This window comes from Sus scrofa, chromosome 1, assembly GCF_054392235.1.
Source record: "Sus scrofa isolate SSC_HxYL_T2T_F1_AM1 chromosome 1, Sscrofa_HxYL_maternal_Yorkshire_Landrace_v2.0, whole genome shotgun sequence".
Classification (NCBI taxonomy): domain Eukaryota; kingdom Metazoa; phylum Chordata; class Mammalia; order Artiodactyla; family Suidae; genus Sus; species Sus scrofa.
In genome coordinates, this window is record NC_139383.1 from 61,247,542 (window position 1) to 61,535,899 (window position 288,358).

The 288,358-nt window shown below is 34.4% G+C and overlaps 1 long non-coding RNA gene and 1 pseudogene across 1 annotated transcript; one reads left to right on the plus strand and one right to left on the minus strand.

Moving 5' to 3' along the window:
* Positions 1-2,375: 2,375 nt before the first annotated feature.
* On the plus strand, positions 2,376-5,260 carry LOC100621012 (activator of 90 kDa heat shock protein ATPase homolog 2 pseudogene; annotated as a pseudogene).
* Positions 5,261-6,887: 1,627 nt separating this feature from the next.
* LOC146406119 (uncharacterized) lies at positions 6,888-228,576 on the minus strand. Its single transcript, XR_014840125.1, has 5 exons — positions 228,312-228,576; positions 72,744-72,832; positions 14,358-14,878; positions 10,781-10,881; positions 6,888-8,159 (listed from the first exon to the last, which is right to left on the minus strand). It is a non-coding gene; the product is annotated as an uncharacterized LOC146406119 (long non-coding RNA).
* Between the last annotated feature and the right edge of the window lie 59,782 nt (positions 228,577-288,358).

The window sequence follows — 288,358 nt, forward strand, 5'->3', positions numbered from 1 at the left end:
ATTTGTGTGCATTGTCATATACACAACAAAGCAGATCTTCTATTTTGAATTACAATTTTGGGATCCAGTTCTATCAGCAGCTTTGTGCAGACATGAGTATATGGTGGAACTAACTTTGAAATCTAAAAATGTGGGTCCAGTATGATTTTATTTGCAACCTTTCTTGGCAAACCACTGTGGGAAGTGGCACTGTCAAATGGACGACAGTTAATATAATAGCTAACATTTATTTATTCTTTTCTATTTACCAGGCCTGAGATAAACATTTCTACACAATTTCATATTTAATTTCCACTATAATCCTATGAGGCAGGTACTATTATCTCTATTACATACATGAGGAAAAGCAGGCTTAGAAAGTTATGTAACTTTCCCAAACTCATAAACCTGTTAAGTGATATTATCAGGACCTAAGCCAAGTTCTCTATGCCCTTGGAATACAAGTTCTTAATCAAGTACTATGCATGATCTTGAGAAACACTTAAGTATAGTCTAGGATTATGCAAAGAAGTAAATCTAAGATTCGTTAGAAAAAAAGAAAGAGGAGGCATGCAATTCAGTTAACTCAGTTTGTTAGAACACATTATTTAAAAATGTTTCGCTATACTCTCCCACATTGTGAAGTTATCTTTATCAGGAATCCTGAGTCACAAAGTGCAAATCCAATCTGTGAAAGTGCCCAGCAGATACAAGCTTCTGCTTTCAACTGGCACCTAACATCAGAGTGGGTGGTTCAGCATGAAACATCATCTTTTTTCAGAATCTCACATCCAGTGCATTATTATAATCCCAATGGTAATGTCAATATCTCAACTTTACAGCTGAGTATCTCACCTATACCTTGTCATAATAAAATTCTCAATTTAAAGAAATACCTCATAAAGCTTTCAGTGAAATACAGAGCCCATGTTTAGGCATGTGACTGAGTATAGAACATAGGAATTCAATATATATTATTCAGAAATAATAGCTTTCCAATCTTGAAAAATGACTTACCAAATAAAATTTTAAATCATCTATATAATAAATGCATATAAAAGCTGAAAAATTACATTATTTAGTTGTTCTCTAATATCTCAATTATTTTCCTGCAGAAATAAGATGGATTCCGATTAAATTTTTAATGGAATAAATTGATCACCACTGCATATGAAAGTTAAAATACGGAAGTCTTAAAAATAACTACAACTACAATAATTTGTTAATGGATACACAAGATAAAAAGATGTAAATTTTAACACTGAAAACATCAAATGCATGTGTTCATGCATGGGATAGCAAAAATGTAAAGCTTTATTGTGCACTCAAAGTTAAGTTGTTATCAACTTAAAATAGACTGTTTAAATATGAGATATCTTATGCAAACCTCATGGTAACCACAAAGCAAAAACTTAAATAAATACACAAAAGATAGAAGGGAATTCAAGCATATCACTGAAGAAAGTCATCATATCATAAAAGAAGAACAATAGAGGAAGAAAGAGACAAAGGAATTACAGAACAGTCACAAACAACACATAAAATGGTAATAGTAAGTCCATACCTATCAATAATTACTTTAAATGTAAATGGACTAAATTCTCCAATAAAAAGGCATAAAGTGAGAGTTCCCATTGTGGCTCAGTGGTAACGAACCTGACTAGCATCCATCAGTACATGGGTTCAATCCCTGGCCCCTGCTAAGTGGGTTAAGGATCTGGCATTTCTCTGGCTGTTGTGAAGGCTGGCAGTGCAGCTCTGATTAGACCCTAACCTGGGAACTTCCATATGCCATGTGTGCAGCACTCAAAAAAAAAAAAAAAAAAGGCATACAGTGGATGAATAGATTAAAAAAGTTTCAACATTCAACTGTATGCCAACTACTACAAGAGAGCTCAGCTTTAAGGACACACACAGACTGAAAGTGAAGGAATGGAAAAAGATATTCCATGCAAATGGAACCCAAAAAGAGGGCAGTGGTAGCTATACTTAGATACAATAGAGTTTAAGGCAAAGACTGCAACAAGGGACAAAGGATGGCATTATATAATAATAAATAGGTCAATCCAACAAAAGGATATAACATTTGTAAATACTTATGAACCCAACTTAGATCTTCTAAACATACAAAGCAAATATTAACAGACCTGAAGAAACAGTCAGCAGTGCAATAACAGAGGATTTTGATACCCTATTTTGAAAAATTAATAGATTATACAGACAAAAAAAAAGTCAATAAGGAAACACTGGCCTTAAACTACACATTAAACCAGATGAACATAACAGACATATACAAAACATTCCATCCAAAAGCAATAGAAGGGGCATATGGAACATTCTTCAGGGAGGATATATCATATGTCAAATATGGAGGAAGCTGTAGCACCTGTGCAGACATGGCCAAGTGGGGCTGGGGAACTTATTCTGGATCATGGAGGAGTGGGGAGGACAGATAACCATGAAGAACTGACACTGGACAGAGCAGATGCTACCAGCTGGTCTAAGGGGAAGTTCCACAAACTACTGGTGAGCACTATTATGGAGAATGAGGCTGGCTGCTGCAAGATCTGCCTGCTGAAGCAGGTTAATAGTGAGGCTTTCTGCAGCAGCTGCAAAGGAAAGCAGATTTTACTCTATAAGTGGAACATCAAACTGGGCTGGAAAGGTTTAATTAAAGAATCGACTGCAAAGCACAAATGATTGATTGAAATACTCAATCCTTCCAAAAAACTGAGTAGACATTAAGTCAAACATGAATAAAAATAAAGGAGATGGGTATACACTGAAGGATCTTATGGAAACTGCACATACTGCCAAGGTCAGGGAGGCTCTTAGAGATTACCTGAAGGTACTCAAGAAGAAATTTAAAGGAGTTCCTGTCATGGTTCAGCGGTTAAAGAACCTGACTAGTATCCATGAGGACGTGGGTTTGATCCTTGGCCTTGCTCAGTGGGTTAAGGATCCAGCATTGCTGTGGGATAGGTTGCAGACACAGCTTGGATCCCCCGTTGCTGTGGCTGTGGCTTAGGCTGGCAGCTACAGTTCTGATTAGACCCCTAAAAAGCCCAAAAAAAAAGAAAAAAAAAAAAAGAAGGAATTTAAGATGGGAGTGATTTTACCAAAAAAGCCAGGGCTTTCCACTTATTAAAAGAAGACTGAATGAATATAACTTGCAGGTCCCACTTCCCATGGCACTGGGCATATAGATTCCCACTGTGGCACTGAACATGATGGAACTATTTGACACATTCATAGAGCATCTGTATAGTCTCTTTACTGTGAAAGGTTTGGTGCACACATTTAAAAAATTTCCTGCTGTATTAGAAGCTGCAAGAGGAAGGCAATCACAAAGGTTTAAAGAGAAAATCATAAGTAAATATATAGAATTGCTAACATATAAGAAGATCATCATGCAATGGAAACATAAGAACTGGCCAGAAGTTGAACTGAATTTTGTGTCCCCCTTCAGGGAAAATGGGGTTATAATTGTAATGTAAAAAGCTTACTGTCTGTAAAGAAAAAAAAATGTGGGACTTTGTTGATAGAAGCGGAATTTTCAAGAAATGAAAATGTTTACTGAATCAGACCACCCTAAATGATTGAATTAGAAGATTTTTATATCACTGTTTGTAATTACAAAGTATCTAATTAAGACCTTCCTTATTATTACTTTTACAAAATGAGATAAAAACTCAATTCATATTGGATGAATCTATGAACTTATACAGAATTTAAAGTATTGTTTGAATCTTTACTTTGACTAGACTCTACATTGAGTTAAAAGCAGCAAGTAATGTAAAATTAGGTATTAACCTTACCTCCCATAGAAGCTCCTCTGGGAATAGACTGAATCGCTGAATACAGCTAGTTGATGTTAAGCTAAAGCTTATCCTAGAATACTTTCAGCTGTAGTTTTAGTTCAGAAAGATAAAAAATAAATGGCATGTTGATATCATTCCTTAAAACAAAACAAAACAAATCCTGGTCTTTTTTTCCCTCTAAAACATATTTATCTTTTTCTCTGCTCATTAAATCTACTTGAAAAGGGCAACAACTTTACTATCTGTTCAAATTGTTCTGCTGAAAAGTCAGGAAAAAAAATTAAGCATGGTATGGGGTTCCCACTGTGGTGAAATGAGATCAGCAGCATCTTGGGAGCACTGGGACACAGGTTTGATCCCTGGCCCAGTAGAGTGGGTTAAGGATCTGGTATTGCTGCCCCTGCAGTTTAGGCGGAAACTTCTGCTTGGATCTGATCCTTGGCCCAGGAACTCCATATGCCAGGGGGCAGCCAAAAATAGTAAAATAAAATAAAATAAAATAAGTGTTTACTGAACTATTAATACTTTAAAATTATTATGTAGTAATTTTTGTAAATGTATTAGTCATTTTTTTTTTACATTTTGTAAAGGTAGTAGTCATTTTCATTTACATTTTGAAATTAAACTCATAATGGAAGTATTGCATTCATTATAGGCTGAAATCTTTCAAAGTTCAAACTACATGTTTTTAATAACTCCTTTGTTCTCCCTCTTCTGTGGATACTGGGTGGATATCAATAATATATTAACTTCAAAACGGAAAGGGTTCAAAAACTACATAATGGACTGAGCTGGGAGAGAAAAGACCACATTGTGTTCCCAGATTTACTGCTAGTACTTGTCTGAGCCTTATTTGTAAGGTCATAGCAATCTCTAACAAACCTCATTCTCACCTTCATGCACTATGAGGAAATCACACAAATAACTATAAGATAAAACCCTTGGCTGTTCTTCCATTATAGCCATGGAATCTCAGTCTGTGCAGAGACAGGTCTGGTGCTCACTAGAAGGTTGAAAATAATCATAGAAGGGCCCAGATTTGGACCCAGCTCAGTCAGAAGGCTCTGTAAGAAATGGAAAAAGGGTTTCCTTGAATGAGCAAATAAGTTTAGAATGCTCATAAGATTTGTGAACAGAACCAGATGGTCTCTGCAGTACACTTACAAAGTCTCAACGAAAGTTCTTGGACTAGGTGTTGTTCATCCGTGACTCTACTATAAACTTGCTTTGTCCCTTAATGGAAATATTTCTTCCAGAATTTCTTTCAATCTCCAATTTTATATCTCTGCAAAATTTCATGGTTGCGGAAGTGCTGTTGACTCTCTCCCTGAGATACAGGCAACCCACACAATCCAAGACATTAAATATGATCCACTGCCTCTAAATTTCAGAGAACAGAGATCTTGTCTCAGCATAAGAAGTGCAATCACTCAGGGGCCTGTGCAGAAGTAGCCAATTGAGAAGAACCTAGACCTCAAGTGAAAGAGGTTCATATGTGGCCTTGAATCTTGCAAGCTTGTTATAATTACTTATTAATTCCATCACTTTTTGCCCATTCATTTGGATTTTCTAAACAATTCTGCCTTCAGTGAACAAAGGCAATTTTATTTCTTCCTACCAAAGCTGTATATCTTTTCTTTTCTTATTGCATTATCTAGCACTTCCGGTATGAGTGAAAAAAGAGTTGGTGAGGTGGGATATCCTTGCTTTGTATCTGTGGGAAAGCTACAATGTAGTTATAGGGTGTTTTGTTGTTGTTGTTGTTGTTGTTTTTTGAGAGTCTTTATTCAGTTAAAGCAATTATCCTCTGTTCCTAATCTGCTGAGAGGTTTTTTTTTTTTATCATGAATGGGTTTCAGATTTTGCCAAATGCCTTTATCCCTCTAATGACATAATCATATGATTTTTATTTTTTAGTGTATTGATTCTATTGATTATATTAATTGAATCTTGAACTAACCTTGCACACCTGCCATAAATCTCATTTGGTCATGGTGTATAATACATTTTATACGTTGTTGGGTTCACATTGCTAATATTTTGTTGAGGGTTTTTACATCAATGCTCTTAAGAGATGATGGTCTTAAGTTTTCTTTTCTTGTGATGTCTTTATCTGGCTTTGATAATAAGGTAATTCTGGCCTTATAGAATGAGATAGATTGAATTCCCCCTGCTTCCATCCTCTAAAAATGGTGTATAATGCATTTTACTATCCCTAAGATAGTGTGTGGGTGCACACATGTACATGTTAGATCTCTAACCTGATTTTGGTTTTGATACTAATCAATATATAGTCTATCTTTTTCGCAATGATTTTAAAGATCAAGTTAATGATAAGCAAAATTTGTTCCTGTACATAAATCTATCTCATGCTTCCTAGTCTGTTTTACTGAACTGTTTGTCTATTTCTGTGTATACACTGCAATGTTTTGCTTGTTCGGCTTTACAGTATATATGATATTTTCCAGACCACTAATTCTCAATATTAAGCTGTTCCATATCATAGGGAATACTGGGAATATGTGGGGGTATTTTATGGTGTTACAATGACTGATGGTGTGCCACTAGCATTTGCTAAGTGAAGGCCAGAAATGTTAACATACTGCAATAAGTGAAGGAGGCCCACTCAACAAAGAATTATTTAACCAAATTGTAAGCAATATCTCCATTTGAGAAAAATTTTTTAGGAAAAAAAATAAAGCAGCAAACAAACAAATATCAAATTAAAAATAGTGTAAAATCAATTGGACAAGTATGAAATTAAAAATGAATTTGACTTAGAGTTGTTTTAAACATAATAACTGATTTGGAGGAGATAGCAATTAAGAAAAAATAAGATTTAGGATTGAAACTCCTCATTCAGGAAAAAAATATCTTCACATATTTCATGTCTAGGAAAGCTTTTTTTTTCTCCTTCCAATTAGGTTTAATACATCCTTGTCAGATTAATCCTTTGGAATATTACAGGTTTTGCTACCACTGTGAATGGAATTTGTCTTTTTTTTTTTAACATGATCTTTTCTATTATATATTTTCACTGTTTTTTCTAGAGTTATAAACTGTGTACATGAATAGGAAAGCCATCAATTTTCTTTATTGATGTTCTCAATTATGTTTTAGAACTATTTTATTAGGCCTAAATTTCAAAATTTGTTTGTTCTATTAATTCTCTTGTGTTTTTGAGACAGACAATCATATTTTTGCAAGAGTAATTTTTTCATGCAATTGTAATATTGCATATATGTATTACTTTGTATAGTTACAATAACTAGGAACTCAAGAAGTGATAATAGTGGAGGCCTTTTGCTTCTCTAATAGAAGTGTCACTAATATTTTATTATCAAGCATATTGTTGACACTGTTTCTACTAGATATATTTAACCAGAATTTCTTTCTATTCCCAATATATTAACTATACATACAAAGAAATTTCAATCTGAAGACAAGCATATCAGTTCTGAGAAAAATACTCATTCAATTATTATGACTTAATTGTTTAACATAAGATGAAAAGTGGAAGACATCTAATTGATCAATTTGTTCCAATGTCAGCTTTTAAATTAATTAGGGTAGCAAGTGCCTAAAAGACCTATTCTCTTTGTATTTATATATTGGTGTTTGTTTTCTTCAAATCTAAAGTAGTGCTTACCTCTTTACTATTACTACTAGTTAACTAACACCTAAAAGTACATACTATAATCCTGTACCACTGTACCTGCTTTGTGCGTATTATTCACTTTTTTTCTCATGATATCCTCTTGAGATAGATACTATTATCTTCATTTTAGAGATAATGAACCAGTTACAGGAAGGATAAGTGACTTTCTCAAGGTCATACAACTGATAATTGAGCATAATGGAAGATATTAAATGAAGATGGCATATTAATCAAATGTCTCTTAATATCCCTTCCCCCTTAATCTCAAATAATGAATTCGTCTATTACATTCCTGTGTATCAGCAACAGAGATGAACTGTTTCTATTCTGTTTGCTTTGCATTCTTTTTCATGCTTACCAATGATCTATACTTAAATGTATGTCCTTTGGACTTACCATCTATCATTTTCTTGTGTGTGGTGCTATCCAGTGGTAGATCTGTACTGTGGCACCAGTGGTACGTAATGGGCATCCAAACAAGTGTATTTCATCTTGGCTGTCATTCCTCCTACAAAGCTTCTGTTGTTTTCTGCCCATTCCCTTGCAGGTCTTCCATCCTGTTAGCTTATCCTGTGAGCTGTTTTACATTCTTTCAACAAATAAATTTTCTCCTTTTATTAGCTAGAGCTGTTTTTGCTACTCACAACCAAGATCCCTAACTGAGAAATTGTTACCAGGGAGTGGGGTGCGTTGATAGATACCTGCAAGGGAAAATGGGAACTATCAATTGTTTATCCATCATAGCTAGGTCAGAAACAAGTCAAAATCTTGCTTACATGCCAAGATGGGGGAATTTTTCAGCAGTGAAAAAGCTAATCAAATTATTGCCTATGGTCACCTGGCATCAAGTGCACAGTGCAGGCATGACTTCTGGGAACAGAGTTTCTCCTTCCATAGAACAGTAGAATGTACACGAGGAATTTATGGACTTAGAAAGGGGGCAGCTGCTTCAAACATCAATGAAAGAGAATGACAAGTTAAAATCCTTGAATTCTAGGTTTACAGCACTGACTGAAATCCAGGGAGTTTCTAGGATCAAGATAAAAGAATCTATCTTTTGTTGCCGCAGGGACTGAACTGGGTAAAAAACAAAATGTGGTCTTAGAGATAGTAAAATTGGACTTCTTAGTTGGATTCATAGCTTTTCTTTCTCTTTCAGGTGAAAATTAAAGAATTGGTAGAAAGAGTAGGTTGGTACTCTAAACACTAATTCCCGCTGATGGTCCATTGACACTGAAGATGCTAAGAAACACCCTCATGACACTCTCTAAAGACACCTGTAGCCACTTACCAGAGTAAAGGTTCCCAGGTGAAAGGGAAATGCACATATCTTTGGTAAATGCTTACATGGGCTTTAGGCTTATATTAACCTGTTGTACCTACTGGAGGACATTGTTTCTTTAGGACCTACAGGGCACTTGTGAAACTCATGGTATAAAATAATGCCACAGGAAATCCAGTTTTCTCTGGTGGTAGTATATCATGTAGACCTTGGCAATTGTTTCACGTTGCTTTAAATAAAGATCTATCAGAATGTATGAGAAATGGCTGCTTATTTTCTCAGATAATAAGGAAGCTCAAAGGAACTGAACTAGAGGATTAATGATGAGGATTTTAGAGAGGAAGGAGAAGGAGGGATAAACTTTTTGAAAGGAACATAAAGAATATCCATGCTACATCCTCAAAGGGCATCCCACTAATAATAATTAGGTAGACAAGAGAACATGATTTTTCAATGTCAGTCATCTCCCTTTCATAATATTTTCAGAACTTACCTAATGAACTAGGCTGCTATGCTGAACAAGATGGATGCTATTTACAAGTGCAACAACATAGAATTCCCTTTACCAGTGTATGAAGATATTTTCCCAAAATTAGTAATTCTGAACCTATAATATTGTACTATACTACATTTGGGCATCAGCTGATTATTATTATTATTTTTTTACTGCTTTTGTTGTGGAGAGATCCTGTGATGTAGATTAGTTATTTATTCTGGATTTGGATTTAGATTTGATTTCTCCATCTATCAGCCTTTAAGTCAGCACTGTCATGAATATTTTAACCAACCAAATAGGTTGTTAAACATGATGATATCTCTTATAATTTTTTCTAAACAAGGAAGTCAACTTTCTATAAAAGAAGCAAGACAATGGGTTAGTGTCCTTAGATTACTTTAGTCTTATCATATACCGTATTGAGGAATCAGTTATCGCACTAGATCATAGGATGGCTACCAATTATATCAAACATTGACCAACATATGGTGCAATTTCCTTCATAAAACTTACATATGGGTTCCTAAGCTAAGGAATAAAATTGTAATTAGCACCTCTCAAATGAAATGTAACCAATCATTCACATTAAAAAAAAAATCCCCATCCCTGACATTATGGGAACCACATAGTTCCCCTAATATGGTTTAGACATTAGTAATAACCATGGGAAAAATGTACTAACAGGGGACTCAGCAATGGTCACATGGAAATAACAACAATTCAGAGTCTCATGACATTGAGTCAACAGGAAAAAAAAAAAAAAGTTACCCTATTGGATTTCTGGAAATCAAAAGAAAAGAGGATAATGATGTATCAAGGATGATGGGTTCCCAAATGTTCTCCCTGAAAATTTTCATACAGCTCTATCTACTTGAGAAGACTGAGACTATTTAGATAGGACCAGCAAGAACTTAGAATCACTAGGAATAAATGGTTGACTACTCTACTGGCTAAAGAACTCTAGAACATCTACACCATAAAATTAATGGCCATTGGCTCCAATGTATATATATTTTTCTCTGCAAATCCCTGATCTTCCATTGTGGCTTATTTAAACCCCAAGTATCTCTGAAAAGTGCATTCTTCTGCATGCGTTTCTGTATGTGATATGTTGACTCAGAAAACTAGAAAAATCCAGGCGCTTAAGCCAATCTGGATTATATTTGCAATATTCACAACCAAAAATATAACGAGGATGTTTATATTTTACTATTTTTGTATTCTTTGAATAATCTGCAAGAAGAATCATGTATCAATCAAAGTCCTATAAAAACAGACTACTTATTCAAATTGGGTAATTTGAGATAAATTTAATTAAAGGACTATTTACAAAGGCTAGCCTAGAGTATAGTGAACCCAAGAGAGATAATGCAGTCCCCCAGGGCAAGTTACATGGAGAGATCTGTTACCACTCTTAGATCTAAAAGGACAAAAACCCATAGAGAGATTTGTTGGTAAGAATCACATGTCAGGAGCTGTGACCTTTGGCTGAGGTACGCAGTCAACCTGCAGAGAAGCAGCCAGGGAATAAACTCTCTACCCACCTCTGATCTCCTGCCAGGGAGCCAAGTTAGCAGAAATCAACTGGAAACTGGAGGGCAAGGAATTGCTTGATGCAGTTCATAGAGGTCAGTCTCCTGGGGGTCTAGCAGAGTGGAGAAAAGGGAAAAGGGAGTCTGGACAAGTGGATGAGGGATATCTTGCACAAATTGGTTAACCGCAAATATAATTAAGTTTTTTAATAATAGCGACATGTTCAGGAAGAAATTCTTTTGAATAAATGAAGAAATTACACTGAGGATAGGGAAGGGGTGGGGTGAGAAGAGATAAACACATTCACAAAACATTTCTGGAAGCACAGAAGTTAAATATCAAAGAGAAACACTATCATCTGAAAACATGAAAGGAATTGGAAATATAAGCATTCTAACTAACATTTTTATTTTTAAAAATAAATACAGATTTTTAACAAACTTCCATCTTGATTCTGGAAAGCATTTCAGTGCTAAGCAGCATAAAGAAACACTGAAACAGTTTGACAAATACCTCTACACATATATAACATGTGTGTATATGTATGTTTAACATTTCAAAATGTAATGTGTGGTAAGTTGCAGAGCATTTATAATTGATTAAGCTGTTTTCACAGCCCTCTAAGAGTATTTTCCAGGATAGCTGACTGCATAATGCTGAGCATGATTTATTTATAGACTACTAATGAAGACATATCTAATCATCATAATTAATTGGTATTTTTGTGCTTTGGGGCCTAATCACAAAATCTTTCATATGCTGGCTCAAAGTAAACCTGGCTATGGGGCAAATATTTAGGACAAACCCTGCTTGTTGTTTCTAATATACAGCTCTATCATACTGATTTATTTATTCAGCATTTACTTGCACAATGCCAGAACAGGTAGCACATTTGCTCTATCCAGGTTTTAAAAAGATTTTCTTGAATGAACCAATGAACAAAAAGAAACTAAGGAATATATTTGGTATAGAATATGAAAACTTGCAGCTATTTATAAGAATTCTGATTATCATGAAGTCAAAGCAGACTTTTAAAGGAGCTTATCACTCACTGTAAGATAAAAATATATATTTTCCCCTTCATATTTACTTGTTAATTTTCCTTTCTCTTTTACTTTTATGAAAAATAATTCAAACACATTATTAAAAGACCAATTAGGATTATATTTGTTTTGTCTCTTTTGTTCTAATTATTAGGAGTTTCTGAGGAAGACCCTCAGAGGTACCTTCTTTCATGTTTAGATACAGAAATATGAAGAAATTATACAAAAGGATAAAGGATATCAAGTGTCTCTTTTGTCATGAATAAAAGTCAAGTCGGGAGTTTCCGTTATGGCTCTCTGTAATGGCTCAGCGGTAACAAACTCAACTAGTATCCATGAGGACCCAGGTTCGATCCCCAGCCTCGCTCAGTGGGTTAAAGGATCTAGAATTGCCTTGAGCTGTGGTGAAGGTCAGATATGGCTCAGATCTGCCATTGCTGTGGTTATGGTGTAGGCCAGCAGCTGTAGTTCTGATTTGACCCCTTGTATATGCTGCAGGTGAGGCCCCTCCCCCCAAAAAAACTCAGCTTTAGGACGTAGATTATAGTTGCAGAATTAGACTGGTCCATACCTTCCATTCATAAGCAGCCCTGTCTGGAAGAGGGAGAACAGGATAGAACTCATGCTCTCTTTCAGCAGCTTCGCCAGAGGAGGAAGAAGGCAGAGTGGAGCCACATACACAAAGCTATTCTCTGCCAAATTCTCAAATTCCTTACACCACTTCACCTCCCAAGGACTGAATGAACAAAGAGTTAGAGAGAAATCAGAATTACATTAATTGATCTCCTTTCATCTTTTTCTTTTTTTCTTTTTTTCTTTTTTTTTGTCTTTTTAGGGCCGCACCCATGGCATATGGAGGTCCCAGGCTAGGAGTCTAATCAGAGCTGTAGCTGCCACCCTACACCACAGCCACAGCAATGCAGGATCTGAACCGCGTCTGAGATCTACACCACAGCTCAAGACAATGCCAGATCCTTAACCCACTGAGCGAGGCCAGGGATTGAACCCGCAATCTCATGGTTCCTAGTTGGATTCGTTTCTGCTGAGCCACGTCGGGAACTCCTTGATCTCATTTTAAAGAAGAGATGGGAATAAAAATTTTGGGTCTATTAAAAAAAAAGATAAACTGTATTTTGTATTTCTTCAACTTTTTTAGATTAAATGAGATTTTGAGTATTTTAGGATTAAAATATTCTTGTTTTTCCTTTTTTTACAGCCGCATATGGACATTCCCAGGCTAGAGGTCAAATTAGAACTGCAGCTGCTGGCATATGCCACAGCTACAGCAAGGCTGGACCTGATCACATCTGCAGTGTATGCTGCAGCTTGCAGAACGTCAGATATTTAACCCACTGAGTGAGGCTGGGTATCAAATATGCATCTTCATTGAGACTAGTCATGTTCTTAACCCACTGAGCAAGGCCAGGGATCAAACCCACAACCTCATGGTTCCTAGTTGGATTTGTTAACCACTGAGCAACAATGGGAATTCCAGGATTAAAATATTCTTAACACTTCCTCTTGTATGTGTAGAGGTGATTCATCGATCCATGACATGGCTACTGAAAGGGGATTTAACATTTGGGTATTAAGATTCCCTCTTTTTTCTATTTACCCAGGTAAAGTGTAATTATCTATATTGTGGGTCTAATGGAACAAGAGTTGTGACCAGAGGATGAGCAGATGGCCTGTGTGGTCTTCCACAGTGAATTAGTATCTTCAAAAATAGCCAGGTGGTGACCATAGTAGGCAAGTGATTGGCTGTAGACATGGCAGATAATAGTCATGTCGTTATCCCAATGATCGCAACTGGATTAGTATATTGTATTTTTTCAGTATATTATGACACAGGGCATCATTTAGGATGGTCATAATTTGCCTTTATTCACACTGTACTGGTAGCAGGTAATCCTTAATATCTAGGTGTTGAAGTGAAAACTGAGATGTTCCAACCTGATCCCACTTGGCTGCAGGGAAGGCAGTCAGCAAATATTTCCAGCAGTCAGCACTCTCAGGATGTGTCTCAACTCCAGTGAGCCCCTGTGGATTCTCACAGAGCCCTCATCCACTGGCTGAGTGAGGTGAGTACAAAAAGGCTGGGCCATTTTGGCCCAGGGCAGGTCAATTCTGATGGACAAGATGGTTCCAGACTTTGTCAGGTCTGCATCTCAATCTGAATCCCAAATTCAATGTTATTTACTTACTTCTACCGAAATTATAATAATCAAATCACTTATATTGAAGCCCTCCTGAGAAACCACTAGAATGACAAGAAAAAGTGAGTATTCCATCAACAAGAAGGACTCAAACAAAAGGAGAGACAGATTAATAAAATCAGTATGAATTAATCTGATAAAGTTATTTAAAAATTCAAATGTTAGGACAATTTGTGTCAAAAGGGAACATATTTCTAAATGAATACACTTCTGATTATGTGAATTTGTGAATACAATAAACACAGACTGAACTGTACAACTACAGTCAGCTTCAGTTGCTATAAAAAAATACCATTGTGTGGCTTAAGGGACAGACATTAAGTTTTTACCATTCTGGAGGTTAAGATGTTCAAGATCAAAGTGGCAGCTGATTTAATTCCTGGTGAGGGTTCCATTCTTGACTTGTAGAAGACCTTGTCTCTGTGTCCTCATATGCCATTTGTGTCCTCTCTTCCTCTTCTTATAAATCTACTAATTTCCTTTGGGCGGGGGGCACCTCCATGAGCTCATTTAACACGAATTTTTTTCCCCAAAGTTCTAATCTCCAAATATTACTACAGTGAAGGTGAGGGCTCCAACACATGCATTTGAAGGGACACAATTCAATCCATAGCACTTTTCACACAGAAACATTATGAGATGTGCAGAAATATTACTTCCCAGGTTGTGGAGAAAACACTTAGATTTCAGAGGGTTCTGTCTTAGGAATGCTAAATTGAGAGTAGAGAGACCTGGGGTTGAGTTCCAATCACATGACTCGGCATGAGTTAGGCAATGTCTACCACTGTGATCTTCCTCAGGAGTACAATGGGGCTATGCAGAATTCTTTTTGAAGGGTTGTTGTATATTCCTAAATGAGATAAAGAATATGTTGTGTCAAAACAATAATGGAACATTAAAGGTAAGATATCATTAAAATGACTTCTTCATTTTAGAGATTGATATATGAACTAAGTTTTTAAAGTGATTATGAGAATGACAAACTGTCTAGAGAAAAAAAGCACCTTGGAGAAAAGAAAAGTTAGCATGCAGAAAGAATTTTCAGAGAACTGTATTTGAAGCTTTCTCCAATTTACTGTCTTACATTCCTTGTTGGATGTTGTTCTTCCTCAAGTGTTATCTTTCCTCTCTTTAAAGTGGAGTCTATGAGATTTTAAACTGTATTTTTTGCATACAATTTTCTAACCACTTAAACTGAATTGCCTGGTTTCACAAGCAGTGTTGTCAAAACTGATGGGTAATTTGTTAAAGAAACAAAACCAAACAAGGAAACACAAACACACACACTTTCAGTGTGAGACTGGAAAGAGAGACATGGCATATTGAGACCCTTCTGATGGTATTAGAATATTGGATTAATATTAATAGCAATTTGTTTTACAAATGTGAGACAATACCAGCTCCCTAGAATGTGACTTTTTACTATTATGGATTAATAGGTAACCTTTAAGGACTATGTCCAGTCAGTTTTAGACATTGAGTGTACTATAACACCTTGATTAGCATTACAAAGAAGATATGTTCCAAGTGAACAATCTGCTAAATTTTTATTAAATATAAGCATATAATTTTCAACTCTCCCTCTTGCACCTTCTTTTATTGTTAAACATTTGTCACTGATCTTTACAAATTATGCAAATGACACAAAAGCCTTTACAGGTTAAAAATAATAAACTGTGCAAGAAGACATGTAAGTTTAGCTAGCACATGGGCAAAAAGACCTGCTGTGTTTTATGCCATGTTTATTAATCCCAATGATGGAAGCAGAAACGGTTCCCCAAGCAGAAAGGTAATGACTGAGGCTGCAAAAATTATGGGGGCTAATTGTGTTTATTCTGTTTTGTTAAGCTAATTTAAAATCAAGGTGGAATCTCCCTCTACATGGAGTTTGTATTTTATTATATTTATAGAATCATAAAACAGTTATGCCATCCTCAATTTTCAAAAATAATTACATTGTTTTTGAAACTGTCAGAACATATTTCCTGAGCTTGTATAACATAGACAGGTAAGCAATTCAATATGGTGACCTAAATTTTCCCTCTTTAGCCATTACAAACCTTTGTGGTTCTCTGGCTTCTGTTTGGAAAGTGAATCAATTGCTTTTTACAACATATTTGCCTATGGAGAGGCATCTATTGCGACAGCATTCAGAATACTAGAGATTTACATTCCATAAAAGGTCTCAGGAGCTTAAAGTCACCATTAGGATTACACATTGTACAAACTTTGGTGAAAGTCATATCTTTCTTTTCCCCTTCAAGATAAAAGGGATAATTTAAATTCACTCTGAAAATTCCAAGCTTTGGAAGTCAGTCATCTTTCCTTCTCCAAGTTTGAAATTAATGACGTTTAAACAAAACATCAATCTAGTGGATAAATTGTTTAAGCTTTTGACTTCATTGATTGATCAGCTTGAAAACTGTCAATTAATTACTTTGCTTCCATCCCCCTTTCTCAAGCTCTGCCCCTGATTGAGCTGTTTGTCTGAGTAACCCATTAGCCTGGTTTTATGTATTTAGTATAGTCTCAGATGAAGAAGTTTATCCAAATATATTTGCACTTTGATAAAGTACTTCTTCAACAGAAGGTACCATAAAAGTATTTATCATATTTTTGATACGTATTAGTCAATAAAATCATTATTCATTGAAATGTAACTGAGTGCAGTCTTAGATGGGATACAAGCTCCAGAGGGAGAGTAGTGCTCTTTTTCTGCTGGTGAGAAAGATGCAGCTACATCTAGCCCTAGCCATGTTGTAAGGATGCTGAGAAGCAGGCAGCTGGATGAAATCCTGAATCACATCTCACACAGCTGCTGCTTCACTTTCTCTAAGAGCAGAACTATGCTGATTAAGCCATGAGTATTTGAAGAGTTTTTTTTTTTTTTCTTCTTCTTTTTTAATGTTCTGGCCATCTGTAAATCATGGAAGAACAGGAATTGGTGGCTTTTTGCCTGCAACACCAGGTCACTAATCCAAATACTCCTCCTCTGGCTGAACTATTTTCCATTCTTTGATTGGATTTTGTATTTTCTTCTATCTTTCATCCTGGTTCTTCTGACTAAAGCTATTTACTCCAATATTCATTTATTAAAAAGCATCCAATACCACATTTTCCTTGAAACTTACTTATCACCTGTTCTCACATATTTATGAACTCTCAGAGTTCTCTTCTTTTACTACTGTTAGGGGATTTTTCACACGACCTACCAAGTCAAGAGTAAATTTTCTCGTATTCCCAGGAGGAAGAGAACCAGACAGTGAACAAAACTAGTAGTGTCTACCACAGGTTTCTAATTTTTATAACATTTAACATCCAGGAAAATGTCTCTAAAGTATTTGTTAAATGATTAAATGAGTAAATCATAGATCATAGAATCACAGAATTAAATATTACTTCAAGATTAATTGTATAAATATTAATAAGTATAAGCATTATACTTACAAATGTTATAGATATTATAGTATTAATTCCATGTAACAAATATTTATTGAGCATCTACAATGTGACATAGTTCTACATTTGGGGATGCAGCAATGATCAACAAAGATAAAACCTATTCCTTACATTCTAATGAGCAAAGAGATAATTAAAAATAAATAAGTAAATAAAATAATTTCTATTAATAATGAATTCTCTGAAAGTATAAAATATCAATATATTTTAACAGAAAGACTGAGGAAGGAAAGTGTGGAGCAAATTTAGATAGAGTGGTCAGGAAGTCCTCCAGCAGAAGGTAATGTTACCTCTGAAACCTGAACATGAGTCTACAAAAATCCAGGGAAGGGAATTCTAGACAAATGGAGGACCCTGAGACCTTTTCAGGGGTCTGCAAGGCTCCCCCTTCCTCCCATTCAATATCTGTCTAGGGTCAGACTTTTCTTCACATACTTCAACCAAACAACATATTGCAAGAGCCAGACTGCAGAAGCAGGTTTTCTGACAGTGATTTTCTGTCAGCCAGGCATTGGACAGATTTGCAAAAAATGCAAAACAATGTCCCTCATAATTTTGAAATGCCACATCCTTATTTTTAAAGAGTATTTTAAAATTTTATCCGTTACGTTTTCTAATAAAAAGTATCAATAAATATAACCCACAGAAACAAACATTTTTTTTTCATTTTTACCAGTTTTTAAGAGGAAAAAAATGGTTTTGTGACCAAAAAATTTGAGAATCACTGCTCTAGAGATTTAGAGTGTGTGGTAAATGGTAATTAATACACTCTATTACCAAAGGCCTGTTCATTTGGGAAAAATGTGTTATCATCTGGTTATCATTCTGAAAAAAAAAAAGCCAAAATTGCTACAAAGATACTCTGTCAGCAATTTGCCCACAGTTATGTCAACTCAAAAAGCACTTACTGAATGGAGTCAAGTCAATGTAGAAATGGACCCAATGCAACAAAACATTCTACTTTTATCTTTTTTTTTTTCAATGTTGAATAGTTGAAAATGGCATGTATTTTATAGTGTAAGGATAGAGGCATCCAAGATTCATTTGTAAGCCAAGGAATTCTCTGAAACAATACTTTTGGTGACATATGAAATTCATTTAAGACATCTTAACAGGAAGAAATTTCAACATAATGACATGTAAGGTCAAAAAATAGAGCTATAACACCATTATGGGCAGAGGGTATTCTACAGAGCCAGCTGAACAATAACTTAACACTTAGCCTTATTGTCTTGACTTAAAGCCCCTATGTTTCTCTTATTTCTCCTCTTCTCATGACATGACAATATCCCTTGTATTTTCCAGGTCCAAATCTTTTTTTTTTTTTTAAATAGTTATTTCCCCAATACAATTTCTTTTCTACTGTACATTATGGTGCCCCAGTTACACATACATGTACACATTTTATTTTTGCACATTATCGTGCTCCATCATAAGTGACCAGCAGGTCCAATTCTGTACTTAGCCATTTGTTGCAATCATCAGAGCCTCCATTGGGGCTATAGGCAGCACTGCGCTCACCCTCAACCCATCTTCAGCTGCCCCTCAAAGTCCATCTCTAGTCTGTACTGAGATGGCAGCAGAGGCGATAGAAAATACTATAAAATAGATTTATTTACATTTATTTATTTTGAAATGACTTTTCAAAAATACACTTATTTCTGAAAAGAAATTATGAAAAAATATGAAGTTGTGAATTATCTTGGTTGGAATTCATTTGTAATATAGTCCTTGTATTCAGGTCAATTTATTTTCCATTTAATGTTTTAATGCGAATTTCCATAGGTTGGCCTAAAATTAGATGTGGAGAAATCCAAGTATTTCCCTCCAGGTCTACTCTTAAATATCTAAAAACTATTCTTTTCTTTGGTTAAAAATATACTTTATTCATTCTTTCAAAGGAAAATTTTTGCAGAATTAATCAAAAGATAGGAAATTGTTTCAAAAGAAGCAGAAAAATCTGGAAAAAAACCACATGGCTATGGATGTTGTCATAATGTAATACAGATATCAACTGTAGATTAACAACTTACAGACTGTTCCTATTTTCAACGGTTTAACTTAAGCTTTATCAACTATACTAAGGTGCAAAAATGATAGCATTCAGTAGAAATTGCACTTGGAATCTTGAATTTTGATCTTTTCCAGGGCTAGAACTATGCAATTACATACTCTCGTAATGACAGGCAGAAGCAGCAAGATGCAGCTCCCCAGTCAACCACGTGATCATTAGAATACACAACCTATATACTCAAAACCATCCTGTACCTATACAACCATTCTGAGTACATTATTTGATAAATTACATAAGACATTCAATACTTTGTTATAAAATAGGTTTTGTGGTGGATTATTTCATCCAAGTATAGGCTAATATAAGTGTTCTGAGCACATTTAAGGTAGGTTAGGTAGGTTAAGTGCATTAAATGCATTTTCAACTTAAGGATATTTTCAACTTATGATGGGTTTATTGATACATGACTCCATGTAAGTCAAGGAAAATGTATTGAAAAAAATCCTGTCATTTACTGCGTAGAAGCAGGTTCTATGAAGAAAGATATTTTGTAGTATAATAGGTTCTGTGACAAATTTTGGCAAGGAAATACTCTCATAGATGTGTTAGGGAATATTAGTCAAATGTTCATTATAATGATGACTCTGAAAAGTAAAAACACAATATATAAAGCATGAAAATACACACACAGAGGGAAAAAAATGTGTCACTGATTCTGATTTGCAAAAGCAGGCAGCTTCCTGTTCTATTGTACTAATGTGTTACTTTTTAATCTAGTGCAGATGTGTGCTGGAAGTACAGAATTAACTTCTACTGAGACACATAATCAGGGATTGTTTCTAGTTTTAAATTCAGACTGTTTATCAGAAGCTGCTTTTTGCATACCATTTAAGCCACGAAAACAGGTTTTTTTTCCAGCTTTATTGAGATATAATTGACAAAACACTCGAGTTTAAGATAGGCAATTGATGATTTGATACATATAAATATTGTGAAATGATTACCACAATAAAGGTTAGTTAACACATCCATGACCTCATTGAAATATCTTTCTTGTGCCTATGTGAAAACATTAAAGTTTTATTTTCCTAGCAACTTTCAATTCTATAATACAGTATTAATTGGAGTCACCATGCTCTATCAGTAGACTCTTGGAACTTACTCTTTGTACCCTTTTATCAACATCTCACTCCTGGGCATATATCCAGACAAAACTATAATTTGAAATGATAAATGTACCCCTATGTTCATAGCAGCACTATTCACAATAGATAAGACATGCAAACAACCTAAATACCCAGCGACAGCAGAATGGATAAAGAAGATGTGGTATATAATACAATGGAATACTACTCAACTGTAAAAAGAATGAAATAATACCATTCATGGCAACATGGATACAACTACAGATTAACATACTAAGTGAAGAAGTCAAAAAAGAGAAAGATAAATACCATATGATATCACTTGTATGTGGAATCTAAAATATGGCACAAATGAATCTATCTACAAAACAGAGACAGACTCATGGATAAAGAGAATAGAATTGTAGTTGCCAGTGGGTAGGGGTTTGGGGGAGGGATGGAGTTGGAGGTTGGGGTTAGCAGACGTAAGCTATTACACATGGATGGGGTAAACAACAAGGTCCTACTGTACAGCACAGAGAACTATATTCAATGTCATATGATAAACTATAATGAAAAGAATATTTTAAAAATGCATATGTATGTAAATGAATACATTTGTTGTACAGCAGAAATGAAAACAACATTGTGAATCAACTATACTTCAATGAAAAAACCATCTCCCCATCCCCAACCTCTCAAAATCACCAATATACTCCCTGTTTCTGTGAGTTCCACTTTTTTGTATTTTTTAATTTGACAAAAAATATTCAGAGATAAGAGATAAATTTTATTTTTACAAGTTTCTTAGACGATTTTATGTTTTAATATGTTAAAATACTTTTGATTTACTCTAACTTTGGATTAAAAAACCCATTAGTGTGGCAAATGAATTATAGGAAGGAAATTTAAATTAGATTTATAAAAAGTTATTCTTAACTCAGGATAGGTAAACAAATATCCATGACAATACTCAATGAAAAGTTGCTAGGTAGAGATCTTTTAATCTATATAAGATTAATTTATGGTAAATAATACATTGTTATAACAAAACATATTTTAAAACATATCAAATTTCATCCAGATATATCCTTTGCTTTATTAGTATTCATATTTCATTCATTTTTCCTTCATTTAATTTCAAGTCTAAATTCTATTTAAATCATCATAAATTCTCTATTAGTAAGAAATTATATTGCAAAGGTTTTACTGAATTTCTGGGGTATTGATCCATTTTAATTTTGAAATTAAATTACAAACTTCTGTTACATGATAAAGAAACAACAGAATTAAGACAGTGATTAGGTAATTCTAAAATAAATATGTATTCAGTAGTCATGTCATAAGTTCCACAATTTTGGACTTTCTCTCACAAAACACACATACACACAAGTGAAGAAATGTGGAGATGGATGCTCAAATAATTTAACTTTGAAGCCCACACAACTAATTTCACTTCAAAATCTGCTTTATGGTAAACAGATGGGATTTCTTCTTGCTTTAAGACATTTAGTAAGAAAATAACAATTAGAGAGAGACTTCTGCACTCTGAGGTCAAAGACTTGGCTATAGAAGCTAGGTGTTTCTTAAAAAACCAGACCTTTAACCTCTCTATCTTCTAGCTTTCTCTTATGTAAAGGAGGTTAATATTATCTACTTGATAAATGTGTGAGGATTGTATTCAAAAAGTCCTTTCTTATCCAGGCGTATTCTCCTCAAAGCTTTAAAAGAAAAAAAGATTGGAGCATATAGTGACAAGCCAAAAGGGGAAAGACCCTCATTTGGCATGCTGTGTAGGTGTGAAAGAGAACTATATTAATGATGGGTTTTTGCTGCAAAAACTCAGCTGGATAGTAGAAAGCCAATAGTGATCAATGAGAGCTCCATAACAAAGAAAAGGGTTTTATGCATTGGAATCGAGATAGACAACTATTTGTTTTCTACTGCTGTGTAACACATTTTCACGTATTTAGTGACATAAAACAACACTTATTTATTACCTCATAGTTTCTTTAGGTCATGTCTTAGCTGGATCCCCTGACTCAGGTCTTACAAGGATGAAATCAAGATGTCAGCTGGGGCTCTAATCTCATCTGAAGCAAGTCCTCCTTCTAGCTCTCTGGCTATTGGCACAATTCATTTCCTTATAGATGTAGGATAAAGATGTTTGGCTTTTAGAGGTCATCTACTGGCCTCTGCCACATAACCTTCTCCAAAGATGGCAATTTGATTGCTTCAAGGCCAAAATAAGAACAGCTACTGCCTTTTCTTATCTTTTACTTTCAGATCCTCTTTTAAATGCCTCACCTGACTAGGTCAGACCCATCTAAGATAAACTTTTTGATTAACACAAACTCAATTTAATACAAACCTTAATTATATCTGCAAATTACATTTATCTTTTCCGATATACAGTAACCTAATCACAGGAGTGATCTCATATTTATAGGTCTCAACCATGACTTAAGGGGAGGAATTATAGAATGGGGTCATGTCAGAGTTTCATCATAGTTGATACTGTGGTTATCTTTTCATTAATTATTTTATTTCTTTGTTTTATATAGAAGTCATATGGCTTTGGAAAAATACGCTATATCCTGGAGTGAGTCTTAATTAGAATAAGCAAGTGGCTTTTAAGAATTTTTCATTTCAACTGCAAAGATAAATGCATAAACATGTTAAATTATAATATAATTCAGGCACACACATGCACATATATGAATGAAAACATCCAGGGTTACTATATGTAATTCACTCTGTTCTATTCTAGTCTGTTGAATTCTTGTCTAATCTAGTCTTTTCTGTTGCACAATTAAATGCTGGTTGCAACTCAACAAATTAATATCACAAACCCATTAATGCTACCGTAGAATGTGGAAAACCATGGGATTAAGCCGATCATTGTGTTCTATTCCCTTGCCATTGACTGTTGTAAAATAGCTAAGCATTTAACCCCTTAAAACAAAAGCAGACTAAAAAATTCAAAGGGAATGCATCTGCCACTGGAATAATTAGTAAGGAAACTAGAGCATATAAAAGCAAAGAAATTATTCAGAATCTGGAATACATGAGAATGCATGTAAAAATATTTGCAAATATAATGGAAGACACATTACAAATTAATATTTTGTTACCCTACTATGGCTCCTCTGGATTTTTAGCAAGCCATGTCGAGGTTGATGGTGCCCCTATTCATTATATTCCTCTCAACAACTAAAGCAAAATTGTGGCTGAAGCCTTGTCTCATTTCATTTATTTTATGCTGCTATGCTTAGGAATATAATGGGAGACTTGGAAGCCAGTGTCAAAGTTCTATGTGCACAATGGCAGTACCAGTTGTCTGAAATTCAGATTTAGAGGATCCGATTTGCGTGCCATGTGAAGATTAATTGTACAAATGTCAGTCTTTTTTGGGTTCATTAAATTATGATACTTAATTAACATCAATGTCAGTGAAAGAAAAAAAATACCCCAAGCTTCTCCTAGAGCTGTTCATATTCAAATATCTGTTGATTGATAGAAGCCTATTGTTTCCCAGTGCCTAGTAATGTTCTTCACTGCATACATTACCTGGAGACTTCACCGAACACCGAGATATTTGGAACTCTAATGAAAAAATAGCTTCTGTTTTTATATGGAAAGTGCAGTTTTATGAGCAGACCTAGTGATTCTCCCTATCCATCTATTGAACATACATCTACAACCTGATTGATTTCAACACATTTTTTACCAGCCAGTCATTGGTCACAGAATCCCATGAATAAAAATAAGAATCTATTTGTTGGTTGGCATATCAGAACATGTTAGAAAGGCATGGTTTCAATTTATGAAGTATCATATTGACTTTATTCCTAGATAATAAGGATAATAATAAAAATAGAGCTATGTAATTTATTAATTTAAATACACTTACCCAATAGAATTTAAAGTAAAATACTCAGTAAGTGATTACTAAATAATGAAAACAACTGGGCCAGGATAGGGATAGACTTTAAAAAAATCATATTGCCATCAAGTAACAGTGTTGATGGAAACATGAGTCTAGTCACCCTTATCTTGAGCCTTATTGCTGGTTACATAAAATGAATTAGTTTTATAGTATTTGTAATAAATGAATGATTCTAAATTCTCTTGCAGAATAGGAAGAAATACGGACTGACGAAACATACTGAACAATGCATTTAGTGGCTAGCCATGATTAGTTTCAATGCTTATTTCATGATTTGAGATGAATCATAGCGATCTGGTAGCAGGGTAGCATATAAAGGACAGAGATACAAACTAAATACATATCAAATGTATTCATTAGGAATCATGAAATATATGGCATGTTTTTATTTAGCTTGTAAATGTATTGTTTATCAAATCCTTCCATATATGGCAAAATGAATTATTTCTTTTCTTCTATCCCTAAATGCCTTTAAAGTCATTAAAAAGAATAATGCAGTACTAGAGAATAGGCCTAGAAATAGAAAAAACGAAATAGAGAAAATCACAAACAAGAGAATCTATGAACTAGCAATCGAAGTCCTAATGAGAGAGGAAAACTGTAAGAATGGATTCAAATAAAAGCTACAGTTGTAATATAATATTAACCTCCAAACAAAATGTAATTAAATGGAGAGGCAAGACCCAGTTCCATAAATAGCTATCTATAATCATATACAATTGGCATATCATTATTTTCTCTTAGAAAAAAGAGTAAATGGGAACAAAATGCAATATTAGATGTCTGATAGAATTGAGCTCCTAATTAAGTCTTCAACTGAATTAAGTAAGCATCTCCCTTTCACTTTTTCTTTATGTTTCATGTATAGGCTGTTAAAAATGCTTGACATAATTACAGTCGAAATATATGTATTTTTACCTTTTCTGAACAACATAAAGGTTGTCAAGAAATGAAGAACACACCACAGCAAAATTATGGAATCCCTGAATTGCTCATGCAAGCAAGAAAAACCTATGGCTTCTTGAGCTGGAAAAATAATCATACTTTTGTGACCTCTTCTTCATCCAGCACATAGTTTACAACAACAACTTATGGCACATCCAAAATAATCTTTTATAAGCATTCAAGTGTAAGCAGTAGTTTAACCTACTGAGTATGTACTATAGGGTCTTCACCAGTATTTCCCATATTAGTAAATTTTAAGGAAGTGTTTAAATCCTTCACTACTTGTAGAGGGTGACTTTTCCCTCCAAATTGGTCAATTTCATTGGACTGTTACACTTTTGCCTTTTTTAAATAAGCTTGAAATCTCTATATTTCAAATCCTAGAAAGTTTCAATTTTGTGGCCAAAGGAACACATGATGGGATATACAGCCTTTCATCTCTAAGTTTTACATTTAAATCCAGTGTACATTGTCAGTAACCAAGTATTATTGCATCTTATGACCATTCTAGAACTGCTACAAAACATTTAGTTGCCTCAATTTAATTTCTTGTGAACATGCTGTTTTCATTACTTCAAACTAAAACCATCTCTGGCTGATAGTCTCAGCTGGGTCTACAGTTAAATGGTTCAAAAAATAAGTTACACTCTGAGTCTTAGCTGTGTGTGGAAGTTCCAGTTGACTTGTGAGGCTTTGCTCTTTTCTATATTTTCCAATAACTCAAGAAAACAAAATACTTTAACTCAAAACTTTCCATTAATATATATATTTAAAAATAGAAATTGACTAAACTATTAAACGTTAAAGAAAGCTATGTTATACTCATTTTAAACATGTATTTGGGACTTCTGGTTCTGGTAATGATGAAGTAGCTGGTACTATTTTTATATAGGAGCCTCATTTTCCTATCATAAAGAACTGCAAATACTGGTAAAATAGATATAAAGCAACATTTTCAGATATCCATAAACAACAGAGTTACAACTCTTGAGAAAATAACAACCATGAAGTAAGCCACACATTTACCTTGACTTTCTCTCAGAAATCATTTTCTAAGCTGTGTTTGGAAAATAGAGCTTAAGCTGAGGGCAACTGTCTTACTGGATGGAAGCAGAGTTTGCTAGCTGGTTTGCTAATGTGAGCTGAGTTGTGAGGATAGGATACAGAAAAGAAGGGAGCCACAAAGACTAAATTTCAAAATTCTACACAAAAACTTCTGACAGATGTTTGACTAACTGAAAAGTTATGCATACACAAGGCAAGACTCTGGGAGGCACACAGAGTTAAAGAGAGCTTCAGAAGTTGTAACCTGCTATGGAGATATTAGAATTCCAGCCCAACCAGAACAAAATGACCTTGATGACCTGGGACTTCAAAAAGGGCAAGCTCTTGGAGTCAGGGCTACGCCTAAGCAGCATTAAATTAAAATAGACCTACCCGAGAATAAGTTTGAAATTAAGGCTTGAGGTGATTTAACTGCATAATGGAAAATAAAATAACCTTCACTAGAGGAATATAACATAATGTAGGGCATCAGCAATGGCCAGCATTCAATACATATGCTTTAGGCATGTGAATAAGAGAGAAACAGGTGAAGTATATTCAAAAGATAGAGTAGTCTGTAATTACAGACTCAGAGATAAAGCTGATATCAGTGTTAACAGACAAAACCTCAAACATAATTAAATGTTAATTAGATATTAAAGAAAATAGAGAAAATTATGAACATAGGGGACTTGTGTCCAATTCATGGCCAATTTATTCACAATAGGCCACTACTGGAAACAACCAGACTACAATTCAAAAACAGGAGAATAGATAAATAAATTATGGTACATTAATTCAATGGACTACTACTCAGAAATAAAAAAATAAAATACTGATAAACATAATAGCATTGATAACCCACAAAAAGACATGCTTTTTTTTTAAATAGCTAGGTAATAAGAATATTTAGTGATTCAATGTTTTTAATGTTAAGAAATAAGAAATCTTATTTATGAGATAGAAGTCATAGAAATGATTTCCTGTTTGAAGAGCAAAGAGAAGGGAGGTATTGACAAAAGGGAATATCCTAGGTTAATGGAAATATTACCACCCTGAAATGTGGTTACATAAGTATACATGCACGTAAAAAATTCATTAACTTATATACTTAAGATTTGTACATTTCAAAGTGTGTTAATATTTCAATTATTTACTATCAGATGGCTTCAACAGTTCCTTAGAAAGTGAAAAAAATCTGATTTGTGAATTCAAATGCAGGTAATCAAAAATATCCCCAGAGAGAAAACTAAAAAAATGGAAAAACAAAATGATAGATATGTGGGGCATTGTTAGATGATCTTATGTATTCTTTTTTTAAAATAAATTTTATTGGAGTACAGTTGACTTAGAAAGTTGTGTTAGTTTCAGGTATCAGTAAAGAAAATCAGTTATAGATATGCATGTATCTGTTTGATCTTATATATTCATAATTGGAATCCCAGGAGAATAGTTGAGAGACAATAAGTGATATTTGAGGAAATAATACTTGAGAATTTTCTAAAACAAACAAAGACATTAATCCACAATTTTATGAATTACAATGAACTGTAACCAGAAAAAAATGTAAAGAGAAACAACTAGTCCATGTTATGGTCAAACTCCTAAAACCCAAAGATAAAAATCTTAAAACCATCCAGAAGAGAAAGACACAATACTTTGGGACAAGAGATGTATGATTGATTTTTCAACAGACACTGTGGAAGCCAAAAGACAGTGGATTGACATCTTTAAAATGCTAATGGAGGAAGAAAAACCTTGCTCACCTAGAATTCTATATTTATTTAATATATGTTTTAAAAACTGAGATGATATAGAATTTTTTGATAAATCCAAGAGTATATATCACCAACAGATCTCTCCCACAACAAATACAAGAAAGATCTTTATCCTAAAAAATTAATCCCATGTGGAATCATGGAAGTTTAAAACTGAATAACAGCATAGAATAAATGTATGTAAAAATATGAAAGGATGCTGACTGATTAAAATAAACTGAATTTCAATGCCTTCTGTGGTTTATAACATGTATAAATCAAATATATGACAACAATAGAAAAAAGATGGGTGTGATAGATGGAATTAAACTAATCCAAGGGTTTTTGCAGTACTTGGGATATGGCAAAAATAACAATATAGAGTGGATACTAATAAGTTAAAGAATGTATGTTGTAATTTTAGTGTCAGCAATGAAAGAATAAAAGTACAATGGATCACAAAAAAGCTAATAGAAGAGGTAAAATGGATTAATGTATAATTCTTAACTAACACAAAAGACAGCAGTAATAGAATCAAGGAATGAAAATACCATTGGCACGAACAGAAAGCAAAAAGATAGAGCTAAACCCATTATATATAAAAAAATTGCAGTATGCAATGTTTGTGAATATTTAACATAGGAGCAAAACATAATTATAAAGTGTAGGCTTGTGTTAAACATTCAAAAGTCCAGCACTTACAATTTTTAAAAATGAAAGAAGATAAATCTTAAAGTCTAGTGTTTATTCACATGTTTGCGTATTTGCCATGTTCAATTTATTGTGTAAGGATGCTATATTATTATGTATAGTGAGTAAAAAAATTCTGACTGATGTCGCATGAAATACAATTACTTGTGGAGGATAAATATAATATCAATTTGTGCCCTTCTATTAAGAATATTCTATATTCTTTATTTCTGCTTTAACATTTTATCACCATTCAGTAATTTCATTAATAAGTATTTGTGTACCAGTAAGTATTTCTGTGCCAGCATATTGCTACTGATTAAGTGATATAAACCACTCTGTGTGTGGTATCCCAGATGTCTTAATGTGATATTGATATAAATCAGGGTTCATGAAGACAAAAAATACTGTGTGAAATCAATTAATGTGGAGTTTCAGTCAATGGCCCTTTTAGAGTAAGCCTATGAAACATACTTAAAAGTCTCCCATAGTCCTTCACCAGGATAACCTTCACTGTTCAGTCAGTTCAGGTCTCCTGCTAGGACTTGATAATCTCTATAGGGCTCTGTGAATTTCTCGACCTGATTCCTTTATTTTTTAGGATAGGAATGTTTTCCAAAACATCTCAGAAATGCGAGTTCACAAAGTTTGATAATTACACTTATAAAATTTTCATTGTAGAATAGATAATACTTAATTATTAAATTGTAAATACAATGATTTTTTTTCCATTAGTGGAGACATACTAAGATAATTAAAAGATAATGCAAGCAAAATGCAAAAAAAAAATAAAAATAAAATAAGGAAAGTAGAACTTTGCAATGTTTAGAGGCAAATTCTTTTTGAACTTCTAAAATATGAATAGCTTGGTAAAATATGAACAGCTTCTAATCTGATAGTACATTACTTCTCATTGCCTCAGCAAAACTATTTTTGAATCTACAAAGCCTTTGCCACCATCCTATTCATGGGAAATCTACCACAGTTCTGCAAATCACTCAAATTTTGCAGGAAATTATAATGCTGAAAATGATCACACAAGGCTCCATTTTAGCTTCAGCCTAGTTCTGTTCTTGGATATCAGAATATGTTGCAGGTGTTTAATCCTGAAATGACTCCTCAGAATTTGGTTCTCATTACAAATGAAATAGTCATTACCTTTCAAAAGTAATCAATCTCATATCAATTATATGACTGTATTTTAGACATTCTTTACAGCTATGATGTATTGAAACAGTCGTGTTTCCAATTATTTCAAAATCAATACTTTTATATTTGTTGTTAAACAGCAAAATATTAAATTATGAGTATATTCTAATTCTAAATCTATCTGCCTTGAGATTGAACAACATTATCACTATTTGCTAAAGATAAGGTAGGGTAAGCAGCTTGAAGGTAAGGAAACAAATCTATTGAATGGAGTTGGAAATCAGTACAAAAAGGTGAATGATGGACTTGGAAAATAAAGCATGTACATTTTATTCAAGTAACAGCTATTTTTGTTGGCAATGGCTTTACATACAGTTTTTGAATTACTTTAAAAAAAACCAGCTTTTTTTTCCCTCCAGTAACTAGTTACTTCTGGAAAAGTTAAAACTTAAAAATATTAGTTGTGGGCATGTACTTTTGAACTTTTTCAGCTAAGGCATATCCAATTTTTAAAATGTTAGAAGAATGTTTCTACAAATACTGAAATATTCCAATAACGTTACAAAATGAGTAAACTGGCCTGGTGAGGCGCTAAGGTAAAATTACCAATTATATGTTGTCAATTGAGACACTGGAAGATATTGAAAATACATTTATTTCATGTAGAACGTTTTACTCTCTAAGAATTAATGTCATAATTATTATAAAAGTTTTAGACAAATTCTCTCAGGCTGAAAACAGAAATAAAGTTTGTTGTATTTATACATAGTCTTAGGTTGATTTTTACTTGTCCACTATGGCCAGATTTCTGTTTTTACAATCCTGAGTTAAAATTTTGCCTGAATTCCCATATGAGATCAAGATAAAGTCAGGCAAGTATAGGATTGCTTTGTTTCTTCCTCCTCCTCTCTCTGTGATGTAACAAACTTGATGCTGAGAGAGTAGAGCTATAAGGAAACTATTGGAACATAACTCCTGCTGCTAGGTTGGTATTATTAGAACAGACCTATTTTAGTGGTCATGCCTGTAGTAATTCTTACATATTTATTTCTTAAACTATTTGAATTAATCAACCATATGAAGCCAAATGTATTTGAGCTTTGGCTTCTCACAATTTTGACATTTCCAACATATTCACCTCTGCTTGTAAGATATATTCTCAACCAGTCAAGTAATGTTTTGCAGGAAGAAATCCTGGTACTGGTATTAGCTCAAAATAAGAGTCAAGATGATAACACCATGGAAATAAGTTCTTGAGATCATGTGGGCGATAGGAAATACCTTAATTTTTTTAAAGCATTTATCAGTATAGAGTAGTTCTAAAGGAGATGGGCATTATAGTTAAACGAAGCTCCATTTAGTTCTTAGCTGTGCTAATTTACATACATTTGAGATTTGTGCTAATTTCATAATAGCCCTAATTCTTAATTTCCTTAGCATTAAAATGAGATTATTAATTTAGAAAGGAACTAAATGTAGCAAAGATGAAATAATTTTGTATTGACCAAAACAAAATAAAGTGTGGTGGTACTGGGGTAATAAAATAGATATATTGTTAGAGTCAAGGATGAGTCAAGCACTAGACCCCAGGAGCCTATTGCTAAAAACAGGAACTTAGAAAGATAGTAATGATGAACCAAGGAAATGCTCTGTGATATCTAGGGATACACGGTCTCACATTTTCACTTTTCTCTCACACTCAGCTTTTATTTGTTCTCTGTAGATTTTTTTCTGCTTCAGTTGCATAAGGTAGATTTATATAATTAAGTACTAGTATTAAGAACATAGTACTACAAATGATTTTTAAAAAAATCTCACACTTTACTCAGTAGTTTACTGTAAACAGTGATATTGGTGATGTAACTTTGAAATCATTTTATAAATATTATAGAATAAAAAAAGGTAATTTTCTTAGGAAACCATAAGAAAAAAGACAATCTATGGAATGTGAGAAAATAGTTGCAAATGATGCAACTGACAAGGGCTTAATCCCTAGAATATACAAACAACTCATACAACCCAACAGCAAAAAACAAACAACCCAATTGAAGAATGGACAGAAGACCTAAGAAGACATTTCTCCAAAGAAGACATGGATGGCTGACAGGCACCTGAAGAAATGCTCAACATCACTAATTATTAGAGAAATGCAAATCAAATCTACAATGAGGTACCACCTCACATCAGTCAGAATGGCCATCATTAATGAGTCTACAAATAACAAATGTTGGAGAGGGTGTGGAGAAAAGGGAACCCTCCTTGAAGTTCCTGTTGTGGCTCAGCAGTAACAAACCCGACATGTATCCATGAGTATGTGAGTTGGATCCCTGGCCTCGCTCAGTAGGGAAAGTATCTGGTGTTGCTGTGAGCTGTGGTGTAGGTCACAGACGTGGCTTGGATCCTGTGTTGCTGTGGCTGTTTCATAGTCTGACAGCTGCAGCTCCTATTCAACCCCTAGCCTGGGAACTTTCATGTGCTGCACATGTGGCCCTAAAAAAAGCCAAAAAAAAAAGGCGGGGGGGAGGGACCACTCCTACTGGTTGGGATTGTAAATTGATTAAACCACTATGGAAAACAGTATGGAGGTACTTCAAAAAACTAAATATAGAACTACCAGAAATCCCACCCCTGGACATATATCCAGACAAAACTTTCATTCAAAAAGAACAGAACCCCTCTGTTTACTGCAGCACTAGTCACAATAGCTAAGACATGGAAACAACCTAAATGTCCATCAAGAGATGAACAGATTAAGAAGATGTAGTACATATACACAGTGGAATACAACTCAGCCTTAAAAAGACGAAATAATGTCATTTGCAGCAACATGAATGTAACTAGAGATTCTCATGCGAAGTCAGAAGGAAAAATAAAAATACCATATTATATCACTTTCATGTAGAATCTAATCTATGGCACAAATGAACTTATCTATGGGACAGAAACAAATTCATGGAGAACAGACTTGTGATTGCCAAGAGGGAGGGGGAGGGAGTGGAATGGACTGAGAGTTTGGAGTTAGTAGATGCAAACTACTGCATTTGGAGTGGATAAGCAATGAGGTCCTGCTATACAGAATAGCAAACTATATCCAATCACTTGTGATATAATATGATGGGAGATAATATGAGAAAAATTATATATATGTGTATATGTATGTATGTATGTATATATATATATGTATGTATGTATAGCTGGGTCAGTTTTTTGTGCAGCAAAAATTGACAGAACATTGTAAATCAACTACAATAATTGTTTTTATTATTATTTTCCCAATACAATTTTTTTTTCTACTGTACAGCATGGTGACCCAGTTACACATACAGGTATACATTCTTTTTTCTCCCAGTAGCATGCTCCATCATAAGTAACTAGACATAGTTCTCAGTGCTACACAGCAGGATCTCATTGCTAATCCATTCCAAAAGCAATAGTTTGCACCCATTAACCCCAAGCTCCCAATCCATCCCACTCCCTCCCCTTTCCCCCAGACAACCACAAGTCTATTTTCCAAATCTGTGATTTTCTTTTCTGTGGAAATGTTCATTTGTGTTGTATATTAGATAACCAGATACAAGTGATATTATATGATATGTCTTTCTCATTCTGATTTACTTCACTCAGTATGAGAGTCTCTAGCTCTATCCATGTTGCTGCAAATGGCATTAATTTGTTCTTTTTTATGGCTGAGTAGTATTCCATTGTGTATAAATACCACATCTTCCTAATCCAGTCATCTGTTGATGGACATTTGGGTTGTTTCCATGTCTTGGCTATTTTCTTAATATTATTAGGAACCAATTTTTAAATGTAATTGAATACAAATATAAAGGCAAACAAATTAAACTTGTTAGCCCTGTAATTTGAATAATTTGAAAATCTGAGATGGACCAAAGGGGACATGTTGGGGGGAGAGAGGGGTGGACTGGGGGTTTGGGATGGAAGTGTTCTAACATTGGGTGTGATGATGGTTGTACAACTAAAAATGTAATTAAATTCAAAACAAAAAGAAGGAAAATTTGAGACGTATATTTTAATATGAACTCATTATATTTATAAAATATATTCTGTATATCTGTTGAAAAGGCCTAAAAATTTGGCACAGTGATGAACACTATTGCTCAGAAGATGTAGTTTCTAATTACTCTATTAACAAATAATCAGGGTTCCTTGGGGAAGTGGCTGGTTCCAGATCTGGGGAAATAAAGTACAGGATGAGCTTATAAGATATTTTAGAGTGCCAACTGGCAAGCATATATCAGAAAGTGAATGGAGGCATTTTAAAGAATCTAAGAGCCATGTAGAAGGGGCTCCCCATGGTAACTATGTAGTAATTAAACTGAGAATAAACAAATAAACCAAACTAAAAATAATTATTTTTTTTACTCTGGGAGGTAGTTAAAACACCATTTCTTATTCTAAAAATTGGTAAATAAAGGAAAACAATTAAGGTATTTACTTTTTGTCAAAGGAGGAAATATAGTGAATCCCCAAGTGATGTGGAAAATCTCATTTTTACAGAAAATATCAGCTATTTTTTTTTTTTTTTTTGGTCTTTTTGCCATTTCTTGGGCTGCTCCCGTGGCAGATGGAGGTTCCCAGGCTAGGGGTCTAATCGGAGCTGTAGCCACTGGCCTAGGCCAGAGCCACAGCAACGCGGGATCCGAGCCACGTCTGCGACCTACACCACAGCTCTGGTCAACGCTGGATCGTTAACCCAATGAGCAAGGGCAGGGACCGAACCCGCAACCTCATGGTTCCTAGTCGGATTTGTTAACCACTGCGCCACGATGGGAACTCCATCAGCTAATAATTTTTTAACCAACATTTTTAATGCTTAATGAAATAATTGATTCAGACAAGTTATCTACATTTGCTGAAATTATTCAATATTTTAATTTAAAAATTCAAATTATTTAAATTATTGCTAAAATTAATTCCTTATAAAATTAATGGCTATAGAAAATTATAGTAAATGAAATTATTGTTAAAATTATTCAATTTTAATGAAATATTGTCTTTTTAATTAATTGCTGGATTCATTTTCATAATATTTTCTTTGGGGTTTTTGTATCTGTTTATGACAGATATTGCACTTGTGGGGTTTCAGTATCAAGTTATGATGGGTTATAAAAAGTTTGGAATAATTCTTCTTTTGAATTTATGGAAGTGGTTATTTAAGATTGGTATTTTTTATTTGTTTGTTTCAAGATTTTTCACCTGGTGTTTTATCTGGAGGGCTATTTTAATTAGATTCAATTATAACAGGACTAATTAAATTTTTTATTTCTTCTATCAATTTTAAAAAACTACATTTTTCTAGTATTTTCATTTAAAATTATATTTATTTGCATAAAAGCTGTTTACAATATCCTAATTTTCTTTAATGTATTCTAACAATAGCTCTGTGAAACAACTACCTTAAGGCTTACTGGCTTAAAAAACACTTTTTTTTTTTTTTTTTTTGGACATTGACTTTGTGTTCAGGGAACTACATGGATTCACTAATTTTATTAGTTTAAATGTACATTTGCTTGGATTTCATACATATATATACATTATTTTGCAAATAATAAGAACTCTGTTCCTGCCTTTCCAATCTTACATGTCTGTCTTCTTGTTTGTTTAAGTTATTTATTTATCTTGGCTTTGCCCTTTCTGCTTGTAAACTTGGCACAGTTCTTAGAGTCTAAGGTGTACTTAGAGGGATAATTTATGCTTTAGCAGTCTAACTGGGCAGCTTTGCAAATCTTGGCTGGATCTTCTCTCGTGTCTGGAGGCTCTGGTATGTCTTGGGGCTCATTCACCATTCCCCACATGGTCTCTCATAAGTTCAGACTAGCTTGGGCTTGCTTATAAGGAGAAGGGGTGTGTGTGGGTTGTCCAACAGAGAGAGAGTGGAATCTTAGAAGGCCTTTTGGGACCTAGACTTAGAACTTAACATACCATCACTTCCCACCATATTTTACTGGTTAAAAAAAAATTACAAGACCTAATACAAGACAAGGCCTAATTCGTTGAAACAGACTAATTCTTTCTAAAGGAGGAAGTGCAAAGCCACTTTGCTAAAAGCAAAGATAGAGGGAAAAGCGGGTATAGAAGGCATTTTGCACTTAATCTATCATACTATTATTTTCAATGCCTTTACAAGTTTAATGTTTTACTTTAAAAATTTTTGATGTTGATAATTTTTGCCCTTTTTTTGTTTCTTTTTGTTGGTCAATTTTTAAGGGTTTTCAGCTTTTAATCTTTTTTAAAAAGCTAAATTTGGCTTTGATGAATGCTTTTAGATTTTTATTTTCTACTTCATTTACTTCTTTTCTATACATTATTTTCTTCTTTTGACTTTGGGGGGCATTAATTATCTGTTTCAACACTTCACAGACATCTTTTTATTAAAAATAGTTTGGTGAATTTTATTATATTTATAGTTGTACAACCATCATCACAACTTAATTTTAGAACATTTTCATCCAAACCCCCAGTCCACTCCTCGCTCCCCTGAATCTGTCTCCTTTTCAGAAATTCTTAAATAGTACATTCTTAAATGTCCTTTTTTCCTTAATATATGCATTACAAAATATTTTCTGATTTGTAATGTGATCTTTTATTTGACAAATAAGCAATTTATGTGAATCTTTGTACTTCTAAATATTTGGAAAATATCAATAATTTTTAATCATTTACTTGTATATAATTCCATTTTTATTAATGGCAATCTTTACACATTTTCAATCCTTTGGAATTTGTTGGGATTTTTTCCCTTAGCACACAATCAATATTTTCTGTCTTCATGAGTACTTGAAAAATACATGAAGTCCATCATTATTGGATGTAATTTTCTATGTATATCATTATGTCGTTTGTTGATATTCACTATGATATTCTTTACACATACTGATTCTTTCTGCCTTTATTCTTCCTGAAACATGTATGTTGCAATTTTCACTATGCTTGTGGGTTTGCTTATTTCTCTCTTTTTTTTAGTTCCATATGTTTTATTTTAAATAATTAGGCATAAATAATTTTGAATAAGAACCAGATACTAGCTAATTTTAAGGAATTATTTCTAATTTTCTTAGCAATGATACTGGCATATTATATAGGAAAGTACTCTTATTCTTAAAAGACGCATAATGAATCAATTAGGGAAAAAGACATCTAACATCTGAAACCTATTTTCAAATATTTTAGCAAATAAATTTTCTTTTTGTACACTTGTATAATTTTACAGCAAAATTGATAATTACTAAATCTAGGTATATGGTATATGGAAATAGGTATATGGTTATAACAGTATAATTCTTTCATTATTTCTACATGTTTTAAATTTTTATGATTAAAAATGTTGGGGAAGAATTCGGGAATTTCCTAAATTGCTTTCTGAACTTGCTTTTTAGAGATCTCATCAAGTTCATAAGAGAAAGTAAAAAAAAATTCCTGCATCAGGATGGGTATTTCTTTTTGTGTGGTATATCAGCACTCCAGGCCTTTAAATTATTCTCTTAAAAATCTTGCCTAATATATTACAAAGTAATCATCTAATCTATATATCTCTGTATTACCAAAGCCTTAGAAAAATAGAACATTTGGGCTGTCATAAATTGTTAATGAGGTTGGTTTTAAGCTTCTTTTTTGTCTTAACTTTTTCCTCTTCTTATTTCCTCAGCATCTTCATCTCAGATTATCAGAAGAGACCATCTGATTGAATCAGTCCAATTGATGGATCGTTCCTATTTGGGGAAAGAGTCTTTCCCATTTAATCAGATGCACTTAGGTTGGAGGGAGGGCATATGTTCTGTATTCTGAACTGGAAAACCATGCTGTTGGTCAGAAGGTTCTTTTGGAAGAGATTGTGTACTGGAAATAGTGATCACCATCTTCAAAACATCTTATCAACTCAAGCACTGTCAAGGCCATTAGCAAATGGAACCAGTTTTCAACAACGATTCTAACTTGGAAAAACTGAAAGATTATGTCTATATGTGAATGAATTCAGCTAGTACTTTACAATTAATGATAGAAACTTCTTTTACATTATCTTGTATATGTTACTATCAGCTTTCTGGAGGAAGAGAACACCCTGAATAAATTACTTTATTAATGAGGAAATGACTCAGATCTTTGTTAAGATAAAGCAAATATTTAGATAAAACAGAAAACTTTTAATTACAGTAGTAATACAATCTGCTCTGTTACCAGGTCCATTGATCTCCTTGAATCTATGTAAAAAAGAGGAAAATAGATGTATGTTTTTATGTAGTTTTCTGTAACAATGTGAGTCAAAGGAACTTAATGCTTTTTGAAGAGAAGCATTGGAAAATGGATGTACTCTGGTTAGACTCACCTATATCACAGAAATATTTAATTCAATTTAGCAAACATACTATCTAATACAGCTTAAGAATGTTAAGTTCGGTAAGATTTTTTTTTTTTTTCTTTTGGGCCACACCTGCATCATATAGAAGTGTCCAGGCCAGGTACTGAATTTGAGCCAAGGCTGCAGCAATGATGGATCCTTAATCCCGTGCTCCAGGCCTGGGATGGAACCTGCACTTCAGCAGCCACCCAAGCAGCTGCAGAGATGATGAGATCCTTAACCTCCTGCTCCACAGCAGAAACTCCCAGGAGATTTTTAAAAAGGCAATACCCTCATAAATTTAAAGTATTTATACTTATAAAATAACATTAATTTGTTAACAATGCTCTTAATGTATGACGAAGTATTAATGTATGTCATATAAACTGTGAAAGAGGAGTTCTGAGCAGGAGTTATTAAGAAATTTTCTAGGCATGACAAATGGGTAAGTTTTGGATAAATGGAGAGTAAAAGGGAGGCATAAGCAGGAAAGAGGAATTTCATAAATTATAATTAATCAAATATTAGGGTATTAAAGACAGTGGGCTAAAACTATTTTATAATTTTACAAGAAATCTGTACAGAAGGATAAGAAAAACATATCCTCTCCATCATGATTTCTCAGGGGGATGTAGATGTGCTTTGCGGAATCAGGACTGGAAAATTATGCTGAACAAGTCTGATGAATTTGAAAAAGATGTTTCCTTTCTTTGCTAATATAATTGAATATTTAATGACTCAAGCAAGATGTCTGTGTCATTTTTGTGATTCAGTGTTATCTATTTTCACAAATATCATCCAAATTCTGAAACAAACACAAACCATGGATTGTTTGCTGCGTCTTGGCAATAGTAGAGTAAATTATTTTACTAAATTATATGTTTTTCAAATATCATAAAGTATGACAAAACTCTATTAAATAATATTTTTTCATTAAAATACCGCATTTTATAGGGTTTTTTAAATTTAAAATACTAAGAGTACTTTGACTATTTTTCATAGTAATATTTCAAAATTCTGAAAATCCATTTTCATGGGAGATTAAAAGTTCATATTAAGTAGTAAAATGTTTAATTTATAGCTATATCTTATGCATTGATAAATAGTTCTTACTTTTTCTCCCTCTAGCTCTTTAGAACTTGCTCATTTTTAAAACCACCCTACACATTTTTATCTATCAAATGTAGTTAGTGATATCTTTTTTAAGTGATATCTTTTTTTAATAAGGTATAGTGAGAATTAAATGAGATATTTGACTAGATTTAAATGAATAAAACAGTTAATATAGTGATACATTGATGCTGCTACAATAGTATAAATAACAAACAACAAAATACATACATAGAGAGCAATTTCAACATTATTAATACTATGCCAAAGATAACATCTCAAGGATAATATCTTTTTTCTCTCAAGCCAAATTTATTAGTCATCAACAAATATTCATTCAACATTTAGAGTTCGAGCATTTAAATGCCAAGTTTTCTGTGATTCAAAGTAAATCTAAGTTCTCTGTTGTGACTGGAAGATGATAATCGGCCTCTAAAAATTTTAAACTAATTGAGAAATAAATATACAGGTTGAGAAATAGTCTAAACTATTAGCTTCTTTTTCAAATTGGAGAATAAGTCACTATTGCAACCATGGAGAGAACATAGAGGCTATAAGAGCTGGAGGAAAGGAGGGCATTTTTTATCCGTATCACTTGGGATTATAGATATTATTGGGAGAAACTGTTTTACATGGACCAAGGAAAGAATACAGAAAATGGAAAGGACATGACCTCTAACATCATGCTAAGTTTTCAGAGTTGGGAGATAAGATACACACACACACACACACACACACACACACACACACACACACACACACACATCTTTAGTGATCAATAAAACACTCATGCCAAATGTTCTTCTAAGGTATGAAAACGTATGATTCTTCTTATGTGTCTGATAATTCTGTGCTCTTTTGTCTCATTGGGATACTAATGTTTTTAGCAAAACTTCAGGCTTTAATTGATTACTACTCCTGAAATTCTGAGATTACTTTTTAAGATGAATCTATACATTTCTTCTTTTATCCTAAGACCAGACAAACTCTTTGAGAACAGCCTAAGGGGTCCCATTAAGCGAACCCTATTTTGAATGTCTTTAGATCTTATGAATAGTTCTTCAATTAGAAGATCTTTGTGATCAGTTAAACAAAGCTGTTCTTTTTATTTATTCAAATTTTAGAGACTTAACTGGAACTTTAGCATAGAGATTTTATTAAGAAATGGGTCCATATAATTTGGAACCTTTGAAAATACATTAACAAGGCTAAAATTTCACGAAACAAATTCCCTCTTTATCCCATTTTCCTACTTGACTTTCTAGTTAATGAGACTTAACCTTTCTGTTTTTGATGTATTTTAATATTGTTTAGATAACAACAATTTTAATCCATTTAGGTTTTATTTTTATACACTGAAAATAAAGTTATTAACAGTATAATATACTTGCAAATGTTGTGACCAACAAGATCTTCCTTTCAAAAATATACTAACAGCTCATACAACTCAAAAACAAACAATCAAAAAAACAATCAAATCAAAAAAATAGGCAGAAGAACTTAATAGTCATTTCTGCAAAGAAGCCATATAGAAGGCCAATAGGTACATGAAAATATGCTCAACAATGCTAATTATTAGAAATGCAAATAAAAACTCCGATGAGGTATCACCTCACACTGATAAGAATGGTGTCATTAAAAAACCTACAAATAACAAATGTGGAAGAGGGTGTGGAGAAAAAGGAACCATCATATAATGCTGGTAGGAATGTAAACTGGTACAACCACATGGAGAACAGTACAGATGTCCCTCAAAATACTAAAAATAGAGTTGCCATATGATCCACGATTCCCACTCCTAGGCATATATCTGGACAAAACTATAATTAAAAAAGATACATGCATCCCTATATTCACAGCAACACTATTCACAATAGCAAAGACATGGAAACAACCTAAATGTTCATCTACAGATGAATAGATAGACATGTGGTATACACATACAAAGGAATATTACTCAGCCATAAAAAAGAATGAAATAATGCAATTTGCAGCTATACAGATGGACCTGGAAAGTATCATACTAAATGAAATAAGTCAGAAAGAGAAAGACAAATATTTACATGATATCACGTACATGTGGAGTCTAAAATATGACACAAATGAACTTATCTATGTAAAAGAAACAGACACATAGACATAGAGATTTGTGATTGCCAAGGGAGAGGGGGGCAGGGGAGGGTTGGATTGGGAGATTGGAACTAACACAATCAAACAATTATGTTTAGAATGGATAAACAACAAGGTCCTCTCATAGAACAAGGAGAACTATATTCAATACCCTGTAATAAACCATAATGGAAAAGAATATGAAAAAGAATATATATGTATGTATAACTGAATCACTACTTTGCTGTACACCAGAAACACAGCATTGTAAATAAACTATATATCAATCATATATATGTGTGTGTGTGTATATATTTATATATATAAATATATATATAAATAGTATATATGTTTATTATTAGTGATTGTTTGTATTGGATAAAATGACTTCAGCTACATGCTGTGAGAAAAATGTCACTCAAAATGGCTCTAACAATCAAGAAATACTTGAGCTCCAGTGGTTGTACAGTGATAAGATAAATTTCATGGCTAGTTTATTCACTGTCCTGGTTCCATTTGTGTGTATATGTGTTGTGTGATATATTTATTTTGCATGTTGGCTTAAATTTCAGGTAGCATTCTTTAAGGGGGCTCCAGGTTTCACACTGGCATACTTCATCATGCAAATAAGGAGATGAGTAATTTTCTCCTATATTGCTATGAGAACGCTGAGATTCAGTATGATTTGAATGTTTAGATCATAAGTACCGTGAAGTTAGTCAGTCTTGGGAATAGGATATACTGATTAATTTAAGCCAAACACTACCCATCTTAGGAACTAGTCATGTGGGCAGGTAACCCAAGTCTAGCTATGTGGTAAAACTTGGATATCTTCACCAGATTAGGGTTTTTTATTAGCAAAAGGGAAGGAGCTGCATACGTGATTAACCTACCCACTACAATGGTCCTCATTTTTTTTTTTTTTCCTTCTGTCTTCTAGGGCCACACCTGCGGCATATCAAGGTTCCCAGGCTAGGGGTCCAAATGGAACTGTAGCCACTGGCCCACACCAGAGACGCAGCAATGCAGGGACTGAGCTGCATTTGCTACCTACACCACAGCTCATGGCAAAGCTAGATCCCTTAACCCACTGAGAGAGTCCAGGGATTGAACCCACATCCTCATAGATGCTAGGTGGGCTTTCTAACCACTGAGCCATGACGGGAACTCCAATGATCCTCTTTTGAAACATCATCTTTTGCTAGTTCCCTTTCTTCATGGTCCAAAGCAGTTTTATTGCAAATTTTGCAAAGGGCAAGGGCTGCTATGTGTTAGTGTGAACATTTTTTTTCCCTTTACAAATCTTACAAGTACATATTTAGTTAAATATCAGGATCCTTATCATCCTACTTAAACTCTAGAACTAATTATCTCAAGGGTGATCCATTAGATGATTAAAGACAACATTTAGGTTATTAAGATCTATTGATTGTTTGTCTAATTTATTCACAGTAGTGGTATATCTAATCATTTCAATCAGAATATGATATATTTGTTAAACCTGTGTGTTAAATGTAAAAGTTTATACTCTCTCCTCAATATTCTGATATTTGTATTCCTGGAAAAGTCTATAAATTGCCGTGATGAATATCAACTGATATTCCTATAGAATTTTATAACAGGAAGTTATGTTGCAGACCAAGGGCTAATGCATTTTAGACTATTTCTTGTTTTAGAAACTATTTTATCAACTCAAATCAAATTTTAAAAGAATATACTTGTAAGAAAAATGGTATGTTTTTCAGTGTGTTTACTGAATTAGGCAACACTGTATCCATGTACGTACAATTTTATGAATTCTGAGATAGTATTCTAGAATAAATTCATTTTTACATTAAGAAATTATAGGTGTACATGAACAAAAATAAACTAAAAATGGGTTAAGACCTAAATGTAAGAACTGACACTGAAAAACTCATAGAGGGAAACATAGGCAGACACTCTTTGATATAAATTGCAGCAGTATCTTTTTGAATCTACTTGCCAGAGTAACGAAAATTAAAGCAAAAATAAACAAATAGTACCTAATTAAACTTAAAAGCTATTGTGAAGGAAACTTAAAAAAACAAAAAGACAACCCACAGAAGGGGGGTAAATCTTTGCAAGTGATGCAACCAGCAAGGGGTTAATTTCCAAAATATAGAAATAGCGCATACAACTTAACAATAACAAAAAAAAACCTCAAACAACCCTACTGAAAAATAGGCAGAAGACCTAAATAGACATTTCTCCAAAGAAGACATATGGATGGCCAGTAAGCACATAAAAATGCTCAACATCACTAATTATTAGAGAAATGCAAATCAAACTATAATCACATACCACTCCACACCAGTCAGAATGGCCATCATTAACGAGTCTACAAATAACAAATGCTAGAGAAGGTGTGGAGAAAAGGGAACCCTCCTTCATTGTTGGTGGGAATGTAAATTGCTACAACCACTATGGAAAACAGTATGGAGGTACCTCAGAAAATTAAATATAGAACTACCATATGGTTCAGCAATCCCACTCTTGGACATATAGCTGCATAAAACTTTCATTTAAAGAGATACATGAACCCATATATTCATTGCAATACTATTCACAATAGCCAAGACAAGGAAGCAACTTAAATTCCACTGACAAATCAATGGATTAAGAAGATGTGGTACATATATATAATGGAGTACTACTCAGCCATAAAAAGAACAAAATAATGCCATTTGCAGCAACATGGATGGAACTTAAGATCATCATACTAAGTGAAGTAATTCAGAAAGAGAAAGACAAATACCATATGGTATCAGTTATATGTGGAATCTAAAGTATGGCACAAATAAACCCATCTACAAAACAGAAACAGACTCAAGGACATGGAGAAACAGACTTGTAGTTGCCAAGAGGGAGTGAGAGGGAGTAGGATGGATGAGGATTTTGGGGTTGGTTGGTTCTAACATTTAGAATGGATGGGCAATGAGGTCCTACTGTACAGCACAGAGAACTTATCCAGTATTTTGAGATGGAGCCTGATGGAAGATAGTATGAGAAAAAGAATGTGTGTGTGTGTGTGTGTGTGTGTGTGTGTGTGTGTGTGTGTGTGTGTGTGTGTATACAACAGAAATTGACAAAATGCTGTAAATAAACTATACTTTAAAAAACAAATGAAAACACATCCCACATAATGGGAGAAAATCTTTGCAAACCAAGTGACCAACAAAGGATTACTCCCAAAATATACAAATATCTCATACAGCTTTATATAAAAAAAATCAAAAAATAGTCAGAAGATCTTAACAGACATTCCTTCAAAGACATACAAATGGCCAAAAAACATGAGAAGATCTCAGCATCACTAATTATTGGAGAACTGCAAATCAAAACTATAATGTGGCATCACCTCATGCCAATCAGAACGGCCATCATCAAAAAGCTTACAAACAATAAATGCTTGAGAGAATGTAGAGAAAAGGGAACCCTCTTAAACTTCCAGTAGAAATGTAGGTCGGTGTAACCACTATGGAGAGCAGTGTGGAGGTTCCTTAAAAAACTAAATATACAATTACCATATGATCCAGCAATCCCACTCCTAGGCATATATCTGGAGAGAGCCATAATTCAAAAAGATACATGCACTTTAATACTCATTGCAGCACTATTATAATAGCCAAGATATGGCAGCAACAGAGGACTGGATAAAGAAGATGTGAATATTACTCAGTCATAAAAAATAACAATGCCATTTGCAGCAACATGGATGGACCTAGCGATCATAATACTAAATGAAGTAAGTCAGAAGAGAAAGACAAATATCATATAAAATCACTAATTGTGGAATCTAATAAAAATGATACAAAATAAATTATTCATGAATCAGAAATAGACTCAAAGACTTTGTAACCAAAATTATGGTTACCAAAGGGGAAGTGTTGTGGGAAGAGATGGATTGACCGGTTGGGATTGGCATATACACACTAATATATACAAAATCGATTGGTTAACAAGGACCTACTATATAGCTTGGGGAAGTGTAATCAATACTGTGTTGATAGCCTATATGGGGAAAGAATCTGAAAAAAATGGGTGTGTGTGTGTGTGTGTGTATAAAATGTATGGCTGTTGACTTTGCTGTATACTTGAAATGAACACATTTTAAATCAACTGTATCCAATATAATTAAAAAATAAAAATAAACTAGAAAACATTTAAAAAATTACAAGTATTAAAAAAAACATTAATCAAAAATATGGAATTTAAATAGATACTTTGGAGCAATTTTACCAGGAAGTTTTAAGGTAGTTTAGGAATCCCAAAGATGACTGCCAACAGTCATTTTTGTTTGAATATAATTTGTTTATTTGGAAGCTGGTTTATGGGTGTTCATTTTGACAGTTTCTTTGCAATATTTTCTATAGAAATTTCTATAGCTTATTTTAGCTTATATTCTTCTGCATTTGACACTGTATCCATTTCTTCAGGAGTGGCTAGGTACGATAATTGTGCTATACCCAAACTGTTTCAGAAAATTTACATGCACTTAAAGTGTAGTGTCAGAGATGCCATTGCCAATTTTTAATGATCTATTTTTTTTTACTTCTTTAACTGCATTTGGAAGAGATTGGAGAGTTTGCAGGGAACACTGAGATCTTTCCTTTCATCTGTATATTCACTGGAAATTCCTTATACAGCAGGATAGATAACTCTGTCCATGGTAAGTGTTAGTCAGAAGCACAGTTCACACTGAAGCTGAAGCCAACAAAGGGGTTTTAATCAGCTCATAGAGCTTAGCCAGGAATGGATTTGGTCTGGTACAGAAACGGTCATCAAGAGCACTCTTGTTCAGTTCAGGGTCTCTGAGTGTTTGTTTTATGATTTTCTCCTCTAAATGTTCTTCCTCCCTCTGATGGTGAAGCTGGCGAATGCCATCTTTAAGATATAATCAGATTAGCTCCAGATTCCAGGAAATGAAGTCTTTCTTTCTGTCTTCACACATAAAACACCAGGTCGTGGGGCCCAAATAGTCAGACATGAGCTATGATATAAATGTGATCTAAGCCAAATTCATGTGTATAATCCTATGTCTACGAGAAGTAGAGAGTAGTGATTGGACTCCTTCCATCAACTCTCTATGCAGTGGGGGAGAAGAAGTGGTTTGTGAAATGGGGGTTTCCTTAACAAGAAGAAAGTATGAAGAGATGATGGGCAATTAGAAACAGTAGGTACCCAAATGTCTCTTTTTTCCTATGTTAGTCTGAATAATAGAACATCAAAGATATAAACACCCTTATCCTTGGAATTTATGAATGATTACCTATGTGGCAAAAACAGACTTTGCAGATATGATTAAATGGATAATTTTGACAGAAGGAGATTATTCCAGTGGGCCCCTACATGAAATCATCCCTTGTATCCTTACGAGAGAGAGGCAGAGAAAATTTAACAAAAGGATGACAAATGACACAAAGAGGGAAAAGCACTGACCCATGGAAGGAGAGATTGGAGTGATAAGATCACAAGCCCAAGAATGCTGGCAGCCAGGAATGGATTATCACCTACAACCTCGGGAGGGAGGGTTGGCCTGCCCACAGGATGATTTTAGCCCAGTGATAATGATTTCAGGCTTCTGGCCTTTGTTGAATGTATATATTCAAGTCATTCATTTATATATTCTCCTACAGAAGATAAATAATTAGGTTGCCTCTATCTTTTCCCTTTTACAAATAGTCACGCAATTAATATGCTTAAATATACTTTCTTTTACAATGTGAATCCATGGATGTAAATTACTAATAAAGGGATACACAAGTTTACAACTTTATTAGATAGTGTCAGAATACTTTCCAAGTGAATTCTCACTGCTCTATTTTTGGCAAAGCAAAAGAGGTTCTGTTTTTCCACAGCTTCATCAACTTAGTGTCTTTAGATTTCCTATCTCTGATCATGTGGTTTTAATGATCTTTGTAATTTTAGTTTGTATTTTCTGGTTACTAATGAAATTAAACATAAGGTTAATTTGATTTTCCTTTTTCATAAATTACCTTTTCACATCTTTGCTCATTTTTTTTCCTTGGTAATAGGTTATGTTGTTTCTTCTTAGACTTAATAGATTTGTGGGAGTTTTATATTCTCCAAATTTTGGACCGTTATTAATTTTACGTATTGTAAATATTTTGCCCCAGGCGTTCTCATAATTTTCAATTAGTTGATAGTTGTTTTTACTTGTATAATTGTTTATCATTATAAAAATTTAAATATCAGTGTAATCAAATTTAATGTTGTAACCCGATTTCATAAAGATATATTCTATATTACACTGTACTAATGTTCATATTTGCATCTTTAGCCAATTGAAATTTAACATAATTGTGTGAGTTAGGGTCCAGTATACAAATTTTCCTTATAGATTGCCAGATAGTCCATTCTTTCTCCAATGTTCGTAATTCTATTTCCCATACATTAATGTGTTTCTGTTTCTGGAGTCTTTCATTTGTTACACTACTTGATTTTTCTATAGCATTCTTAAAATTAGTCTAATTTTATTATATGTTTTGATATATTGTCAGATAAGTCTTCAGAGTTGGCTGTACTGTTTTTGGACCTTAAGTCTCACATATACATTTTAGAATAACTTTACAAGCTCATAAAATACCATGTTGGGGATTTTGATTGAAATTGCTTTACATTTAATTTCTTATTTAACTTGAGCAAAATGACATCTTTATGATACTGAGTATTCTGATCCATGAATATGTTATAATCTTTCCATTTACTTGCCCTCATTTAAGCCTTCCAATAAAGTTTTACTTCCAATTTTTTTCATAAAGAATTTGCATTTCTTTGGTTGGATTAATTCCCAGAAATCTTATGACTGGGGTTGATTTTGTGAAAGTTATCTTTATTAAGTTGCATTCATTGAGGGAAGTAATGTTCTTGATTCAGAAATTGTTCTCAGATTCATCAAACTTGATTAACTATATTGTTTATTGATTATGTAATTGCAGCTTTCTTTTTCACTGCACTTTCTTTTTTTTTTACTCTTGTGATGGACTGAATAGGATCCCAGTACAATGTGTATAGATACAAGAATCATGAACCTTCTTCTCTTTTTTCTGATTTTAAAGATAATGCCTTCAGAAATCCAACAGTAAGTTTATATTTATGTTTTGTTGTTAAAGAAGTTTATTCCAGTATTTTACTGTAAGTTTTCATTGGAAATGGATGATATATCTTTACCTATTTAGTGACATTATTTTATGGTTTTCTACTTTAATGCATTAATATGATAACTAATAGTTGATTATCTAACATTAATACTTGAATTCAGGAGATAAATTTAGAAGTGTGGAACTGTGTATTAAGTTTTCCAAATGCATGGGGATCAGGAGTGTATTTTTTCTTTTTTGTATTAATTTTGCATATTATTGCTTCATGGAAAGCTAAGTTGACAAACCATTCCAGTTTTCCTAGAACTCTCTTGATTTTAGCACTTAAAATCCTACATCCTGGAAAACTTCCTAGAACCCAAAAAAACCCGTTTTTGATGAGAGGTGTGGTAGTTTGGGGGAAAGTACATAAGTCATACAGCAATAGAAAATAGGGACTGAAAGCAATATTACTTTTAGTATTAAATGGGTGCAGCAGGGATCATGTGACTTTCATAGTCCCTGTTGCTAGTTTTCCCTCACCACTGATGTTGGCAATCATAATATATAGTTTCTGGTACTGCATCATTGAATGTTGCATCACTTGATTGATACAAGTTAATTATATAACTTAAGTATCTTGCATTTGTGATCATTAACAGTTCGTCTTTGATTTTATCTGTGTGTTAATTGTTGTGTCTAGTATCAAGGTACTGCTAATTTGGTTTTTAACATTGTGAATACTATTGCCAGCTATTCTAAGGATCTAGATAAATGAAAATGAGAACAGTATAATACCAACATCAAAATTACCAAGATCTCAGTGAAAAAGAAGGCTAAACAACTGTATAATTTTAATATCACATTGAAAGACCCATAACAGAAGATTTGGGAGTTATATATATAACCAAATAGAGTATGCTACAGACTATACAAAAAATAATTTGGGGATTAGCATGGTGGTGAAAGCACACATGAAGACTGAATCTTACAAGTTAAGACCAGCAAATAATTCAAAATGTCACAATATTTTTTACCTCTCAAAGTCATCTATGCTTAGTCAGAAATTGTGACTGCTGAATAAGTTTGGACATACCACATGTATGAACAAACATCATCTCATCTATCCCTTTATTGTTCAATGAAAATGAATAAAGTTACACTTTCTGATACAGTGGTGGCAACTAAAGTGTCTTCTGTTTAAAATGGTATTAATAAGATATCTGCTGTTTGCTTCTAACAGTGTAGGTTTGCATCTTACCAAGGACCATGGTTTCTTATAGTATGTTAATTGACATGTCAAATCACAGCAATAAAAATAAGAACAACAGAAACCGTTCCCCTTAGATCTGAGGTACTCTGATTTGTAAAATGAGGGTTCAAGTAGTCTGCTTAATTTCTATTAAATATTTGATGAAAACATAGAAACTATATAATAATTGATTGCTGATATCTTGTCCAAATACACATGAAACAATGCTCAATTATATGCATTTTCAGCAGGAGGTGTAAATATAAATCTTGGCAAATCACATTCATACACAAACTATTTGCCAAAGAAAGAGAACAGTGCTGATCTGCTAAATGCCCTGCATACTTTGCATGCATTACTAAAAAGAGGTGTAATTTGCTTACCTATGATATTGAGGCTTTTATAATGAAAAAGCCATTTTTTGGTCATTTTTCATTTTTCAAAAGCTTAGTAGCATATAATGAAGTTTTTGATTTATAGAAATGCTTATAAGACATATATCATTGTTGCCTCCCACAGAAATGGTTTTAAAATATGCTGTAGGATTTCCTGTCATGGCTCAGTGGAAATAAATCTGACTAGTATCCATGAGGATGCAGGTTTGATGCCTGGCCTCGCTCAGTGCGTTAAGGATCTGGCGTCGCCGTGAGCTGAGGTGTAGGTGACAGATGCAGCTCGAATCTGGCATTGCTATAGCTGTGGCGCAGGCCTGCGGCTACAGCTCTGATATGACCCCTAGCCTGGAAGCCTCCATATGCCACGGTGGTGTGGCCCTAAAAAGACAAAAAACAAACAAACAAAAAACTGTAAAATCACATTTTCAAAGTATATGGAAGAAGAATGTCTTTCTCCAATTTGGAAATACATTGACAATGAGTATAGAGAAAGTGATTATAGTAAAACAAAAATTCACACGCTATTTCTCTAAAACTTTTTGATGGTCTTTTGAAGAGGCCATAAGGAGTCTAGAAACTGATGAACTAACTTCAATCTGAATTGCTAGCTATGAGGTATAGGTTGTCATAACAACTCAAACTGTGAAGAAACGACTATTTTTTTTTTTTTTTCAAGAAATAAGATTGCTTCAGAAACCAAAAAATTGTTCTCAGAAGAGAGCGGAGAAGGTAAGCAGGACTTTCTCACTTTCTTTACTAAAAATGTAACTTAATTGGGATACAATTTTAATTGAGAAGTTCTAATTACCACTAGGCTAAAAAATAGCTTTTTCTTAAAAATGAATGTTTAAATTCTGATTATGTTAAATTAACTCTGTGTTTAAAAATGATGGCTGTTTTAAAGATGGCTATCCTATATAAGGAATTTTAAATGCAGGGAACCTGATTGCAAAAGCTGGTCTACTGAAACAAGACTAAAGTATACAAGCATTTTTAGAAAGACAGAATGTATGTAATTCTATTAGGTTTAAATTTTTTCTGTTGTAGATAAGTAAAATTCTAATGTTTTTTAGCAGACTCAAACACTTTTGTTGGGAGACTACTTAGTGCAGTTATCAATCAGTTGACACCAGGAATCAAAAGAATGGCACCAGATAAAAATCAGAGATAGAAATCAAAATGAATGTTATGATTGATTGTGTTAGCTTACCACTAAATAAAAGAAAAGAATGATTTCCTAAAGGCTGAAAGCCATTCAAGGGAAAATTAATTAGAAAAAGAAACAGAAAGGACAAAAATGTCCTACTGTATTATGGAACAGAAGAAAATACTATTATTTAATTTATGTGATATTTGTTTAATTAGTCCTACTGTACTATGCTTTCATTTTTTAAAGTCATATTTATCAACCTTAAAGAAATGCAATGCATATCTTATAAAATTTAACATTCAATAAAAATAAAAAATAAATTGCTGTATCAGAAAATAGAAACATAAAATTTAAGATAAATTCCAATTTTTCATAATTTATGTTAAAAGAATAATATATATCATTTACTACTTTTATTACTGCTGTTTTAATTATTACTGTTGTCTGGTATAGCTGTGTCTTGAGCTTACTCTCTAAAATATTGGTTAAGTTAGGTACAGTTTATATAATGCAGTCTTTGGAATGTATTATAGTTTAGTACATTTAATTTTTGCTTGAAGACAATATATTAACTTACTGTAAGGGTTAAGATTTCAAGTTACATATGACTATATAGAAATTAAGCTTGTTATTTATTTTGTTTAAATCATTTACAGTCTTACTTTTGTTCTGAAATAGTTATATTATCTCCCATGTCCAGTTTTCCTCACAATACAGGAGAATTTTGAATTATCTGTGTTGAGATTGTTTTAAACTCATTCCTGCTCTAAATTATAGCATCTTGTCAAAATTTCCTTTAATTACTGTGTGGGGTAGTGACTTTAATAGTCATTCTGTCTTAAATTCAAATTTATCTGGTTAATATTATTATATCACCTTTCCTCTCTTTAGTATTTACCTACATCATTTTGTATCCTTTTACATGCAATCTTTCTCAGTAATTTTGTTTTATAAGTGCTACTTCACACAACAGATTTTTTTTAATCCATTTTGAGAGTTTCTGTTGACTAATGAGAGTGGCTTATTTCTACTTATTGTGGTTACTGATTTAAAATTATTTCTGCTGTCATATTTTGCACTTTATATTTACCATGCTTTTATTTTCTTTTCTCTTACTTTTTTACTTAATAAATTTTATTTTTTAGAGTAGTTTTAGGTTCATGGCAAAACTGAGCGGAAAGTTCAGAGTTCCCATGTAGCCTCCCTCCCCACACTTGCACAACCTTCCCCACTATAACATTCCTCATCACAGTGCTACACTGTTACAGCTGATGAACCTACATTGACACCTCATATTCACCCAAGTTCACGGTTTATATTAAATGACTTAGTCTCTTCAGGCTTCTTTAATAGGATGTTATAGACAGTTATTGAGGGCTCATAAACAACAGAAATTTATTTCTCACAGTTCTGGAGGCTCCAGAACTTTTATCCAAGATAAAATCTCCAGCAGATTCAATATCTGGTGAAAGATATCATCCTGGTTCATAGACGAATGTCTTCTTACCGTTCCTCACAGGGTAGAAGGAGTGAGGAATCACTCTGATCTCTCTTTTGTGAGGACACTAATCCCATTCAGGAGGGCACCACCAAGACTCAATCATCTCCCAACCATTCCACCTCCAAATGCCATCACATTAGGAACTAGGCTTCAAGATAAGAATTTTTTGTTTTGTTCTTGTTTGTGTTGCTTTTTAGGGCCGCACCTGCGGCATATGGAGGTTTGCAGGCTAGGGGTCTAATTGAAGCTACAGCTGCCAGCCTATGCCAGAGCCAGAGCAACACCAGATCCGAAGCTCATCTGCAACCTACACCACATCTCATGGCAATGCCAGATCCTCAACCCACTGAGTGAGGCTACGGCTTGAACCTAGGCCATGGTTCCTAGTCTGATTTGTTTCTGCTGCGCCACGAAGGAACTCCCAAGATAAGAATTTTGAGGCGACATAAATATTCAGTCTATAGCTTTAGGGTTCAAGCACGGTTTTTCCCATTCTATGTGTTTGGATAAATGTATAATAACCAATATTCACCATTATAGAATCATACAGAATAGTTTAACTTCCTAAAAATCCCATGCTCCCACCATCCCTCCATCTCCTTTAACCACTGGCAACCACTGATATTTTTACTGTCCCCATAGTTTTGCCTGTTCCAGAATGTCATATAGTTGGAATTACATAGTATGTAGCTTTTCCACATCGGCCTTTTCTCTTAGAAATAAGCATTTAAGTCCCTCCTCCCATGACTTTTTAGGGGTGGATGGCTCAATTACTTTTAGCAGTGGATAATCTATTGCCTGCATGTACCACAATTTATTTATCCATTAGCCTAGTGAAGGACATCTTGGTTGTATCCAAGTTTTTTCAATTATGAATAAATCTTCAGATTTCTGTGTAGATATAAGTTTTCAATTGATTTGGGTAAATACCTGGGGCATGATTGCTGGATCAAATGGTAAAAATACTTTTAGTTTTGTAAAAGCTGACAAACTGTCTTCAAAAGTAGAGGTACCATTGTTCATTCCTTCCAGCAATAAATGAGAGTTATTATTGCTGTTCCACATTCACATCAGCATTTGATAATTCAGTGTTTTGGATTTTAGCCACTCATTTTTATCTTAATTTGTAATTCTATAATGATATATGATGTTGAGCATCTTTTCATATGTTTATTTTCCATCGGTTTATATTCTTTGGTGAAATGTCTGTTAAGATCTTTGGACTATTTTTCAGATCAGGTTGTTTATTTTCCTATTGTTCACTTTTAAGAATTCTTTGCATATTTTAAACAGATCTTTATCAAATGGGTCTCTTGTGATTATTTCCTCCCAGTGTGTGGCTCATCTTCTCATTCTCTCAGAAGTGTCTTGAAGAGTAGAAGTTTTTAATTTTAGTACGTCCAGCTTATCCATTTTTTTTCTTCCGTAGATCATGACTTTGGTATTGAACATAAAAAGGCATCACCATACCCAAGAATATCTGTATTTTCTTCTATGTTATCTTCTAGAAGTTTATATTTTACATTTAGACTTATAATTCATTTTTGAGTTAATTTTTGTGACTGTGTCTAGATTAATGTGAATGTCCAGTTGTTTCAGTACCATTTGTTTGTTGAAAAGACTACCTTTCCTCCATTGTATTATCTTTCCAACTTTTTAAAAAATTAGTTGACTGGGATTTCATTGAATCTGTAGATTGCTTTGGGTAGCATAGCCGTTTTTACAATATTAATTTTTCCGACACAGGAGCATGGAATACCTTTTCATTTCTTTACATCTTCTTTAATTTCCTTGATGAATGTTTTATAGTTCTCGGCATATAAGTCCTCTACCTCCTTGTTTTGGTGTATTCCCAGGTATTTGAGTTTGCAATTTTACAAGGTATTGTATTTTTGTATTCCTTTTCTAATATTTCATTGTTTGTATACAGAATTGTGCCTGATTTTTCAATGTTAATCTTATATCCTGCTACTTTGCTGAATTTATTGATCAGTTCAAGTAGTTTTTGGGTTGAGTCCTTAAGGTTTTCTATATATATAGTATCATGTCATCTGCATACAGTGACAGTTTTACCTCTTCTCTTCCTATTTGGATGCCTTTTATTTCTTTCGTTTGTCTGATTGCTGTGGCTAGGACTTCCAATACTATGTTGAATAACAGTGGTGAAAGTGGACATCCTTGTCTTGTTCCAGATTTTAGTGGGAAGGCTTTCAGCTTTTCTCCATTGAGTATTACATCTGCTGTGGGTTTGTCATAAATGGCTTTGATTATGTTAAGGTATGTTTCCTCTATACCCAGTTTGGTAAGAGTTTTGCTCATGAATGGATGTTGGACTTTGTCAAATGCTTTTTCTGCATCTATTGAGATGATCATGTGGTTTTTGACTTTTCTTTTGTTAATGTGGTATATGACATTGATTTGTGTATGTTGAACCATCCTTGTGCACCTGGGATGAATCCCACCTGGTCATGGTGTATGATCTTTTTGATATGTTGTTGGATTCAGTTGGATAAAATTTTGTTGAGAATTTTTGCATGTATATTCATCAAAGATATTGGCCTATTGTTTTCTTTTTTGGTGGTATCTTTGTCTGGTTTTGGAATTAGGGTGATGGTGGCATCATAGTATTTCTTTGGGAGTGTTCCTTCTTCTTCAGCCTTTTGGAAAAGTTCAAGGAGGATGGGTGAAGTTCCTCTTTGTATGTTTGGTAGAATTCACCGTGAAGACATCTGGTCCTTGCCTTTTATTTGTAGGGAGTGTTTTTATGACATATTGGATTTCATTTCTAGTGACTGGCCCTTTTCCACAGAACTAGAACAAACAATCCAAAAATTTATATGGAATCACAAAAGACCCAGAATTGCCAAAGAAATTCTGAGGAACAAAAACTAAGCAGGAGGCATAACTCTCCCAAACTTCAAGAAATATTACAAAGCCACAGACATCAAGACAGTGTGGTACTGGTACCAAAACAGACATACACACCAATGGAACAGAATAGAGAACCCAGAAATAAACTCAGAGACCTATGGTCAATTAATCTTTGACAAAGGAGGCAAGAACATCAAATGGGAAAAAGGCAGTCTTTTCAGGAAGTATTCTTGGGAAACCTGGACAACTGCATGTAAATCAATAAAACTAGAACACACACTCACACCATTCTCAAAAATAAAATCAAAATGGCCTGAGGACTTAAATGGAAGACAAGACACCATCAAACTCCTGGAGGAGAACATAGGCAAAACATTCTCTGACATACACCTTACAAATGTTTTCTCAGGTCAGCCTCCCAAAGCAACAGAAATAAGAGCAAAAATAATCCTATGGGACCTAATCAAACTGACAAGGATTTGCACAGCAAAGGAAACCAAAAAGAAAACAAAAAGACAACTGACGGAATGGAAGAATATAGTTTCAAATGATGCAACTGACAAGGGCTTAATCTCTAAAATGTACAAATGACATAATTCAACTCAACAGCAAAAAAGCAAACAACCCAATCGAAAAATGGGCAAAGGACCTGAATAGACATTTCTCCAAAGAAGATATACAAATGGCCAATAAGCACATGAAAAAAATGCTCAACATCCCCGATTATTAGAGAAATGCAAATCAAAGCTATCATGAGATACCACCTCACACCAATCAGAATGGCCGTCATTAATAAGCCCACAAATAACAAGTGCTGGAGAGGGTGTGGAGAAAAGGGAACCCTTCTACACTGTTGGTGGGAATGTAAGCTGCTGCAACCACTTTGGAGATCAGTATGGAGATACTTTAGAAATCTACACATAGAACTACTATATGACCCATCAATCCCACTCCTGGGCATATATTTGGATAAAACTTTCCTTGAAAAAGACACATGCACCCACATGTTCATTGCATCACTATCCACAATAGCCAGGACATGGAAATAACTGAAATATCCATTGACAGATGATTGGATTAGAAAGATGTGGTATATATACACAATGGAATACTACTCACCCATAAAAAAGAATGAAATAATGCAACATGGAAGGAACTAGAGACTCTCATCCTGAGTGAAGTCAGACAGAAAGAGAAAGGCCAATACCATATGATGTCACTTATATCTGGAATCTAATATAAGGCACAAATGAACCTTCCCACAGAAAAGAAAATCATAGACTTGGAGAATAGACTTGTGGTTGCCAAGGGGGAAGGGGAGGGAATAGAGTGGTTGGGGAGTTTGGGGTTAATAGATACAAACTATTGCCTTTGGAATGGATTAGCAATGAGATCCTGCTACATATGTAGCACTGGAAACTATGTCTAGTCACTTATGATGGAGCATGATAATGTGTTAAAATAGAATGTGTACATGTATGTGTAAGTGGGTCAACATGCTGTACAGTAGAAAAAAATGTATTGGGGAAATATCCGTTAAAAAAATTTAAAAAATCTACTTTTCTTAATAAACAAATTAGTTGACTATATGAGGGTCAATTTGTGGGCTTTCTATTCTATTCCACTGACCTATTGACTATTCTTTCAAGAATACCACAATATCTTTATTTAGAGCTTTATAGTAAGTTGTGAAGTTGTGTAGTGTCAGTTCTCTGAGATTGTTCTTCTTCAATACTGAGCTGGTTATAGCAGGTGTTTGAATCAGTTTGTTATTGTTACTTTAGAATCAGTTTGCCAATATTCACAGAATAACTTTCTAGGATTTTGATTGGGACTACATTGAATTAATAGGCTGAATTGGGAGTAAGTGACATCTTAATAATATTGAGCATTTCTGTCTACAAATAACTCTGAATATATTTAGTTCTTTGATTTTGCTCATCAGTTTTATAGTTTTCCTCCTACAGATCTTTTACATATTTTATTAGATTCATATCTAAGTATCATAAATTTTGGAGTGCAGGTATAAATGGCATTGTTTTTATCTCAAATTCCACTTACATATATCTAGTATATAAGAAAATGACTGACTTTTATGTATTAACTTTTTTAAGCCTTGTTTCATGCAGCCTTGCTATAAGCACTTATTAGTTCTAGGAGTTTTTGTCTGTTCTTTAGGATTTTCAATACATGATATATCATCAGTAAATGATGACTGTTTTATGTCTTCCTTCCTCGTCTGTATACTTTTTATTTATATATTTAGATATGCATTCAAATCATATTAATTATTTTATTTCAAAGATTTTTAGCCACTGTAGCAGAAGGGTTTTATGTTTTGTCCATATCATCTTGATAGAACTGTACGTTATACTTAAAATTTGTGTACATCACAACCAGAAGAGGAATCTAAGTGGTTACCTTAAACAATGTCTCCAAATCTTTCTTATGACCCACTCAGAAAGTGATGATCCATATACAGCTCCTTGAAGTGGATTGTACAAGACTTCTTTTAGTTTGTGGCAATCAACTTAGGGACCTTGCCACCCTGCCTTCACTCAGCTCTGAGGAAGGCTGAGAAGATCAGCACCCCTATAGCCTATATTGTGTTCCTTGGCACATAGCTTAGAAAACTCTGATAACTAAAATGAATGTTTTGATATCTACATTTTTTTTATAAGTTTAACAACATAATCTCTTAGTATACTTGCTAAAATTAAAATCTCTGTCTCTATTTGCTTATATGGTAATGAGTTATATTTTTCCACTCCATACTTTGTATATTTCCTTAAACTACCAATATATTTTACAATATTAAAAAACAAGAAATATAAAATTAATTGGAATCCCAACATCAAAAAGACAAAAAGTTACAATCCCAGTGCCTAAAAAACATGTCTAGTAGAGTAGGCGCTCAATAATATTTTTAAGCGAATGACCTGAATTTTTTTAGAATTTTGAAAGTTATTTTACTTTACATATTTCATGTGGTTGCTATCCTTACATGTGTAAATACAGTTTATCTCCAACTTTTTTTAACCTAACATTCTAATGTAATCAAATTAAGACAAATTTATATAAAAGTGACAGAAAAGCAAATCAATCTGATTTAGGGGAAATGAAGCAATTGTTGGAAAGACTGTACCCTATATCAAACAACTGAAGAAAATTTTAATCTTCGGATTTTGAAAGTAGGAGGATTCTTGCTTAGCCTCAAAGACTGCTAGGCATTCAAACCACCCCAGAAATCTTTCTGCCATTTTTACTGACTCCTTTCTGCATGTCAACATCTCTCCCTGCCCACTGCACTCCCATGGCTGGCAGGAAGTATGCACACCATAGATTCCAAATATCCTGTATTACATCTTTTTTCAGCAAAAAGAGCTGGTTTATAAACTCTCTGGTGCCACATTTAAAAAATAACACAAGTAAGAATTCTGATGGATTGCTTCCCAGAAGAAGATAAACATCCTTTCTAGAAGAAAGGAAAAGTGCCTGAAAGGCACAGCCATATATGTATTATAGAGCATAAAGAATTTCAATTGCTTATTTAAGCTTTTTATGAATATCTTCTTTAATGACTACATATGAGCACTGAAGTGGATGCCCCAGAATTTGCTCACCCTTTATCCTATTTCTAGATATAACATTGTTCTAATTTTCCACCTTTGAAATAATTGTTGTAAAGTCTTTCTGCATAATTGTCATGTTCATACACTTTGCTTAGACTATATTTTCTAAAAAAATCACTAGGGGATACAAAATAAATAATGTGTAAAATTTTAGATCTTAGAATTGAGCATCATATTTTAAAGTTTTATTTAAGAGTGTTTTTATTGACCATTTCTATTTTTTACCCAATGTATCATACTGTTTGTACATTGGACATGAGTAAAATGAAATTTGTTTAATGTGAATTGAAAATATTTACCATACACTGAAATCTATATTTATATGCAGCTGTGTGATAGAGTTAGCCTAAAAAAGTACACAAGTTGCCAAATGAAAGTCCTATTCAATGAACTGTTATTTAAAACAGATGAAACAAGATGTACTAGATCGACTATATGAAATCATCATTTTTACAAGTTAAAAAAATAATAAAAATAAGGAATTCTATATGGTTAAACCTAACATTCCAGTTAGAAAATTTTTTTAAATCTAAAAAAAAGGAGTAACTAAGCAAATTTTTTTTCTCACTAACAAGAATTCGGGAAATGGCTGCAGATGTTGGTTCAGCAGAACAGTGCCTGTAGAGTGACAGGGTAAAGATTTTTTTCCAGTTTTTCTATTCTACTATCTTTTTTGTGCTGGCTTTCATTCTTATGCTTCTTATTTCATAAACACAAAGCTGTGGCTCAAACTTTGCAAATCATGTTTATATGATGAGAAAAGGGACATGAGGTGGTGTAAAAGGACCATGATTCTAGCTCTGTCCATCTTTTTTATCAGAAAAGAAATTTTTTTTTAGGACATCCAGAGACTCTGGCTTACAACTCATTGACCAAAACAGTGTTGTCCTCGCATTTGTCTGATAAGGAGCTGGAATGGCAAATGTTGAGATAGGTACATTGTCATACTGAACAAAGCCCTGATTCTGTTGGTTAAGGATAAGAGAGAAATAGATACCAGAAAGGCAAGTCATAGCGCATTCCTTCACTAAATTCAGTACACCGGAAATCCAGAATAACATAACTCTACTCATGCTAAATATGCAAAAGGACTTCTAACATGGAGTGAATGATTTTAGGAATTAGTAAACATAAATGAGCATAATCATAATTTTAGATGTTAATAAACATACACTTTATCATCTTGAACTTTGTGTATGACAGAAGGAAAAAGAGGTTTATAAAATTGTTTCCATAACTTGTACACCTAGTGATACATTTCCCTACTAAAACACTGGTATTACTTTTTCAAAGGTAATCCTACATTGTGGGCATCCAGAATCCATTCAGCTGGCACCCACTGTGCTTTGTACATGGTTAAACAAATCTGGAAAAATTATGGAGCCGATGAACCGGCAATTATTTTAAAACAGGCATTCTAAAGCCTCCTGAAAAGCAAATACCATACTTAGGTGGAAAGATTCAAATGTGAGAAGGTTGACCTTAAACAAACCTTTGTATTGGGAAGGAGTTGTGACTTAGAGCCTACCACTGTTCCGAAACACAGTTTGTTTCTCAATTCAAACTAATCCTTTCCCACTATTGGAACTTTAGAGTATAGAGGGAAGACACGATTTATAAATGAGAAATGATTTTTAAATAGTTTACAGTTATACCTGCTAAATTAATTTGTTGGAACCCTAGTAGCTCCCTTTAGTTAACATAAAAATGGGAGCAGGTATTCCTCTCCACTCAATAACGTAGTATTTATGAAGGATCACAGTGCTTCTAGTGTAGCAGGTGGCAGTAGTGACTAGGGGACACAGAGATGCCTGAAGAAAGACACACTCCCTGGCAGGAGTACATACACTTCAGTATTAGCAGAAATGCCAGTTATCAGAGGAAGGCCTAGTAGTGATGGTGTGCCCAGCATAAGTGACATGGGTTAAATGGTGTACAGCATAAGGAACTATTATACTCAGTAGGGGATGGGGGTGCAGGGGTGCTGGCAAGAGGTCGTGGTGGCCTCCAGCAAATGGAGCTAGTTCAGGGGTAAGAAATGAAGCACATGGATAAGGAATCATCATATTTGTTTGTGAGTTAGTACCATGTGCCTAGAATTCTTTGGGCACATTTTCAGTAGTCACAAAGTATTATTCTTCTTTTGATTTCTTTCAACCACTTTAAAAAGTGGAAATCACTCCTAATCTCTCAGGCTGTGCACAAACAGACACCAGGTTGTAGTTGCTGACCCTTTTTTTAGAAGCACAAATGAAACATTTTATCTCTGTAAGAATTTAATGGAATAGTTATAATCCTTATCATAAATTTGAGTTAATTGAGGCCCAGAAAGACATACTCTCTTACCTAAAGACACACAGTGAGTGATAAAACCAGCATTCACACAAGGTATATGTCTGACTTTAAATTTCACATTTTTTCAGCTATATGGAAATTTGTACCAATTGGCAGTAGTTTCTGAAAACACTGTGCTGAGAAGGACAGTAAGGCTGTGCTCTGACTCAGCAGGAAAAAGTCTAGAGATGGATTTATTTTTTTATTTTTTATTTTTATTTTTGCTTTTTATGGAAGTTCCCAGGCTAGGGGTCCAATCAGAGCTACAGCTGCTGGCCTACACCACAGCCACAGCAACACAGGATCTGAGCCACGTCTGTGACCTACACCACAGCTCAAAGCAACACCAGATCCTTAACCCACTGAGCGAGGCCAGGGATCAAACCTGCAACCTCATAGTTTGTAGTCGGATTAATTTCCACCTCACCACAACGGGAACTCCTATTTTACAATGATTTTTATTTTTTCCATTATAGCTGGTTTATAGAGTTCTGTCAATTTTATGAATTTATGATGTCTTCTGTGAGCATGGGCTACAAGAGTGGAGGCGTATGCTCCATATAATAAATTTCTCCATCTCTAATGGGGAAAATGGGACTAGTAAGGGTCTCTGATTTAGAGAATTCAGGAAGGATCAGGATTTCTTCTGAATTTTGAGCAGCTTCGGTTGCAGGAAGACTTACCCGGAGGAGTTGGTTTGGATTGAGATGTCTGAGTGTCTGTACCCCGATCAAATTATCACACAAGAATGGATCTGCCCACCACCATTTGACAGGCACCCCCCACTTCCTTTTCCTGGTGGCCAGTGCCATTTAGGGCTACTTACAGGAGCTGGATTATGTATGTACACTCTGCTGCTTCTGATACCCTATCTCCACCAGACAGACTCTTAAAGGCTGGGTGGGGAGAAGTGGATAGTAATGGCAGAAGGATCTGTGAGGCTGCTTCTGACCACTTGCTGAATTTGCTCCCATGCTGATGTAAAGAAATTCTGTCATCTGGCCACTTAGAGAAGCAGAAAGACCTCTCTAGTCTTTGCTTGGACAGTGTATGACTTGAGATATATCATTTAATCTCTCAGTGTTTCTGTATTTTTATCATAAAATGCAAATAATACATTTTACCATACCTAACTGATGTAAGCATCACAAGAAATAATAATGTAAACATAGTATTTCAAGAATTTAGTGCCTATCTCTGATATTTCTTACTGAGATAAGACTATGATTAGTACCACTGCTCTTGTTTTTTTTTTTAGAAGAAAAGTCAATGTTTAGAAGAATGTATATTTAGAATTATTCAACTCTAATGAACTTTGAGAATCTTATAAAAAATCCATATGGTGTGTGCAAGTGTAAATCAGATGAAATATCTATTTCTTTTCATGTTTTATTATGCCAAAAGATAATGCAATCCTCGATCTGGAATCTCATCTGTCACACTGTGCTCTATAAAGTGACAGGACACGATGTGACATGTTGATGAGACCCAATGTGACACAGGGCATGGTTTGTGGTCTGCATGTAGGCATAGATAATTAGGAAAACCCTAGAAAAGGGCAGTTTGTGAAGGATTTAATGAAGAATTATTACGGTAGATATATAAGAGATCAGAATGAGCATACCTTTTTAAAAAAGTAAAACATACAGAATATTAGGTGGTCTTCCCCTGACTCCCAAATTTTATAATCATCTGTTTGGCATTTAACCTTCATATATGATTAAGACAGCAAACCTCATACCACAGTGTTCCCTTGAAAGAAGAGAATATGGTGATAGGAGGTAATTGAATTTTGTCCTGACCCTCTCTGGCCTCTGAGCAGAAGCAATTTGTGAATTATTTAGGAAAAAAAGGAAAAGGATATTTGCCTTAAGAGAGAAATGCTGGGTGCAGAGAAGAATTCAGTTCAGTGGTGCTGTCTCTTAGAATACATCTGCTTTCCCAGCTTGAAATTAAAATCAAAATGGAAATTTCTATTCATCCTTATGCATTAACAAGATCTCTTCCTTTCACTGCCATGCTTCATATGCCCTAACAGCAGATCTAAAACTTTTACAAATCTTGCTGGGGTTTTGTTATTAAAATGACAATCTATGACTGAACCAATAAAAGAAAGTAACCCCATTGTAAATAGATTTGGCATGAACAGTTGGGCTTCTCAAGCCAAAACTAAAACAAATTAAGAACTGTGTAGATGTTAATCTTAGCATTTCTGTTGAGCTATATCTCTCTATATTTAGAGAAGTTTTAAAAAGAACTATAGCTTATAGACATGAGAATAGTGGTGAAATGATTAGAACATTCCTTTTTTTCCCCTTGTCTCTTTCTTTGGTTTTAAAGTACTTTTCTATGTTGTGATTTCATAACAGTGTCTGAAAGAATAAAAAATGCCGATACCATCATTGAACTTTAAACTAAATCATGGATACGTACATGGAACACCATTCTCCAAAAATTACAGATACACTACTTTTTATAGCCATCAACACTATTGGCATGTATGTGACAGCCAAAGGGTCAGAATGAAAATGACTTAATAAAGAAATTCAAAACTAATGTAAAAAAATGAAATTGCAATCTGGCTGTCATAGCCTTAGAGAGTTGAGGGGCTGGTATGAAACATTTTGTTTTATTTCTAAAGCTTTGATTGGCCTGCCAACATGCATTTCTGCTGTCACTCTCAGGACCCTTCTAGTAGCACTGAAGTGGCAGGCAACTCTTGATTGATGAGTGTTTGCATCCATGTTGTTATTTGTTGCATATTTCTTCCCTGACATGTTTCACTGAAAAAACTTCACACAAGAACTTTATAATGTGAGCCAACCGACTCCAGAATTCCATTTCAGTGCAGCAAAAACAAACAGGTACACAAACACAACAGCTTCTGTGAAGGTATAAGGAAGATAATGTCAGTTCCATAATATTCCCATAGCTTTGTTGAAGAAAGGGGGGACAAATAATCTAGTACCAAAAGAAAAGTTGTAAATAGATCAGCTGTGGCTAAAAACTTTCTGAAGTCATTTCAATTTATGTGGTATTAAGTTATTTTGCTATTTCCCCATTGCAATTTCATTTGCAAAAGGCAAAGGATGTCAAGATTGAGACTGTAAACTGTATTATTTGATTCTTTAAATATTGGTTATCTGTGTGTAGGCCTCATAATCAATGATTCAGTATCCTCATTACAAGAGCTATTGCCAGTTTGTACAGGTTAATGCCTTAAGCTCTGGGGGGTGGCTCAGGGTGCAGTTTGGAGCATCTATATCAACTTCAACTTGGTCTTTCATTGTACTTCTCGGCTAAAAATATATTGCATGAATAAAGCACATGAAAAATATGATGTTCCCCTATGATAGTGAAGCAGTCTTTGTTAGAGCTCTTTATGTTTTAGGTGAAAAAATGCACCTAAAACTGGCTTAAATGATACATTAAAAAGGAATGTGTTTTGCTCTTTTGCTTTTGGCTTTTACAACGGGACTATCCATGGTTGGGTAGAAATCAAGACTGACTTGCTTTAGCTGTCACTCTGCGTGCAGAGTCAGCCACATCTTCAGACCGCCTTCTCTCACAGTGCCAAAATGACTGCTTGTATTTACACTTTACATGCAACCACCCACTGTCAAGAATTAGACACAAAGCTAGCTTCCTTTCTCAGAATCTGCCAGAAAACTGAACTGTCCTGAGTCAAATGTTCTTTCTTGACCATGGTTAAAAATTACCAAATACTAAACCTCTAACACATTTAATTCAAGGAATTTTTAGGCTCGTGGGTTAAGGACTGGTGTATTAATACGGTTGGTGAAGAAACTTTGTAGGAATTGAATTAATTAGTATTAAAAGTCCTCCTGGAGAGAGTTATGTTCTTAATAGATGCTTGAATAGAAGAAAGAAGTGTGATAAATTAGCAGGGTGAAATCGGAGGTGTGAGTACAGATAATCACTATTTCAATATATTTGTAATATCTTTTAAGTACACTCTGATGCACTTGAAAATAGCTACCCTATTAAGCACTTATTCTAGGCTTTACGCTAAGTTGTTTATAAATATTATTTCATATTGTAAAACAACACTGTTTAGGATGCGATATTACTATATGTATTTAGCAGATGAGGAAACTGGATTTCAGAGAAATTAAGTAACTTTTCCAAGATCATTGTTAGAGACTGATGATGAAGGATCATTTGAATTCATATTTTCTAATTTTGAAATTCATGGCTATAACCATTAATATAATTGATATATTAATATAATATAATATAATAATATTATTGTACTCATATTTTTTTTTTTGGTTTGCATATCAGTCTCTTATTATTATGACCAACCTAAGGGCAGAGAATTTTTCTGCTTCATACACTACCATATCTTCAGTGCTTAGAATAGAGCCTAGCTTATAGTGGATGATTAATTAATATTTGAACATTGTCAAATAAATAATTACATCCCTTTGGCCAGAAAAATGACATAATGTTGGTTTAGGGCAATCCTGGTGTTTGTTGCCATATAGGAAGTGAAGGATAGAAGTTAGCATGGGAAAAATGAAATAACTATAATGTCTATTACAGTCCTTGAGAGAAAATTCTGGATTTGAAATCTAGCATGAACTTTTAATAGCTATTTAAATGAAATATGATGTTCTGTGTCTCTGTTTCCTCATTTAAAAATTATATAATTTATTTTACAATTAATAAAAGTTATTTTACAATGAAGAATAATCTAAATTTCAGAACATTAAGTAATTTATCCAAGGTCTTCATATATAGTAAGTGACAGACCCCAGATTTCAACTCAGGTGGGTCTCTACATTCAAATCTCATATTTGGGTTTCTTTTCCAATATAAATATCACTCTTGCATGCATATATTGTTGCACTAGATTGGGAGATCTATGAAAGCAGGTACTTTTTCTTGATTTCTTTGTACTTAGAATGTTCATTGTATTTCTCAAAATACACATACTGAGGATTAAATAATATGCTTAACTGATGAAAAATGAAGCCCAGAAGCACATATAGGGATTCTGTGTTGGAAAGATCCAGTCCTGCCTTCTGTGGATACCTAAAAATTAGCTTTCAGCAAGGCTGAAATTTGGTTTCTTAGTTTACATAACATGGAAAATGGCACACTCAAATTTGGATGACTTGATCAGAGTTTACTTAAAAACACAGTAATCACAAAAGTGGGAGTGGGTACAGGGTGACTGTAAGGAATAGTGAGGGAACCTGGGGATTTTCTCCATCCTTAAGGACGTGGAATCTGGAAGGAGAGAAAGTCTGCAGAGAAGACCCTAGCCAATTGGAGGAGCCTCGAAAGAGGGAAATAAGATATCTGACTTCACTCTCCTTCCTTTATTCTGCCTATCTTTTGCCAGGGGAAACCAGTTTATTCATATGGTTCATAGAGGTCAGACCACTGCGGCAGAAAAATGGATGGAGAAAGGTGGAGAGTAGATTTGGAGCCTCAACAAAAACATTGAATACATAGGTCTTTCTGTACAGTTGTGGGTAACAATGAGATCATATATGCAAAAGTGCCTGATAAACTATAAATTGAAGTGAATAAAAGTATCTTTTAATGTTATCTGAAAGCTTAAAAATAACTGATAATTGATTGAAACAGCGTGCAACCCTTTTTAAATACTGCAGATCTGCAGTTTGTCCTACTAAAAAACAAAATCTTAGTTCTAGTTCTATCATATTCTCCAAGAAATATGGTGGTTCAAAATATCTAATTTTTAAGGTTGCTGACCTAACTAGCCATAAAATCATAATAAATACACACACACACACACACACACACACACACACACACACACACACACAGATACAAATTGCATCTGGGGCGCAAGTGTATTCAACTCTTTCTGTTTTCACATCCTCCCTGCCTACTTTAATAATGTTTTATCTGTGCTAAAAGAACACATACAAACATTGTCCTCCAAAATTCTGATAAATAAGAAAACTAAATGAAATGACTCAGAATTTACACTAAGAAGGAATCAAAGATCATCAGTCCTCCATTTTCCACCTATAAATGATGGAAGTGAAGCTCAGAGAGGTGAAGTTACTTGTCCAAGTTCATTAAACTATCGGAAGGGACTGAGTGTGACAGCTCTGACTTCCTGTATGGGGTTCTTTCCATTGCTCCATCTTTATTCATCTATACCCATTGAAGAGTGCTACTTTACTTAGGCATTCTTTGATTGTTTTTAGAAATTGGAGATTATTATTATTGAATTTTTTAGTGTTTTTATTTTTTGGACATTTATTAAAATCTACTAGAATATGAGAGTGATATGTCACTCCATTGGTCCCCAGAACTGGTTCAGCTTATATGACAGTCCATATAATCACTTTGATTTCTTCTGTGTTCTACTTGTATGCTTTCTAATATTGATCAGAGAAAGAAGATGCCCATTCCACAGAGATGAGGATTTTGCTAGAGCCTTTAAATAACTAAATATTATTTAACCAACTGATAATCAAGCATTCATTAATTCCTTTGTTTATTTATTTCTTCAACTTCTATTGAATCAATGGGGATACAACAATGAATGAGACATAATCTCTGACCTCAGATGGTTTATAGTCTAGTGGATAGTACAATGAAGCAAACTGATAAAACCACAGAGACACATTTGTTCTTTGGGGTAAACATTGGGTATCATGAAAGCACTTGCTAAGCACCAGTCTCTGTTCTAAATAGTTCGCATGTATTAGCTCAATTAATATTCACACATGTCTGAGAGATGTATTATTTTCCTCATCATACAGATAATACAACAGAGCCTGAAATAAATTAAGGAAATTTCTCCAGGTGGAAGCAGTTATACACTAACCAAATCAGGGCTTAAAACTACTAAGCTATCTGAATGAAAAAAAATCCAAGATCCGTATTACTCCCATGCAGCCAAAGTATTTGTGTTTAATATTATGTCTCATAAGATTTTATAATATACATGATTGTTTGTATACATACGTTATGTTTTTCACTAGATTCTTAGCGCCTCAGAGAAAGAAACCATATTTCACGTGTCTGGGATTTACTCACATTATCTAGCATTATGTTTTGGGAATAATAGCTTTAGGAAAAAATTAAGGATTAAATGACCACTTCTCTTTATAAACTTGTAAAGAAAATATATGAATACTATCAAATATTAAAAAATTAGACAAACACACTGGCCCAAATTTGCAAAATCATTTTGTAATAGCAAAATGTATGCTCTTATAGTAATGTAGGATGATCTCAATGCTTAAGGAATAATCCTGTTCTATTGTTAAATCAAATAGGGACGTCTAATTAGCTGAGCACAGATTTTTCTTTCTTTTTTCCTCCCCCAGAAACCCATTCAATTTTTAAAATATTCAAAATTCCTAAACGAAACAATTTTAATCATCTATCTGTAAGTTGGTAGCATTATAGGAAATTGACAGCCTGGCATCAGAATTAAACACCCTTTTAATTCTTCTTGTTCCTAATTTGTATCATTAGCGTATCTTAGTCTGTCAAAGTAATCAAAGCCATCAGTGAGAAAGAAAAGGTGACTTGTACGTACGAGTATCATGTATTTATTAATATGATTATTTAAATCATTTAGTTGGAGAGAGTGTGTTTTTAATGAGTATAGTCACTGACCATGTGAATAAGCACCTTTCCACTATGGCAAAGGTCCCATCCACAAGTAAGCAAGCTGAAACGAGCATCAAGGAGTGATAACACAGCTGTGAGTAATGTGTGTTTTTGCACTCTGAGGGCATACATGTGTGGCCTTTGTGCAAGGCATAAGTAAGCTAATAAAATCAAATCAAAGCTTCTGGGATAGCATCTCTTATTTCATTATTCTCCAACCAGAATAATGTGAGACCTTGTGGGCACATTATCTAGAATGAAAAACCATGTTTCACTCAGAGCATGCACACATGGTGCACCTTAAATGTTGAAATGAAATGTTTCTCTCCTACTCAGTAAGTGTCTTTCTCAGCCCATCACCTTCTGGGAGCAGGAAGAGGCTTTCTTTACAGCACCAGGTGGAGGATTATGAACACCTACCTGCCTTATTCTCTCCTGTGCTTCTCATGGCATGTTTGTGATTTTATGCCATCACTGCCAATTTTCTGATATGGCAAACGGACTTTGGCCAGTGACAGTTACTAGAGCTACAAAATCAGTTTAAAGAAATGAACATTTGCTTTGGCTCTCTAGTTTTGAACTCTTTTTTCTCTTTCTCTTGTCTATTTCTAATTCCAGCCCCCCCAAATATATATATGCATATGCATGTATATATGTACAAACTATACATATGAAAATATATAGTCAAGTTCATAGATGAGAAACACACACCATTTAGAATTCCCTAGGAGGAAAAGCCTAACTTAATAGAACGCAGTGTTTTATTTTTAGTTTTGAGAAAGTATTCATTAAGGGTAAAACAGGAAAGATGATCAAAGCACATGAAAGAGAAACTCTATTCTTTGTACTTTCCTTGTTGTCTTGACTGAAATTTAGTCCTCTTCACCTCTTGCCCCACTGGATTCACTAACCTCCAGTTTTCTTCTCCCTATTGTGCTAAACTCAAAAATGTGCCTAGAAACCAAAGAATAAGGTTGCCTGTGACTTATGTATATTTGGAATAGGGAATTACCATAGCTAAGTTTTCTCAGATACTTCTGAATTATTTTTTCCCCTCTTTTCACTGTTAATTTAGAAGCTGCCTGAAACAGGCATTGTGAAAACTCTGGGTGGCAGTCCCTCTCCCTTCCAGCCACCAACACGGGAATGGACTGTCATCATCGGTACTCCAGCTGTATCCGGGATGGCATCATATTATTTCCCTGCTTTTGCTTGCTGCCTTGAAATTCTAAATTCTGATGAAGGCTAGAAGTTCAGGGCAGACAAGACAGTGCAGAGCAGCAGAAATAACAGGTTTTCTTAAAAGCATGTGCCATAACACAAAACCATGGGATTTCCTAGGTCAGCCAAAACATGAAAACAGGAAGTGAAAAATGTTCTGTTCCATGATCCAGTCAATGAGATTAAATTACAAAATTCCTAACACTTGATTTTAGTAATTTCTCCCGTGATTTTCTGAGTTCAGACGCATGTCTTGCGATCTGGTATCTTTTTCTCCCATCCACATTTAGTTCTGTGCACTGTCATCATTTATTTATATGAGTTTCTATAATCAAAGCATCTGGAGTCCTCTGCCATACTCTTGTTCCTTTCCTTTTACTCTCTAAACTCCCCCTCCCCCGGCTCCATTTGAGACAAGAGTTTGTGTTATGGAGCTCCAAAGTACACACGGTGCAGCTTGCCTGCTGGGACTCGGCAGTGTCCCAGCGCAAGGCTCACAAAACAGTGCCTTTCTAAACTCCTGAGCGCTGCTGGATGGAAAATAATGTTTTCTTTTCCAATTAATTTTAAAGATTAAAAAAAAATGACAACACAAGACATTCAGAAAGTAATTAAATAGGCAATATGTGACATAATAAATATTGTAAGCAAAAAAAAAAAAAAAAATCCCATATGGTACATCTAATATAAACTATTTAATTAAAATAGCCAAACCATTTAAAGTCCTGAGATTCCACCAGGAAAAAGCAGGTAGTTTAACGAGGCATAGTGAAACATTGTACCTAAATGGGAGTTAGATATCTGTAGCTGTACCTGTATCTATATATAGTATTTTTATTGTTGAAATGTCACTAATAGTCTAAACTAAAAAAAAAAAAAAAAAAAAGCAAATAAATTCAAAAAACAAAGGCAAGTTTTCACCACAAAGTGTTTCATGACCCATAATATTGCTATCTTATTTTTTACCATCAACATCCCTAAAATATTAATAGGAGCAATATTTCTTTAATGTTCATTATTACAAAATTAAATAAGACAAATGACTTAAAAAGTTAAGGTATAGGCCCTAAAATCATGAATAACAGAAAAGGGCTGTAAGAATTTATTATTCAAGTAATTTTCAAAACAGTAAGAATTTATTATTTTTTTTTTCTTTTAACAAGTACTTCTTGAGTATCTTCTACGTGTTAGATTTTCTTGTGGGTCCTGGAGATTCGGCAGTGCACAAAATAGGTGCATAAAATATGCTCATGGGGCATACTCCTGACACATCAGGCACCTGTCTAATTCTACATCAGAAGGTGAGGTAACCATTTCTTACACATCATTAAATTGTCTAGTACTGTACCCTGTCATTGGAGATGCTCACAATTTTGGTTTAAAAATAAATTAATTACCAATGCCTTTGACAAGGAGATGTTTACTTGTAAAAAGCAGTATGCCTGCATGTAAAATAATCGGCCAAAAGATTTTTTTTAAATTCACAATTATAAAGAAAAACTGCATTAAAATCATCTGCATTGTAATGTTAATTACAATGTGAGGCATTTTGATAGCACACTTCTAGAGTCATTAATACTTTGCTTACTCCTCTGCCAACAATTTATAATAATATACACAGAAATTCTAACATTTTACTTTCACCAGAAATCCAATATTGAAGTTTTTATATATAAAGTGGAAAATCTTGCCCATGTGACTCATACATTGTGCCTGTGACTTTAATGCCTTTAACAAGACAGCCTAATGGCCCATTATTGTTTTTAACATGCCACCTTAAAATAACCTTTCTGCAAATTTTCTGACATATTTTATCTTAGCCTCCATTTATTTCATTTATATTGACCCTGGTCCCTTTAAAATAGCTAGTTTTTGAGAAACACGGGAGTAAGCATACCATTTCTGCAAAGACTTTCCGATTCTTCCAGTAATTCCACGTTGATGCTGCTTAGTTTTATGGGCAGCAATCTGCTCTTCTTTTGGAATCTGTCAAGATCAGAAAAATACACATTAATCATTTACTATAGGAGCCTGTACTGCTCCAAATGTCCCTTATTTCAAGATGACAATTGGACACTTATCAGGAATTACCCATATCCTCACAAATGAGGAGCTAGCTGTGCAATGTTAACTGTGAATTGCATGCACCTCCTCATCAGATGGTGTTCTTAGTGACCCCAGGATGGACCTCGACAGGTTCTCATGTCAATTCAGGGCTGCCATATAAACGTACTTTGTTTAGGATGTACTGTGAGCACTGTTTCACTTCCAGACTGGATCTAACCTCAATCTCAGTGCCAAAGGAGCAGTGCAGCTTTTCAAGAGCCTTTGGGTCAGGAGCAATGTCACCTGAAAAAGTCCTCTTCTGACTGAAGGTGGGCCTAGTAGTGGAGGAGGCCAGGAAGGTCAGAGTTCTAAACTGGACAAGTTATATTCTGGGAACTCAGCAAGAGATTTATTTGGTTTCTCTCTCAAAAATGTGAGAACACCTCTTTTACAGTTTGATACTGTGAGAAGGTATATGGTTCCAAGAAATCATTAAGCAGAAGCCTTCTGGAATAATTTTCACCAACTAAGTGTCTTTCTGTTACCGTGGGGGTTTTTGTTTTTTCTTTTTAAAACACTCCTGGGATAAGGGTCAATTTGGAGCCACAGCTGCAGGCCTATACCACCTGGATAGGACAACACCTGGATCAAAGCCGAATCTGTGACCCAAGCAGCAGCTTGGAGTAACGCCAGATCCTCAGCTCACTGAGCGGGGCCAGGGTTTGAACCCATATCCTCACAGATACTATGTCGGTTTCTTAACCTGCTGAGCCACAACAGGAACTCCTGTAACTGCTACCTTTGAGACTCTTCTCTTACATTCTGGCCTAGGTTCAGAGCCTTTTAATTCCTCTCACCATATCTAGCAGGTAGGATTGTCAATCGGGGGCAACACTTCCATATTGCTCTTGGAAATGCGAAACCCAGAGTCAGCTTCTTAGAATGCAAATATTACTTTTCTAAAATACACCATAAGTGAATTACTCTTTCTTACCATACAAGTCAGACAAAACACCCAAGAGAAACACATATATTATTTATTACTTAAGACTAGGTCGTTCTGTCTCTGAAAATATACAAATTTTTATTCTTCAAATTTTGACTCATGATATCCCCAAGATTACTAAGTCATGTATAGTATAATTCCTATCCATATGCCCAGATATGTCTCAGTTTGAAAGAGAGAAAAAGAAACAGAAACTTAAGTATTCATTTCATTCTCTCTTTTCACATTTTAGTCACATCTATTTCATTCTATTCCACATTAAGAGTTTAAAACTGGAAAGTAAAGGTTGAACATGCAGTAAAAGATAAATCACAATTTGGAGTGGTATCCCAAGCCCATGAAACTTTTTGTAATGTGGATTCAATATTGTAGTCAAATATGCACATAGGTAAAGTGTAAGAGGTAAAAGCAAAAAGGTTTTGAAATACATTGGAACTTTGGATATTTAAAAATTCCTTTGGATGACTTTTACATAATCTTATTAATAAAAAGAATCAAAGAGTAGCTTAAATGTTATACCCAGTAAGTATATGTAATTCCAACATATACTACATATGGTACAACAATGTACTAGATCCTCAAAGATTTTGTTGAATAAATGGAATGCATAAATAAGTAAATAAATAAATACATGGAGAAATAGTTCAGGAACTGTTGCTCTTACTGGAATTTATGAAAAATCATATCTGGGACTTGAATGAAAGAAATCTGAAAAACAGATAAAAGAGGACGATGCTATGTTGACATGTGGAGGTGAGAGTAAGGAAGTCATCTTCAGCAACTAAAGTTAAGCAAATAGGGGAGCATTTTTAAAAAATTATGTATGTGATGTATTCAAAGTGATAGGAAAGATTAGTTTGGCAGAATAAAAATATAAATTAGTAGAAATTTTCTCTTAAATAAACCCCTTCATTTGAGTGTTAGTATCTTCTTGGCCATCCAAATTTATAAATTTATATTAAGGATATAATTGGGCTATAAAATATTGTATGATTAGAGATACTAATTTTAGTTTTTTTTTAATGATAAAAGACTGAAAGTAGAATATACCAAATATCTACCAACAGGCAACAGGTTAAATAAATTCATTCATAAAATGTGCAAATAATTTATTAAATTTGGAAAAAGTAACCTTACTGTATTTATTAAAGAAAAAGTTATAGAAATTATTCATTATATAATCCATATTTTAAAATATATAATATATATTTATTTTTTAATTTTTCTCTGATGTTTTCCTAATGGTACAATGTTATGTGATTCAATTATTTCCTTGCTTTGAATTAAATCTGACACTTGAATATCCATCTATCTATCTACCTATCTATCCATCTATCTATTGTCTATTTATCTACCATCTGTTTGTTGGCCCCAGTTAAGAAACACTTGTCCCTAACTATGAATTTCTCTTCCTTGTTTCCTCAGTGGTGCTCATTTGCCTCCACTATGATTACCTATCCACTATGATTTATCTGTCAAGGTGCTGTGAAAGCCATCCATGATCTTTCAGGGCAGACATGATTTCTTCTCAAAACTTCTGAGGCACTTTAACCACAGGAGAATCCTGATGTCTGCATTGATACCACACAAATTGGAGTCTCAACCCCAACCCTTATTGGCTCTAGTTTGAAGTAACCAAATTCTGGTCCCTGAACCTCAAGCTTAGTATCTTTAAAATGTAGCCACTAAGTGTTAATTCACAGGGTTGCTATATAGATAACTTAGAGTACCTGGAAACCCAGAATACTGTCCAACACAGTTAAAGGGCTCCTGACAGGTGACTTCTTCCTCCGGGCTATTTGTATGACCTCTAACTGTACTGAATGGTGTTTAAGAGTGAATGGATCCTAATGTTTTTATGCCTGGTAGTGTGATACAGCACCACCTATTTAGCAGTTGTTCAATAAATATTTGTTGACAGTGTAAATAGAAATTCACCGGAGTGGAATTCTGAAACAATTTTTAAATATCCTTTTGGGAGGTATATATAAAATGGGATTATTTCTAAAAATACACACTCTTTTCTCAGATGTCCTTATCTCTAAAATGGCAGAAAAATGTTTGTTAATGCTGTGGGAAACACAGGAGTGATCTTGGCAAGGTGTACATTAGTGATTTTCTAGTTGGTCAGTTGCTCGATTGGTCAGGCCAATGTTAAGAACTAGAGGAGAGGCAGGAATAAGGCTCTTTAAAATATCACAAAAGTCAGTGAAAGAGGTTACATACTTTATCCGAATTATGAAAATAGCTTACTTTTTAAGAAATGAGATTGCATAGAAGGGAGTTTTTCTTATTGATGAAATGAGTATGTCAGCTTTGCTAACTGTCAAATAATTGCCTTCTTGGGCAAGCTGAGGTATTGTTTGGGAAATTACTGTTGGGGGCTTTTTTTTTTGGTTATGTTCAGATATTTCTTCAAGGCAAGCAAGCGGCGAGTAAGCATTCAAACAAACAAAAACCCCTGAATGAAGGGAAAGGAGATTTGTCTCCTGACTTTTCCATTAATTACACAACAGGTAAAAACGTTTCAGGAGTTCTCCTGCGGCACAGTGGGTTAAGGATCCAGTGCTGTCAAACGCATTGGCTTGGATTGGCTTGGATCACTGCTGTGGCAAGGGTCCTATCCCTGGCCAGGAAAATTCCACATGCTAAGGGTGTGGACAAAAACAAAACAAAACATTTCAGATCAAAGCAGGCAACTGTGATCTTGTAAATTTACGTTTTGTTTTTTTTTTTTCCTAATTGACAGCCAACAGAATTAATATTCTAATTACTCCAAAGTAAAAAATATTGTTACTCTTTTTAGGCATTTACTTGGCATAATTGAAGGCATTTACCTGGCTAAACTGGGCTGAGTAACAGCTTTAGAGAAAAAAACAGAGTTTTGTTGGAATGAATATGAGTATGTTTGAAAAAAGAAACTTTGCTCAAATCATTTGAGAAGCTTACTACAAACTAAATTGGAAAATAATTGCAAGGCCTAAGCTTGCACATTTAATCAGGTGGTAGCTATTGGGCTTACAGCTAACAACAAACTATAAATGAATTCTGCAACATTATTAGTAATTGTAACATCACATTTCACAAAGCAGACTAAAAATAGTAGCAGCCCCCCAGTACGGAGGCATTTATTTTGCATCATATCCTCCCCAAAAGAAAAAAAATACAGATCAATAGAACCATTACTGAGTCATCCACACTTCTTAACTCTGTTCCCTTCCAACAGATGCAGCACCTGCTGTTGCTTCTGGTTGTGCACTCTCGCTTGCCTCGGGAGCCATAGTATTTGCTGACAGTTATAGGAATCTGAGCAGGGTCTGACTCAGTGTCGCAGAGGCCAATGTATTTACCTCGTAGGTAAGGAGAACTGCCAACAAAATGTTCTTAATTCACAATGGACAGATTATGAAACTGAAACAAGAGCACAGAAGCTGTGTAGGAGGAGGGAGAAAAAAATGAAGAGTAGGAAAGAAAGAAAGTGGCAGATGTATTTTTTTTTTTTTTTTGTAATTCGTACTGAGTATTGATAAGCCACTAATAGTTGGAATTATTTATCCATCTTTTAAAAAAAGACAATGTTTAAAGGCTCATCTCTGGCTAGAAGATGAAGAGATACTACTTTGAATTCTGGAATAAGGGAGAACTCCTTATTTTCATCTATTTTTTCTTTTCTTTTTCTCTTTTCTTTCTGTCTTCCTCCTTCCTCCTAACATTGTCCTCCTCAATTTCTTTTCTTACTTCCATCCTCCTTTTAAAAATATATTATCAATTAACTTTTGGCTAAATATTTTTGAAAGGAAGAGAATGTTTCTCTGTGTGTGTCTGTGTGCATGTGTGTGGGAGGGCACAATTAAAGTAACATTTTCTAAACTGTGTCTTTGTCAATTTTAAATCCATCCATATTTCTCTTGAGTTTTTTATTTTGCTATAAATTTATATAATTCTTTACCTAAACAAAATAATTTACATTTTCAAAGCTTATAGGAACTTAACTACTTACAATATTTTTTCATTCCTTACTAATCGAGATTTTTAAATATTCTTAGATATAAGTAGAAAAAAAGAAAATGATGACTACATCAATTCTTTCTTGGAATAATTAAAATAAATTTGTTCAGGGGAAACAGTACAAATTTAGCCTTTGGGCAATGGGAGAAAAAAATGGCTCACCCTTTTTTTACTAAAGCAAAATCTTATTACAACATATCATTTGTAAAACAACAGAGCAAAATCTGAATCTCTGACAAAAAGGCTTCACAAATTGTTTTGTGTTTCTTGGGTCTGGATTACATAAATCTAAATTATAAAATGATTTGATGCATAAAATATTTATCAAGTTATTGTGCTTTAGAAAGAAATCATTTAAAGCAGTGCTATTTTTCAAAGATTCTTCCAGTCTACAATACATCAAGGATGTGAAAATGACTTTATATGTTAGAAAATTGGCCTTTAACGAGAAAAAAATATTAGACAATTTTAAGTGCAAAGCTATTAACTGGCTGATTTCTGATCCCTGACACGGGATGTCATCCTCAACCCAGTGCCTGGTTGCTCAGCATCCTGTGGGAACCACAGGCTTCCGAAGATTCCTCTTCACAAATAACAATCAGTTCAGATAGAGGAGACACAAGGAGAGCCAGTTAAATCTTTCACATCATTACCAGCCTCATTGTTTTGCAAATCAGTAGCATAAAGTAGAACACGTGCATGAATCCTCTTACAGGTTTCTGAATGCTAGGTATTTCAAATATGTGAATCCTGTTGATTAGCAGTAAATGAATAAGCCGCATGACAAATTATTATCTTTACCAGCTAAGTGGCTAGTTTAAATTAAAGATTACAGGTTACAGTTTGAATTCATCAAGGTTTGTCCATCTAAAACGATGAGCCATTTCCCTCTTCATATGTCATACCATCATTATCATGAATCTGCCACATCTGATCACTATCTCACTTGATAGCTCAAAATGGCATTTTGAAAATATCCTATTTATAGTAGAGATATATGGAGTAATCCCAAACACTGTATGCTTTAACATGCTAACACTCTCATGGCAAGAAATCCTTCTTAGGGGACTCTCATTTCTGAAATGATCAATTCCTGAAGCTGAGTGCCACAACAATGGGATAAAAAGTGATTTATCTGTTTTTTAACTAGCTGGTTTTTTTCCTTCATAATTTGCTTTTACAAATGCAATTATTCATTTTCTTTAGTAGGTGACTATGTTGATCATATTTCATTTATAGGTATTTAATATTCATTTTCTTATAATGATTTTTCAATATATTTTCCACAAATGTCAAAACCCTGAGTTGTTTATTTGAATGCTGAGTTATTGCTCCAATAATGAGAAGGTCTAATTATAGAGTGCAGTGAACTAGGCAGCAGGGAGCTTGCATCCCAAATATTACTACCAATACCAAGATATATGAAAAATCCTAGTAACTTCTTTAAAATACATTTTCCACTTTCTGGTTATATAGATATGGACAGTTGTCTTATTTTTGAGGGGTTGCAGCAAGCTCTGAGGTAAGAAACTCCTTATCCTTGTTAGTACTCTTCAAATCAGGCTTCATCTCAAGTTCAGTAGAGAACTCACCTGAAGCTTATTGCCCTGTAGTTGCTGGAGACTACACTTTCTCACTCAACTCAAACAGCAGCCCAGAAAACAAGTTGGCACCGGCCTTCACCCTCAGTTGTTCTAGTAGGTGCCCCACTCTTGTTATGCATATCCAAGCAATATTAGTTACAGGGAGCACACAAGGAAAGAAACTGGTTTCCCCTCCTACTCCCCATCTGTGGTGGAAAACACACAGGTTTTTCCACCGCAGGTTTAGAACAACCTCCTGTCCTTGGAGCACAGACTCCAACTATGTTGTAATAACAGTGCGAACCTTCCTCCCACTCCCCAACCCACAAACCTGTTTTAAGACTGCCTTCTGAGAATAGCCTTCACTGTGATGCTGTTGGAACACAAGCTACCGTGTTAAACAGCAATGGCATGAGTCTGACTAATCCTGGTGAACTGGCCATGATTAAATAGCTCGATTAAATATATCCTCTTTAAAGCAGTAGCGACTACGACACTTACATCTATGGGTTGGAATGTTCTCACTATTCTTCTGAAGTTAAATCCACCCCAAACTGCTTCTTACCAAAGCAAAGCCTAATTTTATAAACTTTTAAAGTATTTAAAGTTTTCACTAAATATTTGCTGATTTTTTTTACCCCCCAAAAATGCAATTTTATTTCATCTGTTGACTTGCTTCATCCATGGCTCAGGGATCAGAAGTTACCCATGAAGGATAAAAATGACTTAAACAATGCAGACTTAATTAAGGAAGAATGTTGAGAAAATAGCTGATTCAGTAATAAACCTGAATTAAAACCCAGGTTGCCTCTCTCTCTCTTTCTCCTGACTAGCACAAGAGTTTTAAACATAGTGTGACATGTGAGAAAAATTAATTGGGGGCCTCTTATTACAAAGGTACAAATCCAAAGGCCTAGAATCTATTCTTGGTTTAATCACAGGTAATTTGTAGAATCCTTCCGAAATTATTTTTAACCATTTCTCCATATTAAAATGGACTCTATTGATTTAACTGTAATTCATTTACCTATAAAAATACAATTGTTAGCAAGCAACTCTATGGCAAGTTGAGGAAAACAAGATGAATATAGCCCTTTTGGACCTTATTGTTTATTTTGTTTTAATACATTTTTGGTATCACTCAAGAATTTACACAAATGATAAAGCCTAAATTAAAACACAAGGCATATAACTTCCACTAGCCAATAACATGCAGTTTCTGTTATTAGAAATTCTATTTCAAAATTTAATGATGAAATGTTGAGAGAGTCAAATAAGTGACAAGATTCTACATATAACATTTACATTTAAATTGTTCTTTTTACTATGAAACTTGAATTAATCACTAAATACACCATAAACAAGAATGAGTCCATGTCACCCCCTACTTGATTACTCCTTTGGAAACAAAGACTTCTCAGAGAAGAATGAGGACACATCATAGATTGTGCTGCACATAATATCAGCTTATTTAAATATTCAGGGGAAAGAAAACTCACTTCATTTTTCAATAGTCTAATCCGGTAGTGAAATCTTAAGTTCTGAGGGTTGAATTATAATAATAATTATTTTATTTTATTTTTTCAATGCAGCTATTATCTAAAAAGCTGCCTCTTGATACCTAAACTTTATGCCTCCACTTAAGCTTTTTAATCTTACTTTTTCATAACTAACTCTTCCTAGGTTACTCTTTATAATTAATTGATCACAACTAACCCTTCATAACTGAAGTATATGTACATTTTCCTTCACTGGATCTGCTTGCACTCCTCTACTCTGCTACCTCCACATAGTGCTAATTGGCTGACATAGTGTTGACAGTTTGGTGCTCTTCTTTTGCCACTCTGAAATCTGAGTGGAATTCTCTCCTGTAGTTGTGTCTGTAAAGAAGATTCAAGTTCTTACTTCAAAAGTTTCTTGAAATACTGTTAAGTACAAGGGGATAATGAGAACTCACCAATGGAGACCATTTCAATTAAACAAATCAGTTTATATTAATATAGAAATTAATAATATACCTCAGAAAAACTTGAAAACCTTTATTTTATAGAGAACATAAACTTATATGAAGTAACATATTAATTGTGGAGAATTAAATGGTGATATAGAGATCAATATGAACTTCAGTGGTCTTATTATAAATTAAAAAAAATAATTAATAAGGAAGCAATGAAAATTTTCAGTGATGAGTACCCTTTTGTCCAAAGTTAGAGTGGGGATAATTTGTATCTCAATGTCATTCATTTTGTTTTTCTTTTACCATATTAATGAGGAATATGAACCAATTCTCAGTGATACTTAGAAACCATAGGGGTTTTGATTTATACCATACAAACTTATGTACCCCAAAGAACTTATAATACTAATGGCATTTATCAGATATTGTTTGTAAAGGACGTGAATAATAATAGTCCATCTGCTATATTCCATTTTCAGAAGAGGAATCATACAAATTAATGTTGGCCTGGATGTAATCTATTCAGGATGACTCATGAGAGTAATAAATATGATCTCTCTCACTCTTTTAAAAAATTCCTTAGTAAGTATTTGTCCACCAGTTATTTTTATGCTTTTTTGGTAAAGTCCCTTAACTCTGTCAAATGCTTTATGATTATCTGGGAAAAATAGCTAATGACAGAAATACCATCATCACAATAATATTACATTTATATTTATAATGACCTAACCTTATGCTATGATAATTATAGGAGAGAAATATAAGAGTATATGAAGATCTATTAACTATAGCAATATAAGAAAAATAAAAACTAACATTTATTGAGTGCTGACTACTTTTGAAATATTACTTCCTTTTGACTGTCACGGAATCTCATAAATTAACCCCATTTTACAATGGGGGAAACAGAATCTTCGAGAGCATGGAAAACCATTCTGAGGTCACACATCTAGGACATGACAGAACTGGTAATCAAACCCTGGTCTGTTTTCTGAAAAACTTATGCCCTAAATCACCATGGCAATGGTCTTTCAGTATGGTCTGGTAGAAAACAAATCTACATAATGAAGCGGTATGGAATGACAACATTTCATGATGAAATGGATTTTATTTATTAATTACACAAGTCACCTATACACAATACTTTTTTTTTTTCCCACTGTACAGCAAGGGGATCAAGTTATCCTTACATGTATACATTACAATTACATTTTTTCCCCCACCCTTTCTTCTGTTGCAACATGAGTATCTAGACAAAGTTCTCAATGCTATTCAGCAGGATCTCCTTGTAAATCTATTCTAAGTTGTGTCTGATAACCCCAAGCTCCTGATCCCTCCCACTCCCTCCCCCTCCCATCAGGCAGCCACAAGTCTTTTCTCCAAGTCTATGATTTTCTTTTCTGAGGAGATGTTCATTTGTGCTGGATATTAGATTCCAGCTATAAGTGATATCATATGGTATTTGTCTTTGTCTTTTAAATATCAGTAAAACATACACACCAGGTACGATTTATGTTGGTTCTCATCCAAAGCCAACAGTTTTTCCTCTAATTTTTTGAGAATAGCAACTGACTTCTATTTAATTTTATCCATATATTTTCTGATACATGACAAAGTAGAAGACTGAATAACAGCTTACAAGTTATAAGAAAAATAATACATCAATATCCCATGAGTGGGAACTATTCCTATGTCTTAGAAGGATTAGAACATATGCAGTTTTGGGAAATGCTTCCTTTCACAGACATTCTGACCCTCTCTTCATTTTTTTCTGTTAGAAACATTTTTTTTTCATTCTGTTCCGTCCTCTCTTTTTAGGTAAATTTACTTATCTCTGATTTTATCACAATTTCCTTTTTTAAACTTGTTTACTACTAATGTTATCATGCTGTAAACATTGGAAGAAAAGGATCAAAGACAAATTTGATTCCAAAGTATAAGACTTTGTTTAGATTGTTTGGATGACTTCCTTTGGGACAATAAAAGATTCATCTTATGGAGTTCCTGTTGTGGCTCAGGGGGTTAAGAACCTGACACAGTGTCCATGAGGATGCGGGTTCCATCCCTGGCCTCGCTCAGTGCGTTAAGGATCTGAAGTTGCCACAAGCTGTAGCACAGGTTGCAGATGTGTCTTGGATCTGGTGTAGTTGAGACTGTGGCATAGGCCAGCAACTACAGCTCTGATTCAAACCCTAGTCTGGGAACTTCCATATGCCACAGGTGTGGCCGTAAAGAAAAGAAAAAGAAAGAACAGACTCCTCTTACTCTTCCTTATTAGTTGTTATTTTGTTTTGTGGCATATGGAAGTTCTCAGGCTAGGGGTCTAATTGGAGCTACAGCTGCCGGCCTGTGCTACAGCCAGAACAATGACAGATCTGAGCCATGTCTGTGACCTACCCCACAGCTCATGGCTACCCCGGATCCTTAACCCACTGAGCAAGGCCAGGGATATCAAACCTGCAAACTCATGGTTCCTAGTCAGATTTTTTTTCTGCTCTGCCATGACGGGAACTCCTACTCTTTATTATTAGATAGATAGAAGATGATATAGCAGTAAAAGCAAAGACTATGGGTTCACACATTGAGATTTAAAGTTTAGCTCAACCACCTACAGGATATAAACATTTGAACATGTATTCTTGTTCACTGTCCAAAAGTTTATGGAAGCTAATGATGCCTATGTTTATTTTTTTATGCATTAGAGATAATTTACATATTTAATTCAACTTAGAAAATATACTGAATGCTTACTCTGGGCCAGGTACTTTTCTAACAAAATAGACGATCTCACTACTTGTGGAATTTATAGTTTAAAGAAAAGAAAGAGAAAGTGAATAAGTGGCATAACTAATAGCATTATCCTTATGTTAGAAAGTGATTTGGGAAAAAAAAATGTAGAACAGGACAAAAAAATTAGGAGTGCTGGGTGTGGGCACACTGCAATTTATAATTTGCAAGCAATGTTGGGTAGGTATTATTGAGAAGGTGAGAGAATTGAAGAAAGTGAGAAAGCTGGCCAGTGGACCTCCCAGAGTAAAGAGTTCAAAGACTTCACAGAGGGAGTGCCTTGTACCAGAAGAACAGGAAGCAGAGTGGCCTGAAGGGGAGCAAAATATAACTCAGAGGGTAAAGAAGGATACAGGTGATAGAGGGTCTTGTCTGCAGAGAAACAGGCTTAGATAAGAAATGTTAGGCTTGCCAATAGGAAAAAAAAAAAAAAAAAAAAAAAAAAAAAAAAAATGTCCTGGAGTTCCCCTGGTGGCGCAGTAGAAACGAATCCAACTAGGAACCATGAGGTTGCGGGTTCGATCCCTGGCCTCGCTCAGTGGGTTAATAATCCAGCGTTGCTGTGAGCTGTGGTGTCAGTTGCAGACATGGCTCAGATCCCTTGTTGCTGTGGCTGTGGTGTAGGTCCTCAGTTGTAGCTCCAATTGGACCCCTAGCCTGGGAAATTCCATATGCTGTGGGTAGGGCCCTAAAACAACAACAACAACAACAACAAAAAAAAAAAAAGAAAAGAAAAGAAATGTCCTGTGACAAAAAATATAACATTGTAAATATTTATTTAATACTGGCTATGTGTTGAGCATTGACCCGATTACTAAAAAACATTCTCTCATTTATTCACCATGAAAGTGCTGTATGGATAATGCCATTTCTATATCTACTACACAGATGAGAAAAATGAGGTTCTCCTAGGTTAAGTAACTTGTCCAGGATCACACCCTTATTAAGTGACAGAGGTGTCATCTATTACTTTAACATGATTTCTTTTTGTTTAATGTTAAATGCATGTATTGCTTTGCTCTCATCCAAAATATACTTGTCATGTCCTTTTAATTTCCAGGTGAGTCCTTTACTAACTTTTACTTCTCAGTTGAGCTCCTGTGAGCTCTCTTATCATTGCATCTTTTCCATAAGAGGCATTTAGTTTACTGGCTGAAGAAATAAGTTACTTTTTCATCAGCTCTCTTCTGTATTCCTTCTTTCAGGAGGGACTGGATTTAATTATCTTCTAGCTATAATTAGCTCATTGTGCAGGGATTTTACTTTAAAATGTGGCCAAGCAACAATTTTGTTATTTCATTTCCTAAATCACATTTTTTAGGTCTCCTTCTTTTTTACTGTTGGTGTTTTATTACTGCTTATGGTATTCTTACTTGCATTGGTATTGGTTAATTAATCCATTGTATTTTGGACATTCCTTTTTCTCTGAGTGATTTTACTCTGTTTAAAAAAATGCCTATCACCAGTTTTTTGCTGAAATTTTTACTTAATATGCAAGTGTATAATCAGATTTTAATGTTGGAAATATGAAAAAAGTCTACTTTTATGAATACACATGGAATAAAGATGTAATTATCTTGTGTTCAAATAATATAATATGTTCTTTCCTTTTAAAAATTATCATCTATTCCATATTATCAATTGGATATTTTCAAAATTCACTGTTAAATGAACATGGGTTATAAAATATAGTCTAAATGTAGAATGAGTTGAGTAAAACATGCTATTCCAAGGTTAATGTCTATAAATCATAATGTCTCCTTTTTTGTATTTCGTAAATAATTTTCAATGTTATGGCTTAATATTTATATTCACCCTAATTTCACCCTGCATATTTCTAAGTCTACACGCTAATAACAAAAAAAGAATTTAAAATTTATTATCATAGGATTCAAACTTTAGGAAAGTGTAAAGATCCAAAATTATGAAATAATGCACTTATCAGAAGTGTACGAGTGGTTTTTTGCTTTTGAGAAAATTTAAGTAGGTAGCTGAATTTTCTACTTTTAATCTGCTTCTTTTAGCATGGAATGGACAAATCTAAGTTTTTATTTTCTTAGGTAAGGTCAATATGATTTTTCAGTATAATGAGGGCTATACCCAGTGCAGATTAAGAATCTACAATTTTCAACACAAAACTCCATCATGCTCCCTCCTAAAGTCAATGTACAAATGAGATTTGCTGCAAACGCTTATCTCCACTCAGTGACTCAGGAACCCAGTGTTACTCAGTTATTAGAATAGACTAATACAACTTATAGCATTGAAGGAAATTAAGATTTTACATGATGTAATCCTTTCATGTTACAGATGAGGAACTTGGGGGCATCTCATATAAAAGAAGGAACTAGTCAAATTTGTGAAATTAATTTAAAAACTGATGTCATATAAACGTATCAACCAGAAATATTTGTTAGTATTGAGAAATGTAATTTTCAGCAAAATAAATCTCTAAGGTCATGTATAGTTCCCAAATGAGTATACAAAAATCACAAAAAGTGATTTTTTTTTTTGTGGTTGTGATTTTATTACCTATAATGTTGGGATCAATTAAAGCTAGTGGCAGTGAGAGGTGAAAAAGCCATGGCATTATTGAGATGAATCGGTGAGAACTGAGGATCTAAAAAGGTAACTCAAATGTTCAATCAAATACTTTACCCAAAGGACAGAAATATCTATCATGCTACGAATGAGAAAGAAAAAAGTGACATGTTGAATCAGGAAGAGAAGAACTTTTTTAAAAAGGAGAACTTTAACTATTTCATGCCACTTTAACCCTATAATCCTAACAGAACATTGAGGGTAAACCTTGCAGTATAAAGAAATAAAAGCAATCATACAAATAAGCAGCTATGAAGTAATAACAACTGTATTTATAAAATTATTTCTTTTTTCTAACTGTAAGGATTAGCCTATTCTAACATACTGGCTGTAGCCAGTCATTATTTTGTTCTATGATTTTTCAGCATCCTGATTAAATAAGGAATGTTCATGAGAGATATTTGTTATTCAGTGGGTCTTAAGATTTCTTTGGAAAAAAATCAGTATGAACTAAAAAAAATCCCACTTCATTTTGAAAAAGGAGCTAGGCATACTGGTATGAACTGTAACCAGTGATTGGATTTTTTTCTAACTAAAATGAAGAGTTTTATTGTTTTTCTGCAATAACATTAAGACCTTGTTTTACTTTGTTTTGTTTTACATTTTTAAATATTAGGAACTTAATTAGATGAATGAAAAATTTTAATTAAATAAATGTCATTTAATTTTACTTCCAGTATTTATAAAAACTGAAATTATTACCTCCATTTTATAGATTAGGAAATTGATCCTCATATATTAACTGATTTATTCACTGTTACTGAGTTGGTATGTTAAAACTAAAGAAATTTTAACCTTAGAGACCATGCTATTTTCACTGTATGAACTTTCTATTTGTCACATAACAAGGATGTCTGCAGAGTAAAAATATGTAGTCAGTTGATAATGACTTCAACTTCATTTTGAGACAAGCTCTTCAAGCAAGATAGTTAACCTTTTACATTTCCTAAAACAATATCTTGGAAAGAAATGGTCTTGTATTCTTAATTCTCTGACCCACAGTGATTGCAGGCTCCATTAAAAGCCTCTTGTCTTATAGAAGCAGAAATGCAATCAATGTAGGTTACTGGTCATTCTCCCAAAAGATTAAAAGGGTAGTTCAGAGTTAGAAAACACAATTAACTGCTAAAATAAAACTTTCTTCACTGGGATACATAGTATGTGTCTGGCATAAAAGCAAAATGGAAAAAAATGACACTTTACATGTGTTAGAAATCTAGTACATTTTAGCTTGTATTTAACTCAAATGATTTTCCTTTTGTACAACACAGTGCTGCCTTTTTTGGATCTCTTAATTTGAGAATATTTTTATTTTACGTATTATTCTTCATAATATATGACAGCCAAAAGTAACTTTTATTTTTAATATCTAAATTAATAGTTTCATTTATTCATTCATTGAGTTTTATATAGCAATACATGTGAGGCACTCTGCTAAGTTATAGGACTACAACTGTGAAACAGACTGACATTTTTTGTTCCCAAGGGACTTGTGTTTTTCTGGTGGATACAGACAAGAAAGTGGTTGAGAAGGGTATAAAACAAATACGGTGAATGGAAATATATGAATTCTATATTTGCTGAGAATGAGAAGATTCAGCTAACCTGGACTTGGCACATTCAGAATTTTTTTTTAGTACCAAAGGTGAATTCTGTCAAGTGAAACCAAGTTAGCCAAATAATGAAGAAAGGAAATAATATACGAGTCAGAGAGAACAGACTATGTCAAAGCACTGAATGCCTGATGAAATATGGAAGTGACAGACGGAAGGGATTCAAGCGACTGGAAGAAGGGTAAGAAGGAAGGTAGAGAAAAGAACAAATTTGGGAATAGATTTATTTACTTTGGTTTTGGACATAGTTTCTGGTGAATATGGAATGATTAGTAGAAAATATATATATATATGATATATGAAGCATATTTTTCACACTTCAGTATTTCTAAAATCCAAATGAATAGCACAAGCAAAAGTGTCTTATAGTTATAATAGCCAGTGGGCTTGCTTTCTTGCTTATATAGTGTCTCAGATTGAATGAAAGTGAAATAAAATGTGAATAGTGAATTAAAGTGAACAGTGTCTTAGATTGAATGAAATATAATACACCATGGATTTCAGTCTCATCCTGCAATATTTAGCTCTAATCTAAATCATTCATAGCCAACTTCCAGCCATTAGATATCATTTGTGATATCTTTAGTGAACTTCAAACTCTCTTCACCCTGAAACCAATTGCAGATCCAGGCTGTGCAGCACATTCTAAGTCATGATTAGAATCTCAAAACAGATATGCTCCGATCTTGCTGTTTAAAGAAGAGTGATTTAGAGCTATATCATTTTACATTTCTCTTTCTCTAAATCCACCCCGTGTATCTGGGAAACAAAGGAACATTATTACCTGAGAAATTGCCCAAGTACCTTACCATGAGTACACCGTATATTACAGGCAGAGCCAGGGGAAGAATCAGTGTCTTCCTGACGGCTTCCTGCTGCAATCAGCAGTTTTCTGAGACTGTACACACCACTGAAATCAACACTGCTAGGATTCAGAGCTAACATCCCCTAGATATCCTTTCTGTCACTTTTTAAAATTTATTTTTTAAAAGAAGTGTGAAGTAATTCTGAGTAATTTTAACATGACTTTCTCCTCTAACAAATCTGTGAGACCTCATGCTAATAAGGGGCTTAGGGGTGATAAACTAACATAAAATATATCTTAGACTCAGTCTTGTCTCTCATGAGATTCCAGGCAATGTGCTTAGTAAAGATTAAAGCTTGGCTAGAATGTAATGCATGAATTTTTGTAAGTTCTCTTGTAATCAAAATAAGTAATTTGTTTCAATGAATAGAAAGTCACTTAGTAATTAAGTTACTTGTAGTTTTAACATATTGTTTAACAGTGAGTTAAATAAGTTGTGTGAGTGTGCACACATTACTAAGGATACTAGTAAGGAAAATATATGGGACACATTTCCTTTCAAGGTAGTGAACATACAAACAAACATCCTTTTTGATGCTGCAAATGGCATTGTTTTGCTCTTTTTTATGGCTGAGCACAAATGAAACTTTCCACAGAAAAGAAAATCATGGACATGGAGGATAGACTTGTGGTTGCCAAGGTGGAGGAGGAGGGAGTGGGATGGATTGGGAATTTGGTGTTAACAGATGCAAACTATTGTCTTTGGAATGGAAAAGCAATGAGATCCTGCTGTATAGCACTGGGAACTATATCTAGTCACTTGTGATGGAACATGATGGAGGATAATGTGAGAAAAAAGAATGTATACATGTGTGTGACTGGGTCACCTTGCTGTATAGTAGAAAATTGACAGAACACTGTAAACAAGCTAAAATAGAAAAAATAAAAATAATTATAAAAAAACAAATAAGCATCCCCTTTGTATGAGAGGTAAGCAGAAAAACAAGCAATATGCTTTGAGACTACAAAGACACAAATAATTTAACCTGAAGGTGAGAGGGCTTTAAAGAAGAAGGTGTAGCTGAGATACCCTTGACAGATGATGGGTGATGAGAGGAGGACACTGCAGAATGAGGAATTAGGTGTAGATGCCTGAAAGCATATTATGAGTTCAGGTAATGACAACAGGTCCTCTGTGTTCATGGAAAAAGGTCTGTAGAAGGCTGAAGTGGGAATTGCAGCTTTAAAGATAGTTTATGCAATTAGAGCCAAACCATTGCACAGTGCTAAGTTGTTTGCTTATTATTTGGAAAGGAATAGAGAAAATACTGAAGGGTTCTTAGGAATGGAGAGTCATGCCTGGACCCAGACAAAGCGTTAACATTGAATAAGACCTCATATATGTATACTGTTATGCCGCAAATGAGGAAATTAAGGTCAAGAGAGAAAGCCAATCTGTGTTATTCTTGTTCAGCCTACTGTCCTACTGTTTGAGAAATAACAAGTTAGCCTTAACAGTATTATAATCACATGAAGAAAATGAATAGGGATTCTAAATAAACAGGAAATGTTTCCTGGTCTTACTATTTAACCACACCAGCAGACAAAACAATTTTAAGTTAGAGATAAAAAGTTATCCCTATAACATAAGAAACCCCCATAATACAATGCACAGATATCATGATAGGTTAGAGTTGGGGGATACCACACTGGGTAATAGGAGGGCTCAGTTTGCTCCTGGTCCTCATTCTTCTGCTCACATTCCATTGAGGGAGGCAAGATATAGATCTATAATACAATAGCTTATCTTAGGGAAAAAGAGGTAAATTTAGCAACAAGCCTGTATCTGAGAAAAAGTACATTAGTGTAAATTTGGGGTGAAGGATGCTAGGAGTTGAGGAAGAAGAAGAGATGTTGAGCTTTATTTCTGTTTTGACTATTTGTTCTAACAATCATTGCATTATCCTCAATTCTTAAGAGTTTTTTTTTTTTTTCTATTGAATCACATCATTGAAAAACACTAGTGCAGAAGTATGTAAACTTTTAGTAACACAGAACCATCATGTCTGATATAAAACTGATTTTGTATTGTTGTAAAATAAATACAGGGTTGTGCTAGTCAGCTTAGTCTGTCATAACAAAATACCATGGACTGGGTAGCTTAAACAACAGAAATGTGTTTTCTCACAGTTTTGGAGACTGAAAGTCTAAGAATAAGATGCCAGCAGAGTCAGGTTCTGGTGAAAGCTCTGTTCCTGGCTTGCAAATGGCCACCTCTGACTGTGTGCTTATATGGCCTTTCCTCAGTGCCTGTGTATGGAGGGAGATCTCTCTCTTTTTTCCTCTCCTTATAAGGTCACCAATCCTGTTGAATTAGGACCATACTCTTATGACCTCATTTAACCTTAATTACCTTTAAGAGCCCTCTCTCCAAAAACAGTCATATTGAGGGTTGGGGCTTCAACATATGAATTCAGTCCATAGCAGGTCATTATAGAAAATTTGGAATGTGTAGAATAACATAAAGAAAATACAATTATTTTTCATCTCTTCTGTCAAAGAGAAATACTTTAAAATTTATGAATTAATCACTATTAATATTTTAAAAGTATCTTAGATGTCTTTTCCCTTAAATTTTCAGAAAAATTGAGAGTGTTCCATAGTGAAGTCAAAAAATCCCTGGAAATAAAACTGAGGAAGTCAGGTATATAGATGAATGATATGTGTATATTAATTAATTCACTAATTTATGCATCTACATAGGATTTACTGTGTGTCAGGAGTCATTCCTGCCAATTTAGCAATAAAGTGGAGAGGTAGGAATTAAACAAATAATCACAGTTTAGCATGAAATCAATACATTCAATGAAGGAAAAATGTGGAGAGTATATGGTAAGTAGACCAAATTTAACTTGCATTTGAGGGTAAGAAGATCATAAAATCTTCTGATGAGAAGTGCTAGTAATATGGTTGAGGATAAGTTGTATGTGATGTGTCATTTTACTCTTGTTGCTTTCAAAACGTTATCTCTGTATCTTTAACTATGATATGGCTTGAATGGATTTCTTTGAAATTATTTTACTAGGAGTTCACTGAGCTTCTTGCATGTGTATAGTCATGTGTTCCATCAAATATTGGAAGTTTCTAGCCATTATTTCTTCAAATATACTTTGAATCCCTTTCTCTTTTTCTTCTCCTTTCGAGACTCCCACTATGCATATGTTGAAATACTTCATGGTATAACACAGGTTTGTGAGGGTTTATTCATTTGTCTTCATTTATTTTTATTTGTTTCTCAGACTGGATAACCTCTATTGACTTATCTTCAAATTTACTAATTCTTTTTTCTGCAGGTTCAAATCTAATGTTGAGCCCCTCAAATGAGTATGTAATTTGATTTATTTTTCAACTTCAAAATTTGTTTTGTTCTTTATTATAATTACTGTCTCTATTGATAGTCTCAATTTGGTGGGAAATTACTGTCATATTTTCCCTTGATTTTTAAAAAATACAGATTAGTTTTCTAAATATGACTGCAATAACTTATTTAATATCTTTCTTTGTCTTGCAGGTACAGAATCTGCCTTCCATAGTGACATTTTCTGTTTATTGCTCCCCTACCCCCATGTATGGGTTATGCTTTCTTGTTTCTTTCAGGTTATTTAATTTTACTTTTTGCTGACAACTGGACTTTTTAGATAATATAATATGGTAATTATGGAAATCAGATTCTTCCCTCCCACACTGTTGTTGTTGTTGTTATTGTTATTTTTGTTTGGTTAGTGACTTTCCGGGTCTGATTCTATAAAGTCTGCATTTCATGTGGCATATGCAAAGGCCCTGAGACAAGAAAAGGCTTATGGCCTAAAAGAAACATAAGGAAGATTATTATAATTGCAGTATAAAAAATGAAGGATAAGGTCACAAAAATGATTTTGCACATTTCAACAAAGTTATATAGGTGGCTGACTTTGCACATTATAACAAAGTTATATGGGCAACAACTGAGAGGTAATAAAGAAGTAACGTGATTGGATGTTACCACAAAAATCACTCAGGCTGCTGTGTGGAGAATTAAGCGAGTATGGTAAGATAAATTCTGAGTATCTGATTAGGAAAGCCCTTCTATAAAACAGGCCAGAGGTGATTCTGGCTTAGAAAGTAATAATAGCAAAAAGTAGCCCAGATGTATTGAATACTATTTCAGTGTTGATATACTTTCACAATATCCCATAAAATAGATACTATTATTAGTATATTATTTTGCAGATAGGGAAACAGACTCACTTGGCAATGTAAACTATTTTTCCAGGGTAATAGAGCTATTAGATGGAAGAGAAAAAATTGAAACACAGGCAGTTTTGTTATGGAGTCTGTGCCCTTACATACTGTACACATTACCTACAAGTTAAGATTAAATTAACATGAAGAAGCTGGATAGTTTGTAAAGTTGAGAGATATATAAGATTTTTAGGAGCTGGAGATAGATTGGATTGGAAATAAGAAGGAGAGAGAATTGTTATCCCAGATTCCTGGCATAAATTACTTAGCTAAATAAAGGTCCCACTTACTGAATGGGGGATGTTGAGGATACACCATTTTTGGGAAAGAGAATATTTTGGAATATAGTTTGAGATTCACATATAACATTATGTGTATTCATATATGTAGAAATATTAAAGAGATATTCAGAGTTGAGTCTCAAAGTTCAGAGGAACAATCTGGATTAGAGAAATTGGTGTGTGACTCTGGGGGTATATTTAGCATCTGAGGTCATGGCACTAGGTAAGATGCCTTAGTAAAAAAGAAGGGAACAGAAACTTGATGCTGAGGTGTGCCAGTACTTAGGGTTTGCATAATGGTTTCTATAACACAAACACAGAACAATTACCTCTCCATAATAAATAATGATCAGTATAGTGGTATGTATGAGGAACTCATTTTTTAAATTAATTTATTCAGTTTTTTATAATCCATTACCATCATTATTTCTTTTAATGCTCAAATTGTCCAGATTTGGGAACCTCTAAAAGCTGACTTCTGTTCCTTGGGACATATCTCCATCAATCTTTGAGCAGTTCTTTGTTTTCTGGCTCATCATACACATTCCTTGCCCCAGCCATAGAATTATCCATTTACCCAAGAACTCATTTTTTTTAAAGAATGATATTTAATAGATAATATCTGTCATGGTGTCACTGCTTCTAGGCTTTCAGTGGTTTTATATACATAGAGACATAAGTGTCAGTTATATAGGAATTTGCATATATATGTTTATCACATAGGCATTTATATATATTTGTGTATGTGTGTACATATGTATACACATGTACAGAATATATATGTATATATGTACACATACATGTAGATATATGTATAGAATCATGTTTATACTAATACTTCTAATCATAATTCAATATTATAGGGTTTATTCTAGTTTTCTTCCTTTTCATATTCATAACAATCATCTGTCAGTGATAAACCTGAAACTTATTATTTTAATGGATTTAACTTGTTTAATCCACCTCTTAATAAGTAGCCAATCTCTTGTTATTGTCATCCAATTAGATGACCTCCACACCCTATTCAGGGTCTAATACCTTGCTCTCTTACATCACATCTGTTCCCCTATTTACATGGCTTCTCTTTTGTCTTGTCAAGGTTCTAACCTCTTGTTTCTCTCATCTCATGCAGATTGCTGTTATCAATTGAACTATGTGACTGTATCTGGAGATACAGCTCCTAAGGAGGTAATTAAGTTTACATAAAGTCATAAGGGTGAAGCTGTAATCCAATATGGCTAATATGTTTAGAAGAAGAGACTCCAGAGATGTGCATGTTGAGAAAAATGCTCGTGAAAGGATGCAGTGAGAAGGTGGAATCAACAAACCAAGGAGAGAGATCTCAGGTTCCAAACTCCTGAAACTTCTTAAACCTTAGGTTCTAGAGCTGTGAGAAAAGAAATTTCTAATTTAAACCACCTGGTCTATGGTATTTTGTTATGGTAGGCTCAGTAGGCTAATATAGTTGCCTCCTTACACTGCTCAAATTTCAGCACCTCATCTTACCATGGAGAAGTCCTCTCAGTTTCTCACCTCAGGCTTCAACAACCACCTCTGGTTAACTCATCCTGCTGGCTCCCTTCACAACCAGGGAGGTTGTATCCTCATATGGAAGCCTTATTCACACTATTTGTGCTCCAGCTCTCCATTGTAGATGTCTTTCCCAGTGGAGGTCTTCTTACATCATAGTATGCTACCTTTCCAATCCTTATATCCTCACAACTCATTTTTGTACCCATGGGTAATTGCTGTTTTTACCTAATTTTAACTCAGACACCGTACAAAAGCAGGGGCATCACATCCACAAAGCTATCATTCTCAGACTATGCTCAGGCTTGGACAATTTTTATCATATACCCTTGCCATGTAGATGACTTTCATGCTACACCATGATGTCTCATGCTGAGAAGATCTTCTATGTAGACTCATTCCTCATCCGACTCATATTCTAACCCTTTACTGTATATAACTGTGAAACCCCATTCTCCTCTCTCCCAAATATGTTTATATATGTTTTACTTGGCTGCACCTAATGACTTTAGACTATTTTTTTTATTTTTCATTTTTAGGAAGGAGAAGGAAAGTAGAGAAAGAAGAGGAAGTAAATGACTAAAAGGAGAATGAAAATTGTCTAGAAACTTTCTTGATACTGGACATGGTGAATATTATGTTGTAAACATTCTAAATTTAGTTTTCTTCCTCTGAGGAATACTGATTTTTGTTGTACCAGACAGTCACTTCTGGCTAATCATTCTGAACTTGCATAGGCCTGTGTTAATGCTTTTTATGTGGCAGTCTTTCTAAGTCTTGAACTCACTTCTAGTTCTGAGGTTTAGACTCTAAATAGTTTTACTCATAAGACAAGCACTTTATGGGGATTAAATTGGAAAGTTCCAGTCATTTATCAAGATCCTCTAAACTGGTGGTCCTCAAATTCTAAACTCCAGTCCCTTTGTGGTAGGTACAAACTGAAAATCTCTGCTCAGGCTTTTCAAACTTAACTGGACCACTTTAAGTCTCCTCCATGAATGTTCAACTCTGCAGTTAAGTGAAGAATTTTGTGTCAGTTTATGCATAGATTTTGGGTTCTCTCTCTTTTGACTTCTTTCCATGGTCTTCCCTTTCAATTCCCAACTGCACTAATAATCTGATACTCTATTGCTTATCACCTCAAATCTGTAAGACTAGCTTTTCTTTTAATGTCCAGCCAGTATGCACAGTGTAGTGTGAAGTGTGCTCTCAGGAGAAAAGCTGTATTCATTTAGATATTGCTAAGTTTAATTCCATTCTTTCAAGGGCCATGTGCCTGCAGTTTCCACCTGCATTTTGTTGCTTTCTAGTTATCTTCAAATACTTGAGTGTCTGTGTTTTTTAATTTGTATTGTTGTGTTGTAAATTTATAGTTGTTATTAGCAGGGAGCTCGGTTCAGTACAGGTTACGTCACCATTATCAGTATTGGGACCATCCCTTTTGTTTAGTTTTAATGTCTCTTAGATATGTGCTGAGTAGTTGAAAAAATCTTACTTTTTTCTTCTATCATAAAATGTTACAAATATTTTGGATAAGTATTGCAAATGTTCACCTTGCAAATAAAAACACAAATGTTACATCTACATATTCTGATTGGCAAACAAAAAAAATCATACATATAGTCTAGAAAATTCCTTGAGGCTTTAAAATTATAATTTAAATATCTTTTCAACTTTCTTTGAGTTGAATAATTGGACAAAAATTACACTGATAACAAGTAAAACATGATATTGCAAAATATATTTTTAAATAGGAAGAATATTTGATTTTTCAAATAATATATTTTACACAAGAAGTTTCCTGCTTATGTATTTGGTAAAAATTCAGTTCCTTTATATTAAATATTTAATTCAACTCAAATATACTAAAATTTTTAAGAAATAGCAAACACAATTTAGGTTTAATAATATCAAAGAATTTTCCTAGGTTATACAGCTGGGAAACTTAATATGCAAACCTGAATATTATCACCTAGATATATCTATCTCTACCTGTCCATACATATATACATGCCTATATGTATATACATAAATGTTTATGTACATGAATACATAGAAATATACATATGGGAGTTCCCGTCGTGGCGCAGTGGTTAACGAATCCGACTAGGAACCATGAGGTTGCAGATTCGGTCCCTGCCCTTGCTCAGTGGGTTAACGATCCGGCGTTGCCGTGAGCTGTGGTGTAGGTTGCAGACGTGGCTTGGATCCCGCGTTGCTGTGGCTCTGGCCTAGGCTGGTGGCTACAGCTCCGATTAGACAGACCCCTGGCCTGGGAACCTCCATATGCCATGGGAGCGGCCCAAGAAATGGCAAAAAGACAAAAAAAAAAAAAAAAAAGGAAAGAAATATACATATGAACCTTCTTTTTTCCCATGGCAATTTATTACAGACATCTTTTAATAAAATTGCTTCTAAATTGTTGATGTCCAAATATTATTTCTTAGTATGATTATGCTTTTTAAATTATTATATATCTCCTTTTTTTTTCTTTTCTTTTTTTTTTTTTTTCTTTTTGCTATTTCTTGGGCCGCTCCCCCGACATATGGAGGTTCCCAGGCTAGGGGTCAAATCGGAGCTGTAGCCACCAGCCTACGCCACAGCCACAGCAACGTGGGATCCGAGCTGTGTCTGCAACCTACACCACAGCTCAGGGCAACAGCATATATTATTAGAAGCAGAATTACTGTATCAAATAATTTTTACTGGTTACATTTTTATTAATATAGCTAAATAAATTTCATGTCAGGCTTAAAATGACTTAAATTAAGTGATTTCATTGGATTTGGCTTAATTTTGCAAAGTACTTTGGATGAAAAAAAAGGTATCACCTTGCTTTTTTTTTGTTTTTTAGGGCTGCGCTCATGGCATATTCAGCTTCCCAGACTGGGGGTTAAATTGGTGCTACAGCTGTGGGCTTATGACAGACACTGCCACAGCAACACAGGATCCCAGCTGCGTCTGCAACCTAAACCAGAGCTCATGGCAATGCTGGATCCCTAACCCACTGAGCAAGGTCAGGGATCAAACTCGCATCCTAACAGATACTAGTCAGATTCATTTCCACTGTGCCGCAAAGGGAGCTCTCTCACCTTGTTATTTTATGTTGCATTTTTCAGATATGCACCTTAATCTCCATGTGAAATTGACTTTCTGTTCATTTATTTTTCAAATTGTCTGCTTATTTTTCTATTAGACAGGGTTTTTTTTGTCCACATATAGAGCCCCTTTGTATTATGAGTAATTAAGCTATTTCTGTTCCATTTATCTTAAGTAGTTTTTTCAGTCCATTGCTTGTTTTGAAATTTATTCATGGATGATTTACCATGCAGACATTTTTCAATCTTCTTAATCAGATCTGACAGATTTTCTTTTTGGTTTCTGAGTTTTTGATATTTTAGAAAGACCTTCCTATCCTAGAACTATGCATATAAAAAGATTCGGCATGTCTTCAAAGTATAGATAATATGAATATTAAATTATTATCCTTTACTTTTAGTAATTGAATCAATCTAAATTTGTATAATGTGGACTGAGAGAATTATAATATCTTCCTATGACTCACTTGTTGACTTGATAAATGTATGTTATGTATCATTTTGCAACTGTTATTTTCCATTACACCACTTGCCTATTTTTAAAGTTCACATTTTAATTGTCATTTTTAAATAACATTAATTGCAATAAATGAAACTTGTATCTGTATTTTTATCAAAAGTGTCTTAGTCATAATGTAAATATTTGATCAACTTTTAAAATTTGTCTCTATGTATTTAACACATCTTTGAAATATTTTCTTTCTAAATTATCTGTTTACATTTTTAGGCATTCTTATGTATATATTTATGAATGTATTTGTACCCTGTCTCATGGGGAAATAATTTTAAGACAAATTCAAAGATCATAAAATACAAAGACATTAACTGCATTTATGAGAGTATGAAAAATATTTTAGACAAAAAAAATGTTCCACTAGTGAGATAAAAGTGAAAAAGTTATCGATATATGTGCCAAACCAAGGCCACAGTTTAACTATAAGTTTTCTAGCAGCCAATGAGAAAAGGGAAAGCCAACCAATAAACTAATACACATTCTTAAATTGTATTTACATTACAGGTAACCATTTTTACTGTTTTGATGGAGACACCATATATATCTGTAGTAAATGAAATCCATCATTAATGCTGAAAACTGAACAAAATTGTTTCTAAATTATAAAATCATTAAAAGAAAGAACTATATTTCATATGTTTTTGATCCTAAAATTGCAACTTAAGGCCCAGAGAGGCTAAAAAAATTATAGGTAGCAAAACTACTTAGTATAGTAATAACATTTAATTTTCTGTTAGAACCATGATTATCAATGAAGTAATAAATATTTAGTATTGAGTTTTAAATTTCTGAGGTATCCTGAGAGAAAATGTATTTTAAAACAGTCTTTATTGAGACATTCTTAGATAGGAAAATAATGAGACTAATTCTCTGTAGCTAGAAGTGACTGTTTCTATAGTTAATTTGTATTTAAATAACAATTTGAAATTTATTTTTCATTTTAGCCTCAATAGAATAGCAAGAATCTTCACTGTAAATAACCAGAAAATTGGACAAAATATATGAAATTATTTTAAGACAGAGGAAATGGGTAGTACATAGACATGATCCCTGAGAGAAAGGAAACAAATGAGGGGAGTCTTATCACCACACCAGCTACTACTGCCTTGAGGCAACTTCTTAATGGTTAATATAAGAAATGATAACCCAGAGTCCAGGAGCCTCAAAGGATGAAAAGTAACATTAGATTCTGGGGAATCTGAAGCAGAAAGAAATTTCAGGGAGGAATTCCAGAAAGGAGATAATATGCAGAAAATACCTCCAAATATCTGCATCCCCTTTAAACTTTGCTGAATTCTAGGCCATACATGTATCCAATGGAAAGCTGCAAAGAAGGGCAAATGGATTTGCAAAATGAATAATTTTCAACCTCATATAGAGTGGTGAGATGTGTGATCTGCACCCAGTAAGCACAGAGTCATGAGTATTTATCTGAGGAATAGAATTTTTAAAAAAATTTTTTTATTGTTATTTCCCCAATTTTTTTTTTCCCACAGTAAAGCATGGTGACCCAGTTACACTTACATGTATACATTCTTTTTTCTCACATTATCAGGCACCATCATAAGTGACTAGACAGAGTTCCCAGTGCTACACAGCAGGATCTCATTGCTAATCCATTCAAAGGCAATAGTCTGCATCTATTAACCCCTAGCTCCCAATCCATCCCACTCCCTCCTCCTCCCCCTTGGCAACCATAAATCTATTCTCCAAGTCCATGATATTATTTTCTGTGGAAAGTTTCATTTGTGCCTTATATTAGATTCCAGATATAAGTGATATCATATGGTATTTGTTGTTCTCTTTCTGACTTCACTCAATATGAGAGTTTCTAGTGCCATCCATGTTGCTGCAAATGGCATTATTTTGTTCTTTTTTATGGGTGAGTAGTATTCCACTGTGTATATAGACCACAACTTCCTAATCCAATAATCTGTTGATGGACATTTGGGTTGTTTCCATGGAAATAGAATTTTTAATTGAATACTTCCAGAAAACCCCAAGCTCACATAGCATCGCTGATTAGTTTTATCAAACACTTGATGAAGAAAATATTGTAATCTCATGCAAATTCTTTCAGAAACAGAAATCTAGTAAATCCTCTCAACTCATTAATTTGAGTTCAGTATTTCCCTGATACCAAAACCAAAGAAATGAGTACTGCACTACAAAAATACAAAACTCAAACAATATGCCTCATGCACATAGAGATTACAATCCTTTAAACATTTTTTTTTTTTGGTCTTTTTTTGCCCTTTTTAGGGCTGTACCCATGGCATATGGAAGTTCCCAAGCTAGGGGTCTAACTGGAGCTACAGCCACTGGCTTACGCCACAGCCACAGCAACACCAGATCCGAGCAGCATCTGCAATCTACAACACAGCTCACACAATGCCAGATCCTTAACCTTCTGGGTAGGCCAGGAATCAAACCCGCAATCTCATGGTTCCTAGTCAGATTTGTTTCCACTACGCTATGACAGGAACTCCTAAACATTTTAACAAATTAAATGCAGTAGTTTATATTGAAAAAAATAATGCATCATAACCATGTATGTCTTATTTTTGGAAATCACATTTGGTTTACTGCACAAAAATTAACCAGTATAATTCATTACTTTCAGATAGTGGGTGGAAAAAGTATGGTACTCTCAATACATGAAAAAACATTTAACAAAATTCCACATCCATTTCTGAAAAAAACAAGCTTTCAATAAACTAGGACAAGGAGAAAACTTCTTAGCCTAATAAAACACATCTTTGAAAAGCCTACAGCTAACAACAGCACTTAAGTGTTAACTTCCATTTTAGTCCATGAAGGAGCAGCAAGGACCAGATTTATCCTATATCTTAAATAACTGAAAACTAGAAAGTTATACAAAACAATGGTATATATCATTAAACCATTAGGCAGTGTCCCTGAGAAAGGGGGAAGAAATAACTTGAGTCCTACCAGAGCCTAACCTTATTGCCTTAGAGATTTTCAAAGCTATAGTACAGGAAGGTAGAACCAAACAAAGCCCAAAAATATCAGTGAGTAGAAATATGTAGTTTGGTACTCAGGAAGGTAAAGGAAACTAGAATTTGCAGAGAAAAAGTACAAGAGTGGAGGAAGCTGAAGAAAGATAGAGCATTCCAGTGATCTGTGAAGGGGTTACCTCAAGTCTTAGAATCCTTATCTGAACATGTAAGGAAAGTACCTGAGGAAGATAGTGATGGAAGGATCACTTAAGGAGAGTAGACAGAATAATTTCTGAAGTTCACATAGTGCTGGAGAAATACTTTTTTGTTCCTCCTAGTCAAAGTTAAATGTCCTCTTAATACTGGCATTATATAGAATCCTCAAAATGGGATTATCTTAGTTATGGGGACAACTAATTGGAATACAGCTTAGATTAAAGCCTGCATGGGCACATTCTACAAAGCTTAAAACAAGTCATGGAGGATCAAATTATTCAAATTCACCTATATGTATCCCAGAATAATGCTAGATAAAATTTAAGGGAATACATTAGAATATAGCATTCAATGGCATAAAATTCAAATTTTTAAATATTGAATAAAAGAGGGACATCTGACCCATAATTAGAATAAAAATGATCAACAAAAATAGACCTATCATTCAGAAGATATAATGATAATAACAGATTATGGAATTTGGACATTATGATTGCTTAAGGTATAAGTTCTCCAAATTTTGGCTTTATATGTTTTCATACTACAAAATTCCAGACAGATTTTTTTAATGGAAATTGAAAAGCTGACTCTGAAGTTTATATGAAAATGCAAAGGCCCTAAAATGGGCAAAGCACTTTAAAAATACATGGATAAAGTTAAATAGGTTATAGCATACAATTTTAAATCTTACTATAAAGGTACAGTTAGCAAGACAGTGTAGTTTCGGCTTAAATGCAAACAACTAGATTAGTTCAACAGGAGAGGGTCCAGAAGTAGACCTGAAACAGAAGAAAAAATCCTGACTCCCTGTTAGATCTCTTCCTTTAGTTCTAACCCTTGTGCTCTGTTAACTTTTAGTCATGCTGACTCTGTGCTTTTGCAAAGAATGTTGCCTATGGCCTGAAACATATACAGGATGGCCCATTCTCAAGGCTCTGGCCTTTAAAGGTATAACATTCTTCCATTTATAGAAAGAGAAAACTTGCAGAACAGAAAATAGCAATTGTGTTGGATATTTACAGGAACAACCAGACCTATGTGGACAGCTGTAAGAACAAAGGATCCCAGCACCAAGAAGTTTATAACAATCAGCCACACCCCCTCCCCTTTTAGTGTAAAAGAAGCCTAATTTTAACTTGGCTAAGATGGTTTTATAAACATTAGCCTACCATCTTTTGGTCTAGTGGGTTTCACTATTCCTTGCTCCAACAACTTGCCTCTCAATTTATTGGCCTATCCTGCAGGGAGTAGTAAGGAACTTGGACTTGGTAACAGCCCTGTGCATATACAGATGATTAATTTTTACTAGTGTTTTCAGGGAATTTAACAGAGAACTAATAGTTTTCAGCAAATAATGTTAGGGGGAATGAATATCCATAAGCAAAAATAAATAAACACACAAATAGAAACAAAAACATTGACTCATACCATATGCAAAATTTAACTCCAAATAGATCATAAACACAAAAGATACAACATAAAACAATTTAGAAAAAAAAAATAGGGGAACATACGAGGAAATCTTTATTTCCTTGGGATAGGCAAAAATTTCTTAGATATAAAAAGAATAAAATGATAAATTATCCTTCATGAAAATTAAATGATAATTCTTCTCTTCAAGAGAAACTTAAGGAAATAAGGCAGGCCACTGGCTGAGAGAAAATATTTGTAGTAAATGTACATGATTAATGACTATACACAGAATATGTAAGTACCACTGAAAACTCAATCATTAGGAAACAATTCTAAAAAATGAACAAAATATTTTAAGAAACACTTCACAAAATTAGGTATAAGGAAGGTCAAAAAGCACTTGAAAAAATATTCAAAGTCAGTCATCAAGAAAGATGCAATTTAACATGAGAATAAAAAAGTCTCTACAAGTATTTTAGAATGTCTAAAATAAAATGACTAACAAAACCCATATTCTGGCAAGATGTGGAGCAAGTGAATTTTTTTTTAAGTGGTTTGTGGGATTGTAAAATTATGCAAATATTTTAGAAACACTTTAGCAATTTGTATAAGGTTTAACATATACTTATACTTATCATGAGATCTAGCCACTCCACTCCATCTTGAAATGAAAACATTTATCCACAGAAACATTTGAACATGAATGTTCATAGCAGCTCAATCATAACAAGTCTAAACTGGAAACACCATAAATATAACTGATATATGGATAAACAAAGTTATGTTCATAAACAGACTAATTCTCAAGCAATTAAGAGAATGAACCACTGATAACACACAACAGTATGGATGGATCTTTTTTTGTTTTTGTTTTTGTCTTTTTGCCTTTTCCAGGGCCGCTCCAGTGGCACATGGAGGTTCCCAAGCTAGGGGTCTAATTGGAGCTGTAGCTGGCCTATGCCACAGCAACACAGGATCCGAGCCGTGTCTGCGACCCACACCACAGCCCACCGCAATGCCAGATACCCAACCCACTGAGCAAGACCAGGGACTGAACCCTCAACTACACGGTTCCCAGTCAGATTCCTTAACCACTGCACCACAACGGGATCTCCTATGGGTGAATCTTAACAAAATTGTCCTGAGCAAAAGAAGTCAGACAAAAATAACTGCATTCCTTACGATTCCATTTATTTGAAAATATAGCAAGGACAGATAAAATCACTGTGACAAGTTGAAGTTCAGCAGTTGCTATGGGGAGGATTGAATTGGACTGGGAAGGGTTAAAAAGAAAATACTTTAGGATGAGGGCTATCTTTATTTTTGTAAGAGAGAAGAACAAACCTGACTCCATATTCCTTTAGCTCTAACCTTTGTGCTCTGTTGCCTATTCTTAGTCATGCTGGCTCTGTACCTTTGTAACAGAATGTTGCTATAGCCTAAAATATACATGATAGCCCATTCTCAAGGCTCTGCCTTGACCTTTAAAGGCATAATAACACTTTTCATTCATATAGAGATAAAAAGTTGCAAGACAGAATAACTTTTATCTTGTTGGAGATCTGCAGGAACATCTTGACCAGTCCTATGTGTACAGTTGCATGAAAAAAGATCATCACCTCCCCTCCAGGATCTGGCGGCACCAAAAGGTGTGCAACAACCAGCCACACCTCCCCACTCTTAGGTATAAAAGAAGCCTGAATTCTGACTCAGGTAATACGGTTTTTTGGGACACTAGTTTGCCATCGTCTTGGTTGGCTGGCTTTCTAAAGTCACTATTCCTTGCCCCAGCACCTAATCTCTAGATTTATTGGCCTGTCTGGGGGAGCAGTAGAATCTTGGACTTGGTAACATTTTGGTTGCAGTGGTGGTTATACAAATGTACCAATTTATCAAAACTCATGAGTGCATTTTGTTGCAGTTTGGACATGTTTACAGAATCCACAAAATAAACTGGCAAGGAAAAGAACTTTCCTCATACACCACTGAGATGCAGTGAAATGACCAAAGCGTTCAGACAGCCATGTAGAAAAGCAAGAATTCACAAAATAGAATTAAAAAGTCAAAGTTCAACAGCTTAATCAAGAAAAATAGACATTTTAAAAGTTTGCAGAAATAATATATAGTAATGCTTATATCAGTAGTTCTCTGCTATGCCATGCAAGACTTAATCAGAAATACTTGATTATATTAACATTTTGAGACCAAAGAACACTTTAGATATTAAACATTTATTCTGAAACAAAATATTTTTCATTCAAAGACATAATGGGCAAAATGATGGAACACATCCAATGTTTAAATAGCTTGAAAATTTGGCAGATACTTGTTTCTCTTTTTGTCACTATTCCATAACATTCTATCAATCAGAGCATCTTCAGAGAAAACAACATACCAATTCCTCTGTTTATGATAACAGGTTAAATCCCCTGTTACTGTTGTAAGACTCTTTTCCAAAAATCTGTAGCTATTGCATTATTCTATAATTTAAAATCTGAATCTCAAAGTTAATAATAATGCCATGAAAAAATCTCATTTCTGAAATCTCCTTATTTCAAAAAAGAATGTGAAGCCTTAGTGAACTAAATTGGCTAAGAGAAGGACAATACAGACCAAGAGTTAATTTACTTTAGAAGAAATAAAGTGGTTTTTGTTTGTTTGTTTGTTTGTTTGTCTTTTAGGGCCACACCCATGGCACATGGATGTTCCCAGGCTAGGAGTTGAATTGGAGCTGCAGCTGCCAGCCTACACCACAGCCACAGCAACACCAGATCCAAACCTCGACTGCAACATACATAACAGCTCATGGCAAACAGGATCCTTAACTCACTGAGTGAGGCCAGGGATCAAACCTGCATTCTCATGGATGCTAGTCAGATTTGTTTCCAGTGAGCCACAACAGGAACTCCAGAAGAAATAAAGAGTTAATGAGAAATTAAGAAAAAATAAATACTGCAGACCCAGATGGCCTTTATTACCTGGATACCAATGGACTTCAAATTTAGATAACTGCATTGGTTTATTATCAATTCTAAAATTTTGATGTCTTTATATCTATCCTAGTCCGTTTTTTTAGTAACTCCCCCATAAAATACTTTTACTTTCAATTCTTTTAAAATAATTCTGTGCCTCTAGTTGACTTTCCTGCCTGTATCTGATGTTGCCAGTCTTGTCTTTCTAAGTCTTACCTTTATGACAAGGCCAAGTCTTCATTGGAATGTCCCTGAGCTTCACCGTCTCTAAATTATTTTTTAATTAAAACCCACTTCTTTTTTTTAAAAAAATAAAATTTATTTATTATTATTATTAATTATTTTTTATATATTTTATTTTTTATTAAAGTAGATTTACAGTTTTGAGGCAATTTCTGCTATACAGCTTAGTGATCCAGTCATATACATTCTTTTTCTTATATTATCTTCTATTCTAAACTTCCCAAGAGACTGGATATAGTTCCCTGTGCTGTACAGTAGGGCCTTGTTGCTTATCCATTCTAAAAGGAATGGTTTGCATCTATTCCACTTCCTCCTTGGCAACCACAAGTCTGTTAAAATCCACTTCTTTGTATAACTACTTGTTTTTTCATTGCTTCATAAGTGTACGTAGTTTCATATAAACCTAACCTTTAATTACCCTAAGATATAAGTCACACATTCCCCATCTATCTTCTCATAGTGGTCTGTACTAATCTGGATACAGCAAGTATCTGATTATAATCAGTTCTTGATAAACTGCTATTATGAAAAAAATTGCCAAAATGTGAAATAATTTCAACACTGAATAATAAGTAGTTATTGCTTATCAGATGTGGATCTTTTCTTTTGGGGTACCTAGAAAAGAAACCTGTTTTCAAGCATGGGACCCTAAAATCCTTCCTGGGGAGGGATATATCTCAACCTAAGTTTGGTGACTTAGGTGACTAAAATTTTGTCATGGGGTGAAGCTTTAATTTTTTTTAATGTGCAAAATTCCTTTGTATCCTTATATTTTACATATTAGGAAATTATTGGCAGCTTCTTATGGTACAAAAGTGTGAATTTTATACTTTTTAATTTTTATAGCACATTATATTTCAATTAATACAACTACATTAAATTAATATAAAAATTTCTAAATCCTTATTCCATTACTGCAAATGTACTTTTTAAACATTTATTCTACTCTTTAAACAACAAATATTTATGTTGTATGTACCAGCACTATTTTGGCCACTTGGGGTATAGTAATGAATAAGACAAAAACCCCTACCTTCCTTGATTAGTATTGCATAAAAATTTTGACTATATCAGGAATCAAGCCTTTTTAATCTAACTTACTGAGTTGTAGTTTTACTTAATAACTTTCTTACTTGGACAAGATACTTAATATCACTAAGTCTCAGTTTTCACATCTATAAAATGGGAATAATAACACAAACTTCACATATTTGCTCTGACGATTCCTAAGACTAAGGACCACAGAGCATTTAATATGGAATAAATGCTAAAAAAACACTGTTCAAAGAATTATTGAGACCAAAAGAGTGTCCATAATCTGCTGCAACTGTACCCATGTTTCCTGTTCTCCAGCCTATACTACCTCTTCCCTGCCTCTGGACCTTCAATGGAGACTCCTCGGCTTACCACCTTAACCCCAGTCCCTAGTTAACCCCAGTCCCTAGTACCTTTGGGTTGCAATGAATCTGTATTTTTTTAAAAAATAGAGGGCGTCTGCTCTATAGCGTTACCTCATCCTATACTAACACAATTATAGATCATTCTCAAACTTTCCAATAGAGTTAAGATGATAGACTTCAATTTTCTGACCCAATCCATAGCAAATATTTAGCCATTTTTCTAGTTGAAGGGAAATAATGTGTATGCACACACATAGACACACACACACAGACACACACACATGCACAAATTTTTTGTGTCCTAGTGGATAAAATATTGAATAGCAAGTGATTTATTACAATTTTGTTATTACCATTTTCTGGTTTCATATAATTACATATGTAGCCTTTATTTCTCCTCTTTAAGTGCATTGGTTTCTATGGTTGATGGGAAAATATTATAAGTAATAATGAATAATTTACCTGAATCTCTCTCTCTCTCTCTTTCCCACACCCATATCTCTCCTACACATGTAATCTTCTTAGTAATGGTATTGCTTCTAATTATTTAACATCAATTGCTTATTTTAGCACCTACTTTAGATGGTATTTTATAACAGAACACAGTACTTAAGCTTTATGTTTCATTTTTTCTTTTTTTTAAATTTTTGGAGCTGGGGTTTAAGTGCCATTTAGCTTCCATTCTCTATAACGGAAATGCTAAATGATATTTTAGAACTAAAACTATTTCATTTTTCTTACATTTATTATTATAGGCTCCTTTAAACTAAGCAGTTTTAAAGCTTTATTTTTAGAGGCAAGTTACCCTAGATGGCAGGGGACTGTTATTTGGCACTGAAATGGTGAATGGTGAACTATGTCCCATTCCTCTTTAAGACCTTTCTTTCTTTCTCTCTCTCTCTCTCTCTCTCTTTTTTTTTTTTTTTTTTGGCCAGCAAATAGCCAATTGTGAAGGATCTATTTTTCTCAGTTTTTAGTTCCAAAGTCCCATCAATCACACCAGACCTGAGGGGGGAAAGCATTGTGTGTGCACTAACATTTTCAAGCTCAAAGCTGGGTTGTTGCTCTCTCTAGCAGCACCATCTGCTCTGAGCCAAGTTTAAAGCCAAGGGACTCCAGTAAACTCACACGTCAAAAACTTCCCACTATGCAAGAAAATCATCCTACAGGATCTGTGTGAAATGTGAGCCACACACTTCAAAAAGAAGGCAACAGTGTTTGGAATAACACTGTAGAATTCAAACAGAGAGCCTATTAAGGAACTCACCAAGAAGCAGCTATACCAGGAGGTGGCACCCTCCAAAGAAAACTGCCAAAATTAAAGGGATATTAAAAAAGAATCTGATCAAAATATTTCCATTGTATAAATGTAAGCATACTTTAGTGATATCGAGGGAAAACAAGGGCTTTCTAAAGTTATGAAAGTAGATTAAGATCTTCTCTCAACCAAAATTGTATCTCCCTCAATATTACTTAGAATGACATTTTAAAATGATCTTTAGTGATATTCAATACTTAAAATATTTGAAAAGCATGTGATAGTATTAACTAAAAGATGTTAACAAGGTAGTCAAAGACAAGAGCTATTCTTTAAAAAGTCCTAAAACTATGAGAAGAATATATGGCTTGCAAAGAACTTTAATGAAATTTTAAAAATCTTATTTTCTTGCAGTGGTTTAAAGCTATAAAATGCTTTCGAATTAATAATTATGGTCTTAAGTTCTTTATGTTTACATATACTTTCCTATAGAAATAATGATATAATAAAGCTTATGTTCCTAATCAGAGTTTAAAACACAAAATTATATAAATGAATGTGTACATCATATTTAATCGTGACATACGTATTTCTCCCAAAAGTTTGCCATGGTTATATAACAGCCTGGTGTAGAATTTTTATTTCCTTATAATTATTTAATTTTAGCTTTTTTATGTGACATTATCTTATAGAGAAAAGTCATGGTGCAGCTCAGAGAAAATGGATAAGTAATAGTTTTTGGTAAGGAATGAAGAATAAGAAATCTTTAAGAAACTGACAGTGTGAAAACTGTGAGCTTAAAAAAACCCCAAGAAAGTAAAATTGGTAAGCAGAAAAAAAAAAAAAGGTAAAAAATGAATGAGGGAATATTTTATCACATGCAACAGGACTGACCAGGATGTAGGGGTTTTGTTTGTTTTTGTTTTCTCTTATGAGTTTTAAACATTGTTTCAGTTACCATTTTGCTATAGGACAAATCAATCCAAAATGTAGTGACTTAAGACAATATTTATCATTATCTCTCAGAGCTGTTTGTGTTGACTAGAATTGGCAAGGTAATTTTCGCTCAGTGTCCTTCCTGCAGATGTAGCTCAGAAGGCAAGAAAACTCTTTTCACGACATCACTACTCTAATGAAAACAAAACATAGGTACTATATTTTCTATGAAATGAATTTCAACATTTTTAATAAAATATACAAGATTTTCTTGAATTCGTCTTTACCTACTGCTCTAAAGTACTCACATAATTCATTCATTTGTACCTACACAATTACAATATTTTAACATCTGTTCTTGAAGCTAATCACAGAGATACACATCTTTCTAAAACCAGTGATCAAATCAATGAAACTTTCTGCAAATTTAACAAAAATTACTCCTTCCTATCTTCTTGAAATTACTTTAGTCCAAAGATTTAGACATTTTCTTCCTCCTAATTCTTTGTGGGTTTTTTTTTTCTTCTTAATTTTATTGATTTCATCTCCTTCCCCCAAGGTTCCTTTCTTAAATTTCAAATAATATTGAGGCACTTGTGATGATTCTCATTTGCATATTCCCATACCAGAATTCACACTCTGCTCTGAGCTTGAATGTCTACAGGGAATCATAACTGTTCTATGATCAAAATGAAATGAATGATGATATGGTATCGCCAAATCAGCTTTATACTGCAATTTTTCCTTTTGAGTCATCTCTGATTTTTCATATTTTTATACAGTCCATTTCTTTTTTTTATAATTATTTCCCCAATACAATTTTTTTCTACTGTACAGCATGTTGACCCACTTACACATACATGTACACATTCTATTTTTGCACATTATTGTGCTCCTCATAAGTGACTAGACATAGTTACTAGAGCTATACAGCAAGTTCTCATAGCTAATTCATTCCAAAAGCAATAGTTTCCATCTCTTAATCCCAAGCTTCCCAATCACCCCACTCCCTCCCCCTCCACCTTGGCAAACATAAGTCTATTATCCAAGTCCATGATTTTCTTTTCTGTGGAAAGGTTCATTTGTGCCTTATACTAGATTCCAGATATAAGTGATATCATATGTTATTTGTTGTTCTCTTTCTGACTTACTTCACTCAGGATGACAGTCTCTAGTTCCACCCATGTTGCTACAAATGGTATTATTTCATTCTTTTTTATGGCTTAGTAGTATTCCATTGTGTATATATACCACTTCTTCCTAAACTAATCATATGTTGATGGACATTTGGATTGTTTCCCTGTCTTGGCTACTGTGAATAGAGCTGCAATGAACATGCGGGTGCATGTGTCTTTTTTAAGGAAAGTTTTGTCTGGATATATGCCCAAGAGTAGGATTGCTAGGTCATATGATAGTTCTATGTATAGATTTCTAAGGTATCTCCATACCGATCTTCATGGTGGTTGTACCAGCTTACATTCCAACCAACAGTGGAGGAAGGTTCCCTTTTCTCTAAAACCCCTCCAGCACTTGTTATTTGTGGGCTTATTAAGGATGGCCATTCTGATTGGTGTGAGGTGGTATCTCATGGTAGTTTTGATTTGCATTTCTCTAATAATCAGGGATGTGGAGCATTTTTTCATGTGCTTTTTGGCCATTTGTATATCTTCTTTGGAGAAATGTCTATTCAGGTCCTTTGCCCATTTTTCGATTGGGTTGTTTGCTTTTTTGCTGTTGAGTTGAATTATGTCATTTGTACATTTTAGAGATTAAGCCCTTGTCAGTTGCATCATTTGAAACTATATTCTTCCATTCCGTCAGTTGTCTTTTTGTTTTCTTTTTGGTTTCCTTTGCTGTGCAAATCCTTGTCAGTTTGATTAGGTCCCATAGGATTATTTTTGCTCTTATTTCTGTTGCTTTGGGAGGCTGACCTGAGAAAACATTTGTAAGGTGTATGTCAGAGAATGTTTTGCCTATGTTCTCCTCCAGGAGTTTGATGGTGTCTTGTCTTCCATTTAAGTCCTCAGGCCATTTTGATTTTATTTTTGAGAATGGTGTGAGTGTGTGTTCTAGTTTTATTGATTTACATGCAGTTGTCCAGGTTTCCCAAGAATACTTCCTGAAAAGACTGCCTTTTTCCCATTTTATGTTCTTGCCTCCTTTGTCAAAGATTAATTGACCATAGGTCTCTGAGTTTATTTCTGGTTTCTCTATTCTGTTCCATTGGTGTGTATGTCTGTTTTGGTACCAGTACCACACTGTCTTGATGACCGTGGCTTTGTAACAGTGCCTGAGGTCTGGTAGAGTTATGCCTCTGACTTGGTTTTTGTTCCTCAGAATTTCTTTGGCAATTCTGGGTCTTTTGTGATTCCATGTAAATTTTTGGATTTTTTGTTCTAGTTCTGTGAAAAGTGTCCATGGGTAATTTGATAGAGATTGCATTGAATCTGTAGATTGCTTTGGGTAGTATAGCCAATTTTACAATATTAATTTTTCAAACCCAGGAGCATGGAATATCTTTCCATTTCTTTATGTCTTCTCTAATTTCCTTGATTAATGTTTTATAGTTCTTAGCATAAAAGTCCTTTACCTCCTTGATCCGGTGTATTCCCAGGTATTTTATTTTTGGGGTGCAATTTTAAAAGGTATTGTGTTTTTGTAGTCCTTTTCTAATATTTCATTGTAAGTATATGTAAATGTGCCTGATTTCTGAATGTTAATCTTATATCCTGCTACTTTGCTGAATTTGCTGATCACTTCAAGCAGTTTTTGGGTTGAGTCCTTAGGGTTTTCTATATATATAGTATCATGTCATCTGCATACAGTGACAGTTTTACCTCTTCTCTTCCTATTTGGATGCCTTTTATTTCCTTCGTTTGTCTGATTGCTGTGGCTAGGACTTCCAGTACTATGTTGAATAGCAGTGGTGAGAGAGGACATCCTTGTCTTGTTCCAGATTTTAGTGGGAAGGCTTTCAGCTTTTCTCCATTGAGTATTACATTTGCTGTGGGTTTGTCATAAATGGCTTTGATTATGTTAAGGTATGTTTCCTCTATACCCACTTTGGTAAGAGTTTTGCTCATGAATGGATGTTGGACTTTGTCAAATGCTTTTTCTGCATCTATTGAGATGATCATGTGGTTTTTGACTTTTCTTTTGTTAATGTGGTGTATGACGTTGATTGATTTGTGTATGTTGAACCATCCTTGTGCACCTGGGATGAATCCCACCGGGTCGTGGTGTATGATCTTTTTTAGATATCGTTGGATTCAGTTGGATAAAATTTTGTTGAGAATTTTTGCATGTATATTCATCAAAGATATTGGCCTATTGTTTTCTTTTTTGGTGGTATCTTTGTCTGGTTTTGGAATTAGGGTGTTGGTGGCATCATAGAATTTCTTTGGGAGTGTTTCTTCTTCTTCAGCCTTTGAAAAAGTTTAAGGAGGATGGGTATAAGTTCCTCTTTATGTTTGGTAGAATTCACTTGTGAAGCCATCTGGTCCTGGCCTTTGATTTGTAGGGAGTGTTTTTATGACATATTCAATTTCATTTCTAGTGATTGGTCTGTTCAGTTGATCTATTTCATATTGATTCAGTTTTGGCAGCTGTAAATCTCTAGAAAGTTGTCCATTTCTTCTAGGTTATCAAATTTGATGGCATACAATTGTTCATAGTATTTTCTCATGGCTTTTTTGACTTCTGTAGTATCTTTTGTGACTTCTCCTTTTTCATTTCTTATTTGGGTTTTTTCTCTACTCTTCTTGGTGAGCCTAGCCAGAGGTTTGTCAATTTTATTTGACTTTTCAAAAAAACAGATATTTACTTTATTGATTTCTCCTATTGTTTTTTTAATCTCTAGTTTATTGATTTCCTCTTTGATCTTTATGATTTCCTTTCTTCTGCTGACTTTAGGTTTTGTTTATTCTACTTTTTCTAATTCATTTAGGTGTTTGGTTAAGTTGTTGATTTGAGATTTTTCTTCTTTTTTGAGGAAGGCCTATATTGCTATGAATTTCCCTCTGAGCACTGCTTTTGCAGCACCCCAGAGATGTTGAGTGGATGTGTCTTCATTATCGTTTGTCTGGAGGTATTTTTTAATTTTCTTCTTGATTTCCTCATTGGGCTATTTTTTTTTTATTATTATTATTTTCCCACTGTACAGCAAGGGGGTCAGGTCATCCTTAGATGTATACATTGCAGTTACAGTTTTTTTTCCCTCACCCTTTCTTCTGTTGGGCTATTGTTTTTTAAGTATCATGTTGTTTAGTCTCCATGTAGTAAGTTTTTTCTCATTTTTTTTCCTGTGGTTCATTTCTAGTTTCATGCCATTGTGGTCAGAGAGGATACTTGAAATAATGTCTACACTCTTAAATTTGTTGAGGTTAGCTTTGTGCCCCAGTATGTGATCGATCCTTGAGAATATTCCATGTGCACTTGAGAAAATGTGTATTCTAATTTTCTTGGATGTAACATCCTGAAAATGTCGATTAAGTCTAACTTTTCTATTGTGTTCTTTAGGATTTCTGCTGCCTCATTGATTTTCTGTCTAGAGGATCTGTCCATTGTTTTGAGTGGGGTGTTAAAGTCTCCTACTATGATTGTATTCCCATTGATTTCTCCTTTTATGTCTGTTAGTATTTGTTGTAGGTATCAGGGTGCTCCTATATTAGGGGCATATATATTGACGATTGTAATATCCTCTTCTTAAATGGATCCTTTAACCATTAAATAGTGTTCTTCTTTGTCTTTCTTAATGGCCTTCATTTTAAAGTCTATTTTGTCTGATATGAGTTTGCAACCCCTGCTTTCCTGTCTTGTCCATTGGCATGAAATATCTTTTCCCATCCCCTCACTTCGAATCTGTATGTGTCCTTTGCTCTAAGGTGAATGTCTTGTACACAGCAGATTGGTTTTTGCTTTTTTATCCAATCTGCCACTCTGTGTTTTTGATTGGAGCATTCAGTCCATTGACATTTAAGGTGATAATTGATATATACATATTTATTGCCATTTTAAACCTTGTTTTCCAGTAGATTCTATGTTTCTCTTTTCTCCTTTTCTTTTTTGGGTTGGATGGTTTCCATTTATTTTATGCTTGAGTACTTTTCTTTTCAGGTTTTGTGAATGTAATGTTTGGTTTTGATTTGTTGTTGCCCTGTTTTTTAAGCACGTTAAACACTTCCTATATCTGCTTGCTTATGGCTGATTATCATATAGGCTCAGACACATCATTAAAATAAAAAAAGTTGTATATAGTAGTCTCATATGATCCTTTGTATTTCTGTGATGTCCTTTGTTACTTCTCCTTTTTCATTTCTAATTTTATTGATTTGAGTCTTCTCTCTTTTTTTTCTTGATTAGTCTGGTAAGGGTTTATCAATTTTGTTGATCTTATCAAAGAACAAGCTTTTAGTTTCATTGATTTTTCTATGGTTTTCTTCATTTCTATTTCATTGATTTCTGCTCTGATCTTTATGATTTCTTTCCTTCTCCTAACTTTAGGTTTGCCTGTTTTCTCTCAAGCTGTTTAGATGTTAAGTTAGCTTGTTTATCTGAGCTTTTTTTTTTTTTTTTTTTTTTTCTGAGGTGGCCTTGTATTGCTATAAACTTTCCTCTTAGAATGGCTTTTGCTGCATACCATAGATTTTGGAGTGTTGTATCTTTGTTGTAATTTGCTTCTAGGTATTAATTTCCTCAGTGATCCATTTGTTGTTAAGTAGCATGTTTAGTCTTCATGTGTTTGTGTTTTTTGCAGTTTTTTTTCTTGTTGATTTCTAGTCGGATAGTGTTGTGGTTGGAAAAGATGCTTGATATGATTTCAATTTTCTTAAAGTTACCGGGGTTTGATTTGTAGCCCAGAATGTGATCAATCTTAAAGAATGTTCCATGTGCACCTGAGAAGAAAGTCTATTCTGTTGCTTTTGGATGGAATATCCTATATATATCTATTTAAGTCCATCTGGTCTCATGATTTATTCAGGGCCTGTGTTCTGGTATTGATTTTCTCTCTGGATTATCTGTCCATTGCTGTAAGTGGGGTGTTAAAGTCCTCCACTATTATTGTGTTATTGTTGATTTGTCCTTTTAAGGTTGTTAGCAGTTGCTTTATATATGGTTGTGAACCTATGTTGGGTACATAGATATTTAAAATTGTTATATCTTCTTCTTGGATTGATCCTCTGATCATTATGTAGTGACCTTCCTTGTCCCTTAAAAAATTCTTCATTTTAAAGTTTATTTTGTCTTATATGAGTATTGCTACTCCAGCTTTCTTTTAGGGAAGCTATCTCATTTAGCATCGCATCCATAAGAATAAAATACCTAGGAGTAAACCTACCTAAAGAGACAAAAGACCTATATTCTGAAAACTATAAGACACTGATGAAAGAAATCAAAGATGACACAAATGGATGGAAAGACATATCATGCTTTTGGATTGGAAGACTCAATATTATCAAAATAACCATAGTACCAAAGGTAATCTACAGATTCAATGCAATCCCTATAAAACTACTGAGGACATTTTTCACAGAACACAAACAAAATATTTTAAAGTTTTTTTAGAAGCACAAAAGACCCAAAGTAGGCAAAGCTATCCTGAAAAAGAAAAATGGAGCTGAAGGAATCAGGCTCCCTGACTTCAGACTATACTACAAAGCAACAATCTTTGAAACCATATGGTACTGGCACAAAGCCAAAATACAGATCAGTGGAACAGGATAGAAAGCCCAGAATTAAACCCATGCACCTACAACCAACTAATCTATGACAAAGGAGGCAAGACTATACAATGGAAAAAAGACAGCCCCTTCAATAAGTAGTGCTGGGAAAACTGGATAGCCACATGTAAAAGAATGAAATTAGAACACTCCCTAATACGATACACACAAAAAAACCCTCAAAATGGATTAAAGACCTAGATATAAGACCAGACACTATAAAACTCTCAGAGGAAAACATAGGCCAAACACTCTCTGACATAAACGGCAGCAACATCTTCTCAGATCCACCACTTAGAGTAATGACAGTAAAAAAAAAAAAACAAAAACAAAAACAAATGGGACTTAACTAAACTTAAAAATTTCTGCACAGCAAAGGAAACCCTAAACAAAATAAAAAGACAACCCACAGAGTGGGAGAAAATCTTTGCAAATGAATCCACTGACAAGGGATTAATCTCCAAAATTTATAAACACCTCCTACAGCTCCATTCCAAAAAACAAACAACCCTATCAAAAAATGGGTAGAAGATCTAAACAGACAATTCTCCAAAGAATACATATGGATGGCCAAAAAAACACATGAAAAGATTTTCACATCACTCATTGTTAGATAAATGCAAATCAAAACCACTATGAGGTACCATCTTATACCAGCCAGAATGGCCATCATAAAAAGTCTACAAACAATAAATGCTGGAGAGGGTGTGAAGGGTGTGGAGAACCCTGTTACACTGTTGGTGGAATTGTAAATTGGTGCAACCACTGTGGAAAACAGTACGGAGATTCCTCAGAAATATAAAAATAGAACTACCATTTGAACCAGCAATCCCACTCCTGGGCATCTATCTAGAGAAAACCATGACTTGCAAAAACACATGTACTGTGATGTTCATTGCAGCACCATTTGCAATCGCCAAGACATGGAAACAACCTAAATGTCCATTGACAGAGGAGTGGATCAAGAAGATGTGGTACTTATACACAATGCCATATTACCCAGACATTAAAAGGAATGAAATAATGGCATTTGTAGCAACATGTATGGACCTAGAAATTATCATGCTAAGTGAAGTCAGTCAATGAGAGACCAACATCAAATGCTTTCACTGACATGTGGAATCTGAAAAAGGGACACAGTGAACTTCTTTGCAGAACAGATGCAGACTCACAGAATTGAAAAACTTACAGTTTCCAAAGGAGACAGTTTGTGGGGTGGGGTGATGTGCTGGGGTTGTGGAATGGAAATCCTATAAAACTGGATTGTGATGATCATTGTACAACTATAAATGTAATAAATTCATTGAGTAATAAAATAAATAAATAAATAAATAGAATAAAAAGAATCTATATTTTCTTACTTTCCTTCCCCACATTGTATGATTTTGATGTCTTTTTTTTTTTTTTTTACATCTTCATTTCTAGATGTATGTTGGCTTATTTAAGTGATTGCTTTCCAATGTGGTTTCCTCCATCCTAATTCTTCTTTTTCTCTTTCCTCTCTCTCTCTCTTTTTTAATTTAGAGAAGCCCTTTTAGTATTTTTTTTTTAGAATGGGTTTAGTGTTGCTGTACTCTTTTAGCTTTGATTGTTGGAGAAATTCTTTATTTCCCCTTATAATTTAAATAATATTCTTGCTGGATAGACTATTCTAGGTTGCAAATTTTTTCCTTTCAGCACTTTAAATATCTCTTGCCACTTCCTTCTGGCCAGTAGTGTTTCTGTAGAGAAATCAGCTGATACCCTTATGGGGGTTCCCTTATACTTAATGCTTTGTTTTTCTCTTGCTGCCTTTAGAATCCTCTCTTTATCTTTAACTTTTGCCGTTTTTATTATATGTATTGGTTTGGGCCTGTTTGGAATCAGCTTGCTTGGGGCCCTCTATGCTTCCTGTATCTTGATATCAGTATGCTTTAGATTTAGAAAGTTTTCAGACATAATTTCTTCAAATATATTTTCAATCCCCTTTTCTTTTTCTTTTCCTTCTGGGATTCCTATTATGCATAGATTGGCCAGCTTTGTATTATCCCATAGGACTCTTATACTGCTTTCATGTTTTCTTCATTTGGTTTTCTGTCTGCTGTCCTGATTGGGTGATTTACATTATTTTATCTTCCATATCACTAATTCGTTCCTCTGCATTATTCATTCTGGTCTTTATTGCCTTAAGCTCACTTTTTATCTCTGCAAATGAATTTCCTATTTTTTTCTTGGTTCCTCCTTATAGTTCTAGTTCCTTACTAAAAGAATCTGCATTACTGTTAATATCCTCTCTTTATTCCTTGAGTATTTTCAGTACCTCCCTTTTGAACTCAATGTCTGTCAGACTGCAGAGGTCTGTTTCATTGTTGACTTCTTTAGGTGAATTCTCCTGTTCCTTTAACTGGGAATGATTTCTGAGCTTCCTCATCTTGCTTGTGTTTTTCTTTTTCTGTGAGTTTGGGGAAGCCAAACTATTGTCTTGTAAGGCTACTTCTATGCAAGAATACCCCTTTGTATTCTTTGGGTGGGGGGAGGTTACTATTTATTTTTGGTGTGAGAGTTTGAGTCTTTGTTGTCTCTTTCTTTGGTGTAAGCATTCTGTTGTTCCCAAGATGCTCAGTGTGTTTTCAGGGAGGAGGCAATGGGTAGGGCCAGCACTCAGTGCCTGGTCATTTGGCTCTCAGTCGAAGCAAGGACCTGCAGAAAGGTGGCACAGGCTACTCCTAGTTGCAGGGCCATGGGAAGTGATAATAAGCTCTAGGCAGATCTTCAAGGTGACCAGAGCATTTTGCAGTAGCAACAGAGGGTGCATGAATTCCCAGGGGAGTGAAAGCAACAACAGCTTGTGTTTGATTGCAACGCCCTACTCTGTGATGATTGGAACCACAGGTGGTGCCCTTTCAGGGACCCCTAGTGGTAGTGGGCCATGACCATCTCCAGAGTCAGTGATAACTGCAGTGGTTTGCCCCGCCACCTGTAGACCATGAATGAAGCAACCCATCTCACTTAGCCTATGTACAAGGTGTTTTAAAGGGTGCTCCTAGTTGCAGGGTCCTGGGACGTGACAGAGATCAGGCATGTGGGTACTGCCTAGAACATCTGGCAGTGGCAACAATAGGGCGAGTGTGTTCCAGGAGGTGCGAGAGCACCAACAGGTGGTGTTCGGTCACAATGCCCTCCTCTGTGGTGCCCTTTAGGTGAATGGAGCTGCAAGTGATTTTTGTTCAGATATCTCAATGGCAGTGGGCCACATCCACCTCTGGAATCAGGGGTAATTGTGGTGGTTTGTCCCTGCCACCTGCAGACCACGCAAGAAGCACCCTGTCCTACTTAGCCCATGAAGGAGGTGCTGCACCAGCTGCTCCTAGTTGTAGGATCTTGAGAAGGGACAGTGACCAAATGTCTGGGCATCACCGAGAGCTTTTGGCAGTGGCAGCTGCAGGGTGGGTGTGTTCCTAGGGGAGTGAGAGCATCAGCATATGGTGCTTGGTTGAAATGCTCTCTTTTCTTTTTTGCCAACCCCTGAGGTGACTGGGGTCACTGGTAGAGCCCACTCTCAGGCCCCTAGTGGTGGCAAGCTGAGCCTCCCTCTGGCCTCTGAGACAACTGCCACAGTCCATCCCTGCCACCTGTAGATCATGCAAGAGGCACCACATTACACTTAGCCCCCTTATGCCCTTAGTCTACACAATAGGTGCATGGCTGCTGGTTGCCTGCACAAGAAGTGCCTAATCTCCACTAAATGAGCAAGAGGCTTCTCACTGCCTACACATAGCCTCTGCAGAGCCACCCTCTATGCCTGTGGGCATGCACAGGATTCAGGGAGTTTCTTATGGTGGCCCGCCCCTCCTCCACTCCCCTCCCCAACAATGGCACCTTGCCTCTCCTTTGGGTCTGGACCTTCTCCTGGATTTCCTCTGCCATGGTGTTCCCCTCCTCAGCCCTGGTGTACTGCTCCTTAGCCCCTCATGCCATCCCCAGTTCTCTCTCCTCTGGAGCCTGAGTCTCAGCACCCAGCCCCTGACTGAGCATCTCAGGTTGTGGTTTCCGGCCTGGTGGTTCAGATGGTCTATGCAGCTCTCACTCTGCTTTGCTGTTCTCAGTCTAGCTGGTGTGCTTTTCTCAGTGACTTTGAGGTCCCACCAACTCAACTGATCTTAACTCAGTCAGTTAGGTGGCTTCCCAGGCGGTGGGATCCTTTTCTCCTTCAGGGCTCCCTCTAGGAATCTAGTCCTGTCCTGATTCCTTTTCTCTCTCTTTTTTTCTTTTGTTCTACCCAGTTATGTCAAGAGTTTCTTGCCCTTTTTGGAGGTTTAAGTTATTCTCCCAGCATTCAGTTGATGTTCTGTGCAAGTAGTTTTATATGTAGATTTTTTTTTTTTTTTGATGTGGTTGTGGGAGAAGGTATGCATGACCTCTTACTCCTCTGCCATCTTTCTCCACCTCTGTACAGTCCATTTCTAATCCATTAACAATTTTTGTTAGCACTACCTTTAAGATATTCACTGAACCTAAACACTTCTCAGTATTTCCATTATCAAAATTTCAGTACAAATGACATCATCTCCCTTGTGGACTTGTGCAAGAATCTCATTGGCTTCCTTGCCTTTATTTATATTTGTCTACAAATTCATCTTCTACACAGCTACAAAGTAACCTCTCTAAAACACACATCAGACCACATCACTCTTCTGCTTAAATCACACCACAGGCCACAAATTGTGCACATGAAAAAAAAACCATCTTTGTAATGTGGTATATAAAATCTTACAGCATCTAATCCCTCCCTACTTATTCTAAGTAACTTCTTCTCCACCATGTTCTCTACATTCTAGTAAAATTAGTCCATTTAGTCTTCTCATTACACTTCAAACATGTAAAGCATGTTTCTGTCTCTCTTGTGTTAGGAAAGCTATTCTCTTATACATTATTTTAAAATACTTATTTTTGAGTATGATATAAAGTATATACTAAGATTTAATTTTTTTCCATAATGATATCCAGTTATTCTACCACCACCTGTTGTAAACACTACATTTTAGAACTAAACAGCTTTAATTCCATTGTGCAAAATCCAGGCATGGGTATATTTCTGGACTTTATTGTCTTCCATTCATCAATGCACCATACATACCACATCAAACTCTCTTGATTTCTGTAGCTTTATAATAAGTATTGGAATCAGATCATATAAGACTTCCTTTTTTTAGAATGTTTTGTTCCTATAGGTCACTTATCCATAGGCAATATATCTTTTTTCTCTGGAGCATTTAATATTATATATCTTTGATGTTTGTAATTATGATACTATGTGCCTAGTTTAAAAAAGTAATTAATATTTTGTTCTACTTGGAACTCAGAGAGATTTTTTGTACTTGTAACTCAATTTTAATAATCCCTATGGAAATTTTAACAGTAAAGTTTTAAGAGACTAGTGTTCTGTGAAATGGAAGGATATCTCATAAAAGTAAGGAATAAATTATTTTGTCTTACAAGTGCTATTGCTTGAATAAAAGGTAGGTCTCTTTGTGATCTGATTCCATGCTTGGAATATTCTTCCAGTCTTTCATTGAGTACATTGGATGGCTGTCATGTTTGCACAAGGTCAAGAGCAAGAAAGAGCTCTACAGCAGATCCACACCTCAGTGGAGATGGGACTGACTCTTGGGCCAAAAATCTTGGACAACCCTATGGAGGAAGATTTGGAGGAATGGTTTGTAGAGCAAAGCAAACCTATCAAACATAGAAAATTATACACGACTCAAAAAATAGTCATGAACATGCTGATGAGTCCTGGAAGAGATTGATGATCTTACTATGGAACATACATGACTGAATCCAGATCTTAATAAGTCACAGGTCCAAACAGAGCAAGGAACAAATTTATCGTATGATGGAAACTATAATTCTAGGGTTAGGCTTGAGCAGATCCAGAGGGCACAAACAGGCTTTAAAAGGAGGTACACAAATACAGCTCCCTCAACTCACCTCTAAGACCACATGAATGGGTTTGTTGTTACACCCAGCTGACTAAGGTAAAAAGCCAAGCTTGGATCAGGGATTCATACTGGTATGTGAGTACAAGATGAAAGTGTTGCTGCTATATACTGCAGTCCCAAACATTGATCTCCCACTTTGGGTGACAGGTGAAACTTTGCCCAAGGTTAAACTTATGCATAAACTCCCAGACAATGGCACATGGCTTGGACATTCAGGAAGAGGCTTAGAAGGAGAAATTATAAAGATCATGGACCACAGGATGGGAAAATTAGTTGAAAATAGTATATCTAATAAAGGGTTAATATCCAGAATATATAAAACCTTTACAACTAAACACCAATAACATAATATGTAACCTGATTAAAAAATGGCTAATGGACATTTCTCCAAAGATTGTATACAAATGGCCAACAAATATATGAAAAGATGCTCAACACTGCTACACTCATTAGAGAAATGCAAATCAAAATACAGTAAGGAATCACCTCATACCCATTAGGTTGGCTCCTGTATGAATGTGCTAGGGTGTCCATAGCAAATATCACAGACTTCCTGGCTTAAACGAAAGTAATTTATTTGCTCACAAATCTAGAGGCTAGAAGTCAAGATCAAGAATTAGCAGGTTTGATTTCCCCTGAGCCCTCTCTTTGGCTTGCAGATAGCTGCTTTCTTTCTGTGTCCTCACATGGCCTTTTCTCTGTGCACACACACCCCAGATGTCTCTCTTTGTGTCTAAACATCTTAATTTTCTAAGGATTCCAGTCAGATTGAATTAGGGCCCACCTAACAGCTTCATTTTTACTAAATCACTTCTTGAAAGGATCTATCTCCAAATGCAGGCACACTCTCAGGTACTGGGAGTTAGAGCTTCATATTATAAATTCTGGGAGGCACAATTCAGCCCATAATAACTATTATCAAAACAAACAAACACAAAAAACAAAAGAATAAGTGTTGGAACGTATGCACAGAAATTAGAATCCTTTTGAACTCTTGGTAGGATTGAAAATTGTGTAAACACTATGGAAAACAGTATGGTAGTTCTCCCCAAAATTAAAAATACAACTGCCATATGATCTAGAAATCCTACTTCAGATTCTATAAAACTCCTTGAAGAAAACATAGGCAGATGCTCTTTGACATAAATCACATCTTATTTGATCCACCTCCTAGAGTAAGTTAGATAAAATAAAAAATAAACAAATGGGACCTAATTAAACTCAAAAGCTTCTGCACAGTAAAGGAAACCATTAAAAAACAAAAAGACAATCCACAGAATGGGAAAATAATCTTTTCAAATGATGCAACAGACAAGGGATTAATCTCCAAAATATACAAATGGCTCATACAACTCAACAACAAAAAAAACAAACAACCCAATTGAAAAATGGGTAGAAGACCTAAATAGACATTTCTCCAAAGAAGACATACAGTTGGCCAGTAGGCACATGAAAAAAAAATGCTCATCATCACTTATTATTAAAGAAATGCAAATCGACACTACAATGAGGTGCCACCTCACACAGGTTGGAATGGCCATCATCAAAAAGTCTACAAATAACAAATGCTAGAGAGAATGTGAAGGAAAGGGAACCCTCCTTCACTCTTGGTGGGAACATAACTTGGTACAACCACTGTGGAAAACAGCATGGAGTTTCCTCAGAAACCTAAATATAGACCTACCATATGATCCAACAATCCCACTCCTGGGCATATATCTGGAGAAAACTTTCCTTGAAAAAGACACATACACCCACATGTTCACTGCAGCACTATTCACAATAGTCAAGACATGAAAACAACCTGAATGTCCATTGAGAGACTAATGGAATACAAAGATGTGGTACATATATATAATGGAATACTACTCAGTTATAGAAAAGGACAAAATTATTCCATTTGCAGCAACATAGATGCAACTTGAGACTCTCATACTAAGTGAAGTAAGTCAGAAAAAGAAAGACAAATACTATATGATATCACTTACATCTGGAATCTAATATATGGCACAAATAATCCTATCTACAAAGCAGATTATAGACATGGAGAAACAGATTATAGACATGGAGAAAAGACTTGTGATTACTTGGGGAAGGTGGAAGGGAGTGGGATGGATGGAAGTTTGGTGTTGGTAGATGAAAACTATTACATCTATTATGGATAGGCAATGAGGCCCTACTGTATAGCACAGAATCTCTTGGGCTAGAACATAATGGAAAATAGTATGAAAAAAGAGAGAGAGAGTGTGTGTGTGTGTGTGTGTGTGTGTGTGCGCGCATATGTGTGTGTGACTGGTTCACTATGCTGCACTGCAGAAATAGGTACAACACTGTAAATCAACTATACTCTAATAAAAAAATGATTGGAAGAACTGAACCAGAATTTCATGCCTTTATCATGGGAATGTGGGTAGGCCTTAAATTTGGGTCAGAGAGACTGAAGGTTATAAATAACAATTGCATTAACAATGTCTAGTAATACAGTCTGCTTCAGTTGATTCTATAATTCAGCAGTCTGTTCATTTTTGGCTCATAGTTTGCTGACATTCTTGAGAATTCTTCAAAGTCTCCATTGGCTGCACAAATTTTCAAAATAAAGGAATTTTATAAAACTTTGCAATTGATGAAATAAAACAGATGGCCTCTCAAAAAAATAAAGAAAAAGATGATGAAAAAGAATAGAGATAAGGCCTGGGTAGACCTATGGGAGTAATTACAAAGTCTAAAGATAATTGCTATCTCATGTTTATACCACATATTAATATCATATTAAAATAGCATCTTTCCTATAGAAGAGGCACTAAAAAAATCAAGTAGACAGAATGTCCTGATTTGTTGACATCAGCCAGACTTTGGCTTCAGCTATTTCAAGTCTGGCTCAATGAGTACTTAAATGAAGTAGAGATGTTGATATGAAGGAAGGCTATGAATAGGCCCAAAAGCATGTGCTCCTGTTCACTAAGGCTACCACTGCTAAATGTTCTACCTGCAATGACCAATGCCAAGAACTTGTATTAGTCAGGGTTCTCTATAACAACAGAACCAATAAGATGTGTGTGTGTGTGTGTGCACTCATGGGATGCACATGTGTGCGTGTGTAGATAGATAGATAGATGAGAGGTGGGGGTAGAGAGAAAGAAGATTTATTTTAAGACATTGGCTCACATAATCATGGAGGCTGACAAGTGCCAGGGTCTACAGTCAGTAAGCTGAAGGTGCAGGCGAGCCAATATTTAGGTCCAGTCTGAAAGGTGGCAGGCTTGAGATCCAAGAAGAACTGATATTTCAATATTAGCCTAAAAAGACTAATATTCCAGCTTGACAGTGAGGCAGCAGGAGTTCTCTCTTAGCGTTTTTGTTCTAGTCAAGTCTACAATTGATTGGATGAGGTCCACCCACATTAGGGAAGGCAATCTGCTGTACTCAGTCTACCAATTCAAATGTTGAGCTTACCTAGAAAAACCCTCAGAGACACATTTAGAGTAATGTTTGACCAAATGTCTAGCTACCCCATGGCCCAGTTAAGATGATAGGAAAAATTAACCACTACAAGGACCCAATATGGTGTTATCCTTCAAAGGAGATCAACTAGCTTTTTGGTGGTAATTTATTACTTTGAATGTCTTCCACACTGGAAGGAATAATGCTTTCTCTTGACTGGAATCAAAATCAACACATATTTCAAGTAGGGGTTTGACTTCTGTCTGCAGAATCTGAGCCAGCTGTATTATTCAAGCATTCTGAACCAAAATACCCACTTTATTACAAAATAAATGTACCAGTGAGCATAAGACTATGGTTTTCTAATGGTCCTGTCACATACCTCACCCTTAAAAAGTTGTCAGACTTATAGAGTAACAGATGTACAGCGGAGGCACCAGCTTGGAGAAGACACCTTGTTAGGAAAGAGCATTATCCTAAAAGACACTAGAAAATGACTGTAAGTAAAAAGCACTATGTGGTATTGTATCCTTAATAAGTTGAACACACCAATTCAAGAACCAAAGGATATAAGCAGTAATGACCCTACTGATAATGACTCTCAGTAAGCTACTTGGAGAATGTGTGCTTTTCCTCCCCCGACCTGGGCTCTGCAGTTCTACATGTGTCTGTCTCCAGAGGTGTATGCTTCCACTAGGGGACACAGAAAGTACCTAACTACATTTTAAGCGACAACTACTACATAGTGTTTTTGGACTCCTTATGCTATGCCAGTAAGAAAAAAAAAATCTCACTATTCTGACAGAGGTAATTGATCCTAATCATCGGTGGGAGATGGTGTTGCTGATTTAGAACAAGAGTCAAAAGAATACAAATATCAATTAAATGATTCACCTGGGTGTTTCTCATGTTCCCTTGATCAATTTTGATAAATGGAGAGATGTAGTAGTCATAACATAAGAAGAACATGATGAGGCTCGGAACCCTCAGGGTCTTGGTCTGAGTATACCACCAAGTAAAACACTTAGATCAAAAGGGAAGATAGCTTAAGGTGTGAAGCTAGAAGAAGTGATAGAGGAAGGATATAATGATTGTCAGTGTGTGGCAGCTGGGGCTGTAGGTCACTCTTCTAGCCTTGCTCTTAGTTTCCCCAGGAAATGAGAATAACCATAATCCTAAAAGCTGCTATTCACATAAGTGGAAGACAGTAGTATATGCTGCTTCCTCTTTTATGACTGAGACTTTTCTTATCTTACCTAAATCCTGCCACCTCCGCTCCATATCTCCCCTTGCATTTGACGAAGTTCTTTTTTTGCAACTGCATCACAGTTCATCTTGACCTGCCCAGTCCTACATTTTTAACTCCCTCACAAGTGTTATTCCCAAAACTACTCTCCAGTAAATTTCTTGCATGCAAATCTAAATCTCAGAGCCTGTTTCCTAACTTGACATACATACTTTAAGAATATCTTTGTCGCAATATTCTATAAAATTATTTCCTATGCAATAAAATTCATATTATAATCTTCCATTTAGTGATGGTCTTTTTACCATGAATCCTTTATGTGTTTTAGAATTTTGGTCTGCTATTTATTTTGAGAGGGTGAGTCTTTCTCTCCCTCCTTTCGTGTTCTTATTTTCTTGTTGAGCAGGTGCCTTCATCACAGTTACTGCTATAGATGCCCTCACAGACAGTCTTACATCATTTGTGGCTTATTCTCTGCAGTGAGAGTGAATATCTAGTCTCTCGTCTTCCAGACAACAAGAGGCTTGATTTTATCCTGGTATTGCAGTTATACACATGTTTTCCTGACTAGGTAAAACCACAGTGGACCAGAAGCCATAATATCAGTCCCATGACTACTAGTACTATTTCTTTCTTTTTTTTTTTTTTTAATTCCTCTTGTAAAGAGGGAGAATATAGTCCTAAAACTTGAATTCCAGAAGTGAGTCAAGAATTGAGCCTGTCATCTTGCCTTGAATCTATTTAGGCCTTTTACCCACAGTAGTCAAATGCCAGGTCACCAGCTGTGAGAAGCCTGCATCAGTATAGCTCAGCTCTACACTTATATTTTCTCGTGCTTGGTAGGATCTTCTCTGTTTTTGAGACTGCTATTGCTTGTTTTCCTATTTGATATGTTATTATTATATGCAGGGGGAAGAATCAATAGCGACATTGTGAAATGTTGAAAGAATACAATAGTTCTTCCTGTCACACTCAATTGCTGCTTCTTTATTTGTTGTATTCCATCCTCCTTCAATATAGCACATATTCAGTTTTCAGGAATTATGAACTCTCCAGTGGTCAATATCTTACATCCTTTAGATTTTAACATAACTTCCATAGAATAAAATAAATTAAATATTTGTTGATAAGGATGAGTTTAAGGAAAGCCCCACACAGAGGGGAAAAAAATAGCAGAAAGATGCATCTTGTAGTGTCTCCTAAAGGTGAAGTCATCTTTTAAGTCTATTCTTTCGTTAATATTTTATTCCTTGAAGTACTCAAATAAATTCCACATTACATTGTCATAGAGTAGGAATCAAAATATGGCACTGGGTAATAGCAGAACAGAATTTTGTTAGATTTTCTAAATAGACCTTTGTAAAGAGAAAGACTGTGACAAGGGACACATATGGTGTTTGGAAGGGAGGGTGCCAGGAAATATCTAAGCATTTCATGTTACTTAAAAATAGAATTTCTGATGGGTTCAATCTTTGTGTGTGTGTGTGTGTGTGTGTGTGTGTGTGTGTGTGTGTGTGTGTATGTATTGGCTATGGGATAGAGGGACTCCCTTGGGCATGTGGAGCCAGTGCAAAGGTCCTGGGTGCCTGGGGGAACACAGAGCAACTGGGACTTATTATCACCAACACCGCCAGATTCTCAGTTTTGCTGAGGGCAACATTGAATTGGTTGCAGTGCTTGTACACTGGTTTATTTCTCATGAATATTACAATTATTTTTCTTCTTAAGAAATTACATACATATTTAGCTACTTTATGAATTAATGAGGTTTAAATTCAATAATAGAGAAAGAATGATAAAAGAAAAAAATAATAGAGAACAAGAAAGAAGCTACTATCCAACCATTACTCCTAATTTCTACTGCACTTTAAGCATTTTTGGCAGGAAATCTGAGCATATGACCCATATCATTTTAATTTTGTCTCCATGGCCTAATGAATTATATTGTACCATCAAAATGTGAGCTTATTAAAACCATGGTTCTTCAATAGACAAAGCACTCTTCCTGATTTTTTCTTCTAAATTTGGCTCGGTTATTTTTTAATGTATTATGAATAACCTAAAAAGTGTTCATTTAAATATTATTGCATATCTAAAACAGTTTTTTTACTGCAACTGTATTTTCATGCTTAATTTTTTATTGCCACCAATTTCCATCCGTTCAATAATCCCACTGTGGTTTTTATATTGAGATAAAAGAACTAAATAGACAAGCTTTGCAACAAACTGCTTACCAGGCTAAGCTCTGCACAACTCTTAAGCTTAGATCCCTACATTCATATGACCTAAAAATTATTTTGAACTTTAAAAAGTCATGACACTGAGATAAAAAGGAAACAATATAGAACATTTGAAAATACTAGATTAAAATATAGAAAATTTTCTTTAAGGTAACAAATCAAATATATACTCATTTTTCTAAAACAAATTCAACTTTTTAAAGTGAAGTTTTAAAGATTTTGAGGTTCCCAGGCTAGGGGTTGAATCGGAGCTGCAGCCACCGGCCAACGCCAGAGCCACAGCAATGCAGGATCTGAGCCGCGTCTGCAACCTACACCACAGCTCACGGTAACGCCAGATGGTTAACCCACTGAGCAAGGGCAGGGACCGAACCCACAACCTCATGGTTCCTAGTCGGATTCGTTAACCACTGCGCCACGACGGGAACTCCCAAAGATTTATATTTTTAATGTACCAGCCACCTGTCTAAACTGTTATTTGTTCAATTAATGTGGTAAAACTTGTTCAATAATGCTTTTTCAAGAGGGAAATTAAAGAAAACACATCAAAAATTTTGTAAAACATTGAAGTTTGCTAATATAAAGGCACAGTTGTGACAAAATATTCTGAGGGAAAGCTCATATCATCTTAAATGTGCTGCATGTCAATTTTGGCCTAGACACTGAGAAAAGTGTCTATTGATAGCAATTCATCAGAAAAAAATCTGGCACCAGTGTCAGCGGCCCTGAAGCAGAAACCATCAAAAGAGGTGAGAAAATCCTTAGAACATGGCTACACCTGGCTCTGCTACTAAATAGCTTTGGATATTTGGGTAAATTATTGAACTTTCTGTGCCTCAGTTCTTTACATTTGGAAAATTACGATGATGTGCCTCAGTTTTTACATCTGGAAAATTACGATGATGATAATAATGTTAGTTAAGACTCGTAGAGGACTTGTGAGCATTAAAAAAGGTCAAGTTAATATGTGTAAAATACATAGAGCACTGTCTGAAATATTGTGTGCTCCCAACAAACGTTAGCTCTTAGAATTATTATTTGTATATTTTAACAACTCGCGGTGTTAAAAAACGAGCCATATCAGTAACAGCTTTGGTAAATTTTTGTTAGTTTCACCAATATTATTGTTGTTCAAAACCTGTTTGCAAGTCCTTTTTTGAAAATGCTTTCAAGGCGTATATAACAAAAATATTCAGTTTACATTGAATAACTGGCATACATTACATGCAGTTATTAATCTTGATTCTGGGGATGAAAAATAAGTAAGACACAGTTCCTGTTCCCCAAATGCTTATACTCCAGTGAGGGAGAGAGAATACACAAATAAGTCCCATTGTACAATATCATCTATGTATTTTAGTATAGAATTTTTGACATTGAGTTCTAATAGAGAATTTATATGCATTTTTATTTCTGTGGTACAGAAATGCATACAGAGCAGAGATTGTCCAGCAATCAGAGTTGAGACTGATCTGATGTAAGAATCCAATAAATGATTGTTGACAGAATGTAAACAGTAATAAATATATATATAAGGTGAAAGTAATAGTAGAAACTGTCGAAGCCTCCTGAGAATGCATAATGTCTTCATTAGGTTTTAAATGCTGAGTAACAGTGTATGAGGTAGGGAAATGCAAAATAATTTTATGTGTCCAGAGAACTTTAGACAGTTTGTCACTGGTATGATGAAACAACATCCATATTTTTTTCTGAGTACTTTCTGAAGGAAGATTATCTGGAGAGGAGAGTTTGGTATTGAGAGACTCAAATCAAGGCCACAACAATTGAGAAGGAGAAGACAGATCCTGGGGTATTCAGGGATTGCAACCTGAAAGATTTGATGAACTGAATGGTGGGAGGGTTGAGGGAGAGAGAAAGAGTACCCAGAGTATTTTTAGATTTCAGTTTAGGATGATGCTTTGAAGGACTGAAATGGTAACAACTCTTTGTATTTTGATGGCAGATAAATTTTAGAAACTACCAGCATTTTTAGAACCATCTTTGTGTAAAGGGAATCATCAAACTCCATAGTACCATTTTTATTGAATTTTAGCAAAATGAAACTGATTTTCTTCTCTGGCATATCCAATCGTTATATAGGTATTTTCATTTAAAAAGCTTTCAAACATTTTAACTAATGGAAACACATGAGAATTTGTGTAACACATATATGAGGTAAATTATACAGACAGAACTTAGCTGAATAAGTCCCAGTTTACTTAATATTACTTTATGATTGCAGTATATCGTTATACTTGTTATTGCTCTATGGTGTTAGAAAATCAAGAATGTACTATTAGACTTCTCACTAACAAAGAACTCTTTTTTGTCTTGCTTAGTGCAGAGTTGCAAAATGCTGATATAAACTAAGAGGACACCTTTGTGATACGTGTTGGGATGTACATTTAGTCACTTAGGCAATTTTATTTGAGGAACATAAGAATACTGTGACCTAGGCCTTCTCCCTCTCTCTTTGCCTAGCTCCTATATGTCAGAAGTAATAATATGATATATTTAAAGTATTTGATTTCTAGCACTTCAGCAGAAACATTTTAAGTGTTCATAAGTCCCTTTTTCTATGTTTAAGCATGTTTCCTGCATTCCTTAAACTGAAGAAAATAGTGTAGAATATTTTTGTGCTCACTTTTTAGCAAAGTTTGCACATCTACACTTGATTGCAAACATTACAAAAGCTTTGTGGAGGTGATGGAAATGATTCTAAAATTCAGGACAATTCCAAAGGGTTATATTTTTTAAATTTTGAGGTGGCAAAAATTGTACATTTACTATATATATATATGTATATATATATATGAAGATAAATTCAATAAGAATCTAAGTTAAAGACTTTGACTATGGACATTTTTCTTCTATATTTATAAATATTACCTTTATTAAAAATAAATGCTGATAGGTGTTCCCAGTTACAAGGGACATTTCTTTAACCTTTTATGTATCCAAGGTATTTATATGCAGCCCTTAGCAAAGCTATAGAATCAACACCCTCTGTGGTACCATTATATACAATTATCACAGACACAAGGTATGTTCAATATAGCAAAAACTGTGTATATACTTTATATAAAAAGACACCGTTTGATAATTTGGGGCAGATTAATTGCTTTCAAGTTACTCTTAACTCAAGCCACATGGCACATCCCTGAAATGGACCATAAATGACTCAGTCTGTTTCATATAGTTTTTGTTCAAATTCCAGGGATTTTTTTAAAACTCTGTTTTATGGAGCAGCTGCAGGGCCTGAGCTTCTTTTTGTCTTGAAAAAAAATAAAGGCCTCATTTAGCTCCTGGTGGAGCCCTGATCTGCGATGTGTTTGTTAGTCTAATGCATCCGTCCTTTGTGTAGCCACAAGCTCCAGACAGCATCATGATTCCCTTCCCTGCTAAACTATGTGAGAAGACAGTAGGTCATTGCGGCAGTCTGCTACCCAACAAAAGAAACAGAGGTGTGAGGAAAATGTTTGTGTACATTTGAGATGCAATGACTATAGCTAAGTAATTAGCATAAGACAGAGGCTGGCCCATTACCACAGGAAGGATATGAAATTTTACTGACAGCTAAATTGGAACTATGTTAATCTGACAAAGACTGTGTAGAAGGATGCTTGTATTTAGTTACAAGTGCCATACTATGTATAGTTTTCTTTATTGTTAGGAGATATTCAAAATTCTCAGTGAAAGCAAGCAGTGTCCTGATCTGGGGGTTGTGAAACCATGGTCAGTTGTAACCATGACTACCCTGTCACTGGGGAAGTCTGACTGACAATGGAATCCACTAATTATAACTTTGTAACTCTACCCTATCTCTAGTTACCAAATTCTTCACAGGATTATTTTATTTAATTTGTTTCTTAGAGAATGACCTGGAAACGCCCCAGTTTTCTTACAAATCTTATCAGAGAATCTATATACCATTTCAAGAAACCTCCCTGAGCCCTAGCTACAAGACAACCTTTAGACTTTCCCTTTTAACCAAACGCCTTTTCAAGCAGTACAACCTTCCTTCTACTTGGAAGATTTACTTTACTCATACATCATTTGTAATTGTTTCCATGTTACAGAGTCTTTTGTACATTCTTAGTGATGTGATTTATTAAATTTTATGTTAAAAAATGACTTATGCACAGGAGCAGTAAAATGCATCGTGCATTCAGGAAACACTACCCTGAGTTACAGGTGGTAATTACCTTAACATACTCTAGTGATTTCTTACATTTCAGAGACATAATTCACAACCATTTTTATGACTAAATTTTAGGACACTTGGGATAAAAGATGAACTTTTATATATATTTATACTTTTCAAATGCATGCACCTATGTATTTGTTAGTATAGATATGGATCTGATATACTTAACATTCCTAGATGATAGGAAGAAAGTTCCCACTGTGATTTCACATCATGACTTTTACTTACTTAGTTGGCAACTTTACTATCTTTAATGTCTGAATTATGAAGTAGCCATGAGACAAACTACATTTGAAGTGTTTTTAAGTACAAAATTCTATGTTTGGAATGTTAGCAGCAAACATTGGTCAAGGTAGTTTAACCATAAAACATCATTATAGCTAAAAAGAAAATAATCATTGCAACAAAACCAGATACCAGAGACAAACTTATCAAAAATAAATAGAAAAAATCAGAAATCATGAGCCATAATTAAGTCATACTTTTAATCTTTTGGTTCAAATTTCAAAAGATTTGATATAAATGTAAGGTAAATACTTAATTAACTACATATAGCATTTAAAATTCCTGCATCTTTCTAATAGTTTGTTACTTTAGTTTTTTGGGGAAGAGCTATACTAGATATACTAATTTTAGAGCAGTGGAGGTAATCAAATGTGTGAAGATGAACATCAAAAGAAGAGAAGTAACCTCCTTTTTTAAGCTGCCAGGGACTGAACTGTGAGCCTCCTCAAATTCATAGGTTGAATCCCTATCCCCTAAATGGCTAAATTTTGCAGAGAGGGCTTTTAGGAGGTAATTAAGGTTAAATGAGGTTAATTAAAGTAATTAGGTTAAATGAATCCTAATCTAATAAGGTTGATGGACCTAGAAGAAGAGAAATGTAGAGAGATCACTCTCTCCACATGTAGACAGAGGAAAGGGCATGCAAGCACATGGCAAAAAGATAGCCATCTGCAAGCCAGGAAGAAAGTCCTCATCAGAACCTGACCCTGCTGGCACCCTGATTGCAGGCTTCTAGCCTCCAAAACTCTGAAAAAATAGAATTCTGTTGTTTGAGTCACCCAGACTATGGTATTTTATTATGGTAGCCCAGGCTAGCACAAAAGCACAATATATAAATTATTCATTTATATCTGAATAAAATTTTTGTCATGAAAAGTATAAAGATCTATGCATTGTATACTTATTTATTTATTTAAGGCCACACCTGTGGCATATGAAAGTTCCCAGGCTAGGCATTGAATTAGAGCTGCATCTGCCTGCCTATGCCAAAGCCATAGCAATGCCAGATTTGACCTGCATCTGTGACCTATACCACAGCCTCAGGCAACCCCAGATCCGTAACCCACTGAGTGAAGCCAGGGATTGAAGTCTCATCCTCACTGATACTGTGTTAGGTTTCTAACTTGCTAAGCCACAACAGGAACTCCTGCATACTTAATTTAAAATGCTCCTTTCATTATTGAACAAAGAACCGAAATGTAAAGCACAGATTATATATCACTTTGTAACAAGAGATTTTCATAAGAATTTCAATCCCACCAGTCTTAGAATATAAGAAGTAAGATGTTTCGCCACTGTTTTCTCTATCTTTCTCAACTCTACTTTCATATATCCGAAAGATGAAATGGACACATATTATACATTAAACATTCTCGGTTACACTGACACTTCTTATTGAAGGACACTTACTAAGATATGTTTTTGAAGAGCTCTATTAATAGCTTGCTTTTTTTTATTCCTTCCTGAGTATACATAAAAATTATGATGTATAAAAGGAAATGTAACAGTCTCCAAAATGATAAAGTTAACGAAACTAACAGTGCTCTATGTAAGACAGATGACTCTGATGGGTGATTAGATCTAGGATTCTCCCTACACCCAGTTCTACCTCCCTCACTTCCCCAGAGCACTCACCAGTAAATCTCCTCTGGGAAAATCTTCATTTTAAGGGTCAATTTCCCAATTTATTATTGAAAAAAATATTTTACATAAAAGTTACCTGGGGGGTAGTTGATACATATCAAATAAGAATTTGTGAAATGTCAGTTGGAAATGGCGATGTTTGCAATTATTTATTTATTTATTTATTGGTCTTTTCTAGGGCCTCACCCGCTGAATATGGAGGTTCCCAGGCTAGGGGTCTAATTGGAGCTGTAGCCACTGGCCTAAGCCAGAGCCACAGCAACGCGAGATCAGAGCCGCGTCTGCAATCAACACCACAGCTAACAGCAATGCCTTTGGATCCTTAACCCACTGAGCGAGGCCAGGGATCGAACCCACAACCTCATGGTTCCTAGTTGGGTTTCTTACCCACTGCACCACGACAGGAACTCCTGCAATTATTTAAAGTTAACTCAACCATGTTTTAAATATTTTTGGGTGCTGTTGCAAAGTACTTTCTAGATCCCCTTAAGAACATAGGGACTATTTTCCAAGCTGTTGGGAGAGTTGTCATAATATTATTTTTTATTTTTATTTATTTTTTAAATAAATTAGTAGCATGCGTAAGATCTTAAAAAAGTCATTATTATATCCTTTGACCTAATAAATAAACCTCTATGCTGTACTAAGGAAGGAACAGAGATATAGAATGACTGATCTAGAACTAATTAAATAGGGAAATGGTTTCTCAATGTGCTACAATGAAATGGCACCCCATGAGTTATGGTCAATAGTCATCACATAAGGCAAAATATTTTTTAAATTTATTTTTTATTGTTATTTCCCCCAACACACTTTTCCCCCCCACTGTATAGCATGGGAACCCAGTTACACATAGATGTATACATAATTTTTTTCTCCCTTGTTGTGCTGTGTTGTAAGTGTCTAGACATAGTTCCCAGTGTTACACAGCAGGATCTCATTGTTAATCCATTCCAAAAGGAATAGTTTGCATCCATTAACCCCAAGCTACCAAACCACCCCACTCACTTCCCCTCTTCCTGGGCAACCATGAGTCTCTTCTCCATGTCCATGATTTTCTTTTCTGTGGAAAGGTTCATTTGTGCCATGTATTAGATTCCAGATATAAGCAATATCATATGGTATTTGTTGTTCTCTTTCCAACTTACTTCACTCAGGATGAGAGTCTCTAGTTTCATCCATGTTGCTGCAAATGGCATTATTCTGCTCTTTTTTATGGCTGAGTAGTATTCCATTGTGTATATATACCACATCTTCCTAATCGAATCATCTGTTAGTGGACATTTAGACTGTTTCCATGTCTGGGATATTGTTTATAGAGCTGCAATGAACATGCGGATGCTTGTATCTTTTTTAAGGAAAGTTTTGTCTGGATATATGCCCAAGAGTGCGATTGCTGGGTCATATGGTAGTTCTATGTATAGATTTCTAAGTTATCTCCATACTGGCTGTACTACTACATTCCCACCAACAGTGCAGGAGGGTTCCCTTTTCTCCACAACCCCTCCAGCACTTGTTATTTGTGGACTTATTAATGATGGTCATTCTGACTGGTATGAGGTGGTATCTTGCGGTAGTTTTGATTTGCATTTCTCTAATAATCAGCGATGATGAGCATTTTTTTCAAAATTTTTGTACAGTTATAGCTACCTTTGAAAATCCCTTAGATAGGCCATATTGGTATTTATTCTGCCTTAATATATCTAACAAAGTTAGTTTTTCCTTCAGAGGGGATATATATGGCTGGCTGCTTATTCAATTAGGAACCATGAATATGTTAAAAATACCTATTTTACACTTTAGAATCACAGAAACTACTCATAGGAAGTTAAGAACTGAGACTTCTCCTACGTCCTTACTCTGGGGTGTGTGTGCTCATGACTGGAATTGTGAGCACTGATGATTTGAATTTAATGTAATTTAAGTGTGTATATACCACAGCTCTACTGGACTTGGATTCCACTGATGTCAAAAGTGAAAAATGACTAGAATGCAATGTACCCAAAAAAGTTTAACAGTGATTATCTTTGGGTGATTTTTGTTTGTTTCATGTATATTTTTCTAAATTTTGTGTGGGGTGGGATTGAAAGTGGATTTTAATGGCTAGAATGGACCTAGATTTTTTTTTAACTTAAACATAGTTGATTTACAATACTGTGTTAGTTTCAGGAGTAGAACTTCAGACTCTTTTCAGTTATAGGTTATTATAAGATACTGAATATATGTCCCTGTGTTACATAGCAAATCCTTATTGTTTAACTATTTTACATATAGTGGTGTGTATCTATTTTTTTTTTTCTTTTTATGGCCACACCTGCAACAAATGGAAGTTCCCAGGCCAGGGATTGAATCTAAGTCACAGTTGTGAACTACACGGCAGCTGCGGCAATGCCAGATCCTTTAACTCACTGTGCCTGACTGGGGATCAAACCTGTGCCTCCACAGTAAACCAAGATGCTGCAGTGGGATTCTTAACCCACCGCACCTCAGCAGGAACTCCACTTTTTTTACTGGAGTATCGTTGATTTACAATGTTGTGATAATTTCTGCTGTATAACAAAGTGATTCAGTTATACACATTCATAATGTTTTTAGCTTTTAGTCATCTTTGGGGATTTCTTTAGATGAAGAAAATTCCCTCATCCAAGGCTGTAGAATGAATTATAATTCTGTATGCAGTTTGGCTGTCTTACCAGTAGGTAGCTGAACAACCCTTTCCTCCATAATTATGTTCCCTCATTATCAAAGTGCAGATTTAGTGAAGTCTCATTTTCTTCCCATTTGAGCACTTGGTAAATGCATAGTGATCCTTTTTATGATGATAATGGTAATGAAAACAAAAAGCACATCTTTAATGTATAGTTTTCAGTACTTGCTGGTTTTGTAGTAGGAGTACAAGTTTAAGATGTGAAGTAGTGTGCTTGGTCTTTGTCATGTTTTCTGTAACTGCACAACTATACTTGTGGTAGTGCCATATGGTGAATTCTTTTTGCAATTTATTTGTCAATCACCCAAGTCACCAATTTTGGGAAATCCTGTTTAGAACAGAAATAATATGACTCACATATCAAGTTGTCAGGTACCGCCCCATGTTATATAGATACATAGGCTCAGAGTGGATCTGGGCAAGGTGCTACCTAGTTTTAAATGCAATTACCAAAGATGTCAGGTTGTAGCTAGGCTGTTATGAGACCTGAGAATACTGATTCTGATAAATAGAGAGAGCCATGATGCATGCACATGCAACATACAATATGAATACGCTTGGTCTAATGGAGTGCTCAGATCCTCATTTGAGCATCAACTAGAGAAAGGAGATGAGAAGAACACAGGGGGTATATCAAATTGCTATCTAGCTGGTTTGTTGGTGGATAAAATTGAGAAAAAGTGTGAAGTTATAGTATAGTTGTCGATAAACTACAAAGTAAAGAAATGATGGAAGAATATAGTCAGTCACCCTTTCACAGAGGAACAAGGAAGTGGTAAAGCTACTCACAATGGTCCAAATATGCTTTCAGATTCACAACTGACTGAATGATACACTTAGTAAGAAAAAAATACTATTGTTATGTAATTTAATAATATTAGGTATACTTTGAATTTTATTGTGGAGGCAATAAAATGTAGGAAAAGAATTGCAAAAAAGGACAAAAATAAAATAAAAAATGCATGGCTCTTTTTATGAGGAGATAAAAATTTAGGAAAATATAAAAGTGTGAGAATATTAAGCGGGCTATATTAACAATGGAGGATTCAAATGGAGAAAATGTATTCTGTGGAGTAAGGGGATAATATAATTTTATAAATAAAGCAAATTAAAGTAGTGTGCTTAAGGAGTTCCAGTTGTGGCACAGCCAAAATAAATCCGACTGGTATCCATGAGGACATGTGTTTGATCCCTGGCCTTGCTAGGTGGGTTTGGGATCTTGCATTGCTGTGAGCTGTGGTGTAGGCTGGCAGCTACAGCTCCAATTCAACCCCTAGCCTGGGAGCTTTCATATACCATGGGTGCAGCCCTTAAAAGAAAAAAAAAGAGTAGTATGCTTAAGATCAAGGAAATTGTACTTTGTAATAAAACTGTTGATCAAATATAAATAGTAATAAGGGATTAACTTCTAAATATTTACCAAATAACTTAAGGAAAGACAAGAACACAATGGGAGTTTAGCCCAGTAGAATTTAACAAGATGGCAAAGCCTCTGAGAATAGGATCCTTACTTTAAAATGAGAAACATCACATACAAATAAAGTAACTAGAAACTATTGCTAAGTTATAGCTGGTCCACCTAGCTCTGCTCTTAGGGAAGGAGTGAGAAAGACTCTGACCTTGTAAGATAGTCAAGTATAAAGTTAAAAAGCAGAGAATCTGAGTTTATGCATAAGAGGGTTAAATTTAGTTTGCAAACTGAAAGTGATTTGGGGGATTACATATAGAACTTGTGTTTGTCCTACTGAATCTGGTCAAGCTAGTGCAGTTTTATATTGTCATAAATATGCCATGTACTTTGCTTCTTGGCAAGCAGGATATCAAGAAGGAAATGTCAAGTAGAAAATACCAGGGAACCAAGACTGGGAAAATGCTGATGTATCTTCTGGTCACCAGTGTGAGCTAATTTTTGGATAGGGGCTGTGGCTGTTAGTTCTGAGAATCTCTCACTTTCTTTACATTCATCCAGAAGAGCCTCAGTGGGAAAACAATAAGGATCAAAAACATTAAATAACTCTCTACCTGAGCAGAGAGACTTCTGGGCTTAATTCTAGTATAGAAACTTCCTTCAAAGATTTTGTTCAGCCAATCCTTATTAATTCTTTCAGGATTCTACACTCTCATGTTTCATGTTTTAGATTTTCATCTTAGTATAGTAATAAACTGTATTGTTTTATTTTACTTGTATGAGGTCATTTGTTAATTTGGAAATAGATGCCTTCTCAAATATCCCATATTACTTTCTTTAGCTTGTATAACACATAAAATCATATATTATAGTCATATATTACAGTCATTCTTCTAAATGTCTTATTTTGGCAATTAAAACATAAGATCCCTGAAGGCAGGAACTAGGATAATATCCAGCACTTTGTTTTTTAACTATATGAATGCAATAAATGTGTATTCAGGGAATACATTTGAAACATCAGCCACTAAGAGGATAAAGAATAAAATGTGGCTACTATAGCCTGTAAGAAACTAAGCCTTTAACTCTGTGACAGTTTCTGACATTTATAGGCCAGCTCCTGAGGGCCGTATTGGTCATAATGTCAAGTTGAATATACCATTAATATACCTCACTGGATAAGTCTGAATGTTATGGTTTTTATCATCAGTGTGAGGGGCCCATAACTCAAAAACTGCCAACCCAGTTGAGTTATTAAATAATTTCTCTTGAGGAAAAAAAAAAAGCTTGGTTTATGATGAGATTTTTGTTGGGGAAATGCTCTTTTTAAAAATGAAAAAAATATAAACCGTACCTTGAAAATAAAAATGAATCCTTAGGAAAGTATAATAGAAGTTCAAATAGAAGTGGTTACAAGGCATTCACAAATTTTTACCAAGCCCGCTGGGAAAGGCAGTGAATGATTTCATGAGGCTCTAGTCTCAAAATACACTAGAGTTTACTACTGTACAGTTTATTATTTCAAATATCACAACATACATGTTCAGTTGCTCCTGACATGATTAACGCAGTTACTACAAAGATACTGAATAATGATTCACAAAAAGGTAACTAACTTCTATGAAACCTCATGATACTGAACACTGAATACTAAGATAGTGGTATTCAGTATCTCCTACCTCATGTGCATAATAGAATCAGCATGTTTGTCTTATGAAATTATGCATAAAAGGGCCCTGAATGTCTTTAGATAAAATGCATAATATGTATGAAAAATTAAAACACTAAATATGAATGATTTAAAAATAAATCACAGTCTTTGTAAAAACTGTTTTAAATTTCAACATAGTTAAGTTTTTCAGTATGTCCAAATCTCAAAATTAGTGAAATTTCTACTTAGGTATGACTTCTTAAACTTTTATTTATCTGCGCATTTTTTTTTACTAAGACGAAATTATATAATTATCATTTGTATTTTTTTTCACTTAATATACATTCATGATTTTCAGATATCTCAAAATGCACATTTTCAGTCAGCATGTATCTACTTTCTTTTAAACACAACCCCCTCCTGGTACTCCCTGTCTCTATAAGTGTTACTATCCATTCCTCTGTGGCTATGACAGACACTTGGCAGCCATCCTTAGCACTGCTTCTCCCTCTGCTATACTCTTGCTTTGACATAGTCACTCTTCTATCATTTTCACATGAGTCCAAATGAGTTTTTCAAAATTCAAATATGGCATTGCTCTCTGCTTAAAACATTTCAATGACTTTGGCTTGCTCTTAGTAAACTCCTTAACATAGGCTCTTGCAATCTGGTCCTTATATCTACTCAACCTCGTACTTCCCATTCTAGTCTTCTTTCAAAAGGAAATAAACCATTTGAAAAGCCTATACACTCTGGGGACATCTCAGAGTCTGCTCCTTCTGCCTGGAATGTCTCCCTTTGCCCCTTTCTCTTTGTTAATATTTTCAAGGGCTCACCTGAAACATATCACTTGTTCACTAAAATATTTCCTGTTATGTGTTTAAAAAATATTTCTTGTACTTCTGCTTAGTAGCACTTATCCAAATTTAACATATATACCTATCTGTGTGATATTTATTGGCATTGTCTCTCAAGTATTCTAATGCCCATGAATACAGGGGAGTGTGTGTTTTCTTCAACACTACATACGTAGTATATTAGGCCAATATCTGATACATCTGGGCACTCATTAAATAACTGTTTAAAAGTCTTTTTATTTTTTTATTTTTGTTTTCATTTTTTTATTACTCAAATGAATTTATCACATCTGTAGTTGCATAATGATCATAATAGTCTGATTTCATAGGATTTCCATCCCACAGCCCAAGCACATCCCCCCACCCCCCAAACTGTCTCCTCCGGAGACCATAAGTTTTCCAATGTCTGTGAGCCAGCATCTGTTCTGCAAAGAAGTTCCGTCTGTCCCTTTTTCAGGTTCCACATGTCAGTGAAAGCATTTGATGTTGGTGTCTCATTGTATGGCTGACTTCACTTAGCATGATAGTTTCTAGGTCCATCCTAAAATGCTAAAAATGCTGCTATTTCGTTCTTTTTAATGGCTGGGTGATATTCCACTGTGTATATGTACCACATCTTCTGGATCCACTCCTCTGTCGATGGACATTTAGGTTGTTTCCATGTCTTGGCTATTGTAAATAGTGCTGCAATGAACACTGGAGTACATGTGTCTTTGTGAGTCATGGTTTTCTCTGGATAGATGCCCAGGAGTGGGATTGCTGGATCAAATGGTAGTTCTTTTTTTTTATTTTTTTATTTTCCCACTGTACAGCAAGGGGATCAAGTTATCCTTACATGTATACATTACAATTACATTTGTTCCCCCACCCTTTCTTCTGTTGCAACATGAATGTCTGGACATAGTTCTCAATGCTACTCAGCAGGATCTCCTTGTAAATCTATTCTAAGTTGTGTCTGATAACCCCAAGCTCCCAATCCCTCCCACTCCCTCCCCCTCCCATCAGGCAGTCACAAGTCTTTTATCCAAGTCTATGATTTTCTTTTCTGAGGAGATGTTCATTTGTGCTGGATATTAGATTCCAGTTATAAGTGATATCATATAGTATTTGTCTTTGTCTTTCTGGCTCATTTCACTCAGTATGAGATTCTCAAGTTCCATCCATGTTGCTGCAAATGGCATTATGTCATCCTTTTTTATGGCTGAGTAGTATTCCATTGTTTATATATACCACATCTTCCAAATCCAATCATCTGTTGATGGACATTTGGGTTGTTTCCACATCCTGGCTATTGTGAATAGTGCTGCAATGAACGTGCAGGTGCATGTGTCTCTTTTAAGTAGAGTTTTGTCCGGATATATGCCCAAGAGTGGGATTGCAGGGTCATATGGAAGATCTATGTATAGATTTCTAAGGTATCTCCAAACTGTTCTCCATAGTGGCTGTACCAGTTTACATTCAAATGGTAGTTCTATGTTTAGTTCTCCGAGGAATCTCCACACTGCTTTCCACAGTGGTTGCACCAATTTACAATCCCACCAACAGTGTACTAGGGTTCCTTTCTTTCCACACCCTCTCCAGCACTTATTGTTTGTAGACTTTTGGATGATGGCCATTCTGGCTGGTGTAAGGTGGTACCTCATCGTGGTTTTGATTTGCATTTCTCTAATAATGAGTGACGCTGAACATCTTTTCATGTGTTTCTTGGCCATCTGTATGTCTTCTTTGTAGAAATGTCTGTTTAGATCTTCTGCCCATTTTTTCGGATGGTGTTGTTTGTTTTTTTTTTTTTTGTATGGAGCTGCAGAAGGTGTTTATAAATTTTGGAGATTAATCCCTCATAAGTTGATTCATTTGCAAAGATTTTCTCCCATTCTGTGGGTTGTCTTTTTGTGTTGTTTAGGGTTTCCTTTGCTGTGCAGAAACTTTTAAGTTTGAGTAGGTCCCATTTGTTTATTTTTGTTTTTGTTGTCACTACTCTGATAGGTGGATCTGAGAAGATGTTGCTGTCGTTTATGTCAGAGAGTGTTTGGCCTATGTTTTCCTCTAGGAGTTTGATAGTGTCTGGTCTTATATCTAGGTCTTTAATCCATTTGGAGTTTATTTTTGTGTATGGTGTTAGGGATAAAAGTCTTTTTAAAAGTCTGTTTCAAAAGTCTGTTTAAAAGACTGTTTAAAGGTCTGAATAAATGAGAGAGGACAGAGTTTAGTAGTATTTTTGACATATATTTTATGAAAGTTTCTCCCATTTTACTTTTGACTTATTACTACACAGTCCTGTCTATAAAATGATACTTTCAATTTGATGAATTCCATAGATTTTAAACTGGGATGTCCTCATTCGTTGAGATACTTTAATGGATATATATTTCTATTTGTTTTTGTTTTAAACTGTATATAAAAGCATTAAATATGTTTTGAATTATTTGGCATTTGTTATCAGGGTGAACAATTGTCTTAAAACTGTTTATTATAATGTGCTTCCATTTCTGCTCTGGTCTGTGATGTCACCTGTTTTCATATTCCTGTCTATACCAAAGTCTGACTCATTGACACATTTTTAGAGGATCAGTTCTACAATTCATAGATTTTGGAATTTATACAAAATTATTTTTTAAACCTATTTTCAGTTATACTGTAATTTTCTTCATAAATGGGTGATCTTCTATTTTAATGGAAGTTTTTCCCCCTCACACACACACTCTGCTATAACTTTGTGATTTTTGCAATATTCTGTGCAGGTGTGTGCTTCCTATGCTTATTTTGAAGTTTTACTAGAGAATTTAGAAGAGATTGCGCAGTGATTCTATTAGAACCTGGGAATTTAACGATTTACTATTTATTTTAACTAAATGGAAAGCTGCCTCGAACTTAGCTGAAATTTACACTCAAATCTTCCTTTGAAGTTTGTGTTTTCACAGTATTCTTTTCTTGACTACTCTATGTATTCTTATTTCCCAATAAGATTGTATTCTCCCCAGTCCTATCAGTGCTATTATTATAAGATATAACATTATTTCTATCCCTTGGCTTGTCCCCATTAGGATCAGAATGATCTAGCACAGGTGCTAAGCCATCTAACCTCTCCTCTGAAGAAGATGCTAGACAGAGTCTTTTATTTTCTACTATATGTGGCTGCTAGGTGATTAAAGGCATAAAAATATTAAAAATGGATTCCACACCACAAACCCTTAAACATGTTATTTTGGGCCAACTATATGCTGTGATCAGTGTTAGGCAGTAATTTGTCATTTTAAAATACAACATTATTATTCACAGATATAGAAATTTAGGGCTGGAAAGGTTAAATAATTTCTGAAGTCTCATAAATTCTGAGGCCAGAATTTGAGTCTAAATCTATCTGATACCAAATTCTAATTTCATTCTACTTAATCAAATCACCTCACTAACCATACACTGTGACACAAAATGATAAATGACATTCCTCATCCTATAAGGTAAATTAAGAACATATTCTTTTGTATGTTATATCAAATTTTGTTAGAATCATTTGCACTACGTAATGATTGGTGTATCTAGGAAATATAGAACTAAACATTTGTTCTCATACTATTCCATATATATGAACTTCAAATAAAGATAAATATAAGAAAACTATGGGCCAAATAAAGCCTATGTTTCCGCTTTGTAATGAAATATCCCACATGTAGTAAATAATCCCTTATCAGGTTTGATTAATAATAACTGTTAAAAATAAATGTGTGGAGACCTATTAACAGTTCAGACGGGAAGTAATATATTTTTAAATAAACCACATCCAAATGATCAGACTGCAAATTGTTAAAAAAAAAATCAATACACCTATTATTTCATATATTACATCAACGAAAACCTCAAGTACATTGAATATTTACATGTTTATAAAAACAGAAGAAAACTAAAATTAAATTTTTTAATCTGGATGGAGTTGATGGGAAGCAATGTTCTAAGTTCAGACATAACAGAGAAACATACAAGATTGATAAATTTATTTTCTCTCCTTGCAATAGAAGATATCCATATGTTTAATATGAAATAAATTTAATATGTTAGAAAAATTTTGTTGCAAATATAGTCAATAATTCAAAATTAAATAATTCAAATTTATGTGCAACACTAAAACTTCAAAATGTAAATGGTGAAAAATATCAGTAAAGTCATCATAACTAACAAATACCTAACTTGAAAAATTCATAATACTTATTAGGAAGTAAATAAATGCTAATTTAGTCATCAATGAAATATACATTTTCTCTTTCAATTTAGGAAATATTAAGGAACACCTTATGTTGATAAAAGAGAAGTAAATGTGTATTTTTAAACTTTGCTTGTGGAAGTGCCATTTGTATAACCAATTTTAAAAATAATTTTGTAATATAAGTGACATAAGCAGTTCCACTTCCTGGATTCTGTTGTACATGTTATCTGGGGGTGGAGGAGGTATGCGGGGGGGTGGGGTGTGGAAAGTATTAGGCAAAAATATATTTAGCCAGGCATTACTCACAATATTCAAATTTAGAAATGACTTTAATATCACACAATTAGGAATGTGTATAAACTGTATAATGTTCATTTAGTACTATCCAGCTATTAAAATATGTTTAAAGAATAATAGTATCAGCTACAATTTCATTCAATTTCCCATTGTAATTTGAAGAAATCTAGTTCAATGCAAAATCAGCTTGGTCCACCTTAAGATTTTCCTAGGAAGAAAAATCACCCTCTTCACAATGAAATTGACAGAAAGCTTTAAAAAATATATATTTTTAGTCTTTTAAATGCTGATTTGTTAACTTTCCCTAGTTCCTGCTTACCCACTCATGTAAATTATTTTTATTAACATACCTAAAATCTCTTGGATTGTGCTGCTATCTGCAAATGTAGGAATTCAGTTTCTACTGCCCATCCTGGCACACAATCTACTACCTGCCAAGAATTCAAGGACTTTGGGGGAGTCTTCCCACTTCTACATGTGCTTATTACGACTAATCCTACTTCCACTGGGGTAGCTTCTTCTCTGCTTGAGCCATTTTCTGTTTCTAAGAGTTGATATTTGCGTATGTTGTGCACAGATCTCAAGCCTAGCCATCTTCAGTGGGATTATCATCCTTTTACTATTGTGTCGAACTTAATTCCCCTCCGCCCCCCGGCCCCGTCCCGGAGCCTACTTCCACTCCATTGAGGGTTGCAGTTTGTAGTGCTCTTTTCTGGGTCAAAGTTGCCTTAATTAGGCCTGCCGCCTTCTCCTCTCCAGACCATTCACTTCCACATGGAAATCTCTGATGTGCTGCCAAAAGTTCAACTTCATCAAACAGCTATAACTTCTTCACCAGATGCAGGGGTGCTTTCATTACTCTTCCAGGTATGTCCTTCTCTGTTCCACGCCCCTGTTTCTGTCTCTCACTCATCCCTGCCACCAAGCACTCATAGTGCCAAAATAGAATGACAATTATGTGAAAGAGGATGTACCAAGGAAGAGAAGAAATCTTTTTCCCTTAATGCCAATTGCCACTCAAGAGTGTCTCAAGACAGTGCTGCTCCTGATACAAGTTTTTCCAAAACCAACTTTCCATTTTTTTCTTAACATTCATTTTCATTTCAAAGACCTAAATTCAAGTGACATCCACACAGCTGGATTAATAATCTCTAGTCTTTTTTAATATTAAAATGTTTATACTAGATTAAGATTCTTACATCTAGCTCTATGTGTTCCACATCTTCCTAGGAATCCAGCTGTTCCCCTCCCATCATTCTTACTATTACCAAGCTGCTTTCTTGAACAGATTCTAAGTGCTAACCCTCTTTCTTGCATATTGCAATGGGAAGCATAAACATATGCTTTGTTCTGAGAAACTCTAAAGTTCACGCCAAACCCAAGACAGCAACAACTCCTCCTGTAGATCATCATTCACTGCTCACATTTTAGACTTTGTGGCCAGGATTTAGGTGAGAGATTTAAGAAATATACAAGTAGTTCCCCATACTCTCTTCATAGCTCTTATCTACCATCTTAAATTCTCAGCAAAACCTCCCTTTTAATACAAAGTTACATATTTTGTGTACGTGAACAAAATCACAGCCTAAAAATTCAATCGAATGACCAGTCTGGAGTTCCCGTTGTGGCTCAGGAACCATGAGGTTGTGGGTTCAATACCTGGCCTTGCTCAGTGGGTTAATGATCCGGCATTGCCGTGAGCTGTGGTGTAGGCTGCAGACGCGGCTCGGATCCCGTGTTGCTGTGGCTCTGGTGTAGGCTGGTGGCCACAGCTCCGATTAGACCCCTAGCCTGGGAACCTCCATATGCCGCAGGAGCAGCCCAAGAAGTGGCAAAAAGACCAAAAAAAAAGAGAGAGAGAAAAGAAAAATGACCAGTCTCCTGCTATAAAAGTAATAACTACTTTGGTGAGTTTTATTGTTATTTGTATTTTAACAGGGCAGATTATATTAATGGGGCTGTATCTACATGATATCTAAATAACCAATATGTTTTTCCCCTGACATTTTCATAACTGGCCCCTGAAATACTCTACCAAACACAAAAGTTTATTTATGACAGGCTCTAGATCAAAGAATTGAACTTCAACCTTCCACAAGTGTTGTTCCTCAGAGACAAACTTACTAGAAGATTTCTTGAAAAATAGATATCCTAAAATTATCACAATTATCACACTGTCATAAAGTTCAAATTTAGAATAGTTCAGATTATTTTTCCTTGAATTTAATTTTTATGCTTCCCTTGGATCTGAGTTTAGAATCCTTCACCAGTAATAATGACAAGAATGCCAATAACACATAAATAATATTCCTGTTGGTGACAAGACCGAAAAGATGCATGCACCTATCTGTTCATAGCAGCACTATTCACAATAGCCAAGACATGGAAACAACAGAAATATCCACTGACAAATGAATGAATAAAGAATATGAGAGGTATGTTTATCTCTTGCAATATTACTCAACTATAAAAAAAGAATGAAATGACACCATTTGCAGCAACAGGGATAGACCTAGACATTACCATACTAAGGTGAATTAAGCTAGAAAGAGAAAGACAGATACCATATGACATTACTTATATATGGAAGCTAAAACATGACACTAATGAACTTATCCATGAAACAAAACAGACTCATAGATATAGAGAACAGACCTGTGGTTGCCATGGGGGAGGAAGGCTAGGAGAGGTAAGGATTGGGAGTTTCGGATTAGCAGATGCAAATAGTACGTATAGAATGGATAAGCAAGGACCTACTGTATAGCATAGGGAATTATATCAATATTCTGTGATGAAATATATTCACTATTCCATGATGAACCACGATGGAAAGGAATATGAAAAATATATGTATAAATGAGTAACTTTGCTGTATGACAGAAATTAATACAACATTGTAAATCGATTATACTCCAATAAAAATTTTTTTAAAATAATGTTCCTGTTGGTAGTTGTCACTGTATGAGGTTATTTGAAAATTTTAATGGATCAAAGTAATACTGAGGTATTGCTGAACTTCTGAACATAGATCTAAAATAAATCGAATATCCAATTTTCCCCCCGGAAACAGGAATACTGATTTGTCTTTCATACAGTATGATTTAGCTCTCTAAAACAAAGATGTTTAGCAGAAACATTTCATGTTTCCTCCCTAAGAATTCTGAAGGCAATGGCTATGGATTTCCAGTCCCTCTTCATATCTATATATATATATATAGATATATATGTAGATATATATATATCTACATATACATATATATCTGTGTGCATATATGTATATATTTTTGTGCATAAAATCAATGCAAATTTGTGGGATACACGTGTACATAGAACACACATACCTTTACATCCATATGGAATATATATTTCACATATGGAACACCTACACATACATATGTGAGGTATATGTACATAAACACAAGCAAATTAATGAATTCATATTAAATGTTTAAACAACCTTAAATTTCTGCCTATTGGATTCTTAGATAATTATTCCCTAGTTTCTTACCTGAATTCCTTAAAATGGTAAGTAAATTCCTGTTGCTATGGTTTAGAATTTTGAACAGAAGACTGACAATTACATGATTCAAAGTAGATGACAGTTTGCCTTTTTGGAGGTAGTATTTATAGTCTAAAATAATAATTATCTGTAAGATTGTCAAGGGGTTACAAAGTTATTACAATTATTAAACACTTTTATTCATCACAGTAATTTGGAATGCAACTTTAAATGGTTAGTCTCTACGTTTGTAGTAGAAATTATACATTTAATGTAATGAGTGAGGTAAAAGATTAAAAAGAGAAAATCCAAGTAAATTAGGGACTGACAACTAATCATAATAATAGATGCCTTAGTATAGAAGACATGCTATACTAATCAGGCCAATGGTCCATCCTTTCCATGATTCTATTTCTTGGTAATTTTGCTGAGAATACTTTATATAGTAGCAAAGTTAGGATGGCACCACAAATATATTCAAAATGATCTGTTTTCGTCTATCAATGAGGAATTTAACTTAACCCTTTATCCCATAATATTTGGTGATGTATAAATATTTGTGCTTTCCATCTTAACTCTGTAAAGAATCTTTCAATAGCTTTATTTTAAAATGGCCTCTTTCATGATTTATAAGAAAAAAGTTAGTGCATTCTAGTATTTTTATATACAATATACATATCTCTATGTAAATCATATCACTGTGCTTTATAATTACATCAATTTAACCCATCTTTCATTCTATTTTCATATTTCCAAAATAAAAATCTTCTATGATCTTATCTAATAGCAGAATAAAATCTATTATCTTGATTAATTTTCTTGTTCTTATAAATTCCTTTTCTTTGTCAGTTTTTGTTTTTATTTTCTTTCGTGTGTTAATAAATGGTAATCTGTATTCAAGTGTTCCTATTTAGAGGCTGCAGTATGGGAAGAGCCTTGGCAGTGTGTGTGGTTTAGTGAAAAAATATTTGTTCAGAAGTCATTAAGTGCTTGGTCAAAATCTTGGCTCCCCTCATTACCAGGCATGACCTTATGCAATTCATTTTGCCTCTTTGACCCTTACTTTTGCTACTTATAAAATATAATAAAACTTTCCTCATTGAATTTTTATGCTGTATAAATGAAATAGCACATGAATAGTATTTAGAACAGTGTCTTGCATGTTGCATAGAAAACAACAGCTATTAGTATTAGAAGCAATCAAAGACAAAGCATAGCTGCCTAACCATCTGGCTCCAAGAGTATATGATATTCTCTTTCGACCTTTCTGCCTGTCTTCTACTTTGTTCCTGAGGAGAAATGCTGATACAGATAGTTCAAGAGCCAGGGCCATAATCCTAGATGTGTGTTATTTCTGGAAATCTATTTTTTGGAATGTTTCTATCTCTTCCACTTGTGGATCTTGTGTAACTAAATGCTTAATTGAAAGATAGCTAGACAGACCAACATTTCCCTAATCCTTAGGGAAAGCTCCTCTTCTGTTATTACACATGAGGATCTGCTTTTTTTGGACTGACTTTCTCTTATCATCCAAAGTTTAGAATAGATGTGGGCTAGGAAAAAGTGGAAATAGGGTCTTTAAGTTTGTTTTTAACCTCAACAAAACAACGCCTCATCAATCTAGCTTAAAAAAGGATCACATGGACTTTGGTTGCAAAGTACAACAGTTTGAAAAATGGTCTTGTGCTGTGCATATATATTTCTTTGGGGAATCTTAAAAGAACTGGACAGTAATAGAACAAGACCATGTTTTTACATGACTTATGAAAATCCCTGGTCAAATGTTTAATAGAGTCCATATGATAGAGCATTGCTTTATTGTTTGTTATTTTTTTTTAACTCTATGTCTCTGATAGGCTGGCCAATTTTCAAATGGCATCAGTGGTCAGTAAAAATACATGCAGATTTAATTCTAGCATTTACTCTCACTTTCTCCTTCTTTCCATCATCAGATTCTCTAATGCTGTATTTGTCTCAGTGGCTGAATTTGTCTTCCTTAGCCTTGATCTTTGATATACACCCTAGGGTATAACTTTAATTTATTCATTTAGTCTTAAAAACAAACAAAAGCTACAATATGATTAAAAGTTTATCCTTATGGGTGACCACTGCCAGATCTCTGGGCTATGATACCTTTGGTAAATAGCCCAGATGGACAAAGAGTGGACCCTCTCTCAAGGAGGAATCTAAATCCTGTTGCATCTTAAAATCCATTTTATTGTTTAAGATGCATACATAAAAACATTCAATACAAAAAGGTGAGCTTATAAATTATCATAAAATGAACTTATTCATTGACTTAGATGAAGATACAGAATATACTTAGCACCTCTGCAGTTCCCTTTCTGTCCTCTCCCAATCTCTCTCATCCATTCTTCTAAAGATAACCAATATCTTTATGCTAATCACTTGCATGACATTTTAATGTCATTTTCACATAGTTATACATTCTTTAGTATTAGACTAAGTTTCTCCAATTTTAAACTTTAATTAAAGGAAACATAATACATAATAAGTTTTTTGAATTGTATTTCTTTCACTAAAATTTCGTGTATCATTTATTCTTGTTATGTAGAGTTTGTTGATCACTCATACACTGTGTGGCTATTTCACATTTTAAGTACTCATTCCAGTTTGTTGAGCATTTAAGTTGTTTTCTAGTATCAACTAATATGAAAGTTACTGCTTTAGAGCATTCCTTTTTAAAATTTTTTCATTTTTTTATTACTCAAATGAATTTATCACATCTGTAGTTGCATAATGATCATAATAGTCTGATTTCATAGGATTTCCATCCCACAGCCCAAGCACATCCCCCCACCCCCCAAACTGTCTCCTCCGGAGACCATAAGTTTTCCAATGTCTGTGAGCCAGCATCTGTTCTGCAAAGAAGTTCCGTCTGTCCCTTTTTCAGGTTCCACATGTCAGTGAAAGCATTTGATGTTGGTGTCTCATTGTATGGCTGACTTCACTTAGCATGATAGTTTCTAGGTCCATCCTAAAATGCTAAAAATGCTGCTATTTCGTTCTTTTTAATGGCTGGGTGATATTCCACTGTGTATATGTACCACATCTTCTGGATCCACTCCTCTGTCGATGGACATTTAGGTTGTTTCCATGTCTTGGCTATTGTAAATAGTGCTGCAATGAACACTGGAGTACATGTGTCTTTGTGAGTCATGGTTTTCTCTGGATAGATGCCCAGGAGTGGGATTGCTGGATCAAATGGTAGTTCTATATATTTTTGTGCATATGATTGCACAATTGTTTGGGATATACTCATAGGTGTAGATTTGCTAGACCATAGGGTAAAAGCATGCTCAGCTTTATCAGACAATGTCAAAGAGTTTTCTTTCTTTTTTTTTTTTTTTGGTCTTTTTGCTATTTCTTTGGGCTGCTCCCGCGGCATATGGAGGTTCCCAGGCTAGGGGTTGAATCGGAGCTGTGGCCGCCAGCCTACGCCAGAGCCACAGCAACGCAGGATCCGAGCCGCGTCTGCAACCTACACCACAGCTCACGGCAATGCCGGATCGTTAACCCACTGAGCAAGGGCAGGGATCGAACCCGCAACCTCATGGTTCCTAGTCGGATTCGCCAACCACTGCGCCACGACGGGAACTCCTCAAAGAGTTTTCTAAAGGACTATATCAATTTACATTCCAACTAGCAATGTTTGGGATTTTCCATTTCTCTATATCTTCTTTGATTCTTGTAATTTACTGACCTTTTTATTTTAGCCATTTTGGTGGGTATTAAAAAAATTTTGTTTTAGTTTTAATTGGCATTTTCAGATAATTAATAACTTTGAGCATCTTTTCAAATATTAATGGGCCATGTGAAAACTGTTCTATTTTGTGTAATGTTTGTTCAAGTATTTTGTCCATATCCTATTGGATTCTTTCTTTTTTTTTTTTTTCTTTTTTCTTTTTATGGTCTGCATATGGAAGTTCCAGGCAAGGGGTTGAATTGGAGCTGCAGCTACAGAACTAAGCCAGAGCTTGTGGCAACACAGATATTCTTTAATCTATCGAGCAAGGCCAGGCATCAAGCCCACATCCTCACAGAGACTATGTCGGCTTCTTAACCCACAGAGCCATAATGGGAACTCCAGTCTTAATGTTAGGATTTCTTTATATATTTTAAATATGAGTTTTTTTTCAGTTATAAATGTGCCAAATATCTCTTCCCACTATGGGTTTATGTTTTAACTTTCTTAGGCATAGATTTTAATCTTAAATATATAGCTATGCATTCATATAATGATTGTTTTTAAAAATTTTTGTTATATAAATTGAACCTAAGTAAATATAAAGGTGTGTGTATGCTATCACACATGTAGTCAAGAGAGTTAAGTTACATGCCTGGTATAAAATGTTTTCTATGTAATAGTTGAACAATAGCAATTGAATATGGATCATGATATCTAAGAGAACATTTCACTATTGATTATTTTGGGTCCTACTCTAAGTTGTGAATATTTTCTTTGTCTTTTACACTAAAGAATGAGAATGGCTTTAATATAGCATTCAATATTCAATTTTAAAAAATCCTATTATTGTTTATTCAAACTCTAAATCAGTGAAGCTAAACTATATCCTCATGATGTGGTAGGTTGTTTAAATAGAAACTGTTACTATTAGCAATTATCTATGCAAGTGAAAAATTTCTCTGTATGATGCAAAAAGAAAGTTCATCAAATGAAAGACAAAAAGAAAGAATCTAGAAAATGACTGAAAGTGTATCTTCATATTACAGGGTAGATGTTGAAAAATAAAATGCTATTATTTGATAAACTGAGTATCCAAAAAGCATTGATTATATAAATTTGGGCTTATTAAAACATTCTCATGGATTAACATAACAATAAATGAATGGCATAAAAATTAATTTAAACATATACTATATTTTAGGGAGCTCCCATTGTGTCTCAATGGTAACAAACCCGACTAGTATCCATGAGGATGTGGGTTTGATCTCTGGCCCCACTCAGTGGGTTAAGGATCCAGTGTTGCTGTGAGCTGCTAGGTCACAGATATAGCTTGGATCTGGCAATGGCCATAGGCCAGCAGCTCAGCTCCAATTTGACCCCTAGCATGGAAACATGCATATGCTTCAGGTGCAGCCCTAAAAAGCAAAAAAAAAAAAAAAATTAAATATCTATTTTATATTTTATGGATATGATTCTACTGATCATTTGCATTAAGCACAGGATACCACTGCAAACAAAACTTGAAAACAAATGCACCCAGAAAAAAGCAAAACAACAAAAGCCACCTTAGTTCATGGGGCTGATCTAAACCTTTTCTAGGTGGATGTTAAAAATGCATCTTCCAGGAGTTCCCATCGTGGGTCAGCAGAAACAAATCTGACTAGTATCCATGAGAATGCAGGTGTGATACCTTGCCTTGCTCAGCTGGTTAAGGATTTGGTGTTGCTATGAGCTGTGGTGTAGTTCACAGACATGGCTCGGATCCCACATTCTATGGCTGTGGCGTAGGCCAGCAGCTACAGCTCCGATTTGACCCCTAGCCTAGGAACCTCCATATGCTGTGGGTGTGGCCCTGAAAAGACAAAAGATAGAAAAAAAAATGCCACTTCCTCTGAAAGACATAAACTTTGTGAGAGTATGGAATATCTTTAAAATTGAGCTTATTTATCTTTTGAATCATGGAATTCGAAGGAATCTTCAGAATGGTTTCATGTTGTTTCTGGGTCCCCTGAAAATTTCTGCAACTTTTTCTATCTCTATTTCAAGGAAATGGGAACAAAAATTACAAAAGCCTTAATTACAGGTCCACTTTTAGTATCCCAGATGAAAGCAGACTACAGAATCAAAGAAATTATTCACTGCCCCTGCCCCTAAGAAAAAAGAACTGCACGAGAAGCTATGGCCTGTATAACTTTGCAGGCTTTGTCTAGGTTACAGAGATATTCCATATTTGTTGAGTTTTTTTTTTTAATTTTGATCTATTTAGTGTAACTGAAAGATTTGTTTTTTGCTTTGTCAATCTCTCTCTCCTAGATTTATCCATATACAGAAAGTTAACAACATTATTAGTAAACTTTATTATTCCAAGACAAACACTTTGATGAAATAGTTCTAACAGTCAGCAAATATTTATCAAACCAACCAACCAATCAACCAGCTAACCAAAAATCAACATTTGCCCTAATTTAAAAAGCACCTTTGAATTAAGATTTTACATGTATTAATCATCTAGTTAAGATGTTTGGAATGAGAAATCATAGCCATAACTATTTTAGAGAAGAATAACTCAAAATTTAAAGGATGCAAATCTTAAGTCATTTAATAAATTGAAAAATCTAGTAATGGATGGTATCACTTCTCTGTGTCTATTCATAGACTGATAAATCTTAAACTGTGAGTTTGCAAGATTCTATCCCTCTTAAAATAGTTTTGTGTTTTAAACATTTTTCTTTAATCCTGAGATGGCAGTGGGGTTTTTTGCCCCCTCATTTTGCTTCATTTATGTCTTTTATTCTCCTTTTGAAATATTCAAGATATTAGTGAAATTGATGACTCAGAAAAATATTATTACAAGTCACTATGTGAGACAAACAACAAACAGCATAACATAACACTGATTTCTCATGAAGACTTTCAAAAACATTCTTACTGAAATCATGGCTTTTTCTTCCTAATCATTAGAACATATAGCAATAAATTGTTTAAAAATTAAGTACATTTTAAAAAACTGTTCTAGGATTTGTTTAAAGAATAGAATTTTTTAATAGATCTCAGAGAACTTAAGCAAATAGAACACCCCACAACTTCACATCAACATTCTTTTCGTTGTTAAAGGCAATGATCGGTGATAATTTTGGCAGCTAATCACATAGCCGTGAAGATTTGACATCGACCTCTGACAGCACATTTTAGCTTCCATTTATTACAAAGACATCTCTAACAAAGATGGGAAGGGACAGTTTACCCCTAACATCCCTCCTTTGGTGTGTTACAGCAAAAGAAAATTGATTCAAGTGACAAAGTCTCAAATATCACTGTTCTTTTCACGCAACATTTAATGGATTCCAAATCTGTGCAGAGAATCATAGTCAGACAGTGTCTAATTCTAAATAGCATCCTAACCATAAAAATATGACTCCTCTGTCAGCACAACGCAGACCTCCTATAGAAGATTTTAAAAGAGCCATGCACAGAGCTGCAAATATTTCATTTTAACTTCCATACCATCCCATGCTGTGATGTTTTCCTTGTTCCTTATGTGCAGGTCAGTCTGCATATTTCCCACAGAATTCCCGCAGAGGACCTCTGACATGTACACGAAGTTATAAAAACATTTGGTTGAGCCAGGCTACAAAATATGGAGACACATTCCAAAACTTTACCCAGTAAAATCTTATCAAAATAGTTACAAAGGGAAAGCTAATTACCGAAGTGAGAAGTTGCCTTTATTTGATTTCTTTATTACAACTTTGAAGAAGTTGTTTCCACAAATAGCAATGGGAGGTCCAGTCAGTAAGTTAAAATGAAAACACACATATTTAAATATATTTTCTTTGCCTGAAGATGCTATCAGGGGAAAGACAGTGCTACTTTTTTTTTATTTTGAGTGATATTTAATATCAAGAAGAGTGCTATATCATCTAAATATTCAGTCAAGAGTATTTGTCATGCGTTTCAAAATGTATTCCTGCAGTAAGTGGAATTTAGTGTGAATGAAAGTTAAAAGAGGTCAGCCATCATTAGTTGGTTCTTATTACTTGACTATTTGGTTCATAATATTGAAACCAGCATCTTCTGTAAGTAAAGATATCCATTAATTAATTCCAACAAGGCAAGCCAATGCCACAGTTGTAATACATGAATATGCAAGAATATATAAAATATACTACAATATGTTTTGTATGGAAGGCACACAAGAATTGCTTAGGAATATCAGTCTCTTGACTGGAAGTAATATATTTGGATTACAACTGATTCTATTAATCTTTGTTTCATCTCAAATAAAACATTATTTGTATACCATGTTATTGATCTATTTATTTTTATGCTGAATATAAATAATATTTTAAGAAATCATCTTTGTTTTTTAAAACAGTTTTAGCTTTACAAAAATTTTCAAAGATAGTGTACAGTGAGTTCTCATATAAACAAGACCTGGGTGCCCCTCTATTTTACATCTTACATGAATATGATACTTGTATTACAATTAACTAACCAATATTAATACAATATTATTAAGTAAGGCCCATACTTTATTTAGATACAAATGCTATTGTTAGTATAGAAAAGTTGGAGGACTTATGAAGAGTGAAGAAATTTGTAGTATTACAAATCTAGGATTTGATTAGGTAAAATTTTGCTTGTGTTTCAAAATAGGAGTATTAGAAATGACCTCTATCCCCAACAGCCCCTAACGAAAAAAAAAAAAAAAAAAGAAGATATAACCTCACTGTTTTTTTTTATCAACCCACTTACTTTTAATCAAATTATCTCATTCAATAAATATTTATTGAGTGCTAACCATATGCCAGGTATTTTCAAAGCATCACAGATAAAACTATTAATAAAAAAGGCAAAAGAATCTCTGCTCTCATGGGGCTTACATTCTACTAGAATAGTTCAGAACTACACCCTACAATTCTAAATAAAGTCATAGATGTATCATAGCACATATTTTGGATTTGAGGAAGAAAAATTTAAAAAAAAAAAAGACACTCCAATGAAGAGGAAGATTATCTCAGCATCCATAGTAAAATATGATGAAAAAAAAAAACTGAAAGCAAAAATAATTCACCCCCCACTTTCTTTTATTTCACAGAAAAAAATAACAATTAGGAGTATCTTTATCTATTTGGCATGGCTCATTTTCCCTATTAAAACGGTCTTGGTTCGGAGCATAAATTCTATGTCTAACCTACCCAAAATGTAGCCAAAATATAGGAAGAAATCAGATCTGAAAGTATTTTGCATTTCACATTAGGAAATTTTATTGCATTTATAAACAATCATGAGCCACTGGATAATCATGACCAAGTGTCTGGTAAGATTTAAATAAGATATATAATTCACCTTTAATAATATTTTCTCTGTTCAAAATTTTGTAATTATTTTTGAAAACTTACAACATAAAAAATATACAGGGAAGGTAATACAAGTAACATTAATCCCATCATTCACATAACATTTCAATGTATATCACTCACTCCAGTGCTCTTTAGAATTTTCTTTTTTTGTATACACACATGCACAGAAACTACCTTTGACTGCTGGCTCAGGATGGATGTGGACTAATATTAGAAATAGCAAGAAATGTGCTATTATAATAATTTGATTTTTTAAAATGAGGGACTGGAGTGAGGCACTAGCAATAGAAATGGAAAAATACAAATTCCGGAGATATTTATTAGGATCTAACAAGAAAACTGAAGAAGATTGTTTAGTACGGAAGACAAAGGAAGGAGAGGAATCCAGAAGGACTCCCATATTTCAGGGTTGGGTGACTAATACACTCTGGGAGGAAATGATGAAAAATTCTGTGTAAAGCAAAGAGTGTTCCTTAATTCATTTATTCATTCAAAATGAGCTACTAAATTTTTGCCATTTGCTTATGATGTGACATTATCTTTCCCTTTACAGATTCTTAGAGTACTAATATTGTGGCCAGTGGTTACCGATTGGCACAAATCATGCATGCCAAAATCATATTTATGGCATATTTTTAAAAAAATATAACCTTACACATTATTTTGAAATTGGATACAGCTGACTTTTAAATAAGAACTTAAGAGTAAGAACAAATAACATTTTAACTTGTTAATCCAATTAAAGATATTATGTCTCACAGTGGTTTTTTTTTTTTGGTAGTTTTCTCAAAGTCTCAACATCTAAATCTGCTCTTACTCCCAATTGACCTATATCACTAACTCGAAAAGGCAAACTTCAGTATTACCTCTTGTGATGCTACAATCTTTTTGGTTTTCTATTTGGAATGACTATAGATATTAGGCTGAGGCTGTTTCACTGAGTGTACAATGTGTGCAGAGATGAGAGCACAGAATCTTCACTGCCCAGCTTCCTAAGCTGACTGGTTTCTCTATGCCTTGCCTTTCAAAGGGGAGACCTAGTGGTAAGTAAGCACAATGTGACAGATGACTCCCTCTTTGGGTTAAAGGGATTTGTCAATTCTGAGTTTTATGAGGGAGTAGCAGCCTTCTCTGAGGCTTAGCACATCTGTCCAATGTTCTTTCATAAGTAACTTTCTCCTCCATAAAATCTGATGGAATACTTTCCAGATGAAAAATGAAAGGTGCACATTGTGACTCTACAAAATTGCCATCCTTCTCCTTGCCTTCCTGCAGTACTCCCTATGGCTTTGAAAGCCTGTGGTAGGCATCTTGTAAGTGCTTAATTTCCAGTTGCTATCAAAATGCCAGAAGACTTGAGGAAAGCCATCACCAAAACTGGAACTTAGAGAGAGCAAGCCATGCCCTCCCTGTTGCCTGTATTTCTCCCTTTCAGCTTTTCTCTCACTCTAATTTTATTTCTTTCTTTATGCTTATTCTGGTTCCTCTGAATTTCTATCCAGTTCCAAAAATTTCCAAATTTGGTCTTTCATAACATACTCCCTATATGATAATTTGCTAAAATTAAGATAAAGACAGTATACGTGATGCTTTTCTATATTTTAATCAAAAATAATAAAACTATAAGTATAAATTCAATTTAATTTTTCTTCTAGTGAAAGAAATCTAGTTGAATAATACAGCTCCCGACCTGATGAAAAATTTTATCTTTCCACCAATAATGAACTACATTTGCCTTTCCCTGAAGCTTAAACATGGGAGACATAAATAAAACTGTTCTAAAAACATATTTCTTTCCCTTAAGGCACTGAGGAAGGTGCATTTGTTCTGACAATTCAGAGCCACAAATATTCAATATTTAATAAATATGCTTTGTTTTTTTGATACTCTACCAAATGTAAATAGTTATTTTAACCAGTAGTTGTCTTTCAAATACTACCAGTACTCTTTCTCCTTCAGCAATATATTTTTCTGACAATATACATTTTTTTTAGGTAACTTACATCATGCAGTCAAATTAAGAATGTCAGGAAGACCCTAATATTCATACATGTATTCATTCAATAGTAAAATAAATTTCATTAACCAATCAATATATGAGATATAAATTGCACCAGGTTGCTCTGGGTGATTAAAATTATATAGACAACCGGTTCCTGGTTCCAAAGAGTTTACAACTTAATTAAATTCCAAAATAATTAGGAACTAAAGCAGATAATATTGTTTTAAAATAAGGTTCAAAAAAGTCTATCAAAACTAAAAACTAAGAGTTAACTTCTGCTTGGGAGATGCTAGGTTTATCAAAAGAAATAACATGTGAGCTAGACCTAGAAGAATGTGTCAGAACACAAAATGGGGAGGCCAATAGAAGGGAAATGTAATGATCAAAGGCCAAAGCAGTGGAAACATTTTTTCAGCAACAAGACAGCCCTTGGCAGGAGAAATGTTGAATGTGGTGTGGTGGTCAAGTCTAGCCAAATAAATTGATCTGGGTATTAAAAGACCTGGAATTTCAATATCATGTGTCTCTGCATAGTTTGGTAAGCAATGAGGAACAAGTAAATGCTTTTGAATTTGAAAACAGGTTTCCTTTAAAAAAATACTACACAGTGACCTTAGATCCTGTTTTTAATTTAGAAATAGGTGACATACATCACAGGGGTTAATGTAAGTGAGTTAAAAATCTCATCTTTCATGTTGGGGAATCAATAGTTACTATCTTGAGTAGATGATCAAGAAAAGAGAAAAAACCCCAAAATATTTAGAATTATAGAGATAATTATCAGAAGAACAAAACCCAGAAATGTAAAGAGATTATTCTGGGGAAATGAGACTGGAGGTAGGAAGGTGTGAGGATTCACTGTGTGTCACTTCGCAATTTCTTATCAGGAGGAGAGTAATGGGTTATGAATCTTTCACATATTGCTAGTACAAACAACTCCACTGAGGTACAGATTTGCACATCCAACTACTTATTAGAATGTTAGCTTAAATGCCTCTTAATCCCTCCTGAACTCAATTTTAATGGAAAAATATCATTTATTTGGGTGACGGTGGACAGGTAAAAGGAGAGTAGAAGCAAAGGCATGACTGGGATGAATGTCACGGTGGTGTGTGCAGCTTAACTGTTGCTGGTGTATAAAGCACTTCCCCTGTGAAGTCTTCCATGATTATTTGGTTGGATTTCACACCACCTCTTTGGTCTACCACAAATATCTTCTACTATTCTCTGGCATAATAAAAACAAATCAAAATAAAAATTGGATTTGGGATAAATTCCAACCTATCTTTTTCATGAAACTGGACTTTTTTGTATAAATTAATGGTAATATTCTTAATGCATTGTTTGCTTATATAACTGTTACTTTAAACATTCAAATAAAATATATACCTGTATAGATAGAATCTAAACTATGCATGACTAAGATTGGGATGAGGAAGGAAATGAGTGGGAGTAGTTGCTATTCAGACCCAGTTGTCTATAAGCTTGATTCTCAGAAAGTAAAATATTAAAAACAAATCTTTCTAATCCATGTTAAGTTATATTCTCTAAGACTGTGAGTATTTCCACATCAATTTATATGATCCTTGATGAAATTTTGATAAGAATTTTTTTTTTTTTTTTAGGGCTGGACCCACAGCACATGGAGGTTCCCAGGCTAGGGGTCTAATCAGAGCTACAGCTGCCAGCCTACGCCACAGCCACAGCCACGCCAGATCCGAGCCACATCTGTGACCTATACCACAGCTCATGGCAACACTGGATCCTTAACCCACGGAGCGAGGCCAGGGATTGAGCCCGCAACCTCATGGTTCCTAGTCCGATTCATTTCCACTGCACCACGATGAGAACTCCTGATAAGAATTTTGATTTCAAAGAAGCTCAAGAGCAGCTGGTCAACATTTCTTAAAATCTCCATTTGTATACTTCAAGGAAGTTACTAAATCACTCCTTACATTTCCTTTATAATCATAGATTTCAAATAATGTTATTACTTCTTGAAATTCCAACTTTCTAATTATATAATCTTACTTCTATCTTTTGGGCCATCTACAAATTCTCCAGATTCAGTTGTCCAAAAGTTGATGCACTGTTTGAGTTTCAAACTAATCAGTGTAAAATGAAGATGTTTTATCATAATAATTTTTCATCAGGATAACTGCTTTTTAGAGTACATTTCAGTATTATGTGTTAAAACCTCTAAAATTATGCTACTGAGCTGAATTATGTTCAATTCATGTCTCCTGTGATCTCCAGGTTATTTTCTGCCACAGTCATGTCTAATTAGTCATTTCCTGTCTTGTATGTATCATGTTTTTCCTTACAGTAGTTCCTGCTTTATACCTGACCTCAGGATTTTCATTATTTCTGACTACTTTTCCAACTTGTCAAGGTCAATTTGAATTATAATCTTCTCCTCTAAAGGGCTAGCCAACCCACACAGTTATTCTTCTAGGTCACTGATAAAATATAGAAAACTGTACTCAATTTGTAACCTGTGAAATACTCCTTACTTATTCTGTACAGTATGTATTAATAGTACAATGTTAATTGGAAACATGTCTACATAGTAGCCAATTAGGGGAGAATGCCAAGGTTATAATTAAATCTATACCAACCCATTGGATTTCCTATACTTCATAATCACAGACCATATTTCTGACCTTTGCCACAAGTGACACAATGACATGTAGGTTCAACATTTGAAAGATAAATTGAATGTCAAAGAACATTAAATATCATATTCTTACCTAAAGCATAAGCCTATTATAAGAAGTTGATACACCTACCAGTATCAAGTTACTGACTAAATATGAAGCAAAAGATAGACAACCAATGTTGGTAACTAGGCTAATAGGCCATCCAATCCTAAATAAGATAAGTGCAACAAGAAACATGGGTTAAACTGTTAAAATGAATAGATGATGCAATGATTTAATCATTTCTTCAGCCTTATGCTTCTCACTGTACATAGCGAACTTTATAAAGCTATGTTAAATTTTTGTCTTAATCCTTTAAGAAGTTGATAAAATAAATTTATGAACCAAATGTTTTGAAATATAATAAGTATTATAAGAAGCAGCCTTTTCTCTTTATATTAATTCTAGATAAAATTTTATATGCATAGAGTTTAAATACAAACTCTAACTAGAAGTTTTTATACAAAGATTATTCATACATATGTTGAGTTGCCATTTCCCTTGACATATAAGACTTGCTTGTAGAAGAATAAACTTTTCTTTCAGATGAACACAGCCTGCGGGTCTCTTTAAATTTCTATTAATCGTCACTTGCATGAATTTATCCTTACCTCATGTATTTATATCACACACACAACACTTGTCAATATACATATCACGTTAAACCTATTCCTTTAATTTGTCTTTAATCACAAATCCTACTATTCATTATATCCCATTTCACCCACAATGGCTTCCTTATAATTATTCAAATACTCAGTCATACATGTATCTTAGGACATTTTCACTTTCTTGATCTGGGACTCTGTTACACCCGATATGAACATGCTTGCTCCTCTTTCTTCAATAGTTCACTCCAATGCCATGTAAAGAAACACATCTTCCCTAATTACCCAATTAAAATTCCTGGTTCCCTACCATGGCCCCATCAGAGCTTCTTATCCGTCTTACCTATTTTATTTTCTCTTTAAAAACACTAATATATGAAATAATACATATTTTTTAGTTTGACTTCCTTCATGAGACCAAATTGTTAATTGTTTTCCTCAGTTTTGTTTAGCTTTAGGTTTCTAGTGTTTACAATAGTACTTAGCATGTAATGACACTTCAGTAAATACTGACTACAAAACAGATATTAGAATTATGTATCCGTTTATGAAGAATGCAAAGTAGTTAAAATGTTGCTCTTAAATCAAATAGCATAAGACTAGAGATCCAGATTTATCACTTTCTTACCACGTTAACTTGGAGCAAGTCATTAATGCGACTGGGCTTTGGTTTCCTTGTCTTTATATCAAATAATAACAACTGCTACTTGTATTAGTTTCCTAGGGTTACTATAACAAATCACCACACATTGGGTGGCTTAAAACAAATCTTTATTCTCTTACAGTATAGGAGGCTCAAATTCCTGAATCTGCAGGGCTATCTCCCCTCTCCAGACTTGGGATGTGTGTGGGAGAATGTGTTCCATGCCTCTTTCCTAACTTTTGGTGTTTTCCATCAATTCTAGCATTCACTGGCTTATATATACAGCACTTTAATCTCTACCTCCATTGTCAGATGAATTTCTCCCCTATGTCTCTCCTTATTTCCAATCTTTCCTTTCTTTATAAGGCTGTCAATCATTGGATTTAGGGCCTGCTCACCCTAATCTCATTTTAACTTCACTGAATTGGCAAAATCATGTCCAAATAAGGTCATATTCAGATTGTTCCAACAAAAAATGATGATAACGATAAAAATGATGTTAAAATAGTTATCTCATACTACATACTCTCTACTATGAAATATTCCATAATTTGCCTGAGTTAAGTCCTCTAAAATTCACAACTCAATTGGTTAGTACTATTACTATCTCTTGATTACTGACTGAAAATGGAGACAGAGAGAGGTTTAACAAATTGCCTGAGGTCACACAGGTAATCAGTGGTAGAGCCAGGGTTAGAGTAAAGGATGCCTGGTGCCAGAAGTTTGGTTCTTATTCGCGATCTTAAAGTCTATCTCATTGATATAATACTCCTTCATTTTCTACATTTCTCTCTTGTTTACCACTGTGCACTTAGGGTCTATCCCACTTCCTGCATCAAATGGGTGTTTTAATTTGTTTCATAAATGACTGGCTATGCTATCCGTAAGGTAGAAGTTGATATACTTTATGTTTATACATAAGTGTTGATCAGAAACTTTGATGCTGATTTCTCTTTAATTAGAAAAGCATAAACCTCAAAACAGTGGTCCTTGTATGATATTACGTGGGTGTATCACCAATTGATCAACTCTAAAAACCATTTAAGTCATCTTATAACCAATAATCCATTTAGTAACCATTGTGAAAACATTTCCCAAATAATGACTTCAGAATTATCATCATAAATGAAATAATCCTGTTTGATCATATCTCCTCTCCTAAGAGATTTCATATTACTTCATTTTAGTATTCCTTTTTAGTAGGAATAATTATGCTTCTAATAATTGGGTGATTCAAATTGCTCAAATCTTTTTAGGAGATTTGTAAATAGAAAAATGCAGAGTACCCACTTTCTATGTGCTATAAACAAAACCATCATTAATTTTGCCATGCTGAACCTTTGATTATTTTATATCTAAAAGACTAAATACATGCAAAATATCCTCTGATTAAATATCTCTCAAATTATTAGAGCATTACTTCTAAATGTGAAGTAAATTGTTTATAAAAAAAATATTAGGTTGATAATCTATAATATTACCATTGCAAGTATAGTTAAGTATTGTACATGTATATGCATATAAATATGCCTATATATATTTTATGTATCAACAAAATGACATAAAAAATACTTAAGATTTAATAAAAGCACATACATAAATATGTGAAGAGAAAAAAAGTCAATATTTGTATAATGCCTGTGTATGTAAAGTATAGAAAAATAGACCAATTAGAAAAAATAAAGAATTTAGAAACAAACACTCCTATATATGGAAACATATATGACAGAGGTGAAAAGATCTCAGTGGAAAAAGGATGGATTCTTCAACAACTGTGCATGAAACCATGACTAAAAAGATTCCCACCAACAAACGTCCAGATAGATTCACAGACAAATTCTGTCAAACAATTAGTTAAAGAAGAGTTAATATGTATCTTTCTGAAACTCTTTCAAACTGAATCAAGAAGAAATAGATCAATTGAACAGACTGATCACTAGAAATGAAACTGAATATGTCATCAAAATATCCCCTACAAATAAAACTCCAGAACCAGGTGGCTTCACAAGTGAATTCCACCAGACAAAGAGGAATTTATACCCATCCTCCTTAAAATTTTTCAAAAGCTGGAAGAAGAAGGAACACTTCCAAAGACATTCTATGATGCCACCAACACCCTAATTCCAAAACCAGACAAAGATACCACCAAAAAAGAAAACAATAGGCCAATATCTTTGATGAATATACATGCAAAAATTCTCAACAAAATTTTATCCAACTGAATCCAACAACATATCAAAAAGATCATACACCATGACCCGGTGGGATTCATCCCAGGTGCACAAGGATGGTTCAACATACACAAATCAATCAACGTCATACACCACATTAACAAAAGAAAAGTCAAAAACCACATGATCATCTCAATAGATGCAGAAAAAGCATTTGACAAAGTTCAACATCCACTCATGAGCAAAACTCTTACCAAAGTGGGTATAGAGGAAACATACCTTAACATAATCAAAGCCATTTATGACAAACCCACAGCAAATGTAATACTCAATGGAGAAAAGCTGAAAGCCTTCCCACTAAAATCTGGAACAAGACAAGGATGTCCACTCTCACCACTGCTATTCAACATAGTACTGGAAGTCCTAGCCACAGCAGTCAGACAAACGAAAGAAATAAAAGGCATCCAAATAGGAAGAGAAGAGGTAAAACTGTCACTGTATGCAGATGACATGATACTATATATATAGAAAACCCTAAGGACTCAACCCAAAAACTGCTTGAAGTGATCAGCAAATTCAGCAAAGTAGCAGGATATAAGATTAACATTCAGAAATCAGGCACATTTATATATACTTACAATGAAATATTAGAAAAGGACTACAAAAACACAATACCTTTTAAAATTGCACCCCAAAAATAAAATACCTGGGAATACACCGGATCAAGGAGGTAGAGGACTTATATGCCAAGAACTATAAAACATTAATCAAGGAAATTAGAGAAGACATAAAGAAATGGAAAGATATTCCATGCTCCTGGGTTTGAAAAATTAATATTGTAAAAGTGGCTATACTACCCAAAGCAATCTACAGATTCAATGCAATCCCTATCAAATTACTCATGGACACTTTTCACAGAACTAGAACAAACAATCCAAAAATTTATATGGAATCACAAAAGACCCACAATTGCCAAAGAAATTCTGAGGAATAAAAACCAAGCAGGAGGCATAATTCTCCCAGACTTCGGTCAATATTACAAAGCCACAGTCATCAAGACAGTGTGGTACTGGTACCAAAACAGACAGAGAGCCCAATGGAACAGAATAGAGAACCCGGAAATAAACCCAGACACCTATGGTCAATTAAACTTTGACAAAGGAGGCAAGAACATAAAATGGGAAAAAGGCAGTCTTTTCAGCAAGCATTGCTGCGAAACCTGGACAGCCGCATGCAATTCAATGAAACTAGAACACACCCTCACACCATGCACAAAAATAAACTCAAAATGGCTTCAAGACCTAAATAAAAGACAAGACACCACCAAACTCCTGGAAGAGAACATAGGCAAAACATTCTCTGATATACACCTTACAAATGTTTTCTCAGGTCAGTCTCCCAAAGCAATAGAAATAAAAGCAAAAATAAACCAGTGGGACCTAATCAAACTGACAAGCTTTTGCACAGCAAAGGAAACCAAAAAGTAAACAAAAGGACAACTTACAGAATAGGAGAAAATAGTTTCAAATGATGCAACTGACATGGGCTTAATCTCTAGAATATATAAGCAACTTATAAAAATCAACAGCAAAAAAGCCAACAACCCAATGGAAAAATGGGCAAAAGACCTGAATAGACATTTCTCCAAAGAAGATATACAGATGGCCAACAAGCACATGAAGAAATGTTCCACATCCCTGATTATAAGAGAAATGCAAATCAAAACTACCACGAGAAAGCACCTCACACCATTCTGAATGGCCATCATTAATAAGTCCTCAAATAACAAATGCTGAAGGGGATGTGGGGAAAAGGGAACCCTCCTGCACTGTTGGTGGGAATGTAAGCTGGTACAACCACTATGGAGAACAGTCTGGAGGTACCTGAGAAAACGATGCATAGAACTCTCATATGACCCAACAATCGCACTCTTGGGCATATATTCAGACAAACTTTCCTTAAAAAGGCACATGCACCTGCATGTTCATTGCAGCTCTATTCACAATAGCAAAGACATGGAAAGGAGCCAATTGTCCATCAATAGATGATTGGATTAGGAAGATGTGGTATATATACACAATGGAATACTACTCTCCCATAAAAAGAACAAAATAACACCATTTGCAGCAATGTGGATGGAACTAGAGACTCTCATCCTGAGAGAAGTTAAGTCAGAAAGAGAAAAGCAAATACCATATGATGTCACTTATAACTGGAATCTAATATAAGGCACAAATGATCCTTTCCACAGAAAAGAAAATCATGGACTTGGAGAAGAGACTTGTGGTTGCCGAGGGGGAGGGAGTGGGAGGGACTGGGAGCTTGGGATAAATAGATGCAGAATATTGCCTTCTGGATGGATTAGCAATGGAATCTGCTGTGTAGTACTGGGAACTATATCTAGTCACTTATGATGGAGCATGATAACAGGAGAAAAAAGAATGTATACATGTATGTGTAACTGGGTCACCATGGTGTATAGTAGAAAAAAAAATTGTATTGGGGAAATAACAATTAAAAATTTTTTTAAAATTCATAGAGGAAGTAACACTCCCAAACTTAATCAATGAGGCCACTCTCACCCTGATATCAAACAGACAAGGATAGCACAAAATAGGAAATTATAGGTCAATGTCACTGATAAATATAAACAAAAAAATCCTCTGCAAAATCTAGCAAACTGAATCCAACACCTGATTCAATGGGACTTATTCCAGTGATGCAAGGATTCTTCATATCCAAAAATTGATCAGTTGGTACACCACTTCTACACACTGAAAAATTAAAACCATTTGGTTACCTCAGTGGATGCAGCAAAAGCTTTTGATAAAATACCTATTTATGAGAAAAACTCTCCAGAAAATGGGCATAGAGGGTACTTAACATAATAAAAGTCACATATGACAAAAACACAACTAACATCATTCTGAATAGTGAAAAGCTAAAAGCATTTCCTCTAAGATTAGGAACAATAGAAGGTTTCCACTCTCACCGCTTTTATCCAACATAGCTCTGGAAGTCTTAGTCACGTCAATCAGACAAGAAAAAGAAATGAAAGGAGGAGTTCCCGTCGTGGAGCAGTGGTTAACGAATCCGACTAGGAACCATGAGCTTGCGGGTTCGGTCCCTTCCCTTGCTCAGTGGGTTAACGATCCAGCGTTGCCATGAGCTGTGGTGTAGGTTGCAGACGCAGCTCGGATCCTGCGTTGCTGTGGCTCTGGCGTAGGCTGGAGGCTACAGCTCCGTTTCGACCCCTAGCATGGGAACCTCCATATGCCACGGGAGCAGCCCAAGAAATAGCAAAAAAGACAAAAAAAAAAAAAAAAAAAAAAAAAAAAGAAAGGAATCCAAATTGGAAAGGAAGAAGTAAAACTATCACAGTTTGCACATGACATGATACTATACATACAAAATCCTGAAGATGAAAACTATTAGAGGTCATCAATGAATTTGGTAAATTTACAGAATACAAAATTAACACAGAGAAATATATTGCAGTCCTATATACTAACAAGGAAAGATCAGAGAAAGAAGTTTAGGAAACAATCCCATTTACCATCACATCAAAAATATAAAATACCAAGGAATAAACATACCTAAAGAGACAAAAGACCTGTACTCTGAAAACTACAGGAGACTGATGAACGAAATAAAAAGATGACACAAACAGAAAGATATACCATGTTTTTGGATTAGAATGATCAACCCTGTATAAATGTCCATACACTCCATCGTAGATTGCAATCTACAGATTCAATGCAATCCTTATGAAATTGCCAATGGAATTTTTCACAGAACTAGAAAAACAAAATTAAATTTGTATGGGAACACGAAAGACACTGAATAGCCAAAGGAATCCTAAGAAAGAAAAAGAGAGCTGGAGGAATTAGGGTCCCTGTCTTCAGACTACATTACAAAGCTACAGTCATTAAAAAAGTATGGTACCGGCACAAAAACAGAACAATAGATCAATGGAACAGGATATAAAGCCCAGAAATAAACCTATGCACTCATGGGCAACTAATCTATGACAAAGGAGGAAAGATTATACAATGGAGGAAAGACAGATGCTTCAATAAGTGGTTTTGGGAAAACTGGACAGCTACATGTAAGAGAATGAAATTAAAACATTCTCTAACACTATATAGACAAAAAAACTAGAAATGGATTCAAGACTGGACATTATAAAACTTTTAAAGGGAAACAGAGGCAGAACATTCATTGACATAAATTGCAGCAATATCTTTTTGGATCTCCCTCCTAAAGTAATGAAAATAAAAATTAAAGAACAAATAGGACATAATTAAACTTAAAAGTTTTTTGCACAGCAAAGAAAACCATAAGTGAAATGAAAAGACAATCCACAGAGTGGAAGAAACTCTTTGCAAATGAAGCAACTGACTAGGGACAAATGTCCAAAATATACAAACAACTCATGCAACTCTACAGCAAAAAAACAAATAACCCAATCAAAAAATGGGCAGAAAATCTAAATAGACATATCTCCAAAGAAGACAGTCAGATGGCCAAAACCCACATGAAAAGATGCTCAATTTTAGTAATTATTAGAGAAATGCAAATCAAAACTACAATGAGTTTCTCATCTCACACTGGTTAGAATGGCCATCACCAAAAAGTCAACAAACAGTTAATGCTGTGGAGGATGCAGAGAAAAGGGAACCTTCCTACACTGTTGGTGGGAATGTAAATTAGCACAACCACTATGAAGAACAGCATGATGCTTCCTTTAAAAACTGAATATAGAATTATCATATATATATGGTCCATCAATCTCACTCCTATGCACCTGTCTGGAGAAAATCATAATTTGAAAAGATACATGCATCCCATTGTTAATTGTGTCATTATTTACAATTGCCAAAACATGGAAGCAAACTAAATGTCCATCAACAGAGGAATGGATAAAGAAGGAAGGGGGGCAGACACCAGAAGTGAGAGAGGCTACAACTCTATTAGGATGTGGCACATTATATGCAATGGAATATTACTCAGCCATAAAAAAGAATGAAGTAATGCCATTTACAGTAACATCAGTGGGCCTAGAGATTATCATTCTAAGTGAAGTAAGTCAGACAGAGAATGATAAACATAGCATGATATCACTTATATGTGGAATCTAAAAAAAAAAAAAGATAAAAATGATCTTACAAAACAGAAACAGACTCACAGAATTCCAAAACAAAATTATGATTACAAAAGGCGAAATGTAGGGAAGAAGGATACATTAGGAGTTTGGGATTAACATATATATAAATGTGTGTGTAATGGATAATCAACAAGGATCTACTGTATAGCACAGAAAACTCTGCTTAACATTCTATAATAACCTACATGGGAAAAGAATTTGAAAAATAATGGATATATGTATAACTGAATAACTTTGTTGTACACCTGAAATTACCACAACATTGTAAATCAACTATACTCCAATATAAAACAAAATTTAAATTTAAAAAAAGAAATGTTTGGTTTAACTACAATAAAATTAAAAAAATACTTCCACACAAAAACAACAAAAATGTACTATAAATAAATCTATAAAACAGGCCAAACAGTGCATATGAGAGTTTACAACACATGTAAAATGCAAACAGATAGCACCTCGATGCACAAATATGTCTTTACTTCATTTATTATTTTAAAACTTAAATATAGGTACCTGTTTTAAGTCAAGCACTGTTGCAAGCTCTTGAAATATATTCATGAACAATGGAAAAACAGACCTCAAACTTTTGAGAATTTACATTTTAGCTAAGAGAGACTAGAGATAATAAATAAGTCACATTGGGGGAAAATAAACTAGTAATGAGATTCGTAGTATGGATAGTATAAGATGAACTGCAATTTTAGGTATAATGGTCAAAGTAAGTCTCTTTGAGAACCTTCCATCCAACTGAAGATTTACAAAGTTTGAAGTTATCTTTTCATATACCCACTGTTCAGGCCAACAGAAGAGATGTTACAAAAACATTATTGCAATATTTCCAGTGTTGGAAATATTATTAGTATTTTAAAAGATGACAATTTTAAATTAATAAAGAAATTACAAACAACACAACTGCAAAATGAGAAAAGGACATAAATAGGCCATTAAAAATAGAAAAGCAGGTTAATTTATATAGAGATGAAACATACTCAAACTCTCTGGTAATCAACATCATACAAGTTTAAAATGAATAAATTATTATTCCACAGCCATACAAGTGATAAAATTTTTGAAGGCTGATAACACCGTATGTTGGTGATAATGGGCTTTCTCATACACTGATTATGGAAGTACAAATTAGTACACACATTTTGGGAGGACAACATGAAACCAAGTAGTAAAGATGAAGATATACATACTGATGAATAACTCTCATATATTCTAGTTATATATCCTGAGTGCTGTAATTCTTTGAAATTTTATCAATGTAATAGACAAAAAATTAATATCATTGCTTAATTTGCACATCCATAATTATTAGTGTATCTGAGCATGTGTCAAAAACTGGTCTCCTATACATTATCTTAGCGTTTTCTAAGAAAAATGCATGTGCTTTTTATGCATTGAGATAAATTAATATATCTGCAGGGTATATTAAAACATCAATATCCTAAAGTATAAAAAATATCACAGAGACCAACATTAAGGAAAATTTTCCCTATGTTACTTCTATGAGTATTATGGTTTTAGGTGTTACTTTTGAGTCTTTAATCCATTGAGTTGATTTGCACGTATGGTGTGAGTTAAAGCTTCAGTTTCATTTTTTTGCAAGTAGATATTCAGCTTCTCTGACACCATTTATTGAAGAGATTGATCTTGCACTATTTTGTATTTTTGATACCCCAGTGGAAAATTAGTTAACTGTATATGCAAAGGTTTACTTTTGGTCTCTTTATTTTGTTCCAATGGACTGTTTCTCTGTTTTCCTGTCATACTGCTTAGATACTAGCTTTGTAATAAATACATTTTGAAATCAAGTGTGATGCCTCCAGGTTTGTACTTTCTCAAGACTGCTTTGAATATTCAGTATTTCTTGTGGTTCCAGACCAATTTTAGAACTTTTTTTTCCCATTTCTGTGAAAAACACCATTAAAATCTTGATAGGGGAACTCCCATTGTGTCTTGGTGAGGATGCAAGTTTGATCCCTGGACTTGCTCAGTGGGTTGGGGATCTGGCATTGCTGCAGACTGCACAGTGGGTCAGAGATTCAGCTCAAATCTGGTATTGCCATGGCTGTGGCATGAGCTGTGGCTGCAGCTCCTATTTGAGTCCTGGCCTGGGAGCATCCATGTGCCTCAGGTGCAGCCATGAGGAAAAAAAAAAAAAAAAAGAATGGCATTGCATTCAATCTGTTTGTTGTTTTGAATATATGGACATTTTAACAATATTAATTCTTCCAATTCATAAACATGTGCTATCTTTTCAATTATTTGTGTATTTGATTTCCTTCATCAATACTTACCAGTCTTCGGTGTATAGATTTTTCATCTCCTTGGTTAAATTTATCTCTAAGTATTATATTCATTTTGATGCTATCATAAATGGGCTTATTTTCTTGATTTCCTTTTTGGATGATTTGCTGTTGGGGTAACAAAATATAGCTTATTTTTAATGTTGACTTTACATCCTGCAACTAGTGAATTGGTTTATGACTTCTAATGTATTTTTAGTGGTGTCTTTAGGGTTATCTAGATACAGGATCATGCCATCTGCAAATAGGTACTGTTTTACTTCTTCCTTTCTGATTTAGATCCTTTTTATTTCTTTTTCTTGGTTGATTGCTCTTCCTAATACTTCTAGTACTATCTTGAATAAAAGGCTAAGAGTGGGATGCCTGCCTATACCAGATCTTAAAGGAAAAGCTTTCTGTTTTCGCACATGTATTTTTATGTTAGCTACAGGATTTTCATGTCTTTACTATGATGAGGACATTCCTTTTGTATCTATTTTGTTGAGAGATTTTATCAAAAATAGATGTTGATCTTTGTCAATCACCTCTTCAGCATGTGAATTTCATTCTGTTAACATAGTGTATCTTCACATTGAGGATGCATGGACATTAAACCCACCACGCATCTGCAGGGATAAATCTCACTTGATCAAGGTATATAGTTTTTTAATGTGTTGGTAATTTTTTTTTTGGCCTCGCCCAGGTCAGGGACTGAATTCCAGCCACAGCTGTGGCAATGCGGGATCCTTAACCCACTGTGCCGGTGAGTTGGGGCGGGGGGAGACACGGACTTGCACTTCCCCAGTGACTCAAGCCACAACAGTCAGATTATTAACACACTGAGCCACGGTGTGCATCTACTGAAATGATCATACAATTTTTATTCTTCAATGTGTTCATGTGGTGTATCACACTGATTGATTTGCAGATATTGAAAAACCTTGCATCCCTGGGATAAATTCCACTTGATCATGGTATATGGTCCTTTTAAGGTATTGCTGGATTCGGTCTGATAGTATTTTGTTGGGGATTTTTGCATCTATGTTAATCAGTGATATTGACCTCTAATTTTCTCTCTTTTTTGGAGTATCTTTGTCTGGTTTTGTTATCAGGGTGATGGTGGACTCATAGAATGAGTTTGGGTGTGTTCTTTCCTCTACATTTTTTTGGAATAGTTTCAGAAGGTTGGGTGTTACCCCTTCTCTAAATGTTTGATAGAATTTGCCTGTGAGGCTATTTGGTCCTGGACTTTTGTTTGTTGGAAGTTTTTAAAACACAGTTTCAATTTCAGTACTTGTGATTGGTCCATTCGCCTTTTCTATTTCTTCCTGGTTGAGTCTTGAAAGATTGTATCTTTCTAAGAATTTGTCCATTTCTTCTAGGTTGTCCATTTTATTGTCATGTAGTTGCTAATGTATCAATTTATTCCCATATCATTTTTATAAAAAGTCTTTTTTAAAGTCCTCATTTGCCAACTTTGGATATTATATTTTATTCTTTTACTAATTTATGGTAATGAAATAGCATTTTTCTAATTTAATCTGAATATATGTAATGTAAAAATTTAACTGTTTTTGAATATATTTCATGGGTATTTCATCTTTCCCTTTTTCAATTTCTTCTGGTTTATTTTATCCAATTTGTCTTTTTATTAGCATAACTAAAATAGTCTTAACTGTAATAATCAGTGCTTCTCATTTTATTTTTCAATTTGATTTTATGCTTACTTATTTCATTATTTCATCTCTATTCTTATGCCTAATTGGACTAGGATCTCTTCATTTTTTTTAATCCATTGATAAAAATGATAAGCAAATTCCTCCTGCAGCTGCTGATTTTCTTTATGTTCTCTACAAACAAAGATTTTTCATTTCCCTTTAATTTTCAACTTTATGAAAAAAGATAACATTGATTATGGTAATAAAAGGTGAGGACTAGAGCACACTTTCATTTTTCACATTTCCTTTCTACTTAAAAATGTCATAATATGTAATTGCTACTTCTAAATTTTGCAATAAATTTTTTGATACTGATCATATCTCCTTCCAGGTGGCTTTTCAGATATTTCTAATATAATTGTTATCATACTATATTAAGAATCTTCAGTCCACTGCTTTTTTAATGAATACTCTCAATTAATTAGCTTCATCTTCTTTTCTTCTCCTCCACCTTAATATCCTACTTTAATTACTCCAATATTCTTGCAACCCACAAACTTTTGTTGCTTCAAAAACTGTCTAATCCTAGAAGAATGCAATTCTTCTTTTTGTTTCAGTAATTATTTTTGCTTGTACCCCCAAAGAAAGTCAACCCTACTGAAGAAAGTCACAGAACAGCTTACCCCTAGCAACTGTGTTATGATTCTCTGCATAATTCAATATATTTACCATCAATCATAACCATTTCAAACCATCTCCAATTCCCTTAAACCTCTGAACACCCTTGTGTATTTCCTTATCATTCCTTATACTTCTCAATGACAGCAGTACCATCAGATCTACCACTATGCAAATGTATCCACATCTGCATCCATCCTATTCTTTTTTCCTACTAAAATAGAGAAAGTCTCTGTTACCCTGTTGAGGACCAATCCCTCCTTCGATTTTAGCCTTACTTACTCTGAAATAGATCTTTTCCATTAACTTTTAAGCTAGATTATGCCTTTTTTTTTTTTATTAGAAAAACTTCCCTTCTGCTTTTTCCTGTAGCTACTACCTGGGCTCTTTACCTCTTATTCAACTTGCCTTATTTGTGTACTGACCACGTACGTCTCAAGTCTATTAACCCTAATGTCACCAGTAACCTATCCAATGCTAAATACAGTGGACATTATTTAATCTTTGTACTGTAATCTTCTTCCTCTCTGCACTTTTAGTTCTGGCAAAATAACCTCTATTTACTATAAAGATTTTTGCAAAGAGACTTAATTGGAGTTGACGTTATCCTCACAATCCTAATTATCAGCAGGGCTACCAAATTAGAATACTTCCTCAGTGTTGCTCAAGATTGGCCAAAGAAAAAGCACATAATTCAAGAAAATTTAATAATAGCAACTATCACTGCCCAGCTCATCTGTGAGATTATTTCCCAAATCGCTTTTTAGGATGATTATAAGAGCAACAATTATAAGTAAGTATATTAAAAGCTTTTGCTCTTGAACTTGACTGTTGAACAGATCTACACTTCTCTTTCATAGAAGGGATAAATTAAATATACAAATTATATATTCTTTATATTGATATAGCAAAAGCTGTCACTGGGAGAAGTGAGAGAAGGAACTCAATTGTTACTTTGGAAAACATGTTTGTGGTGAAACGGTACTGGTCCACACTGATTGGTATATCTTATACAGCTCATTCCTGGCTCTAAACATAGAAATAAATCTGATCTTGATTTTACACTTCCATTACTATTATTATTATTTTTGGTCAAAATGTTTTACAAACTGTATTTTAGCCATGACTTCATTTGTTCATTTTTTTCTCTATTTATTGAATGCATTAAAGTTTCCTCATTGGTTCTTTTAATTTATTTATTTTTTTTATTTTTGAAATTTTAATTTTTTTTTACAGAATAAAATACATACATTTAAACACAACTACATTCACACAGATTATTATATCATGGATCTTAAGAAAGAGATTAAGTGACTCCCTCTGGAGAAGTGGAATGGAAAATATGCTGAGACAAATAGGAAATTTATTCTATACTTTATCCCATTTTGTATGGCTTTCATCCTTACCATTTAGTATTATCTACTACATTTCAATTTTTCTTTAAAAATTAGCATTATATTAAAATTGTTATATTATGCAACTAAAATTTATAAAGAAGAAAGCCTTATATACCATTAAATATTTTATATAGCATAATAAAAAGAATAACTTAACTGGTAAGAATAAAAAAATAATACACCTTCTGAAAATAAGTAAAATATAAAATGCATAAATTGGTTAAAAAACAGTGTAACTATATAAATATGTCCTCACAATTTCTTACATCTTACTGATTCTTCAGTATAGGCATTAAACCATTCTAGGTGATGTGATAAACAAGACATTATAGACCTTATATTGTACCATGGAGAGAAATGGTTATTAATAATACAATTGTAGAACTGTATTATTTAATTGTACAGTTGCATTATTTAATTACAATTATCATAAATTCTTTGATGGAGAGGAAATCAGAATCAGATCTAAGAAGACTTCAGCATTCCAAGAATGATGTCAAAAGACCCCCTTCAGGGTGGATTATGCACTTATTTACTATCAGATATATTTCTTCTCCAGAGATTCCTTGTTTGTGTATCAATTGTAGATTTTTGGTTTGCAGTTATTCTGAAGTTTTGATATAAGAGTCTATATGTACGAGATTGTTTTCTGCTGTTGTTGTCTTAATTGCAAGTTCATCTCCAGTGTCCTGCATTTGTACCCACCTCTTCTCATGATTTCTGATTTTGGTGGTATAATTGTGCATGGGTGATTTCATATCTTTACTGGTGAGCCTTGTCATTTGTGGCATTTTTGTTTCCTGTTGCTGTCTTTTCTTTTCTGCCTAGAGAAGTTCCTTTAGTATTAGTTTTAAGGCTGGTGATAAGCACTTTATATGTATTCTATATTTCATCCTTCTATCACCACTTCAGGATTACAATTACTATATCCATTTTGTTAAGAAACTCACCTTCAGCAAGTTTACATGAATGATAATGATCACAGCTGGTTAAAGGTAAAGAGGGATTTGAAGTCAGACTCTTTTCTAATGTTTTTGTAATTTTCACTGTGTAGTGCTAACTCATTTTAACCACTTTAATGCCTATGTCCTGGTAAATGGAAACTATACTGTCTTTTTGGAACTTATAATTTTTGACACTTCACTCTGTACTATTATTTATAGATACCAGCATAAATAATAAACAGATCGATAGATAAAAGTCCACAGTACAAAAGTATCAACTTTTTGTTAACATATTTAAAAATAGTATTATTTTAATTCATTTAAATAGTATTTATTTTAAATTTTATTATATTTATTTGATACTCACTTTCAATAACAGAAAAAGAGAAAATGTCACTTTATTAGTTTTAAATAATTGCAATAATTACCTGTATATTAATGTTTTTCCTCTCACAGCTAAATTTTTTTAATACTAATTTAGTTTTCTCTATGTATTTTTTTTCATTTTTCTTGAAGTAAGTTTTCAAGATAGCAAATTTTAACTCCAGAAAAACAACTGGAACTTGGTCACATTTCCTGGGACAGACAGATTCATGTTGCACTGGTAGTGAATGAGTACTATATTTGATTATAAAGTGACAATGATCTTTGGAAACATCAATTAAAGTTAACTTGATATGGTTAATAAGCCAAACAGAAGAGGACAAAGACTGTAAAGATTGTAAAAATATCCTTTTTTAGTGATCAAATACATAAGGCATTCTTAGGAGTAATATCTGTTAATTCCTAGAACCAAAATTACTTATGTATGAGAATTAGTCAAATTCATTTAAAATAAGTGTTATATGTTCCTTTTTATTTGTAGAAGGAATTGCTTAATTAACTTTTCACATAAATAAAAATACAATAAGAAGCAATTGCTTTTCACATAATATGCTTATATTAAAATGAACCAGAGAGATTCTATTTATAGACCCTAAAATTTAAATATTAGCTTGTATTCCTTCCATTAACTGAGTCTGGGAATACCTGGAGTCTTAGTTGACAAAGACTTTGGAATACATACTTGCAAATGATACCTCATTTAGGTCTTAATCCTCTTTGGTGTATATATAATTTGATAAATCTCTTTGTTCCTTATTTTATTTTATTTTTGCTTTTTAGGTCCGTACCTGTGGCATATGGAGGTTCCCAGGCTAGGGGTCTAATCGGAGCTGTAGCCACCAGCACACGTCAGAGCCACAGCAATGCCAGATCCGAGACATGTCTGCAACCTACACCACAGCTCATGGCAATGCCAGATCCTTAACCACTGAGCCAGGCCAGGGATTGAACCTGCAACCTCATGGTTCCTAGTCGGATTCGTTTCTGCTGAACCACGAGGGGAACTCCAGTTTCGCTATTTTATTTTATTATTTTATTTTATATTTTTTGTCTTTTCTAGGGTCCCACCCGTGGCATATGGAGGTTCCCAGGCTAGGGGTCTAATAGGAGCTATAGCTGCTGACCTATCCCAGAGCCACAGCAACACGGGATCCGAGCCTTGTCTGCAACCTACACCATAGCTCACGGCAATGCCGGCTCCTTAACCCACTAGGAGGCAAGGCCAGGGATCGAACCCACAACCTCAGGGTTCCTGGTCAGATTTATTAACCACGATGGGAAATCCCAGTTTTGCTATTTTAGCCTGAAATTTTAAAAGATTTCAGGTAGAAAAACTGCTGACTAAAAATTAAAAAAAAAAAAGTGATATCTCGAGAATAAGAATCTTTCCCATGCAGTTATATAGAAGTCAGAGTAGCCTTACTGAGCTTGAGAAGAGCAAAACAAACATACAAAACACATGAATCTGGTGGAAACATGTTAGGCAATCATTAAAAGAAGCTCAACATGTGGGTGGAATTGAGAAACGAAGTCATATAATCCTTCCTGTTTTATAATTTAATCTTATTGCATTTGAATTTGTAAAGAGAATATTTAATTACTTTTTTGTATTATGCAAAATGCAGCCATGATGATTCCATAATATCTTAGTAAAATAAAGGCCAAATGTAGTGTTTCAATTACCAGTGTCAATTCAGATAAACTGCTTTTTTAAAAAAAATCACAGATCTGATTTCCCCTTGTGGCTCAGCAGTAATGAACCTGACTAACACACATGAGGATGTGGGTTTGATTCCTGGCCCTGCTCAGTGGGTTAAGTACCCATCATTACCCTGAGCTGTGGTGTAGGTCTTAGATGTGGCTCTGTGTTGCTATGGCTGTGGTGTAGGCCAGCAGCTATAGCTTCTATTAGACCCCTTGCCTGGGAACTTCCATATGCTACAGGTGCGGCCCTAAAAATTAAAAAAAAAAAAAAAAAGAAAAGAAAAGAAAAAAGAAAAATCACAGATCATAGAGCAAATTTTAAGTGAAAGAGAATGAAGTTAGATATTAGTACTTGAAAATTGACATAAAACTTGAAGTACCTAAATGGATTTGGCTATTATGTCTGTTAATTTGCAAATATCAAGTTTAATCATGCCATTTAAGATATGTAAAGTCTGGATAAAATTTAGTTTGAACTAGATAAATGCAATTATCCCCGAACTTTTGCTCCCAAGAAGATGTTTAATGATGTGATACCGGAAGTACCAAGTCACTTCCCAATAGAAGGTAAACTTTCTTGGAAATAAGATGAGAAATTTCTTTCCCCAGCAAAGGAAAGAGACAATATACCCATGTTGTCACTGCCACATAGGAGATAATGTTGACTTCAATTCTTGGCAAAGATTCCCTAAAAAGCTTCTTAAAGAAGAGAGGCTATTTGCAAAACCAAAACAAATAAGAGAGAAAGATCTTCACAAAGCATAAATGAAGCAAGCAGGAGATTTATCAAATTAAGATTTAAAAAATTTCACTTAAACTTAACTCTTAAATCTATTAAAATGATTTAATGGATCACTACGGCTGATACAAAATAGCCACTAACACAGGGTAAAAACTCTGGAGCAAGGAACTTTGTCCAAGACTGACAGGATAACAACAGCAAAAGTTGAGCAATAAAGAGAAACAGGCCAACTAGACCCCAAAGATGAAAACTCAGCCATTGGATAGTATTTGTTATAATAAAATACAAAAGTATATATTTCTCACTTAAAAATATTGGCTTATGCTTTTTTCCAGAAATCATATTTTTCCTTAAATATCTCAGGTTATTCATCCCAAGTATTAATAACTGTAGATCACTTGAAAGGGGATGAAGATTAGAAAGTAAAAAGGAAATATTCAGGTACTGGGGATTATGTGAAGGAACTGGCAGTCACACTTCTAGAGATATCATGACAACAAATAGAATACATTCAAGTTTTTCAATGCTAGGATAGAGAAATTTCTCTTCAGGAATTGATCCTAAGAAGTAATAAGACTAAGAGCAAGTATCCCTATATTAGGATATTCATTGCAATATTCAGTTATGAAAAGATGGGTGTGATGGATAATTTTATGTCAACATGACTGGATCCATGCAGTGCCCAGATATTTGGTTAAACATTATGTAGGGTGTGTTCATGAGGGTGTTTTGGATGACATTGTTATTTAAATCAGTGGACTTGAGTTAAGCATATTGCTCTCCCTGTTGAAGAGGTGCCTCATCTAGTCAGTTGAAGGTTGGCACAGAACCAAGGCTGCATAAGGGAGAATTCACTCCCTGTGCTTATCTCTGAGCTTGGATATCAGTACTCCCCTGCCTTTGGACTCAGACTCAGACAGGAACTACACCATCAGTTCTCCTCAGTCTCCAACTTGCCTATTGCAGATCTTGGGATTTCTCAGCTTCTACAATTGCCAACAGCCAATTCCTTGTAAATAATCTCTTCATTTATTTCCTATAACTATACTTAAATCTCCATTGTTTCTATTTCTCCAGAAAATGCTTACTGGTACAAGGGATAATCTAATTGTTCAAAAACAGATAGTGGGTTAAAATTTACATTGATAAGCATAAACTCTTTCAGAAGACCTAGAATTAAACACTGACTCTCAAATACTCTGTAGTTTTTTTTCTTCAGAATCTTACTATTAAAATGCAATTTTACATACAATCCTCTGCAGTTTAAGTAAGCTTTTACTTTGCTCCCTGAAGTATTGCCAGGATTGTTTGGTTGATAAATTTCATATCAACTATAGTGGACTAGAGATGGCCAAAAATGTGTCACTTCCTCCTGAGAAGTACTGTGTAATTCTTCACCTTATTAATTCTAGACTTCTCTTATATCTTCTCTGACCAATAGAATCTGTGGAAATAATGTACCAATCTGAGCTATTTTGTTTTGTTTTGTTTTTTCTTTTTAGGGCTGCACCTGTGGCATATGGAAGTTCCCAGGCCAGGGGTCAAATCAGAGCTACAGCTGCAGGACTATGCCACAGCCACAGTAATGAGGGATCCTTAACCCACTGAGCAAGGCTAGGGATTGAACCTGCAACCTCATGGTTCCTAGTCGGATTCGTTTCTGCTGAACCACGAGGGGAACTCCCAGTTTTGAGCTATTCTTTAAACAGCTTTCGCTTTCTGTCTTTGGAATACAGCTGCCCAGGCAGTTGAACAGAAAGGTCCAAGTTGCAGACTACTGCAGTCTCCTTCTAAGCAACCCTCCTAATCTCTAAATTAAAGCCAGAACCAACTTCCTAGCCAAGAGTAAGTCATCTTCAAATTGATTCTCCAGTTTCAGTTGAGCCTCCTCAAATGAGGTTATGTAGTATAAGGATGGACTATCTCTTGAGCCTTGTGTAAGTTATAAAACAAAACCCATGAGCATATTTGTGATGGTTATTTAACCATAAGACTGTGGTTTCCTAACTGTATATCCTGGAGTGCTATAGTGAACCCCTGAGGATTCCAGGGGACATTTAAATTTTAGAGAGAAGCACAATATGTGATACCTATTGGATTCTGTGTGGTTCATTAGTTACAGGTAGTTCATACTTTCAGCATTAGAATGGATTACAATTCTTTCAGTGACAATATCCTAATAAAGCTGAATTTTTGGTAAAAGCAAGTACTCTGTGAAACTTGATGTGGGAAAAGAAAAGAGGTTGGTGACATCTAATATATTTCCAGGGCCTGAGAAGTAGGCAATACCCAACAGGTACAGACAACCCATTTGTAAGTAGTTACAGTTATTTAGGAATGAAGTATTTTCCTCTATTTTATGTGCATTTTTTTTTCAAATGGCATTATGCTATTAGGCTAAAGACACATTAAGCTGTTTGTTTCTAACTTCTTAAATAATAAAATCATTTTCTTTCTAGAAGTGCTATGTAAAACAAATACTGAGACACTAAGAGCCCCATAAATAGAAAATTTGGGGAATCCTGGTGTAAATCCCTCCAGAATGGTATTTGGTCCATAAAATAAGCAATCAATTTCTTGTGAAAATGTTTATAATAAAACCTATAATGACAAGTAGTTTGCAAAATAATTTATGTAACACATAATACTTTAGTATGATCTGAATTCTATGAGATCTTAATATAGATGTAGTTTTATTTCAGATAAAGAATGAAAATAGATATGCCCAAATGTTAATAGTGTTTATTTCTGGCTAATGAATTATGAAGTGTAGAAAAGTGAACATTTCAGTCTCAGATAACAGACTCTTTCTCTAAATTTGATTATTTACTATTATAGGACCTTGAATATGTTAACTTTTCTGTGATTTTGTTTCTTCATCTGTAAAATGGATATAATTATAGAACCAAATTCATGGAGTTCTCATGGGAATTAATTTTTAAATTGTTAATTACAATGAAGAGCATAGAACTCAGTAAATGTTAGCAATGGTTATTAGGATGCTTATTTATTTTTAATTTGGTCTTTATCCTTCATGAAATGGACTACTTTGAAATGCTAAACATTATTAGAAATGTTATTAAAAAAGAGGCATTGATGTTACTCTCCCATGGCCTACATCTAAATGCTTTTCCCAATTTCTTCCCTTTCTCCTTCTCTTCCCCATTCTCCAGGATTCTAATCTCGCTTATAAAATGTCAGGGAAATACAGTGACAGTATCACACAATGGACTCTACTGCATATTCTAGAAGCAACACCGAACCAAGACAGTTTTAGCAAAGGATTTCCTGTGATAACAAAGCAAGAAAGAAACTGAATAAGGACCTAAATGAAGCCTGGAATTTAGCTACAAACAGTTCTATCTCTAGATGGGAAAATTTAGGTAAAGAGGTTTAAAGTAAAACAAGATGTGGTGCCACAAATGAGTCATAGCAAGTGGTCGAGGACTGAGAGTGACTACACAGTGGGCTCAGGTGTCTGGTTCACATTTATGCCATTTGTGTTTAAGTAGGTATGTGTGTGTATGTGTGTGCCCATAAGTGTGGGTTTGAATGTATGTATGTGACATAGGGAACATCTAGTTTAAATAAAGAGTTGGGCAACTCTTCCCTTTAATAGTTATCATTATCATATGAGATTTTTGTTCCTATAAATAAGTGTAGGTTTAGCGAGCCTAAGATTATAAAATCAATGGGTTTGAGGAAACATGTTTTAATGTTGACCACCAAAACCAAAATGGCTTTCTGTCTTATTACGGAGCCTAAGAGTAATGACTTCCAAAGTATAACCTATGAGTTTACTTCAGATTCTACATATTGAATATGTCAATTTAAAAATTCATGATGTACACATATTATAAAAATATAAAATATTTGCTTTGCTTTAATGCTAAGTGATACCGCAATTTCACCTATAATAATAATATAGCTTTTATTATTTATGTAAGCAAAAATATGACTTACAACTATTTGTAATGCTTAAATGTGACATAAACCATCAAGCTGATATATGACTAACAAGTTTGTGAAACACTACATTAAGAGAGTAGATTTGACAAATTAGAGGACCGGGAGCATGAAAGTGATGAATAATACTATGTCCTGACTACTTTGATGAGGAATTAAATAGCTTTGTTTTTCTCCCTGTGACTTCACTTCCCTAATTTACTAAAAATACCTATTGTTCCTTGCCTTTGATGTGTGATATTGTGAATGTGTCAAAGGCCATTTCTTGATTGGTGATTTTTTTCCAGATGACTGGCAAGGGCTTTTGGTTTTCCACTGCAGCTTGCATCAGTCACCCAAGAGAGGACACCTTCCTGACACTCAGCTCATTTGATGAATACTCCACAGGCTGATAAATATTCTCCCTTTCCTAGAATTTTTAATTGTCATAGGAAGGGCAGTTCCCAATGCATACAACGTGTCATTGTAGAGCAAAACTCACACAGGGAAAATTAGAGTTCTTCCCAATTGTAATCAATTTCAGTAAATACTTGTTCTATTATTCTTGGCAATCCTAAAATAATTTTTTTTTTTTTTTTTGTCTTTTGAGGGCCGTACCTACAGCGTATGGAGGGTCCCAGGCTAGGGGTCTAGTTAAAGCTGTAGCTGCCAGACTATGCCTCAGCCACAGCAACGCCAGATCCGAGCCACATCTGCGACCTACTCCAGAGCTCACTGCAATGTCGGATCCTTAACGCAGTGAGCAAGGCCAGGAATTGAAACTGCAACCTCATGGTTCCTAGTTGGATTCGTTTCCACTGCATCTCAACAGGATCTCCCTAAATAAATTTCTGATGCAGGAAATTATTTTATGCATAACTAAATCCCTGATTTTATATAAGTAAAGAGAATAGTAAAAACTTGGAGACATTAATATAATATTGTGGATACGTTTGAAAATCGCAAATATTGAACTTTCTAGAATATGTTTGTGACATTCCTGCCACAATATTATTATTATACATTTCTAATAGTTCTAATATTTATTGATGGTTTAAATGTCATTGCTTATTAAGTAGGATTAACATCTTTCTAAAAGGCACCCATGAAACTTTCAAGATAATTGGGAAACTATATCTTCTATGTTCTTTGAATAAACATAAAACTTTAGGAATATAGGAAGCTAAATCTCATATGTTCTAGGTCTACACTGGCTAAAAGAAAAACATGTCATGCTTCTTTAGACATTTCTTAATAAAATGTTAATTTCTATGGGGGAATGTCTGTTGTAAAGATTTTCCACAGGTGGAAATTGATCATTTCTTAGTGTTTTACATAAAGGTTTTATGTTAATAAGAGAAAAGAATGTATTCTTATAGCAACCACTCTTTATCATCTTTCCCTCTCTTCTACCCTATAGAAGTAATGTGCTTGTTAAGAACAGATAAAAATTATGGCAGTGAAGACAACTTCTCTTCCTTAGTATTATTTATGATAACTGTAAAATATTCTCATGTTATTTATGAATAGTTAATGTCAAAACAAAATTATGTATTTTTTCATTTTGTTAATTTAATTTTCTAATAATAATTTTTTAGTAACTCCTAATAATAATTTTCTTTTTGCAAAGCATTTATGCTAACACAAATACTTGTAAATTGACTCAAAACAAGAACTTTTTTATTATCTGATCAATAAAATAGAGACTGTCTACAGTAGCAATTTTGCCTAAACTCAGTTAATATCTTTAAACTGCCTTGCTAAGCAGTTTTGAAGTGTCAGGAAATAATACATGTTCTTGAAAAATAATGCATCTCTATATCAGAAATACTTATAGTAGAAATAGGAGAAATTCTGTAAAAGACTAAAGCAGCATTAGAATTCCCTTGTGTGACAGAAAATTTGTTTTAAATATGAGATGTTGTCATCATCATGTATAATCTCTTAAGCTCCACCCCCCACTCCACCAGTGCTACTGGTTTCTTCAAAGGAATGGAATAATTCATCTTTTTGACAGAACAAATTGACTGGAAAATTACACAAACCCTTCAGCACATGTTCTTTACCACTTTGTTTGGGAATATACACTACTGTAAAGTGTTTCCAAGACCCATGTGTAGATAAGCTTGCCAGATGCAATCAAGGTAGACTGAGTCTACAACAATGTATGCAAAGGCTACTACTAGTTATATGTTGGTTGTATGGCCAAGTACAATTTGGGCTATGAGGAGATCCCATCATGGCACAGTGGTTAGCAAATCCAACTAGGAACCATGAGGTTGCGGGTTCAATCCCTGGCCTTGCTCAGTTGGTTAAGGATCCGGCATCCCCGTGAGCTGTGGTGTAGGTCACAGACTCGGCTCGGATCTGGCATTGCTGTGGCTGTGATGTAGGCCGGTGGCTACAGTTCCAATTAGACCCCTAGCCTGGGAACCTCCATATGCCGCGGCTCCATAGAGCGGCCCTGGAAAAGACAAAAAAAAAAAAAAAAAAAAAAAAAATGGGGCTATGAACCATTATACTATTACCTAATTTTCAAAAACTACTAAATATATGAATGATTTAAGCTATTCAAATTAGCCTACAAACTCAAGCATTTTCTTACCCAAGTGAAATTCTACGGCCCCAAATTGCTAGAAATGTGTTAGTCTTAAATGAGTGATTCTTAACATCAAGATTGTCAGGCAGCAAAGAATAGGGAAAAAAAATCTGTGCAAATTGAATGGTATCTTCAATATTATAATTCACACCATTGAGTTAAGCATCTGTATAACCATCAGAATTGCCATGTATCTCTCTTTGAACAGTGTACTGAAACTTAGTGTCACTTAATGCTAAATGACATTCATCCACGTAGTCTGCCTCTCTGTCTAGCCTGGTGACATCTCATCTTTATTTTTCAGAATTTGCTGCAAAAATATATTTTGCCATGCAGTTAAAAATAAGAAAAAGTAATATAACCAGCTTTCAATAAAAGGCTATGAAGCTGTTTAATAAATTTTATGTTAAAAAAATCCCAAAGGTGTTCATGTTCCCAATACATTGGAAATTTACAGGAAAGTTACACAAAACAGTGGTATTTTCAGACAGAGATGAGTTTTAGAGGGTAAGGGGAGTGAGCCACTCCAGAAATGGAAGAAATGTTAGAAATTCTAAAGGTTACAGTGAGTCAGAAAAAAAGTCAAAATGACATTGGTGTAAACTAAAATGATTATCATAGTAACATTATTCATGATTTGTAGATAGGAAACTGTGCCATTCATGGGCTTTCATTGCATGAGCTAGGTTTCTACTGAAGTGTTGATTATGAATTATAAAAAGTAATACTTCAGAGAAATTATCACCTTCTAAAGGAAAATAGTCAGAATTTCATAGTTCAAACCAAACAGATTTTCTGATACTAAGTAAGATTTCATTTTGGTGATTTCTTTGAAATACCTGATTTTAAGCCTAGGATGAAAAGGGTAATTTTTTTCAGCTTTTTTTTTTTTTTCTTACTTAAATAAGTCAGGGTTGCACTAATAAAGAGGTAGATTTACCTCCAAAAAATATTTAAGGTCTACTTCAGGCTTTTCCAGTAATTAAATGTGCCTCATTGTTCAAGTCATTATCTAGATGACATGCTCCCTATCTGTAAAATTATGAAGGTTCCTAGTTCCTCCCTAAGATATAATAGGCAGGGTGGAAGAGAAGTTTAAAGATACTGGCAGAGGGGGAGTCTTTGGGAAGGCTTGGATCTCATATCAAGAAATATGGATTTTATTCTTTAGGCAAGAGGCCTCTTAATATGTTTCAACCAAAGAGACAACATCTATTATCAGTATTTCAAGGCTAGAGGTTTTGAAGAAAACCAATAAAGTAAAATTGACTTATGAAAGTTATGGTTACTAAGTAATAATTGATTTAAGAAATTTACATTTTGCATAATGTTATTAAATAGTTTAGAGGGAAAAGAAAAATCAGCTGGGAAAAATGTGTAGAAAGTGGATTTTCTCCTTTGATTTCTGCTTCATTTCCCATGATGGCAAAGATTTCTCTTGAAATGCCCTATATATTTTTTTTTCTAAAGAGCAAATACTTTTTTTGAGATGTGATTTTGATTTACAAAAAAATTTGCTTTCATATGCCACGACTTTTAAAAAAGGTTTTTCAGCTTCAAATGTTCTATAATTGTCAGTGTTTCTATCATATATATATTAAATTGCCCTTTTTCTTATATAAAAAAGAAAGAGTTGAATCTGGGGAATGTCTGAAAATATTCTTTTATAATTATGGCATCAGTTCTGCACTAAGTATTCTCAATTCCGGAGTTAAAGCCTCTGAGATTCACTACAAAATTAGAATGCTTTTCTACAGATCAGTGGTTAAAACTCTCCTTAATAGCCTAATTCCCTTCTTCTTCTTCTTCTTCTTTTTTTAAATGCACACAAGCACACCACCAGCAAAGTAAACATAGTATATAACTTTCTGAATAATATCGGCATCTGGCAAGGCTACCTATTAATTTTTTTCCTTTTAATACTCTGAAAATTTGGGTAATGTAAACAAGTTCTAAATAATGTTAAGTTTACTAAACATTCCCATAATCATTTAGCACTGCAAGTGCTTCACCACTTACAAGTGTTTAAACCAAGCATGGATGTGGTGAGAATTCAAACCTTTCATGTTTGGGGAAAATATCACATGGACAAAACAAATACAAGTGAACAAACAATATACCCTTCAAAAGAAATAACAACATTGTTTCAAAATGATAAACCATACCAGAAAATATCTATGAAAATTTCATGAATTCTAATTTTCATTAAATCAAATAGGTAATTGCTCTGTTTAAAAAAAAATACTTCCTTTCCTATCACCAGGTAAAAATGACTCAACCTAACCTTATATATCCATAATCTGGCATATCAGGAATATTGTCATTTTTTTGGGATAATCATCTTGTTTATATTTTTTTTTACAATTTACTTAGTAATTCTTAAATTTGCAATTATTTTAAAAATGGTAATGTGGGTGGGAGATACTTTTTATCTCAGAGGCAAGCACTTCTAACTGTTTAATAAAAGTTCCAGGTAAAGGATACAAAATTACTATAAAAAGGGAGTTCAGTCACTACAGAATAAAATAACACTTGCCTGATTCTATCATGAGATAAAAATGCATATTTCTAAAATCTCACAGCTCTTTAAAGCTGCAGTTTACTGTGTGAGTTTCATGAAAAGAAATCCAGTTTATTCAGGGCTCCATCCACTTATACCCTGTATCTCTGATTTAGATTGCCTCATAAGACTCTTTGACTTGAAATACATTATCCATCAATCCTTTTCATACCATCTGACTAGAATGAATATTATCTATTTTGTTATGTGCTCTGTTTTAATCCACCTCTATTTCAATACTTCAGCATATATGTTTGTTCAGCAAGCCTTGGTTTTGTCTGATCATCAGTCCAATTATTTACATATCATTTAAATTTTAATAACTTAAATCATAGGAATTTAAAGAATAATGGGGCAAAATTGAAGTTAGTAAATATTCTCCTGTTAGAAATGTTCACACAAAATATAAGTTAACTCTCCATTGACCAAAGCTTTTGTATTTGGTAAAATTCTGGGGGTGACTGCTTTCTGCCTACAGTTAATGGGTACCAGGACAATTAAAGCTGGAAGGTGGGCAGAAAAAATTCTCAGGAAGAACTATAATCAAAATGTAAAAAGGGACTCAACTTTTTGTAATAATCAAAACAAAATATTTTGAAAAGTAGAATCTTTAACCACTTGAAATCAGGTCAGTACTATGTCTCCCCATATTTACCCTCAACCAAATCTATTCAACATTTATAAAACATTGAAAAATCCCTAAGAATTGACTAGGTTGTGTTTTTTCCTTCAGTTCTCAGGTGTGTTTAAAGCTCTCAGTTTCAAAATTCCAGTTTCATGAATATCCTTGGGATTTCTTCAAACATAGTCAAAGGTACTCCACAAATCAATGCAGAGATTCCCCTTACTGCTATGGATTTACTGCCACCATTCTCACTGTAAATTATTTTTCAGAGAGATAAGGATCTGGAAGAAGTAGGAGGGTTTTTGGGTTTAGGAGTGCATTTCAGAAAAATGTGATCTTAGTACTGTGCACTTTTTAAAATAACCTGCAAGAATAAAGAAGCCAATTGAAATTTATCTTCATTTCAGCCCTGTTAGGTCTCATCACCATTTTTCACTTAAAAAGGAAGACAAATAGGCTGAGCACATTCAGAAGACACCAAGCTGGCATTCTAAGTGGGTATTCAGATATATCTCAGCCTTTTATAATAATATCCTCATTTGATCATAAAAATAATAGTCAAGGAAACACAACTGATTATCTATTTTCATTTATACAGAAGTATTTGGAAGAATAATTTTTAAACACCTCAAGTAATAGAAAAGCAGATATTATTTATTCAAAGTTTATAAAAACTTTCAATTGAGCATTGAATTGGTTAGAAAAAACACAAAATGGCAGTGTGTGTGTGTATTTGTGTGTGTGTGGATATGTTGGAAGCAGTGGATTACAATGATACAAGATACAGGATAAAGATGACAAAGGAGGAAAAATACCAGATAGAAAAAATATATGTTCTGATAAGTGATAGATATATCAAATAGCTGTTCAGAAAAAAAAAAAAAGGTCAACGGTGCTGTTTAGGGTATTCTCTGGGCCATGCTTTTGTATAGACACTATCTCCCCCTTAAGTGAACATTTAATAATTATGTTGAAAATCATTCCTCCAAGCAAAGTACAAGCTCACAGGTGCATAAGTAAGTCGACAATAAATGAACAGTAAATGGTCTCCTACAGATAAATACACTTTGGTGGTTTTAGTCTCCGGGGAAAATTTTCTCCTCTTGAACATTACTATTATAAAAGTGTATTAATTTGAAAAATAAAATATTTTGAAAAAAACATTTGATTCATATACTTAAAATCCACATTTTGTGTTAACTAAAAAAAGCAGTTTATTTTTTCATAAATGGAAATTATACTAGGAATTGCAGCTTTCAATTTGAATACGTCAAAGTATAAAACGAAGTACTTTCATTTCAAATATTCAATAATTACTAATATCAACTTCAGGTAAGCACTATTTCATTAAGGTAGTTGTAATAAACTTTGTAATTATTAGTGGATGATAGTAGAGATGTTAATTATTTCTTTTTAATATTCATCTTTAATAACATAACTTATTCTTCCGGATACAGATTATAGATTCTGTAAATCTCTTTAATATTTACATAAGAGCAGTAGGTTGCCTATTAGGACCAAGAGCAATCACTTTTTTTCCTACATTTGTAAATTTGAATTCATATACACTTGTGTGCACACACACACAGACACATGCATTTATACTATGCAGAGTATTTTAACCTATGTAAGTGATTACAAAAGTTAGGAAGTATATGTCAGATATCAAATGTCAAATATTAAGTCACTGAGAATTTCTCTGGTTTCTATATTTTTTGGGCAATAACTTTCTCCATGAAAAAGAGTTCTTTGGCAATGTGAATTCACATCCTCTTCTTGCCATTTGAACTAAATTCTTCTAAGTTTTGTTAGACTGGATTATTCTAGCCCTTTCAAATAAAGTCCACAGATATGAATAAACAATTTATAAGTGAAATTATATTAACCACTCAACATTACCAGCATTCAAAACCATGATTTGAAAAGTGAAATAATAATTTAAAAGCACCAATTTTTTAAATAATACAAAACAGGAAGCATTACAGATTTTGTTTTAAACTTATAAACCAGAGTTTTCTTCAATGTGTCTAATTTCCTAAGTGTATCTATTAGGTAAGTATTTGTAGGAACAATCTCCAAAGTTACTTCCAGAAGAATAAAGTTACTAATGTTACTCCAGAAGAGTAATCTTGTCCTTTAATGTTTCATTCTTTGAACCAGAAAATGGACTGATGATTCTAAAATAGATAGGAGAGGACTTAAGTGTCCCTAGCATAGAAACTCAAAATATAAATATGTCGGGAAGAACTAAATGAAGAGAAAGCATGGTAGTATATCCATGAGTATGAACTACAACCTTGAACTATAGAAGCTAGTAAGATTTTAACAGTTTCCTGTGTGGACCAGCTTCTCAAATTCTTTTGGGTCCTTTGATTACTAGTGCTATAATAACAAATCTTATTTTAAAACCTTGATAAAGATGATTATTTACCAGTGTGTGATGCATAACACTGGTCTTTGAAATAGTCTAGAAGAAAAATAGTTTTATATTAAAGTAGGTTTATGAAATTCTGCATAGTACACCTCACTCCTGGAGATTTCTAATGCACATTTTCTTTTGACATGTATCATAAGGATGTTTCTACTATATTCACTAATCTTTGAACACATTTTTTTTTTTTTTTGCTTTGTTAGGGCCACTCCCAATACATATGGAAGCTACCAGGCTAGAGGTCGAATCAGAGCTACAGCTGCCAGCCTACACCACAGCCACAACAACGTGGGATTGGAGCCATGTCTGCAACCTATACCACAGCTCACAGCAATGCTGGATCCTTAATCCACTGAGTGAGGCTAGGGATTGAAACCATGTCCCCATGGATACTAGTCAGATTTGTTTCAGCTGAACCATTAACAGGAACTCCTGAACACATTTTTAATGGTTGCATAATCAATCAATATATAGATGTTCTATAACATCCATTTCTATAATGTTAACATAAAGATTTTCAAAAGTATGATTTCATTAAAAATACTGTACATATAGAGTTCCCGTCATGGCTCAGTGGTTAATGAATCCGACTAGGAACCATGAGGTTGCGGGTTCAATCCCTGGCCTTGCTCAGTGGGTTAAAGATCCGGTGTTGCCCTGAGCTGTGGTGTAGGTTGCAGACGCGGCTCGGATCCCGCGTTGCTGTGGCTCCGGTGTGGGCCACTGGCTACAGCTCCCATTAGACCCCTAGCCTGTGAACCTCCATATGCCGCAGGAGCGGCCCAAGAAATGGCAAAAAGACACACACACACGCACACAAAAATACTGTACATAAAGTTTCCTGCATACTTCTGATGGCTTCCATGGAATAAAACACTAGAATAAGAAATAATGTATCATGTTGTATGAGCATTATGAGTATAGTATGAGTGTTCCTGATAAATATTGCCAAATTTGTCTTCCAGAAAGTTAAACTAACATATGATTACACTACTACTTATACGCATATTCCCAAAGTTATACACATAAGAGCTTTTATAAATCAACATAAAAATCCCAGAGAACAATGAGCAAATCAAATGGTTACAAGTAAAACAAATAATGTACAAATTCTTGCATAATTAAAATAATGCAAATTAAATCAATAACTAGATATGTATAGCCTATTAGATTAGCCAAAGTAATCTGAGAATTAAAATAATATTGTAGGTGTTCTTACACACTGCTAGTGGGATGTCAATTTGGCCCCAAATTGCAGGAAAGTAATTTAGCAATATTTATCATGACATCTGAAATAATTTATTCACTTGATACTTTTTTAGAAAATTAGAAATGTGATTAAAAACATATTGTAAGGGTGATAAATACCACATCATTAACAGCAGCTAACTTTTTTTTTACTTGGCCAAGAGTAGATGACAGATATATTTATGTTGATAATATTAATATCACCTAATGATCTATTCTGTCCTACTTCTTTTGTTAAAGCAACCCTAAAATGTGAACTGGTATATGACCATCTAGAATATATACAATAACTCTAAGCCTTTCTTTCTACTGGGGTAGTTAGATGACTAAAGTCATGCCAAATGGATATAAACAAAAAATAAGTGTGCGACATCTGTGGCCATACACTGGAAAGCAGTCCTCTAATACTCCCCTCTCCTTGCTATAGTATGGACTTTGTAGAGTAAGCTGGAACCATCTCATCCATGAGATGGGAGTATGGATGACAGAGGAACATGCATAAGAATCTTGGATCCCTGATAATTTTGGTTCTGTAGTAAATTCCTGGACCACTTACCTCTGAGACTTTTGTATGAAAAATAAATAAAGGTCTATCTTATTTAAATCATTGCTTTTTCGACTTTTGTTGCAGTAGATAAAACTACCACTTAAGTACATGATACATCCTTGCAGGACTAGAATGCAGCAACTAAAATCCTCCTAATGACATGAGAAAAACTTAAAAAATGATATTTGAGAAAGACAGCAAAATATATTATGCCAATTTTACAAATTACATCACTTTAAAATAGTAAAGGAATCTCTAAAATATTAATAAGAGTAAAGTTTTGATGATAATACTAGGGATGATTTTTCAGATGTGTTTCTTATTCCAGACTAATTATGAGAAAAACAGCAGTCAAATCTGATGGGACATTTTAAAAAATATCTGACCTATAATTTCTAGTACTTTCAAGTTCATCTAAGACAATACAAGTCTGAGAAACTGTCACAGCCAAGAAGAACTTAAAGAGACATCAAACAAACAAACAAACAAACAAACCGAGAAAACCAAATTAAATGTAGTAGTATGGTATTCTGGATGCAATCTTAAAATAGCAAAAAAATAGGTAAAAACTAAAAAAAAAATCTTAAAATGAGCTTTAGGTAACAGTATATTTATTTGTTTATTAGTTGTGACAAACTTACACAGTAATGTAAGATGTTAACAACAGAGAAAATGGGGCATGGCTACGTGGGAACAGCTGAGCAAAGCACAGTACATGGTAACCAATGCCAGGAAAGGACACCAATTATGGGAAGGATAGCAAAGATCATAACAAGGCCAGATGCCATGAAAAGAAGTCCAAACACTTCTGTCCATTGCATCTGGGTATCTGAATCACAAGGAAAGTGCCACATAACCAAGCCACCAGTGGAACGATGCCTTTACTTACATGGTGAAGAGAGAGAGAACAAGAGCAGTTCCAGTAGTGTGTCAGTTCCTCGAGGCGAGCAGGTACCCCTAGAGCCAATACTTGGAAACTGGCCAACATAAACTCCTTTAGTGCTGCCTCAGAAGAATCCTGGCCCCTCCCCTGCCAAAGACTGAAAGCTAGCAACATGCCTGAGGGCCACTGACTTACAGTCCTAAGAAGAACAGAGCCCTCACTGAGCTTCAAACTAATCTTGGGCTCTTTATCTCTTGGTGAGGAAGGTCAAAGCCAAAGGCTTATCTTATTGTGGCTGAGTGAGTTCAAAGACTACCCAGGAGACTGACTTTCTCAACAGGAAGTCTCATTCTACCTTCATAAATTTTCTGTAAATACACATCTATTCTAAATTTAAACAAAAAATTTTATTTATTAAGTGTTTCAGGCAGTATTGCAGGTTACAGACTTTGCTACTGATCTTTTAGCTCACTTCTCTGTGTGGGCGAAGCCGGGCCTTCGGTATCTCTAGCTTCTGTCAAATTTTCCCCTTTAGCTCCTCTAATTTCTGAGCTAAACAAAGCTCCATGATGAAAGATATGAGTTTCTCCTGCAAATCACTAGCATCACTGAAGTTGAAATTTTGGAGGCAGTGATGAAGCAATCTGAATCCCGGTCCTTTTCATGGATTCCAATTTTTCCTAAATCTCCTCTACTTCACATCCTTCTTACCTACTCAAATGCCTGCCCTGCTGACCTGAGACCATCAGAGAATGAAGCAACAGATAAATATAAACTATTTAACTAGTTCCCAAACAATATAAAGTAAAATTGATATAATAAATCCCATATATCTTCCATAATTATTTTTTTCCTGATCAAATCTTGCCTACTATAACTATGCAATCTATTAAGACCTTTTATTAAAAATATTATGTATTGAGCATTAACTACCTTCTTCCAAGGGCTAAGGGTCATAGAGTTACTAAACCGTGAGGAGGCCAAAGATTGGAAGGTATAGGTCCTTGGACTATAATACAGTATCTTGGAATCTCCTGAAATGCTACCATCTTCCAAAATGAGTCAAGACAAACAAACATTTTGTTGAGTTCTCTGTTGAAGAATTAATAACATTAGTGAAATCTACTATCTGATCACTATATATTTAAGTTCTTTTTTACTTTCAAATTCATTACATCTGTAATGAAAATAAAAGATATTTTTAGTGGTCCAAAGACATAAAATGATTAATCACCTATCTACTAATGACATTTTAAAAGTACCTCAGCCCAGAAATATGACACTACAATCATTAAAAATCAGATTCAATTTTCAAAGATACTAATCTTAAACTTTATACTGCTGGCAGAAACATAAAATTATATCCAGTAAGCTCAGATGCTCTGGATAATGGAAAAGCTCAGTTCTATGGTGCTGCCAGAAAATAATATGCTTTTAGAAATTCTGCAAGTTGAGTAGGGAGATAACTGATCAGAATATGACAAAGTGATGTTACACATTGTTCAGAACGGAAAAATTCCAGATCCAAAGAGATACTTTTTTCAAGACACTGATTGAGGTCCAAGAGCAGCATAATGGTACCAAATGGAAAAAAACAACAATAAAGTCACTTCTCATGAATAATGCATAGGCATTCTCTATTGGAGTTGATATCACCATCTGGTGTCTAATTATTCCCGCCTCACACCACACGGTGGTATGCACCTAATGAAATGACTGTATGTTATAATAACTCAGTACACAGACTCTTTGCTGCTAATTATAAGATGCTAGTTGTTGTTGTTTTACAGATCATGGAAATCCCAAGGAATTGGTGTTCATTGCTTAAAATAAATAGTTTGTATGGTGTCACTAGAAAAAGAGAACTCCAGCTAAATTTTATTTTTATAAAAGATCTATTGTTCTTTTTATATTTTGCTTCTCCTCACATATGTACCACAGAAATTAAGGTACTGATTCTTTATCCTCATCACATGATCCTTTTTTCTAACTGTATCCTGTTTGCAAACTGAATACTTTCATTTTTATTTATTCATAAATATCTCCAAGTTGTAGGAATCAAGGCTAATAGTTACTTGTTCTTTCCTCAATATCAAACAAAATAACAGTCTTGTGAACTGGACATTCAACAAGCAGTGACTGCTTATTTACTAGGCACTAGAAACTTTATTTAGGGTCTAAGTAAATAATTACTAAGAAAGACAGGCCAACTAATGGAAAATACATACAAGTGATTAGAATAAAATTTTATAAATGCTATAAGAAGAGGTATTTGAAGGTTATTAATGAGGTAGAGTAGAAAGGTTCTCCACGAGCTTTTAAACTGTAAGATATTATTTATTTTGTTCATTGGAGTTTTAGGTATTTGTTGCTACATTATTAAGTTCCCCAAAATGTAATGACTTGAAACAACAATTATTCATTTGTCAATGATTCTGTAATTTACTCATGGCTTGGAGACAATAGCTCATGCTTGCTCCACATGGCATCTTTAGGAAGCCTTTATGGAAGGAACTGGAGGATCAACCAGAAGATGGTTCACTCATAAGAATTAAAAGTTAGTATGGCTTTGGTTGGCAGTTTGCTGGAATAGTCAGTTAGGAACATTAATTATCTGCCACATGGGCCTCTCTATGTGACTGCTTGGGCTTCCTCACAAAATGACAGGTAAGTTGAAAAAGAGAGGAAGTGGAAGCTGCCCGTCTTCTTAAAGTGAAGGCCCAGAATTGGCAGGGTATTAATTTTCACCATAATCTGTATAGGACGATACAGGTCCAATTCAGATTCAATCGGTTGGAGAATTACATTACACTTCTCAGATCTCTATTTTTGGTGATATTAAATTGCTTTAAAATTTACCAAGCAAATATGATCCAGGAAAGTACTTTAGGGAGTAATGTAGAGGATTACTTTTCCTAAAATCTGATATTGTATGTGAAACTCCAGTTTAATACTGTAGTTTTAAAAATGAAACTCTATATTCCATGGAATGTCTGAAAGACAGGTATAATTTTAGGTATGAAACAGTTTGCACTAAGCAATAGAAAATTTTGTCTATATCACAAATACACATTAGATAATTTGAATTTCAAATCACATTCTATATATAATAAACATTTAAAACCTTATGTACATTATGTGGTAAATGTTTTATACAATATTTTACTCAATCACCACAACATAACTTTCAGGTAAAATTTTTATCCCCATAAGAGAACTGAGGCTAAAGGAAAGGAGTAGTTTATCTGAGGTTGTGCAGCTAATATGTGGAAGTTTCTTGCATTTATGCTCAGGCTGCCTTTCTCTAAGGTCATAGTGCTATATAGCACAAAGCATAGACAAACTGAATATTAAGTTTCAAAAAATATAGTTTCATCTATTTTTCCTTCTGATATATTCAGTGTCCACTTTCAAATAAAATTTGTTATATAAAATAAGTAGCCTTGAGAGTCGAGTAATATGGTTTCTATTTTTCCCAAACTGATCATAAATTATTCAACCAAGTTTTCTCTACATCGAAATTTCAACAGTTTCAATAGTTCATGATTAAAATATTTTACCACCAGGTATTTGTATATATCACAAATTAATATTTAGAATAAAATAGGTAAAACCAGGAGATGAAATTTACCACAGATATTTCTATATATATCACAAATTAATATTTAGAATAAAATAGGTAAAACCATCCTTAAAGTTACGCTTGCATGTAACTTTAGCTACCAAATTCTGTGCTAATCACCTAGTTACTTAAATATTGATCTCTTCTATGACTTCTTTTTCTGTTTCATAAATTCCATGTGAACATTAATAGACCTCTGACTTGATACACAAGGATGACAGCCTAGTAGGTATTAAATGAGGAGAATATAAAAGTTCTGTACAAAACTTTATAGAAACAATTAATTGGGTGAAAGTCAGTTAGAAAACTGAAATCATAATACTATGTCAACAGTAATCATACTGGAAAATTTCCTTGTTGAGTCTTTTGCTCTTCATTTTTCTGCTATGCTAAAGGAAAATTACATGAAAGTAGATTATAGTCATTCTTTTAGACAATTATTTCAAGACCATTTGAGAGCAGGGAAGAAGTACTGAAGAGCTTTTTGAAAAATTACAGTTGTATTTTTTAAGAATTTTTTTCCATTGACATTAATTATGTTCTCCCTGGAGTCAGGAGCTTAGGAGACTTTTGAAAAGGTAAATTCATTCATCAACAGGTGTATGCTTTAAGTTTTCAATTCATTACCATTTGACCTGAAACCTTTAGAGTTGCAACTTTATTGAGATATAATTTACATACCATAAAGCTCACCCAATTAAAGTTTCTAGTTTGTCTACTGAGTTTTTTGGTGTGTGTATGCAATCATCACCATACTGTTTGAAGATTTTCATCACTCTAAAAAGAACGCTTTTACCAAATAGTAATCACTCAGCATCCTCTCACCTTCCCACCCCAGTCCTAGGGAAGCTAATCTATTTTGATTTGTCTTTCATTTTATTTAGAGAAGTTGGAAAAGAAAAAAATATTCTCATATTATGGGTAATTTAGTATATAACTCATAGGTCTAGGTTGTCATGTGTCCATCTCATGTCAATACCATGTTAAAGACCAGGCATAAACTTTAAGTGCAATCTGTGAAACCATCAAAGCTCTTTTAATGAAATGTAGAAGTATAGCAATGGGAACTAGCTCAGCCTTAAGTTCAATTACAGTCACTTTCAGAAACCCCATTGGGGATAACAGGAGAGAATAATAGCACATACTTCTCCAAAAGTATAGGCTTTTTGCACACTTACTTGTAATTTTATTCACTCCACATTCCTGTCAGTCTCCTCTTTTAAGTCCTACCCCACCAAAACCATATACACTTTCAAAGTTTTGTTTTGTTTTGTTTCCACAAGTAATCTCTCTTTAGACTTCTGATCTGCTTCACAGAGGCTCTTTTATATTTGTCACCTTGGATAATTTCTTTTTCTTTATTTTCTTTTTCTTACTCTTCACAGAATAACATCACATTCCCTCAACTTGACCCTCCAGTGAGTTCGTGCTTTTTCAGTGAAGTCTATTAAACTTGTCATGAATAACCTGATGTAAACGAGGGACTTAGCATTTACATTAGATTAGCAATGGTCATGACTATGGGGCTAGCTTTCCTGTTGTTGAAATAAAATAACTAGGTATGTGTTTTTCTGGTATTTTTAATATAAGCTTGTAGCACAGTATGGCATAATAAAATGGTTAGACATGGACTGGGGGGTCTTATGACAAACATCAGTTCCCAATCTTACTCTAATTTCTAAGTCATTTGAATTATCTAAACTAATTTCTCATTCATAAAATGGAAATAGTACTGCCCTCATAGAGTAATAAAGAGAATATAATAGTGTATTCAAACACTTAGCACAATGACAAAAAATGACAGTAATATTAACAATCATGATTTTTTAAATCAGTATTATTCACATTAAGCCTTCTCTAGACTTTTAGGAAATGAATATGGATAAAATCTATTTCAAATATTTATTTATGGGAAAGTGAATTCTAAATAACAAATTGACATATACTAATATTTCCATAGTTCAGTCTACTTGAGACCTGCTGTGTAAAAATAACAAATGTTAGAAGATGACCTAGTTGAGTTTCTGACTTTTAGTCAGGAATATATAGTTATTCATCTGCTTCTTTAATTTCTTCAATGAATATAATGTCACAGGCTTTTTTTTTTTAACAAACTAAATGCAATAATGAAGTTTTTCCAAGACACATGTTTGCTCGTGTTTATACTCGTTAGGTATAAAGGAAAAAGAAAAGAGAGGCACAAAGAAGCATAGTCTTGTTATGTCTTTATGGAAATATTTTCTAATAAATCCAAGAAAATAATATATTGCTTTTTTCTTTTATTGTAAATTAAATTTTATCGAAGTTTTTTTTCCCCCAGGAAACATGTATTTCCAGCAATTAACCTGATAATTAAGATACAAGAAAATAAATAATAAAGACAAGGTCTGGAATCCATTTCTTATTTAAGTTGATTAACTCTCACAGTGATCCCTAAACATGGACTTGCTTTGTTGCAATCCCTATATACATCGGCTTTCATAAATGAAACAATAAATTCATTTTTTCTTTTTTTTTTTGTTTCTTTTTACAGCCATGCATGTGGCACATGGAAGTTCATGGGGTTGAATCAGAACTGCAGCTGCAGGCTTACACCACAGCCAAAGCAACACAGGATCCAAACTGCATCTGCAACCTAAGTTGTCACTGTGGCAACACTAGATCCTTAACCTACTGAGCAAGGCCAGGGATCGAACACAAATCCTCCCATACATTATGTCAGTTCTTAACCAGCTGAGTCACAACTGGAACTCCCAATAAATTCTTAATTGGTTGAGGTTCATTTTTCCTTCTAGGGTCTAAGTTCTCTGAAAGAAGGCAGTTTGCCTATACACTGATGTATCTCGGTACTAAATTGTGGTTGAAAGAATGAATAAAAAGGGAATTCAGAAAAATATTTTAGACCCATCCATCTGGAAATAATGCTCTGTTTCATAATTAATTCCTTTGAGAAGAAAAATAAGAAATTGATATCTGAAATTACAAAATATCTTTTATTCAGTATGTATGTGTGTATGAAGCGATATATATTTTCCATAACCATATTAAATGCATTTACATATATAAGTAGGGTAGAGACTGACTTATGATGAAACCTTTCTTTTTCTGATGCCTTGGAGAATCTATCTGGTTAAGTAGCACCTGTTATAAAATGTTCCTTAAATAAGCTTCCTATTCCGGAAGGAACATAAGCATCATTTCTGTGATCCACTTCAGATTTAAAAGCATAAAAGATCCTGAATATTCGCTGAAAATTTGAGTTAAACAGAATACACCAGGAATTGTGGTTATTGTGGTTAACAGGAGTAAAAGTTTTAACTGAAAATGTTGGAAAGCAATATTCTAATACAATAATATAGATATAAAACGAGTAAGATATAGTTCTAAATTTGGGAAACTAAAAAAAAAACAAAAAACAAAACAAAACACCGGTTTTCTGCTAGATTGACTGAGAGGAATTAAATAGAAGGAACTTCTGAATTGTTAAAAAGAAAAAACTGGATAGAATTGCTTCAATTTTAGGATTTTCCAGTATTAGCTTTTCTGAAACCTTTGGTACCTGCTATAAAGTAAAAGCAGATGACAAAAAGAATGAACATGCAGCAAATGGAGACCAACAGAAGAACCTGAAAATAATCTGATCATGGTAAATTTGATAGCACTTTTCTTTCTATTCATATAATGATATGGTTTGCATCCATATTGTCATAGTGATGTTTATTTTCTACTAGCAAATTAATTTAAATGTATATTATGAAATTATTATGTCAATATTTCATGGTGTCATACAAAAAAGGAAGAAAGAAAGAAAAATGACAAGCTGACATTCATTATTCATGTAGTGTACTTCCTGGACCTATATGTGATTCACTGGGGTATAAAATATGAAACATATCTGTACTAATCCCAGCCAAACGTTTTGGAATCAGGGCCAACAATCAGGCCCATTTCTTTTACTTTGTGTCTCCCTTCGCCACCTCACAGCATTGCTCATAGTCATTTTCATTGTTCTGAATAAACAAAGAAACACCTCATGTGCACTGGGAAGTATCTATATAACCTGGAAACTGAGAAAGTGTGTGTGTTGGGGGTGGTGGTGGTAAGGGTGAAAGAGAGACAGAGAGAGAAAAGAAAGGAGAGATGTGTTAAACAATTGGAAAAAAAAGCCTGGGGATAGATTGTTATTGTCTTCTTTGCCTGAAAAAACATAAAACTCAGTTTTGATTTTTTTTCAGTGAACATATTTTTTTAGCAGACAATTTAAATAGAAAAGTGTAATTTTTATTTTATGCAAGATCCCCTTTTTCTTTATCAGTAAATTTATAATGTGGGTGTTTGCAGCATTTGGTAAGAAACCCAAAGGAGATTTATCTATAGTTACTATTTGATGCCCGAGCAAGGCTTCACAGGATACTGTTCTGCTAGTGGCCATGATGGTTTAGGGGCTGATGATGGCTTTTAGTTTAGAAACATGATTTGGTTGCTCTAGCCAAATGTATTAAGTTACTCAGGACTTAAGATGGTTATTAAATCAAAAGTGATCCTCTCAGACAACTCAAATATTTGTAGTTTCTGCTAACTCAGGCATTCATTCCTTCTTACAAACTCTTTTCTCTAACTGGAATACCCTCTCTCAAGTGTTCTCCTGACAAACTGTTAAATCTTTCCAACCTCAGCTCAAATACTAGCTCAAAGGCAAATGATTCCCTGACTTTGGAGTTCTTCCTAGGTGCCAAATTGCATTCCAGGTCAAATTCTCTTGTAATAATTGACTCAATTATTTGTCTGTTGGTCTTCCTGCCTCTTCTATAATGTAAGCTTGCTTCGTATGTAGGGGCCATACACATTTGATCTTTTATTTCTGAGTCACTGACATCTGACAGAATTCCTGGAGAGTCAATAGCCAAAAGGTATTTTTAAAGGAGGCAAAGTAATTCAGAGATAATGAAAAGATGAGGGCATAAATTATCTTATTACTCTATTTCTTTGCACAAAAATTATATACACACATTATTTGACAATATTCACAATATTGAACAGATCTTTAATATATGCACATATATGTGTGTATATATATATATGTATTAATATATACTTACACACACACACACACATATATATATATCAGCATTGTAGAGCATTGTAGAGCTGGACCCACCTACCAGACAGGAACATTCCTGCTGTTCCATACTTGTGTATTCTGTAAGACTCAGAAAAAAAATGTCTGTGTGGTACAATGGGTTAAGGATCTGGCTTTGCTGCAGCTGTGGCGCAGTCCACAATTGTGGCCCAGGTTGTATACCTGGCCTGGAAACTGGCACATGTCGTGGTTGTGGCCAAAAAAATAAAATAATAATAAAACTCAGAGAGACCAACATATTCATTTCGTCAGTTGAAGAGGGGAGGGTGGTCAAGTCCTCTCTAGATTTAAATAGCATTACTCTCTCCTCACTTAACCTTCTATTTCTTACCTATATTTTTAGTTACAGTAATACGGTTGTATAAGGTACAAATTGATTATACTTGTAGACTTTCCTTTTATATTTTCAATTTTATTGTAAATTTAATGGTATAGTATTTAAAAACAGTATCATGTCTGACACCTAATAAACATTGTATATTGCTAAATAAATACACTGTAATCATAGTAATTTTCAGGTAAATTTTCCATCAAATGTATTATCTATTTAAGCATTAATTTTTCCTAGGGTCACTGCTTCACCATTAGCGATCATTACTTTCTTTGTTTTATTGTAAGCTTATGTTAACAGAAATATGAATATAGTTTATAAGAACATAAACATGTTCAGAATTAGTCTTTTGTGATACATTTTAGCTCCTTTGTTTCACCTGCAAATTAAAAGAGCACTCTCGATATTTAAGTATTCACTAAAAGTAGAACCAGCTTCCATAAACAAACTATGATGCAATACCATGAACTGAATTCTGCGAATTCATTCATTTTTGTACCTTTTCCTAATTATTTAATCTTTTAGAAATTCCTGTGAGATGTAAATCATTCTTTAACTTGTGTGCGAAGAATGACATAACTACTTTCAACTTTGATATGAAGTTCTGTGATCTTGGTTGGCGAATATAACCTCTGAATGTAAGTTTTTTCTTCTGTGAAATAAGAGAATTTATTTTATCTTTGATTTCCTCCCAGGTTTAAGAATCTACTGTTCTATTCTGTGACACAATGCTATCAGAAATATAAAATAATTTAGTTACCATAAAATGGCCATAACAACATGGCAAAATTTTTTCAGGGTAATTTCCCCCTTGATAGATACTCTCCATTCTGGCAACATTCATCATTTAAATTGACACCTGCAAGCTCAAAGCTCAATTAAAGTGATTAGAAGCACATTAGAAAAAATTAGAAGGCTATATGTAGACACATTTGAAAAAAGTTAATCCTTCAAGACTGGATTAAGTCTGCATAGCAAATGTCTGTTTACTTTTCTATATCTCCCACAAGAATTAAAACATTTTGAGGCAGGGGAACACATATTATTCATTTTTGTCTGTTTCCTCATAAATACTATGAATATAATACCTGTTGAATGAACAAGTGAATAAATAAATAGAAAGTTTACATAATTCATATTTCTTCTTGCCATCACTTGGAAATATAGAGGCAGCTTATATTATTATAATATTCCATATACGAGTACCAAAATTATAAATGACCCTGGGAACATTGCGAAGTAGGCCAAAACTGCATTTAGTATCTCTGGTACTCTTTTTATCCCAATTGCTTGGCTGCATTCCCAGATACCAGTGCTATATTTCTGCCATAATTTCCCTCCCCCCCATTCATGGTTAACTTCACCAAAAAATATGCACGTATGTGTGTGTGTGCGTGTGTGTGCATGCACATGCAGTGTGCTGAGGATGATGGGTAGTTATGACAATGTCTAGTAAAGAATGCATTGATATGTCTTATTCAATTAAGTATTTATATTTGAGTGTTCCAAACTTCACATAATAATATGTTAGGTACTCTTAAGAAATTAGTGACTCATTGTCCCTCAGATCTGCAGGAGAGCTCATATAATGGCAAACATCCAGGCATGAGAGTGACTGATGTTAATTCCTGCTACATTAATGTTTGTCTCCTCAGCTTTTACCTATAACCGTATCACACTTGGTTGTCACCAATTTCTCTCTCTTTAGGTGAATGCAGGCTGCCTCACAGCAGAATCAACACCAGACTACTAGTTATGCTGCTTCTGTCAGTTCTTGTAGATACCAGAACGATTTCAGACAGTAAAATGGCCATTGCTATCAAAATATTTGAATCATAACAGTGAGGCAAATTCTAATACTTTGGAAAATTATCCTTCCTCTTTTCAATTGTAAAGCTATTTTAAATTAGAAAAAGAGTGATAGATATTTGCAAATCTTATCAAACCAGTGAAATAATCTATATACCATTTGGGAGGTTTCTAATATAATAGAGTTATAAAACTATCCTTATGCATCAATCTGTATCAGATTCTGAAAAATAATAGAGGTCCATTAAAGGAAGAATTTCAACCATGCTTGTAATTTCAAATTAAAAAGAGCTGCAGAGTTTCTCATACTAGGACAAACCACCATTATTTTAATATGGGTACTGTCCTTTAGTCATCTGCACATTACTAAAAGCAAAATAGAGACCAACCTTGCTCCTACACGCAATCTTTTCCTGTTTTCTTTTCCAATTCTCCCCCTAAAAAGGTATTTGTTGAACAGTGATTGCCTTTAAAATTGACCCTACTATTTAAATGGAGAAATTAATTTAGGATTGATATAAAAACCCTATGACCTCCAGCAATTGCTTTTGATGTTTGTTCTCTAACTCCTGTATTGCCAATCCAGAAGAACCTACAGTGAAGAATTTGTTTTCTTCCATTTGCTCTGGGACTACCTATAACCCTCATAAGGCAGAGGTCAGTCCAGTAGAACATCTGTAAAATGCAGATCAGGTTTGCTGTATTCAAAGAAATTAGCCATTTTAAAACAAGCATTTTCTCATCAGTATTCTGTACCACCATCTTTGCATAAAGGAGAAAAAATATAACAGTGAACTGAAGAAGAAAAGATAAATGACAATGACTCAGAGGGGGGAAAAGTTGCTTCTTAATTGAATTTAAAAGTAAGAAAAGAGAGGAAAATAGTCCCATAGCCTTCTCGTGATGAGATATCTTTGGCTCTTATTTGAACTGTATATATTTGTACGACACCCACTTTTAGTGTACCAGATGGAATATTGTGAGGTGTGGAAAAGGAGACTTATGAGTATTGTGGACACAGGAACTGAGCACCAATAAAGGGACAAAGCTGTCAAAGCTACTCAGAGAAACAGAGGCTAGCACTGCCTTGTGATAATCAAATTCACTACATGATACCAGTGCATAGTTTAGAAACATTGACACTATTCTGACTTCTCTCTGCCTTGTTTGCACATAGATGTAATTTTAAATCTGTAAATTATTTTACTTGTTTGTTTTTGTAAGATTTTTTTCTCTATGAACTATCTCTTAAAGTTATATTCTAACATGTACTCCAAACCTAACTTAGTAATTTCACTTAATCAACTTGTATTTAAACTGCATAGTTTTTTAACAAGTTGTCCTCCCTGCAGTTGCAATCAGTCAGTGCTAGGAAGATGACATCTTCCTCAAAAATCATTTTCTTCATGCCATTTTCCAATTGAAGAAATTTCAAAAGTTTGTGTGGCAGATCTAATCATGACAGGAACTAATGTTATGTTATAAACACAACAATTCTTCATTGCCTTCATTTTGAGAAAGACTGATCCTGAGGAAAAAAATTAAATTTTTCCCAGAGCTGATCACAGCTGTGATTGACACTGATTGGAGAAGTAGAAAGAGGACTAAACTATCTTGCAAGAGATAGCCCATTAATAATCCAGAGCCCTCACCTAAAACAGTCAACAATGAAACAGATCTCTGCAGTCAGACAGACCTGGAGTTCAAAAGAGAAATAGTGAAAATACTGAAGGAATTAAGAGAAGATATGAACAGTAATGCAGATACCCTCAGAAAGGAACTAGAAAATATAAGGAGGAGCCAAGAAAAACTACAACATTCATTTGCAGAGATGCAAACTGAACTAGGGGCAGTAAAAACCAGAATGAATAATGCAGAAGAACGAATCAGTGATATGGAAGATAGAATAATGGAAATCACTCAATCCGGTCAACAGACAGAAAACCAAATCAAAAAACTGGAAAGCAATATGAGACCTATGGGATAATATAAAGCGGGCCAATCTACGCATAATAGGAATTCCAGAAGGAGTAGAAAAAGATAAGGGGATGGAAAATATATTTGAAGAAATTTGAAGTTGCTGGAAACTTCCCAAATCTAAAGGATACTGGATTCAAGATACAAGAAGCACAGAGGGCCCCAAACAAACTGAACCCAAACAGACCCACACCAAGACACATCATAATAAAAATGGCAAAAGTTAGTGATAAAGAGAGGATCCTAAAGGCAGCAAGAGAAAAACAGAATGTTACCTACAAGGGAACCCCCATAAGAATATCAACTGATTTCTCTACAGAAACTCTACAGGCCAGGAGGGAATGGCAAGAGATATTTAAAGTGCTCAAAGGAAAAAATATGCAACCTAGAATACTCTATCCAGCAAGAATATCATTTAAAATAGAAGGGGAAATAAAAATTTTTCCCAACAAACAAAAACTTAAAGAATACAGCAACACAAAACCCAGGTTAAAGGAAATATTGAAAGGGCTTCACTAAACCAAAAAGAAAGGAAGGAAAGGGAATAAAAAAGAAAAGAAAAAAAAAAAGAAGAAGAAGAGGAAGAACTAGGACTGAGGAAACCGCAATCAGAGAGCAGTCACTCAAATAAGCCAGCATACAGATTTAATCATGAACATGCTTCAAACAAAATAAAATTAAAAAGAAAAAAATAAGAGTCATCAAAACTATAAAATGTGGGCAAGGGATGTTAGGAAGTAAATAACCCTTTTTGTTTGTTTGTATGTTTCTCTTCTTAATTTTAATATAGTAATGAAGTGTTTGAACTTACAGGACCATCAGGCTAAAACACACAATTATGGGAAGGGGTTAGCATACTTAAAAAACAGGCAAGCACAAGCCAAAACCAAATATTGCATTTTCCAAAAATGGAAAAAAAAAATACACTCAAGCAGATAATAACAGGAGACCATCCAACCAAAAAAAAAAAAAAGAAAGGAGGAATGGACAACCATAGAATCAACTACTGGAACACGAGGTTCAAATGGCAATAAATAATCATCTATCAATTATCACCTTAAATGTCAATGGACTGAATGCCCCAATCAAAAGACACAGAGTGGCTGAGTGGATAAAAAGGCAAAAACTTTCAATATGCTGCCTACAAGAAACTCACCTTAGGACAAAAGACACATATAGATTGAAAGTGAAAGGGTGGGGAAAAATATTTCACGCCAATAGACAGGACAGAAAAGCAGGAGTCACAACCCACATATCAGACAAAATAGACTTTAAAACAAAAGACATAAAGAAAGACAAAGAAGGACACTATTTAATGATTAAGGGATCCATCCAAGGAGAGGATGTTACTATCATCAACATATATGCCCCAAATACAGGAGCACCCAGATACATACAACAAATATTAACAGACATAAAGGGAGATATTGATGAGAATATAATCATAGTAGGAGACCTTAATACCCCCCTCACATCAATGGACAGATCCTCTAGACAGAAAACCAATAAAGCAACAGAGATCCTAAAGGAAACAATAGAAAAGTTAGACTTAATTGATATCTTCAGGATACTACATCCAAAAAAATCAGAATACACATTCTTCTCAAATGCTCATGGAACATTCTCAAGAATCGACCACATATTGGGACACAAAGCGAATCTCAATAAATTTAGGAGCATAGAAATTATCTCAAGTATCTTCTCTGACCACAATGCCATGAAATTAGAAATCAACCATGGGAAAAGCAAAGAGAAAAAACCTACTACATGGAGACTAAACAACATGCTACTAAAAAACCAATGGGTCAATGAGGAAATCAAGAAGGAAATTAAAAACTACCTTGAAACAAATGATAATGAAGACACAACCTCTCAAAATCTATGGGATGCTGCGAAAGCAGTGCTCAGAGGGAAATTTATAGCAATACAGGCCTTTCTCAAAAAAGAAGAAAGATCCCAAATTGACAACTTAACCCTCCACCTAAATGAATTAGAAAAAGAAGAACAAAAAAGTCCTAAAGTCAGCAGAAGGAAGGAAATTATAAAGATCAAAGAAGAAATCAATAAAATAGAGACTCAAAAATCAATAGAGAAAATTAATAAAACCAAGAGCTGGTTCTTTGAAAAGGTGAACAAAATTGACAAACCCCTGGCCAGACTCACTAAAAAGAGGAGAGAAAGAACCCAAATCACCAAAATTATAAATGAAAAAGGAGAAATCACAACGGATACAGCAGAAATACAAAAAACCATAAGAGAATACTATGAACAACTGTATGGCAACAAGTTTGACAATCTGGAAGAAATGGACAATTTTCTAGAATCTTACAGCCTGCCAAAACTGAATCAAGCAGAAACAGACCAACTGAACAGACCGATCACTAGAAATGAAATTGAAGAGGTTATAAAATCACTCCCTACAAATAAAAGTCCAGGACCAGATGGCTTCACAGGTGAATTCTATCAACCATATAAGGAGGAATTGGTGCCCATCCTCCTGAAACTCTTTCAAAAGGTTGAAGAAGAAGGAATACTCCCAAAGACATTCTATGAGGCCACCATCACCTTCATTCCAAAACCAGACAGAGATACCACCAAAAAAGAAAACTGTCGGCCAATATCATTGATGAATATAGATGCAAAAATTCTCAACAAAATCTTAGCCAACCGAATCCAACAACATATCAAAAGATCATACACCATGACCAGATTGGGTTCATCCCAGGATCACAAGGATGGTTCAACATACGCAAATCAATCAGCATCATACACCACATTAACAAAAAAAAAGTCAAAAATCATATGATCATCTCAATAGACGCAGAAAAAGCATTTGACAAAGTTCAACATCCATTCATGATCAAGACCCTCGCCAAAGTGGGTATAGAGGGAACATTCCTGAATATAATCAAAGCCATTTATGATAAACCCACAGCAAATATAATCCTCAATGGGGAAAAACTGAAAGCCTTCTCACTCCAATCTGGAACAAGACAGGGATGCCCACTCTCACCACTGCTCTTCAACATAGTTTTGGAAGACCTAGCCACAGCAATTAGGCAAACAAAAGAAATAAAAGGCATCCATATAGGAAGAGAAGAGATCAAACTGTCACTGTATGCAGATGACATGATTCTATACCTAGAAAACCCTAAGGACTCAACCCCAAAACTCCTTGAACTGATTAATAAATTCAGCAAAGTAGCAGGATATAAGATTAACATTCAGAAGTCAGTTGCATTTCTGTATATCAGCAATGAAATATTAGAAAAGGAATACAAAAATATGATACCTTTTAAAATTGCACCTCACAAAATCAAATACCTCGGAATACACCTGACCAAGGAGGTAAAGGACCTATATGCCGAGAACTATAAAACTTTAATCAAAGAAATCAAAGAAGATGTAAAGAAATGGAAAGATAGTCCATGTTCCTGGATTGGGAAAATCAATATTGTAAAAATGGCCATACTACCCAAAGCAATCTACAGATTCAATGCAATCCCTATCAAATTACCCAGGACATTTTTCACAGAACTAGAACAAACAATCCAAACATTTATATGGAACCACAAAAGACCCAGAATCGCCAAAGCAATCCTGAGAAACAAAAACCAAGCAGGAGGCATAACTCTCCCAGACTTTAAGAAATACTACAAAGCCACAGTCAGCAAAACAGTGTGGCACTGGTACCGAAACTCACAGACAGACCAATGGAACAGAATAGAGAATCCGGAAATAAACCCTGACACCTATGGTCAATTAATCTTTGACAAGGGAGGCAAGAACATCAAATGGGAAAAAGAAAGTCTATTCAGCAAGCATTGCTGGGAAACCTGGACAGCAGCATGCAAAGCAATGAAACGAGAACACACCCTCACACCATGCACAAAAATAAACTCAAAATGGCTGAAAGACTTAAATATAAGACAGGGCACCATCAAACTCCTAGAAGAAAACATAGCAAAACACTCTCTGACATCAACATTATGAATATTTTCTCAGGTCAGTCTCCCAAAGCAATAGAAATTAGAGCAAAAATAAACCCATGGGACCTCATCAAATTGAAAAGCTTTTGCACAGCAAAGGAAACCAAAAAGAAAACAAAAAGACAACTTACAGAATGGGAGAAAATAGTTTCAAATGATGCAACTGACAAGGGCTTAATCTCTAGAATATATAAACAACTTATACAACCCAACAGCAAAAAAAACCAATCAATCAATGGAAAAATGGGCAAAAGACCTGAATAGACTGTTCTCCAAAGAAGATATACAGATGGCCAACAAACACATGAAAAAATGCTCAACATCGCTGATTATAAGAGAAATGCAAATCAAAACTACCATGAGATACCACCTTACACCAATCAGAATGGCCATCCTTAATAAGCCCACAAATAACAAGTGCTAGAGGGGCTGTGGAGAAAAGGGAATCCTCCTGCACTCTTGGTGGGAATGTAAACTGGTTCAGCCACTATGGAGAACAGTTTGGAGATACCTTAGAAATCTATACATAGAACTTCCATATGACCCCGCAATCCCACTCTTGGGCATGTATCCGGACAAAACTCTACTTAAAAGAGACACATGCACCCGCATGTTCATTGCAGCACTATTCACAATAGCCAGGACATGGAAACAACCTAAATGTCCATCGACAGATGATTGGATTTGGAAGAAGTGGTATATATACACAATGGAATACTACTCAGCCATAAAAAAGAATGACATAATGCCATTTGCAGCAACATGGAGAGAACTAGAGAATCTCATACTGAGTGAAATGAGCCAGAAAGACAAAGACAAATACCATATGCTATCACTTATAACTGGAATCTAATATCCAGCACAAATGAACATCTCCTTGGAAAAGAAAATCATGGACTTGGAGAAGAGACTTGTGGCTGCCTGATGGGAGGGGGAGGGAGAGGGAGTGGGAGGGATTGGGAGCTTGGGCTTATCAGACACAACTTAGAATAGATTTACAAGGAGATCCTGCTGAATAGCATTGAGAACTATGTCTAGATAGATACTCATGTTGCAACAGAAGAAAGGGTGGGGGAAAAACTGTAATTGTAATGTATACATGTAAGGATAACCTGACCCCCTTGCTGTACAGTGGGAAAATAAAAAAAAAATATTAAAAAAAATAATCCAGAGCCCTTACATCACATAATCTTTTTCTCCCCTCATCTTCTGTGATACGGACAACCCACTTACTAAAGAGCTCTTAAAAGAGGGGGTGGGAGATTGGAGACCTCGTGATGAGTGAACACAATGAAGGGAGTGGCCATATGCAAAGTGGTACTGGACATAGCCAGCCGGACATTTTCTTATAAGCTGGGGGTATCTCTGGACACATCACCACTGCGAGAGATGATAAAAGCTTAATTTAGAAAGTTTTGCTATTTATATATTATGTATTACACTTTACACCTACACTCAGCTTGGAGTGATCTCTTTCTTGCCTCCTCTAAGAAACTATGAGGAAAATTACACATTCTTCTTCACACATTTTAGGTACAGTTGCACTTGGTCCACACATCCCAATGCCATGGCAGAAACTGGTCTCCAGGCAGAGCTTGGATGATAGCACAGCTGACCCAAGGAGATGCAATAATAATTATGTGAGATTTGGAAATCTAACAGCAGAACTTTTGAATCTCGGGTGCAGTATTCAGCTGCCCCTCTGATAAAACCATTATCCAGAAAAGCCAACAGTGCAAATCAACATGGTAAACAAGTTATTAGTTATATGATGCAAGTAATTGAAGAATGGCTTGACGGAAGCTTTCATGATTCTTGATATACAATTTAAAAGTCAGAGGTAAATTATACTAGCTGCTCTTGAGGTCAAAATTGGGGAGATGTGCTATTCTAAATGGAATGTTTATAATGAGATTCTGCGTATAGATACAACATTATATATTTTCAATAAATTGAGAAACTTTAAGAAACTGCATCTTGATATTGCCATATAATTCTTTTTTTCCTCCTTTTTGAGGCTGCACTTGCCACAAAAGGAAGTTCCCAGGCCAGGGGTCCAAAGGGAGCTGCAGCTACAGCCTATACCTCAGCCCCGGCAACATCAGATTCAAGCTGCATCTGTGACCTATGCCACAGCTTGTGGCAATGCCAGATCCCTAACCCACTGAGAGAGGCCAGGGATGGAACTCCATCCACACAAAGACAATGTTGTGTCCTTAACCCACTGAGCCACAACGGGAACTCCCACCATATAAACTCTGAAAGCAATGAGATCTTTCCTCAATGGAAAAAGAGATATGAAAGTGTTTTGATGCATTTAAGATACTTGTCAGGCTCCTTAGTTAGGTTCTGTTCTTCAGAGGTCTGAGCTCAAGCAAATGGTCACCAGGTTTAAACCACATACTCCAAGAAAAGAGCAAAAGTTGTGAGTGTGCAGAAATAATGACAGAAAATACATAGCTGAGTTTTAGATAGAAATGCTTCTGAAATGTTACTGGATTTAATAGGGAATAGAGAGTCAGGGTTAAAGAAAACCTTGAAGGTAGAGAGACAATGGAGAATAAACAACAGTATGGAAGTCTAATGCTTCTATTTCTCTACTAGAAGTGCTAACTTATTGGTTCTCAATTATAGCTATACATTGTAAATTCCTATGTGATCTTTAAATTAAAAAAAAATCAATGCTGCCCCTATCCCAGCTTAATTAAATATTAAGGGAGGTGCTGGCCTAGGTATCTTCATCAATTTCTGAAAGTTCCTTGGATCTTTTTAATGTGCCACCAGGGCTAAAAATCAGTGACTGAACCTGAAAGAGCAAGAAACTGTGGCACTTTCTCAGTTTTTCCCTTGTTTTTGATAACTTTGATAGTTTTGAGACATTTTTCTCATGATTCAACAGAGATTATGGGTTTCTGGGAGGAAGATCACAGAAATAAAATGCCATTTTCATCATATCACATCAAGGGGTGAATACTATTGAGATGATTGATCATTGCATTTACCATGTTAACCTTGATCGCCTTCTTTAGGTAGAAATCTGTCAATTTCTCCACTGTAAATTTACTCATTTATTTCCCTTTCTTATGCTCTCATCCAGGAAGTCACTATGCATAGCCCATACTCAAAGAGGAGCCAGTTAAGCTCCACCTCTTTGAAGGCATAGTATCTACATAAATTATTTGGAATTCCTCTGTGTAATAAAGTCTGTAATAGCTTTTTTAAGGTTTTTATTTTTTCTATTATAATTGATTTACATTGTTCTGTCAATATCTGCTGCAGAACAAAGTGATCCAGTCATGCATATATACATACACATTGTGCATATATATATGTATATACACACACATTATTTTTCTCACGTTATCCTCCATCGTATTCCATCACAAGTGACTAGATATAGTTCCCTGTGCTGTACAGCAGGATCTCATTGTTTATCCACTCCAAATGCAATAGTTTAATTGATATTTCTACCTCTACTCATCTCCATGCTCTCTGTGCTCCTTGTTTCTATACTGTAATACAGAAGTCATTTTAAAGCTAACATATTTCCTCTGTTTAAAAGTTTCCAATGGTGACCCATTGATAGAAATAAAATTCTAAGTCCCTAACTTCAAGTTTTAAAGCCCTGCATACTCTATATACTCTAGTCCTGTGGATCTCAACACTGGTCCACATGGGAACCAAGTTGCTCTGGAGCATGTGGCTGCTTGGTCCTCACTCCAGAACTCTCCATTTTATTAGCAGAACATGCCTTTTAAATATTTTAGTACATATTGCCTTTTTATTATTATAAAATATGTGTTCTCACACAATTGTTTTCATAAAAGCCATCATGCCAATAATTATATTTACTTATTATATTATTCATAAATTTTCTGAGGTTTTTTTTTCATTTGATTATTTGGAGTCAGTGATTGCCTTTTGATATTTCAGAAGTACTTGGGTACATGTCATAGGATTTCAATTCTCTCTTATTTCTACATTTTTACTAAAGTGTTTCCATGGTGCTGAAAAATGTAATTACTTTATAATCAAGAAATGTATTTTAATGCTGTTACAGACCTCTAGAGCAATGAAAACTTCTAATCTAAGATGTTCCCCAGATAAACTGTTATGAAGTGTCATCTGCATATAAGTTATTAATTTTCTCTTCATAATCTCTGACCTCATTTACCTATACTAAATTGCATTTATCATTTATTTGAATAATTACAGTAGAATATTTTAAAATTAGTATATAAAACATAAAATATAGATAACTTATAATGCACTTATATATAAAGAAGCTGAAATTAGAGGACATTTACTTAATATTAGTAGAAATTATATTTAGCTATACGACATTTTGATGCTGAAAAATCTCTTATTTCTAAATTAATAAATTAATTTTTTTGTCTTTTTGACTTTTCTAGGGCCACTCCTGCAGCATATGGAGATTCCCAGGCTAGGGGTCTAATCAGAGCTGTAGCCACTGGCCTACGCCACAGCCACAGCCACACCAGATCTGAGCCATGTCTGCGACCTACACCACAGCTCATGGCAATGCCAGATCCTTAACCCACTAGGCAAGGCCAGGGATCGAACCTGCAACTTCATGGTTCCTAGTCATATTCGTTAACCACTGAACCATGACAGGAACTCCTAATATTTTAAAATTCAAATCCCAAAAATGTAAAATGTTCACAAATCAATATTTCACCACCAAAAAACCCCTGGTTTATGCTCTAAGAAGTGACAATATTTTCTTGAGCCAAATATAACTATTTCAAATTCCAATTATATTAGAAATGAGATACTGTTATTCTGAATATGATTTGATAATTTTGTATTTTTATTTCTCTTTTTGGAAATACTTCAGTACTTCTAATTATTGAAATAAGATACATTTATTGTCAAAATAAGAAAATTGAAAAGTATAAGAAAAATAATTTTTCTTTAAAGTGATATCATCCACATATGCTATCATGAAAAACTGTCTTTGTACAAAATATCATGTGTGTATACACATAGACATGTATATGTGTGTATAATTATAGTAATAAAATATATTTGCATAAGGGTGTACACATATATGTACAGGAATAAAATAAGTCAAGTTTCCAAAGACAAAACATGAGATGTAAGTACAATAAAAGATACCAGAGTGGAAGGTATAGTCATGGCCTCCATGGGTCATATCAAGTGAGATGTAGGCAGTGGTCTTTTGAGTACTTAACAGAAGGATTTTTATCAGAAGGCTTTGCTGCAGCTGGCCCCTCACTCCAGGAAGGATCATACACCCAGAGGTCTGAGAAAATTAGGTGAAAACAGCTGTGTGACATGGTCTTTCAATTTAACAGAAAGCCAAAGCCCAGAGAACAAGTAGGCCAATCAAATCTGGAAAGGGAGGCAACTGGATCCAGCATGATGATGAAAGTTAATATTAAGGAAATGATCCCATAATAAAAGTCTACAATGTAGGAATGAATATTGGGTATCTAAACGTAGATTGACTTGTAAAACATATCATAAAATTTTCTATTTGTATAATAAAGAAGACAGAACTCTAGTACTATAAAAGAGCTTCAAAATATATAAAGCAAATATTCACAGACTTATGAAGACAACGAATCTACCACCATAAATTGAGATTTTAGGGAGTTGTCATTGTGGCTTAAAAAACCTGACTAGAATCCATGAGGATAAAAAAAACCTGACTAGAATTCATGAGGATGCAGGTTCGATCCCTGGCCTTGCCCAGCGGGTTAAGGATCTGGTGCTTCTGTGAGCTTTGCTGTAGGTCTCAGACATGGCTTGGATCTGACATGGCTATGGCTGTGGTGTAGGCTGGATACTGCAGCTCCAATTCGACCCTTGACCTGGGAACTTCCATATGCCACAGTGTGGATCTAAAAAGACTAAATAAATAAATAAAGATTTTAGCAAACTTTCATCAGTTTTCTTAACAGATCAAGTGGACAAACATTTTAGGAAAGGTATATAAGGTATGAATATCATAAAACCACATGCTTGATCTGCTGGGCATCTCCTCCAAGAAGGACATGCATCACATCGGAGGTCCTTCACCTTCCTTCTCCCACTGGGCCACAATTACCTCAATTGGCAGTCCAACTCTATATTCCCTCTTTGATATCAGATGTCTCGCCCTTGTATCTAAAATCAATTCTCCAGCTATATCTTATACCCCAGCCCCTTCCCATCCCTTTCTCAATAATGTAAGAGTATTCTTTAAAAAACACACCCAGGATTTTTTTTTAAGGAAATAGAATAGAAAAGATAAATATATTATATGTACTTATATATTATATATGTATTTATATATAGTTATATATTTGAATATTTACATACATATGTATTTATATATTTAAGTATTTACATATATATGTATATTTATATATTTGAATATCCATTGGTCATATTCCTTTCAGAGCTTTTCTTTTGAAACAATACTTAATGCTGGAACTAAATTTCCTACACCAAATAGTGAAGACACATAACTGAGCAAACTTCTCTTCTGAAATTTCATTCTAGTCTATGGCACACTAGCAAAAAGTTATCTAAAAAGAGTACTTTTTACTCTCAAAAAGAGTTACAGAAAAATAAGCAGATATAAGCAAGTCAGTTTTAATTGACTTACTTTCATTTGAATACAATTGTATTTAGAAAAGATAAATACCATATTTTCCTCATCTTCAGGTGACTATTCTATTTATATTTTCTCACCAATTAGATAGGAAATGTCCTATTGTATGTATTCAAGTGGAGTCACAGGCACATCATAAATCATATATATATATTTGGATTAAAACCATAGAGAATTTATCCAATTTTTAATTAAATACTTCCATTGTGATAACTCCAGGAATAGAAATTTAAATGAGAAAGAGTATGAGTCAGTTATATATTGAATTTGGATATAGATTCTTAGAATTTAAAAAATACAAATGTTCTCTCATATATAAGAAGCCCAGAGGAAGGTTATGAAGTGCTGATACTGTAGCTAAACAAAGTTCTCATGTTCCCTGGTTCCTTCTGTTTCTCTTTCCCGTCCACTATGATTTTTATTCTCAAGGTTATGACATGGATGAAGATAGATGCTGGAATTTCAGCCATTATATTTGGTCCAAAGAGCAGAAAGGCAGAAGAAGAAAGAAAATTAACGACTACTGCATCCTTTTAACATGCTTTTCCAGCAGTTCCACACAACAGTTCTCAGAACATAGTCATATGGCACAGCAAGCAGCTTTAAAAGGGTCTGTATTCTGAAGGCTTCCTATGGGGCTCATTATTTCAAAGAATAAAATGAGGATTCTATTTATGACTAGAAAAGGAAAAATTTATGTTTTGGTAGGCAATCATCTGTGTTTGTCTCACATTTTCTTCCTGGCTTCAAGGGATACAGGATCTAATAAAAGAGATTCATAGATGTGTTAAATAAATAGGCGATAGAAATTTAGGAGTTATGATAAAGGATTTTTCTTTGGCAACAGGGTCATAAAAGGGTGCAGTTATTAAGTCCACTCTGGAAGGTCATGAAGAGAGTAATCTGTACATATTTATTAATGGTATTAGTTTCAATGTATTTCTAATATACTGACAAAATTTTTTCCAAAGGTGATAGAGAAATTGGACTAATACTTTGGTGTCAGGTTTTCACTTGTATCCTCATTTAATCCTCAAGTAACCCTGGGAAGTGGGAATTATTTCTATTTCCTGATAGAGACGTGGCTTTTTAAATGGTAACAAAAACATGGGACTACATTGCTAGCGATGAATGGGAGTAGTATTGATATCCAGACCCTCTCTCAGATTCTCTTTTTTTTTTTTCAATGTAACTACCAAAAGCATTCCAGCTCCAGATACAAAATTGGAAAACAACTGTCTCAGTCTTTTAATAAAACATACAGTTAAATTGTATTTTTAAGGTATCCTCCTAATTAACTGTATATTCTCCCTCTAATATTCTAAGAATTTAGATTTCAAATGTCTGCATGGAAGTCGTCCTTCTCTAATCCCTCTCTGACTCCCTATATATTTCTAACTTACACAAGGCACAGCTCAGCACCTTCTAAACAACCTTGTCATGTTTTGCTTGCTTTAAAAGTTTTACTTCCCCAAAGTAGAAGCCAAGAAATGCATGTTCTCACTTTTCTTTGCGGTGCAAAGCATGATTCAGGATTTCAGCAATGTAATTGCCTAAGTGAACACGCTTTACTGGACAGCAGTCCTCTTGGGTAGTAAGTACACATTATGTGGGTTTCATTTAATTGACACTGGAGTCATTCTACTAGTCATAATGCTTACAATTTTGACTTCTAGTCCTAGAACTTCAGTGCTGGCAGAGTTTTGGTTGCAGTCAAGTTGAGTTCTTGACAGTTGAGCATCCTAGAGACAGCAATGACACAATCTGTTTTTCCTTGGAGTGTTTTGGGCCACCATTCCTGGAATTTTAGTATTGACCCATCTTTCTTACAATTCTATGAGCTTCCCAATATAATTTTTATTGACTCATTTATTTTAAAACCAAAAATTACTTCCATTGCTTTTGGCTAACCATTATGAATAATATAGTCCTACATTAAATATCATACTTAGAAGCAAAATTGCTATGACTAAAAGGTAATGTTTCCAGAGAAACATTGCTGGATCTGGAATAGGATTCTAGGTCTCTCGATAGCTAGCTCGATGACTAGAAAGACATTTAACTTAAAAGTTTTGTATTCTTAATGTGTGAATAAATAAAGATTTCATCTACCTAAAAAATTTTTTTTCCTGCCCTCATGAAGAGATGCAGTAAGACTGAGTAATTAACATAAAACCACTTAAGACCACAGAGCTTCATAAAATTGGTGTTTAATCTTATCTTCTCCACTCTGGCTATGGGACTTTGTGACAATCACTCTGTTGCAGTTTCCTCATCTGAAAATTACATACTTACAGTTACCTGAATGATGAGGTTGTTCTAAAGATGAAATGAGTTTATATGTTGAAAGGGCTTAGACAGTACTTTGATGCCTAGAAAGCTTTGTTAAGTGGTTATATGGTAGCTATAATTATTGCTGTTGTCATTGTTTGTAATGGTACCTGTACCACTTTATTAAAATACAGATCGTAGAGCTTCAACTAAATCAGAGACTCCAGGGGTGATGCTTAATAATTTTATTAGATATTTATTTATAGTGATTGGGTGATTGGTTGAGAAACATTGAATCATAAATATCTGGGGTCATTTTTTAATGCCAGCCAAGTGGCAGAAGCTCTGCATTTTCATACTTCAGTAAAAATACACAAAACATGTCAAGGTGAATAGGCAAAAATTTGTGGTAAAGATATAGAAACATCCTCATGTAATGCAAAATCTCTTTGAGAAAGATCAGGAGACAAGTGCTCTGGACTTTGGCTCTCACTGAACACTTTATTCATTAACCTTGGACGATCTTCTTCAGTTTCCAGAACTAAAACCAGGAGCATTGATTAGATGATCCAGAATTGTTTCATGTTGAGAATTACTGATTAAAATATCGGTGAGGAAATATATGTGCCTGTGTCTTATATACAGGATAGATAGGAGTTAGGAATCAGAAAAATCTTGCTAATTCATTATTAGTAGTTGATATGAATGAGCATCTCAACCCACTTAGTATAAAACATAAATTTTATAAAATAGGATTTTATGAGACTTTTATACAAGAATATAATCAAAATAAATTTTAAAATTATTTAGGAACTAAATAAACATTAGCATCCTTTGAATTCTACAATTTCTTAATCATCCAATTAAACTGAACCCCGTGCTGTATTTAATCACTATTATCTAGCTGGATTTTCTTGGATGCAAATTAATAGAAACTCAGAAATCTTATGATAGGAATTACTATACTATAAAGAATCTTAAAATATATGTAAAATTTTCATATAATGAAAGCTAAATCAAAAATACATTGTAATTGATTATTTGCACCTTTGCCTTTTCAGTTCTATGTTACTATTACTGAATGCTTTCATCCTCTCCCTGATATCAGTTTATTTTATGCTACTTTGGAAGTGATTGTTTTTTTTTATAGAACTGGATGATGTGATGGCTAACCACAAGAAAATACTAAAAGGTCAAAGGCAGTAAAATATGTTTTTTTTTTTCCAAACAGAAATAAAAATGGCTTTACCCTTCTGCAATGTTTCACTTTCATGCTTTTTATATTGGCTCGGTCAGGAAATACATCTCATTCACATTGATCATTATAGCACATGCCATCAGGATAGACATAGCAGACTGTTCAAAAATAAATCAGCTAGACACCAATGAACATCAAGAAGTAATATTTTTTGAGTTCCCCACAGTCTGTAACCCATATATTTATGTCAACTTGCAGGAAAATATATAGGCGATAAGTCAACATTAATACAACAATATTTGAGAAAAGAACATGATGAGTATGGTTATTATATAAGAATTTCAGAAGTTGATTTTTAAATTAGATCATTTTCCTATTTAATAATTATAGCATTTATATACTCTCATTCCTCTGAGGATGCAATTCTCATCTTTTATCTTTATCAATGTTTTTACCTATATTTACTTTTCATGTTTCACAGAATGTAATTCTGAGCATTATTACCAAAAGGTCTTATTTGTGTTAGCTTGAGTCTGAACATTTTTTTCAGCTAGTTATTTTAAACTCTTGAAATAGTTTTATTATTTAAAAAATATTCTGTGATCTGTTGTTTATTTGTTTTTAATCTAGTTTTCTGTTCAACTTTTCTTTCTTACAATCTGTTAGTCTTTCTTCAAGCTCGTGCAAATTAAAAGAATTAGTTATTTAATTAAAAGAATTAGTTATTATTAATCAGGTGTTACTTGTTAAAATTCTTTTTTCTCTAGAAAAAAATTCTAGAGAAAAAAATTCTAGAGGAAAAAAAAATTCTTTTATCTCATAGATATCTATTCTTTCCTGAGATTGCCTGCTTCTTATAATTGGTAACACAAATTTCTAAAATATCAAAAATGTTGGCACTAGTCAAGGATCACTTGTTTTCCCACATGTTTTTACATAAGGAATCATTATTTGACAAATAATTATTTATACATTATAACCCCATAGAATGAGTTATAAAAATACAAAAGTCATTAAAAACTGTAGGTTTCTACACAAATAAATTACTCCTGTTTTCAAGGCTCTTTTAGCTTATGATATCCAGGGGTATATGATTCTACATAGAGTTTCATAATATTCCCTATATATATCTATGTTTTCTATTTTGCCAGACCTATTGAAAAGCAGGGAGAAAAAAGTTGTTCTAGAAGAAGCTAAATTAGAGAAAAAGCAAAAGTATCCAAATCCTATTTATTTTCTCATTTTTTTCAAAGACATGCATTTTTCAACTGGAAAAAGAAGAAATGATTATGATAAAGCATCAAAACTCAACTATTAAGCCAAAATAAAATTTTACCTGGCCCTTGGAGAGTGTGAATAAATTCATTTCTTCAAATAGTTACTACTAGGACTACAGAAAGAATTTGTATTTTCAGGATGTCCCCTCTCCACCACCCATTTCCTGTCTCCTTTCATTCTACTCCAGGACTTAGCCTAAGTGCTATGTCTTCTGTGACTTCTTTCCTCTTCTTCCATTGTGCACTCACCGACCTGTTCTCTGTACTGGTATCAGCCATAGCATTTAAAACACCCTATTTCTCTATTTGCAACATTGAACGTCCACAATCTCAAATATCAAGGCTTTTCAAAGCCTTCCATGATATCTTTGTACAAAATCCAGAGAAATACACTTACATTTAGTAAGGAGTTTGTAGTAGCTTAAGCAAACATGCTCCAAGAATGCCAATTAAAACAATTTAATAGAATAGTTTTCATTGTAATAGGAGATGGTACATACAAGATTCTTCCCCAAAAACCTAGCAGTATACATCACAAAAACAGATTTGATATCAGCAAGGTGCTGCATATATTCTGATACCTAGTATCATCAGTTTTTAACCTTCATTGAGTGTTTTTTTAATGAGCACATTAATAACTTTCTTATTAAATCTATAAGTGCACAAAAATGGATAAGAACAGCTAATGCATGACAGAATTGGTGTTTAAAAAGCGTATATATCTAAGGTGTACAAAATACAGAATAAAAGTTAAGACATGCATTTATGTTCGCAAAATTAACTGCCAAAGTACAGTTAAAAAGGGAGCGGGCTGGTTATATAGCTATGTATATAAAATATATATATCAAAATTTTTAGTTATTGTGAAAACATTGTTTAAATATTAATTTGTTAACTCAGTAGTAATAAATTAGTCAAAACAAGAAACATGCTATTGCATTCTGCCTTGATAAAATGCATCGAGCTTAGTTGTTAGGTTCTCATTTTGAAGAGAGCATTGAAAATATATGAGAGTACTCTAAGAAGGAAGTCCAGAAGGAGTAAAGTTTGCAAATAATACCATCAAAAGAAGGTGTAATGAAATGACAACATTTAGTCCAAAAGGGAGGAGCCCTACCATGGTCACAATACCTGTTTCATACATTTGAAAGATTGCCTTGTATGTTTCTGTTTGCTTGTTTGTTTGTTTGTTTCTCCCCCCTCCTCATCTCATGGGGAAAAGCTAGATCAATGTGAGGTAATTATAGGAAATAACATATGCCTAATTATAGGGATATGCTTCCTTACATTCATAACTGGCCAACAATGTCAATAATATCTCTTTATTCTCCATTCATGAAGATATTCAAAGTAATCAGGTATGTTGGAAGAATGAATCTTCATTGGATCAAATGTGTCAGTAAAGGCTAAATGAGGATAAAGAACAACCCAGAAAAGAAAATTATAATACTTTGAGACCACGTGCACCATCATATCTGTAATTTGGCAACTGAGCTAAATTTTTAAACCATAATTCAGTTACTACTATAAGAGACCCTAGATGGCTATGTTGTGGACTGCCAGAAAGTGTAAAATATTGTGGGATAAGATACAAGCACTGACACTTGCTGAATGTTAGTCCAAACTACAGGTGCTTAAGCAGGTAATATATACATTAGAGCTAATGTGACAAATTTAAATAATAAAGGAGAAAACTTGTGCTTTTACTTAAAGATTTACATTGTAAACCCTCAGGGAGAGGAGCGATGAAAATAATCTTTAAAAACCTTTATAGAATACAGAGCAGGTAAAGAAAAATTATAAATTCTAAAATCCAAAATGATGCCTCTGATGTTCCAAGTAGTCAACGATTTCAACATAAGATCTCCTGATGCCTACCACATCGCAGTCTTATTCAGCTTTCCTGTGCTAGGAGTCACACATCTCTAAGTTGTCTGTTCTCTTGAATTGATCAAGTGGTCTATGACAAGTATTGAATTTATGTGTTTTATAGCTACTGACTCTTTCCTACCAGCTTGCTACTAATCAGTAAGTGCCTCTAACTAGCTGTGCTTTTTTGGCATTTAACTTACTCTCCTGTGTTCAATTTCCTATTTATAAAATTCTAAGGTTAGATTGCCTGGCTTTTAAGCATGGTTTATCTACCCTCTGAAATTATTTGATTCTCTGCCAACAGAGTCCAAACAAGGACCTACTTTCTCAGGGGAATTTTGATGACAGATGGCCTTTACCTTTTATCTACTCGGCAACACCAGAGAGGCTTATACTAGTCTCTCTTCATCCTGTTATGTATAGGAATCATAGCTTTTCATAGGTACTTACCAGAAAGCCTTTAGTCAGGGATTCTTCTGTTTTGCTTTCCAAGAATTCAAGGAATCTGAAATCCACAGACAAAAATGGCCTTTTGAACTCAGTTTTGCTTTTTAGCTTTCGCTGGCACCAAATAAGCAAAACTCAAAGGCTAGCATGGCAGTCTGGGTCCTGCCCTGGTTTGATGGCAGTTTTGCCTTATCAGAAAGCACCCAGAATGAGTTTCCTGCATGATCGCATTGCGTTTTCAATTCCCCACCTGCTTCTTAGGACATGTGTAAAATATATTTTGCTTCTGCTATCTCCAGTTTTAACATTTTCCCATTTCCCATTTTTAAGCTCATAGAATTTTAAAGTAGTGAATCCTTTTCCTTAATGAATATTTTAAAATAATTTGAATATTCAAAATATAGCAAAATAGTTGAAAGAAAAGTTTTTCACATAAAAACAAGAACATGTTTTACAGACTTCACACTTGTTCCTTTTTTGCTTGCTTTAGTCTAAAATGACTTTTGGGTATAGACATAAACGTAGTTACCAGCTGTCTGGATTTCTTTCACTAAATTGTCTAAATTGAATTGTTGTTTGATGTCATGAGGCTAACTTCTGATAATATTTAGTATTCTACAGGAGTGATTTTTCTAAATCTTTTCTAAAGAGATAAATTAGTGTAACATTGAAAAAGTCTAATATGTACCAATAAGTAATTTATATATGATATCAGTCTAAGTCCAATTAAGAGACATAAGCAACATAGTAATTTCAACAAAGGAAGTTTAACATAAATAATATTCAACTCTGCTGGGCATGCAGAAAAATGTTAATAGGCCTGATTATCACCCTTAGAAAGACCTGCTTGCAACATTAGCCTTTGACTGGCAGCTCAGAACAGGGGTTTTAGAAGAGTTTTCACTGTTCCTGATAAGAATGACTGACTGTGCCTAAACTGGTTATGCAAACAATATGTCTTATGCTGAAAATCTGCTATTAGTGACCAGTTATTAGTGACCAGTCTCTAATAACATCCTTGACCTCTGACTTTCTAATTAGTAGAAAATAATTCACATTTGTTGTCATTATTTGATGTTGAACGAATTAAATTAGTCTGTGTAACTTAACTTCACGAAAATTCTTATAATCTTGTGACTGGCTCCAGGCATCTTTTCCCTTGTTCATTTTTCTCTGAATCTCTTGCTTGTACAAAACTATGACCATGCATACAACTAAATACCGATACCTGTGAATCCTTCCAGTGTGTCATGGCAAATGGGTGGGTGGGTGGGGGCGCTTTAGCAGACTCCTAACATACTGGGTTACTATAAAAATGTAAAGAGAACTCTGAAGGATGCTCAAGGTGAGAGAAAGAGGGAGTACCTCAGAAAGAACACATTTGGAAGGGAAGCACTGTCCCCAAGGCTCAATGAGCTTCTGACCTCATTGAAAAGGGTACAGTTGCAACCCAGTGTATGGCAGAGAATTTTTCTGGGTTGTCTGGGTTAGATCTGGTCCATAGTCACTGGCTAAACAAGAAACAACATTCCAGACCTCCGTCAAGAAAGGCTGGTGGGCAGACTGGCGGAAAGAGTTAGGGAGTCCTGTAGGAAACTTGAAGTTCACTTTCAGCATTGGGGAAACCAAGGGAAACCACCCTCTGAGGCTCAAACAAGCTGAGACTGCTGTGTGAGAATGCAGGTAGAGTTAGGTGGTACAGGCCTAAGTCCTGGAGGTGCCGTTCCTGCATCAGGAAGGCCATGGCTTCAAGGTCAGTAAGGGATTGCCTTCTCTGAGCTTGTAGTCTGGGGGAATGACCCTTATATCCCTCCCACCACATGCATGACTGATGTTCTATTCAGCAGGAACAAGGAAAAGCAAAAGTAGTGCTGTAGAATCTGGATGATAACCTCATTTCTTCCTGCCTCTGCACTGCCCCCCTATTGACAATATTTAACATTATGCTCACTGTAAAGGATATTTGCTGAAAGAGCTCAGTTCATTATCTCAAATCAGACACTGAGAGATGAATTTGCATCCAAGAGGCAGTAACTTGATAACTGGCTGGCACATACAGTGAAAGCACCTAAAAGAACACTAAATGAAATTTTCCTTTGAGGCATTCTAAATTGCTAGTTGATGTAAATCAAGCTAAGCTACATATTATTTCTATTCCTTCCAAATAAATATAAAATAAAATATATTTACATTTTCTCTTTTGTCCAGGTTTAATATCTCAATACTATTCCTGAAGTCCTCATTAATTTTCCCAAACAGTATACTTTTGACTTGTTATGTATTTTCTAAATGGGAAATAAAACTGCAGGATAATAAATACAAGTAATTTAAATCCTACAACTGTCTGGAAGTCATAGTCTCTCCTTACTTAAGTGTTTATAGTAAAGTAGTACTCAGTGAATGAACAATAATACAATTAATTTGGAATAAAAAGTAAAAAGTGCTACTTATTTTTTAATCTGTATTCTCCCTGTTTGCTTCTCACATTTTATTCAATTGAAGCAATATGATTAGATGTATTTTTCCCTCCATTTTGTTTTCCCAGGCTACACTGAATATTTAAATTAGAAAAAAATGTTATTGATTTTTTTTTTCTTTATCATGGCAATGTTTCTGGTCTTATTAGGTTGGTTAGCTTATTTCTTAACAGAACTTAAATTTCCAACTTAAATTACTTTGTAGTACACCCTAATGTCCCATGCAATGATGTTATATCTGTATTTGTGTCAAATTTAATTATGAAGTCTTGATTTGCGTAATGTGCAGGAAATTATTTCCACTTTCCCTACCATGCAAACAAATCAATTTTCTCATTAGCCCTTTCCATCAGTCCTGATTGCTTTAAGCTTATGCTTTTCATACTACTTTGTTTCCTAGCCAAATTTGGTCCTTACCTCATGTATAGACAGATTGATTATGTTTTAGAAGGTTTATACATGTTGACAGATTAACTACATAAATCAGTAACAGTGCAATATTTCCCATTATTAATTATTTACACTGTCCCATCAAAGGCTTCCTATGGTCTTTAATAGATTTATTTTTGCCTTTTTCTTTATGTTAGAACTTAAGAACAAATAAGGAGATGAACCACAAAGTAGGTGACAATAAAAGATGAGGAGGAAGTGGGACATAAAACACGTTTTAAGAACACAGCTTCAGATAAAAGACTCTAAGGAGACTTCTTGGGCTCTATGCTCTAACAAAAGGAGTTATGTGGTGGTGCTTAATTTTCCCACAGATCTTTTGTTCTTTGATGTGTTTGATGCACAAATAAAAATGTGGGTTGAAAGTTTGCAGAGTAGAGTTTGTGTGTTTACAAAGGCGGTTGTAAAGTGAATATGGTGATTCGTGTGAAGTCAAACATGCTGTAGATAATAGGCACCATTAGAAAGTTAGGCTGAGAAAAGGGTGAATGCTTCTGTGAATGCCAGGTTGTATTTATTGTCTGCATGTAACAACTATTAACCAAGTGCATAGTCAAAGCTTTTTCTAATAAAATGCTCTCTATTAGGAAGGTTGATTCTGTTTCATCAGCGGAAAAATTGAAGTAGCATTTACAAGATGAAAAACAGGAACACAAGTTTGATGACTTTTTATTTTATAATTTGTAATCTTTGAGAACTCGATGCTCAAACAAGATGCCAAAAAACGACAAAAAAAAAAATCTTACTTTCTTTGTAGTTTGACTAGGAAACACTTGTATAGTTTCTACCAAACTTTTTTTTTTCTTTGTCTCTATGTGTATATATGGAATTTGTATAACTGGACCTTGAAAAAGCAAGAGTTGAAACCGAAATATTTCCTATTTAAAATCCAAAACCTCATAATTTCTACAATTGCACTTCTTTACTCTTTCCATCAACAAAATCCTTTAATTTTCTGGTGAGGAATCAGGATCACGATAAGATTAAAAATCCTTTGTGCTGACACTGTTATATTTGAGGACAACTACAGTTCACCATGTAGCAATATTTAATAAGTAAATGTTTGTTGCATGAAAAAAAAATAAGTGAAAAAATAAATAAACCTGATTTTCCCATCTTAATAGGCACATGTGGTTTTCAAATGATAACGTTTTGGTTTTCCAGAATCTGACTGTCAAAAACAAGTCTAAATTTAAGATATACTTTTCCCAATCACCTAGTCATTGCTGCCAAATAGCTCTCTGAATCTGGATTTATGCCTATTAAGGCTCAAATGTGGCTAGGTCAAGACAACTTTTCTGCTCCACTGGGGACAAGTTTGGGAATCAATCTTGGACTTCTGCTGACAGATGTACATGAATGGAGTCATAGACTACTAACTTTATTCAAGCCAGATTGTCTCTTGAGCTAAAAAAGATCCCATCTTTATCTAAAGAAGTGACCAAATTTATAGCCTTGGACCCCAAAGGTTGTTCAGGGCTTTGAGACATTTTTTAACCTCATCACAGTTATTGGGTTGTATTTAAAGTGACCATGTCATTTGCCATTCAAACCAAGACTGCTGAGAACGGACATGGTGCGAGCAATGATGACATTGGGAAACAGTAGAAGATTGTGTTAATGTTGGAGAATTGTTCATTCCCTTTCTATGGCCTCTCCCTTGGTTTTTATCCGCAATACCAAAATACACATTTGCATGGTGGTATTAACCTTTACTGAAAATGTAAAGCAAGTTAAAGTGAATCAAAGTGGATTTTTAAATCATGTGCCTATTATTTGCTACTCCTTATGTACATAACTTCCTAGTGGAAAGTGTCAACTGACACTTGCTAGGGCTTAAATTTTTAGATAAGGACATTCATAAGCTTCATTTCCGGTGAAATAATGTATGTTCTGGGGCAACCAGAGGTAGGAAAGGCAGAAGGTATTGTACGTAAAGCAAAGAGGATAGGAGGTAGAAAGAATATATTCTTCAGTTAAGAGTTAATACCTATAGTGTTAAAAGTACATAACCCTATACAAATACACACAAACACACACACGCGCGCGCGCGCGCACACACACACACACACATACATGCATACACACACACTCAAAATTTGTATGATTCTCTTTCTGGTTGGGAAATGTGTTAAATACTAGCAAGTCAAAATGATGAAGTTGTTTTCTTGTTGTATAAAATGAGTGAGGGGATTACTACTGAAGTATACAATTATTAGAACTCCAGATAAATCACTATACTATTTTTGAGTCCAGGTTGAACATGGGCATACATTCAATATTGACCATTTTAGCTAACTGCATTTTTTTTTATTATTATTATTTTCCCACTGTACAGCAAGGGGGTCAGGTCATCCTTAGATGTATACATTGCAGTTACAGTTTTTTCCCCCACCCTTTCTTCTGTTGCGACATGAGTATCTAGACATAGTTCTCAATGCTATTCAGTAGGATCTCCTTATAAATCTATTCTAGGTTGTGTCTGATAAGCCCAAGCTCCCGATCCCTCCCACTCCCTCCCCCTCCCATCAGGCAACCACAAGTCTCTTCTCTAACTGCATTTTTTAAACAGAAAATTGATAATCTGAGACTAGAAGACACTGATATATTATTACAAGATATAGATCTTCCAATTTGGATATTCTAAAAATGAGAAATATAATTGTTAATTCTGTCATTTAAATTTGAGTATTTTTGTTATGATACTCACTCTGGGCAGAATGTATTCAGATGGTGACACTAGTATCCATCATTTTCTTGGTGAATTCAAACACTTGATCTCTATTTTCTAGTCAAGAGTTTTTTCAAATTTGTGCAAAACATGTCAAATGATCTCAATTCTACTGGTCATAGTATATCTGGCTTGACTTGTAGTCAAAAGAACGTAGAGTCAGAGCTTGGGCAGCAAAGTTGGAGGACATCTTTTGTTTCATGGCAAGATTTCCCAGGGTCTAGATGGAGACTGCTGGAAGCAACTATGGAGATCTAATTCCAATAGTAATAGCAGGGTGGACACCTGTTGACTAATAAAGAATGGCTTGTTGAGCAATGAGGAACTTGTAATTCTTATCAGACTGTGAAATTTAACAAGGTCTCTACAGGGCTTGCTAGCAGTTGTCATTTTTCTCAACAGGACTCTAATTTGAATGAGGTCTTTATTCAGTACATTCCTCATTTTAACTGAGAACAAATGCCTATTTACCAACAGAAACAGAAAATCATGGTGATCAATGCTGTAAACCTTCACATGAGCCCCTTGTGAAGGGGCACACTTATTGGCTTTTCTCATGTTTTCAGTAGAAAGACCACCATCTGGGTAATTCTTCCATCCTCTTTCCTTACCCTTAGTGAATGAACAGTCAGTTTGAAAGAAGGAATTAAACTTGGTTCATTTAGATCCTTGATGTCTTATTGCTGTCTTTGGAACATGCAAAATTAGGAGAAACACACATTCCCTTCCCCTTGGTATAGTAAGTTTTATAGAAGCACTGTTCTTAGGGAAGCCAATGATTTTCAACCATGCCCATTCCTGAATGGGAATACTCCTTCAAGGCTACAATTTGGGCAATCTCATTTCCTTAAGAGAGCAAGTCAGGCCATATCATTTAGTCTTTATCACTAAAAAAGCACTGGGCTGATCTTCTTGGCTAAATACTCTCAATCTTTCAAAAGTCTCAAATCAGTTGAGTAATTATAGATGACAATGAAAATAATATATATGGTGTCCCACAAATTACTAATACTTTTCCTTAGTTTGCCCTTTTTCATAGTTCTTAAAACTCTTTTAAAAATTGTAATATAATTTATATTATCTAATATCCTAAGGAACTTTCATGTGAACTGATGTGATACTCTTTACCATAGAAGAATAAATTGAAATTGAATGCATTTTTTCTATACACATTAGTCATAGTTTAATAATTAGTCATAGCAAACACACTACATATATTTTGTGTTAAACCCAGGGTACTATTAAGACTTGTCTGATCAGGTTGTTATTGTCTTTTTAATAAGTTTGAAATTATCAACTAAATATGCTAACTAAAATTTTTTTGTGACAACTTTACTGAAAGATTCAGGTTGACATTTTAAAACTTCCTTAAGCTAAACCACCAAGACACATTAAGAGAAAAAAAAAAAAAGAAAGAAAAAGAAAGCTGAGTAAGAGCTTATAGAAGACAGAGTAAATCCTTTAGGATGATTAGCTCAGTGAAATGTTAAAAGAATATTTTGTGTGCATGTCAGGTTTCTTGCTAGCCTCAAACTAATAATTTGGTTTCACTTCATTATAGCCATTGAAGTACCTTAGCAGAGACTGAGAGGAGGAGTGAAGAGCCAGAGAGAAAGAGCAATAACACTTAAAGGATGAAGTTGCTCTCATAATTTAGCTTCAGCTAACTCAAACAAGCACCTTGAAAATGACAATGAAAAGCTGAGTTCCACTCAATGTGAATGAAAATGCATAACACATGAGCCCTCTAGGAGTTCCCTCGATGAGCCTCATAAATGAATATTCCAAAGATGTAACTCACTTTTCTCTTTGTTTCAAGAACTGATTCTTCCATTTTAAACCAAAGATATCTGACAATATAGCTGACTTTTAGGGTAATAAAAGTTGCCATATTTTGCTAAAAACATATGGATAAAAACATATAAAATATGAAAACATATTAAAACATATAAAAACATATGGATTTGGACAGAGGGAAATTTATACTTTTTGTAAAGACTCTTAACCTTTTCAGTATAATTTTTCATCAGAAGCATCATAAAGCATGGAGTTTTCTGAATGACCAGATTATGTACTCACCTGGCTCATTTCAAGGAAAACTTGAAATTTAAAGAAATAATTCAATAATAATAAATATATGTAAATTATTTGTTAGCAAAAGAAAAGGAAGTGGGCTTGGTGTGTGGGCTTTGGCTTTAGAAAGACATGGACATAGGACTAAATTCTAGCACTGATCTTACTAATTGTGTGACTTTGGCAAATAAGTTAACCTCTTTATGCTTTCATTTCCTAATCTAATCTTTAAAATGGGTATAATAATAGTATTATCCTTGTACATTTGTCCAAATATAAGTAACAGCAACCCATTATTGAATGGTTCCCCCTCAAGGGATATGCATATCAAACACTAAGCCAAGTGCATTTGTGATTTTAATTTAATCTTCTAGCAACTGTTTGCAAATATACTAACTTCCCCATCTAGACTACATTTTCCTATGTGGTAACTGTCTTGCCCATATGAAACAATGTCAAATTCTGACTTCTAATTCAAAATACTCCTGTGAGCTATAATAGTGTAGCCTGGGGCAGAGTCCTGGTTCCTCCTCAAGGAATATACATAAAAATATCTTTGAGCCTTTCTGTAGAACTAAAACCCCCAGCAAATGGAAGAACTACTTGATGAAGCATTCTTCATTCTGGAAAGGGAGGCCCACCACAACCAGTCCTGGGGCCACTAAACAGCAGCTCTGAAAGATAATGCAAGTTTGCCTCTACCCTGATCCTTATCTATGGCCCTATTTTCTACTCTCCAAACTATTAAAACCACCTACTAATCTCTTCCAAAGGGGACACAGTCTTTAAGGCATTAGCCTGCTGTGCCCCCCTTTGCCTGGCAAAGCAATAAAGCTATTATTTTTCTCCATCACCCAAAACTCTGTCTCTACATTTCTATTTGACAACGGTGGACAGAGACTGAGTTTAGGCAACCCATCCAGTACAGAGAATTTCATTGCCTATCACTCCTTGTAATGCTGTTATTCTCTGTTTAATCAAGTGAAAGTCTAAATAAATAGGCATTGGTAATCTGCTTCCTTACTTCTTACTTCCTAGGTGCTAGAAGTTGGAGAGAGAGGGAGATAGCAAGATAGAGATGTGTGTGGGAGAGAGAGACAGAGAGTGAGAGAGGTAGAAAGGGTAAATACGAGGTACATGGAAGAACCTAGTGAGATAAGCTCATAAAAGTTCAGGCTTGGACAGTTGTGCTTGCAGAAAAGGCAGAGGTCCTTCTTTCCTTCCATCTGCTGCCTCCACTCTGCAGTACAGAACAGCTTCAACCCAGTGAGATAATTGCCATTAATATTTCTTGCTTCTGCTTACCAAACATTTCTTATGTGTTTATGTATGTAAACAAATCTTAACAAATCCATGAGGCAGGGCCTGTTGGGCTTCAAGTTCCCTTCAAGGAGACTGAACTCAAAGCCTCTGGCCAAAACAAGAATTACCAGACCCTTATCATCGCCCTATCCACCCATTGCAATACTTCTTCCCCCACCTTGAGCAACCTTCCCACCCCCTACTAGGAAAGGTGTGTGGCCCACTCCTCACCCCACCTCTATAGGGCCCCAACCAACAGCAAGTGTGCGGCCCCTCTTTCTCCAACCAATCAGCAGGCTAGCAGGTGTATCATGAGACTGGTCTCCTATGCTTGGGTTATAAAAACAGACCTGAGACCATGTGCTCATGGGCAGCTCTCCCTGTTCATCAAGAAGTCATCCTGTTGTGCTTGCAGTGTCTCTTATCTCATTAAACTCTACTTTTCTCTCCACCTCTCAGTGCTCAATAAACCCTTCTTTCTTTTCACCCTGATACGAGTCCAGAAATTATTCTTCTGACCTGCTAGCACAGACCATGATGACAGGCCCCTTTATTCTCTTCATTTTTATAGGTGCTGTGGTAGACACAAGGAGGCCTTAAGTAATCCACCCAATTAATCATAGAAGAGCTGAGATTCACACCAAGGAACTCTGAGTCCAGAGTTTGTGCATTTAAACATATTTTTGGTCACAGGATGCTTGTTGTCAACATAGGGGGCAGTGTGCACTGGCCAGTAGTGCATTTTTGAGAGAAAGTGGCCTGGGTAATCCCAGAAATGAGAATCCATTAAACTAACTGGGAGGGAATTTAAAGAGGGTTGGCCATTTAGATGAGTAATGTAAACAGCTATTCAGAACTTGTTCTGAACCAGGGCTCATTTCTGAAAGAATGGTTGTGGGGAGGGGTTATATCTGTGTGTCTGTATATCTCTCTTAAAAGATAAGATTTTCCCCAAAACTGGCAACTATAGAATTTAGGCGACTTTCCTATGAGTTATCCCTTAACTGCACATGAAAGGCATGAATCCTCAGCCACTCAGCCCCTGAAACTCTGTATTAGTCAGCAATAGCTTCCATAAGGAAATGCCACAAGGGTGGCTTAAACCACAGCTATTAAATTGTTTGAAGTTCTGGAGGCTACCAACCCAAGATCAAGGTATAAATATGTTTGGTTTCTACTGAGACTTCACTCCTGGGTTGCAGATGACTGCCCTCTTTCACTGTGTCCTCTCACATGACCATTCCTCTGCTCCTGTGCATATCTTGTCTCCATCTCTTCTCATAAGGACACCAACTATACTGGAAGGGGATTCACCCATATGCCCTCATATTGCCTCTATAAAGGCCCTATCTTTAAATATTTAAATATAGTGTCATCAGTCTCTGATGTATGGACTTCAACATGTGAATTTGTGTTAGCAGAAGGAAAATTTAGCTCATAAATACCATATTTTCCATGAATGTATGGAACTATATGCTGAGACCTATTTCAGTGATTAACTGGAACTAGTCAGTCACAGACTGTAAAATCTTTATAGACTTAATGCAAAGCCCAGTAGATTTTTGTTTCTTTGTTTCATCAGTGGTAAAGTTAGTGGCAGGAGCCTACATAGGGGCTGTTCTCTGGACTTGTGATCTCATTGCTTGAAACAATCTGACAGATGATGTGAGATTTTTAGATGAATTGGCAATTTCTTACAACTGGAGGAATTGTAATATCTAAACTTGAAATATATAGCCGATTTGTTGCTTTTCTTTATGATAAGAGTGATGGGGATTCAGTCTCTCATGTGTATAAAGGAGCCTGAATAAGGAAGACTTATTTTATTGCCAACTTAATAGTCATTTTCCAACTCTTCCTTTATCACACATCTTTTCTGGGGTAAAGTATAGTCCTGTTCAGAAATGTGTAGTCATGTACTTCAGTGAAGACAAATCCCTTCATAATACAGGAATGGCAACTTGTTTTGTATACACCAATCAAAGAGATTGTTTTTTTTCTCACAAGTAATTAATGGTTTGTAAAGGACAACCATTTCTTATGAATGAGACAAAAGGATTACCTGCTGAGTAGAGCTACTAAAACCAATAAAATCCATTCTTCTTTCTGTAAACCAAAAAACAAGTAAAGATGTTTTTCCCTATAACTAAGTATCTAGTTGTCTCAAGAAGAGGACATTTGTAGCAGCAGCCGTTTTGTGAATATGAGGGATCGGGTGGAAGACAGTGTCCCCCTTGAAATTCATTCCATCTAGAGCCTCTGAATGTGAACTCATTTGGAAACAAGTTCTTTGAAGATATAATCACATTAAGATGAGGTCATATTTGATGATGGTAGGATCTAATCCGATGACAGGTGTCCTTATAAGAAGAGGGAAATGCAGACACATAGGGACCATGTCATATGATGAATGAAGCTGAGACTGGATTAATTCAGACTCAAGTCAAGGAATATCAAGCATTTCTGGCAAGAAGGTAGGTAGAGGCAAGGAAGGATTCTTCTCTAGAGGGAGAATTTGGAGATAGTTTCAACTTTTTGACCTTGAAAACAATGAGAGGGTACATTTCCAATTTTTTTTTTAATGCCACCTGCCCTGTGGTATTTTGTTTTGATAGCCCTAAAAAACTAGTCTACCAAGGTAGCCCTCTGATAATGACTTGCTAAGTAATGGGAAGAATCTTGGTCCTTGTTGATAGTGTGACTGGGATAAAACCATATCACCTCTTGTCTTCTTGTTATTAAAGAACAATTTTTTCTTCCTATTTTAGTCAATTCTAGTTGGTTTTGTTGTTAGTTATTGATGAGACACGTCAAAGTAATATGCAACATTTGGGACACTGCAAATATTTGGGGAAGAACACTTTGGAATAGCCAGGAATTCCCTATGCTAGCCAAACAGGTGGAGGCTCCAAGTGCAGAGATTTGGGGGATTAATGTAAATGTGACCTCATGTGTTCTCACAGTCTGGTGAAGCTTTGCACTTATCATTTACATTCTGTTACTTATTACCACTCCACTGTTATCCCAGACTAGTGTGGCCTGGGGAAACGCCAGCAACATTTGCTTGGTGGCCAAGCACCATGCAAGTAAATTCCATTTGCTTTGTATCAAGCTCTTAGGCCTGAGTTTTGATTAAAGATAAAGAGATGCAAAAATATCCAAATCACATGCATGAAAACAAAATGTCTGCTTCTTCAGATAGTTCTATTTTTGTGTCTATAATTCTGCTCACCAACTGCATGTGTAACCTTTCTTTAAATTTGCTAAATAATTCACAAGTTTTCCTGCTGCCAATTGTTAATCAAACCTTCTTCATCAACATCCACGCCCTCTTCCCATTTGTCATCTTATTCATACAATGCAAACAGTAGCTCACACAGTTCCCTCTTCTCTTTGCCTCAGGAAAACAACAGGCTGTGTAACCAAGGGGAAGCTTATTAGCAGCTAAAAGCTCATTTTTAATGCTACCTAATCAGGTTGCCTACTCATTTAAATTATGAACCTTAAGAAAAAAAATCCTAATTTAATGGCTCAAGTATTAGTGCAGCTTGTCCCATAGTGCCTTTAATATTGCTTGCTTCCTCTCAAAAAGTTCAAGTACTAACACTTTGCCAGAAAAAAATGGGTAAACCTGTTTCTTTTTCAGTGCATATGGTGAAAAACCTATGAGATCTGTCTGATTTATGTAAGTATACTTGGCTACTATTTTATATTTACCCAAACTATGTTATAAAGTAAAAGTAAGGCTCAGCTCCAAGAATAAGATTTTTTTTAAATATAAGGAATGGACATGTTAGTGAATATGGCACATGCTGACTTCTCAGTTATGACTGACTGACTAAATCAAGTTCATTCATTCTGCATCATGTTGGTTTCTTTCATTATTAATATATTGTGTAAGCTAATGAATGAAAATACAGGTGCCTGATATCTTTATATATTTTAAATAGGTTTTTAGAGTGGCAACATGGTAAAGGTATTTTTATAGTGTTTGGAATCTTCCTAACCTGGTACATGTTTTCATTTGTCAAGAAGAGGAAAGATCTGTGGCCACAGCTGGGCATCTCTCTGCTTCTCATTGCCATTATCAAGGAATCAATTTGAAGTTGTTTCACCAACCAAAGAACACTAGCCATTCCAGCATGGCTTGGACATACACATAGGTCATATAAATTGACCTGCAGCTAAGTATCTCTATGTACCATCAAGTTCATGATTTTTCTGACTATGGAAGAAATGATTTTAGGAGCTTCTTGTGGCTATCAGTGGAACATCCAAAAAAACTCATAGACACAGCATCTGACATCTATTAAGTTTTGCTCCCTCTAGGAATTTTAAATATTGCAAGGTTAATATGATTATGGCTCAATTGATATATTCCTAACAGAGGAACTATAGAATCTATGTTAGAGGAGACTTATAATAACTCGCCATGTGAGAATAAGAGGTATTTGAACAACATAGAAGATGATTGTCTTCTCTCTGACTGATGAAAGTACAAAGGAAAATTTTAAAGATCTTTACTTTCAGTTCTAAGGCCCTTCTACTGAGACTACATTTCTTTTCTGAAACATACCCAGAAAAAGGCTTATACTATCTTCCTTTCCACATGATAGTCTTTCAAATATTTGAAGACAGTTGTATCTTCACTAAATTCATTTTCAGGTTAAATAATCCTAGCGCATTTCTCCACTTTTTGTCCTCTTCTTCATGCTTTTTAACTGTGATGCTTAGTATTAAATATAACATTCCAGTTTGACATGATCCATATGGGATATGGGGTGCATGTAGACAGTATATGGATATACAGAGTGATAATTTTAAAGAAAAAATATCTAATTATAAAAGAGTATAAAGCTCTTCCTTCCTCTCATTTTCTTTCTTCTATCTCTTTTTCCTTGCATTTCTTCCTTCCTTCTTGAATGATTCAGTCTACACTTAATTAGCTTGGGCCACTCAAGGTAGGTTTTCTCATTCAGGAAGGAATGGCAGACCAGCATGGGTACTAGATACAAGGAAGAGGAGAAGAGCACCTCTGTGTATATGAGAGGGAAGCAGTGGCCACCCACATGGGCGTGGGAATTGGAGCCAAGGTCTGGTGAGAAAGGTATCTGTGTTGGGGGCCAGAAGAGAGCATTATAGACGTCTCTTCATTTATTTAGACCTCCTTTGATTTCATTCAGTAATGTTTTGTAATTTTCTCTGTCCATGTCTTATATCTCTTTTGTTATTTTTAATTTTAAGTATTTTATTTCTTATGATATTGTGAACAGAATTATGTGTATAACTTCATTTTAGATTTTACATTTTTAGTGTATTGAAATACAGTTTTGATTTATACTGATCTGCAAGCTTACTAAAATCATATTTAGTTTTAAAAGGATGTGTATAGGAGTTGCTGTTGTGGCACAGTGGTTAACAAATTCGACTAGAAACAATGAGGTTGTGGGTTCGGTCCCTGGCCTTGCTCAGTGGGTAAGGATCTGGCATCACCATGAGCTGTGGTGTAGGTCACAGACTTGGCTCGGATCCTGCATTGCTGTGGCTCTGGTGTAGGCTGGCAGCTACAGCTATGATTGGACCACTAGCCTGGGAACCTCCATGTGCCGTGGTAGCAGCCCTAGAAAAGGCAAAAAAAAAAAAAAAAGACAAAAAAAAAAAAAAAGGATGTGTATACCTTGGATTTTTTCCTAAATACAAAATCGTGTCATCTGTAAATATAAAAATAGTTTTATTCTTAACTTTCTAATCTCTTTATGATATTCCATTAAAACTTTAAAGTTTCCAGAACACAGTTGAACAGAAGTGGTGCTTACCTTAATTCCAATCACAGGGAGAAAGTTTTAAAGCTTTCACCATTAAGGATTATGTTAGCTATGGGTTTTCACAGACATATTTAATCAAGGTTGAGGACATTCCTTTCTATTTCCAATTTGTTGAAGTTTTTATTATTATTATTATTATTATTATTATTATTATTATTATTATAGATGTGTACTAGATTCGGTCAATTTTTAAAAACTTTCTTGAGATGACCATGTTTTTTTTTTCTTTGTTATATTAATGTGATATGATAGTCTGAATAATGGTTCACCAAATATTTCCAGATACCCACATCCTAACACCTGGTAATGGTGAATATGTTATTTTAAATAGCAAACCAATACATGTCTTGGTACTTGGAAAGAGGGTGCTGCTCTAACAAATACCTAAAATGTGGAAGTAGCTTTAGAATTGGGCAGTAGGTAGAGACTTGAAGAATTTAACCCTGAATAAACTTGGTGTTTAAGGTACCACTTGTGAGGAGATTCTGAGGGATATGGCTAGCTAAAGCTCAGTCTCCAGCTGCACACAGGGTAGCTATAGATTGCACTATCTCCAACGAGGACCCCAGCATCAGCTGTTCCCTGCACTACACCTGAAACTGACAGCATTAACAGCCTGAACCCAGCCTAAACCCAGTATAGGATGGGATTAAGATGGTGCAATAGAAGGACTGGAGCTCAACTTCTCCCCTAAAAACAAAAAAATTCACAACTAGAGGCTGAGAAATCTTCAACCAAATGGACCAGAAACCTTAAAAAAGATATCCTACTCCAGAAGAAAAAGAGGAGGACACATCAAGAGGTAGGAGGAGTGATTTCACGATATAAACAACCCCACACCTCCCGGATGGGAAGCCCCACAGACTGGAAACTAACTGGGTCACAGAGATTCACCTACAGGAGTGAGAGTTCTGAGCCACACATCAAACCCTCACTTGCAGGGATCTGGCACTGGGAGAAAGAGCCCCTGGAGCATATGGCCTTGAAGGCCAGTGGGGCTTGTGCACAGGAGCTCCATGGGACTGGGGGAAATGGAGACCCCATTATTAAAAGACACACACAGACATTAACGTGCGCTGGTTCCCAGGGCAAAGCAAAGTCTCCATAGGAATCTGGGTCAAAACTGACTGGAGTTCTTGGAGGACATCCTGGGAAAAAAGGGATGAATGTGGCTTGTTGTGAGGGAAGGATATTGAAGGCAAAGCTCTCCAGAATATTCAGCAGCAGTGCCTTTCTCTGGAGGTGGCCATTTTGGGAAAACCTGGCCCCACACATCAGCACTGAGAAGCCCCAGGGCAAACAACAAACCAGGTTGGATCACAGCCCCGAACCTCACTAAACAGACTGCCTAAAGATCCCTCAGGCACACATCTGCCTCTAATCCCATCCAGAGACTAAGCCCCACCAACCAGAGGGATTAGAATCAGCTCCACCTACCAGTGGGCAGGCATCAGCCCCTCACATCAGGAAGCCTACAGTAAGCCCCCATACTGACTTCAGCCACAGGGATGCAGACACCAGAAGAAAGAGAGTCTACAACTCTATTATTTGTAAAAAGGTCACTACACCAAAAACCTACAATAATGAAATGACAGAGAACTATAACTCAGATGAGGGAGAAAGGAAAAACCCCAGAAAAACAGCTAAGCCAGGAGGAGATTCTTAGCCTCCAGGGAAAAGACTTTAGATTGTTGATGCTGAAGATGATGCAAGACATTGGAAATAAACTAGAGGCAAAGATGGATAACTTACAGGAAACACTGGCCAAAGAGATACAAGATATAAAACTTAAACAAGAAGAGATGCAAAATATAATAACTGAAATAAAAAACTCACTAGAAGCAGCTAACAGAAGAATACAGGAGGTAGAAGAACAAATAAGTGAGGTGGAGGACAGATTAGTGGAAATTATGGATGCAGAACAGAAAGGAGAAAAAAGATTGAAAAGAAATGAAGAGAATCTCAGAGAACTCTGGGACAATGTGAAATGCAACAACATCCGTATCATAGGGCTGCCAGAAGGAGGAGAGAGAGAAGGGGACAGAAAAAATATTCCAAGAGATAATAGACAAAAACTTCCCTAACATGGAAAAGGAACCACTCACTCAAATCCAGGAAGCATAACGAGTACCATATAAAATAAACCCAAGGAGGAATACACCTAGACATATATTAATCAAACTGACCAAAATTAAAGACAAAGAGAAAATATTGAAAGCAGCTAGGGAAAAGAAACAAGTAACATACAAGGGAAGCCCAATAAGGTTATCAGCAGATTTTTCATCAGAAACTCTGCAGGCCAGAAGGGAGTGGCATGATATACTTAACATGATGAAAGGAAAAAACCTCCAACCAAGATTGCTCTACCCAGCAAGGCTCTCATTCAGATTTGAAGGAGAAATCAAAACCTTCACAGATAAGCAAAAGTTGAGAGAATTCAGCAACACTAAACCAGCCTTACAACAAATACTAAAGGAACTTCTCTAGGCAGAAAAAAAAAGACAGCAACAGGAAACAAAAATTCCACAAATGACAAGGCTCACCAGTAAAGGTATATATACAGTAAAGATATGAAATCATCCCTGCACAATTATATCGCCAAAATCAGAAATCATGAGAAGAGGTGGGTACAAATGCAGGACACTGGAGATGACCTTGCAATTAAGAGAACAACAACTTAAAACAATCTCATATACATATAGAATCATATCAAAATTTCAGAATAATTGCAAATCAAAAATCTACAATTCATACACAAAAAAAGAAAAATCAACTAAATACAACACTAAGATAGTCATCAAACCAGAAGAGGAGAGTACAAGTGAAGAAGGGAAGAAAAAATAGCAGCCAAAACAGTTCCAAAGCAATTAATAAAATGGCAATAAGAACAAACATATCAATAATTACCTTAAATGTCAGTGGACTAAACACCCCAACCAAAAGACACAGACTGGCTGAATGGATACAAAAACAAGACCCATATATATGCTGTCTTCAAGAGACCCACTTCACTTCTAGGGACACATACAAATTGAAAGTGAGAGGATAGAAGAAAGTATTTCACGCAAACGGCAATCAAAATAAAGTTGGAGTGGCAATACTCATATCAGACAAAATAGACCTTAAAATGAAGAATATTTTAAGGGACAAAGAAGGACATTACATAATGATCAAAGGATCAATCCAAGAAGAAGATATAACAATTTTAAATATCTACGCAGTCAACATAGGTTCACCACAATATATAAGGCAACTGCTAACAACCTTAAAAAGACAAATCAACAATAACACAATAATAGTGGGGGACTTTAACACCCCACTTACAGCAATGGACAGATCAACCAGACAGAAAATAAATAAGGAAACACAGGCCCTGAATGACAACATTAAACCAGATGGACTTAATAGACATTTATAGGACATTCCTTCCAAAAGCAACAGAATACACATTCTTCTCAAGTGCACATGGAACATTCTCTAAGATTGATCATATTCTGGGCTACAAATCCAACCTCAGTAACTTTAAGAAAATTGAAATCATATCAAGCATCTTTTCTGACTACAATGCTCTATGACTGGAATCAAATACAAGAAAAAATCTGCAAAAACACAAACATGTGGAGACTAAACAACATGCTACTAAACAACCAATGGATCACTGAGGAAATCAAAGAGGAAATGAAAACACACCTAGAAGCAAATGACAACAAAGATATGACACAACAAAACCTATGGGATGCAGCAAAAGCCAATCTAAGAGGAAAGTTTATAGCAATACAAGCCCACCTCAGGAAATAAGAAAAAGCTCAAATAAACAAGCTAACTTTACATCTAAAGCAGCTCAAGAGAGAAGAACAGACAAGACCTAAAGTTAGTAGAAGAAAGGAAATTATAAAAATCAGAGCAGAAATCAATGAAATAGAAATGAAGAGAACCATAGAAAAGATCAATGAAACGAAAAGCTGGTTCTTTGAAAAGATCAACAAAATTGATAAAACCTTAGCCAGACTTATCAAGAAAAAAAGAGAGAGGACTCAAATCAATAAAATTAGAAATGAAAAAGGAGAAGAAACAATGGACATCACAGAAATACAAAGGATCATAAGAGACTAGTATATGCAACTATACGCCAATAAAATGGAAAACCTAGAGAAATGGACAAATTCTTAGAAAAGTACAATCTTCCAAGACTAAACCAAGATGAAATAGAAAAGATGAATGGACCTGTCACAAGAACTGAAATTGAAACTGTGATTAAAAAACTTCCCACAAACAAAAGTCCAGGACCAGATGGCTTCACAGGCGAATTCTATCAATTTAGAGAAGAGCTAACACCTATCCTTCTGAAACTATTTCAAAAAATTGCAGAAGAAGGAACACTCGCAAACTCATTCTATCAGGCCACCATCACCCTGATACCAAAACCAGACAAAGATACCACAAAAAACGAAAACTATAGGCCAATTTCACTGATGAACATCAATGCAAAAATCCTCAACAAAATACTAGCAAACCATATCCAACAATACCTTAAAAGGATTGTACATCATGATCAAGTGGGATTTATCCCAGGGATACAAGGGTTCTTCAATATCTGCAAATCCGTCTGTGTGATACACCACATTAACAAACTGAAGAATAAAAACCATATGGTCCTCTCAATAGATGTGGAAAAAGCCTTTGAAAAAATCCAACACCCATTTCTGATAAAAACACTTCAGAAAGTGGGCATATTGGGAACCTACCTCAACACAATAAAGGCCATATATGATAAACCCACAGCTAACATCATTCTCAATGGTGAAAAGCTAAATGAATTCCTGCTGAGATCAGGAACAAGACAAGGATGTCCACTCTCGCCACTATTCTTCAACATAGTTTTGGAAGTCCTAGCCACAGCAATCAGAGAACTAAAAGAAATAAAAGGAATCCAAATTGGAAAGGAAGAAGTAAAACTATCACTATTTGCAGATGACATGATACTATACCTAGAGAGTACTAAAGACTTTACCAGAAAACTGTTAGAGCTTATCCACGAATTTGGCATATTTGCAGGATACAAAATCAATACACAGAAATCGACGGCATTTCTATACACTAGCAATGAAAGAGCAGAAAGAGAAATTAGGGAAGCAATCCCGTTTACCATCGGATCCAAAAATATAAAATACCTAGGAGTGAACCTACCTAAAGAGACAAAAGACCTGTACTCTGAAAACTAAGAAACTCATGAAAGAAATCAAAGATGACACAAACAGATAGAAAGACATACCATGCTCTTGGATTGGAAGAGTTAATATTATCAAAATGACTATACTACCTAAGGCAATATACAGATTCAATGCAATCCCTATCAAATTACCAAGGACATTTTTCACAGAACTCGAACAAAATAGTTTAAAGTTTGTTTGGAAGCACTAAAGACCCAGAATAGCCAAAGACATCCTGAAGAAGAAAAATGGAGCTGGAGGAATCAGGCTCCTTGACTTCAGACTATACTACAAAGCAACAATCATCAAAACCATATGGTACTGGCACAAAGACAGAAATGTAGATCAGTGGAACAGGATAGAAAGCCCAGAATTAAACCCACACACCTACAGCCAACTACTCTATGACAAAGGAGGCAAGAATATACAATGGAGAAAGGACAGCTTGTTCAATAAGTGGTGCTGGGAAAACTGGACAACCACATGGAAAAGGATGAAATTAGAACACTCCCTAACACCATCACAAAAATAAACTCCAAATGGATTAAAGACCTAGATATAAGACCAGACACTATCAAACTCCTAGAGGAAAACATAGGCCAAACACTCTCTGACATAAACAACAGCAGCATCTTCTCAGATCCACCTCTTAGAGTATTGACAATAAAAACAAAAATAAACAAATGGACCTAATCAAACTTCAAAGTTTCTGCACAGCAAAGTAAACCCTAAACAAAATAAAAAGACAACCCACAGAGTGGGAGAAAATCTTTGCAAGTGAATCAACTGACAAGGGATTCATCTCCAAAATTTATAAACACCTTCTGCAGCTCCATTCCAAAAAAACAAACAACCCCATCCAAAAATGGGCAGAAGATCGAAACAGACAGTTCTCCAAAGAAGACATACAGATGGCCAAAAAACACACGAAAAGATGTTCATATCACTCACTATTAAAGAAATGCAAATCAAAACCACGATGAGGTACCACCTTTCACCGGCTAGAATGGCCATCCTCAAAAAGTCTACAAACAATAAGTGCTGGAGAGGGTGTGGAAAGAAAGGAACCCTAGTACACTGTTGGTGGGATTGTAAATTGGTGCAACCACTGTGGAAAGCAGTATGGAGATTCCTCAGAGAACTAAACATAGAACTACCATTTGATCCAACAATCCCACTCCTGGGCATCTATCCAGAGAAAACCACAACTTGCCAAGACGCATGTACTCCGATGTTCTTTGCAGCACTATTTACAATAGCTAAGACATGAAAACAACCTAAATGTCCATCGACAGAGGAGTGGATCCAGAAGTGGTGGTACGTATACACAATGGAATATTGCTCAGCCATTAAAATGAACAAAATACCAGCATTTTTTGCAACATGGATGGACCTAGAAATTATCAAGCTAAGTGAAGTCAGCCATACAATGAGACAACAACATCAAATGCTTTTACTGACATGTGGAATCTGAAAAAAGGACAGATTGAACTTCTTTGCAGAACAGATGCTAACTCACAGATCTTGAAAAACTTATGGTCTCTGGAGGAGACCGTTTGGGGGTCGGGGGATATGCTTGGGTTATGGGATGGAAATCCTGTGAAATTGGATTGCTATGATCATTACACAACTACAGAAGTGATAAATTCATTTGAGTAATAAAAAAAGTTAAAAAAAAAAGGTACTACTAGTAAGAACTCAGAAGGAAGTGAGGTACATGGTAGGAAAAACTATACTATCTTAAAGAATACTTAAATAATCATAAACAGACTGTTGGCAAAAATATGAGTGTTAAATGGGCTTCTGGTGATGGCCCAAAAAGAAATGAGGAAAATTTTTCTGGAATTGGAAGAGTATCCTTGTTACATAACTGCAAATAGTTTAGCTCAGTTTTGTTGTATCAGCTATGTGAAAAGTAGAGCTTGTAAACAATGAACTTAGATGGTAAAATGTAGGACTTTTGAACTAAAAAATCTTATGTGAGATATTAGACATGACTTGATACTGTAATGGGGACCTTAAAATGAACGTATTTTGCATGTGAGGTGGCTGCCTTTGGGACCATGCAGAGCACTGTGGTAGGCTGAATAAGAGCCCTTAAAGATGTCCATCTTCTAATCCCCAGGCTCTGTGAAACATTACCTTATTACATAGCAATAGAAAATTAATACATATGATATATTATGTTAACACATGTTCAGATCTTAAATTAATTTTGTACTCCTTGGATAATTCCTACTTGGTTATGGTGTTCAATGTTTTGTTTTGTTGTTTTTTAATATATATGCATTTGGTTTACTAATATTTTGATAAGGATTTGCAATGAGCTTTTAAAGATTCAAATATAGTACTTTATTTTTATATTTGTTAAAATATATATTATGTGTGCCTTTTCTAGTCAACTGAGACTGTCAACCTATAGACTGTCCAAGGGAAAGTTATTAAATATAATACTGAGTACACCAATATTAACCTTTATTGGGTGAACAATATGTAATGCATTCTCACAGGTAAATCATTTTTGGTTTTACTTTAAACTTTAATATTTGCATATTTCTTTGGAAGTGGAGGATTTAAAAAAAAAAAGCTATACTCCCTTTCTCAGTGTCATCTGTGTTATTCTTTGGGAATTAGATATATTCTTGAAATGCCATAATCTGTAATAAGATGTATACTCAATCATGTTAAAAATAATATATCCTTAAGTATCCACTACTTTAATATTAATCTAACTTTATGTGTTCCTCACAGTCCCACTGCGAATAATTCTTTGAAAGACTAGGAGGGATATTGCTGGTACAGCTGGACTACTTCTTCGAAGTAGTCTAAATCTCCAATAAAATCAAAATAAAGTTCTATTTTTCCAAGTTTCTCTGTGAACTGTCACTCCTGAAACAACTTTATTCAGATTTTGATGTTTCTTAATTTTGTTTTTCCTCTGTGTGCCTTGATTCCCCATAATCTGGCTATCTTTGCAGGTTCAACAATCCCAATAAATATGTCTTCATTCCTATGAGTTTATAATTGATTCTGTAATTTGCCTATGGTTTATTCCTCTTACATTTGTTTGTAGTTTCTCACTCCACAAGTGAGTACTTTCTGACAACTCTGGTTTCCATGGTGACCAGGCATACTTTCCAGTTCTTAAACGGCAATGAATCTAGCTGGGTCTTTAGTCTCTGAGACCGTCACCTTGGCCACTCTCTGATGCACTCTCTGGCTCCAGTTAATACAATTTCTACCAACTTCTAACTCCCTAGGATTTTTAAAAATACCTTTCATATCATACATGTTTTCCCAGAAAGCTTCAAAATATTTTACCTGTGTTTTATAATTTTTCTTAAAACTCAACTTAAAAATTCTTGACTACATCAATGATTGATATCAGTAAACTACCTTATCACCTTTAAATGTCATCATATTAAAATACAAATGTCATTTATTCAAAAAAATAACTATCACTATATGCTAGTCATTATAGTAGACATTGAGACACATAGGTAACTAAGCCAGGTTTGAACTCTCAAGGTGCTAATTGTCTATTATGGGAGAGATTACTGTAAACTAACACTTGCTATCAATGATCAGGAAAAGTGGTAATATTTTTAGAAGTGTGATAACATTTATAAATGCTTGCAAACTGAAATATGAGAAGATATGGAACTTTTTCATGTAAATCATGTAGAGAGAATTTTAGCAGAAGGAATTGACTTGTAGGAAGGCTGATTTGTATGGGAAAATCTTAGTTTGGGATCATCTGAAGTAAAACCTGAGATAATGTCTTGGATGCATGCAGTTTACTTTAGGGGTGGTGGTGACCTAATAAATAGGACTAATAAAAATACATAGTGTGGGAAAAAAAGAAGTTAAATATAAGATTCATTCTGACTTGCTATTGCAGGCAACAGAACTTCAATTCTGTCAGTTCCTCTGAAAATCAAAGGGGAGGCCTCCTTTCTATTCCCCAAAGTCAGAAGAGTGAAACATTTATGTGCCACTTCTTGGTGAAGACAGCTCAGGATATCATCCCCACACTCTGGCTGTGATGGTACCAGGGTCAATGGAACTCCTGAGGCATGGAAAGAAGGCCCTAGAACAGAATGTGGAGTGATGTTTGATGAACCTCAAGTAGTGCAGTGAGACAAAGCTTGCATAGAACTGCCTGCCGCCACAGGAGCTTAAGTCAGAGGTGGACAGAGATGGGACCCTGGCATTTGCTACTGCATGCTTTAAAGTAACTCAATACAACTGAGGACACCTGCATGTATGTGTGCATGTGGCATGTGTTTGGAGGGGGAGTGTAGAGGACTATCAGCAGTGAGTGGCATGTGATAGAAGGGAAAAATCAGATAGGAATAAGATTATTGATTATTTAAGGTGATAAAGTATACAGTTTGAACACTGCCAGAGATAACCATTGGAGAACAGATGATAATTCTTAAGTGGAATTAATGTAGTAGTAATGAGTAGTAATGTGCTTGAGATGGGTTATTCTCAAAACTATTTACCCTGAAAACAGGAAAAGGAGCAAGACCAGGGAAGATGAAACTAGTAGAAGATTAAAGCAGTGGTCTCATTGGGGAACTATGTAGCTCTGAACTAAGTAGTAATATTGAGATTGGAAATTAAGGACTGTGTAATGGAGATGAAGTATAAGTCACGGGGAAGGAACTAGTAACTAACCAGATGTGGCAAGTAAAGAGAAAGAAAACAACAGTCATACAGTGATTCATATCTTTGCAGATGAACTAGAGGAATGGTGGTTCTATCAAGTAGAACTGAAAATAACTGTCTTGTTACATATTCAGCTGGTTAAGGGTAACAGGAAGCACTGGAGCTTGAACAATAGAAAAGGGTCTGGGTTGGGCTAAGGAAATGGAGTTTTCTATAACTAAGTAGTAGTGCAATCTGTGAATATGTATGAAATCATCCACAAAGAATACATAAAAGGAGAAGAGACGAGCTCATGATTCCGAGTAATGACAATATCTAAGGAGTGAGTGGAAAAAGAGGATACACAAATCATAGTGTAGAGGTGGAGAAAGTTACAGCAGGAGAGACACGGTACTCAGAAAATCTAAGGTTAAAATTTATAGGAGAATATATTAAACTGCTTTAAATTTCAGGTATTTTAATAGTGCTAGCAGTGGTCGCAAATGTTAAAAATATGTACATTCAGGTAATGTGAGAACGATAAGTGATAATTAGATTTTGCAAATAGACTCTTAGTGATCTTAGCAAGAGTAATTTCTGTGTAGGAGTGACAAAGTTGCCAGCTCACAAAGAGTTAAGGAGATAATAAAGAGAAGGTGAAGTGACATTGCTAGGGTGGCAAGAGAAGAAATTAACAAACAGAAGAAGTGAGGTAGGACTAAATTAGAGCATTTTTATGAGAGAAACTTGCACATATTTACGCGCTTAGGAGAACGGGCCAGCTAATAGAGGAGAAAGGGAGAAGGAAAAAAAAATAACAGAGGGATATCTGTAAGATGAGAGCAGTACTTGGAGAGTGATGAATTAGTGTTAGCTGTGAAAAAAAAAATCATCTTTCTTCAAAGCAAGGAAGGAAAAAGAAAAAAAAAAGAAAATACTTAAGTTTAGGTGCTTTAAATTATAAGAACATGTTGATGTCCAGTTATTTACAATGTTAATGGTGATAAAATTAGACAAAACAGATTCTGGCTCCATGATGACATTGGTTATTAGGGAGAACTTCCTATTGATAGAATTTGTTAATGAGTTTCTAGCATTTCTACCCTAGGAGATCTTTAAGGACAGCAGAGATAGCCATCAATCAGGAGTAATTTTGGTGAAGCTTAGTGATGAGGCCCCTGTTGATACCTCCCAGCAATATCATTCTATCAGTGGAATATATCTAATAAAGTTCATTTTGGAAGTGGCAGTTCTTAGCTCAGTTGTAGGTAAATGGCACACAGTAGGTACTTAATAAATAGCAATTAACTTAATGATATAACATCCTCTACATTTTAAAAAGAAAGATATATCAATACTTTAATTAATTATTATCCTTGAACCAGAAAATACTAGCACCACTGGGGTTCTAATTAGGAAAATTATTAATAGAAAGACCTCCTATCTGCAAGATTTGCTTAATTTGTATTTGTGAGATAAATTTTACACATCTCCCTAGTTATGTGCTTCTGTGATTTTAGTTTCTGTCTTTGAACACAGAAAGCCCCTGTTTTTTAAACAATCAAAGAAAAGGCACTGCATCCCAAGGCCTGTTTTTAGAAGTGCAATATTTAGGGCACCATTGGGTCAGTTTCTGATATTACTTGAAGCCTCAGTGGAGTTGATCCAAAGATGGATATCTCATTTGTTCACAATAGGGCTCACACTGTCTCTTAGGTGGGGTCCCTTAAGAGATTGAAACTTGAAGAAAAATTGGCCACTCTACAATCAACAGGCAATTGTTTTCTCAACTGGGAATTGTTCACTTGCCCTGACCTACCTTATGGGTTTCCTTATCACTCTGCAGCTCTAAATGCAGCAGGGAAAACTGCTGCAGAATGTGGTTATCTGTGGGGTTTTTTTTGCTTTTTTGGTTTTTTTTTAAACTGAAATCATATAATTCCTTTCATGTCAGGAACACAAATATGCATTCAAAGTATGAAAAGCAGAGCCACACCTAGTTTTTCTAAACTTCGACACCAAGAAAACATAATTTGTAGTTTTAGCTTCTATAATAACTTGGCACAGGAAGATAATTGGCTGACATTGTCTCACACCTTCACATTTTATTTCAAACCAGTTAGGTAGAGAATGTTCTCCTTTTAAATAAAACCTAAAACAACAATTTTAATCCTTTAACATAGTATGTAAATAACATGAAAGATAAACTTACGGTTTTAATAGGAACTCTAGAACTCTAGAAATTCATTCTTTTCTCTTTTTTAATGTAAAGTGATAGATTTATTTAAGTATATATTATGGAGCACTAATATGACTTTAAGGAGGGAAACAAATAACTTCATCTCTTGCAAGTTTCAGAAGATTAAGAAGAATATGCATGAGTAAAGTGTATCACATCTAGATAAAACCAGATCTTGCTAAGATATCACTGTCCACAGGGTGTCGTTTATTTGGTGTAATTAAGTTTTCAGTTAATTCTCCAAATCCGGAGGTCTTTTAACTTTGGAATTAAGAAAGATAAACAAAAAGCATACTGAAAATATTGAGTACACACTATAAAATGAGAATAATTTTTATTTTTCAAAGAAGTCTTCTTATATATGATCACCTATACCTCAAATTATTCATATTCCAATGTATGATTCTGTTCTGTAGGCACTTTGTGTTATAAAATTTGAATAGCTGATGGAATTAGGTGAAGCTATATTATTACAACTGGGCAGGAAAATTCTTTGGTCTACGGTATCCACCTATTGGGATTATTCTTGGGTGGACAGTAATTATATTCGACATGAAACTATGCTTATTTTCTTTTTCATGCTTAAACTACCCTCTTTCTGATTAAAACTGATATTTTGTTATACATGTGAATTCATGCAATCAGGGTTCAGTCAAAGCTTGCTCTTCTAAGAGAATCTTTACTTCCTAAAAATAGATTATTTATCTCTGTTCAGGTTATGTCTTGATGGTCTTAATTCTCAAAAGATAATCTTTTTAAAAATTATTTGTAATCTTTTGTTAGTTACAATTCAGACTGGCCCTCTTTCCTCAGCTTCTTGTAAGAACTTGCTCCCCTAATTCCAATAATTATCTTTTCAAAACATTTATCTTTGTGTTTTGTCTTACTGCATTATGTTTATGAGTTCTTTAGGAAGCACGGTTAATAAAATCTGTCATACATGTCTCAAAGTTTTGAGAAAATAATTTACTCTCTTTGGCTTCCATTTTTGAAATCTGAAGTATAGTTGACTTATAGTATATTAGTTTCAAGTGTATAACAGAGTAATTTGGTATTTTTATAGAATATACACAAAAGTTATTATAAAACATTGACTAAAATTCCCTGAGCAGTATATTGCACCTATGTAACTTATTTATTTTATACCTAGTAGTTTGTTATTACTTCATTCCCTTCATATTTTGCCACTCTCTCATCCCCTATGCCCTCTAGTAACCAACTGTTTGTTCTGTTACCTGTGAGTCTGTTTCTATTTTGTTATAATTATTCATTTTTTTAATTTTTAGACTCCACATGTAAATGAAAACATACAGTATTGTCTTTCTCTGTCTGAAATATTTCACTACCATAATGCACTCTAGGTCCACCCATGTTACTGCAAATGGCAAGATTTCATTTATTTTTATGGCTAAGTAATACTCCATTGTATCTATACACCACATCTTCTATATCCATCCATCTATTCATAGATACTTAGGTTACTTCCTTTTTTAGATATTGTAAATAATGCTGCTATGAACATTTTTGAATTAGTGTTACCATTTTCTTTGGATAAATACCTGGGAGTGGATTTTCTAGATCACGTGGTACTTATATTTTTAATTTTAAGGAACATCTACTGTTTTCTATAACAGCTGCACCAACTTACATTCCCACCAACAGTGTACTAGAATACCCTTTTTTCCACATACTCACCAATGGCCAATGCTTGTTATTTACTGTTTTCTGATGACAGCCATTCTGAAAAGTATAAGGTGATATATCATTGTGGTTTTGACCTGCATTCCCCTAATGAGTAGTGATATTGAACATTTTTTCATGTGTCAACTGACCATCTGCATATCTTTTTGGAAAACAGTCTTTTCAGATTCCCATTTTCAGTTGGATTGTTTTTTTGATATTCAGTTGTATGAGTTCGTTATATATCTTGGCTATTAAACTTTCATCAAATATACAACCTGCAAAAATCTTTTCCTAGTCAGTAAATTGTCCTTTCTTTTTGTTGATGGTTTCTTAAAAGTGTGCAAAGCTTTTAAGTTTAATTGGATCTTATTTGTGTTTTTGTTTTTTTTTTTTTGCCTTTGCCTGAGGTGCCAGATCCAAAAAATCATGGCTAAAACGTATGTCAGTGAACACATTAAGTTTTCTTCTAGAATTTTTATGTTTTTAGGTCTTACATCTAAGTATTTAATCCATTTAGAGTCTATCTTTGTATATGACATTAGAAATGAACTAGTTTAGGAGTTCCCGTCGTGGCGCAGTGGTTAACGAATCCGACTAGGAACCATGAGGTTGCGGGTTTGGCCCCTACCCTTGCTCAGTGGGTTAACAATCCGGCATTGCCATGAGCTGTGGTGTAGGTTGCAGACCCGGCTAGGGTCCCGCGTTGCTGTGGCTCTGGCGTAGGCCAGTAGCTGCAGCTCCGATTCGACTCCTAGCCTGGGAACCTCCATGTGCCGTGGGAGCGGCCCAAAGAAATAGCAAAAAGAAAAAAAAAAGAAATGAACTAGTTTAACGCTTTACTTTAGTTGTCTAGTTTTAGCACCATTTATTGAAGAGATTGTATTTTCCTCTTTGCATATTCTTTCTCCTTTTGTTACAGATTAATTTACCACATGTATGGGTTTATTGCTGGGCTTTTTATTCTGTTGTGTAGAACTTTGGGTCTAGATTTTTTTTTCAGCACTATATTGTTTTGATCACTGTTACTCTGTAGTATAGTCTGAATTCAGGGAGTGTGATAACTCAAGCTTTGTTGGTCTTCTCAAGATTGCTTTGCCTATTTTGTGCCTTTTATGGTTCCACACAAAATTTTGGATTTTTTTTTTCAGTTCTGTGAAAAATGTCATGGGTCTTTTGATAGGTATGGCATTAAATATTTACATTGAGTTGGGTAGCATGGATATTTTAACAATATTGGTTCTTTCAGTATGTGAACATGGGATATCCTTCCATTTATTTGTGTTGTCTTCAGTTTCCTTCATCATTGTCTTACAGTTTTCAGAGTACAGATCTTTTACCTCCTTGGTTAAATTTATTCCTAGATACTTTATTATTTTTGCTTTGATTGTTGTACATGATTTCTCTTTCTAATGGTTCGTTACTAGTATAAAGAAAAGCAACAGATTTCTTTATATTAATCTTATATCCTGCAACTTTAGTGATTTTATCTATTCTAATAGATATTTTTTGGGGGGTGAAGACTTAAGGGTTTTCTATACACAGTATCATGTCATATGCAGAGTAACAGTTTAACTTCTTCCCTACCAATTTGGAAGGTTTTTTTTTTTTTTCCCCTTGTCTGATCACTGTAGTGAAGATTTTCAATACTATGTTAAATAGAAGTGATGAGGTGGGCATCCTTATTTAGATCCTGATTTTAGAGAAAAAGCTTTAAGTTTTTCATCATTGACTATATCAGTAATTGGTCTATTCAGCTTTTCAAATTCTTTCTGATTCAGTCTTAGAAGATTGTATGTTTCTAGGAATTAATCCATTTTTTTCTGGGTTGCCCAATTTGTTGGCATATAACTGTAGTATTCTCTTTGATTGTTGTTATTTCTGTATTATCAGTTGTAATTTCTCCCTTCATTTCTAATTTTGCTTATTTGTTTTCTCTCTTTTTCTGTCGATGAGTTTGGCTAAAGTCTTGCCAATTTTTCTTTCTTTTTCTTTCTAACTGCTCAGTTTCAATAATCTTTTCTACTCTTTCATTTTCTATTTTATTTATTTCTGCTCTGATACTTATTATTTCATTTCTTCTATTGACATTTGGGCTTTTTTATTCTTTTTCTGACTCTTGTAGGTTGAAAGTTAGGTTGTTTATTTCTTATTGTTTGAGATAGATTTCTATTGCTATGAATCTCTCTTAGAAATGCTATTGTTGTGTACTATAAATTTTGCAAAGTTGTGTTTCTGACTTTATTTCTTTTAAGCTGTTTTTTGATTTCCTCTTTGTTTTCTTCGTTGATGCACTGATTTTTAAGTAGCATGCTACTTAGTCTGCGTTGTTTTCCAGTTTTCTTCTTATAATTGATTTTAGGATTCATACTGTTGTGATCAGAAAAGATATCTGGTATCATTTCAATCCTCTTTAATTTATTGAGACTTGTTTTTTGGCATAGTGTTCTGTGATCTAACCAGAAGGAAGTTCCACGTGCACTTGAAAAAAATGTGTACTCTGCTGTTTTTGAATGGAATGTTTTATAGATATCTATTGCATTCATCTGCTCTAACATGTCATTTTAGGCCTGTATTTCTTATTGATTTTCTGTCTGGATGAACTTTACATTGATTTAACTGAAGTATTAAAGTCTTCTAATATTATTTTATCACTGTCAATTTCTCCCATTACAAATGTAAACATTGATTTATATACTTAGGTTCTCCTATATTAGAGACATACATGTTTAAGAAGGTTATATATACTTCTTAGACTGACTCCTTTATCGTTAAATAATGACCTTCTTTGTCTTTTGTTAAATATTGAGTTTTAAAGTCTATTTTGTCTGAGTATTGCTACCTCAGCTTTCTTTTCATCCCTTTTCAAATGTCTTTAGATGTGAAGTGATTTTCTTATAAGTAGCATTTTTTATGGGCCTTAGTTTTTATGTTCGTTTGTTTTTTTGTTTTTTAATCCAATCTGCTATCTATGTCTTTGGAACATTTAGTCCATTTACATTTAAAAGGATTAATTTCTGACTGGTTTTGTATGTCTCTGCAGGTCTTTGTTCTTTTCTTGTTCTTTTAGTTTCTTCCTTTGTGCCTTGATTCTTTTCTTTAAAATTACATTTAGGTTACTTTCCTTTTGTTTTTTGTGTGTATATTGTAAGGTTTTTTTTTTTTTTTTTTTTTGGTTTGTTTTATTGTTTTTTTTTTTTTTTTTTTTGTCTTTTATCTTGTCTTTTTAGGGCTCTACCCATGGCATATGGAGACTCCCAGCCTAGGGGTCAAATTGGAGCTGGAGCTGCTGGCCTGCCCCACAGCCACAGCAATGCCTGATCAAACTCTGCTGCAACCTACACCACAGCTCACAGCAACACTGGATCCTTAACCCACTGAGTGTGGCCAGAGATTGAACCTGCATCCTCATGGATACTAGTTGGGTTCGTTAGCCACTGAGCCACAATGGGATCTCCTGTTGTAAGTTATTTTATTTGTGGTTAACAAAAGATTCATATATATCAACATGTATATATACCTAGTTGTCTTGGGCTGATAGATATTTAAGTTTAAACACATTCTAAAAGCTCTACATTTCATATGATATTACTTTTATATGGAATCTAATAAACATGATACAAATGAACTTATTTACAAAACAGAAACAGACTCACAAATCTCAAAATAAATGCTTTGGTTTTCAAAGGGGCAATGTGGGGAAGGGATAAAAAAGGAGTTTGGGATTAACATATATGCATTACTATATATAAAATCAATAACTAACAAGGACCTACTGTATAGCACAGGGAATTCTACTCAATATTCTGTAATCATATATATATATGATTAACTTTGCTGTACACCTGAAACACAACATTGTAAATCAACTATACTCCAATTAAATTTAATCAAAACTTTAAAAAAATTAAAAAATAAAAGCTGTACATTTTTTGGTCTCCCCTTTTATATTTTGGTGTTATATTTTATAGCTCTATGTATATCCCTTAATTGTTTATTGTAGTTATATTTGATTTTTTCAATATTTGTCAAGCTTATTTAAATGGCTACATATTTACCTTTACCAGCGAAATTTTATTCCTTCAAATATTTTCTTATTTCTTATTATAGCTTTTCTCTGCCATTTAGAGAAGACCCTAAAACATTTCTTCTAAGGTGCCTTAGTGGTGTTCTACTCTTTTAATTCTTGCTTGTCTGGTCTGGGAAACTCTTTATCTTGCTTTCAATTCTGAATGAAAAATTTGATAGGTAGAGTGTATTTTGTTGTAGCTTTTTCCCTTTCAGGACTTTAAATATAACATGCTGCTCCCTTCTGTTTCTGCTAAAAACTTAGCTGATAGTCTGAATCTTGGTTTTTCTCCTGCAGCCTTTAATATTCTCTCTTTATCTTTTAATTTTTAAATGTCTTGGTATGGGTCTCTTTGGGTTCATCTTATTTGGAACTTTTTGTGAATCCTGGACATGGATATCTGTTTCCTTTTATTGGTTAGGAAAATTTTCCTTCACAATTACATCGAATACATTTTCAGTGCCTTTTTCTTATTGCTATAAAGCAAATGTTATTATGCTTGATTATGTCTCAGAGGTTCCTTAAATTATCCTCATTCAAATTTTCTTTTCTCTTCTGTTGGGTGGTTTCCACTGTTCTGTCTTCCTGGTCACTTATGCATTATTTGTATCACTTAATCTGCTGCTAATTTTTTTTCTAGTGTATTTTTCATTTCAATTATTGTATTATTCAGCTCTGATTGGTTCTTTTTATATTTTCTAGTTCATCTTTTTCTTAATTTTATTTTTGTTGATGTTTATTTTAGTTTTTTTTTTTTGCAGTGTGTTTATGTATTTATTTTTGTTAACACCAAATGGCTGTTACTGAGTCAATTGAATTCAATTTAACAAACAACCACTATGTACAAAGCTATACGGGAGATTTGGAGAGGGTTACAAAGATCTGATTCATTTTTTAATTCTTTGTGTTCTCCATTCTTTCCCTGAGCTCAGTAATGATTTCTATTGGTATTGTTGTGAATTTCTTATCATTTAAATTAATTATCTTCAATTTATTAGGGTTTTTGTTTGTTTGTTTGTTTGCCCCTGGCATTTTAGCTTGTTGTTTCACTTGGAACATATTCCTCTTTCTTACCTTTAAAAGTTTATCTCTCTGAAATTGAACAAAACAGTTACCTATCCCAATCTTGGAGGCCTGCCCCTGTGTGGGCACATTTATATGCAGTCCAAATGTGTCCAGTGCTTTTGGTGGGAAAGTTGAATCTGAAATGAACAGTAATCATATCTTCTCCTGGGGTATGCTGGTAGCTGCTACCTTGGTGGGACATAGGGCTGGAATCTGACCAGTTGCGAACTAGGGCTTCTTCCAGGGTCAACAACAGTTGCCACCGTGTCAGGGAGTGGAGCCAGGATCCAGAGACTTAAAGAGGAGGCTTGAGGGAGCTAGACTTCTCCCTAGCATGATTATGGTCTCTGCATTGATTAGGGGAAGTGCTAGAGGGGAAAATCTGACTTAGCGCCAATTCTCTCCACCACAATGACAGTCTCCACCTTATTAAGGCTTGTGGTAAGGGGTGGGACCAGTGCCCAAGGACCTAGAGGTATGTTTCTTTCTTCTTCTTCCTTTTTTTCAGCTGCTGAAGTGACAAGGCCAGAACCTTAACCCACTGTGGCACAAGGGAATTCTCAGTGTCACATTTCTGAGTTAGCTCTGCTTCTGTCTCCACCCTGTTTGGAAGCAGGGCTAGGGCAAAAAAGGCTGGAGCCACAGTTATGAACTAGTTCCACTCCTCCTCAGTAAGACGGTCATCTTTTCTTTGGTTGGCAGCAGTGGTGGAACAAGAGGTCCTGGAGCAGGGGCCAGGTATGGGCTGGGGGAGGGCAGTCTTTGTAGGCTTGTGAGAGCACCAGGGCATATTCAAGCTATTTCTTCTGTGCTGGGACTGGGAACAGGCAAGTCTATGTGCACGCTCTTCAACAGCAGAGTGTCAGTTTCTTATAGCCCTCCGATAAGCTCACTTGCTTTCAAACTAGCCAAGGGAGCTCATCTTTCCAGTGCTAGATTTCAGGGATGAGATCCCCAATATGACACTTAAGCCCCTCACTCCTTGGGGAGCGTCTTCAGCCAGGGATATCCCCTTCCTCTTATGGGTTTTTTTCGTTTGTTTTGTTTTTTGTTTTTTTTTTCCAGGGATGTGTCCCAAACAGATTGCCTCTCTTCCCTTCTTACTAGACTCTGTGTGGTTCTTTACGACCTTGGTTGTAGAAAAGCCATTCTACTAGTCTTCAAATGATTTTCACTGAAAATTGTTCTCTATGTAGTTGCAGTTTTGATATGTTTGTTGGGGGAGGTGAGCACAGAATTTCCTACTCTGCCATCCTGATCTCTAGCAAGCTGGGAAAAAATGAAGGACAGGGAATGAAGTTATGGGCTGGGTAGAAAGAGGTTCATTAAATGAGATGTGGGCTTATCATGTGAAAGGAGAAATTAATGGTGATATGAAGATGAACTACTAATCTAAAAATTGCTGGTCCTATAAGTTCCCCAAAATCAAGAGTCCTAGAAGAATGATTTACTTAAAAAAGGCAGTATTGTTAAATTTATTATTATCATTATTATTTTTAATTTAAAATATAGATTTACAATGTTTTGTCAATTTCTGCTGTAGAGCAAAGTGACCTACACATAGGTCATACATACATATACATTTTTTTCTCATATTATCATCCAAATTGACACAGTCTTCTTTGTGTCTAGTAACAAGAACTCAAAACACAAACATATCCAATGAATAGGAAAAGACATATCTATTTCATCCCAACTTTTTGATGTTGATAAACAGTCCACATTGTGCCCAATGTCCTATGGAAGAATGACAGGAAATACAATTGACAGCTGAATGGATACTTCTGATTTCCAAAACCTTATTGTCCAGAGAGATTTCCTAGATATTCAAAAATACTTTGTGATTTCTTAGAATTAGCTATATTTCATATGCTTTCTTTGAATAGCTATGTCAGTCCATTTGAATACAATGGATTCAAGTATATTATTCTCTAACTGGTGAATTTACATTAATGCCTAATGACTTGCTCTCATCATCCTTTATCCCCTTATAAATAACAGGAAGATATCGTGAAAAGTTCTAAACTGCAGATCAACACCTAGAGGAGTTCAACTGAAAATAAACTTAAATTTAAACACATATTCAATTAGTAATTTTCCCTGTGCCTTCTTTAATGCATTTGACACATCAGATACTTAAACTAACATAAAATAAAGGATACCACATAAAAGATGTGATACATAAACTGTATATATTTTATTGTTCTATAAATTGCTTTTTTTCCTGATAAAGGGGAATACTAATTTTTTGTATATTTTATGCAATTCTCAAATTACATTTAAAAGAACCACTTTTATTCTCTAATTACTTTAAAGTACATCTGACAAATCTCTAAATAAAATTATTTTCTCCCTTTTAAAATAAATGATACATAGACTTTATTATTTATTTATTTTTATTTATTTATTTATTTATTTATTTATTTATTTATTTTTTTTGTCTTTTTGCTATTTCTTGGGCTGCTCCCGCAGCATATGGAGGTTCCCAGGCTAGGGGTCTAATCGGAGCTGGAGCCACTGGCCTACGCCAGAGCCACAGCAACACGGGATCCGAGCTGCGTCTGCAACCTACACCACAGCTCACGGCAACGCCGGATCGTTAACCCACTGAGCAAGGGCAGGGACCGAACCCGCAACCTCATGGTTCCTAGTCGGATTCGTTAACCACTGCGCCACGACGGGAACTCCTATTTTTATTTTTTTATTACTCAAATGAATTTATCACTTCTGTAGTTGTATAATGATGTAACAATCCAGTTTCACAGGATTTCCAACCCATAACCCAAGCACATTCCCCCACTCCCCAAACTGTCTCCTACAGAGACCATAAGTTTTTCAAGATCTGTGAGTTAGCATCTGTTCTGCAAAGAAGTTCAATCTGTCCTTTTTTCAGATTCCACATGTCAGTAAAAGCATTTGATGTTGTTGTCTCATTGTATGGCTGACTTCACTTAGCTTGATAATTTCTAGGTCCATCCATGTTGCAAAAAATGCTGGTATTTTGTTCATTTTAATGGCTGAGCAATATTCCATTGTGTATACGTACCACCTCTTCTGGATCCACTCCTCTGTCGATGGACATTTAGGTTGTTTCCATGTCTTGGCTATTGTAAATAGTGCTGCAATGAACATCGGAGTACATGGGTCTTTGCGAGTCGTGGTTTTCTCTGGATAGATGCCCAGGAGTGGGATTGTTGGATCAAATGGTAGTTCTATGTTTAGTTCTCTGAGGAATCTCCATACTGCTTTCCACAGTGGTTGCACCAATTTACAATCCCACCAACAGTGTACTAGGGTTCCTTTCTTTCCACACCCTCTCCAGCACTTATTGTTTGTAGACTTTTTGAGGATGGCCATTCTAGCCGGTGAAAGGTGGTACCTCATCGTGGTTTTGATTTGCATTTCTCTAATAGTGAGTGATATGAACATCTTTTCGTGTGTTTTTTGGCCATCTGTATGTCTTCTTTGGAGAACTGTCTGTTTCGATCTTCTGCCCATTTTTGGATGGGGTTGTTTGTTTTTTTGGAATGGAGCTGCAGAAGGTGTTTATAAATTTTGGAGATGAATCCCTTGTCAGTTGATTCACTTGCAAAGATTTTCTCCCACTCTGTGGGTTGTCTTTTTATTTTGTTTAGGGTTTACTTTGCTGTGCAGAAACTTTGAAGTTTGATTAGGTCCATTTGTTTATTTTTGTTTTTATTGTCAATACTCTAAGAGGTGGATCTGAGAAGATGCTGCTGTTGTTTATGTCAGAGAGTGTTTGGCCTATGTTTTCCTCTAGGAGTTTGATAGTGTCTGGTCTTATATCTAGGTCTTTAATCCATTTGGAGTTTATTTTTGTGTATGCTGTTAGGGAGTGAATTTATTTTTTAAAAATTTCCCTTACACCTTGAGTATAGCCTTACAAGTAACTTGCTTCAAAAGAGTATGGAAGGCAAAGGGGAGTGATTTTATAGCAGAGAAACCTGACAAACATCACCTCAGCCAAGTGGTCAAAGGTAGCATAAATGCAAGTGATCTCGATAGCAAGTGCTATGATGTGTTGATAATGGCCTTTACTTTTGCAATTTTCCTCCTAAAAAACCCCACAACCACAATTATGAGAAGAACATAAGATAAACACGAAATGAGTGCTATTCAACAAAACAACTTATCAGAACCACTCAAAACTGTCAAGATCATTAAAAAAAGTTGTCTGTGAAACCGCTTCCTCTGTATTGCTACAGCCCTTCCCGGGTCCCACCACAAAACACGAACACATTCCTTTGCCCACTGCTCACAAACGGCATCATTTAGTGGGAGGGATGGGGAGTTTGGGCTTATCAGACACAACTTAGAATAGATTTACAAGGAGATCCTGCTGAATAGCATTGAGAACTTTGTCTAGATACTCAAGTTGCAACAGAACAAACGGTGGGGAAAAAAATGTAATTGTAATGTATACATGTAAGGATAACTTGATCCCCTTGCTGTACAGTGGGAAAAAAAAAAAAAAAAAAAAAAGGCACCATTTCTTCCTCTCAGCTGCACTAACCCAAGGGGAAAGGGAGGGCCCAAGTCCTGGGGACAGAATCACATACTCTGTTTCCTTTCAGTTCTCCTATTTCCATCTGCACTGCTCTGAGAAAGAGGAAAATTAGATTCTACTTGGTAATCTGTTTTTATATTCTGTGAAATCTTTCTGTTCTAATACCTAAAATAATTCACTTGTACTTAAAAGTCAAGAAGTACACGGTTTTTATTTGTTTGTTTTAATTCAGTTTTCCTAAAATAACTTCTCTACATGTTATGATTACTTTCAATATAGTGGCCAGTTTGGAGGAAAATTACTGGAGGAAATAAAGCCTATATTCCTATACTGGAGGAAAATAAACTAAAATAATCTCATTATGTCAATAGCTTTCTCTAGGTTTTTAAAGGCTTTTTCATTACCTATATGTTCACTGAATGTGATTTTCAAGGCTTTCAACTTTTCTAAACTTATCTCCAAGTATATACATAAGTATACAATAAAACCTCAGCTCTAAAACTGTTATCCTCACAATGCTATACAACACGTTTATCCCTTTCTCTGCACCTCTGCCTGTGGCATTTTCACAGTTTGAAATATCATCTTTGATCTTATCTATCTTTCCAAGTTATGTGCAGATTTTAATTTTCAAATTAGTTATCTTCTATAAAGCCACTTCTCAGTACACCCTAAATCTTCTCTAGTAATAAATTTGAATAGCTTTATTTTAGTCAGTAATTTACCATGCCCTGTCCAGTTACATATCTTGTGGAATTATATCATATTTGGAAAGCAAATTGATCAAAGTATGGAATTGTTATTATGATGGTTAAGTCTGTAATATATTAATAAAGGATTTTAGACTCTGAAAATTTGAGTGACTTGCTAAGATCTCAAAAATGGTAGGCAGAAAGTTTAAGGCTAGTAACACAAGTTAACCTGACTTCTGATTTTGAAGCTCTTTCCTATATAGTGTTTTGTATTATTATTCAGTCCTCCAAGTTTTCAGTAACTTTTGTCTTCATAACTAATTTGAGGACAAGATGTTATAAAACTTTCTAGAGCTGTATCTTTCTCTCCCCTCACCCCTGTCTCCCTCTCTTCTTCTCTTGTCTTCTCACTCTCCCCTTTACATTCTCTTGCTCTTCTTCTCTTTCTGGAAGGTCTGGAAAGATTTTTATTGCCCTTGCATCTGCAGCTTCCTCTATCACCACTGTATGCAGACAGTAAACCAGGGCAATAAACTATCATATAAATTGGATGTGCTGAAATTATAAAGGATGAAGAGATTGGTCCCTGACCCATTTGTTTTCAGTCCTTGAGATTCAAGTCAACACACTTCATTTGCTGCTTTCCCTCTCAGGTTCAGAGAAATTTCTGGCTACCAAATAGAGATTCCAAGTTGTTTGTCTTAAATTTATTATATTGATCTTTCTACTTGATCTTACAGATAGAAAAATTATAGAAGTTTAAAAAATAAAGATACAGAATTTAGTGATTTGTGAACATAAGCATGTCAGAGTTTAAGGATTATAATTCTTAGCTATGTATTCCAGAAAGTGTGTGATAGTTGCAATATTTTATCATGCCAGCCCAGGGCAAGAAACAGTATGATATCCAACATTCTCAATACAACTATTCTAGTCATGAGTGGAGTATGAGCTGAATTTCTGATAGTTGATAAAACACTGCATGGCCCACATGTCAGAAAGAGTCAGCCCTGATAAATAAATGACATAGCAGGTAATAGAATTCAGTAAAGTTCCTTTTTCATGGATATATTTTGTATAGTGAGAATACAGTTTTTTATCATACTAAAGTAATGGTGGAAGCATGACTTATGTCACTACAGTTTCTTTCCCACTATTTTTTTCTGTCCTTTAGCCTCATTAATATAATGTCATTCTGTTAGGGGTAGAAGAGTGTTAAGTTTCCCTAGGTCCTTTGCCTCTGAAGATTGCTATGACAAGATTTTAGCCAATGAGACACAATCAGAAACTGAATTGGGATGGAGGGGTCATGAAAGTTATTTTTTTTCTCGAAATAAAGGGACAAACCTAGCTGGTGTGAGCCTGATGACTTCTGCCTTTGTTTCTGCAGTTTAGACTCTGATGTGAGGTAGCAGCTTGTAAATGGGAGGAAGAAAGGAATTCAACTGGTCCCATTTTGTAACATAAAACTGTCCTGAATGACCTCCATCAAGACTTCTGTATTATGTGTAAAAACATTTTACTTATTTATTTTTTTTATGGCCACACCCAAGGCATATGGAAATTCTGGGGCTGGGGGTCAAATCAGAGCTATGGCTGCAGGCCTACACCACAGCAACACTATATCTGAACCACATTTGTGACCTACACCGCAGCTGGTGCCATGCCAGATCCTTAATACACTGAGTCAAGCCAGGGATCAAACCTGCATCCTCAGGGACACTATGTCAGGTACTTAACCTACTTAGCCACAACAGGAACTCCAAAAACATTTTCTTTAAGCTGGATAATTGGGTTCTTTCATCTGTAGCCAAACATAATGCCAACTGCTGCACTCTTCAAATCAAACCCAGAATATGGTAAGAGAGGTAAGGTATACCAGTATCCTTGGTATGCCAGTGTCCTTATTAAGGAATTGTCCTTAGGGTCATTGGTGGTCATAATTTGTGTGATAAAGTCTCCTAAGGTTACTGTCCACTGGAAGGTACCAAATTCTGACAGAGTCAAGTCAAAGTCAATATTTGAAACAGCAAGTTTTCCATACTCTGTTATTTACCGAAATCTTCCAAATCTGAAAACAGAGAAGAGAATTTTCCTGGAGTAATTAATGAAACATCATTTTTTTGGTATTTGCTTTTAGGACAATGATTTATTTGGGGACAAAGATTTGAAAAGATAAATGATTGATAAGGTCATTAACTGAGAAAAAATAAAATAAATTCCAAATGCAAATAGCAAGTCATATATATTATTAAACTACTTCTAGTATGTAGTTCCATTAAATTTATTTGCAATATGAGGCTTGGAGTTTATGGTTTAATTATTTACATCTTCTGAACTTTCTTTTAATCCTGAAATGATATTTTAACTTTATTATTTATGTAGTAAATAACTTTCTCTCACGCCATATGTCTGAAATTTTCATTAATTATCCATTAAATTATCATTGAAAATTTATTCTGATTACTAGATATTATCTTAACTACAGTTGGCTTGTACCAGCTCTTGAAAGCCTGTTGTGTTCCTCTCTTCCCAACTCTGCATTCAGTGGCATCATATTGTTACCTTAAAATCTGCTGTACTAGGAATGCTTACCAAAGAAATTAGCAAATGTTGCAATGTATGTTAGCTAATCAGTCTATATGTGTTTGTGTTTTGTTTTGTTTTATTTTGTGTTGAGGAGAAGGCGATATTAGTTGCTAAGCATTCATCTGCACATCACTACAAAGGATATAGACTTAACCTAGACATTATTCTACCCTATTTCTTCAACAAATACTAATACAGCCTAATTTTATTTAATATACTTGTAAGGTTCTGTGAAAATTGCAAAGATATGCTAAATGATCCTTTCATTGATGAAAATTTGTATTGAATGCCCACTACATGCAGATATGCACTGCTACTATTTGAACTTTAAATTCTAGTGGGCAAGGCCTTCTATTCAAGGTGTTTACAACATAGCAGTGGATATTCCATCTATTCACAAACCACTGCAATGAAAGGCAGTTTGTGGTAAGAGCTGGGGGAAGATGTCAATGGTTACTGTAATTCTGAGTAACAAACTGCACTTGTGCGTGATCTGGTCAACCACACAATCCTTCACTGAAGTGGGACCATTTGTCCTGCATCTTAACATTTGGATAAGAAAAATCCATAGATAGAAGTGTGTGTGGATGGTGACACATACTTCTTTGCTATTTTGAACATATTTCTGTCAATTTTACATATTTTGCTGAAATAATTTCTATGTGTCCTTTCTTCTATTAGAGAGAGGACTCTTCAACAAAGAGAACTTTGAGAACTTTTCAACAAAGCAGAAGATGAATACTACTCATCTGTTTTGTTTTCTGGCACGGAAACTGTCACAGTCCAAGTCCTCAATAAATGCCTCTGGACTGAATTCAAATTGGAGAAATAAAAGGAAAATGCATCTTGTTTAGGAAATAGCAATAATTTAGTTGGATGAAAGACTGTGAGATGTAAAGAGTATTAAGAGAGATAAATAAGAAAATGAGGTGAAGTCAGATCATGAATTTATTACCAAGACAGAAACTGACCTTTCCTTTTAGTAAGCACTTAAAAAGTACTTAGAAATAGGGGAGTCAATAATCAAAGCATGCTCTAGAATAAAACTCTGACAGTGGATTACAGTGTAGAGGCAGTAATAAACATTTAAAATATAATGAAATACTATAAGGTAGCAAATCAAAATGGCCTGGACTACTAAGGGAAAAAAAAGGAATTAAGTGAGAGAATACAGCAGAGTTCAAGGTAGATAAGAAAGGAGAATTTGGTATCATATACAAGACAGGTGAGCGAAAGGAAAATAATATAGATCACCTTAGAAGTTTTAGTCAAAATGCCTAGGAACATAAGGAATCTATTTGAAGAACTGAAGAGTTCAAAAAGACACTTTTGCTTTTGTTTGTTTATATTTTCAAAATTATGTTTTTTTCAGTACATGCTGAGTTTAACTATTTAGATGCTTTATAAGAATGTGAGTTAGTCATTAAGATTAAATGCAATAAATTGTTCAATAAGAATATATGCTTATATATGTAGTTACAGTTTTTTCCAAAATAGCATATATTTAAAGGAAAATCTTATTAATAGTATATTGGATTTGTCACTGAATGTGTACAGCACCGACTAAATATAGTGCCCATTTTATTTTGATCCTTAATCAAAATTTCTATGTTTATCAAAACTAGTAGAGTTGCAAAGAGAATTGTCCATATTCCATTAGGTCATGATTGCTAAGTATACTTTGAGGTTGCTTAGTATTATTCATTCTTTAATATTAAAATATATATTACATAGCTAGTCAAATTGATAAATTGTTTTCTAAAGGACATAATTGGTCTAATTCCAAAAGTTCCACTGAACCCAGGCGAGCTTCACATATAACATATGTCGTTATATTTTTCAAGTTTGACTGAGAGACAATTGACATACATCACTATAAAAGTGTATCTCATAGTGAAATCACTTCAGATATGTGACCTAGAAGTGTACCATATGCCAAAAGTACTATGTACTTTTAATGGGATTGATGGTTTTTATTTAACTGGCAATGGGACAAAGTCAAGTTTTATTTACAACAAATTCACTTACTTAACTTTAGTGTGAAATGGTTTATATTGATCCTTTCCAGATGGAACATTAACCCTTTCTTGCCAGTAGTTACTTACTAAAAATGGGCAATTCTCATTTCATTTGTTAAAATAAGGCTGTTAAAATATTACTATGTCTATAAAACCATTTATGAGGTTACTTTTTCCATTAAGTAAAAAGCACAGAATAAAATTTGACCCTTTGTATCTCATAGAAATATTTTTGGGAAAGAATAATGGTTTTAAATATTTTATTTAAATAAAACAAATCCTGCTCAATAGGTTCAATGTAAAATGATGATGGTGAATATAAGAAAACAATAATTTGAATAATACTTTTATAAAGCAAGAAACACTAGAAAAGACCCTGAGAGTTAAGCAACTAAAACTGGTAAACAGTATAATATGAGATTTACTTTAACTGCTACCAATTTTTTAGGGCCTTAGATATGCTTAATTAAGATGTAGATTTACTATTCTTTGGCTTCTCATTAAAAAAAGACAGCATATCTAATTTTCATCAGAGTTTCTTATCTATTTTGAATACTTAAAGTATTTGTTTTAGGAATATATAACTAGGGTATATGAGATTTTGTATTTGTACACATAGATGATTGCCAGGAATGATTACTACTTAGAGATATATGAAGAATTATTAACCCTGAATTAAAGAATCCTCTGACAGCAGCAAATATCAATGAGGCAAGAAGTGACTTAATGGGATACATAAAATATATATAGGACTATGGTTAAAACATAATTAAAATAATAAATAAAGTGGAAAATATTTGAAATGCCTCTTTCCTGTCTTGTCTGAGATTTCTTTAAATATAGAATAAGTGTTATCCATTTGGGAGTTGAAAAGGGCATGTGTTTATTTTACTGAATTTTTATTTCTGACTGATGAAAAACCCCAAGATTTTTTAGATTCTACTCAGAACAAACATGCAGGTCACATTTTACTTTTTGAGTTTACCCTTGAACAAAAAGGGTCTGAACTGTGGTTCGACTTATACTTGGAAATTTTTCAATAAATATACAAATATATTCATGTTAGAACATAGTGTGTAAGACTTGCTTTGAAGTAGCAAGCTTATCTTTACATAGACATTAGGTGAGTAATACTTAATATAAAATTAATAACGTTAGTTTTTTTACTGTTTTATAACTTGCTTTTAAAGAATAACATTGTGGTATAGTATGCTTCTTTCATAATTGGAAAAACTACATATCAGCCTATCATCACAGGTAAGTGGTTTATAAAGAAAATAGTAATGTTTCCACTACTGTATTATAAATGTGACTATAATAATATATGGTGCAAAATTTTTATAACAATTCAGTCATTAGTGTATAGGCGAGTCTATTGTGAAGCAATGATATCAATTACACTATGCTACCATATTGCTGCTTTTTATCAATCCATGAATCATTATACTTGTAAATAAACACTAATGTGTTCATATCATCTTTTTACTTTTGATGTCTAGTGTTAGTAACATATATAACATCTACAGTATTTTGTATCACATAAGAAAATATTGATGTAGGTAATTTGTAAACAAATTATGTAAACATGGTATTGATAAATACAGTACAGTACTGTAAATGTATTTTCTCTTCCTTACTCTTTTCTTATTAGCATTTTATTTTCCTTGACTACCTTGTTGTAAAAATACAGTATATAATATATATCAGTTACAAAATATGTATTGTTTGACTGTTTATGTTAAGGCTACCAGTTGGCACTAGGCTATTAGTAGTAAGTTTTAGAGAGTCAGAAGTTCTTAGCAATTATAAATTGCTCCACCAACAGATGAATAGATAAAGAAGACATACAGATATCACATATATGATATATATATATGTATAATGGAATACTACTCAATCCTAAAAAGGAATGAAGTTTTGCTATCTGCAACAACATGGATAGATTTGGAAGGTATTATTCTAAGTCAAATAAGTTTGACAGAAAAAGATAAACACTGTATGATAATCACTTATATGTGGAATCTAAAATATTATAAGAAACTAGTAATGTAACAAGAAAGAAGCAGACTTATAGAGAACAACTAGTGATCAGTGGGGGGGGTCCAAGTAGGGTTGGAGATACATACTTCTGGGTGGAAGACAGGCTCAAAGATGCATTGTACAACATAGGGAATATAAACAATATTTTATAATAACTGTAAATTGAAAGCACCTTTACAAATTATTTAAAATAATAGTAAGACCTATAAAAAGTTATAAGCAGATTTTCAACTCTGAAGGGGTCAGCACTCCTGATCACCTTGTTGTTCAAGGGGTTATTTTCTTCTCACAGAATGTTTCTGCTTTTGATGAAGTTAACACCTTCTGAGTTGGCCATATTGATAACTAACCCCTTTTCCTGTGGGACTGACTGCCTCCTTCAGTTACGAGCTGATGGAGAGAATATGTACTTTACTGAAGGAGCAATTAGAGGTTAATAAAATCTAATTTTCCTATCAGAAGTAAATAACTTGATGGTAGATGGACAGAGTCATGGATGATTCAGATTATGAATGGAGAATAGCATGTCCATTATGTATAGGAGGACAGTTACATGTATTTAAAAATGTAGTCTAAAATATATTCAAATTCTTAGAATTTTAATCCACTAAGGTAATTAACTATACTAATGCTTCAAGAAAAATTAAATGAGAGAAAAAATATGATTCTTAGAATAATCAATAACTCTGACTCATTAAGTATATCCTAAAGTCTGCTTCTTTAGGCCTTTTAGTGATGCCAAATATATATTAATCTGAAAACTTCTTACTACCATTCTGGTCAATCAGTGAATACCTTTGGCTAGAATTACTGCAATGACGTGCACTGCTCAATTCATCTTTCTATCTCTACTTTGCATCCCTACAGTATATTCTCAACACAGCATACAGAGTGATTCTTTTAATAGAACTTAAACCAAGGCCAAAATTCCTATATTATGTGCCCTACACCCCAAACTCATTTCCCTGACTTTTCTCTTGCTATTCTGTCTCACACCCCTCCAACTGCACTAGTCTTGCTTTCTGCCACCTTGCTTGATGTTCTTCCACACTAGTGAGCTCCACATTGCCTGGTCCCTCTGCCTGGAACACTCATTCCCCATATCTAGATGCCTAACTCCCCCATGCTCCTCAAATCATCTTCTCCTCAAGGGTATTCAGACAACCCTATTTAAAAATAATACTTCCCACCTAACATTCATGCTCCTTCTAATCTGCTATACTTTATAATATTAATCACCTCCTAACTAGTACATAAGTTACTTGCTTACAAAGTTTATTGTGTGTTTCCCTGATGAAATTAAATTTTACAAGGACAGGGATTTTTTACCTTGCTTTGCTAACTGATGAATTCCAAGACTTAAAAAAGTGGGACATGCTCGATAAATATTTGTTTAATGAATGAGTGAATGAAGAGTTTATAAAGTTAAAGGATTGGGAAAAATAATATATTACTTTATCAAGAAAAATAATTAAGTCTACAAAAAACTTAGAATAGCAAATAGTGTGTATAAATAACTGTCATTGGAAAAAATAGGTATTTATTAAATATATGCCTTTCTTGATAGGATTTAAGTGTCTGTTCTACAGGCAGATTGTAATGAAAGCTATTGAGCAGTTGTTGCATACATAAAAATCATGGTTGTCTACAATCAGAGAATTACTTAAGGGGGAAAAAAAGCTATTTTACTAAATGCTAAATTCAATGTAATATCATACCAGTATATTTTAAATAAATTTGAAATTTAGTGTATAGTAGACAATAGTGCAGATGACCAACAGGCACATGAGAAGATGTTCAACACTGCTAATCATTAGGGAAATGCAAATCAAAATCACAATGAGAAATCACTTCACACCTGTCATAATGGCTATCTATCATCAAAAAGAACAAAATAACAAAAGTTGGAGAGGATGTGGAGAAAAGGGAACCCTTGTACACTATTGGTGGGATATAAACTGGTGCAGCCACTATAGAAAATAGTGTGGAGATTTCTCAAAAAACTAAAATAGAATTACCGTATGACCCAACAATTCCACCCCCAAGCATATATCTGACAAAAACAAAAACACTAATTTGAAAAGATACATGTACCCCAATGTTCATAGCAACATTATTTACAATTGCCAAGATATGGAAGCAGCCTAAGTGTGCATCAACAGAAATGGATCAAGAAAAAGTGGTACATGTATATATATACACACACACACACATACACACACTTTTAATATATATATATTAAAAGTGATGTATATAACATATACATATATATTATTCAACCATAAAAAAGAATAACATTTTACCATTTGCAGCAACATGGAGGGACCTGCAGAGCATTAGGCTAAGTGAAATAAGTCAGACAGAGAAATACTAATATTGTATAACATCACTTATATGCAGAATCTAAAAAATAATAAAAAACAGTGAATATAACAAAAAAGAAGCAGACTCTCAGATACAGAGAACAATAGTGGTTCGGTGGGGAGTTGGGACAACATAGAGGTGAGGCAGTGGGAGGTACAAACTACTGGGAGTAAAACAGGCTACAAGGATATATTATACAACACAGAAAATGTAGCCAATATTTTGTAATAATTGCAAAATGGAGTATGTATAAAAATGTACAAAAAGGTATAAAAAATACTAACACCAAGTATACTAAAAATATGTGTTTAGCTCTTGAGGTTTTTCACTTATAATGAAAATCATATAGGAACATGGTATATTCAGTGGTGCAGAAAATGAGATTTCAGTTTCTTGGAGAGGGTCTGTGATGTCATGGAAAGTCAATATTGGTTTATATTCACATGGTATATAAATGCATTCAGTTGAAATGTCTCCTAGCTTCTGTGGTTTAAATAATATCATTTTTTCTAGCAAGAATAAGTCCCTTCAGAAAAGCAATCAGCTGCCCATTGAGAGGCCTTCTGTGTTAGGCAGAACAGTGGGGTATACTTCTGTGCTAGTGTCCATAGAAATGGTTGGAAGAAATCCTGTGAACTTTAATAAAAGCAAATGGGATTAGGTAAATGCTTGCATTCATTAAAATATTGTTTCATTTTGAATATAAGTTAATTTTGGTTGCTTTAAGCAGTTCAACTGTATATTTGTTCCAAGGTCATGATGGAGCAACTTAGGTTTCCTTTGGAAAAAAAATGTGGGTAGCATTTCAGTTCTTTTTCTTTTATAATTAAAAAAGATAAGTAAAAAAGTGAATACTGCTTTTCAAACTTTATCTAACTAAGCACAAAGCACATGGAAAGATGCATAAATGTAAAATTAACTTTTTGCTATTCAGAAAAAGAATTTGGATTTCAGAGAAAGCAAGCTAAAATAAAAACATGCATAATTTACACTACAGATGGGTATATTCTCTGCATTAAATGATACCTAGCAATTTCAAGGAGAAAGAAAATAAAGTGACAATCAACATTAAGAAGGTGGCAGAAGTAATCAAACACATGCCATGCGTAAGAAAAGGCATAATGAAGTTTCCATAAGAAACTTTTTTTCATGACTCAGACACCAAATAACTATTTCACAAGCTTCAGCAGAAGTTCCCAGCGCACTTATCAATGATGCATCCAGGCACAACTTTAGATATTAAAACAAGAGGAAGTTGACTATATCAAAGACCCCAAGCTCAAACACATTGTACTTTGGAGCTTAAAGCCAGACAAGGAAAATGTGGGGTAAAGGAGGTGTATTATGTACAGATGTAAAACAATATTTTGTTTAAGGTTAAGAATAAATTAGTAATAAACTACAGAGCCTTATAATTTACAATTCAGAGTTATACTAAAGATACTATAGGTGTGAAAAAAGATGTTCACCATTTAAACAATATCCATTAGGCAATGGAAAGTTGAAGATAATTGTAATTTAAGGTATTCACACTGCATGAGATAATTCCACTGACAACAATCACTGTGGTTTGCTGAGAATCTCAGCAGAAAGACAAAGAACTGTAGTGTAGACTTGTAGATTCAGCATTGAAGCTCATTAATAAAGTAACAAAGTGAAGTTTGCATTGCCAGGTTTGATATTTATAGCTGCATTTATAGGTGCAGAGAAAGATTCAATCTGGCCCTAATCGTAATTCATAAATAAAATGTTATCATGAAAAAAATTCATTGTTATAAGAATAATGGACTAAGGATGTTGTTTATTGTGCTTTACCAAATATTATAGTAAGTACATGTTATTTTAATTGACTTGACCCTTACTACTTTGTATTACTTTCATGTTTATGTTTCCAAAACCTTCCAATAATATTTCAGTATATTCAGGAGAGTAAAATCTGAAAAATCAACATTTTATAACATTGTATGTTTCTGATAAATACTTGAAAATTATTTCTCAATTAATTAATAGGAGAAATAAATAAAACAAATATTTTTGCTTTATATTTGGTTCTGTGAAAACCAGCCAAACGAACTTCATGTCTAGACAGAGCGATTAGGTAGCAAAAATTCAGAAGATTCACATTTTTAGAATACACAAGTTTTAGTTTGGATAAGTTTTAGAAACTTGCTTTTGGGATTAAAGCAATTACTGCAATATTACGCATAGAGTTTGGTATCTTCAGTGGTTTGTCTTAACGATCTCTACAGTTTCTATGCTCAGGGCCCTCACTTAAAGATGTTACATCAGATAAAGCCTATATCTGGATATTTCCAGACATCACTGATTAGGATGACCTGTATTTAAATAGCAGGAGCAGTCCTATATTTCCACATAACTTCTGCACTTTTTCATTAGATCCACTTAGACATCTTAACTCCAATAAAATTTAGGAAGAAAGATATATATCAAGATAAAACAAAAAAGGTATCTGTTGATATCTTTGTGTCCATCTACAAGTCATCCTTAAAATAATAATATAATAACTATCAATATAGGGTTTCTCAGTAGAATAGAAAAGTGACAGTTTTCTAACAAGAAAACAATTCAAACTCATCCTGTAGAATTATTTCTCTTGGTGTAAACATGTTTTAACTGTTATATCAGTAGCAGTGGGCTTCTGCTCCAGGCTTCAATAGTGCATTTCAAGTCTCTACATTTTTAAAATATGAGGAGCGCCTCTCAAGGCACTGCATATTCCTTAAAGACACAAGAGGATTAGAACTGAGAAAATATGTTCTGTTTGGCTTCAAAGAGATCTAAGAAAATCTAATAACTTTAATATGTGGTTTCATCAGCCTTAGAAAGAATAGTATGTTTGGTGTCACTGACAAAGAACTTGTAAAAAGACTTCCTTAGAGAGAAACTATATCTAAGATTCAAAGTTCAAGCACATTATAATACGGAGCTCCTGCAAGTCAGATGGTTTTCCTGCAATTTGGACAACCATGAACAAGTATATAGAAGTGCACTGGATTATGGAGGACAGGTTAGTAGTATAGGTATATGTAAAATTAGACAAAACGTCTTTGCTACTTGTTTTAATTTTTATTTTTTCTGAAAATTAATGATTATAAAATTAAAATGATTATAAATTATCTTGTATTTGTATTTCAGTCTAAAAACAAGTGCAACGTGAAGCAAAATTTCAGGGAAGAAGTTTTAGGAATATTGACTTTGATTGCTATTAAATATACCAAACTTCATTAGATTTTTCACTTCAAATACTTCTTCAAGCAATGAAAGATGTCCTAAATTTCTCACTAAAATACATAACCACTGTAAGCTACTAAAGATACAGTTAGAAATAGCTATTTGATACAGTTGCTTTCAAAAATGCTTTCTGAATCCTAGCGATCAGATTTCACAAAATTAAACTGATATACATTTTAATACTCTTCATAGATATTTATATACTAGACTAAATATTTCTATCAGTAAATACCAAGCTCATCCTATTAAAAATAAAAACTAGAGTGTACTGAATAAGAGCAAGTATTCTAAAATCTGACTATCTTGGATGGATTCCCAGAAGCTCCAATTACAAGCTTTGCGGTCTTGGGGAAATTATTTCAACATTCTGTGTCCCAATTTCCTCTGAAAAATGGGGATAATACCTCTTCTATAAGAGTGTTACATAGTTAAGAGCAGTAACAATGTTGCCTGGCATATGGTAAGCTGTCAACAAATATTAATGTATTATTAATTTTAAAAAGTGTTTTTTTCAGCTGGGGCCCACAGCATGTGGATGTTCCTGGGCCAGGGATTGAACCCACGCTACAGCAGCCACCCAAGGTACTGCAGTGACAATACTGGATCCTTAACCCACTATGCCACAGCAGAACTCCTAAAAAGTATTTTTATTCATACTCAAACATAAATTCTTAAGGAAGCTGAACTATTATTTTCCTACTTAAAGACTAAAGAATGCTCAAGCAAGACATTTTTTAAATTGGCTTTTTTTTTTTTTTTTTTTTTTTTTTCCTTAAGGGCCACAGGTGCACCATATGGAAGTTCCCAGGCTAGGGGTGGAATCAAGCTATAGCTGCAGGCCACAGCCACAGCCTAAGCAATGCGGGATCCAACCTATAGCAAAGCTCATGGCAATGCCAAATCCTTAACCCATTTGATGGGGGGGCAGGTATTGAACCCACATCCTCATGGATGCTAGTCAGATTCGTTTCCACTGAGCCACAAAAGGAAATCCCAAGCAAGACATATTTTAAGTTTTTAAAACATAGCCATTGAGTACTTTAATTACTCTATGAACACATAGGTTCTATGGGTCAAATAGATGAAAATATTGTCATGCTTTTGATATTAACATCCAAAATATAGGTAATGCTTTTAGGTTTGATTTTGCAAGTTTTATACAATTTTTATCTTTTCAGAGTTACTCTTAGCAGCAAATCAGAACAATCACATTAAGACAAAAGTTTTAAAATGATGGATAAATACATAAATTACAATTCTGCTTATATATTAGCTATATGACTAAGGCAAGATGTGTATAATCAGCAGACTGTACTTTATAATTAAAAATGCCATTTAATTTTAATTTCTGGTAGCCTATTTGATTATGTAGGTGATATTAGTACAACTTAGGAAAAGAAATGCTACAGGTATAAACAATGTTATTTCATTGCTCTATTTAGCTAAATAAAAATTAATGCTACACTGATTAAAAAATAGCCTGGATTGTCTTTATGACAAAGTTATTTTTCTGATTACTACTAGGAGCTGGCTTTTCTCTATAAGCTTTCACTATTATCTAGAGATTTTTTTTGTCCATGGATATTATCTCTTCCAAATGATTAAATGTGTTCTTTGTATATAAAGAGTACTTCCCCAGTATCTAGCAATTTTTTGTCTCAAAATTGAAGTGAGTGAAAACAATCAAGTATCTGGGGAAAGAAAAAAAAAAGAATAAAATGAAACTCTTGAAGCCAGAAGTTCAGAAATCCTTGAAAGACATACCATTTTATTATAATCAGTAGACTTGTTCAAAAATAGATCTAATCTATTTTAAATTTTAACAATATGCCACAGTTCATTTTAATATGAACACAGAAAAAGCATTTCTCTAGCTTGAACAAAGAAAAGTTTCTGATTATTTTTCAAAACGTTTACAGCTTTACAACAGATGTTATTAGGCAACTTGAAAGATCTTGTATACTCATTCAGTTGTCTTTAATGGTTTTACTATCTCATTGTGTATGTATTTCTAAGCATGAAAACAAATGATTGTGCTAAAAGATTGTGCAGTGAAGTGTGTGGTATTATCACAAATTTCAAATGAAAGCAATTAGTAAACTGTAAACATAAAAAGAAAGTAGCTGTCAAAATAATATTGAGCTTATCCATTAAAATAACTTTTATTTTCTCTGCTTTCATGGTGAAATTCAAGATTGATTATAACAGTGTAATAATTAAGGAATTATTTTTAAGGATTTTCTTGACAAAGTGGATTTCTTAAAATGGAGTTGACTTATCAATGAGAGAAGATAAAACACAAGAGTGGATATGTACAATACTATGCCATAATAATCCAATTGCTTTCCTTAGTCCAGAAATAACAGGCAATTACCACACCTGGGAATATGGTAGGATGTTATTTACACAGTTTGATTCCGAATATACAGAAAACTTTTTTCTTTTCATTTCTGGGCCTATTCTTTCCTCCTTCTCTATCTCCGAGTTAAAAGTTACATATCTTTCAGCCTGCTGTTTGGCTTGACAAACAACACTGTTCCTTCATCTTCTGGGATAGAAATGACTGAAGGAGATGCTCAAATGGGAAGTAAAGGTTTGTCTCCTATTGCTCTGGTAGTGTCTGCTGTTGACTTCCCATAAGAGACATGACAGCAGCTTCATATGGTCTTTGCAATTTTATATTTGCATGAAAGAAAGGACATACAATTTAAACCACTTATCGGCACAATATACAATCCGGATTGTAAGAAAAGTCAATTCTATTTAAACTTTCAATGTGACAACTCTCATTGAAGAATGTTAACATCTAAAACTTACCATATAAGAAAGAAGCTAGATTGTTTCAATGAAGGGAAAAACATTTTTTATATTTTGCCCTCCAAAAAAATACTTTGATTTGGTAGTTGAATTCTTAATCCTTACAAACACTAAAATGAATTTATTTATTCATATATCTATGAGCAGAAATGGAGAAATTATATTTGTTTCTGGAAAGTGTTTATTGTGAAGTCCATGAGTTAAAATACAGAAATATATTTTTTCTGTCAAACCATTTGATTCAAAGTAATTATGTTCATATCTATACAACTGAGTGCTAATCATAACTACAAGAATTTTAGTTAAAGAAAACACTAACAAAAATAAAAAGAGCCTGATTTTCCAAGTATCATTTCTTTCATTCTGGATTTCTAGAACTTTTAAATTTTTATTCATCACTCAAACTGAAAACAGGTTTGTTTATAGAATGCATTGTGATTTCTGTCTTCTGCTTTTTAAGTGCTTAGATATTTGCCAAATGTACTGCCTGGTCATTTGATGTTGAGATATTCTGGTAAACACTGAGTGGGTGAACACTCTCACATCACCCTCAAGAACACCACAGGTATATCTTGCAACATGCTTATCAGTATTAAACCAATTTATTAAATACAATGCTACTAACTGTTTCCCTTGGAGACACCTTACCAATAACAAAAACAAGAAACATTAATGGTCTATTATGTTTAACTTAACACTGAGGTACCTAATATGTTCTCAGGGGTAAATATATTTTTTCATATTTTTATGAAATATTGGGAAATGTAAACTGCAAATAATTGAATAATTTTTAAAATGGAAAAGTGACTGTTTATATTGTTTTATTCATTGTTTGATAAAAGTTACAAAATTACCAAATAAATCAGAATGATAAAAGTATTAGTTGCCCTTGCTCTGTATTCATTCCAGTGTCACCTATAAATGGAGGTGCATTTATATATATATAAATGTTGGCTAGAAGAAAAATTCATGTCTCAGTCTGAGTGTGGCCACTATATTCATATATTCAGAAAATTAAAGAATTTCAAGCTTGAAAATATCTTAACAGGAATGCCAAAAGAAGTTTACAGAGGATGAGATAGGTACGTAGAGATGTGGAATCATTTATCCCAGTTTATACAACTAACATGGAGACAGAAGGAGGATACCTTTTCCCTCTAGGGCTAGAGGAAAATTGATGCAATTTGAAGGAAAAGGTGACACAACTACTTGATTTTTATGCACTTTTGAGGAATTTTTTGACAAAGAACATAATGTTAATAGATATTTTAGCCAATAATTTTTCTATTCAAGACCAGAAATTAACTTGAGGATTTTCTTTAGTTAGGAAAATATCAAAAAAAAAGTAAAGAAAAGAAAGAAAGAAACAATGGCTCTATGCCTCTTTGTGATTAGACTAGTTAAGCTAGAAAACTGATAGTTGATAGAAGACAAATATGCGTCTATTGACTTCTTTACATAGCAGGAAAATATTTGACTTAGGAATACAGATTCTTTGGTGAAATAAAATAATTTTCATTGGATAAAAATAAAAATATTTGCAATAGTACTTTGTTAATTTAGTAAAAATAATATTGAAAATCACAAACTATCTGTAATCAATATGTATAATTTTATAAACTATAACAAGCTATAAAATATAAAAGTCTCACTTGATGGTTTCCTACACTTGATTATTTTGAAAATTTTAGCAAGTGTATCTCATATATTAATAATTAGTATTTTCATGTTAGAATTCTGTGAGTAGTTGCTTGGTGTGATGAAATTTACAATTTTCAAATCAAAGGTTCTAGGTTTGTTTCTTAATCACTTAGTAAGTGGGATTTTTAACAGGTTTTTTCACTTAGATAAGCTTTCCCAATTATAAAGACAGTAAGAATATCTCATGAGTTAGTTGTGAAGCTGAAATAAAGACTTTTTTAATAAAGTATTTTTAAAATCCTCTGTGAAATCTAGCATATTTACAAATACTAGCTACTGCTAGTGTAGTGTGCCGTCATTTATGCTACAGCTACAGCAATGCAGATCCAAGCCAGGTCTGTGACCAACACTGCAGGCCAGATCCCCAACCCACTAAGCAATGCCAGGGATCGAACCCGCACCCTCATGGATACTACTCAGATTCATTTCCGCTGCACCACAACAGTAACTCCCTTCCCTTTTATTTCTGATAACATCTCTGCAAACTCTAATAAAGCACAAACTCGAATGATCCAGTCAGGTCAAAATTTCTCTCTTAAATATGCAGTACTAATATACTTACAAACTGGTAAATAAATGAAAAGAGACTATAATGGATAGAATATCAACATTATCAATGAAGAAATCCTGCATCTTCCAGAGAACTTTTTGAGACATATAAGTGGAAAGAAGTAATAGAGGCTATCCATCCATCATTTACCCATTTCCTAGGTGTATCCGTTGTAGATTTCTTCAAATTTGTAATCCTAACTTGTATTATTATGGAGTTCATAGACTTGAAGAGGAGAAAAGAAATATGTTATTTTAGTATATTATTTCCCAAAGATGGCCAAATCTAGTCATTTTAATACAAGCAATGCCTATTTTGGCTTTTGTTTACATGTTCCACATTCTACTTAAGCAAATATAAGAGTAGTAGTATTTCAATAAGCAAGTCATTAAAATATTTATTTATAGGTAAATAAATTATGCAGAGAAGGAAAGAAAAATACAATTATTGAGAAGACTTGATTTTGAGTTCTAGCATGCATAGCTTGGCCAAGTTCTCAGTTCTATCTTAAAGGCAGGTGTTGAACACAATTAAAGCTAGATAAGATTTAGAAATTCTAAAATAATTTTTCCCCAAGGTTAAAGTTAAACTCACATATTCATTTTTTCAATATTCGTTCACGTTAAATGCTTACTGGTTTTGGTGATGTAGTGGTAAAAAATATAGTTTTTTTTAAAAAGGAAGCTTATAATCTAAGAAGTGGATACAGACAGTAAAAAAAATTAGATCAATAAATGAGAAAGATCATTCAGGTGTTACTAATTTTAAGAAAATAATTGATCTGATAGAAAATGTGTGTATTTTTGTGAGTATGTTGGTGGTAAGAGAGTTTCTTTCTATTACTTTGTAAGGAAAGAACTCTCTATGTGTGCAATATTTAAGCCTAAATCTAAAAAGAAGGAGCTAGTCAAGCAATTTGGGGATTAAAATCCAATTTATGAAATTGATGTGCAGCTCAGTTTGAAAAAATAGATGGTTGGGTCAAAAAAGTTAACAAACAAGAGCCTAAAATCTATTTATGCAAAAATGGCTGAATAGAGCCCTCCAAACATATTCTCCTTTATAATAGTGATAATAAATTGATTAAAATGGTCATAATTTAAAAATTTAGCAGACTAGAAATTTTAAAAACTCTTGAGTATCAGAAGCATTTGTTCAAGAAATACAGTTTTCACTCAGTACGAATAGGAAATTTAGTGGTATTTTTAATTTTCTTTATTTCCCTTCTTTTCTCTGCAGTAGCCTTAAAACCAATAATATCAGAGTTCCCATTGTGGCTCAGTGGGTTAAGGACCCATGTTGTCTATGTGAGGCTGTGGGTTTGATTACTGGCCTCTCTCAGTGGGTTAAGAATCCAGCATTGCCACAGACTGCATCATAGGTTACAGAAGTGGCATGAATCCAGGGTTGCTGTGGCTTTGGTGTCTCAGGCCCAATTGCAGCTCCAATTTGACTCCTTGTCCTGGGAACTTCCACATGCCACAGGTGTGGCTGTAAAAAGAAAAACAAAACAAAACAAAACAAAAAACACGTAAAAAAACAAATAAACAACAGCATCATCATGTTCCATGTTGAAAACTTGCAGCCTGGCAGCCATTGGAAGTGTCAAAACAGAGTTGGAGCTCCCTCAAAGATTCAGTACCAGAGAACAGCCATTATTTGATCTGACTAGTGGGTTCCTGGAAAATCTTACTCACAAGGATGTTTTCATTTGATTTGACTTGGAGCTTGTTAAAGGGAGAAATGCTTGTGAAAAACAACCAGTGACAATAATGTAACATCCCAATGGCCTAAGGCAGCCGATAATAATCGAAGCAAACAATAAGTTACCAAAAGCATAAGAGGAAAAGCTGAAATAAGAGATGAACATAGGGAGCATTGACAGATCTGACATATCCCTATGGATTTAGAAGCCCACACTTACAGGGCCGGGTACAAACACAGAGAGGTATGTATGCTCTGGAAAGCACTCAGAAGGTCCTATGCTCTCACCTCAGGTTACTCTTCAGAATCTGCATAATCAGAAAGGGAAAGATAATGCAGAGTTTTAACCATCCAAATGAGTGCTAAAACCATGACCCTGAAACAAGGAGCCATTAGTTTAAAAATGGCAGTTATTGATTTCAGACATTTAGGGAAGTACCTTTAAAATCAGCTGACAACTAAGCTAAGCAAGCAGAGACTTCGGTGGCCTAATATAACAAAGAATACAATTTTTGCAGAATTAGTTTTAAAGGTTCAATCAAAATGAACAACAACAAAAAGCACACCAAAAAACCACCATCACCACAGCAACAAACTGCAGAAATGGGGGAATCTGATTTCCAGAGTTGCCAAATTATATTTTAAGATATGGAAGAGAAATAATAAATAGTGACCCACATACAGGTAAAAAGCAGTCAATATTGTTTTTACTAGAAAAAGACTTTAAACCATACTATAAATATATTCAAAGAACAAAAGGAAATGATGCATAAAAATCTAAAAGAAAGTATGAAAACATGCCTCATGTATTCTGAGAACAAAAAAAAAAGAACAGAATTAAATAAAAAAACAAGTAGAAATTCTGCAGTTAAAAAGTACAGTAACTGAAAGGAAAGATCACTGAAGGAGTTCAAAAACAGATACGAATAGGAAGAAAAAAATAATCAGCAAACTTGAAGATAGGTTAATTGAGATTATCCAGTCTAAGGAGAAGAAAAAAAAATTAACAGAGTCTAAGAGAGCTATAGGATAAAACTAGGATTACCAACATATCTTAACAAGAGTTCCAAACATAAAGGAAAAAAGTAAAAATGTTCAGAAAGAATATTTGAAGAAAAATAAAAATAGTTGAAGATTTCTTCAAATTTAATGAAAAACATGAATCTGCACATTCAAGTAGCCCATCAAACTCAAATGAGGATGAATTAAAAATAATCCACAAGATGCATCTGATACAAACTGATAAAGCCAAAGTGAAAGAGAGAATCTTAGAAGCAGCAAGGTTAATATGAATCATCATGTGCAAGGGATCTTCAATAAGAGTAACAGCTGATTTATTATCATAAACCATTGAGGCCAGAAGGCAGTGGGATGACATACTCAGAGTGCTAAAAAAAGGAACACTAACCAAGAATTCTATACCCAGTAACATTATTTATCAAAAACAAAGGGAAACATTAAGATATTATAAATAAATAAAACTGAGGACGCATCACTAGCAATTCTTCTCTCTTCAAAAAATACTGAAGAAAGTCCCAGTTGAATTGAAAGGACACTAGATAGTAACTGGAATCCACATAAGGAAGCAAAGAACACTGGTACAGGTAGCTAACTAGGTGAATATAAACAAATTATAAATATGTTCTCTGTAATTCTCTTTTTCCTTCTACCTGACAAATTATAACTACATAAAGTAATCATTATAAATCTCAGTTGATGGATAAATGATATGTAATTTGTAAGATGTAACTTGTATGAAAACAATAGCACAAAGGTAGAGAAGGCATTGAAGTTATATTTGATTAACTTTCTATATACTATTGAATTAGGTTTATGTTAATTTTAATGATACTTTATAAATTAAGATGTCAACTGTAATCACAGAGAAACTAATAAGTAAAACTTTAAAAAATTGGTAATAAATAACAATGAAATTTATTCCTACACTTGTAAATATCTACTTAATATAAAGAAGCAGTAATGGAGGAACAGAGGTACAAAAATCACAAAGGTATTTAGTA